This window comes from Lissotriton helveticus, chromosome 10, assembly GCF_964261635.1.
Source record: "Lissotriton helveticus chromosome 10, aLisHel1.1, whole genome shotgun sequence".
In the NCBI taxonomy this organism is placed as follows: domain Eukaryota; kingdom Metazoa; phylum Chordata; class Amphibia; order Caudata; family Salamandridae; genus Lissotriton; species Lissotriton helveticus.
In genome coordinates, this window is record NC_136071.1 from 510,355,682 (window position 1) to 510,644,039 (window position 288,358).

The following is a 288,358-nucleotide window of genomic DNA, read 5'->3' on the forward strand; positions in this document are numbered from 1 at the left end:
GAACAAATCCTGATTGGAAAAAATGGTTGATCTGGCCCACAGACACAAATAACTGTCAAGATAGATTCCTGAACAAAACACAGGGGTTCAAACAGAACAGGCCAGACCCAAGATATTCCCAGAGACAACATCCAGGGATAGTTACAACATATAGTGTAGGAAAACTCTGCCTCGAATGGCTACAGAAATCGACACTGCCAGAAATTAAGCAACACTTAACTTTACTTAAAGAAGGTGCTGCTTGCGAGATTTCATACTGGGACCTCGCAAACAGCGTCAAAAACGTTTCATATACGCCGGTATATACGCTGCTTACAACGAAGCTTGGAAAGTAACGCAAATTGAAACTGCAGAAAAAATACGAGAAATTGATTGTATAAATTTGGAAAAATGACTTTCTGTAGTGGACAATGGGTTAACGACTGTCCTCCAGAATTTATTCACTGGACAGCATTGTATCATCTGCTATTGATATAATAGAGCAGGACTTGCTAATGTTACAACATGGTCAGCCCCAATTACATTCTATTGTACAGCTAGGCTGGACTTTGCAAAACCTGCGTTCAGGCTACGTGCCATGGCGTCTAATCAACACAACGTCATTATTCTCTATCTTTAACCTTACTGATAAACAAATCAGTTTGGCACAAAAAGGAGCAGACTATACGATTCTGAGCATTCAAAAACTTGAGAGATTACCATTGACAATGTCAGAGAGACCTGCCATTGAATGGATAATACATGGAACGATTACAATCCCAATAACAACTTTCCAGTTTAAATATTGCCAAAAGTATATACCAGCAGGCCTGTATGAAAGGTTGGGTAAAGGATACATCAAATCAACCTGGAAATTACCTTATACACATAAATGTTATAGTGAAGGGAAAAAATAAGTATTTCTTAGTGGTAACAACTGTAAAAAATCACTAAGCGGTACACTTCTGTGTCAAGGTATTAACTTGCATGGAGCCTGCGAACGTTCATCAAATAGCCTTTCATGTCACCTGCATGGCACTCCTGCAACACAGATGGAGCCTTTTTTCAGACAGCTTTCCAACGGCAGCTACGTTCTAATAAGTGACCACAGCTGTTGTGGCATGGTGCCAGGAAAAGCCTATCTCATAACCGTCACTTTCAGGGTCATTTGCTGTATGCAAGTATTGTATCCAAACGGCAATCCAGACATGGAGGCAGCAATATGGCCCTCTTTGAATATCTTTTCTATTCAAATTGATACTTTAAGCAGAATGAAGTCTATTCTTTTACAGACAACTGTTCCTTTAACCTCGTCCAAAGAGACGTATGATCTGCAAGTTGCAAGGACAGCGGCAGGGATACGTTCCCTATTATCGACAAATTTCCCCACACATTTTGTAGAGATGTTAGGTCAAATTTTAAACATGTCTGATACCAGTGGATTCGCACATGTATTTAAGACAACTTTTTCGGGACTGTTAGCACCCTTTGAAACAGTTCTGGGCATTTTCCCGAATTTTGTGCATTCCTTATTCGGTGGCCTGCCTCTTCTTTTGGGACTCGTAGCAGGAATTGTATTTTTGATCCTTCTGCTCTGATATGGCAAGCCAAGCCAGAGACAAAACTCCAGCTACAATGGAAGAAACGATCCTAGCAATACGCTACCAAGACCAAAAAACTAGAGTCCTCGGATTTGCCCGGCTAAGTGATCTGAGTGCAACCTGGTTTCTTTCATTCAGACCAATCTGGCAAGATTTCATCTTACCTGTGCTTGGATGTCTGCTATGTGGAGAAGAATGCGTGTTGGACGTCTGTCTTACACTACCATCAGCAGTACCAACGGATATCGATACTTTGCTTGGTTCGGTAACGGCTCATGCATCGTGTTGTCCCCAGCGGCTACCTATTCTGATGACGGTACAAAAGGGGGTGGTGATGGACGGAGCATCTGAATCAATCAAACACTCACACCCAGTCAAAAGATCTGGGTTTAATCCATCAAGCTTGATTACGGTCCAGGGAAAACATGGCTTGGCAGTTCGGGCTGGACTGTTCCCATGAGGCACAGGGTCAGACTGATTTGCATATGGCCATGTCTGAACTGTGGTGGCAGAGTGAGCTAAAGAACGGTGATGGATTAAACCCAGATCAGTTGACTGGGGGTGAGTGTTTGTATTGTCAACGCTCTGTCCATCATCCCCTTTGGTTTTTCTTCACCTATTCTGATGATGGCATTCGTTAAGACTTCACCATTACGATTAGGTGGCGGTGAAGAACGAGATGAAAGCAGCACCACACAGGTACAACCTTCTGTGAAAATTGCTGATCCAGACATCGATGATGGCAATGAGTGTCACATTTGCACAATTTCTGCTTTTTCGAACTTGGTCGAACTCTCACCTACTGTTGTAGACCAATTTTTCGCAACTCTGTCTGATATGATGTTCTCCCCTAACAAAGAGAATAACTTTTTAAACAACGAGCACACAGCGTTCCCTGAACTCTGAATTCGGCCTTCAGTTTTTGATAAACAACACTACTGAAAACAATTGGAACTATTTTTTCCCCTGAAAGCGAAATTATTTTTCCATTTCCAAAATATTTACCTTTTCTTTGGCACATGGTACTCTGCTTAAAGTAGAACTACTCTTAGAGAACAGAACTTCTATTTTTAGAGACTCTAGAGACAATATTTTACCTCAGCCTCTAGCACATGTACAGTATTGTATAAATATGTGATGAAATGGTCTCGACCTTCTTTTCTGTATTTAGAGCCATTTCATAAATGTAATTTTTCGCAATTCATTCAGCCGATATTTATATATGCATCATCTGAATGATTCAACTGCTTGAAAGACGTACAGTATAATACTCATTTTCGTGTATACACCATACACCATTTCAAATGCATCTATGTATTTTGGGGTGGGTTGGAAAACACATCCATTGGTATATGTTTACTATTGCTTAGTATTTTAGTAATGATTAACATAATACGTGGAGTGGGTGTTGTGAATCTATCTCGGACCCTAATTAGATAACCCCGATTCATGCCCTTATGTGGTTATAACAAAACATACCCTTATAAAGGCATAAGAAACATGTCCATATTTAGGCATAGCCAATGCAGTCCAAATACAGCAAGGCTACTCCCATAGACTCCTAGAAAGCACAACGTGTTCTTTAAACAAACCAAGCCTCCAGCAGTCCGGGAATTCCCCCTGCTTTTGTTTTGATTTGCACAAGAACTCCTGGAGTCCAGAAAGAACGGGTAGTTCTTAGTGACGTCTTATGTCCAACCTTACGTCAAACACAGCACCTTTCAGGTATAAATATACCAACGTTGCCTTAAGCAAACACACGGTGGTTTGGAGCAGAGCGTCTATCTACTTGCCCGAAGCCCAGCTGATGCGAGAGCCGAAGGAAGCCGACCCTCCAATTGACGCACTGAGAGAGACGCTGTCTTTTCTCTTGCCGAGAAATCCAGCTCCGGTGTTTCCAGTCACCCATGCGGGTTGCTGGGAGATCGAGTCCTGAGAGAGAGAGATACAAGACCTCCTTCATTCTAGAACCAATGTACGGAGCTGATTAAAACCTCAAGAGAATTCTTGATTCAGATTCTTGGCAAAAAACCAACTTAACTTAAACTGCAACTTACTTACTCCTTCCCACGTATTAGGCTTAGGTCAGGTACACCGGGGTAGGCGTATATTAGAAGCACCAGTTGAGTACGTTAGTCAATGTTTTTATGTATGTATATATTTTATCCGTTTTAAAGTATCATATGGCTAAGAAACATATCAATGCTTTTACAGTATTATATCATAATACTCCTTTTACTGTACGCACTTTACTTCATGATAAGTATTGCAATTGTGGCAATTCATTTCTCCTGCATGAGAAAGAAGACTGCTCAGTAAATAACAACTTTTATTGAAAACGCCCATCTCTCTATTTCTCTGAACTCTGGTGAAATTCAGCATGCACGATTGACTGAGTGAAATAGTTGCCTATTGTTTTCACACGTCTCTGGAGATATACTCTTTATTCTGAGGGAGCAAAGTTGTCATGTTTATGCGGTTGTCAGAAGCTAATCCCTTCTTGTCTATTCAGGGAAGTTAACACCTCCTTGTTTACTCGAGAAAGTTTCTAGTGACCTCTGAGCTAGCTGGCAATCCTAATTAAGTCTAATATAGTCAGTAGAGACCTAGATGACCTCAGTCCTACGTCTAAACTGCTGTTTATATTATTGCAATGCGCAGAGCCTATTGGGAATATAGGAACTACACTACAATGTCACTGACCATGTCATGAGTGATGTAATATGTGACATCATCAGCAGTGCATTGCGGGCGCGTGAATTATAGTTAGCTCAACTAACTATAACAGGCGAATTTCTCCGGTATTATATGAGTTAAATGTTCAACTAACTATAACTTCCCTGAAACCTATGTTTTTTTTAGTGAAGTTCTAAGGTTTTTTAAATGCTAATTCCTAACTATAACATCTGTAAAACCTATGGTTTCTTCAGTGAATTTCTAAGGTTTTTTTAAATGTTAATTTCATATTTTAATATTTATAAAGCCTATATTTTTTCTATTATATTTTTAAATATTTTGGAACTCTACTAAACTTCATTTTTTTTACTTTAAAAATCATTTAATGTTTTATATCTTCCCCAAAAAATATGTATATATATTTTTTTGGGGGGGAGAAAAATGCACCCCCATACCGGTAGCGTACCAAGCTCCATCACCACATGAATCCTATCCGCCATACGGCTAAACTCATAAATGATGCGCCTTTCGTATCCGACGAGTTCGTGGCACCGCGTAACGCGTAACATCATATACGCATGAAGTCACCCCAGGTACTACTTTGGTATCCGACGGGTACGCAGTACCAAACCACATGTTACGTCATGTACGTATGGAGTCGCGCCTGCTGCGCGTTGCGTATTCGATGACTACACACTGCCATGCCCTGTGTTACGTCACACATGTATAGTATTGTGCCGGGTACGCCATTCCCTTTTTTTGTCTCAAAAGTATATCTAAATAACTTTAAACAGTATGTGAGAGCACGCGAAAATCTAAATTATTTTAAAAATTTATATATTTCTAACTGTAATAAACTTATATCATGATAAATATAATTTGTCAAAATTGCGTCCGGCGCGACCTCCTTGCGCGCTCGGTGCGCGATTGCCATGTGACCTTAAAAAAAAGCATTTGATTGGTTCATAACACTTCCCATTGTAACAGTTGTATGACCCCACCCATTTTACTCATTCTCTCTACAGCGTTTGATGAGAGACACCTCTTCTGCTTAGAAAGTTTTTTTGAAAAGTGTTTTCCTGTATACACATATCTTATACTACAAACAACATGCAACGATCATCTTGATCAATATTCATGCTCTGTACATTAGCCTTCCACGTGTGATTGCCATGCATCTCAAACGTTCCATCAAAAAACAAATGTGTGCTACACGATGCCCCTGGTGTGTGTGTGTGTGCACATTATTGTGCTGCCTTTCGGCCTGGGTATTGGTGGCTCTAAGCAGTATCATCAGCCACGGGCAGACTGCACCTCCTAGATCACATGCCATCTCATTAACGATAGTTTCCGCCCTCCCAACACATGCTACACTAATCTAAATTGCACACTCCGCGAGGTCAAAACTACAAAAGAAACACGCATAAGTACACTTCCTGGCCAGGTAGGAACTGAACAACGCCCAAGTCCCCGGAATAATTATTTACATCCCTACGCTGGCCTGGCATACGCAAGCCCAGCCCACTTTGCGTACGTATAAATAGGATAACCACGACGCCACAAGTCCCTCTTTTTCCACACTACCTCAAATGATATGCTGAATCGACTTTGCATATCACAATATGCAATAAAAAATAAATGGATCCATGAGGTGTACACCATCCTGGCAATCAACACGGGCTCTAAATTGTGAGACCTACAGCCCGTTGTCTACAAAAGGGGCCCATGATCACCGTAGAGAATTCCAATAGAAGCCCATGTTCTCGCGTTAACATTGGTTTCTATTGCAATTCTCTACGGCATATTAACAAACCCATTATCGCAGTTTTAGCGGCAGTTTCCTGACGCTAAAGCGGCCATAATTTTAACGCCGTTCCTTGATAATATGCTCCTTAGATTCTAGTAGCATTACATACTAGCATTCTATTATGACTTACAATGGAATACTACACAGAGCACATGACTTTACAGCAATGAGCTCATGGTTTCATCCATGTGTCTTGAGACCGATAAGGGTAAGTGTTTCACTTCCCACTCCCTATATTGTATAAACGTAAACTAACACTTCTTCCACAGGTATGCTACAGCGCCCTGAGCACATCACTTTACAGCAATGAGCTCACAATTTAGGCTCACGGTTTAATGCCGAGTCTTCACACCAGTAGGGATGAGTAATTTGCTTCCCACTCCCATTATACTATAAACGCATACTAACACTACTTACACACTTATACTACAGCGGCTAGTATCCTACAGCACCCAGAGCCCATCACTTTACAGCAATCAGCTTGGTTTCATCCCCAAGTCTTCACACCGGTAGGTGTAACTACTTTGCTTCCCGCTTCCAATAAACTATCAACACACAGTAGCGGTCAGTAGTGTGCTTCCCACCCCCTGTATTGTACAAACGCCTACTAACACTGCTTGCACACTTATGCTACAAACACCAGACCACATCACTTTACAGCAATGACCTCACGGTTTAGACTCTCGGTTTCATACCCGAGTGTAGCACCATATCATATCACCACCATGCCATTCTAAGCAACACCGCACTTTCAGACCGTTAACAGTTATAACTACCTACTGGCGACCGCCAGTAGGTAATCAAGATCAAATTACAATAGTTCCTTGATTCTTTTAGCTTTCAAAACTTCTCTCTATTACTGTCTTTATACTTTTCCATATAAATAGTTTTTTTAATATTCAAGTACACATAGAAGTCAGAAATGCAACATATTCTATCAACACACTTTCTAGAACATTCTACAACATGTGGAGGTTAAAAGTTCATCAATTTTTTTTAACCTAACGATATTTTTTTCAACATTTTCTCGAACATTTAACGGCACGTGCAGGTTAAAAGTTCACGATTGTTTTAAGTTCGAACAGTGCTTTCCAAATGCAAGTAGCAGGTGTGGTTGAGTTGAGCAAATTGTATCCTATAATATTTACTCCACATGCAAACTGCGTTTTCTTAACCAATCACAAAGATGCTTTTCCACAAAACGAATGTGCACCCTACTTTTAAAAAACAATAGTTTCATCTCCCAATCAGGTACGGTTTTGTATGGGAAAAGAAACTAGTTCCCCATTTTTAAACATATCCCTTATTCTACGAAGAAGCTGCATGAGCTACAGACATCTTTTCATACCTTCCAGGCAAACCTTAAAAGTGCTAGTGTGGATCGTAGGACATAGCTATGTTTTCTGGTGCAAGAGGTATGCAGAACAGAGACGTATTGACTTAGACCTAGGTTTACAAAATGTGGACATTAAATGGATTGGACAGAGAGGATTGAAGTGGGACCAATTGTTGCCTTTGGTTAAAACGTGTTTGCATCTCCAACACCCTGACCTCATGATTGTGCACTGTGGTGGAAACGACCTAGGCACATTGACTGGGGTAGGTTTGGAAATGCTTATGAAGGAGACCTTTGGACAATTGATGTTACTTTTGTCTCAAACTGTCTTTAAATATTCCAATATATGCCAAAGACAGAAGTGGAAAAGGTCCAAACAATTTTGTCCTCAGATTGAAAAATCTCGGAAAAAAGTCAACTAAGCTGTCTCTGCATACCTCAGAGACCATAAAATGGGGTCCATATACAACACCAACATACCCTTTGATATGGCGGATATCTACAGAAGTGATGGAGTACACTTCACAGATCAGGGAAACCAAGTTTTCCTGAATAACTTGAAGCTGTGCATCCGCACTTACATATAGCTCCACCTAATGAACACAAGGGCTCTTTTTAGAGCCATCCTATAACTTACAACGTAGGCCCACTATTTTAGGGCCATATAATTCCAACTCCCGCACCCTCGCCAAAATATATTCTCCACACAGCTGTGGCTCAGCGGTCAGACTATCTCACTTTGCAGCACAGACCTCTCGCTTTGATCCCCAGCTCTATTCACCCCTAGGGGTGAGTAGTTTGCCCTTCACAAATACCATATTGATTTACCTTCGCACTCCCTATACAACACCACCTAAGCACCATACACAAGCTACAATGTTCTAAACAAAAGTTCTTTCAAGTAGCTATAACTACATGCTGACACTACTTGCACAGATGTGGCACAGCGGGCAGAGCACATGACTTCACAGCATATGACACACAGTTTGGGATCACGCTTTGATATCCGATTCCAGCAGCAGCTCAGCTTAGCAGCATGAGCCTCTAGACGATACCTCACATATATTCCGTACCCCAGGACTTTCATACCAGTACGGGTCAGTAGTTCGTCCTAGTAGTTATAAACATATCCGGAAACTACTTCCACAACTGTAGTGTAGCAGCCAGGGCACATGACTTCACAGCATAAGACACACAATTTGGGCTCAAGCTTTAATCCCTGAGTCCGCACCAGCTCACCTCACCCGCATCAGACTCTACGCAATACCTCACTTAATTTCTGTAGCCCACCACTTACACACCGGTAGGGGTAAATACTTCACTTCGCACCCCCTCTATAGCACACCTAAACACCCCACAGAGGTTACAGTCCTCCTACCCTCCTATTTCCAACTTTTTCCCCCTGTTTCACCTTACTTGCTTCAACAGAATCACAAAATGGCAGTAAACACTACCTAGTTGCAACCGCTCGCTCCGCTCGCAGCCAATAAACAATGAGCTTGTGTTCGTAACGCCTCATCCAATCAGATGTCAGAATTCCCAAATATCGACATCTGTAAATTTTGATATTTCCCAAAAACTACTGAACAAATTTACACCACGTAAACAAAAGCTTGCTTTCTAGACCAAGTCCCTTCTCCCTGCCAAATTTGGGGTAATTCCGTTCACCCGTTCGACCTGTAGCCTTGTCTAAAGTTTCCTATAAAAATTAACATGGAGAAAACACGTTTTGGGGCCCCCTTTTTTCTCTGCCCCCCTTGACGAATCACCCCCAAACTTGCAACATAGGAGCTGATCTCAACAAAGAATTAGTTTTGAAAATTTCATGAAGATTCATCAATCGGTGCCAAAGTTATTGCGAATAGAATGTTGCCATTTTCCTATGGTAACTAGGTTCTAACTATAACCACCTATTGTACTATATAATTGTATGTACATTCTTTAGCGTGTTGGTACAATAGGCACTTGGGGCAGACCAAGGTCAGGGATCTCTGAGTTTTCCAGATGGATGCATGGATGGATGGACAGTCTGGAATTCTGCTGGCCCAGGTAATAGTAAACAATTCAGCACTAAACAGCAACATTTCTAAATGTTATAAACAATAAAGGTTACCATCGGTAGACACTATCACTCCCTTAAATGGTTCATAATGTGTCACCCTCTAAAGAGTGAAAGGATGAAGTAGCCTTGCCGAAAGCCAAACTGGTGACCGGCAGATGCCTGCAGTGGGCATCTAACTCGTCAAGCCACAGCCTCTAGTGCCAGTATTCTGCCCACGGTGGTGTGCTGTGATGGCAGGAGTGGAGCTTGTGATTTGTCTTCTTAACCAAGTGAGGAGAACTCTATCCTACATTTTCCATGTATAGTGTTGAGGAGTGGTAGCTACAGAGCCTTGCGGCCCTCTACCTCTCAAATGCACAGCAGTGCCTTCATGTGGATGAAGAATCTTATGCCTTGGGTGCAGCCTGTGTAGGTGCACGTTGGACTTTTCCATCTTGAGGTGACTGTGGCTTTAATTCCTGAAATTGTAATTGTAATTGCATTTATATAGTGCTTACCACCCCTGGTGAGGCATTGAAGTGCTTTACGGCAAGTAGATTGCTATTTCGGAACCCAGGGTTAGTGTTTAATCCTATTATTTTTTTGGGTTATATGGATTAGTCATGTGCTCTCAACAGCTGCAAGTAACAGCGGGGGGGCGGCTGGGTGGGAATTTCAAGAGACGAGCCCAAGAGAAAATTAATTATTTAATTTTCCCTTGTGGTCGTCTCTTATAACCCCCACCCCCCGCAGGCCCCACGATCTTACCTGCAGCAGCCTTGGCTGGCTCTAACGGGCAAAAAACCCACACATTTAAAATATGTTACATTAGTATCAATGTCTCCTAGTATTCTTGTTTCTTAGTCTCATTGAATTTGAGAGTGAGCTGTCCTCTCACGCTGGTGTCATTTATTCCCCATTACCTTGTCTCAGTGTTCTCATGTCTAGTATTTTCACTACAAAGGCCCTGTTCCTACGTCATTCGGACCCAGTGTTTCCTGCCTTTGGTCTTTTTAGGTATGGCTTTAGCCAAGCCCTTTTGATTTTATAAAAATGTGTGATATATATATACAAATGTGGGCTTTCAGCCACCTCTATTCATTCATTGGTCTGTTGTCGTGCCATTCACATTTTGCTTCCGCCCACTACAGCATATAGCATGGGGTAATGGGTCACCCTACTTAAGCCACTGGTTAACTTCAATTTGAGTGATTGTATTTTGCTCTCTCTAAAGGAGAGCATCCGAGCACAAGCTAGTACCCCTGGGTGCCAGTGTATTTATTTTCACTTTATAATTACTTTGGTGTTGCCTTTGTGTTTAGAGCCTGATAACGGGATGCTTCTTTTGCACATTCCACCTTTATCAGATCCCATCTCATGCCAGTGCTGTTGACTTGTAAATTCCTTTTGAATTGCTTTGCTTTTCTGACTGCTACTATTTCACAGCATACCAAATCCAGCTGTGTACTGAAGGCTGCTATTTCACAGCATACCAGATCAGACTGTGTCTATTTGAAACTGTTCAGCATTAAGTAATCCTCTTTTTACTTTTTTTCTTTCTCTCCTTCTTTCTCTTTCCTAATGTCTTTTCTTCCTTCTTTGTTACCTTCATTTTGTTCTTTCTATCTCATTCCTTCTTTCTTGCCTTCTTTCATTTTTGCATTCTTTCTGTTTTCTTCTCTTCATTTTTCTTTCTTTCTTGCCTTCTTTTTCCATTGTCACTACCCTTTTCTCTTGCTATCATTTTCTCTCTCTTGTTCAATGTCCTTTTTTCCTTTGACTTAATTCTTTCAAGCCTTCTTTCTTTTTCTTTCATTCGCATTCTTTCTCTTTTCCTTTCTTTCTCCTTTTCTTTCTCTTTCCTTCTTTCTTTTCTCTTCTATCCTTCTTTCTTTCCTTTCTATTCCCTTTTCTTCCCATCCTTTTCTTTTTTCTTTCTTTCCTTCTCTTTATATCACTTTTCTTATTATTGTCTTCTTTCAATCTTGCATTCTTTCATTCCTTCCTTCTTTCTTTCCTTCTCTTTTTCCTCCTCTTTCTTTTCGTCTCTCTCCCTTTATATCTCTTTACTTCTCTTTCTTTTCTTCTTTCTTTTGTCATGTATTCCTATAGGTTCTGAATCGATCCCCCTATTCCTGACCCTATTCTGGTCAAACTAACTATCAAGTTAACTAACAGTCAGCCCATAAGGCAAGAACAGCCCCATGATGCAGATACCGTTATCTGACGCAGTCACACTACGGCACAGGAACGTGTTATCTGATTAGGTCATAACGCTTGAGATCTAATTAGACAAGCGACATTCCTCCAGCCCCTGATAAGGCATACGACGTTCTCATAACAAATCAAACCTATGACAACCTGGAAAATCCGTGCGGCCATTGTTTTGATTTCACAGAGAACTTCAGTAAAAGAATGTGCTAACGAGCAAGTCGTATGACATCTTTATTGACGTATCTATGTCCATCCTTATGTCAATCTCGGCACCTTTAAGGTATAAATATTGCCGATCTTGCCCTATGCAAACACACGCGTGGTGACAAGACGGAGCAGCCATACTTGCCGAAGCCGAGAGCAGAAGCAGACCCCGCTGGCGCAGCCCCGCCTTCCTGACGCGCTGAGAGACGCGCTGCTATCTCAAGCCGAGAGACCCAGCACCGGCGTTTCTGGGCAGCCCTCGCAGGCAGCCTGGAATATCGAGAGCAGAGAAAGAGATACCATTCCTCATTCATCCTAACTTCCAGGTACGGAACTGAATAACCCCTCACAGAGAATTCTTTAGTTATTCACTTGGCAAAAACAAACTTAACTTAAACTGTAACTTTCTATTCCCGCCCACGCATTAGACTTAGGTCAGGTACACGGGGTAGGCGTATTTAGAAACACCAGTTGAGTACGTTTAGTCAAATGTCTATGTGTATGTAAATATATTTTAATCATTTTAAACATCATATGGCTCAGAAACCATATCAATGTTTTTACAGTATTATTTTATACTATTGCTTTTAATGTATGCACTTTACTTAACTATAAGTATTGCAATAATATCGATCCATTTCTCTTGTACGAGAAAAGAGACTGATCAATAAATAACATCTTTTTATTGAACACGCCCGTCTCTTCCTTTTCTCTACAATCTGATGAGACTAAGAATGCACGTACTGACTGAGTAAAATAATTGCCTTGTGCTCACACGACTCTTGAGATTGACTCTTGATTAGGGGAGAGCAAAGTTGTCATGTTCTATGGTTGTCAGAAACTAAATCCCTTCTTGTCTAATCAGGGGAGTTAATTCTTTCCTGAACATTCGAGAAAGTTTCTAGCGAACTCTGAGCTACGCTGGCAAACCCAAAAATTAAGTCTAGTATCGACAGTAGTAGACCTAGTTAACGTCTGGTCTAGGCCTTTACTGCTGTAGGTATTATTCCAATGCGCAGAGCCTATTGGGAAAATAGGAACTACACTACATGGCGCCCAACGCGTTTGGAAAGGGCGATAAAACTAACGTAAGACATTTAGAGTAACTCAGTCGTGCTTTCTCACTCAGACCCCTTTTTCCATTATACTCCAAAGACGTCTGGAGTGGGTGAAAGGTAATATCCTCCAAAACCTCGCAGGAGGGAACTCCTCTGTATGGTTCTTGGTATAGTCAACGTTGAAGGATAAAAACAGTCCCAAAATATTGTGCATCTAATCTCTGTTTCCATAAAGAAACCTGATCTGCAAACAAACATAATACCATCCTGTCTGTAAATTGGCAGAGAGTGATGATGAAAGAGAGGCAGTTAGATTAGCAACTGAACTCGCAGATGCTGATGCTACCATGCAAAGCAGCAGACCCGAATATAACACTCATTCCGGTCATTAAAAGGAGATCTATAACCTTAAAACTTATAGAAAATGGACTGACACCTAGAGGTGGCACAGTCATATTCGTAATCGAGGCACACGAATATCGGCAGACAGAGGTATACTATTCATGGATACATTTTCCAGCAGCAAATGCTGTAACAAAGTACTTCCACTATTACAAAGTAGAGGAACCTCCTGAAACGTACACTCCTTTCGAGGAGGTGGAAGTACCACTCAAATTCCAAGAGCATTTGCTCTTATTTGATGGCGCCCTAATACATAACAATCACATTACAAGGCTCGGTCCTTTAGGTAGACCAGGAGCAACGTGGCCGGTCTTAGCCGGATACACACCACATCCAGACATCGATAGGATGCCTGCAGCTGAGCTGTTAATACAGCTAAAACAATTACTAAAAATTCATAGACAATTAGTCCAGTATGTAATGCGGACTTCAACAATTCAGCCAGCGATTAAACTTCCACAGCTGACCCCTCACCAGGGGAACACAAATAAAATTACACCACAGAACATCCAATCCTGCCTAGGTAAAGTTCCAGCTAAACGGGAACAGATAACATTCTGGTTGGCACAGAAAATCACCCAAATAGAGGCGGTGTTTCCTGACACCACCCCATTAGAAAAACACAGGATTCTGACTATATGTCTCCCAATGGGAATCGCACCACACATTGAGGACTGTGACACTTGGGGTACAGTCTTTGCTTCCATCTACACAAAAACGCACGGTGTTCCATCCATTTCGGTGATACCAGATGTGCTAAAACAAATTCAAGATGAATACGGTCCAGAACCTGCTTTAACTCTTGGTATGAAATTACTAAAAGACTTCAAGCAGGTCTCGGCTATATTATTAGCCAACATAAAAGGTGAGGCAGCAAACGTGGCGATCCGCCAGAGGTTAAAAGAGACAGATATAGCAGACCAACCAGCTGAAATTGCCAGAATCATAGAAAAATCCTATGAAGAACTAGGCAGAGATAGTCTAGGTGGAATACCAGTAAAACCGCAACTGACTACAAGTCCAGAAAAAATATTTTTTAATAATAATTCACCAAAAAAGAACTGGGATGGAAACAAACAATCCAATCCTAAAGAAAAGAAATTCCAGTCCCGAGGGAGGTCTCCCAGGCGAAGAGAGAAATCTCCAAACCAAAGACAGAGGTCACCGCAGAGTGACCCCTCTGGGAATAGATATAACCTTAGAAATAGGGAAAATATTAAAAAACCTGATAGATATCAAGACATTGATACACGTCCCTCTCAATCTTTTCAGACTTCCTCACAGAAATCGGAAAGAAGAGGATGATCAGAAGAGCACGCCAAGTCCAAAGACAAGGAACCTGCTCAGCTAAAAAAGAAATTACAATTTCCAAAAAAGAAGGTAGCCAGTATCAAGGTAGTTAAAAATGCCGAGAATACTGAGGACACAACTGAAAAACGGAGAATGGGCTCAGACAATGCTAGACAGCGCAGCAGAGGTGAGCATAGCTCGCAAAGTCCTTATGAATCATCTGGAGACAGTGGACACGAATGAATACCTTCAAGTGGAAACTGCAGACACCAGAGTTAGCAAGCCCCACAAGATATACGAGATAACATTACGTATAGAGGGAGATAAGACTAGGAAAATAAGGGGACTATTTTGGGATAATCTCTCCAAGGGCTATGATATCCTACTAGCTGAAACAGACTGGCCACCAGAGTTTGTCAGGGAGTGCCCTCATGGCGAAGAAGTAATTATGCCTGCCTTCTCGAATCATATCCCGATTCATAAAAAACTATACACTTGCTAGAAAGTGGGCAGTGGCTCTAGCACCTGCTTTATATAAAAATCATGTAGGATGGGATGAGAATTCTCCTCCTCACAAAATCCAGTTAAAATCACAACCTACTGTACAAAGGCAGTACCCAATTAAGCAAGAAGCTAAAAAACAAGTAAATGAAATACTAGATCAGCTAGAATACCAGGGGGTGATTGAAACTTGCACCTCACAAATGAACAACCCTTTGTTTCCGGTCTCCAAACCAGACAATTCATATCGTCTAGTTTTGGATTACCGACACCTTAACACATGTTGCAAAACCTTTGCAGTGCAAAACTCACACAGTGCTGCACTAATGAATAACATAGTGCGCAAAAAATACAAAACAACCTTGGACATCTCCAATGGATTCTTTTGTCAAAACATAGCACCAGAGAGCAGATATTTAACTGCATTCTCAGTAAATGGCACTCAAAAACAATTCTGTCGGTTAGCCCAGGGGTACAAGAACAGCCCGGGGGTATTCTCAGCGAGAGTAACAGAATTACTACAACTATATGATGATGAAGCATTATCTTATGTCGATGACATTTACTTAACAGATGATGACTTGGAGACTCACTTGAAAAGAGTGAACACCATAATACTTGGGTTCGCAGCAGAGGGTTACAAATTCAACTTTAAAAAGTCCAGAATTGCCCATCTGACGGTCCTATTCTTAGGATATGAGTTATCAAGTGAAGGCAAAAGCCTGGCAGACAATTTCCTAGAGAAATGTGCCGTAATCCAAGCGCCTAGAACACTAAAAAACTTACAGTCGATTCTAGGTTTTCTAAATTTCGGAAGAACATACATTGCAAATTACGCAGAAAGGGTCAAACCCCTTTATGATCTAATTAAACCAGACTTTAAAAGATCCAGTTGGACTCAAACACACACAGAAATTTTGAGATCCTTACAAACAGACATGCTAATTAAGACAAAATTAGAAACACGTGATAACACACGCAATCTTGTGATTCGAGTCATCCCAGGGAGATGCGGATTCACATACCTGACTTCTAATGAAGGAGAAAAGGTACCAATTGCATTCAAATCACACTTGTACACAGAAGCTGAACAGAAATTCAGTAATACAGAAAAAATCATTTGTGCAGTTCAAACCGCAATAGCTAGAGAAAAAGACATAGCTGACGGTAGACATATCACAGTCAGAACAGCAGAATCAGCCTTTGAGGCACTAACAACACCTTGTAATTTACCAACAACAACATTGAATCCGGAATGGATACAATGGGTGAATTCAATCACAACGGACAAAGTATACTACTACTTTGATCCAGAACTAGAGGAATTAAAAAATCTAAAATATGAAAAGACGTATCCTCTGCCAATCGACATTCTTCCTCTACGACATTACGCCTGTGTAATCTATACAGACGGACATGCTCAACCCTCCGTTTGGGGAGAACATGCATACAACCCCACATGTGAGATTACAAAAGAAGTGTGGCGCGGAGGTAAACTAAGACCTCTATTAACAAAATCACACTCAGTAGAAACTAATTCAGAACTACAAACTGAAATAATAGCTTTGAAAATGGCGCTAGATAATGCGGATCGCGAATTCCCGACACTTATAGTGTCAGATTCATATTACTGCGTCAAAGCATATAACAAGGATTTGCAGACATGGATTCAGAACGGTTACAAAGATGACACAGATGCACCAATAAAGCAGAAACTGCTCTGGGAACAAGTAGCTCTTTTACAAAAAGAACTACCAAAGACTCACGTGACACACTCACTGAGTCATCAGCGTGATGGCGTTCACGTTGTGGGGAATTCATTGGCTGAAGCAGCCGCAGCGGCAGCCACTAAACCGGCTCCCGTAGATCGAAAAAAGCGTACATTAAAATACATTGACGGTGAAACAATGTTGGCGGTGAAAACGTCATCAAAAAGCGACTGCTCAGCGTTACCGATCAACTATCCACTCAATTATACATACATAATCGATGCGAACTCCGTCCCTTTTGCTCGAATCCCTGGAGTGGGGGATAGAGTGATTCCAAACATGGACAGGAGAAGCTTGTTAATCGCAGACGCACACATGGGCGAGGGTCTCAGACACCTTAAATTAAAAGATTCTCTGGAAGAATTACAATCACGGTACTGGTGGCCAGGCATGAGCCTGCACTACACCATGTTTGTAAAAAACTGCCCAAACTGCAACAGAGATCGCAGTGGGGAGAGAAACAGTTTAATACCTCGTCGTATCAAGGCAGATAATATTACCAGCAAAAAGAATGGCTTGCGATTAACATATACAGGCTAGTTTCCACTTATAATGTAGATCACCAGCACTCGGCTGACGTCCGGACTATTATACAAGATTTGCGAGTCTAAATGGCATATACGCTAAGAGCATGTTACGTTCGACCATTGTTTTCACTCTGGCACACCAGCCTGGGGGGAAACATGGCCAAATGAGCACAGCCCAGCGGGAATCTTCTCACTTCCTTCCTGAGGGTACTGGATGGTGTAAAGAAAAAACCAAGGCAGAAAGCAATCTATAATGGAAAGGATATTAGGTTCGGGAGCTGGGTGGGTCAAACATCTAATAAGTGTCCAACGTGGTCTAAATAACTTGCCAAGAAATTCTCTGAAGGGATTCAGTCCGTACGAATTATTATTTGGAACTAGGATGTTGATCTCTGACCTTGATAGTCAGACTTCAGTGGTTAAAGAAAAAAGCTTTGATGTCAAAGACCGTTTGGCTATTTTGCAGGACTTAAACAAAACAAGAAAAGACCTGAGCAACATACAGTTGAATCAACAGCCAACGACCACTGAAGAATCACCACCTGTCCCAGCAAGACCTGTCTGGATTCCAAAAGTCGAGGATCTAGTCAGGGAATAGATCGCGGTAAAGAAGGAATTTGGGCCTTCCTACAGAAAAGCAGTTCCTGCGTTGTCTGTCAACGGGACAAGATCAGTTGTACTACCGCCACTTGCTGGAAAAAAGGAGAACCGAGTTGTATCCATCGACCTGGTAAAACCACAACATGTGGCCGATAACAAACAGTAGGCCAAGTGGACTCCCAATAAGTAGCAGAACACCAAGGTTTGCTACCAGTACAGAGGTCCTAACAAAAAGGCTCATCACATTCGAAACGCCTAAAGAAGAACAAGAAGGACTATGCAACAATGCAATAGAACTCAGACCTCTGAAAACCCAAATAAAGACATTTAGCAGAGACACACCAATCTACAATGAAGTACCAGGTGAAAATGCAAGAAACAAAAATCCTGAACCAATTGGAGCAATTGACAGAACTGCATCCGGGTACTTCATCAACTTCGATGATTCCTCTGAAGGCTTCAGTGAATCAAAGACACAGCCATCATCAAAATCCTTTAAAGACAAAGCGAAGGAACTTTTGAAACAACTAAAAGAAACATATCTGGTTTCTCCATGGATTGAATTTTGGGTGGGTTTTGGTGCATTTATCCTCATACTTTGGCTAATCATGGTATTTACTTTGGGACGCTTCATTGAGGGAAAATATGCTAAAATGGACACAGCAAGTCAGAACATCAACTTGGTCCTCAAACCACACACATCTTCACACGTCGAGAAAAGAGAACTTTCTTCAGAACTTTCTTCAGCCAACTTCACAGCCAATCCGATACCTGGTGGGGTAGCCTGGGACAACACTGACTATGAAATTTATGGTCCGGTCGAGATCCTGAAATATCCACACCAAATCAAGATCTCCTTGAGTGATTTTGCAAAACCAAACTCATTTGCTGATGATTGGGACTTCGAAAGCATTAACAACATGATGTCTGACTTAGTAATGTCTGCTAAATTTACAAAACATGATTATTTGCAAGGTTCTACAAATTATGATAGTATGTATTGCTATAACCATTATGGTAACCATTTTTTACATAAATCTGCACAACCTAGAAATGTTTTAAATTATAATCAATGGGAACATTGTGCTACACCTCCAAAAGGGAGCTCTAGAACCGTATATGACAAATATTCATATTTTTCAGGTTTTAACATAAGTAATGCTGAAACATTTTATTTTAAATTGTCAAACAAGACAGGGATGAAAACCATGATAACCAACACAAAATTGATATATTCAGATTCATTCTTCGAAAAAATGAATACTTTTGGATTTGATTATTGGGACAAAAATGTTGATTTGAAAAGTGTTTGGGGTACAAAAGAATGGCAAGTACAGGGTACAGAAGCTTTGTTTAGAGCCTGCATGATCCCAGAACAAATGATATTTTTAAATGACACTGTTCAACAAACCACCTGTCTTGGCTTAGCCAAAATCAAAGATTTAAATAAACCGTCTATTCCAAAGCCAACAATGTTTAGCAATAACTCTGATACAGATGAAGAAATAGACGTAAACCATATATTAAACCAAAACAGAACACATCCTGATTGGAAACAATGGTTGATCTGGCCCACAGATACAAATAACTGTCAAGATAGATTCCTGAATAAAACACAGGGTTTCAAAATGACCAGGCCAGACCCTAGATATCCCCAAAGACATCACCCAGGGATAACAACAACCTACAGTGTGGGCAAATTATGCCTTCAGTGGCTACAAACTTCCACACTGCCTGAAATTAAGCAACACCTAACTTTACTTACTGATGGTGCTGACTTGCGTGATTTCATTCTGGGACCACGCAAACAGCGTCAAAAGCGTTTCATAGCAGCCTCTGTATATGCAGCATACAATGAGGCCTGGAAGGTTACTCAAATTGAGACAGCAGAAAGAATACGGGAAATTGACCGTATTAATTTGGAAAAATCACTTTCTGTAGTGGACAATGGGTTAATGACTCTGTCCTCCAGAATTTTTTCATTGGACAGCATTGTGTCGTCAGCAATCGATATATTATCGCAAGACTTACTGTTATTACAACATGGTCAGTCACAATTGCGTTCTATTGTACAGCTTGGCTGGACGTTACAAAATCTGCGTTCAGGCTATGTGCCTTGGCGTTTAATCAACACAACGTCACTATTCCAAATCTTTAACCTTACTGATAGACAAATCGGTATGGCGCAAAAGGGAGCTGATTATACAATCCTGAGCATTGAAAAACTAGAAAGATTACCAATGACAATGTCAGAACGACCTGCCAGTGAATGGATAATACACGGAATCATAAATATTCCAATCTCAACCTTCAGGTTTCAATACTGCCAAAAATATATACAGGCTGGCATGTACGAGAAATTGGGAAAGGGGTACCTTAAAACAACTTGGAACCTGCCCTATTCACATGCATGTGTCAGTAATAAAGGACAGAAAGTGTTTCTTAGTGGCAACAATTGTGCTATGTCACTAAGCGGCACGCTTCTGTGTAACGGTATTAGTTTGCACGGAGCCTGTGAAGGGAATTCATACAACCTTTCATGTCACCAGCAAGGCGCACCTGCAACTGAAATAGAACCATTCTTTCAAAGACTCTATAATGGGAGTTACATTCTTATTGTAGACCGCAGATGTTGTAGTCTTATGCCCGGGACTCCTTATCTAGTCACTACGACTGCGAAGGTCAAGTGCTGTGGACGCTCTTTATTCCCCAGCTCCTTTCCAGACAGGGAGGCAAGGGCATGGCCCAGTTTGAAAATTACTTCTATTCGAATAGATACTTTAAGCAGAATGAAAACAGTGCTTCTTCAGACGCCTACAAGGCTCACGTCATCAAAAGAAACGTATGATCTACAAGTCGCAAGGACGACTGCAGAGATACATACATTATTATCAACTAATTCCCCCGTACATTTCGCGGAAATCCTGAGCGAAATCTTAAATATTTCTGATACCACTGGGGTCTCAAAGGTATTTAAGACAGTATTTTCGATGGCATTAACACCATTCAAAGCCATACTGGGTATTTTTCCAGATTTCGTCCATTCGATTTTTGGCGGACTTCCCCTGATCCTGGGACTAATTGCAGGAATCCTATTCTTAGTCCTTATTTTTCATTATGGCAACCCATGTCACAGATCAAACTCTCGCGACAATGGAAGATACGATCCTAGCCATTGGATACCGGGACCGGATATCAAAAATCCTGGGACTATCCCGGCTTAGAGACCTGAACATGACTTGGTTTCTATCATTTCGACCCATGTGGCATCGATGTGTTTTAACTGTATTAAGGTGCCTGCTATGCGGAGAAGAATGCGTGTTAGACACCTGTCTGACGCTACAATCGGATGCGCCAGTGGATGCAGATACACTGTTGGTTCCTACCAAGGTTCACGCTTTGTGCTGCCCTCAAAGGCTACCAATCCTGATGACGGCATTCCTGGAATCTTCACCACTGCGATTGAAGAGTAGTGAAGTTCAAGATGAAAGCAGCATCGAACAGGTACGACCTTCTGTCAGCAATACGAATCAGAATGTCAATGCAGACAATCATGCGCACGAATGCATGGTTACCCCTATTTCCGACTTAGTGGAACTTTCCCATGAAGCTGTTGACAGTTTTTTCGAAAGCCTGAATGATATGATGTTCTCTCCAGAACAGAAATAGAGACTTTTGAGTAAACTCGCACACGGCGTTCCCTGAATTCGGCCTTCAACTTTAAAAATAAAGTCACATGAACAATTCTTCCCACCAGTTCACGGACAACAATTTTTAGCAGCCCAAATTATTTTTCACGAATTTTTCGGGACACTTATCTTCTGCTTAAAGTAAGAAACTATTCCTAGAGAACTAAGATTTCTATTTTTAGATACTTTATAAACTTTAGTTGCCCGCTGGGATGTTCACAAATATTTTATTATGTGATGAGATGGTCTCGAACTTCCTTTCTGTATAGCCATATTAAGAGCCATTTCATGTGTATTTCTCATATACCAAATAAGCAATAATGCATACAAATGCGTGTTTACTTTTGCATTTAATTCATAGCTTAAGTGCATACAATATATATGACTGCAATTTTTCAGTATATTTGAAAATTTCAAAATGCATTTATGTATTTTGGGGTGGTAAGGTATACACTATACTCTATAGTATGTTGTACTATGTTATACTATGCATAGATTAGTAAATATGACCATAGTTAGCGTGGAGTGGGTGTCATGTATTCCTATAGGTTCTGAATCGATCCCCCTATTCCTGACCCTATTCTGGTTAAACTAACTATCAAGTTAACTAACAGTCAGCCCATGAGGCAAGAACAGCCCCCATGATGCAGATACCGTTATCTGACGCAGTCACACTACGGCACAGGAACGTGTTATCTGATTAGGTCATAACGCTTGAGATCTAATTAGACAAGCGACATTCCTCCAGCCCCTGATAAGGCATACGACGTTCTCATAACAAATCAAACCTATGACAACCTGGAAAATCCGTGCGGCCATTGTTTTGATTTCACAGAGAACTTCAGTAAAAGAATGTGCTAACGAGCAAGTCGTATGACATCTTTATTGACGTATCTATGTCCATCCTTACGTCAATCTCTGCACCTTTAAGGTATAAATATTGCCGATCTTGCCCTATGCAAACACACGCGTGGTGACAAGACGGAGCAGCCATACTTGCCGAAGCCGAGAGCAGAAGCAGACCCCGCTGGCGCAGCCCCGCCTTCCTGACGCGCTGAGAGACGCGCTGCTATCTCAAGCCGAGAGACCCAGCACCGGCGTTTCTGGGCAGCCCTCGCAGGCAGCCTGGAATATCGAGAGCAGAGAAAGAGATACCATTCCTCATTCATCCTAACTTCCAGGTACGGAACTGAATAACCCCTCACAGAGAATTCTTTAGTTATTCACTTGGCAAAAACAAACTTAACTTAAACTGTAACTTTCTATTCCCGCCCACGCATTAGACTTAGGTCAGGTACACGGGGTAGGCGTATTTAGAAACACCAGTTGAGTACGTTTAGTCAAATGTCTATGTGTATGTAAATATATTTTAATCATTTTAAACATCATATGGCTCAGAAACCATATCAATGTTTTTACAGTATTATTTTATACTATTGCTTTTAATGTATGCACTTTACTTAACTATAAGTATTGCAATAATATCGATCCATTTCTCTTGTACGAGAAAAGAGACTGATCAATAAATAACATCTTTTTATTGAACACGCCCGTCTCTTCCTTTTCTCTACAATCTGATGAGACTAAGAATGCACGTACTGACTGAGTAAAATAATTGCCTTGTGCTCACACGACTCTTGAGATTGACTCTTGATTAGGGGAGAGCAAAGTTGTCATGTTCTATGGTTGTCAGAAACTAAATCCCTTCTTGTCTAATCAGGGGAGTTAATTCTTTCCTGAACATTCGAGAAAGTTTCTAGCGAACTCTGAGCTACGCTGGCAAACCCAAAAATTAAGTCTAGTATCGACAGTAGTAGACCTAGTTAACGTCTGGTCTAGGCCTTTACTGCTGTAGGTATTATTCCAATGCGCAGAGCCTATTGGGAAAATAGGAACTACACTACACTTTCTCTGTCTTTCTCATTCCCTCCTTCTGGCCTTGTCTCTTTCCTGCCTTAGTCCTTTCCTGATGGCTTTCTTTCCTGCTCATTTTCTTTTGTTTTTTCTTTCTTTCTCAAAGGCAAGAGGCTTGCAGAAAAAGATCTTTTGATTTTTACTAAAAGTATGTGAATCACATAGTTACTTACAGGGGTTTCCGTTGGACTTCATCTGTTAGTCTGTGGTTGGTGTCATTCACATTTGTCCTCACCCACTCCAGCAGGCATTAAGGGGCAATGTATCACCCCACTTCATCCATTGGCTGACCTCATTACAAGGTACAGCATACTGTTCTTTCACAAGGAACACCTCCACACACAAGTAGCTCTCTTCAATGCCAGGGAGTACTAGGTAATGAGGTTTTTTTAGACCTAAAAATCATTGTTTGCCTGCAGCAGCAGATTTTGATTTTTAGATTGATGAGGACTTGGCATAAACCCAAATGATAAAGTTTTTGCAAAAACCATGACAAAATAAGAATTGCCATTAGGGTAGTGGCCAACGCCCGACCTATTGGCTTTGCCACTGCATGTTGTTTCTTGCCATCTGTACCTGAGGACTTCATGCCCTAAAGGCTAAGGTCCAATGGCTCTTGGAAAATAGGGGGTCTGGCAACTATTTCTGGGCCAGACCAGGGATATGGCTGACCCAGGGAAACATGCTGAATTTGGCCTGGTGTCATTTTCCAACCCCTGGGACATAATTCAGCAGGATCTGCAGGTTGTCTACATTTCCGTTAGAGCAGCAACTTGCTGGCAGAGAAAGGGCTTTCATATTTTCACTTCCAACCGAGCCCAAAACAAAGGTCTGATTTAAAGGACAATCAGCCCTTCTTTTGTTTCCCGGGAGCCATCTGGAGCCTATGAACTAAATACTAATGCAACTGAAGGATTCAAATGGGTTCCATGTTTAAATATCGATAACAAAAATATAGTTAAAAATATAGATGTAAAAATATCGATTACAAAAATATCGACTCCCTATACTTAAACAGGTAAGTACAATAATATTGACTCAAAAATATAGATGTAAAAAATATCGACTTTAAAAAATAACATAACTTAAATAATTAAATAGTATTAATAATATTAACAAAATAAATTAAATTACATTTATATTTCAACTAATTATAACAAATAAACTTAATTTAATAAATATAAACACAAAATGTGTACATATACATATATTTACTTAAATACATTTTATTAACTATTATCTTTATTTAATTTATAAACTTTAATAATTATATAAAAATAAAATAAACACATATATAAAACATTTTGAATAAAATAAAATATTCTATATTTAATGAACACTTTCAAGTATTAAAAAAATAATACATACATTTAATAACAAAATAAAAACATTATTAGTTAAAACATTGGGTAGCAAAGGGTTAAAAATTACTATTCCCACTCCAGTGAGTGCAACAGTAGGGAAAGCGTTGGATAGCGTAGGGGTAAACATTACTATTCCTACTCCAGTTTGTGCAACAGTAGGGAAAGCGTTAGATAGCGTAGGGGTAAAAATGACTCTTCACACTCCAGTGAGTGCAACAGTAGGGAAAGAGCTGGATAGCGGAGGGGTAAAAATTACTATTCCCACTCCAGAGAGTGCAACAATAGGGAAAGCGTTGGATAGCGCAGGGTAAAAAATTACTATTCCCACTCCAGAGAGTGCACCAGTAGGGAAAGCGTTGGATAGCTTAGGGATAAAAATTACTATTCCCACTCCAGAGCGTGCAACAGTAGGGAAAGCGTTGGATAGCGTAGGGGTAAATATTACTATTCCCTCTCCAGAGCGTGCAACAGTAGGGAAAGCGTTGGATAGCGTAGGGGTAAAAATTACTATTCCCACTCCAGAGAGTGCAACAGTAGGGAAAGCATTGGATAGCGTAGGGGTAAAAAATAGGATTCCCACTCCAGAGAGTGCAACAATAGGGAAAGCGTTGGATAGCGGAGGGGTAAAAATTACTATTCCCAATCCAGAGAGTGCAACAATAGGGAAAGCGTTGGATAGCGGAGGGGTAAAAATTACTATTCCCACTCCAGTGAGTGCAATAGTAGGGAAAGCGCTGGAACCCAAAACAATAAAAAACAAAACTATCAACATTTTTATTAAATTTAATTTCCAATATAAACATAATTAATATATACATTTAAATATATTATTATTAACAAAGATAAAAAATAATTAATTACACATTATTTAACACTATAATATCCTCAACACACACCGAAAATTAATTACACAATTAACCAATGTTAGAACTGGGGGTCTCTAGTTGGCAAAGGTAGGTACCACTGTCCAAATAGGGACCCTTGCTTCTAGTCAGGGCAAGGAGATAACCCTCTGAGATAACCCCTGCTCACCCTCTAGGTAGCTTGGCACGAGCAGTCTAGCCTAACCAGAGGCAATGCGTAAAGTATTTGTACCAACACTCACAGTGAAAACACCACAAACTGAATCCACAACAGTTTTGAAAAATAAAGGTATTTTAATCTAAACTACACCAGACCAAAATGACAAAAATCCAACATACACAGTTCAAGAATATGGTTTCAAATATTTACTAATTAATTAATGAAAAGGAATGTATTATTTATTAATCAATAAACAATTACTTACCAGCTGTCACACCATATACACATATAAACACCACAACACACACCTAAAATTAATTACACAATTACAATTAATAGTTATTAATTAATGGTAATTAATTTTAAAAGTATTTAATAATTAATCAATAAAAAATTAATTACTTACCACCCTTTACACCATTTACACATATAAACTCCACAACACACACCTAAAATTAATTAAACAATTAACATAATTAATTATTAATTGACTAATTGAAATTAATAATTATTTAACTTTTATTAATAAATTAACACATTAATTAATCAATTAGTTTTATATAATTAAATTACTTCCCACCCTATTCCCCTATAAACCCACAACCCGCTACAGAACTAATAACGCAAAATTAAACATAAAATACATTAACTAGTACAATTCCAAAGCATCTAATAAAATGACAAAGAATTCTCATTAAAAACACTAAAATACATAACATTAATAAATCGATATTTTTGTAAACTATATTTTTGTAAACAATATTTATTACAACTATATTTTTGTAATCGATATTACTTACCCGTCAGTCGATATTCTTGTCAAACTATATTTTTGTTGTCGATATTTCTTCCAAACGATATTTTTGCGTAGATATTAATGTCCCACGATATTTATCCGTCGATATTCCCGCTCTGCACCGGCAAATGCACACAGCTTATCACTTCACAAGTACTTTAAGGAAACTATGACTTGGAGGCAGTTTTTGACTTTGTTCAGCCCCCTATGTAAGTGAAGTGGATGCACTGTAAGAATGTAAGATGTAGCTGTGTGTATGAGAAATTAAAAAAATATTGATTTTTATAGCACCTACTATTTTTTTTTAATGTATTCTTTTACAGTGCTACTTGTCAAAGTGTATGGTGCCAGAGTGCTTTACACATTACGAAGAGCAGCACAATAAATCACACAAGACTGAAAAGCAATGTACAGGAAATGTTACATAAGAGAAAGAGTTATAAAGTGTAGGAGTTACATATCGTCCATTCATGTAGACATTATTTTAAGAGTGAATGGTCAGGAGAAAAAAATATATAGTGATTGTGGTTGTTTGTACTAACAAAACATTATTACTTCCTGAAGGAACCCTATTTTGCAACCTTAGAATAACAACAGATTGAGAAAAATAATAAATATCTAAACCCATGATTTACAGTTTGCATACAGTTCCTTGGTGGTGGGAAATAGATCACTGTGCTCTATGACAAGGCTTGCAATTTATAACTGCAAGTAACAAAAGGATATGTAATACACCACTTACCTATCTAATTAAAATAAAAATCTGTATTCTGCATATTATACGAAGTACTTTGAACAAGGCACATTTTGGTTTTTGGGGAGTTTTATGTAGCACAAACTGGACCCGAAGGTATCAGAGCACTTAACATGGGTCCAGATGTTTTACAAACAGACACATTCATTTTTGTTAGGCACAGGAGATTAAGTGATTTGCCCAGAAATCACAGGAGGTTGAGCATCCCTGACCAGACTCAAACCCAGCTCCCCTCTAAGCTACTTTATTAGTTAAAACTGTGACTGTGCAAACACATAACTCTCCCAGTTCTGTGTGAATCACTCAATTCATTTTACTGCTACTATAAGCCCCATAAAATGGCCACGCACTCAATGATCTCTGCGTCAGGTGTCTTACATTGGAAGATATTTTATACTGCAGCCTCTTTGTGACCAATTAAGTAATCTAGAAGAGATATGTGGTTGTTGCCAATTTCTTTGCAGCTGATTTCTTTTTTAATGAGTATCTAAATTGGCTGACTGTCTGACTCTGCTTTTCAAGGTTTTCACCTCGTGACTCTACTCCCTTTCCCCTGTCACACCTTGACCTTGAATGTATAGGCTCCCGAGTACATTTTTACTAATTCCAGCACTACTGACGCGTCTTTTTCCGGCGGGACGCAAACATACCGAGATAGTATCCTGAGAGCGCACAGGAACAGCAGGCCTCGGAGACCATTTTGGAAATCATGAGAATTTAAAGTGTGCCCTCCTTTATACAGTATTTGCTAATTAATCCTGTGACTGGGCGAATTTACCTACTGTGAAGCAAAAAATCCTGATGGCGAGTCTGGCAACGTTCCACACACTGGATCTACTATAAGGCAAAACAAACAAGGTTAACAAAAACAGATCACTATTGATGGGAAATGTTACAAAACCCTCGGAAGTAGAGATAACGATGGTGATGCAACTGAATCCAAAACGTTTAGAGGTAAAAGTGAGGCGTACAGTCACGTAATCATCAGGTCTACAACCAGAAGAATGCCACTGACTAACAGAGAGTAGAAGTCGCTGTCTCAACCGGCTAAAAGAATGTATGCTTAAAGTGCAAAATTCAATTTGTGGATCAACAGGAACTGAAACTCTCAAAATGTATAATTGCATGGATACCTATAAGTCAAACGTCAAATTTCACAAATGATTTCTAAGTTGTCAAGTTGTTTTTAGTAGTAAACTTACCACATCTGAAAACCAGCATTGAATTACAGTTGAGAAGCAAAGCACTTAGGGGCCCATTAGGATGTTGGGCGGTGTCTGCGGGGCAGAAAAACAGCTTTTTCCGCCCACTAGCTGCGGAAGTCACGGCCACCATATTACGATAGGTAAACACAGGTCATTTCCCGTCCGCCGCGGAGCGCCACGCACCGCCATCAAAGTGCGCCCAACACCGCAGCGGTGACAGCCAATCCAGACACACCGCCGTGCGGAATGACGTCCGCCCCGCTCCACATATTAGGATGGCCAAAACAAGTCGACGCACCGCAGCGGAGACCCCGACTAGCCTGAGCTGGCAGAAACTGGATAGCGGAGCATGACAGATGAGACCCGGACCTGAACGCCATGAACTCAGCCCACCATATGCTTCCGGTGATGTTCCTCTTCCAACACTACCGCCAGATGGGCCGCCACGGATGCCGCCGCAGGTAAGCAATGACATGACCATACAAACACTACACACAGGCATGCACAGGGTCCAAGCACCACACAGACACCCTGCCGGGGGTCACAACATATCCACAAGGACACACACACACATCACCCACCTGACAACATGGCACCCCTCATCTTCCGGACACTAATCCTCCGTCGACCAGCAGCAACGTCCCGTTCCCGGTCACGTCACAGCCGCGGTCCACACATGCGCAAAATGCAGAAAACAGGGCCACTCCAAGGCATGGGCAGGGCACAAACACCACAGGGATACACCACCCCAAATCACACTGCAACACACCCCACCAAGTCACAGGCCAGGTGCACATCCAGTGCACTCCCATGCACACCAACAAGCACTGCAACAACAAGCACACTACACACTCACTGCACTACACAACACACAACCAGGTACACAGACACTGCAGCAGTGGCTGGCAAGGATCAAAAATCATCATCAGTGCCACACACACAGAAGGCATACAATCCTAGCCAGCACATACACACACACACACAAACACACTCCCTGAGTGTAGCCACAAACACAACACACACACACAGGGTTGCCACCGAAAATGCATGCACAACAACAACACACAAACACCACAGGAACACATACTGAACTCCAACACAAACATACATACCCTGTCAGTGATACTGGGAAAAGGCAAAGGGAATCCTCACACAACATGAGCACAGAACATGAGCATTCAGGGACAAAACACACACACCAAAACACATATCACACAACCCACACTGCCATATCAAAGCAAATACAGAGGCACATCAAACACCAATCAACAAACACCACATGACAACAGGGAATGCACATCAGGCAATGGCAGGGCCACATACATACAGCACTGCATGCACAACAAGCAGTGTGTGTATAACAAGCACAAAAGCGGCACACAGACATGAATAACACAACCACATCACACACCCCTCAAACATGCACAGCACAAATACCACAGGTACAATCGCCATCACAGATTACACCATCATCAGGTACAGTATGGATAGAACACCCTGTCACCCCTGTGTAAAAATATGAGGCCTGCTAAGAGCTTGGCAATGTTGAAGTGAGGCATAGACCATGGTGCACAGCCAATCAAATGCCAACACCAAAAGTACTTAATTCAACAATGACACCGACAAAACACACAACAGGAGTAACTGTATTTATTCACATTTTGCGAAGATGTAGCAGTACAACAATAGTAGTCAACAGCAAGGCACATAATGATGACCAAAAGCAAGATACCATGCACAGTTCAAATACAAACAGGGAGGCCACTGTCCATTACACAGGTGAGACAGCAACTACATGAGAGGCTACACAGGGGAGAGTACAGCACAGCAGACCAACAGGGCCAGAGTCCATGGCAGGGGACAGTACAGCACAGCAGACCTACAGGGCCAGTGTCCATGGCAGGGGAGAGTACAGCACAGCAGACCAACAGGGCCAGAGTCCATGGCAGGGGACAGTACAGCACAGCAGACCAACAGGTCCAGAGCCCATGGCAGGGGTCAGTACAGCACAGAAGACCAACAGGCCCAGTGTCCATGGCAGGGGAGAGTACAGCACAGCAGACCAACAGGGCCAGAGTCCATGGCAGGTGAGACAGCAAGTACATGAGAGGCTGCACAGGGGAGAGTATAGCACAGCAGACCAACAGGGCCAGAGTCCATGGCAGGGGAGACAGCAAGTACATGAGAGGCTGCACAGGGGAGAGTACAGCACAGCAAACCAACAGGGCAGAGTCCATGGCAGGGGACAGTACAGCACAGCAGACCAACATGGCCAGAGTCCATGGCAGGGGACAGTACAGCACAGCAGACCAACAGGCCCAGTGTCCATGGCAGGGAGTACAGCACAGCAGACCAACATGGCCAGAGTCCATGGAAGGTGAGACAGCAAGGACATGAGAGGATGCACAGGGGAGAGTACAGCACAGCAAACCAACAGGGCCAGAATCCATGGCAGGGGACAGTACAGCACAGCAGACCAACAGGCCCAGTGTCCATGGCAGGGGAGAGTACAGCACAGCAGACCAACAGGGCCAGAGTCCATGGCAGGTGAGACAGCAAGTACATGAGAGGCTGCACAGGGGAGAGTACAGCACAGCAGACCAACAGGGCCAGAGTCCATGGCAGGGGAGACAGCAAGTACATGAGAGGCTGCACAGGGGAGAGTACAGCACAGCAGACCAACAGGGCCAGAGTCCATGGCAGGTGAGACAGCAAGTACATGAGAGGCTGCACAGGGGAGAGTACAGCACAGCAAACCAACAGGGCAGAGTCCATGGCAGGGGACAGTACAGCACAGCAGACCAACAGGCCCAGTGTCCAAGGCAGGGGAGAGTACAGCACAGCAGACCTACAGGGCCAGTGTCCATGGCAGGGGACAGTACAGCACAGCAGACCTACAGGGCCAGTGTCCATGGCAGGGGAGAGTACAGCACAGCAGACCAACAGGGCCAGAGTCCATGGCAGGGGACAGTACAGCACAGCAGACCAACAGGTCCAGAGCCCATGGCAGGGGTCAGTACAGCACAGAAGACCAACAGGCCCAGTGTCCATGGCAGGGGAGAGTACAGCACAGCAGACCAACAGGGCCAGAGTCCATGGCAGGTGAGACAGCAAGTACATGAGAGGCTGCACAGGGGAGAGTATAGCACAGCAGACCAACAGGGCCAGAGTCCATGGCAGGGGAGACAGCAAGTACATGAGAGGCTGCACAGGGGAGAGTACAGCACAGCAAACCAACAGGGCAGAGTCCATGGCAGGGGACAGTACAGCACAGCAGACCAACATGGCCAGAGTCCATGGCAGGGGACAGTACAGCACAGCAGACCAACAGGCCCAGTGTCCATGGCAGGGAGTACAGCACAGCAGACCAACATGGCCAGAGTCCATGGAAGGTGAGACAGCAAGGACATGAGAGGATGCACAGGGGAGAGTACAGCACAGCAAACCAACAGGGCCAGAATCCATGGCAGGGGACAGTACAGCACAGCAGACCAACAGGCCCAGTGTCCATGGCAGGGGAGAGTACAGCACAGCAGACCAACAGGGCCAGAGTCCATGGCAGGTGAGACAGCAAGTACATGAGAGGCTGCACAGGGGAGAGTACAGCACAGCAGACCAACAGGGCCAGAGTCCATGGCAGGGGAGACAGCAAGTACATGAGAGGCTGCACAGGGGAGAGTACAGCACAGCAGACCAACAGGGCCAGAGTCCATGGCAGGTGAGACAGCAAGTACATGAGAGGCTGCACAGGGGAGAGTACAGCACAGCAAACCAACAGGGCAGAGTCCATGGCAGGGGACAGTACAGCACAGCAGACCAACAGGCCCAGTGTCCAAGGCAGGGGAGAGTACAGCACAGCAGACCAACATGGCCAGAGTCCATGGCAGGGGACAGTACAGCACAGCAGACCAACAGGCCCAGTGTCCATGGCAGGGAGTCCAGCACAGCAGACCAACATGGCCAGAGTCCATGGAAGGTGAGACAGCAAGGACATGAGAGGATGCACAGGGGAGAGTACAGCACAGCAAACCAACAGGGCCAGAATCCATGGCAGGGGACAGTACAGCACAGCAGACCAACAGGCCCAGTGTCCATGGCAGGGGAGAGTACAGCACAGCAGACCAACATGGCCAGAGTCCATGGAAGGTGAGACAGCAAGTAAATGAGAGGCTGCACAGGGGAGAGTACAGCACAGCAGACCAACAGGGCCAGAGTCCATGGCAGGGGAGACAGCAAGTACATGAGAGACTGCATAGGGGAGAGTATAGCACAGCAGACCAAAAGGGCCAGAGTCCATGGCAGGTGAGACAGCAAGTACATGAGAGGCTGCACAGGGGAGAGTACAGCACAGCAGACCAACAGGGCCAGAGTCCATGGCAGGTGAGACAGCAAGTATATGAGAGGCTGCACAGGGGAGAGTACAGCACAGAAGACCAACAGGGCCAGAGTCCATGGCAGGTGAGACAGCAAGTACATGAGAGGCTGCACAGGGGAGAGTAGAGCACAGCACAGCAACAGGGTCAACAACACACCCAGGTCGCAAACAATGGTCTTGACTAGCACACCTGTGTGGGGCACAGGCGTATGAGGGTTTTGACAACTCACTTCTGGCTGTCATGCGGACTGGGACCTGGCTGCATTTTGTGGACAGCAGGCCCACTTGACTGGGGTGACAGAGGCCCATGTGATGTGGTAATAACAGAGGGCCTGCAAGGTGGATGGCTGTGTGGACCAGGTGGCACAGTGGCACGTGGAGGTGGAGTCATGTACACCCCTAGCACAGTGTGGGTGGGAGAGGTTGGAGGGGTGCCCTTCCACTTTTTGGGAACATGAAATGGCTTCCTTGTCTTGGGGTTGATGGGAAGTGGTGGTGACACAGCAGGCACACACCCCAACTGTCCCACATCAGGGGCAGACACTGGCACTCCCTCTGGTGATGTGCTTGATCCTGCAGAACGCTTGGGCTGGCTACGCCTCCGGACCACCTTACCCTCTCTGGAAGGTGTACCCCCTACAGTGCCCACCTTCCCACTTCCCCCAGGGGTGGTGTCTACAGTGCACTCCTGTCCCTTCTTGTCAGGACTGGTCACAACACTGCCCTCCTTTTCCTGAATCACTGGCCTGGACACAACACTGCCTTCCTTTTCCAGAATCACTGGCCTGGACACAACACTGCCCTCCTTTTCCTGAATCACTGGCCTGGACACAACACTGCCCTCCTTTTCCAGAATCACTGGCCTGGACACAACACTGCCCTCCTTTTCCCGAATCACTGGGCTGGTCACAACAAGGCTCTCCTCTGCCTCAATGACTGGGCTGGTCACAACAGGGCTCTCCTCTGCCTCAATGACTGGGCGGGTCACAACAGGCCTCTCCTCCACCTGCCTCGATGTACTTTGTTTTGGGGTTGATGTGGTGGGTGGTTGTGTCCCTGAGCTCTCCCCAGGTGTACCCATGACATGCCACACATCCTCTGTGGGCATAGGTGAGTCCATTTCTGGTGATGCCTCTGCATCATGTGATCCTGATGTCTGCCACAATGATCTTCTGGCCTTGCTCTTCTGTGACTTCACCTTGTCTATGCATATTGGGGGGGCCCTGCTCTTCTTTAGGGATGGAGTCTGTGGACGGGATTGTTTGGTTTGTGTCTGACCTGTGCTCCTAGTGTTGTAACGTTTAGTTGACGTAGGTCCCAAGTGGTCACTGTCATCTGATGCGGCCACTGAATGGGTGAACGTCACAGGCACCTGAGCTGCAATGGGAGCATGTGCCTGTTGGAGGGCTGACGTGACTGTGGCTGACAATGCCTGGACTGTACGGTGCAGCCCACCCACGTCAGAGTGTATGCCCTCCATGAATGCTAGAACCTGGCCTAATTTGTTCTCGTGGGCACTGAAGGCATTGAGCAGGGCGGTCTGGCCCACGCAAAGTTGGCGCAGGAGCTCTACGCACTCTGCACTAAGGGCAGCAGGAGGGACAGGTGCAGGGGCAGCGGTGCCATGTGTGAATGTTACCCGTCCCCTTTTAGTAACACGGATACGGCCAGCACCAGAGGAAGTGGATGGGAGGCTGGGCAATGGCCACTGGGTGTCAGATGCTGCAGAAGACTCCCTATACCCTGTGCCTGCCAACAGGGACGCATCCCCGCTGGCATCAGATGAAGTGGTACTCTGTGTCTCAGCCACAGATTCCTCATGCACACTCCTTTCACCCTCAGGAGCGCTGGTGTGCTCAGTGTCACTTGGTTCAGTCTCACTCGGCTCCGCTGCCGTTGTCATGCTGGTCTCGCCACCACTTGTTTCAGGAGCATGTACCGCCGTGGCGTCTTGCGAATCTGCATTAGTGAGAGAAACAGGGTTGTGTAAGTGTCATCATCTGGTCACACGATTTCAGATCAATGCAGCACAGTAGAGGCCTAGAGCCACATGGTAACCACAACACCCTGCAATCACTGTGCATCTACACCCTATATAGACCACAACAGTGCCTGTCATGCAGACAAACTGCCATGAGTGAGGCATGTCCATGCCACACAGCACTACACCCTGCCCATGGATGGTGTTCCCCCAGCCCACATTGACCTGCCCCATGGACATGATGTAGCCACAACACACATCACCGCTCACAGCCCTACAGGGAACCAGAGGGGACCACACACACCTGTATTGACTACACATGCCACAATGCCAACTAGGCCATAGCAATCACCATGTGCCAATCAGGGTTCACATTGCCGTCGGATATGGGGGTCTCAACCATCATGGTGCATGCAAAGTAGACAGACATGGTCTAACACTCATTAAGTGGACACTGCAGTTCACCACAATATGGACTCCCCACACCATCACAAAGAAGAGTGACCATGTGGACACAAACAATCTGTCAATGATTAAGAACTGCAGGCAGGAGCAGCATAGTAAGGCCATGATGGCCCAATGCCTCATACAGGCACACATCACAGTCGCCACTCACATCACATATCACAGCATGGCAACACACGCACATCACATGTGTCACTGCTGCCACAGGCCCTGTACACATGCATCCACTCCCAGACAAACTCTCCCTCCCCAGATACTCACCATCTCTGTCTTGCTGCTGATGGCCCTTCAGACGTGCATCCATGTCTGGATTGGTCACTGCCAGTATGCGTCCCATCAGCGGAGTCATGGTGCGCTGTGCCAAACGCCTTGTGCGTGGTAGCATCCCCAAGGTCATCTCTGCCACTTGCTTAGCCAGCCGGCTGATGTCGTCCCACCTCTTGTGACAGTGTGTGTGTCGTCTGTTTGATACCCCCAGGGCTCGCACCTTTGCTGCTATGGCCCTCCACACGGCCTTACGTTGGTGTACCTTGAGCTGCAGGTATGAGAGTAAAGAAGGGCAAATGAACGATTACACAATGTCAGATGTCAGCATCTATCAGTACAGCAGCCAGACACAGACTCATAGTAACCTCCCTCCCTCCAGAACTGGGGGTACCCTCACAAGGGCACTCTGCATGGCATAAACATTAGTGAATGCATACACACATTGTGGTTCCTAGTCTCCATGATATTCACACAAATGCATGTTGCCTCAACACAAATGCATCGACACCAGTGTGTAAGTCAGAGATTGTACAGGGCACTGATGGGGCATATCTACTATTCAGTGTGAAGCAACTGTAGCAGGTACGTTGGATGATGTTTAACGTCTGGCTGTGCAGCCACTGAACCTACTCTGTGGGTCACACTGACTCTGACTACAGGGGCATCCTGAAATGTCCTCACAAACATTCACTTTCCTGGCATCTAAATGGCTAACAACCGTTGGGTCTGTATGCCCGACAATGTAAAACACCCCACTCACACATACAAATACAGGCCTAGAAAAGAGTCACATTGCAACACACACACTCCCTCGACCTGGAGACAGCTTGTCTGTCAGTGTTTGTCATCACCCCACATCCCCAAGCATATACTGCAGCATCACGACTAGACGTCTGACACCACCCTGCCCTACAGTTCCCTTCATGGTGACTTACCACAACATTGGGACCACCAAACAGCCGTGGGTACTCTGCCAACACCTCGTCCACAAGGACATCCAGCTCCTCACTCGTGAATGGACTGGCACGGATCTTATCTGTTCTTGACATCCCTGTGGATATGGCAGACCTGTGGTGGAAATTAGTTGTGAGGGGTCCGAGACAGCAGGCTCTTGAGGCAGCAGCAGGACAGGGACCCAGGCAGCAGGCTCTCGAGGGGGCAGCAGGACAGGGTCCCAGGCAGCAGGCTCTTGGGGCAGCAGCAGGACAGGCTCCCAGGCAGCAGGCTCTTGAGGCAGCAGCAGGAGATGGTCCCAGGCAGCAGGCTCTTGAGGCAGCAGCAGGACAGGGTCCCAGGCAGCAGGCTCTTGGGGCAGCAGCAGGACAGGGTCCCAGGCAGCAGGCTCTTGAGGCAGCAGCAGGAGATGGTCCCAGGCAGCAGGCTCTTGAGCAGGCAGCAGGACAGGGTCCCAGGCAGCAGGCTCTTGGGGCAGCAGCAGGACAGGGTCCCAGGCAGCAGGCTCTTGAGGCAGCAGCAGGAGAGGGTCTCAGGCAGCAGGCTCTTGAGGCAGCAGCAGGAGAAGGTCCCAGGCAGCAGGCTCTGTGAGCAGTTGCAATGTGAGGCTCACTCCCACAGATTTATAGCCCCCTGGGGTCGTTTGGAAGCTTACAAGCTGCTACAATTGGTTGTCCGGGTTTGCCTTATTCAAAAGCATCCAATGACCGTGTCAGGGACTGTCCGGGACTATGTGGGGAACACAGTCAGGGACTTGGACAAGAACTGGGCAGAAAACGTATACAGGAAGAAGAGTACAGCGCTGCCAGGATCATGCAGGGAGTTAGGGGAGAAAGAGGGATCCAAAGGGGAAGCCTGTACAAGTGAACAAAATGGGTAAGACATAGAAAGGAAGGGCACTCACAAAGCAATTTAGCATTCAGAATAACTACACCCAGGACAAATGTGCAAGATTTATGTATATAACAACATTAACAATAAAGGGGGAGTGGGGTAAAGCACTCAGGAGCTCCAGTAAGACTGAAGCTCAGTAAGTTTCTTACCCACAGTTGCTGTTACAGATACTGACTGCAAATACCCACATGTAGGATATGCATGCAAAAGCAGTGTCTGTGGAGCTTATACCTATGGTGATGTTATAAATGTAACTCAAAGACAATACTCACAGTGAACAAGAAACACCACCTAGGTAGTCAGCTGTGCCCACAGATCCTGGCGATCAAACAGGAACACGCAAGGCAGTAACAGCAAGGGGGTACAACTAAACACAAGCACAATGGACAAGGAGCTAGCAAGGAGGAGTGCTTAACAGGAAAGGAAGGAAATCACAGGGCACACTTGGCAGAAAGCAGGTAACAAACATACAAGGCAACAGAAGCAAGACAGCAGAATAGAAAGACAGCAAACTAGAAATGGAAACAAGGAAATGGGAAGAAAGGCAGGGACTGGAAAGGGGTGTACAGAAGGAGAGGCTACAAAGGTATACTAGAATAGTGCAGGTTAAGGATTCAAGACAAACAAAGTAACATAGTAGGCAGTGCTGGGGCAGGAACAAGAAGTGAGCTAAGGCAGCACTGCAGACAGTGCCGGTTCAGGAACAGGGAACTACCAAAGCTTCAGGAGTCACGGTAGCACTGCAGGCAGTGCTAGTTCAGGAACAGGAGCATTATTAAAGCTTCGGGGTCAAGGTAGCACTGCAGGCAGTGCTATTACAAGGAAACAGGGAATGGCTACAGCTCAGGAAACAAGGAGTCAAGAGAGCACTGCAAGCAGTGCAAATCAGGAACAAGAACTAGCTGAAGCCCAGGAGCACAAAATAACTATAGCTCAGGAACTCAGGAAACAAGAACACTGCAGGCAGAAATCTGGTATACACAGGAACTCAGAATAGAGAAGCAGAAATGTAGACGAGCCGAAAAAGCATGGAGGAAATTGAGAACTGAGGAAAACAGGAAAATATATCAAGAGGCCCAGCTAACCTACTATAAAAATATAAAGCAAGCGAGAAAAAAACAGTCTCACCCAACAACTCGCGGAGGCGGGTAATTGTCCAAGGGAGCTGTTTAAAATACTACAGAGCTTTGTTAAACCTACAGCCTGTGAGAGCCCCGAAGAATTCTCTCAGAACCTCTGTGATGAGATCTCAGTGTTCTTTGAAGATAAAATCAATCTCATCTATGATAAAATAATGGCCTCTAGTAGCGCTGGGAATAAGAACCTTCTCCCACATAACTCATCCAAACAAAACAAAAATCTATTATTATCCTTCCCGCCAATCTGCGACATAGATCTCCCCCTCTCATCAGCCACATAAAATCTGGGTCCCCCAATGACTTCCTTCCTGCCAAAATGGTCGCCCCTCTGATCACCCTCTTAGGACCTTCCATTCAGTCTGTGATGAACATCTCACTGACAGAAGGACATGTCCCAATGGAATGGAAGAAAGCGGTGGTGAACCCAATAAGGAAAAAAGCGGCATCCCCATGGACAGATCTTTCGAACCTCCGGCCCATCTCCCTCCTGCCGTACATTAGTAAGATGACCGAGAAGCACGTGAACACCCATTTATCCAAACATATCGAAGCAACGGAGGGCCTGGACTATTCACAATCTGGGTTCAGGCCCAACCACAGCACCGAATCAGCCCTCCTAGCAGTGACCAATAACATCAGGATGACGCTGGATGGAGGGGGATCTATGATTCTGGTGCTGTTGGATCTATCCGCTGCTTTCGATACGGTGTCACATGAGGTGCTTCTCGGTCGTCTGAGGGATGTAGGACTAGGGGGTGTGGCTCTGTCCTGGATGGAGAGCTTTCTTTCAGGCCGCTCTCAAGAAGTCAGGGTGGGCTCCCACAAATCCATCTCTAGGGAGTTCACCAAGGGAGTGCCACAGGGCTAATGCCTAAGCCCAACATTATTCAATGTGTACGTGGCCCCCCTGGCTGACTTAGTAAGATCCTTTGGGTTCACCCCGGTGTCGTATGCCGACGACAACCAACTTCTGCTCCCTTTTAAGACCTTCACGCCTGCACTAAAAATATTGTTTGCAGATGGAATGAGAGCAGTGTCAGAGTGGATGGCTAAGAACTGCCTACAGTGTAATGTAGGAAAAACGGAAGTAATGTTGTTCGGGGAGGCAACGACACTATGGTCCCCCGAATGGTGGCCCTTGGAACTGGGACCTGTTCCCAGTCCTAAACAGACCGTTAAAAACTTGGGAGTGCTATTAGATCAAGCACTAACATTGAAAGATCATGTAAACCAAATGGCCGGCACCTGTTTTCGTGCCATTGGACTGCTGAGAAGGGTTTTTCCATACTTACCTGACAGTCATAGGAAGACACTGGTCCAGGCGTTAGTCATCAGTAGATTGGACCATTGCAATGGTCTTCTTTTATCAGCTAATGAAGAACAGCTTAAGAAATTGCAAATAGTCCAAAATACTGCGGCGAGGCTAGTCATCAACGTTCCACCTAGGACTCCCTCCCGCCCTCTGCTGACTAAACTCCACTGGCTCCCAGTGCGGCAACGCATTAAGTTCAAAATCCTATGCACTATTCACAAATGTCTGTCAGGTACGGGGCCCAAGTACCTGACAAAAGCTTTCTCACCTTATGTTCCTGGACGTTCCTTACGCTCCAGCAATCTACAGCTAATACAGGTACCCAGAATTAAAAAATCCAGGCAGGGAGGTCGCGCCCTTGCCCACACTGGACCTGTTCTCTGGAACCTACTGCCTCAGACACTGAAACAAATCACTAACCACCTAACCTTCCGAAAATCCCTCAAAACTCATTTATTCATAAATATCTAATCCACATATTCAAAGTCTAACTATCCTTCTGACCACGGATCAGTACAAGTTGTATTCTTACACTGGCAAAAGCGCGGAGATACCCCTTCGGGGGTTGAATCAGGCGCTATATAAGAATATAAAATAAATACAAATAATTCAGGAGAAGGGGAACTGCTGCAGTTCAGGAACAAGGAATGCTAAGGCTCAGAAGTCAAGGTAGCACTGCAAGCAGTGCTAATTCAGGAACAAAGAAAACAGCAGCAGGTCAGGAACAAGGCATAGCTAAAGCTCAGGAAACCGGGATAGCAACAGCTCAGGGAGCACTGGAAACAAGGATCGGTCTTACCGGTAAACAGCTACAATGACCAACCTTTGCCTGAAGGGAGCTGGGGCTTAAAAGAGCTCACAGTAATCACATGCAGCTGGTGTGAGCAGGCTAGCAGCAGCCAGCCACAGGTGAGCTGAATTCCTCCACCCATCCTTGGCCTGCAGGGGTGGAGACAAAGCAGTGAGCAGGGAATTCTGGGTAATGGAGTTTCAGACATGAGTAGGCTGGCTTTAAGTCTAAGCAGGCTGGCTTTCACAAAACCCGGCATGGATTGGGAGTGGATGTCAATTCCCAAATAGTGTCCAAATGGCTGGAAGTCAAGATATGAATGCAGGGGAGTGTCAGGAAGCATATTAGAACACTAGAGAGTCCCAAAATTCAGCCCCCTGGTGGACCGGAGAACACAGGAAGCAAATCGCCACAGTACTCCCCCTCCAAAGACCGTCTCCCGGAGTCTGGAACTGGATCTAAAGCCTTTGCTCCTAAGAATTAAGTCAATTGCCATCATAGATTCAGTGCACGCTATCAGAGGACTGAAGGTAAATTGTGTTGTTCTGGAGAGTTGGATAATACTCTGTGAATTAACAGCAGTATTAAAGGTAGAACTTGAAGAGTCCAAATCCAGTGACAAGGGCTTAGAAGCCTGCATTAAATGTGTTTGAAGTCCTGATGATGACAGGCTAGAGTAGCACTCTGAAAACAAAGGCTGATTGACTGTAGGGTCAAAAGCAGACAACGGATTGGCAGGAGGCACAGAGGTCAAAGACAAACTGGCTGAAAATGAAGGAGGTGATAGGAAGCAGACCTGAAGTTCTGGCTCCTGAAGAAAACATACTAAAGATACACATGCAGGAGATTTAGGAAGCAGGTATGCAGGAGACCCAGGCCCTGGAGGCTTACATGTTGAGAGTTTTGTCTCTGGTGCTGGAGGTTCAGTCTCTGAATGTATATGTATTGAGACCTCTGAAAGCTGGGAAACTGGAAGCACAGGGTCAAAACGTTGGCACAGTAGAGGCTCAAGTCCAGAAGGCAGGGAGCCTGGAAGCTCTGCTGCAGAAGGCAGGGAGCCTGGAAGCTCTGCTGCAGAAGGCAGGGAGCCTGGAAGCTCTGCTGCAGAAGGCGGGGAGCCTGGAAGCTCTGGTGCTGAAGGCGGGGAGCCTGGAAGCTCTGGTGCTGAAGGCGGGCAGCCTGCAAGCTCTGGTGCTGAAGGCGGGCAGCCTGCAAGCTCTGGTGCTGAAGGCGGGCAGCCTGCAAGCTCTGGTGCTGAAGGCGGGCAGCCTGCAAGCTCTGGTGCTGAAGGCGGGCAGCCTGCAAGCTCTGGTGCTGAAGGCGGGCAGCCTGCAAGCTCTGGTGCTGAAGGCGGGCAGCCTGCAAGCTCTGGTTCAGGAGGCAGGAAAGCTGCGGGCTCGGGCTCAGGAGGCAGAAAGTCTGCAGGCTCGGGCTCAGGAGGCAGGAAGGCTGCAGGCTTGAGCTCAGGAGGCAGGAAGGCTGCAGGCTCGGGAGGCAGGAAGGCTGCAGGCTGAAATTCCGTAGGTAGGCCGGGTGAGGACTCGGGCTCTGAAGGCAGCGGGCCGGCTGAGTACTCGGGCTCTGAAGGCAGTGGGCTGGCTGAGGACTCTGGAGACTCTGCAAGACGAAAAGCTGAAGGCAAGGTGACACATGGTTTATAGTGTTTAAGCTCTGGGAATGGTAGTAGGTTGTGAACAGTAGATTTGCTGTTGTCATTAGTGACATCTTCACAGGTCCATGTCAGATTAAAACACATGGGAGCACTTTCTTCCAGATGGCTCGGAATAGTGCATATCATAGAGTTCCTGATGCTCAGGCTTCTTTCACAGTTTGGCAGTTCACACCTCACAGTCAGAGGAAATAGGTCAAAGACTCTTTGGCCATGGGAGATCTTTTCATTTTCTTCTGCATTACAAGGTGGTACAGATGCAACAGAGCATAGAGTACTAACATTTCCTGACTTTTCAATATGTGGTGTGATGGAAGGCAAAACAGCAAAGAAGGGGTCGGGATTTTGTTTCTTCTCAGCAAGGAGGTTGACTTCAGTTGCAGCAGTTAAATCAAGAGCATGGTCTGAGTCACAGGACATAGTCACATAAGGGAAGCTGTGGGTCAATGGTTCAGGTTTTGTCTGCATGTCAATGGCCAGTGTGTGTGAAACCCCCGGGGTGGAACTGACCTCGCTACCAGGAAAAGAAAGCAAAGAGATGGTTTGTGTCTTGCCTGGAATTTGGGGTTCCTCAAAACTGGAGGGACACATCTCAGATATAGCACCTCGATGTAATTTAGCACTAGAAGACAACAAATCAGAGGAGGTAGAAATTGCAGAATTCAAACAAACACTTTTATTAATTGGACTATGAGACAAAGTACTATGGTTCTTCTGAATGGAATCTGAGGGATCTGCCACTGTATTGTTCACACAATCCCTGGACCAGCTCTGAGGGGAATGCAAAAGAGAGAGAGCGCAAGGCTTCATTCTCCAGTTCTAAGAAGGCTAGCATAGAGATGGAAAAGTTGTTTTCTACAGGGGATTTAAATTCCCACTTGAACTCTGGGTTATAATTTTTTAACAGAGTCTGAAACATTTTATTCTCTCGTTGTAATTCAAGAATTTTAGAAGTACTTGTATCCTGTGAAGACTGCAGATCTTTCTCTAAAAGGACAGTGGTAGTCTTGGAAACTTCACAACAAGCTACAGAGCTATACCTTGGATGTTGTTCAAGGTGGCTATTAGCCACCTGTGTTCTAGTAGGTCTTTTCTCTCTTTTTTCAAACTGATTATTGTCTACTTTGAATGTGGTGTCTAACAAGGTCCCTTTAGTATCCGGAACTGTGATCTTTACTGGACTACAAGACTCGGTAAAATTATCTGAATGGAAAACAGAGGTTATGAAATGCATCTGCTCTTTCTTAGGTTGTGTGGTTGAACATTGCATTTTACAATCACTGTAAGCAGATATGTGAGAATCAGAATTCTTGTTCAGCAAACAGAGTATAGTATTATTCTCCTTTTGCAATACTGACACAGACAATGAATCTGGATCAGAACAGAAGAGCAGGTCAGGATTTGGTAAACAGGTGTTTGAGAGCCAATGAGTAAAATATTCAGAAGGTAAATGTCCATTTCTCATAAGAGGATTTATAGTTTCAGGACTAGGATTAACATCCTCAAATTGTAGAGTGGACACTAGATGCCTCTCAGTTTTGGGCACTGGCAAACTGCCCTGCATAAACTTAAATGATGCACTGGTGTATTTGTTTCTTAAACCTCTCATTATGACACACCTTCAAGATGTTCAAACAGAAATGTAACAGAGGAATGGTGGCTAACTGAATGCAAATAAACCTCACAAGTGACCCTGGAAACGTGGGTTGGTCATTCTGTCAGGGACTGTCCGGGACTATGTGGGGAACACAGTCAGAGACTTGGACAAGAACTGGGCACTGGGTAGAAAACGTATACAGGAAGAAGAGTACAGCGCTGCCAGGATCATGCAGGGAGTTAGGGGAGAAAGAGGGATCCAAAGGGGAAGCCGGTACAAGTGAACAAAATGGGTAAGACATAGAAAGGAAGGGCACTCACTAAGCAATTTAGCATTCAGAATAACTACACCCAGGACAAATGTGCAAGATTTATATATATAACAACATTAACAATAAAGGGGGTGTGGAGTAAAGCACTCAGGAGCTCCACACAGTAAGACTGAAGCTCAGTAAGTTTCTTACCCACAGTTGCTGAACCAGATACTGACTGCAAATACCCACATGTAGGATATGCATGCAAAAGCAGGGTCTGTGGAGCTTATACCTATGGTGATGTTATAAATGTAACTCAAAGACAATACTCACAGTGAACAAGAAACACCACCTAGGTAGTCAGCTGTGCCCACGGATCCTGGCGATCAAACAGGAACACGCAAGGCAGTAACAGCAAGGGGGTAGAACTAAACACAAGCACAATGGACAAGGAGCTAGCAAGGAGGAGTGCTTAACAGGAAAGGAAGGAAATCACAGGGCACACTTGGCAGAAAGCAGGTAACAAACATACAAGGCAACAGAAGCAAGACAGCAGAATAGAAAGACAGCAAACTAGAACTGGAACCAAGGAAATGGGAAGAAAGGCAGGGACTGGTAAGGGGTGTACAGAAGGAGAGGCTACAAAGGTATAATAGAATAGTGCAGGTTAAGGATTCAAAACAAACAAAGTAACATAGTAGGCAGTGCTGGGGCAGGAACAAGAAGTGAGCTAAGGCAGCACTGCAGACAGTGCCGGTTCAGGAACAGGGAACTACAAAAGCTTCAGGAGTCACAGTAGCACTGCAGGCAGTGCTAGTTCAGGAACAGGAGCATTATTAAAGCTTTGGGGTCAAGGTAGCACTGCAGGCAGTGCTATTACAAGGAAACAGGGAATGGCTACAGCTCAGGAAACAAGGAGTCAAGAGAGCACTGCAAGCAGTGCAAATCAGGAACAAGAACTAGCTGAAGCCCAGGAACACAAAATAACTATAGCTCAGGAACTCAGGAAACAAGAACAGAGCTATACCTTGGATGTTGTTCAAGGTGGCTATTAGCCACCTGTGTTCTAGTAGGTCTTTTCTCTCTTTTGTCAAACTGATTATTGTCTACTTTGAATGTGGTGTCTAACAAGGTCCCTTTAGTATCCGGAACTGTGATCTTTACTGGACTACAAGACTGGGTAACATTATCTGAATGGAAAACAGAGGTTATGAAATGCATCTGCTCTTTCTTAGGTTGTGTGGTTGAACATCGCATTTTACAATCACTGTAAGCAGATATGTGAGAATCAGAATTCTTGTTCAGCAAACAGAGTATGGTATTATTCTCCTTTTGCAATGCTGACACAGACAATGAATCTGGATCAGAACAGAAGAGCAAGTCAGGATCTGGCAAACAGGTGTTTGAGAGCCAATGAGTAAAATATTCAGAACGTAAATGTCCATTTCTCATAAGAGGATTTATAGTTTCAGGACTAGGATTAACATCCTCAAATTGTAGAGTGGACACTAGATGCCTCTCATTTTTGGGCACTGGCAAACTGCCCTGCATAAACTTAAATGATGCACTGGTGTATTTGTTTCTTAAGCCTCTCATTATGACACCTTCATGATGTTCAAATAGAAATGTAACAGAAGAATGGTAGCTAACTGAATGCAAAGAAACCTCACAAGTGACCCTGGAAACGTGGGTTGGTCATTCTGTCAGGGACTGTCCGGGACTATGTGGGGAACACAGTCAGAGACTTGGACAAGAACTGGGCACTGGGTAGAAAACGTATACAGGAAGAAGAGTACAGCGCTGCCAGGATCATGCAGGAGTTAGGGGAGAAAGAGGGATTCAAAGGCGAAGCCTGTACAAGTGAACAAAATGGGTAAGACATAGAAAGGAAGGGCACTCACAAAGCAATTTAGCATTCAGAATAACTACACCCAGGACAAATGTGCAAGATTTATATATATAACAACATTAACAATAAAGGGGGGTGTGGGGTAAAGCACTCAGGAGCTCCACACAGTAAGACTGAAGCTCAGTAAGTTTCTTACCCACAGTTGCTGTTACAGATACTGACTGCAAATACCCACATGTAGGATATGCATGCAAAAGCAGGGTCTGTGGAGCTTATACCTATGGTGATGTTATAAATGTAACTCAAAGACAATACTCAGAGTGAACAAGAAACACCACCTAGGTAGTCAGCTGTGCCCACGGATCCTGGCGATCCAACAGGAACACGCAAGGCAGTAACAGCAAGGGGGTACAACTAAACACAAGCACAATGGACAAGGAGCTAGCAAGGAGGAGTGCTTAACAGGAAAGGAAGGAAATCACAGGGCACACTTGGCAGAAAGCAGGTAACAAACATACAAGGCAACAGAAGCAAGACAGCAGAATAGAAAGACAGCAAACTAGAACTTGAACCAAGGAAATGGGAAGAAAGGCAGGGACTGGAAAGGGGTGTACAGAAGGAGAGGCTACAAAGGTATAATAGAATAGTGCAGGTTAAGGATTCAAAACAAACAAAGTAACATAGTAGGCAGTGCTGGGGCAGGAACAAGAAGTGAGCTAAGGCAGCACTGCAGACAGTGCCGGTTCAGGAACAGGGAACTACAAAAGCTTCAGGAGTCACAGTAGCACTGCAGGCAGTGCTAGTTCAGGACCATGAGCATTATTAAAGCTTCGGGGTCAAGGTAGCACTGCAGGCAGTGCTATTACAAGGAAACAGGGAATGGCTACAGCTCAGGAAACAAGGAGTCAAGAGAGCACTGCAAGCAGTGCAAATCAGGAACAAGAACTAGCTGAAGCCCAGGAACACAAAATAACTATAGCTCAGGAACTCAGGAAACAAGAACACTGCCGGCAGTGCTAATCCAGGTACAAGGAATAGCTATAGCTCAGGAACTCAGGAAACAAGGTAGCACTGAAAGCAGTGTTAATTCAGGAGAAGGGAAACTGCTGCAGTTCAGGAACAAGGAATGCTAAGGCTCTGAAGTCAAGGTAGCACTGCAAGCAGTGCTAATTCAGGAACAAAGAAAACAGAAGCAGGTCAGGAACAAGGCATAGCTAAAGCTCAGGAAACAGGGATAGCAACAGCTCAGGGAGCATTGGAAACAAGGATCGGTCTTACCGGTAAACAGCTACAATGACCAACCTTTGCCTGAAGGGAGCTGGGGCTTAAAAGAGCTCACAGTAATCACATGCAGCTGGTGTGAGCAGGCTAGCAGCAGCCAGCTACAGGTGAGCTGAATTCCTCCACCCATCCTTGGCCTGCAGGGGTGGAGACAAAGCAGTGAGCAGGGAATTCTGGGTAATGGAGTTTCAGGCATGAGTAGGCTGGCTTTAAGTCTAAGCAGGCTGGCTTTCACAAAACCCGGCATGGATTGGGAATGGATGTCAATTCCCAAATAGTGTCCAAATGGCTGGAAGTCAAGATATGAATGCAGGGGAGTGTCAGGAAGCATATTAGAACACTGGAGAGTCCCACAAATCAGCCCCCTGGTGGTGGACAGGAGAACACAGGAAGCAAATGGCCACAGTACTCCCCCTCCAAAGACCGTCTCCCGGAGTCTGGAACTGGATCTAAAGCCTTTGCTCCTAAGAATTAAGTCAATTCCCATCATAGATTCAGTGCACGCTATCAGAGGACTGAAGGTACATTGTGTTGTTCTGGAGAGTTGGATAATACTCTGTGAATTAACAGCAGTATTAAAGGCAGAACTTGAAGAGTCCAAATCCAGTGACAAGGGCTTAGAAGCCTGCATTAAATGTGTTTGAAGTCCTGATGATGACAGGCTAGAGTAGCACTCTGAAAACAAAGGCTGATTGACTGTAGGGTCAAAAGCAGACAACGGATTGGCAGGAGGCATAGAGGTCAAAGACAAACTGGCTGAAAATGAAGGAGGTGATAGGAAGCAGACCTGAAGTTCTGGCTCCTTAAGAAAACATACTAAAGATACACATGCAGGAGATTTAGGAATCAGGTATGCAGGAGACCCAGGACCTGGAGGCTTACATGTTGAGAGTTTTGTCCCTGGTGCTGGAGGTTCAGTCACTGAATGTATATGTATTGAGACCTCTGAAAGCTGGGAAACTGGAAGCACAGGGTCAAAACGTTGGCACAGTAGAGGCTCAAGTCCAGAAGGCAGGGAGCCTGGAAGCTCTGCTGCAGAAGGCAGGGAGCCTGGAAGCTCTGCTGCAGAAGGCAGGGAGCCTGGAAGCTCTGCTGCAGAAGGCAGGGAGCCTGGAAGCTCTGCTGCAGAAGGCGGGGAGCCTGGAAGCTCTGGTGCTGAAGGCGGGGAGCCTGGAAGCTCTGGTGCTGAAGGCGGGGAGCCTGGAAGCTCTGGTGCTGAAGGCGGGCAGCCTGCAAGCTCTGGTGCTGAAGGCGGGCAGCCTGCAAGCTCTGGTGCTGAAGGCGGGCAGCCTGCAAGCTCTGGTGCTGAAGGCGGGCAGCCTGCAAGCTCTGGTGCTAAAGGCGAGCAGCCTGCAAGCTCTGGTGCTGAAGGTGGGCAGCCTGCAAGCTCTGGTTCAGGAGGCAGGAAAGCTGCGGGCTCGGGCTCAGGAGGCAGGAAGGCTGCAGGCTTGAGCTCAGGAGGCAGGAAGGCTGCAGGCTCGGGAGGCAGGAAGGCTGCAGGCTGAAATTCCGTAGGTAGGCCGGCTGAGGACTCGGGCTCTGAAGGCAGCGGGCCGGCTGAGTACTCGGGCTCTGAAGGCAGTGGGCTGGCTGAGGACTCTGGAGACTCTGCAAGACGAAAAGCTGAAGGCAAGGTGACACATGGTTTATAGTGTTTAAGCTCTGGGAATGGTAGTAGGTTGTGAACAGTAGATTTGCTGTTGTCATTAGTGACATCTTCACAGGTCCTTGTCAGATTAAAACACATGGGAGCACTTTCTTCCAGATGGCTCGGAATAGTGCACATCATAGAGTTCCTGATGCTCAGGCTTCTTTCACACTTTGGCAGTTCACACCTCACAGTCAGAGGAAATAGGTCAAAGACTCTTTGGCCATGGGAGATCTTTTCATTTTCTTCTGCATTACAAGGTGGTACAGATGCAACAGAGCATAGTGTACTAACATTTCCTGACTTTTCAATATGTGGTGTGATGGAAGGCAAAACAGCAAAGAAGGGGTCGGGATTTTGTTTCTTCTCAGCAAGGAGGTTGACTTCAGTTGCAGCAGTTAAATCAAGAGCATGGTCTGAGTCACATGACATAGTCACATAAGGGAAGATGTGGATCAATGGTTCAGGTTTTGTCTGCATGTCAATGGCCAGTGTGTGTGAAACCCCCGGGGTGGAACTGACCTCGCTACCAGGAAAAGAAAGCAAAGAGATGGTTTGTGTCTTGCCTGGAATTTGGGGTTCATCAAAACTGGAGGGACACATCTCAGATATAGCACCTCGATGTAATTTAGCACTAGAAGACAACAAATCAGAGGAGGTAGAAATTGCAGAATTCACACAAACACTTTCATTAATTGGACTATGAGACAAAGTACTATGGTTCTTCTGAATGGAATCTGAGGGATCTGCCACTGTATTGTTCACACAATCCCTGGACCAGCTCTGAGGGGAACGCAAAAGAGAGCGCAAGGCTTCCTTCTCCAGTTCTAAGAAGGCTAGTATAGAGATGGAAAAGTTGTTTTCTACAGGGGATTTAAATTCCCACTTGAACTCGGGGTTATAAGTTTTTTAACAGAGTCTGAAACATTTTATTCTCTCGTTGTAATTCAAGAATTTTAGAAGTACTTATATCCTGTGAAGACTGCAGATCTTTCTCTAAAAGGACAGTGGTAGACTTGGAAACTTCACAACAAGCTACAGAGCTATACCTTGGATGTTGTTCAAGGTGGCTATTAGCCACCTGTGTTCTAGTAGGCCTTTTCTCTCTTTTGTCAAACTGATTTTTGTCTACTTTGAATGTGGTGTCTAACAAGGTCCCTTTAGTATCCGGAACTGTGATCTTTACTGGACTACAAGACTGGGTAACATTATCTGAATGGAAAACAGAGGTTATGAAATGCATCTGCTCTTTCTTAGGTTGTGTGGTTGAACATTGCATTTTACAATCACTGTAAGCAGATATGTGAGAATCAGAATTATTGTTCAGCAAACAGAGTATGGTATTATTCTCCTTTTGCAATGCTGACACAGACAATGAATCTGGATCAGAACAGAAGAGCAAGTCAGGATCTGGCAAACAGGTGTTTGAGAGCCAATGAGTAAAATATTCAGAACGTAAATGTCCATTTCTCATAAGAGGATTTATAGTTTCAGGACTAGGATTAACATCCTCAAATTGTAGAGTGGACACTAGATGCCTCTCATTTTTGGGCACTGGCAAACTGCCCTGCATAAACTTAAATGATGCACTGGTGTATTTGTTTCTTAAACCTCTCATTATGACACACCTTCAAGATGTTCAAACAGAAATGTAACAGAAGAATGGTAGCTAACTGAATGCAAAGAAACCTCACAAGTGACCCTGGAAACGTGGGTTGGTCATTCTGTCAGGGACTATGTGGGGAACACAGTCAGAGACTTGGACAAGAACTGGGCACTGGGTAGAAAACGTATACAGGAAGAAGAGTATAGCGCTGCCAGGATCATGCAGGGAGTTAGGGGAGAAAGAGGGATCCAAAGGGGAAGCCTGTACAAGTTAAAAAAATGGGTAAGACATAGAAAGGAAGGGCACTCACAAAGCAATTTAGCATTCAGAATAACTACACCCAGGACAAATGTGCAAGATTTATATATATAACAACATTAACAATAAAGGGGGGTGCGGGGTAAAGCACTCAGGAGCTCCACACAGTAAGACTGAAGCTCAGTAAGTTTCTTACCCACAGTTGCTGTTACAGATACTGACTGCAAATACCCACATGTAGGATATGCATGCAAAACCAGGGTCTGTGAAGCTTATACCTATGGTGATGTTATAAATGTAACTCAAAGACAATACTCACAGTGAACAAGAAACACCACCTAGGTAGTCAGCTGTGCCCATGGATCCTGGCGATCAAACAGGAACACGCAAGGCAGTAACAGCAAGGGGGTAGAACTAAACACAAGCTCAATGGACAAGGAGCTAGCAAGGAGGAGTGCTTAACAGGAAAGGAAGGAAATCACAGGGCACACTTGGCAGAAAGCAGGTAACAAACATACAAGGCAACAGAAGCAAGACAGCAGAATAGAAAGACAGCAAACTAGAACTGGAACCAAGGAAATGGGAAGAAAGGCAGGGACTGGAAATGGGTGTACAGGAGAGGCTATAAAGGTATACTAGAATAGTGCAGGTTAAGGATTCAAGACAAACAAAGTAACATAGTAGGCAGTGCTGGGGCAGGAACAAGAAGTGAGATATGGCAGCACTGCAGACAGTGCCCGTTCAGGAACAGGGAACTACCAAAGCTTCAGGAGTCACAGTAGCACTGCAGGCAGTGCTAGTTCAGGAACAGGAGCATTATTAAAGCTTCGGGGTCAAGGTAGCACTGCAGGCAGTGCTATTACAAGGAAACAGGGAATGGCTACAGCTCAGGAAACAAGGAGTCAAGAGAGCACTGCAAGCAGTGCAAATCAGGAACAAGAACTAGCTGAAGCCCAGGAACACAAAATAACTATAGCTCAGGAACTCAGGAAACAAGAACACTGCAGGCAGTGCTAATCCAGGTACAAGGAATAGCTATAGCTCAGGAACTCAGGAAACAAGGTAGCACTGAAAGCAGTGTTAATTCAGGAGAAGGGAAACTGCTGCAGTTCAGGAACAAGGAATGCTAAGGCTCAGAAGTCAAGGTAGCACTGCAAGCAGTGCTAATTCAGGAACAAAGAAAACAGCAGCAGGTCAGGAACAAGGCATAGCTAAAGCTCATGAAACAGGGATAGCAACAGCTCAGGGAGCACTGGAAACAAGGATCGGTCTCACCGGTAAACAGCTACAATGACCAACCTTTGCCCGAAGGGAGCTGGGGCTTAAAAGAGCTCACAGTAATCACATGCAGCTGGTGTGAGCAGGCTAGCAGCAGCCAGCCACAGGTGAGCTGAATTCCTCCACCCATCCTTGGCCTGCAGTGGTGGAGACAAAGCAGTGAGCAGGGAATTCTGGGTAATGGAGTTTCAGGCATGAGTAGGCTGGCTTTAAGTCTAAGCAGGCTGGCTTTCACAAAACCCGGCATTGATTGGGAATGGATGTCAATTCCCAAATAGTGTCCAAATGGCTGGAAGTCAAGATATGCATGCAGGGGAGTGTCAGGAAGCATATTAGAACACTGGAGAGTCCCACAGTTCAGCCCCCTGGTGGTGGACAGGAGAACACATGAAGCAAATCGTGACAGACCCCTCCGCGGTAGCGGAGCACATCTTCCGCGATTTTCAAATCTGCATCATGCCACCGCGATCATCGCTGCCATTGGCTGTGTGCAATGCTCCACGGCGGTGACGCACCGCGGGTGCCCGGGGTGTGCTACCGCGATGGTGCATCATTCAAAAGCATCCAATGACCGCCTCCACGATAGCGGAGCACATCTTCCGCGATTTTCAAATCTGCATCATGCCACCGCGATCATCGCTGCCTTTGGCTGAATGCAATGCCCCATTGCGGTGACGCACCGCCGGGGCCAGGCGGTAGGTACTGCGACTCATGCGGCGGAGCATACCCACCGCCATATACACATGTCCACATGCCAATGGCTGCCTTGGCTGGGTAGATGGTGGTGCTGGGGTCACACCGCCGGGGCCAGGTGGTAGGTACCGCGATTTCCGTTACTTCAAATGGCTCTGTCCGTCGTGGACACTGTATCAGTACCCAGCAGCAACATGGTGCAGGGCACAGCCTTGTACACACAATGCCCTTCTTCCATGTCGAACCCACACTTTGGTATGTGGTCCCTGCCATGTTATTTGTGCATTTGTTGATGGATGGTGCTTGACACTCTCGAGATGGTAACAATGATGTTCATGTGATCAATGTGATGTGTGTCATTGGTGACCTTGACAAGGCTTGTATCACTGTATGTTATAGTCCCAGACTGGTGCCTTCACATCAGCTCATACACACAACAGACATTTTTCATGCTGCTGTGATGTATGTGTGGACGGATGTATGCAGGCTTCACATAATGCATAGAGCTGTGACAGGCACAGCAGATGCTCATGGAAAAGTCATGTTTCTGCTACCACATTTGCATATGTACCAGCAACTGGCGGGCACATGTGACATGTGTTGTTCTGCTTGTCTGCATTCACATTGACCAATGTGTCGGTGGCACTTGGGTATGGTTAGTGGAGATGTGTGTCCACTGTGTGTATCATGAGGACACACATGTAAGCTGATGTGCAATATAGCTCTCAGGCAGTGTTTGTTGTAACATTACATAGTTGTTGGCATGTGCTGTGGACATCTCATGATGGTTGACCCTGACTTTTTCTCTATCGTTTCGCAACTAGGAGAAGGCCAAATCTCCTACGTCACCTGAGAGTGCTGGAGGACATGGAGAATGTTGCAATCATTCGGAAATTCCGCCTGGATAGACCAACGCTGAAAGTCATTTGTGATCTTCTGGAGCCCCACCTGCAGCCTCGACGTCACTATCCAACTGCTTTCACACCCACATACAAGGTGATGCCAGCCCTTCACTTTTTCGCAACTGGTTCCTTCCAGGAGACCGTGGCTAGCACTGGAGGGATGTCGCAGCCCATGTTCAGCCAGGTGCTGAGGGATGTCCTTGCAGCCATGATGATATATAGGAATCGCTACATCCATTTTCCGAGGGGAGCAGAATTGGCTGGTGTGAAGGGTTACTTCTATCCCCTTGGGCGCATCCCACATGTTGTAGGTGCCATCGATTGCATGCATGTAGGTCTGGTGGCTCCACAGGCAACAGAGCACATATATAGGAACAGAAAACACTTCCATTCAATCAATATGCAGGTGGTGTGCCTTGCGGACATGACCATTTCACATGTGTGTGCAAAATTTCCAGGCTCTGCACATGACTTTTACATCATGAGGAACAGCATTGTGCCCCGACTGATGGAAAATCTGCATCCCGAGCGTGCTTGGATTGTGGGTGAGTATACCTACAGATTTGCGTGCTGTGTGTTACCTGATGCACTCTGGCTGTGCAACATTGCAATGTGTGTTTGTCATTCACAGGTGACTCTGCATATCCCAGTAGGCCATGGCTGTTGAGCCCGCTGAGGAATCCACAGAGCCCAGCTGACCACCGCTATGATGAGGCCCATGCCAGGACCCGACGTGTGATCGAGCGGACGTTTGGGCTGCTGAAGTCAGGAATCCGCTGCCTTGACAGGACAGGAGGTGCACTGTCATACTCGCCTGGGAAGGTGTGCAAGATCGTTGTGGCATGCTGTATGCTGCACAACCTGGCCATCCACAGGGGGATCCCCCTGCTCCTGGACGATGATGAGGAACCAAGACCTGCACCTGCTGTAGGACCTGCGTCCAGTGATGAGGACAGTGGAGAGGATGAAGGAGTTGACCTGCGGCAGCAGCTCATTGAACGCTACTTCACTTAAAGGTGTGTGACGATGTACAACGTGTAAATTGTCTGGTGTGGTTGCTGTTGTTGTGCATGGCTATGCGTGAATGTAACCGACAGCCACACGTACAGTCACCTGTGTGTGGTGAAAGTGACATTGACGTTCCATATTTGAATGTATGCAGGACCCTATTTGTTCACACCTGCAGCCCATTGTCTAGTATGCCTGTAGTGTCATGTGTATGTTTTGTGTAGTGTTCTGCCTGTGATGCCACAATGTGACCATTGACTTTTGTTCTGTTGTGTCTCCCTAGGTGCTACAGACGATTCCTGCAGTACTTACTGTACATCATTTGGACACATCATGGACATTGTCAACATTGTAAATATTGCACTAAAAACGATACAGCACTAAAACTGGTGCATCTGGTATTTTATTTTGACAGTGTACATGTGATTTGTGCGGGAATATTTACATGAAAGTGGGGAATGAGCAGTGAGTTGACAGTCCTGTTCAATGAGATGCAAGAGTAGAGTCCACATAGATGTGGTGACCCAGTCCAACAGACAGGTGCATTGCCAAGGAAATGTGGGTAAAGACAGTCCAAACAGTCAATGCAGTAGGGAAGAGGTTTGTCATCACGGCTGGCTCCGTGACTGGCGTGTGGCAGGAGCTTTGCCTCCGGAGACTCCCAGGCTCTTCTTTGGATGCCCCCTAGATCTTTTTAGCGGTGGGTGTCCTGTTGATTGGCCAGCGGCGTGAGGGGACTCGTCCCTCTCTGTTGGCACAGGGGAGGATGGTGCACTGTCATCCTGTGGCACAAAAGGAGGGGACGGAGGTGGTGGTTGGGACACAGGCCTGTCCCTCTGCAACACCACCTGCTGGCCCATGAGGTCCACCATCTGTCCAAGGCGGTTGTCGATGGACCTCATCAGCAGGATGAGCTCCCCTAAAAGTTCATCCAACCGGCCACTTTGTCCCTGGACCTCTTGGTATGCCTCCACTACTCTGGTGAAATGGTCCAGGGATGCTGTCCACTCCTCCTGAGGTCTGGTGGTGACCCTGGCCCTCTCACCTGCTCTGCTGCCACGGACCTCGTGCCTCGCCACTGTGGGTCCACGCACTCTCTCCCTGCCCTCCACAGTTGTTGGTGTGGGCTGGTCATCACCTGGGACAGGGAGGGTGCTGCAGGTGATACTGGTGGTACTGGTGGTACTAGTGGTACTAGTGGTACTGGTGGTGGCGGTGGTGGCGGTGGTGACGGTGGTGGCTGCGGTGGAGGCAGAGGCTGTGACAGCAGGGATCTGCTGCGCTGTTGTTGCAGCAGACGTGGTGGTGGTGAGGTTGGGAGCCTGGGACCTCTGGGTCTGTAGCACACCAGATGGGCCGGGCTGGAGCTCATCGTCCAAACTGTCCTGGTTCTCCGCATCTGAGAGTCCATGTGCCGGAGGTGGAGAATGGCTCTGCTGGTCGTTGGTGTGGTCCTCAGCAGTGAGTTCTTCATCACCTGTGGAGTAGATGGGGAATGGTCAGTGTTGGGCACTGTGCAAGTATTGTCTCAGCTGAGTGTAACCGACTGTCTGTACACTACACATATATGAAATCAGCAGTAGTACAAATCATGGCAAAACTGTGTGTAATTTCATTGTGCAGAGGAACATCATTTACTCATACATGTTGGATGTCAATGCATTGCATGCAATTGTCGCTGCGTTTCGGGATGCAGGTCTCCCACACACACACTCCAGGAGGAGTTAAGATGCCTACCTACCTGTTAGGTGAGGGGGAACAGTGCAATGGCTGCCACATGCTCCTGGGTGGAGGAGGCCTCCATGCTGCTGGCCTGTGGGGCAGGGGGCATGCTGGGAGTAGTGATACAATCCTTCCACACACACTCCTCCATTACATGATGGCTACCTACCTGTTAGGTGAAGGGGAACAGTGCAATGGCTGCCACATGCTCCTGGGTGGGGGAGAACTCCATGCTGCTGGTCTGTGGGGCAGGGGACATGCTGGGTGTAGTGAAACAGGCATCCCACCCACACACACTCCTCCATTCCAAGATGCCTACCTTCCTGTTAGGTGAGGGGGAACAGTGCAATGGCTGCCACATGCTCCTGGGTGGGGGAGGCCTCCATGCTGCTGGGCTGTGGGGCAGGGAGCATGCTGGGAGTAGTGAAACAGGCATCCCACCCACACACACTCCTCCATTCCAAGATGCCTACTTTCCTGTTAGGTGAGGGGGAACAGTGCAATGGCTGCCACATGCTCCTGGGTGGGGGAGGCCTCCATGCTGCTGGCCTGTGGGGCAGGGGGCATGCTGGGAGTAGTGATACAATCCTCCCACACACACTCCTCCATTACATGATGGTTACCTACCTGTTAGGTGAGGGGGAACAGTGCAATGGCTGCCACATGCTCCTGGGTGGGGGAGGAATCCATGCTGCTGGGCTGTGGGGCAGGGGGCATGCTGGGAGTAGTGAAACAGGCATCCCACCCACAAACAGGACTCCATTCCAAGATGCTTACCTACCTGTTAGGTGAGGGGGAACAGTGCAATGGCTGCCACATGCTCCTGGGTGGGGGAAGCCTCCATGCTGCTGGGCTGTGGGGCAGGGGGCATGCTGGGAGTAGTGAAACAGGCATCCCACCCACACACACTCCTCCATTCCAAGATGCCTACCTTCCTGTTAGGTGAGGGGGTACAGTGCAATGGCTGCCACATGCTCATGGGTGGGGGAGGCCTCCATGCTGCTGGCCTGTGGGGCAGGGGCATGCTGGGAGTAGTGAAACATGCATCCTACCCCCATGCAAGTATCCATGGCAAGATGGCTGGCTACCTGTTGGGTGAGAGTGGACAGTGTGATGGGGTTTGGGTTGTGCAAGGGAGAAATTCTCAGTGTGTTGTTTGGCATTTGTTTGTACTTACCAGCCTCCGCTCCCCCGACTACTCCTGTGAGACTCTCAGGAAGCAGTATGGCAAGCACCTTCTCCTCCCATGGTGTGAATGTTTTCTGTGGGATGGGAGGGCCACTGCCAGTCACGTTTGTCAGCGTCCAGTTCTTACTCCTCCTCTCCTTGACTGCCCTCTTGAGATCATGCCACCGCTTCATTATCTCCTTCCTGGATCTTGGGGTGGTCCCTACTGCATTCACCCTTTGGACTATCCTTCCCCACATTTAGTTCCTTCTGGCTAATGGTGTTTGTTGGACCAGGCTACCAAACAGTTGTGGCTCTACTCTCACTATCTCGTTGACCATGACTGTCAACTCACTATCAGTGAATTTGGGCATTTTAGGTGCAGTCATGTTGTGTTGTGTTTGGATTGTTTGTGGGTGCTGGTGGGTGGGTGGTGGGTGTGATGTTGGTGTGTGAGGTCTGAGGTGTGCTGGGGGATAGTTGGTGCTGGTGTGATGGTGGTGGCGATGGTGGTGGTTTTTGTGTGTGTGTGCTGTGCTCTTTTGCCTCTCCTGTAAGATGTGATGTATGGCCTTCTCTTCTGGAGTATTGCAAAGGATTGTGGTCAGTGAAGCTGGTGGTTTTATACCAAGCTGTGTGGGTGTGGCCAAGTGGTATTTGGATGTCAGGTGTGTTGTGGGAGTTGCCCTGTCCGTGTATTTATTTTTTAGCAATGTTTATTGTTATTTGTATTTCTTTCGGGGGGGGCATAGCTACATTGATTTGTTCAATGTTTGTCATCACTGCGGTGTTTTGGATTCGACCGCCATTTATTTCAGGTTCATTCCGCTGCGGTGGCTATACTGCAGCTCTTCCGCTATCTCTCCCATTCACTCCTGTGTGCGACCGCGGCGGTCGGAAACAGCGGTATTGATTTTTAAAATATAGAAGTCATTAATATCGCTTGCAAAAATATAGTTGTTTAAAATATCAATCTTGTAATTAGTGTTATGTATTTTAGTATATATTTTAAATTTATATGATGTATTGTTTGTATAAGTATTGTTTACGTTCTCTAATATATGTGTTACATTTTTTGTAGTTATTACATTTAATTTAATTTAATTTTGCGTCTTTTAGTTCCATAGTGGGTTGTGGGTTTATAGTAAAATATGGTGGAAAGTAATTTATTTAAAATAAATTAATTTTTTTTTTTTATTTAATTATATTTATTTGATTGATATTTGCTAGTGTTAATTGAGCTTTTAATTCTTTTGGGTACATTTTATGTGTGGGTTGTGGGGTTTATAGGTGTAAAAGGTGGGAAGTAATTTATTATTAATTAATTAATAATATTTTGGCAATTTATATTAATTAATTGATAATTCATTATGGTAATTGTGAAAATATTTAGGTGCGGGTTGTGGGGTTTAAAGAACTAAAGGATCGGAAGTAATTTATTTTTTATTAATTATTGATTAGTTGTTAATTAACACTAATGAATGAATTGATAATTATGGTAATTGTGTAATTCTTTTACGTGCGGATTTTGGGGTTCATATGGGTAAAGGGTGTAGAGTAATTTATTTGTGGGTAATAGGGTGGGAAGTAATTTATTTTTAATTAATTAATAATTAGTTGTTAATTAATATTAATTGATAATTAATTATGGTAATTGTGTAATTTAATTTAAGTGTGGGCTGTGGGGTTAAAGGGGTAAAGGGTGGGAAGTAATTTATTTAATAATTAGTTAATTAATATTAATTAGGTAATTGATAATTCATTATGGTGATTATATTTAAAAAGATGTAGGTGCAGGCTGTAGGGTTAATAGGGGTAAATGGTGGGAAGTGATTTATTTTTAATTAATAATTAGTTGATAAACAATTTTAATTAATTGGTAATTATGTTAATTGTTTAATGAAAATTGTTGGGGTGTGTGTTCTGGGTCTATATTGATTAAGAGTGGGGAGTAAATTATTTTTACTTAATTTAGAATTATTTGTTAAATACTATTAGTTATTTAATAAAAAATGTATTTTAATCATGTAATTAATGTTTTTAAAGTTCGGTTTTAGGTGCAGGTTGTGGGAATCGTAGGGTAAAGGGTGGGAATTAATTATTCTCAAGAATTATCATTTGTTTTTTAATTAATAATATTTGTTTAATTGATCATTAATTATGTTAATTGTGCAAATACATTTTCTTTTATATTTTAGATGTGGGTTGTGGGTTTTGTAGAGGTATGGGGTGGGAAATATATCAATTTTAAGTAATTCATAATTTGTTTTAATTAATGATAACTATGTATGTAATAAGTATGTGTGTTTTTGAGGGTATATTGTGGGAAGTACATTAATTAAAATTAATTAATAATTATTATTTAATTAACATACATTAGTTTGTTGATGAATATTTATATTATTAGTGTAAATCATTTTTAGGTGGAGGTTGGGAATTTCCTGGTGTTATAGGGTTGCACGTAACTAAATTACATTTATGTAATAAGTCATGTTTTTGTTAATTTCCAAATTAAAATATTTATTTGTATGAAAATTATTTTTGTATTTTATTTATTATAATATTTGTAGGTATTTGTGATATGTATTTAACATTATAATATGTTTTTATTTTTTACATTTTTTAATATTAAATGTATATATATTTGTTTCAACATATGTATATATGTATACTTTGTTTTTTAAGATAATTTTACTTTGTTGAATATATTCTATTTATTTTTAATTGAACTAACTGGAGTGAGAATAGCGATTTTTACCTCTCTGCAATCCAACTCTTTCCCTACTGGTGTATTAACTGGAGTGGGAATAGTAAATTGTAACACTCTCCAATCCAACACTTTCCCTACTGGTGTACTGACTGGAGTGGTAATAGTAAATTTTACCTCCCCGCAATCCAATGCTTTCCCTACTGCTGTACTGATTGGAGTGGGTATAGTAAATTTTAACCCTCTGCAATCCAGCGTGTTCCCTATTGTTGCAATGCCTGGAGTGGGAATAGTGAATTTTACCCCTCCACAATCCAAAGCTTTCCCTATAATTGCACTGAATGGAGTGAGAATAGTACATTTTACCCATCTGCAATCTAGTGCTTTTCCTACTGTTGCACTGACTGGAGTGGGAATAGAAAATGTTACAGCTCCGCAAACCAATGCTTACCCTTCTGTTGGACTGACTGGAGTGTAAATAGTACATTATACCCCTCTGCAATCCAGTGCTTTACCTACTGTTGCACTGACTGGAATGGGAACTGAAAATTTTACCCTTCCGCAATCCAACACTTTCCCTACTGTTGCACTGACTGGAGTGGGAATTGCCTTTTTTAGTTAATTATAAATGTTATTGTTGTGTTAAGTGTAATGGGAATAGTACATTTTAATATTTAGTAATGTTATATTTTATGTAATTTTATATTTATTGTAGTTAGAATAGTACATCTTATTTTTGTGTGTTGTAAAATATTTTGTTACTGTTGTGTTGTGTTAGGTGGGAGTAATTATTTTTATATTTATTTAGTAGAAAAAATATTCTTTTTAATGTGGTGGGAAATGTATATGTATTTATTTTAATTTGTAATAATGTATTTTATGTTGTCATTTACATAAATATGTGTTTGATTTATTATAATAATATAATTTGCAATATTTTTTGTTTGTAACATATTTAATAAAATTTTAAAATATGTGTTTACTTTGTAATTGACAATAAATTGATTAACTTTTATATTTAAATACATTTACAAATAGTTTTGATAATATGCTATTTAAGATTTTTTTAATTATTATTAATTAAAACATTAGTTTATATTTTATATATGTATAATTATATATATTTGTGTGTTTACATTTTTAAAAGGGAGTTTATTTGTTGTATTGGTTAAAATACACTTTGAAATATATATTTTTTTATAAATTAAAGTTAGTAATTAACCTTTTCGGTGCTGCGCGAATGCCGCCGCGGCACGTGCGTGGCTAGGGAGTGGGCGTGGCGCTCCCGTACTTATGACGGCTCCACGCCATCATGAGTCACGGGCGGCGTGTGCTCATGATGGTGTGGAGCTGTCATGACCCCGTCCACTCACTAATTTGCCTGCACAGGCAGGGAAATAGTGCAGCATGGGCAGTGCAGCAGTTGCATGATGGCTCCGCGCAGTCATGAGCAGACGCCGCCCGTGACTCATGACGGCGTGGAGCCGTCATGAGCACGGAAAGAGTTAATTTATGTTTTTGTAAATATTTTTTAAATTAAATATATTTTAATATTGATATTTAATACAACTACATTATTGTAAACAATATTTCCCCCCAATATTTTTGTACTTAGGGAGTCAATATTTTTGCCATCTATATTTTTACCTCAATATTTTTTACATCCATTTTTTTGTGGTTGATATTCTGTCAGTGTACCCAAGAGAAGTAGTGCCGCAACCCCGTTCCGGTCAACTGTGTTCTTAAGGTCGTCCCAGATGGCAATAAGTGCAGATTCTGTGCCTCTTCCTAGACAAAATCCTGTTTGGAAGTCTGAAAGTATGGAATTATCTTCAATGAATTGTGAGCTCTAGGCAAATGCTACTCTTTCTGTCAGTTTGCCCAGGAAATATCCATTTGTAATCAGTCTATAGTTGTCAGGGTCACAGGGGTCCAGGTATGTTTTCTTTAGTTATGGGCATATGTATTACTTTTTTTTTTAGATATTCTGGAAATAGTAGTTAAGGAATTGTTGATGATTCTTCTTGTTGGTGTGGCAGTAGATCAATTTTGCTGAATTTTCTTGAAGGTTTGTGGTGGACGCGATCAGAAAGGCTGCCAGCAGGCCTGCTTGCTTTGATCAGGTCCCTAAATTCATTGTGTGATATTTTTTTGAAGGAATGCAGAGGTTGGCTTAGCCTACTCTTGGAATTTTTTTTGGTAAAGGATCAGTGCTTGTAATTTTTCTCTGTTTTCAGTAGGAGTCCTTAGCAACTACAGGGGCTTGTCCAATAACCCTGAACCAGGGACAATTAGTCAATACACCTAACAAGAGGTTCAGGAAAGCAACAATTTAAAAAGAGTAAATATAGAATAAACAAGAAGAAGCACAAGAATAAGAGCCTTCCAATCCAAAGGTACAGTAGAAAAAATTGTTGATATTTATTATATATACTAAATAATTATCTTAAAAAGAACAATTGCGCTCAAGACAAAAGAGCTGGTACAAAAAACACAAAAACAAAAAACCAGACAAGTGGCCAACTAGACCTTACATGTTACAGTGAAGGAACAACATACACACAAATATAATGTGTCCTCCAATAATTTAGGCCACCAGAAGCGTCGACGGCGTTTCGACCGTTATTTTACTATACGGTCATCTTCAGGACTGGAAATTTACTTGAGTGATTAACAATCTGTACAATGGAGAAAGGCATAATATATTACAAAAAAATGTTCATAGGCTTCTTCGAAAGAAAAGACTATAGAGTCCTACAAACCAGGATACCAGTGTTAAGTCCAGAGAATGGAAAGATGAGAAGTAGAATAAAATAAAAGGCCACAACCTCACCCAGTGTACGTACAAAGGTAAAATGAAAACCATCATATCACCTGTGAGAAACCGTATTGGCCAATTAATAACTTATGGTCCACCACACGGCCACACACTTATTTTTACTAAAACGGCAAAAGAAACTGGTGTTACATATAAATAATCCCTCAGCATGAAGAGATACAAGCTCAATTTGAGAAAATGTACATGAGCCAGAAAAACTTACTATCGGAATTGCAAATAGAGGCGCTTTTGTACTTTGTCGCACTTTCTCAAGGAGCCATCATTCAATTAGTCCTTGGTAGCAAAAAGTCCTCTTAATTTTCGCCCATTTAATAGGCTGCAAGGAAATATAAAATACCTTCAGCGAGAAAAACTGTGTAATTTACTAAATACAGCATTCAAAATGTCAGCCATGGTAAATCAGCGTGATTTCAATTAGCATTGGGAAATAATTCATATTCCACTAACCCAGATACTTCAGCAGGCTCACCAATGTGGCCACTGTTTGCACAACATGTATAATTGTATAGTGAGTATAATGATTTACACTATTAGTGCCTCGCACATAGTTATTGCAGTGAGGCACAGATATTTGAATATACAGACGTAACTAACTTTATCAATACTCCTAACATAGAGGGTATGTTAGCACTTACATGCAAAAAACTGAAAAAGCGATGTTAGGCTCAGTGAATACATCACCTCACTTTACAGCGTGTTGTTCCATTCATTCCATCGCTACTAATTATGCCCGCTTTTTTTAGATTTGGCAAAGGGGGGGCCGTATGATGTTAAACAGAACTGTGATACCCTCCCACTCCGTGTTCGCTATAGCAAACCCAGCCATACCATGCCGATGCTATCACGCTAATAAAAATAATAACAGCATCCAAGCTGGCTTGAAAGTCACACTCATCATTTATTAGCCAAAAACAGCAGGGAAAAATCTACAATCTACGACCACACATATTACGTGCATAAAATCGCTTACCGGCCATGTTTGAAATTGGTACATGGCCCAGAAACTTTCCAACAAGGTGTAGCCGAACGGCTGGATGACGATTAATAAATGCGTCAGTCAGTCGGTGTGGAAATCAATAATGGACAACTAGAAGACAAGCGCGATCGAGTGCCATCTTTGAATATTATCAAAGGGCTGAATATTAAGCTTGTATCTTAAAAAGATCGTTTCTTTAATTTTAAAAAACGCAAATGAAAGAAGAAAAACTTTAAAGAATAGCATTTTCAATCGAAGAGGCCCAGAGTTTGAACAAGTAATAAACAGGGGCACATATTTTCAGCGTCGCCCAATCACGAGCCATAATAGTCATTGTTTACAATGGTACATCTAAAGTCAAGTTGTATTAATACAGAGTCAAAACATTATCACTTATTTAACCAGACCTGGTTATAATTGTAATCAAATACGGCACTTTAAATATACACACATTCAACAATACCAAATTTTTCGATATTTTAACAAATCGTGATGTACATGATAAAACATATGGATCCCAATATGTGTTTCCTGAAACCCAAGATCCACATTCACATCAGCACTTAAAATAAAGTTCATTCAAATTCAAAATACTGGTGATTACATCTTGTTCATGTATATTGTTTTCATTTATTTTCCAACCATGAGTCGTTATTTAATCTTCATAACTTTCGTCATGTACTTAATTCATTTCACAATACATCTGCCCGATGCATTTCGAGCCAAACAGCTCTTCATCAGGGGACTTTTTATCTGAAAAAATATGTCAATAACATGTGTGGGTACATGGCAAATTCTACTTTCTTACATCAACATCAATACAACTGTTTAATGTTAAACTGCGGTCCCCGATTTCTTGTAAATCTTATATGCTAATTCCTTATAACCCTTAACTCCGATCCTTGTGATTTCGTAAACATTGTCATATGTGACATGCATTGAAATGTATACTCCGAGTGGTGTTTCTATAAGGTACTCAACCCGTGCCATAAATCGTGTACTGACCTGGGCGGTTCATATGTGTATTCGAGCCCAAAACGCTGTAATGACAAATGTAAATGCTAAGTCACCGACGGTTTTCACTTAAAAAATGTGAGTAGATTTGTTGGATCGAATGTCATCTACGGCTTTTGAACGGTTTCTATTTCTTACCGTGCATATAAACACCCACGGCGTCTTCGTCTCACTTTACGGTTTGTGGCGTGCGTCGCTCTATGCTAGTTCGTCTCTATGTGTTTTTGGTGTCCGATCACGTGGTGCGTAAATGTCATGAACACTGTAGACGGACTAAGTTGGTCCCGAGGTGTCCATTCGGTGTGTTTGTAATGTCAATAAACGTGATAGGCGAGCTCTGCCTTACATTTAATGTACGTGTTGTCACCCCTAACTCGGGTGATCTGAAATATAATAATGTCAACCTGTAGTCGCGATACGATTACTCGGATATGAGTGTAATGCATATACCTGTGTGTGTCATGGGGACACGGGTTCAATCTTCGAACTTAACACTATAAACTTAAAACAATACTGTACATATCACCATATCATAACCTTTAGTACAATGAATTCCTGAGAGTTCCACGTATTTACAAGCAACATTATTTACAGATAACAACTTAATTCCATCCTTTCATTCAGCTCTTTTGGGTGTAGGGTACATAAGTAATTTATCCAAAATATTTCCCTTCTTAGTAGCTAAGTATTATTGTCTCTTCCTGGCTGAACGGTCACTATTTCCAATATGCAAAACTTTAACTGTGATGGGTTATGTTTTGCTTCATTAAAGTGTGCTGCCACGGTTGATTTTTGGTTTTTTAACCTTATATTGCTTTTATGTTCGATTAGTCTAGTTTTGATTTTCCTTTGTGTTTTCCCCACGTATGATAATCCGCAGGGACATCTCAACATGTATATAACATTACTGCTGTCACACGTTCCTGATACTTTCAATTTAATTGGAGTTCCTTTCGTGGGGTGATTAATCACATTCCCTTTGATGATGGCTGAACAGTTGCCACAGTTGTGACAAGGTAACGTTCCTTTGTACTTGTCACACTCTTCATGTTTTGGTGGTTTGATTAATTCTTTAAGATTTTTTGTTCTTTCATATGCAAATATGGGTGCTCTCGAAAATATTCCTTTGAACTCCTCTTCCTGTATCAATAATGGCCAATGTTTAATTATTGCTTTTTTAATTGCATGGCTACGTGTTGAGAACTTTGATACGAATACCGTTCTTTGCTCCTCCATTTTTGTTTTTGAAGATAACAGATGTTGTCTTTGTAGTTTATCAGCTCTTTCTTCCGCGGCATTCAAAATGGATTGTGGATATCCTCTATTTTTGAATTTTAGTAAAGTTTCTTTTTTGTGTTTGATATATAATCCTTCTGTGGATGCTATCCTTTTAATTCTTAGGCGTTGTGAAAACGGGAGGTGCCTTTTTAGTGATGGTTGGTGGAAACTGTTATAATGTAATAAGTTGTTCCTGTCTGTGGTTTTTGTGAACACGCTTGTAACAATTTTTCCTTCTTGATTCAATATTTCTACATCCAGAAATGACATTTTTTCTTTACTGATGGTAAACGTAAATTGTATTCTGTTATTGATGTGATTGAGTTGTTGTAAAGCTTCCTCTAGATTTTCTGTTGTTCCCTCCCATAACACAATGTCGTGATCGTCAGCAGCGCAAGAAAGTATGTACGCCACTAACCTGTTTCTGGTGACCAGCGGAGACGATGGCAGACGAGTATCCCCCCAGTTCACCCTGATACAACTCCCTGCAGTGACAGAAGACCCACTGCTTGGACTTGTACCCGAGGGAAAAGGGAAGTGGGTAAAACAATAAACGGGTAGTAATTCCTGTACTCTCCTTAAGGTCTGGTCGGGGGTGTAGCTATGTTGTCGTGAGGAGGTGGGTACTGTAGAACAGGAAGACAAGGAGACACGTATTAGATACCGCTGTTCATACCAGTCTACTCTCTCTGCTCTTATCTCAAAACCCCCCCACTTACTCACCAGGTTTGAAGTAAAGTAGGAACAACAGCCGAGAAAACGATTCTGGTCCCAGAGTCGAATCTCGAGAGAACAATAACTAATAGTACCAGTTCTAGGTAGGTTCAGGAGAATTCCTACGGAAAGTCACCAGTAGTCACTCACCGAGTGTATCCGCGGAATCTTTGTACTGTTAAAATCACAGCACCAGAATCCCGGATAAGATAAGTTTGTAGGAAGTTTTTTATACCCCTCCCAAAAACAATTGTGTTCCTTGCAGACACGCGTTTTCCAATGATTACAGCATTCTCAGCCTTATGTAATATTGCCTTGGAATCACCGCGCATACAGCGCACACAGTTTTCTGAGTCAGAATTATTCGAGCAAGAAACAAAAGTAAAAGCGCAATCGCGCTCTGAGGTGCTATGGAACAAAAAGTAAAAAGAAGGAAAAGGAAGGCTCCTTTTCCTCTACCTGAGATATATCCAGGCCGTTCTCCGGACTGAAAGGCGAAACTGATCACGCAGGCTCTTGATCGGCGGCGAGGCTTGCAGCGGGAAGGAAACTGATCACGCAGGCTCTTGATCGGCGGCGAGGCTTGCAGCGGGAAGGAAACTGATCACGCAGGCTCTTGATCGGCGTGGAACCTCTTCTTTCGGTAATCCGGCGGGGACACACCATCCGCCATTCCTGATTCAGAAGAAGGATTGTCAAGCACCTTTCCCAGGCGGGGGAGGAGCTAATATAGGAACCGCCCTTCCTCTTGCTCTCATGCGCCCCATGGCCTTCTGGTAGTAGTAGTTTCTCTACCCTTTTCTCAGGGAGAAAAACGGAACTACTGCAATGCGATCCCTCTGTGTGCAGGCAATCGCTACAGTACCCCCTCTCGAGGACAGCCGACTCGGCGGACGACCCGGTTTACCGGGATGCGCCTCATGAAAGTGATCAACCAAGGCAGGGCAATGGAGATGATCCCTAGGTTGCCAAGTCCGCTCTTCAGGACCAAACCCTTTCCAGTCCACCAGGTACTGAATCCTGCCTCTCAATATGCGAGAATCCAGGAAAGCCTGAACCTCATACTCCTCCTGTCCTTCCACTTCCACAGCCGGAGGCCTAACCTGTAACCGCATGCTAAGAGGACAGGGCCTAAGCAAGGATACATGGAACACTGGATGGATCTTCCAGGACACGGGCAGGGATAGTTTCATTGCTACAGGGTTGATAACCTCACTGATACCATAGGGTCCCACATATTTAGGTTTTAGTTTGCTAACCCCTTTCAGATGTAGATTTTGTGTGGAGAGCCATACCTTATCCCCTATTTTGTACTCGGGTTCTGGGGATCTTTTCCTGTCAGCAAATTGTTTTTGGGAAGCTCGAGCTGCAGCCAGACTACGCTGCGCTTCTATCATTATAGCCTTAAGATGGGCATGGTGTTCGTGTATACTGGGTACTAGGGACTCGGCTGGCCATTCAAAAGGAAGCATATTCGGATGAAACCCATAGAGGCAAAAGAAAGGGAAACAACCCAGGGTGGTGTGTACAGCATTGTTGTAGGCAAATTCTGCCAACCACAAAAGTGTAGTCCATTCAGTGGTGTTTTGTAAGGTGAAACACCGGAGATACTGTTCCAATGTTTGGTTCAGCCGTTCTGTCTTTCCATCAGTCTTCGGATGATAGCTGGAGGAGAGTCGTGCGTCGATCTTCAAAACTGTACAAAGAGCCTTCCAGAAACGGGATGTAAATTGAGTTCCTCTATCCGTTATCAGAACGCTCGGTAATCCATGGGATCGTACAATGTGTTGCAGAAACACCTTGGCTAAATCAGATGAAGTAGGCAGGCCAGGTAAGGAAATAAAATGTCCCATTTTCGTGAGGTGATCGACCACCGCCAATATGACAGTCTGATTTGCACAGGGAGGCATCTCAACAATAAAATCAATAGATATGGTATGCCATGGTCGAGGAGGGATCGGCAACGACCGAAGCAATCCCGACGGTTTAGTATGAAGAGTTTTTCCTTGTGCACAAATTGCACAGTTCTTCACGTATTCTTTTACCTCCGCGCGTAATCCAGGCCACCAAAAGGAGCGTTCCACATTAGCAGTGGTCTTGTAGATCCCTACATGTCCACTCATCATCGAATCATGTGCCCAGTTCAGTACTTGCTGATTCAATATTTTCGGAGGTATGTACAATGCATGGAAATGATAGGCCAGATCATTTTTTACACAGCGATTTTCTGGTTCTTCCTGGATCCAGGCTTGAATGTCCACGCCCGCCACAGCGATTTTTGCATCTTCCAAAAAGTCTTGTGAGGCTATTAAGGCTACTGTTCTTTCTGGATGTTCCACTTCTGTTAAGATGAAAGGCGGTTCAGGTTGTATGATCCCATCTTCTTCTCCCAGCCGAGAAAGGGCATCTGCTTTTCCGTTATGTGATCCAGGTCTAAACTTGATCACAAAATCAAAATCTGAGAAAAAGAGTGTCCACCTCAGTTGTCGCGGAGTCAAGGCCTTAGCTGTCTTCAGGAACAACAAATTTCGGTGGTCCGTATATATCTCCACAGTGTGCAATGCCCCTAGAAGATAGTGTCTCCATTCCTCACACGTCCTCTTGATAGCCAGGAGCTCTTTGTCAGTTATAGTATAATTGGCTTCGCAAGGAGTGAGCTTCCGTGAATAATAGGCTACAGGGTGTAGCTGTCCGGTGGAGGGATGGCGTTGGGATAACACCCCGCCGAGGGCGTACTGGGAGGCATCTGTTTCCAGAACAAAAGGCATTTGGGGGTCTGGGTGCTGCAGAATGGGAGCTTGAGTAAACCTCTTTTTCAGAATTTGAAAAGACTTCTCTGCTTCTTCCCCCCAGGTAAAGGGAGTGTTCTTTCGTAATAGGTTAGTGATGGGGTGAATGATTTTGGAAAAGTCTTGGATGAAGCGTCGGTAATAATTGGCGAACCCAAGGATGCTTTGTACCGACTTGACGTTTTGGGGGGTCTTCCAAGAGATGATTGCATTCACCTTACTCATGTCCATCTGAAAACCCTGGGCGTTGATAACATACCCCAAAAAGGCCACTTCCTGTACATGAAAGAGACACTTCTCAAGCTTGGCATACAATGAATTCTGTTGTAACTTTCCCAATACTACTTTAACATGGGTGATGTGTTCCTGTAATGTCGTTGAATATATCAAAATGTCGTCGATGTAGACAACGCAAAAAGACTCCAAACAGCCCCTCAACACCTCGTCCATAAAGAACTGGAAGGCGGCAGGGGCGTTGCAGACACCAAACGGCATCACCCGATATTCAAAGAGGCCGAATTTGGTCCTGAACGCCGTCTTCCATTCGTCTCCTTTCTGCACCCATACAAGATGGTAGGCTCCACGTAGGTCGAGTTTTGTGAAGTAACGAGCGCCTTTTAGTTGGTCTAGCAACACTGGGATCAATAGAAGAGGGTAACGGTTTTTTATGGTCACTTTGTTTATTGCTCTGTAGTCGATCCATGTCCTTAACTCGTCGCAGTCTTTCTTCGGTATGAAAAACAGGGGAGAAGATGCAGGGGAGGTGGAGTGTCTAATGAATCCAGAGGCTAGATTGTCATCGATATATGTTTTCAAATATTGTGTCTCCTTTTCAGTCAAGGCATAGACTCTACTGCAGGGGATGTCCGCTCCGGGTATCAGATCAATTCTACAGTCATAAACCCGGTGGGGTGGTAACTGTGTGGATTTCCTTTTGTTGAACAGAGCGTGATAGTCACGATATTCTGTAGGTAAGACAGTGGCACAACAGTAGTGATCTTGGGTGCAAGCAGACGCTAGATACGTTGCGGGTGATGGTACTGTTGTGGCTGACAGGGATGTTTTGTTTCGGCAATGCTCACGGCAATACTCTGATGTCATGTTTACGGTGCGCGAAGTCCAACTCACCGTGGGGTCGTGTAAGGTAAGCCAAGGCATCCCTAAAATGAGGCGGAAATGGGGTGCATCGATTAGGTCGAATTGGATGTACTCGTGGTGGTCTCCTCCAAATTCCATTAATAAAGAATGAGTATGATAGACCACTGGACCAGAAGAAAGGACTGTCCCATCCACCGCCTTCACTGTTTCCGGTGTCTCCTTCTTTTCACAGGGAATTCCCATTTTCATGGCAAAATCCTGATCGATATAGTTCCCTGTGGCACCAGAATCCAGTAAAGCGTCCACCTGCAATTTCCGTTGAGACGCGACCCAGAGAGCAACACCGACGTTCATGTGAGCTACTGCAGGGTGGAGAGTGTTTGCCAGAACAGGGGAGACCTTTTTGTACGGGGGTCCCAAATCAGAGATCTCCTTCTGATCCGGGACCATCAGTTTTCCGACGGTTCACTGGATCTCACGGTGGCTTGTAAGCGTGGAACGGGGTTTTTTCCCGGAACGAAATTTCTGGCTCGGCATTCTTTAATGAAATTACCCCCTTTACCGCAATACAAACAGAGTTTTAGCCTTCGTCTCTTGTCCTTCTCTTCCATAGTAAGGGGCCCTCTGATGCCCCCGATTTGCATCGGTTCAGGTCCATCAGGCAGTTTAGGATGTTCTTCCACTCCTGCTCTTGGTCTAGGATAGAAGAACCTGTTTTCACCCTTGTTTCTATCCCCTTTTCTTTCTAGTAAACGATGGTCCAATTGAACCGTTAAGTCTATTAGTTCTTCACAGGTTGATGGTAATTGTACCACCTGAGCTAGCACATCTTTTAGTTTTCCTCTTAGCCCCTGATAGAATAATGAAATCCTCTTTTCGGCAGGCCAGTCCGTTTCAACTATTAATCGATTGAACGTAGTGATGTAAGACAGCAGATCTTGTGAACCTTGCCGTAAGGTAAGCAATTCTCGATCAAGTGTCATCATGTGGGATTTTCGATAGAACAACTTCCGTAATTCTAGACAGAAATCAGAAAAGTGGTGCAGTACAGGATCATTTCTTTCCATCAACGGGATTGTCCAGCTACCTGCATTGCCACCCATATAGGACATCATAAAGGCGGTTTTAGCGGCCTCGTCCTGGAAAACAGCAGGCTTACATAAAAAGTGAAGACGGCATTGATTTAAGAACGTCTCAAACTTTTTTGGATCTCCATAAAACCTCTCAGGGGGGGCCAAAGGTATCCCTGTGTTTTGTATGATCTGGACGGTGGGAATTGCATCAGCTTGGACAGAGGATGTAAGAGATGCTGTAAAAAACCCACCCCCTTGAGCGCCTGAGGAGGAAGCCTGTGTAAGAGGAGGAGGCAGTGTGGCAGGTTTGATGTATGAAGCTTGTCTAGTACCTCTGTGAGTGAGGCCTGCTACCTCCCTACGTAAGGTGGCCATTTCCTTATGTATGGCTTGGTTTTCTAAGCGCGAAGCCTGGACCTCCTGCTGTAATACTGTAAAGCTATCCAGCAGCGAGGTCAGCACTGTATTTGTGTCCATCGTCTGGGCTAGGCGTTACTCTTGGGCTTGACAATCTGTCGTGATCGTCAGCAGCGCAAGAAAGTATGTACGCCACTAACCTGTTTCTGGTGACCAGCGGAGACGATGGCAGACGAGTATCCCCCCAGTTCACCCTGATACAACTCCCTGCAGTGACAGAAGACCCACTGCTTGGAATTGTACCCGAGGGAAAAGGGAAGTGGGTAATACAATAAACTGGTAGTAATTCCTGTACTCTCCTTAAGGTCTGGTCGGGGGTGTAGCTATGTTGTCGTGAGGAGGTGGGTACTGTAGAACAGGAAGACAAGGAGACACGTATTAGATACCGCTGTTCATACCAGTCTACTCTCTCTGCTCTTATCTCAAAACCCCCCCACTTACTCACCAGGTTTGAAGTAAAGTAGGTAATTTGATATGTATCAATCTAGGCAACAGAGCGTAACGAGAGGTCGAAATGAACTGAGCTAAAACATTGGTTTTTTGTAAAAAAGGGGAGTTCAATTTTATTCACAAATTATTAAAACACATTGAAATAATAATACACATTTACAATTTACATTAAACACATGTAACTCAATGAATTGAGAATACCCAACAACACTGTTAAAAAGAAGCAAATAATTCAACGAGGTAGAAGTTACATAAAATGAACACAATTTTTAAGAGAAAAATGTGGCTAAATTAATCTCTACGCGCGTTTCGGCGAACCAGCGCCTTCTTCTGGAGCAGCCACGATAGTATCTACAAAAAGGAAAATATCGTATAAAGAAACATTATGTACAATATTACTCTTGTTGTGTAACATAAAAACACTTCAGAACAATCCAATGTTATTGTAGTAGTCTCAGACTTTCCATTTTGTTTTGACCAAACGTTTTTATATTATAACATTACTATTAAGGATTTCGTTTCCTTGCCTTGAAGGTAATCATACATGCGTAACTGTGGTAGATCATTGAACCCATAATCTTTTATCTGCACTAGTGGTCACAGAAAGAAGACAGTGTCTTATAGTCATAGATTGACTATTCCCAATGTTGTAAGTTTAAAGGGTTTTTACATTGGATGGTTAATAAAGGGATTCTGATATTTGTATCTCTCTAGTTGAACCTCTAACTAGCGTGAACGATGAAGTAGAGAACACTAGAGATGGTCGCAGTTATCAGGAAGTTATTCTAGCATGACCTAAATAATAATATGCAATGCATCTATATCATAAATAAGGTCACTTACTTTAAAAACACGAAATATATTGCTGTAATTCGATGACGCAATCTGGTCTGTACGTCCAACGAGTACCCTTTCTTTTGTTTATGTTATGTAGATATTCTAAACCATAAAGAAACAGTAAATGAACATTTGAGCCCTTATTATTATAGCCTAGTCTTATGATTTCTTCATGGCCAATACTTAATAGACGAACAAGATTGGTGTATTACCTATTTTAATTGAGGTTTGCAGATGGATATTTCATAAACATTGATGTGATTCGTTGGTCTCGAATGTTGATTTAAATTTCTATATTTCCTAAAGAAATTATAGGATCTTTCAATATATTCGATCTTTCAACTTTTGATTTTTTAATTTTAACTAAACAATTAGTAAGGATATAGTTTTTTACTTTAGAAGATGAAGGTACCTTAATTAAGGAGTAGGCGTTCATTTAGACCCGCCGCCCGGAGTTAAAAAGTAGTGGCCGCAGTAATGCGTATTTATGTGAAACTGGAAAGGTATGATCCTCCTGATGTGGGGATAGTTAATTGTGATGATTGCCTACAGAATGGATAGAAAGAAAACTGGCATAAACATCTATACTATATAGTCACAGGATAGCAATTTCTTAACTAAAACTCTTAAGGAGATGAAGGACTGATGGTTACCTTTTTGGTTGCGCTCAGAGGCGGTTGATTCAGATGATTTTAAAATAACTCCCTGTCTGTAAAATAGAAAAAATGGTAGGGAAGTTATGTTACTCGCTCATTATTTAAAACTAGCGAGTCAACTAAAGAGTGACTAGATTGAAGGTGCCGCATTAAGGATTTCTCCCAGGACTCACCCAATAGATATCAACAGGGCTCCAAAAATCCGGCGGCGGGACACGGGGGTTCTATGCTCCTTCCACGAACGATGGCAACTGAAAGCTCTATCAACTGCTGTTTATATACCCTACTTGATTGGATAAGTAAGTGCACCTGACCTGTGTGTGGGAATGGAGAAAGGACCACCAATTGAAAGGAAGTAGAAAGAGGACTCGATTCTCTAAAGGGATAACCAAGATGGCTTCCAAGTACACTGTCACTTGAGTAGACATAGATGATGGTGTGGAGCGATTAGACTCACCTAACTCAACAGAAGAGTAAAAACGGAGAAGGGAGCCATATTGTCAAGGGGCACTAAGGTCAATTTTACCTATTGACCAAATGCAAATTAGGAAACTCTATGTACATAGCGCAACAAGAATGATTCCAAATATAGCCATAGGCACGTTATGTATTGAGTAGCGATCTACCTAATAATTTGCAAAAGAAAGGGTCAAATCGTGCGGAATCTCATCAGGCTTGGAACTCTGTTTGATACCACTATACGTGTAAACTTGAAGAAACTCCAGATTTTCTATACTTTTAGTAATTATTAGATCAATGCTTCCCAGATCTAATGTTGCTTAAATCAACATAAACGACAGTGTGGAACGCAAGGAAAATTCCACCTAGTCAGGATAATGGAAGATAACGCGAGAAAGTTGCATCTTAGGTGGGCACTGAACTCAATTGTTATTGTTGTAGAAATCAAACCAGGGAATTATCAGTGACACACCGCACGTGTATGCGGGAATAAATCTGGACTCGTTATAAAGCGGTATGTGCTCTATTTTATGGATGTGAAAATCAAAAGTAAAGTAGGAACAACAGCCGAGAAAACGATTCTGGTCCCAGAGTCGAATCTCGAGAGAACAATAACTAATAGTACCAGTTCTAGGTAGGTTCAGGAGAATTCCTATGGAAAGTCACCAGTAGTCACTCACCGAGTGTATCCGCGGAATCTTTGTACTGTTAAAATCACAGCACCAGAATCCCGGATAAGATAAGTTGGTAGGAAGTTTTTTATACCTCTCCCAAAAACAATTGTGTTCCTTGCAGACACGCGTTTTCCAATGATTACAGCATTCTCAGCCTTATGTAATATTGCCTTGGAATCACCGCGCATACAGCGCACACAGTTTTCTGAGTCAGAATTATTCGAGCAAGAAACAAAAGTAAAAGCGCAATCGCGCTCTGAGGTGCTATGGAACAAAAAGTAAAAAGAAGGAAAAGGAAGGCTCCTTTTCCTCTACCTGAGATATATCCAGGCCGTTCTCCGGACTGAAAGGCGAAACTGATCACGCAGACTCTTGATCGGCGGCGAGGCTTGCAGTGGGAAGGAAACTGATCACGCAGGCTCTTGATCGGCGGTGAGGCTTGCAGCGGGAAGGAAACTGATCACGCAGGCTCTTGATCGGCGTGGAACCTCTTCTTTCGGTAATCCGGCGGGGACACACCATCCGCCATTCCTGATTCAGAAGAAGGATTGTCAAGCACCTTTCCCAGGCGGGGGAGGAGCTAATATAGGAACCGTCCTTCCTCTTGCTCTCATGCACCCCATGGCCTTCTGGTAGTAGTAGTTTCTCCACCCTTTTCTCAGGGAGAAAAACTGAACTACTGCAATGCGATCCCTCTGTGTGCAGGCAATCGCTACACACAAATATATCGTCAATGTACCTTTTATATAGAATTAAGTTTTCTTGCCAAGTTTGTTGATTCAATATGTGGTCCAGTTCAAATCTGTGCATGAACGTGCTCGCATATGTGGGTGCCGCACAGTTACCCATTGAAGTACCAGAGGATTGGACATAAAATGTGTCTTTCCACACAAAATAACTATGGAATAAAGTGAAATGGATGAGCTCCATCAGAAATATTTTAAGATCTTCACTCTTATCCTCGTTGACCAAAAAACTTTCAGCTGCACTCATTCCCAAGTTGTGCGGGATGGAAGTGTATAAGGACTTTACGTCCACAGTTGCCATGATCATGTCTTTTGTGAAGTTGATCTTGTGTTCCTCCAAAATGTTTAAGAAATGGGTGGTATCTTTTATGTATGTTGATGATTTCTGAACTATGTTCTGTAAATGTTTGTCAATGAAACTCCCCACTGGCTCATGTATGGATCCCACTGTCGAAACAATTGGACGTAAAGGTGGTCTTGTGGCATGTTTATGGATTTTGGGTGTCATATATATGTAGGGTATGGAGGGATTAGATAATCTTCTCTTTTTGACCTATTACACCTTTATCCACTGCATTTAAAATGATGTGAGTTAAAATTCTTGTGAATTCTTTGGTAGGGTCAGATTCCATGCTCATATACGTATCTTGATTTTGCACATGGATGTTTACTTGTTCTTCATAATATTCCGTGTCCATTATAATGAGTGCGCCTCCTTTGTCTGCTTGTCTGATTGTTATTTGGCGGTTGTGTGCCAATTTCTGTAATATTTGTCTTTTTGAGTTAGATTAGTTTGTCTCGGTCTTTTAAAGATTTCCTCGATTTCATTGGTCACTGCTTTTTCAAACGCGTCCAATATTTTGTGACTCACTGGTGCGATAAATTTGCTTTTAAATCTTAAGCCCATTAAGACATTTGTCCCAGATTCCGCTGTGGTAGGAATTTCAACGATGTTAGAGAAAAAATGGCGTAATCTTAGTGATCTCAAAAATTTGTATAGACATACTTTAGTTTCCAGGACGTTTGAATGATATGTAGGTACATATGAAGATCCCTTTTGTAAAGTTTGTATTTCATTGGTAGTCATGTTGTATTTAGATATGTTGATTACTAAGGTTTCTGACTCCTCGTGTGTTGAGCTACACTTTCTGTTGGTATTCGTTTTTTTCCCCCTCCGGGTTCTGTTTGAGGTTCGGTGCCTATCTCTAAAAAAGAGGACGAAGCTGTTGAGGTCAGGTCCATTCCTGTTGCTGTGCCGGACACGGATGGTATCACTGTTTTTACGATATTTGATTGTTTGCTTCCTGGGACCAGCCTCGGTCTCCTGTTATCAAATGGTCCTCGTCTTTGTTGTGCCTCTTCAGAAGATGTTTCATCCGAAGATTTATCATAGTTCGGTTTCTGTTGCCTTCTTCTGGCATAAATGTCTGCCCATGTGTAAAATGACCATGTGTAAACTTCCCCTAGACGGTAATCAGTTGTATCCCTTTTAAATTTTCTCAGTTTCCGATCATTGATTTCTTTGGTGTATTCCTCTACTTTTTTGTTTGTTTCAATAAGTATTTGATCCCATTCCTCCTTGGTAGTCATTTTGTTTAGGTCATCTTTCAAGAGATTTCTTTCTTTCATTAGATAATCTATTATTTTTGCCAGTTCCTCAACTATTAACAATATCAAGTCTAAAGAACATTTATTTAATATTGCAAACCATCTCTCAGTGAATCTCGCGTTGTTTTTGCATAAAGTTGATTTTAGTGATATCCTTAATCCACGTGGAATCCTTTGTGTTTTATGATATTTTATCAGGGTGCTTGCATGAAGTTTTTGATTGATGATTTTTTTCTTGGACATGTACAGTAATTGCTTGATGTTGGCCTCCTTTGATCCTGTACCTGGACATATTTCATCAGATTCCTCTATCAATGAATATATTCTGTTGATATCCGCTTCATTAAAAGCCAAAGTCTCAGCTCTTTGTTCAGTTGTATGTGCGATTTCGTCAAATTGCATGGTGCGATGAGATCACTAGCTCAGATACACTAAAACTATCGATACCCAATGGGATGTGTCTCCGCACTCGTATGTGATCAATTATATAGTAACAGTTTGTATTCTTGTCAATTGCATGATTGGTGCTTCATGTGAACCCCCCCCTGAGCTTTTGGGGGTGAAAATACTGATACCAATATGTGTTTCCTGAGTCCCAAGATCCACATTCACATCAGCACTCAAAATAAAGTTCATTCAAATTAAAAATACTGGTGATTACATCTTGTTCATGTATATTGTTTTCATTTATTTTCCAACCATGAGTCGTTATTTAATCTTCATGACCTTCGTCATGTACTTAATTCATTTCACAATACATCTGCCCGATGCATTTCGAGCCAAACAGCTCTTCATCAGGGGACTTTTTATCTGAAAAAATATGTCAATAACATGTGTGGGTACATGGCAAATTCTACTTTCTTACATCAACATCAATACAACTGTTTAATGTTCAACTGCTGTCCCCGATTTCTTGTAAATCTTATATGCTAATTCCTTATAACCCTTAACTCCGAACCTTGTGATTTCGTAAACATTGTCATATGTGACATGCATTGAAATGTATACTCCGAGTGGTGTTTCTATAAGGTGCTCAACCCATGCCATAAATCGTGTACTGACCTGGGCGGTTCATATGTGTATTCGAGCCCAAAACGCTGTAATGACAAATGTAATTGCTAAGTCACCGACGGTTTTCACTTAAAAAATGTGGATCACAATTATGGGACAAAAAAATATTTGTTATAAAACCAATTATAAATGCCAACCACATTTGTTTAGTAGTGCCAGATTTTTTTGTTATTTAGCAAATCATAATGTGCAAGATACAGCAGATAACACATTATTACGGCAACACATTTAACATCAAGGATAGTTGTTCATCATGCCAATAGCATATGATTGTACAAGTATATGATCAGTGCAATATCAGGTGCACGTTATAATGTTGACAGTTTCAGCTTTTGGTCATAATATACTTGCAAGATTCATACAGAGTGTGGGTAAATGTCAAAAACATTTTTGAAAAGTACAGAGTTATGTTTACATACAGCACTGAATCAGGCTAGCTGGTTGTCACAGAGTGACATTCCTCCATGGAATTCAGAGATGTATTAACACTGTCACATCTTAGCATCCAACAATACTCAGTTTTATTGAGTATGTTGGTAATGCTGCCACCCCTAGCAGGGACCTGTATCACTTCTATTACCTGCCAGCGCATCTCTTTGTGGTGCGTGATTGTATTCTAGGTAATGTGCCACAAGAGGGGCATTCTCTGTTTGACACCTAATCCTACTTTTGTGCTGACCAAGTCTTATTTTAATCTTCTGGGTGGTTTGACCTATATAGATCAAATCACACGGGCACCAGATCGCATACACCACATTGGATGTGTTACAGTTTGAAAACTCTTGCAGATCATAATTGATATTACCATGTGAAAATTGCTTGGTATTCATATTTGTGCCACACATGAGACATCCACCACATTTGTAATGTCCTACTATCTTATCTAGACCACACAAGGATGTCAAGTTGAGGCTCTCTGTATGAGGCAGAGCTGCTCTCACCATATGATCCCGCAGATTTTTGCCTCTCTTATAGGAGAATAGGGGTTGTTCAGATGTTATGCCAGTGGCAACCACCAAGGGACAATGTCTCTTGATGATACTGGAGATCCGGTTACTTCGTGTTCCAAATGTGGTCACACAAGGAATACGATTCATCTGTTTTCTTATTTTGGGAGTCAGAAGAAGTTCACGATGGTTATACCACGCACGTTTCATGGATCTTCTTATCAACCTGCGTGGATAACCCCGTTGTTCCAATTTCCTAGCTAAAATCTCAGCTTCAAAAAAATGGTCATTCTTAAAGAAACAATTTCTATGTTTACTCTTTTTAAATTGTTGCTTTCCTGAACCTCTTGTTAGGTGTATTAAGTAGGGTTCCAACATGTCTACTTTGGTCATGTAATGATTAGGCAGTTTGTCTGTGAAATCTTGAGTAATGGAATGAGCTCCTTCTAGGCAATTTGGTTTACGAAATTCTGTGAAAATTTTATACAATTGTTTATTTGCACATTTAGCATTTTAATTTCTGTGTGAATAGTATTTTTTCTTAGCCTTTTTAATTGCTGAATTGTATACTCTGTTAAGTTTCTGTATGTAAATTTTGTCTTGACTGGTGTTTGTTTTGAGCCAGGTACATTGCAGCTTTCCAATTTTCAGTTTTTTTCTCTTTTAGCTCTGTATTGCTCTAAGTCGCCTGTGTTCTTTTGTTCTGTTACGCTGTTCTTAATGGTATTAGGATATGGAAAGCTTCCTGTAGCCACTCATATAACAGAATTGATTGTGTTTAGATCTGTATTAGATGTTAGTTGTCTTTCTAAGGGCCTGATTCCGATGTGGTTTGGAAATCTTCCCAACCAAATGGGTTTGGGAATGGTTTCCAACCAACTCGGATCGGAGAGTCTGACCAACCAAGTACGATACATCCAGATGCTTCCAGATACAATTTGGTTGGATTCCCATTGACTTCAATGGGAGCATATGTTCCAACTGAATGCATAGGCTCCCATTGAAGAAAGGGGTGGCTGGGGAAAATCAGACAACCTGGGGCGGGCACCCCCTAGTGCCTGCCACACTGTGTGCATGGCTGGTAAGGGGGGACCCATGGGTACCCCCACGGGCCCGATTGGGAAGGCTCTGGGTGCAAGGGGACCTGCTACGGGCTCTGAAAGTCTGATTCTGACTGCCAATCCGAGTCAGACGGCACGATTCGGAAAGGCTATCCGAATCCAGCATTGTACTCGGCAGTTCAGAAACGTGCCCGTAGAGACATACAATTCTGTTCCATATGGCTTTATGGTTTTAGCTGTGTTGCAAGCAAATGGTGGTATGACCATATGACTGCAGTAATTGTTTGAAAGGTAACCAGTTCTGCACTTGTAAAAATGATGTCTAGAATGTGTCCAGTGATGTGGGTGGTTTGTGGACGATCTAATATAGGTTCAGTGCGTCTAGGCCAGTATTGATTTTTTGGGGATGGGGAATATTGGGTTTGTCAAACCAAATGTTTAGGTCGCCAAAATGCATAGGTAGTGTAGTGTTATAAGGTTTAAATTTGTCTCTAGAAATGTGTCTGAGATTGTTGCATTGCTAGGCGCATGTCTGTAAAGGGTCAGGAAGTTACAGGAGGAAGATGCTGTAGGGTTGCATCTGGTGAAGAGGGTATCACATACTTCTATGGAGACATCGTCAGCTTTATTGATGTGTAATGTTTGTTTGAATACAACAGTTAGGCTACCTCCTCTTTTGCCTAGATAATTTTGTGTGATAGTTTGAAATTGAGAAACCAAAGAGGTTAAATCCTTACCTCGAGACATAAGAGATAAATAACATATGTACAACCAAATATATTATTAAGAGTGTTGTGTAAGACCTCTGACCCTTGGCCTAGGTACACTCTCTCCCCACAGCTCCACTGTGCCGTCTCCTGCCCTCCTTACCTCGACCTCCTCCTGAGAGGTTCGAGGCTGCTACATGCTGCTCACTCCATCCATGAACCGGCTTGGCTTCAGCCTGCTTTGCGCCACCACGTAACTCTTTTTCTGCACTGCTACTGAAGTAATTCTGACATAATTCTCTGTTGTGCCTCCTCTGTTGATTGTGCTTTTCCTATTATACTTTTCAACCACTGTTTATTATACTTTCCTACCACGGTTTCTTCTTTTTTGCCTGTCTCCGTCCCGCCGCTGCTGTCCCTGCGGCCCCTCCCCCCAGACAACCCCCGCTATCGCCTCCCAGCCTCTCCTCCCTCCCCCTCCCCTACATAATGGGGGAACACCGCTGGCGCACCAAAGGCAAGCCCGTCTGCGCCCATTCACGGCCAGAACGTGACCAGCGCCAAGAACCATGCATCTCGTCTCACCCACCACTACAACACAGCCGCCCTGTACGCACTCAACCCAGGAAGACTCAGCAACTGCCAACAGGCCACACCTAACATGACCCACGGACAGTTCTCCTGTCTTCGCTGCCACCAGACCTTCACCACCACCCCGAATTCCAACACTGCAGAATGCAATACCGACGACACCCTAAGATGCATCCTCCTCAACGTGCCCTCCTTACACAAACACGCCGTGGAGATCTGGAACCTGCTTGACACCTTCTCACCTGATGTCCCCTTCTTCAAGAGGACCTGGATCAACGCCTCCTCTGCTCCCGACATCAACACTGTCATTCCAGACGGAAACAAGATCCAGAAGAAGGACCACCCCAACCAGAAGGGAGGGGGCCTCGCCATCGCCCACAAGATCACCCTCCTGCTCACCACCTCCAGTGACACCTTCCCCTCCGCCAAACACCTGCACTTCTAGATACAGACCAGCCGCAACTCCATGCTCTGGGGAACCCTCGTCTACAGACCCCTGGCCCCCGGGCTCCCTTCGCCTTAATCATCACCGACCTCATCGCACCCCACTCCATCGCCACAATGAACTACATACTCATCGGAGACCAAAACTTCCACCTTGACAACGCCAGCGACCCCAGCTCCACCACCCTTTGTGACAGCCTCGCCAACATCGGACTCAAACAACTTGTCTCCACACCGACCCACATGGCAGGACACACGTACATTCCAGAACTTTCCACTACAGAAATTGGAGAACATTTTTTTTTGTTTTTTTTTACAAAGTTTGAGGTTTGCAAGGGATTCTGGGTAACAGAACCTAGTGAGAGCCAGACAGAAAAGTCACCCCATCCTGTATTGCCCTGGGTGTCTAGTTTTCAAAAATGTATATGTTTGCTAGGTTTCCCTAGGTGCCGGCAGAGCTAGAGTTCAAAATCTACAGCTATTCATGTTGCAAAAAAAGGGTCAGTTTTGGACCGTTTCCTATCGCGGGCACTAGGCCTACCCATTCAAGTGAGGTACCATTTTTCTCTGAAGACTTTGGGGAATGCGGGGTGGGTATAATTTTGTGGATCCTCGCAGATTCCAGAACTTTTCACCACAGAAATGTGTGGAAAATGTGGATTTTTTTGACAAAGTTTGAGGTTTGCAAGGGATTCTGGGTAACAGAAGCTGGTGGGAGGCAGTCAAGTCACCCCATCCTAGATTCCTCTGGGTGTCTAGTTTTTAAAAATGTATAGGTTTGCAAGGTTTCCTTAGGTGCCAGCAGAGCTAGGGTTTAAAATCTACAGCTAGGCACTTTGCAAAAAAAAGGGTCCGTTTTCACTGTGAAAATGTGGTGGGTCCATGTTGGAAGACATTTGGGAATGCGGGGTGAGTGGAATTTTGTGGATCCATGCAGAGTCCTGAACTTTCCACCACAGAAATGTGAGGAAAATGTTTTTTTGACAACATTTGAGGTTTGCAAGGGATTTTGGGTAACAGAACCTGGTGAGAGCCAGACAAGTAACCCATCCTCTTGGATTCCCCTGGGTGTCTAGTTTTAAAAAATGTATAGGTTTGCTAGGGTTCCATATGTGCCAGCAGAGCTAGGGTTCAAATTCTACAACTAGGCACTTTGCAAAAAAAGGGTCCGTTTTCACTGTGAAAATGGAGTGTGTCCACGTTGCCTTTTGGGTCATTTCCTGTCGCGGGCACTAGGCTTACCCACACAAGTGAGGTACCATTTTTATCGGGAGACTTAGAGTAATACAGAATTGTAGAGGAACTGCTTTTACCCATTGATTTTTTATGCATTTCTGCCTTCCAAATAAAAGACAATGTGTAAAAAAGAAGTCACTTTGAAAACTGTTCTATAATTCTCATGCTAGTATAGGTACTCACAATTTCCGAAGTGTGCGAATAGCTGCTGTTTCTAAACTCTATATTTTGTTCCAATTTCAGAAATACATAGGTGTCTTTCATGCCAATTTGTCACTGTATATATTTTCCCAAATTAATTGCTATATACCGGGTACATAATAAAAAGAATGTGCAAGATGCTGCTCAGTTATTGGCTCTGGGTTCGTCGGGTTCTTGGTGAAACTACAAATGACCACTTGCTGAATTTAGAATGTGGTCTACTTTTCTAAACTGTGTAGCTTAACAGGATCCATTATTGTTCTCGTACCCATTTCTCCCATTAACTGGAAGAAGGTTGAAAGCACAAAAAATAGCAAAAATAGGCTATGTCCCAATAAAATGAAAACTGTGTAAAAAATTGTGGTTTTCTGACAAAGGTTTGTCAGTACCTGAAAGCTGAGAAAATGGTCATTTCAGCCCCAGAGACCCTTTGTTGGTACCATGTGCCGGGAAAAAAGCAGACACTTTCATTTGCAGCACTTTATCCAAACCCCAATTAGCTATATTTTGCTGATTTCTGGGTCCCCTCCAGGGGAATTCCCAAACCCTGGGTACCTTTAGAATTCCTGTGATGTTGGAAGACAAAGACGCAAATTTGCAGTGGATACCTTATGTGTTCAAAATGTTACAGGGGCCTAAGTGCAAACTTCCCCAAATAGCCCTAGTGAAGCCTAGCAGCAAAGAAGTTAAGCAACGTTGGTATACCACATCCCTGGAAGCCATTTTAATTTGGGATAGAGGTTGTTTTGGCAGCCATTTGTCATGGGGAAGATGTGCCCTACGTCGTTGGCCATTTTACATAGAATTAATTAGTTGTCGGATCCTGCAGTTGTAACTAAATCAGAATCTTCAACAAAGACACATAACCTTTGAAAGTTACAGTGAAGCTCACCCTGATTGATGGATTTACAACGGTGATGTGCACACTATTCAATATTTAAATGTCCATGCCACATCTCTCAGTAGTGATGCGCACATTTACCAAAATTTAAAAGGCGCACATGTTCATTCATTATGGTGTGTTTTACAGCTGTAATGCACACACTTTCCTTTGTGTGAACATGCACACATTTGTTTCTGTTTCAGGGACACGCACACCTGTTGCAGATCGTTGCATGTCAGCATATTCTGCTAATTGCATTTTCAGTGATACACACACTAAAATTTTGGATTTTGCAGGTCATTATTCTTTGTTTGTACAACAAAACAATGGCCGGACATATTATTCCAAATTACTCATGTATGAACCTAGGCAGTAATTCTAAGTGTCATGTGATTTATTTCACATCATTTGTAACTTGTTTTTGCACATATAAGTTAAGAACATTCAGCGATGTCATAAAATAGATAACACCTTATTTAGTGCAACAAAATTAACGACATAACAGATTAAACATTACAACAAACCGTAACTGTAATACATGTAAGCAAACGCCAGTACAGTTATCAGTTTCTTATACATGTCCTGCAAAGAACCAGTCCATATTTGGTACATATGGATCACAGGCGAACCCTTAGCGGTTCCATTGGTCCTGCCTGTTTTACGGGGAAAGGGCTACACAGTTTTTAAGAGGGTCATCTGCTCATTGGGAACAAAAATTCTTTAAAAAGATTCCCATCCAGTGCCTCAAAAGAGTTCAACCGTCTTTGCCCAGATGTCTGTCAACGCGTTTCAATCCCCTAATGGTACTAGGGTTTTCCTCAGGTCTTGGACTGTAGATCAGTGACTACAAAAGAACAAAGAAATAAAGTATGGCATCAGTGTAAATAAATAAAGACCCCTATTATTGGGTTTAAACGGATGCACCCATTCTCATTGTGAAAATATCTGTTGTTATGGATGCCAGACGCTCATATGATGAGGCGTCAGTGGTGCATCGGATCGTTGTAAGGCGGAAGCTGCGGGGGACAAAAATGGGCGGGACTCCGTCACGAAACAATGTGGTGCACATGGTGTTTGGCTTTCAACTATAAACCGTTTACAAAGGGATCGTACCTTATACATATTTTCGGGATTATATCCCATATCCGTGTCCTCGTATCCCTTGAAGGCTGTGTTTGCATAGACCTTTTTGTAGTCAATACGCAGAAATCCTACGGAAGACAAAAGCACTTTCAGTGTTCTATTGCGCGTGCGAATACTCAAAACGGCTGGACACTGTTCCCACACGGGGCACTTGCTTTTCACTATTTTTTAGAAAGGCTGAAAGCTTAGAGCTCTAATCTTGAACCATTGTATCGAGACGAATGTGTTTTAACAGCAAAGAAGGTTATTTTGGGAGTGCTGCTAAAGTAGCAAGCATTATTGGAACGGCAGGCTCGTACTTATTTATTAATATTGAAGGGAACAGGATGCTGCTTGGTTCGGAGATTATCTAATTGCCATCAGTGTGTAAACGCTTAAGCAACGAAAGCCGCCTGGATATGAACAGCGGTATTGACTTGCCTGTAGTATTCCGAAGGGGGGGATATTCGAGTGCCAGCAGCGTCTTCAACTCCTAAAGGCAGGGACCTGTTGTAAGTACTTTTAAATGGAAAATCTGGACTGGATCGGAAGCAACACGGCATGCTGGACTATGTAGTTTTTAGATGTGTGATTTCAGACAGTTCTTTTAATCCACAGATGGCAGTATCAAATGTCAGTATTAGGAAAGCCTCCTTTCTTGCTAACTGACCCGCTGGGTCGCCCCCTAAGGGTGAGGTTTTGATGCTTTCTAGAACAGTCCATTTAAATTCATTTTGTACGTGAATCATGGCCACGAAGCGATCCACCAATGGTGCTGAAGCTATCTTGTTCTTTAGTCTGGAACGATGTTGCACAATTCGTTGGCACACCTCCTGGCTGGTTTTACCAATGTACACTTTTTTGCATGGACAAATAATAGCATATGCGATGATCTTTGATTTACAATTTGTAAAGTCGTTATGGCGCCAATATTTTTACCCATCGGTAAATATTGTTCCTTTTATTGTGGATCCACACGCAGAGTAGGTGCCACATTTATGGTGGCCCTATATTGGTTGGAGATTAAGCATGGTACACAAATGATCTTTTTTGACAGGAAGCATAGCAGCGCTGGTGATTTGTTGGCCAATACTGGAATTCTTCTTCAGAGCAAAAAGCGGGGAACCAATGTCTGGGATTGCGCCCTCAATCAGGTGGCAGTTGTTACGGATAATCTTCTTCAAGGGCTGAGTATGGGGTCCAAATGTGGATACACAAACAATTTGCTGCGTTGGTGTTTTGGACTTCTTCGTCAGTCGGTGTTCCCTTGGTGTCCACCAGGCTCTTTTCCGTGAGTGCCTCAAAAGTTTGCGTGGGTATCCTCTCTCCACAAGTGTTTTGATCAGGGCTTCAGAGTAGATTTCAAAATCTTCCTTCCGGGTGCATTTACGCCTAATTCTTAAGAACTGTCCATATGGCAGATTGTTTTTTAAGCTCCTGGGATGGTAGCTCCGAAAGTGGAGGGAGTTGTTCTTCTCTGTTGCCTTTGTATACAGGTTGTTATCAGTTAGCCATCTATTGCTTTCACCTCTACATCCAGGAATGCCAGGCTTTTGGTACTGTATGTTAAACTGAAATTGATGTCACGGCTACGGTTGTTAAGACATTCGTGGAACTCCTTTAGTGCTGATACTTCTCCTTCCCAGATGCACTACACATCATCAATATACCTGTACCATTGTTTGATGTTGGCACTGTATGGACACATTTGTTTCACAAACCATTGTTCATATTGTGCCATATAGAGCACGGCCATCTCCTTTGTTTGGCACATTTTTTAACAATATATCAGTCTAATATGGAGAATTTATTTTTTAAACTAGCATATTTTTAGGGTTAATTTAGCCTATTTACAGGGGGCTGAGATGGCACCTGGAAATGTATGGAACATTTCTCCTCTTCAATCATTTTTACCATCCTTAGGTGAGTCAACATTGAAATGGGAAGAGTGACAAGAGTATTTTGAAAACTAAATTTTCACCTTTGAGGAGGATGATGAGCTTACTGCTGAAAAGAAGAAGATAATACTTCTACATGGCTTATGAGCACAGTGTTTAAAAGTATATAATTGCATAAATAAAAAACAAAGACCTGAAGGCCAAGGTGAGGGTTTTACAAATGTTTTGGAAGATCTAACTATTTTAAACCCACAGTCTTCTATAGAAGGCAGGAGAAGGCTGAATCTATTGAGGGCATTGTAGGCGCTCTAAAACATCTGACTTTGAAGTGCCTGTTGGTGTCATTCACAATCAACTAGTTGCAAACCCCAACATAAAGAGGGAATCCAATCTACAAGAGTTTGTTGACATCATAAAGAATGCAAAATTAACAGGGACATGTGCAAAGGCTTTGTTATCGGAGGAGAAAGCTAACAATACCAAGGAAGATAGTTCAGTGGTTGGTAGGTTAAGAAATGTTGAGATTCCTCCTCCCAAGATAATAGGAGGGAATGAGCAAAATGGACAATGCTAAGAAGCCTACTTCTGCAACTGAAAGAAATTGTTATGGATGTGGAAGCAGGAAGCATTTAGCAATAGTTAAAAAAAAGTCTGCACGCAAGGAGAAATGTTCAAAGTGTGGTAATATTTACAATTTTTACAAAAATTGGCCAAAATAAAACTAAAAATGATTTTGCTGTAAAATTTGTTGAGTCTGAAGTAGATATTCGGTCTAGTTCGTCATATGACAAAGATTAAAACTTATGTGTATTAAACGTGGATGAAGATCTGTGTGGGTAGAGCAAGGGGTGTTGACATATCTATAGTGGCAGTCTCATGGTCACTGTACACATTAGTGAATGAAGGTGTATGCTTGGGAAAGTTAGTACCTGTATTAGGTGACAACTTAGAAAATTCAGATCTTGAACCCAAGACAGTCACTGGAGAGCCTATACAATGGTTGTGTACAGAGAGTTGTTGTTCACATTTAAGAAAAGAGAAACATTAGGCAAAGTGTATGTGATGGTTACAGGACCCTCTGTACTTGGTTGAATAGATCAGGGTGAATTAGGCATTATGCTTGACCCAAATAGCCGAGAACTGGTTTTATTATTAGAACAGAAGGTGAGTTCAGCCGCAGTATTGCTGAGAAATTTACTAAGGTTTTCTCCGGTATGATAGGGAAGCTTGAAGGTTTTCATCACAAAATGCAGCTGAAACCTGGAGTAGAACCATGAATACACAAATTTTATTCAACAACTTTATTTATTAGTTGGTAATCTTTAACTGGGCAGTTGTACACATGTCTGCATTAAAATATCAATAGTCTTTTTCTCAAATCATGCAGATCTACAGCGATACATCAATCATTCACTTAAAACATAGTGAGAAGAATTACATGAAGTACAAATCATGATAACGAAGGCGGGCACCTCCACCAGCATACCACATGGCAGTACAATAATAAGCATGTTTCTTTATTATTCCCCATAACTTTCTGACGTGTCTATCTGCTCACTTCCACCATCTCTATTGAGCAATACCCTGGATAGTTCTCTCCACAGTGCAAGGTCCTCCACCAGTTTATCATCCTTTCTTTTTATTTCGGGTTTTCAAAAAGACCTTTATTGACACCGATCAAATCTGACACAGCAAGGTGCCTACATCCCAGCGGGCCGGTATTGCGGTATGTAACAGTCTTCGCATAGAGCGGTAGGAAGTGAACACAGCAAGCCGCCAAGAACTCCATTGGGCCGGCCGCGTCAGGTGGGCAAGCATTATGAACAACTATCAACTCAGGTCTCAAACAATTACCTCTAAACATCAAGGTCATGGAGCCACATTAATAACGCCTTCTTTCGCCTACTGTGCCAAAGCAAAGCCACTTCGGTTTCCCCATACTGTTTACAATCCAAGTTCATTTTCCCTGCATGCTCAATCACACTCACTCCAACACAGTATTGTGATCAACGCATCTCCATCCCCAGGAGGCCTACTGCCTCCTCAAGTCCCTCCTCATCCCGCACCATGTCCTCCCGTTGACCAGGGTCAGGGACCTTGCCCTCGGTGTCCGTATGTTCCAACAGATATGTTTGAAGAGGTGCCCAAATATCTCTAGGGCGAGAGGAGGGTGGCATACGTTCAGCATAAGTGTGTAACTGTTCCTGGCAATATTTAAGGTCATTCAGCCAGTCCTTAAATTTGGGAGCACGGCCACAACCCCATTGGCAGGCTATTCATCGTTTCGCCAGCAGGAGGGCCAAGGAAGCATATCTCTGTATCTTGGCAGGGATTTGTTCTGTGTATCGTAGGAGAAAAGTGAGGGAGTCGTCGGACACGTGAATTCCAGTCATTTCGTCCAGCGCGTGAAGCACTTCCCCCCAATAGTCCCGGACAGTCGGGCAGTCCCAGGCCAAGTGCCCAAAGTCAGCACCCCCGCACCGCATCTATCACAGCAGTCAGTGTCTCGCAAATACAAGCAGTATAGCCGAGCCGGCATGTAATATAATCGGTGAATATACTTATAATGTATAAGGCGTAGCCTACTATTGGCGAATATGGCGCCAGTCTGGCGGCAGCAAAAGGACCCCTGTTCCGTCATGATGGAACATCCCAATTCCGCCTCCCATTTGCTTTTGGCTGGAGCTGGGTCCCTCGCCCAATCCCCCTGAGCCGTGCGGTAAAGTCGTGACACTACATGTTCAGGGGAGGTCTGATGTCAGAGAGTATGTAGAGGAAGCATAATCGGAGATTCTAGTGGAAATCATTGAGTTAGAGAGAGCATATCTTGCCTGAGCCTCACATAATAGAATCGCTCCAAGGGAGTGGGGGACGTGATGCCAAAAAATTCCTCACTTGTGCTAAACTTCCAGTGTGTGTACAATTGGCCCCAAGTTAGGCAGGACAATTTACGCGGCATCCCCCCTCTGTTGTGACTGGTAAATCGTGTCGCCCCTTCAACGGTGCTAGTGGCGAGTAGAGTACAGGGCATTGGAGTTTGTGTGCCAGATCACGCCAGGCACTGGTGGTACATTGTACACTTGTAGAGGCAAGGTGCCTGGGGACTGCGGGAGTGCTTAGATAAGCTGTGCAAGGTGTGGGGGCCATGTATCCATCTTCGATTGCAAGGTGAGGCATGTAGGGGGGTGCATCCAATAGGCTGCAAAGTGAGCCTGGGCGCAGATGAAATAGAGTTCCATATCTGTGTCTTCGAAACCTCCAGATTCAAAAGGGCGAGTTAGAACATCCCATGCCAGCCTGGGTTGCTTTCCACCCCACGCTAACCGGATCAGCTGGGTTTTGATGCATTTAAAAAAATGTCGAATAGGAGCGTGAGGAATATTGGTAAAGAGGGAGACCAGTTTATTATTTATTTATTATTTAATTTTCTTATAAAGCGCTAACAATCATCCAAGTAGGATATCACGGCGCTGTGATTGCTAAAGTGCATGTACAGTTGGCATAGGTCGAGTTGGATTAGTCTGGATGGGGGAAGAGGAAAGTTTTTAGCTGTTTCCTAAATGCCAAGTGGCATTCTGTGAGTCGGAGGGCCATAGGCAGTTCGTTCCACTTGATTGCAGCGATGTGGGAGAAGGCTCGCTCACCCATCCTGGCTCTCTTTACCCGAAGGGTTCTTGCACGTGCCGAGAATTGAGAGCGGAGGTTCCTGGTGGGAGCATAGAACCGAATCCTGTTTCTGAGGATGAGAGGGCCTGTCTTGTGCAGTGCTCTATGTGTGATACACATCATTTTAAATGTTGCTCTTTGCTTCATTGGCAACCAATGGAGATCACGCAGACAGCTCTTGGCTGAGTCAAATTTTCTTTTCATGCAAATAGCCTTGGCCGCTGCGTTCTGCACCATTTGGAGCTTGGTGAAGAGATACTCTGCCATGCCTACTTTCCATAGTCCAGCCTACTCATCAAGAGAGACTGGACTAGGATCTTTCTGCACTCTATTGGAATCCAGGGAAAGACTCTTTTAAGCATTTTTAGTATTGCAAAGCCTTTACCGCATATGGCAGCTACATGGGTTTTCATGGATAGGGAGGTGTCGATTGTTATTCCAAGATTCCTTGCTGTTGGTGTCGGAACAGGTGGAGTGCCCAGGGCTTCTGGCCACCAGCTGTCGTGCCACAATTGAGTGTGACCTCCGAACAGCAGTATCTCTGATTTGTCTGCGTTTAGTTTAAGGCTGTGCTTGTGTATCCATTCAGCCAATTCGGAGAGACAGTTTAGTAACCTGTCTTTAAGGTTGTTCTTCTCATCCAGGATTACAGTAAGTTGAGTGTCGTCGGCATAGGAACAGATTTCGACACCCCACTTTCTGCCTATTCCAGCCAGGGAAGACACAAAAATGTTGAACAAAGTTGGGCTTAGCGAGGCCCCCTGTGGGACCCCGTATTTGATGTTCCGGCATGGGGATGAGAACTTGCCCATGTGCACTGATTGTGATCTATCCGATAGGAAAGACCGCAGCCATCCCAGTGCTCTGTCCCTAATGCCCCTGGATGCTAAGGTTTCCAGGAGCAGATTGTGTGGGACGGTGTCGAATGCCGCAGAGAGATCCAACAGTATTAGGGCAACTGTTTTCCCCTGATCTACATGCATTCTGATGTTATCCAGCACGGCCAGGAGTGTTGTTTCCGTGCTGTTGTTGGCCCTAAAACCCGTTTGTGTGATATCCAGCAGGTTGTTAGCTTCGAGAAAACTGGCCAGTTGCCTGTTGACCAGTTTCTCTAGGACTTTCGACAGATAGGAAAGTTGGGATATGGGTCTGTAATTGGCCGGGTTGTTGATATCTAAGCCTGCTTTTTTTAGAAGGGGGGTGACTGTGGCGTTCTTCCAGCTGGATGGGAATTCTGCAGCATCTAGCGAGTGATTCAGCACTTGAGTCACTGCAGGGCAGATTGAAGGGATAAGTTGCCGGAAAATATGATGAGGGCAAGGGTCCAGGGGAGCCAGATTTGATTTCAAGCATCGCTTTGCCCACTTCCTCTTCAGAGAATGGGCCAAAGCAAGTACAGCAGGCTTGGGAGGTGGATGGCTCATGGTCCACCGGGCTTCCCGATTTGGGGTTGGGAAAAGATGAGTAGATCTTGTCTATTTTTTCGCAAAAGAAGTTATTCATTTTGTCGCATCCTACTTGTGAGGGAGTCAGATTAGATGAGAGACTGGTAGGACTGCATAGCTCTTTTACTATTTTAAAAAGCTCTTTGGAAGAGTCTTTATTCTCTGTAATTCTACGAGAGAAGTAGTCCTTTTTTGCCTTCCTAATGGCTTTAGTGTATTGCGAAAGTTCTTTCTTGTAAACAACCCTCGTCTCTTGAGTTCTTGTTAACCTCCATTTGTGTTCGAGCATTGTACATTTCCTTTTTTGCGACTTCAGTTCTCGCCCGTACCAATTTTCTGACATGGTGCGTCTGGGTTTGGCATCGCGGCGACGCTGTGAGCAGTGCTCAAGAGCCATCGCGATGTGGTTCTGAAGTCTATCTGTTGCTTCGTCAACACTTATTTTTCCTATAGAGGAATGGACAAAGTGTTGCTGAAAAGTTTCAACCTTAAAGTTAGCATAACTTCTCCTGTGGGTTGCTACTTGATAGGAGGGCCTAGGGTTTTTAGCTGGTAGGTGAATATTAAACTCGACCAAAGAGTGGTCCGTCCACAGTAATGGTTTTATCCCTGAAATGGAGATGGGGTTAATATTGGAGAACATCAGGTCAAGGGTGTGTCCGGCCCTATGAGTTGGTTGGTTAATTCTCTGGGACAACTGAAGGATCTCCATATTCTCGGTTAGCTGTTTGGTGAGGGGATTATTACTGTCGTCATAATGGATATTGAAGTCCCCTAGGAGCAGTATATTTTTGTTATGAAGGCAGATTGGCATAACTTGTGCCAGGAGTTAAGCGTTGAAATCAGAGGTGCAGCCAGGAGGGTTATAGATGATAGCACCACCGAATAGGATGGTGGTGTTAGTGGATACTGAAAATGCCATGGCTTCATGGCTGCTGGCCTGAGTAATCGCCTCCTGTCTGCAAGTGAGGGAGTCTTTAAACAACAATGCTACCCCACCTCCCTTCTTTTTCTCCCTATTCAAGTTGAGAATTTTATAGTTGTCTGGGAGGGCCGTAGCGATGTCTGGGGTACTGTGGTTGTCCAGCCATGTCTCCGTGATAAAGGCTAGGTCTGGTTGATCATTTTCTAAAATGTCCCAGATTTCAATTGCATGTTTGGGGAGGGACCTTACGTTTAGATGGATACATCTTAAGACCAGGTCGGGGGTAGTGAAATTAGTAGGGCAGTGCCAGGGGTTACTCAGCCAGTGGCAGTTCCGACAACTAACTGGCCCCATGGTATTCAAGGGTCCCAGTTGTGCACATGACGCTTGGTGCAATGTGCCTGAGGTGTTACATTTTCTTAATTCGCTGCCTGAGTATGTAATGACGCCTTTGCTCAATGGTCGTGGGTGGCTGGTGGGTAGGACAGGGGTTGTGGCCCGGGTCCCGGACTGTCGCGGACGGGCGCAGACGGGCTTGCCTTTGGCGTGCCTTCGGCGCGCTGGCGGCGCGCCCGCTGCGCCCGTCCGCTGCGCTTCCAGTGTGGTGGCTCCATTTTGTATTGTCGAGGGCGGGAGGGTGGGAGGGGCCGAACACTCGTCTGCTCGCCCTGCTCCTGCCCTCACCCAAGATGGCGGGGGCCCCGGCAGCGCCTACTCGGCTGCAGAGGGGGTGATCAGGGGAGCATCAGGACCCAGCACACCATAAATATTCAATGGCGGTGGTGAGTAAAAACACAGTATTTATAAAAGCACACAAAATTTGTCAACTCTTAAAATCAGCGAACAAATTTATAAAAGCAGTAGGAACAAATTGCAATGTTTTAAAAGCGCTAGCGAAGGTATGAAATGATCGGCTTACAGGTCCCGGCTTTCCGCCTCAGGACGCTTCACACAACACTCCACACTCAATAGCAACCAAAGGGGGAGTGCGTGATAGAGCTTTTTGTATTGGCGAGGGCGGGAGGGTGGGAGGGGCCGAGCACTCGTCTGCTCGCCCTGCTCCTGCCCTCACCCAAGATGGCGGGGGCCCCGGCAGCGCCTACTCGGCTGCAGAGGGGGTGATCAGGGGAGCATCAGGACCCAGCACACCATAAATATTCAATGGCGGCGGTGAGTAAAAACACAGTATTTATAAAAGCACACAAAATTTGTCAACTCTTAAAATCAGCGAACAAATTTATAAAAGCAGTAGGAACAAATTGCAATGTTTTAAAAGCGCTAGCGAAGGTATGAAATGATCGGCTTACAGGTCCCAGCTTTCCGCCTCAGGACGCTTCACACAACACTCCACACTCAATAGCAATCAAAGGGGGAGTGCGTGATAGGGCTTTTTGTATTGGCGAGGGCGGGAGGGTGGGAGGGGCCGAGCACTCGTCTGCTCACCCTGCTCCTGCCCTCACCCAAGATGGCGGGGGCCCCGGCAGCGCCTACTCGGCTGCAGAGGGGGTGATCAGGGGAGCATCAGGACCCAGCACACCATAAATATTCAATGGCGGCGGTGAGTAAAAACACAGTATTTATAAAAGCACACAAAATTTGTCAACTCTTAAAATCAGCGAACAAATTTATAAAAGCAGTAGGAACAAATTGCAATGTTTTAAAAGCACTAGCGAAGGTATGAAATGATCGGCTTACAGGTCCCGGCTTTCCGCCTCAGGACGCTTCACACAACACTCCACACTCAATAGCAATCAAAGGGGGAGTGCGTGATAGGGCTTTTTGTATTGGCGAGGGCGAGAGGGTGGGAGGGGCCGAGCACTCGTCTGCTCGCCCTGCTCCTGCCCTCACCCAAGATGGCGGGGGCCCCGGCAGCGCCTACTCGGCTGCAGAGGGGGTGATCAGGGGAGCATCAGGACCCAGCACACCATAAATATTCAATGGCGGCGGTGAGTAAAAACACAGTATTTATAAAAGCACACAAAATTTGTCAACTCTTAAAATCAGCGAACAAATTTATAAAAGCAGTAGGAACAAATTGCAATGTTTTAACAGCGCTAGCGAAGGTATGAAATGATCGGCTTACAGGTCCCGGCTTTCCGCCTCAGGACGCTTCACACAACACTCCACACTCAATAGCAATCAAAGGGGGAGTGCGTGATAGGGCTTTTTGTATTGGCGAGCGGGCCGAGCACTCGTCTGCTCGCCCTGCTCCTGCCCTCACCCAAGATGGCGGGGGCCCCGGCAGCGCCTACTCGGCTGCTGAGGGGGTGATCAGGGGAGCATCAGGACCCAGCACACCATAAATATTCAATGGCGGCGGTGAGTAAAAACACAGTATTTATAAAAGCACACAAAATTTGTCAACTCTTAAAATCAGCGAACAAATTTATAAAAGCAGTAGGAACAAATTGCAATGTTTTAAAAGCGCTAGCGAAGGTATGAAATGATCGGCTTACCGGTCCCGGCTTTCCGCCTCAGGACGCTTCACACAACACTCCACACTCAATAGCAATCAAAGGGGGAGTGCGTGATAGGGCTTTTTGTATTGGTGAGGGCGGGAGGGTGGGAGGGGCCGAGCACTCGCCTGCTCGCCCTGCTCCTGCCCTCACCCAAGATGGCAGGGGCCCCAGCAGCGCCTACTCGGCTGCAGAGGGGGGATCAGGGGAGCATCAGGACCCAGCACACCATAAATATTCAATGGCGGCGGTGAGTAAAAACACAGTATTTATAAAAGCACACAAAATTTGTCAACTCTTAAAATCAGCGAACAAATTTATAAAAGCAGTAGGAACAAATTGCAATGTTTTAAAAGCGCTAGCGAAGGTATGAAATGATCGGCTTACAGGTCCCGGCTTTCCTCCTCAGGACGCTTCACACAACACTCCACACTCAATAGCAATCTCAGTTTAGGCAATATAACCATTTTAATCAGAGATACTCTGGCTGCCATGGAAAGTGGCATCGCAAAACCACCTGGTGATCTTGTCAGTTATGAGGTCCAGTGCCCGGCCATTTGGAGCGCATCAGTTACTCATGGCATCAGGAGACATGGATGCCAAGATATGTGATCGTATCCGCACACCATGCAAGAGGGTAATCAGGTTGAAACTCCAATTTGGAATCTGTCAGAGGGAATATTTTGGATTTCCCTCAGTTCATGTTGATCCCAGATAGTTGGCCAAATAGGATGAACAAGCGGAGAATGTGGTTAAGGCTGATAGCAGGATTACGCAGGTATAGCGTAAGATCATCTGCATACAAGGAGATTAGTATCTGCCTCTCTGGTTAGATCAATGCATATTCCCGAAAGTGTTGTCTGACTTTGGCCACAAGGGGCTCAATGGCTATGGCAATGAGAAGAGGTGACAGGGTGCACCCCTGCCGGGTGCCCCTTGTAATCGTGAAGGGAGACGACTGAATGTCATTAACCATCACTCTAGCTCGCTTCCTGAATATAGTAATTTTATCCATGCTAGAAAGGGGGCGGGGAAACCTATACGTTGTAAGACAAAGGCGAGATAATCCCATTCCAGGGCATCGAACGCCTTAGTGGCTTTGAGAAATTTTGCCGCAGCGTTGATGTCAGGGTCAATATCATGGAGCAGTGCAAACAACGTGTGCAGATTGTGTGATGTGCCTCTTGTGGGCACAAAGCCTGATTGGTCATGTAGCATCAGGGCTGTCATGAGGGGACTGATACGGTTGGCGATTAATTTAGCAAAAGTTTTTGCGTCAACGTTTATTAAGGATAGGGGCCTATACGTATCACAGTAGGTAGGTGATTTGCCCAGCTTAGGAAGGGAGATGATGTGCGCCTCTCACATAGAGGGAGGAAGTATACCAGTCTCACGAGCTTCCTCGTAGGCGTGCCGCAGTACCAGGATGAGTAAATGACGGAAAGTTTTATAAAATTCAGCCGGGAGGCCGCCCGGCCCTGGCGCCTTTCTGGATTGCAATTGCATTATGGCCGATATAATTTCCTCATCCTCATGATGTTGCAGAAGAAATTCCCTCTGACCATCCCCCAACCAGGCAATCGCAGTGTCTTCAAAGAAAGAGGTGAAGTCCACCGGTTGAGTTCTATGAGTCTTATAGAGGGATTTGTAGAACCTTTGAAAGTTTCTATGCATTTGGCCATCCTCATCTTCAATTTCAAGGATAATGTTTGAGAATTGCGGAGTTCGGATTAAGAGCGCAAGCATTTTTCCGGGCCTGTCTCCCTCTCCATATTGGCGTGCCCTATAATATTTCCCTTTTAATTTACACTCCCTCTCAGCTGTCTCCTGATATTCACTGAGCGCACTACGCAGTGTAGCCTGTAAATCAGGTGTGGGGTTAGTTTGCATTTCAGCCTCGATGTGTTTGAGGTCTGTTTCCAAGCGACGTAGGGTGGATCGAATGTCCTTCAAGTTCCCCCACTCTTTGCAATGCACAAACCACGTATGAAAACTTTGAAAGCTTCTCACACCGTGGAGTATTGTGAAACTGAATCCTCATTCCGAGGGAAAAAGTCTGTGATCTCCTGCACAAGTTCCTGCTTGAAAACTGGGTCTAGCAAGGTTATTGGATTAAGGCACCAAGACAAGAAAGGAGAGTCCACATGTGGGGGGGTGAGAGCGACCAGCACTGGAGTGTGATCCGAATACGTCTGGGGAAGCTGGGTGGTGTGCGTCACCCAGGGGACGAGGCCCTTGGTGATGAGCCATGCATCGATTCTGGACCAGGAGGAACGGGCAGTGGTATAACAGGTACCCTCCCGCCTCGATAGGGGCAAATGATGCCACGCATTAATCAGTTAAAAATCAGCAATAATAATTTTTAGGGTAGATTGTGAGTGGGAATAGTGCTGTGGTTGCTGGAGTGAGTAGTCCAGTGTTGGATTAACTGTGACATTGAAACCCCACCCACAGTAAGTGCGTAGATCCTATCTCTAGGATCTTGCCTCATAGTACCCGGAGAAATTCTGGATCATCCGGCATGTGGCCCATAGCAGGAAACAAATGTGAAGGATTGAGCAGCTAGCCTGCCCCAGAGGATAGAGTATCGTCCCTGTTTGTCTGTGACGGAACCTATTGGGGTATATGGAAGGTATTTTCTTACTAGGATGCAAGTGCCCCAGGCATATGACAAATAGGAGAAAAAGCATGTGTAACTGGCCCAACGAGCGACCAATGTGGAGGGGGTGGTAGGATTAAAATGCATCTCTTGCAGCATCGAGCAGTGTATATAGTGGCGGTCTAAGTAAGATAATATGTGTCTGCGCTTGCGGGGTTCTCCCAGTCCGCGTACATTCCAAGTAAGGAAGTGGTATGTGGGGGGTCAAGAACATTTAGTCATTGTGGTGATTGAAGTTTCACATTCTTAAACAGTGGCATGAAACAATCTGGCGTCGATATCTAGGCGTATAAATGGTTGGTAAAACAGTGGCATGTGGCAAGTTGCAGGGACTTCTGCTACTCATACGGTGATACAAAACTCCCCCCTTCCCACATCAGCAGCCCAATCCTGCCATGGTCATCTTCCCTCCCCCCTCCCACCAGTCCCTTAATGCAATGATCCTAACAGGGGAAATTGGTGTAACCGTTAACAGAACTGTCAATAGAACAACAATACTGGCAAGGGGGTCACCTGAGAGGTGGGGTCCAGAGGGCGACCAGGGTATTCCTCGCCGGGGCGAGGGTGTTCGGGTGATCATATGTATTGTCATCTTGTTCCAATTTCTGGTACATCCATCAAGTCCGATGAATTCCGCCAGCATGGCGGGATAGGGATAGGATATATCCGTTAGCATCACTACGGCCAGGAACGAGGGGGCAGTCAGCCCACCGCTTATGCGTGCCGGGATTCCAAGGTCACCGTGTGTGTATTTAGTTTCTTGTGGGTAGGGGGCCAGTGGCACCACCACACAACCGGCCCCCTCTCCCCTTCAGTTAGCCCCCATCATGCGTGATGCCTGGTTCAGTTCCGTGTGGCGTGGTCTCCACTTGAAAAAGTCTTGGTAGCATCTTTTCACTCTACATCTGAAGTGTCCCCTCCAACGATTTGGCGATGGGGCGGGGAGGAGTGACCCACCACTGGTTTCTGCAAGGTTTTGAGGAAATCCTGCACGAGTTGTGGGGTGTTGAAGAAATTATGTTTACTTTGATGTGTCACTTTGAGTCTGGCTGGGAAGAGCATCGCGAGGGAATATTGAGCTGTTGCAATTTCTTCTTCACAGTGAGAAATTTCCGTCTCTGTTCTTGAACGGCAATGGTGAAATCGGGCTATATTGAAATGTTCTTCCCCTCATAGCGAAGTTGTCCCTGCTCCCTTGGGAGGCGGAGGGCTGTATCCCAGTCTCAGTAATTAAGTATCCTGCGAGTATTGGGCGGGGCGTGACTCCAGGGACCGGGCGAGCTGCTAGCGAGCGATGAGCCCGCTCAACCACCAAGACTGGTGAGAAGGCTCCCCTCCCAGCATGATGAGGAGGCGCTCTACGCATTCCTACATCCTGTCGGTAGCTGTTGATTCCGGCACTCCCAGAATGCAGAGGTTGTTCCTCCTGGAGGGGGATTCTAAGTCTTCATTCTTGGCCGCTATGACTCTCAAGACCCTCTTCCTTTCTAGCGTTCTGGTCGTCGTCGCAGTGGAGGTGTCCTCCAAGTCTGAAATTCGCCGTTCGGTCTCCGTCAGTCGTTCTTCATGTTTGTCCACTCTGTGTGTGACGCCATCTAATCGTGCATTCATGGAGTCCATTTTGGATTCTATGGAGTGCAGGCTGGACTGCATCACTAGCAATAGGTATTTCAGGTCCGCAGTGGAAGATACCGGTACCTCTGCCATTTCTTCCTCTCGATCCGTCTGGGAACGGGTGCCCTTTCGCGCCTCAAAATGAAGCTTCGGCTGGCGTCCGTCTGGTTTCCACATGATGTGTGGAGGCCCGCCGAGGAGAGGGCCAAGAAGTCGTCGTTCAGCGCCTATTTGGATGTCGGGAAGGTCCAATGCTGGCAGAACAGTCTGCTATCAGCGCGTCTCGGTCAGAAAGGGGTCCACAATTCCGCTCCCCTCTCCCTCTGTGAATTCTCCAAGCACATCGGCGAAAGGGCGGGACCCGCAGCTGCAGCGTGCTCTCACTGTGAGCAGGGTGCGACAGGTCACATTAGATTGCCAGGAGATCAGCTCCATGCTAGGGTATATTCCTTCCGTCCCGCCCCACCAACGTCTCCAGTAAGTACTCACTCAGCAGTCTGGGGCGAGCTGCAGCATAGGATGTGTCCAGGTACACACCCGGATCCTCAAATGCCAGTATTCTGCAGGGAGGCCATGGGGCACTGAGGAACCACACTCGTACACAGGATCTCCCTTCAATCTGCTTCCCAATATAATTCAGTTCAGATCAGGACACATTGTGCTCCCCGGGGGGGTGTCAGATCGGGGTATTTCACAGGCTGCAACAGGGCCGACCCTCAGATCAGGCATTCACTCCTGTTATAATCGCGCACACCAACTTCTTCTTTCTAAAAATGTATGTATAGATCAGCGAGTACTTGACAACCGCCCTCCCTACATGCCCTGAAGGACATACTCTCAACCATTTGACATACAGGGGCCAGGTGCCAAACGCTTAACTCCCTATGAATAGGTGCGTGCCATAGCACTTGCTCCACAAATTTATGCCATATAAATGCTGTTTGCCTAACAATATATGGGAGTTCCATGCCCACACCCGCCCCTTCCATCAACGCAACAGGAAGTTTCTCCGGTTGAACCAGTCCATCCAGCAAGCGCTTCTCCCAGTTATCTTTCACATCCGTCCACCGCGCTGCATGCTGAAGCTGCGCTGCATAATAGTATAAATCCAATCTGGGTACCTCTAATCCCCCCTCCTCATAGCGTCTTGAAAGGACCTGCCATGCCATTCTGCTGTGTTTCACCGCCCAGTACAAGGACATCAACAACGACCTCAATTGCCAAAACACTGACACAGGAATATTACACATGGAATTCTGTAATGCATAAAGGCATCGGGGCAAGAGCACCATCTTAGCCACCGCAATTCTGCCCATCAAGGAAAGCAGCAGTTTATTCCAGAATGCTTCTGAGCCCTTCAGAGAGTCCAATATCTTAAATATGTTCAAGCGAAGGATCTGCACATCTTCATGTCTAACTTGTACTCCCAAATACCCACTGCAGCCCTAAGTTTGGCAGCTCCTCAACTCTATATTCCATCAGACCAGCCAGAGGGAACACCAAAGACTTAGCCCTGTTTGGGCGCAAGCCTGAATATTCTGCAAATTTGTCCAACAGCTGCAATAGCTCTGGAATCACTGTCCGGGGGATTTTACATAAAACAATGCATCATTCACATATAGCAAGACCAGATGAAGGGCACTCCCCAGTCGAATTCCCCATCCAGCCAAATCTCACCTGGCCCACACCGCCATAGGCTCTATGGCCAATGCGAAGAGTAACAGGGACAGGGGGCATCCCTGCCGCATACCTCGTTCTAAGAACCATTGTGTAGATCTATTCTGACCCAGCCGGAGCCTGACACTTGGCTTAATATACATTATCTGAACCCACTTACGAAATCGGGGCCCGAATCCTGCCACTCTCAATACCTCTTGTAGGTACCCCAATCCACTTTATCAAAAACTTTTTAAAGATCAATTGATACTAGTGCCATTTCCTCCGCGTTCAAACGTGTCTCATTCATAATATGGAGCACCTGCCTAATGTTCTTACCCATATTCTGGCCCAGAATAATGCCACACTGGTCCTCATGGATCAAGTGGGCCATGTGCGGTCCCAGCCTCTTAGCCAGTACTTTACACAATATTTTCACGTCATTGTTATTCACTGTATGCCGCGGGGTCCTGGCTATTTCCACCAAGCTTAGGGAACATGCATATTTCTCTTGCATTGTTGTCGGTAATACCCCCTTTTCAATGGCCTCAAAATGTTTGTAATAAGGGTTGCATCAGCTTTGCCGAGTACGCCTGATAGAATTCACTCAAAAATCCATCCCCTCCTGGAGCCTTAGCCCTGGGCATGTCCGCGATAGCCTCTACCATCTCATCTGTTGTCAGTTGCGCTTCCAGCTCCTGCCTGTCCTCCGCAGTGAGCTTCGTCAGTTGGAGGCCCTCCAGAAATGGGACATTGCTCTCAGGTCTGACCAGAGGGTCAGCCGAATACCTGATGCATATGCTATCGAAATTACTCCAGTATATCTAGTCTAGAGTGGACCAGTTCACCTGTTTGTGTACTTAGACAGGTGATCAAAGGGGGCGCCTTCTCCCTACGCAGTATCCATGCTAACAGTCGACTAGACTTGTCTCCCTATGCGTGTAACAATTGTCTGTATTTAGGAAGTGTATATTTGTCCAGCCTATCCCATATATCTGTTATTTGTTCATGCAGCACACGCTCCTGCTCTCGGGCATCCTCCTGACCCTGCACACCTGTCTGTACTACAGCCAGCGAGTACTCCCTATTGCGCAACTCACCAATCAATTGCCTCCTTACCTCATATGTTAATCCCATTCCTGCACCTCAAATCACTGCCTTCAGGGCATCCCACTAAGTGGCCCTGCTATTAGTAGAATTCCAATTAAGTGAGATATAGAATTGCCTCCGAAAGCGCCTCTCTGCCTACCTGATCATGTTTCATACTTAAAAATTGTATTTTTTATGTTTAAATATTTTCCAAATAATAATGCATTATTATTTTGCTTCATAACAATATATATGAAAGATTTCAAATAAAGTAAAAATCACTAAATTTCGTTGCTTGAATCTTTCAATAAAAATAAAGAAATAAAAAAATAATAATATTGCCATTTATTTATTTTCTATGTTATTTTTCTTATACTGTATTTTTAATAAAATAATTGTCTTACATTTAATAGCTGTTACAAATTGAAATTTTAATAAACAAATATTACATACTATTACTACTTAAATATACATTATTTTCATAATCTTGCTCCAAAATTAAAAAATATATTTTACTATTCTCAATCCAAACTACATTAACTCAGAAAAAAGCACTGCTCACTAAACATAGAAAAAATGATATTCCAACTCTAAACTATATTATCTCAGGGGAAGTTCTGGACACTAAACATATAAAATGAACTATTCCTTCTCCAAACTACAGTAAATCAGGGAAGGTGCTGGAAAGTAAACATATATAATTTACTATTCTCACTCCAAACTATATTAACTCAGGGAAAATGCTGGACACTAAACATATAAAATATACTATTCCCATTTCAAACTACATTAAAACACAGAAGGTGCAGGACAGTAAACATATATACTTTAATATACCTACTCCAAACTACATTGAATGAGGGAAAGTGCTGGAGACTAAACCTCTATAATGAACTATTCCTTCTCCATACTACATTAACCCCTTGCATACGGTGCGAATTATCGCGCTGTGCGGGGATCTAAATAAGTGGGCGGGATCCGAACGGCCAGAGGCCGTCCTCGGCACACGCCCACCGTGACACGTGATGGCTCCCGGCCGTCACGAGCACACAAGGGGTTAAAACAGGGAAGGCGCTGAAAAAATAAACATATATAATGCACTGTTCCCACGCCAAACTATATTAACTCAGGAAAGGTGCTGGACAAAAAACATATAAAATATACTATTCCCACTCCAAAATACATAAAAATAGGGAAGGTGTTGGACACTAAACAAATACCATATACTAGTCACACTCCAAACTACCATAACATAGGGAAGGTGCTGGCCATTAAACATATATAATGTAATATTTCCACTGTAAACTACATAAAACATTCTACACACTACGCATATATACTATACTATTTCCACTTCTAAAAGCATACCAAGAAAAGATGTATGCTAATTTTTGTAATTATTTATAAATATATATTTTTTATATTTTGAATATATAATATAATACAGAATACCAAATGTAATGTTTTTATATGTAATATTTCACTTACAAAATTGTTTATTAAATAATAAAAATCCCCCAATACATAAAAATTATTTTTGATAACATTAATAATTAACACAAATATTCCACCTCCTCAAAGATTTACATTTTTTAAATAACATTTCTGAAATTAAAAATAATTATTACACATTTATCACAAAAAAACACCACACTTATCTCATCTAAACACAACACACCTCTCCCAAACAAGCCTCTATTTTTTTAACCACTAACTTTTTTAAACATTTTTATTTAAAATGTTGTTTCTTTTTTAAAAACCACTCCACAAACATATCTGCAATAATCACAAAATCCCACTATTAATGTAATTTAAAAAAAAAGTTGTATTTATTATTTCATTTTTACATTTCATTACATTTATATAACATTTCCCATCCCCATCATCTATAAACATAACATACAACTATTCTTAATTTTTTTTATTTTTTATAAATGTACATTCTTTTTATTAATATTTTAAAACACTCCCCACCCTTATCCCTATAAACCCAACATCCAGCACCTAAAACAATTTTTCAATAAAACATACCCAATTTATAAAAAAATCACTATATTTAGAAATGTATACTATTAAAAAAAACTACATTACATTTAAAAAATCGATGTTTTTCAACGATATTTCCTACATAAACATTTTTAACAACGATGTTTTAAACAACATACAAAATCGATATTCTTGACATCGATATTACATACCACAATATTTTCAACTGTCAACTTTAAAAACACGATAGAATGATATTTTAAACTCGATAATATGTCTACTTACCACTTTTCTGATGTTCGACATTCAAGCAATTAAGAAAGTCCTTAACCTTTCTGCTCTGGAAGGGTGGACCACTGTCATACTTGAGAATGGAGGGAACACCCCATAATGGGAAAATGTCATCCAACCTCTTGCTGACTTTATCATGGGTGGTCGATGACTTTTCTTCCACTATGGGAAACCGTGTGTACTCATCAATAACTACCATGAGATGATGGAAATTGTTTAAGGGTCTAAAGAAATCAACTGCAATTTTCTCCCACACTTGTTTAGGAACCATAGAGATGTTTAGCATACGCTGGGTTGTCTTGGGAGATAAGCAGTTCCACAGGTGACATGTTTTTAGTTACTTTTCGACTCTTTCATCAAGGCTAGGAAACCACACTCGGTCTCTGAAGGCTCGCTTGGTGGCTACAATGCACAGTGTCCTTTGTGTGCGTGTTCAATGGCTTGTTGCTTCAAGCTCTCAGTTATTACAATCCTCAAACCTCTTAGTAAAATCCTTCTTGATTGACAGAAAGTTTGTCCTGCACATTTTTGAATTTTTGATATTCAAGATCATTTGTAAAGGTGTGAGATATCAAGTGTGCCTTCTCCAGGATTGAGTTGTAATGATATCCTTGAGTGTGAGCATGTTTCTGTCTGTGTTGGTGGCAGCAAGGATTTGCTCAATGGATAGAGCTGCAGGGATACTAGACTTTACTATAAATTGATATACTCATCTGCTGCTTTGGACTTTGAACTGTGACGTTGTAACAGCACTCTTGAAAAGTAATCTGCAGGGTTTTGATCCTTCCCTGGCTCATGCACAATAGTGTAATCATACTCTTGCAATCACAACCCCCACCTTTCAATGCAAGGGGGTGTCTTGGCTTTTGGATTTCCTGAAAATGGCGAGCAACACCTGGTGATCAGTAACAAGGGTGAAGTGCTTTCAGTACAGAAACATATGAAAACGTTCACAAGCCTACACTACAGCAAGCCTCTCCTTTTCAGGCTGAGATTAGACAAGTTCAGTTTGAGACAGACTTCTGCTAGCTTAGGCAACAATGTGTCTGTGAGCATTTGAATGTTCATTGTGTTGAGCAAGAATCGCGCCCAACCCCACTGGGCTTGCATCTGCTATGAACTCGTGTGTAACTTAGGGACAAAATAGACCATTTCAGTTGCATTTTCAATGGTGTGTTGATTTGCTTGAAATTTGATCACATTCAGAGGACCATTGGAAAGGAATATTCTTCTTTGTCAACTCTCTTAATGGGGCACTGTGGCAAAGTCAGAAATGTATCTGGAGCTCTAGCTGGTCATGCCTAAAAAAGGATAGAATCCTGTGGGGGACCAGTGGGAGACAATGCTTGTACTTTTTCAGGGTCAAGAGCCATCCCCCCTTCAAAGAAAATATGCCCCAAAGAACTTGAGTTTGGTTTTGTGAGACTAAGACTTTCCAGCATTTAAAAGTGAGACCTGTTTTAGTGAGCAGATGGCATACTTTTTTGTGGCCCCAAACACTAGTATAACATCACTGTAATTAAAAGAAGTGAGTGACAGACTGAATTACTCAGTTAATGACATCCTGAAAGATTTATGCAGCCGATGGCACACCAAAACCAAGTCTTTTGTATCTGAGCAAACCACCATGAGTTGATAAAGTAGTAATGAACCTTCATATCTCTTCCAGCTCGAGTTGATGGTATCCTTTGTTCAAATCAAGATGGGAGAATTATTTGGCACCATTCAGCTGTTTAATCATGTCCACTATGTGTGGACCTTGATGTTTTTCTGTCTCAATTGCTTTGTTGGCCTGGGGCATATCAATACAAATGTGCATTCCACTCCCACTGCTCTTTTTTGCCACTACCACTATGGACCAAACCCATGGCGTCGAACCAGCAGAGCGCTTGATGATGTCATGTTTTAATAATGTCTCTAGTTTTGTCTCAACTGTCTCTTGTAAATGAAAAGCAATTTGACTGTATTGCTGAGCAACAGGATGAATGTCCTCATTAATGGGAAGTTGCACTGTCCTTTTCTTGAGTTTTGCCAGTCCTTGAAACAACGACCTGAATTTACTTACATTTACAGAATGTGCCTTGAGGTTGTAGTTGATAGATATCAGTCCCATGTCAGGAGCAGTGCTAAAACTGAGTAGACATGCTCTCGCCGAAGTACATTGGACAACATGAATTGGTGCTTATACCGTTGTTTTCGTATGCTCCATGGTTGCTATGAATGACCCTTGAGTTTGCAATGCCATAGAAACAGCCCAAGTGCCCACCTTTTTTTCTGAAGACATTTGACGTGGTACCAGAGACAGTTCTTTAAATTTTTCTGCCGGCCTGATATTGATCGATGCACCACTGCTTATAATAAAAGTTATAGGGCAGCCATTCACCTTTAGCTTGATCTTAGGGCACTGTCCAAAGGAGCTTGGTCCATTCACGTGGCGATCACTCTTTAACTTGCCAATCCTACATTGCACATCCATCTTCTTCACTGTCATTCGATGATGAAGTAGAGGAGCCTTTGGAAAATGAATTTGATGATGAGGGATTTGCTTAGTCTCTACTTGCCTCAGTTGATGATGCCATTTGGCCTTGTGGGCGTGGGTAGAATTCTTTTGGAACATTCTGGTGCCCATTTTCTCTTATTGTCGGGACACATTTGGTTTCTATTTTGCTTTGCAGACCATTATGAAATGGTCTTATTTCCAAAGCCTTTGAATGTCTATCTAATGGTGGGACATTTACCTTCATGTGGAAATGAGAATCCACATCAGAAACACAGTTTCTTTTTTTTCGGAGACATCATCTTATGGACCTCCACGTTGTGTTTTTGCTTAATTTTCAGAGCCGACGCCTACTCATTCTGGCTGTTCCAGATTCCATATCAGCAGCCTATCAATCTACCCATTTTTCAGCTCTCACAGCCATGAGTGCATATTGTAGATTTAATGTCTCTCTCAGCATGTGTTGTCTGAACAAATCATAGAGGCAACCATCAGTGACTCTGTAGCGCATTGCTTCTTCATCATTGAATTCACTGAACTTGAGGTGCTTGATAAGAGCATCCAGTCTTTCAACAAATTCATCCATCATTTCACCAGCCTGCTGCCTTGCCTGGTTGAAATTGTACCTTTCATAGTCGACTTTCGGTGTTGGATTGAACCTGGATTCCAAAGTTTCTTTAATTTGACTGAACAATAGTTCAGTAGCTTGTGGTATTTTCTTTATCACTCCTTTCATTCCACCACCTGCAAGGTTCTTTAAGTATTTGATCATCTTTTTGTCATCCACTCCTACTAGCCGCATTCACTGCTGCTGGAATTCCCCCCGCTGTGCAGTAGAATTCCACGTGTGCGTGGTTCGGACGGCCCCCGGACGACCTCTGCACACCCCCACTGTGACGTCAGATGGCCACGGCCGGGCGACGCACGGAAGCAGCTAGAGCATTGATGAAGTCATCAAACCTTTCATTCCATATCATCCACCAGGGTCAAAATATCTGCTTTTTGCTGGTGTGAATGGTGGTGAAGGTTTCAGGAATGTGCCAGCATTTTACTCCATGAAAGTGATACCAAAGGGGATGATGGACGGAGCATTTGAGCAAATCAAACACTCACCCCCAGTCAACTGATCTGGGTTTAATCCATCATCATTCTTTAGCTCACTCCACCACCACCACCCCAGTTCAGACATGGCCATATGCAAATCAGTCTAACCCTGTGCCTCATGGGAACAGTCACTAAGTTCACTAATGACCCTAGACTTTCAGCTGGTCTTCCGGTGCCTTTAGTCTGGTCAGACCACTTGGCAGTACCCCTTGAACTGGCTTCTGGCCCGGCAGAGCTGCAGGTTCTGCCTACTTCTACTAGAGGCCCAAAAAGGTGCTACAAGAATATTACCAACGAAGCCCTTGCTCCATATATAAAGACCAGCTATCACTCTCTTTTGAGAGAAGCTGACGAAGCAGCCCAAGAGCTTGCTCACTCCATCGCCAAAGCTGTTGACGAACTAGCCCCTGCATCTTATCGATACTCAGCACGGCGTAAACCTTCTGCCCCCTGGTTCTCAGAGCCGTTAAGACTTTTGAGACAGAGTTGTAGAAGACAGGAGAGGAGATGGAGGAAGGCTTGGGACCCCATAGAAAGAGACGCACACAAGCGCCTGTTGAGAGAATATAAGGCTAGTGTAATCAAGGGAAAACAGGAGTTCTTCTCAAACCTTACTACTTCCCTTACTTCGTCTAGAGAACTTTTTAAAATCGTGGATTCTCTTTGTTCCCTCCAAATGCCTGATCCGGTTGTGGGCTCGCAGGAGCTTTGCAATAATATCTCCGAGTTTTTTCATAAAAAAATCGAGGATATATATGTTGCCTTGGAAACTCAGAGGAATACCTTGGGGGACTCTTCCTCTCAAACCCTGGCTAATCTAGAGTTCTGGTCAAGAGACCCCACCAGGATCTCCTCTCATTTTCCGCCACTTTCCCTTGATGGGCTTGATCTCCTGTTGGATCGGACAAAGTCGGCCTCACCTTTGGACCCTTGTCCTTTGAAGACTCTGAAAGATTGTAGGCACACGCTTCTGCCGCCTCTTCTTGAAGTGATGAACGGTGCCATGGCTCAAGGTACCTTCCCTTCGGTGTGGAAAAGGGCTATAGTGAAGCCCCTCCTGAAGAAACCCACCTTGGACCCAGAACAGCTTAAGAATTTTAGGCCCATTTCCTTGTTACCCGCCCCCGCAAAAATGCTCGAATCACACCTGAACGCACACCTATCTACCTTTCTGGATTCCTCTGGGTTCTTAGATAGTTCCCAGCATGGATTGAGAAACGCCCATAGTACGGAATCTGCATTGACTATGGTTTTGAACAACATCCGTTTGAAGGTGGATTTGGGCCAAACCACTGTGTTGGTACTACTTGACCTCACAGCAGCGTTTGATACCCTGTCTCCCTCTACGCTAACATCGCGTTTGAGGGAGGCAGGGATTGCGGGCTCGGCCTTGAACCTTCTGCACTCTTTTTTACATCTGAGAGAGCAGAGAGTCATGCTCGGAGAGTTTCTCTCCCCTGCTAAATCCTTGCAGTATGGGGTGCCACAGGGGTCGGCCTTGAGTCCGACCCTATTTAACATCTATGTGGCTCCCCTTGGCAGGTTAGTAAAATCGCAGGGGATGGAGGTTGTGTCATACGCCGATGACACCCAAATCATGGTGTCCCTGGCCCATTCTGTTACCACTTCCGCCGTCAACTTTAGGACTTGTATGCAGACAGTCTCGGAGTGGATGATTCAAAACTCCCTAAAGTTGAACGGCGATAAAACAGAGATCCTGGTCTTTGGCAAGGACCAGGACATCTGGTCTAGCGAGTGGTGGCCTTCATCTTTGGGAACGTGTCCATTTCCTTCCCAATTGGCCAGAAATCTCGGCGTTATATTTGACACATCACTGTCCATGACTCTACAGGTCAATCGAACAGTGGCCACTTGCTGGGGAGTCATCAAGATTCGTAAAAGAATCCTGCACTATCTCTCTCCCCAAGCATGTAAGCAGACTGTGGTTGCATTAGTGGGTTCCAGGTTGGATTACTGTAACGCTCTTTATGCAGACTCCAACAAGGGACTCATTCAGTGCCTTCAGGTCGTTCAGAACGCGGCCGCGCATTTTGTTCTAGCCTTACCTAATGCATCCTCTGCTACAATGGCCAGAAAGAGCCTGCATTGGCTTCCTATACAACAGAGGATTTCTTTTAAAATCCTGTGCTTGGCCTTTAGAGCTCTCGCGGCTGATTCTCCAAACCCCCTGGGTTCCCTGCTAACTCGCCATGTGCCCAGTAGAACCCTCAGATCATCGGAGATGAATCTGTTGGTGGTTCCCCGGGTTAGGAAGGTCCGTTGGGGCAGCAGAGCATTTTCTATCGTTGCCCCTAGGTTGTGGAATTCACTCCCATTGGAGATTAAAGCCCAACCGTCCCTGTCCCTTTTTAAAAAAGCGCTCAAAACTTGGTTTTTCATCAAGGCCTACCAGTAATAGAGCATATTTGCTCCAGCTAGTTTTTTTTGGTTAGGCGCCTTGATGCCCTTTGGGCTTAGTAGCGCTATATACATTTGTTTTCATTTCATTTCATTTCAACAGTCCAGCCCGAACTGCCAAGCCATGTCTTCCCTGGGCCGGAAACAAGAATCATGGGACCGGTTTCGGGTTCATAACCCTCATCAGCCAGGCTATCTTGAAACCAGTGGCAAAGTGAGCAAGGGACCCACGTCTGGGCATACCCTGCCAACTTAGGGCGACCAACGCGATAAAAAAGGGGATGATGGACGGAACGTTTGAACAAATCAAACACTTACCCCCAGTCAACTGACTGGGTGGTGGGGTCAGCTAAAGAATTATGATGGATTAAACCCAGATCAGTTGACTGGAGGTGAGTGTTTGATTTGCTCAAGCGCTTTGTTTGCCCTAAGTTGGCTGGGTATGTCCAGACGTGGGTCCCTTGCTCACTTTGCCACTGGATTCAAGCTAGGCTGGCTGATGACGGCTGATTAGCCAGAAACCGGTCCCAGGATGCTTGTTTCCAGTCCAGGGAAGACATGGCTTGGCAGTTCGGGCTGGACTGTTCCCATGAGGCACAGGATCAGACTGATTTGAATATGGCCATGTCTGAACTGGGGTGGTGGAGTGAGCTAAAGAATGATGATGGATTAAAGCCAGATCAGTTGACTGGGGGTGAGTGTTTGATTTGCTCAAGCGCTCCGTCCATCATCCCCTTTGGTATAGCATTTTACTCCATGTCTTTTGTTGCAGCCGTTGATATTTACTCTATTCCACTCACGTTCATAGTGTTTTGTCTAAAGTAGGCAAAAATGCATTATTAGCAAACTCCTGAGTACTGAAAGAGCACTCGCATTGGCTAAGGCAATCCCTGTAACGCTGACCAGTTTACACTACGTGGGGCAAACAACAGAGGAGTTGAAGCATCACAGTCCCGCTAGTGAGGCAGACTACGCCGCCTGTTAGTGGGAGCACAGAAGCTGCTGGGACCTCAGATGTCTGCTGTGAATCTGTACCTGCTCCGGGTACTGAGAACAAGGGAAGCGGGTCTCCAGCATCGGACAGCCGAAGGCAGCTGGTGTGGGGAAAACACAGTCACTGCACTCTGTGTTGCCCAGGCAACACATTCAAAGGGAATACAGCTGATCCGCTCAGCACCCAGCCCGAGGTGCCACTCTCGATGCCGAGGGTCCATGCCCCGCACAGATGTGGGTGGGGCATGGAGCCTCGGTATCCCAAAGTGGTGTGCTGGTCCTCAGCGAAGGGAAGTGAGGAGCCTGAAGTGGTTTCAGCTGCCAGACTCAGAGTCCTACGGCAGTGTCGGTTCAGCAAAAAGTATTTGATGACCCCGAGACTTTTAGGAACAAGAGGGAAGCCAACGAGCCCTTGGAGAACATTTGTAGCACACCAAAAGGTAGCAGGAAGCAGGCCAGCACATGAAAGCAGGTCGCAGACTGGCAGTGTTTCTTGCAGCACAGCACTCAGCAAGCAGCTGGTCACCACAGCAAATCAATTAGCAAAGTGGCAGTCCCTCCTGGCAGCACAGCAGTCCATCTGGAAATGTGTAGATGTAGAGCTAGCAGCATCTGATTATAAGTCCCACACAGTGTCTAATTTCAGGTGTTAGAGCCCCAGTACTTATACCCAAAAGTGCCTTTGATGTAGGGGTGACTTCAAAGGAGTTCTCTAAAGTGCACAAGAGTGCCTTGTGACCTAGTCCTATCTGCCAGGCTGTCATGGGGGGTGATTACTATCTTGTGTGTTGGCAGGACACTACCAATTCAAGTGGAGTGTGAGCTCCACCCAGCCTAGGAAGTCCCATCAGAATACATATGCAGTTGAGTGACTTGTGTTGTGGATGTCTAGAAGGAATGCACACATGTAGCTCTCACCCAGCCCAACCCAGACATGTATTGGAGGCAGGCTGTCAGGCACATAGAGCAGTAAGTGCAGAGAAATGTATACTTTCTAAAAGTGCAAACAGAGCAATTGATGGATGGAATGTAGAACAACGTCAAACATTCACCCCAGTACAGAGATCTGGGCCTAAATCCATTGTTGTTTTGCTCACCATTCCATTCCAGTTTGAACCCAGCCACATGCAAATGTCTTAACCCTGTGCCTCGTGGGAACAGTCCAGCCCGAACTGTCAGGCCAGGGCCTCCCTGGACTGGAAACAAGCATCCTAGGGCCGGTTTCAGGGTTTCACCCCTCCTCACCAGGATACCTTGACTCCAGTGGCATGGAGAGCACGGGACCCACCTGGGCATACCAGTCCCACTCGGGGTGACAAATGCAAAAAGAACAATTGATGGACAGAATGCAGAACAATGTCATACATTCACCACAGTACAGAGATTTGGGCCCAAATCCATTGTTTTATTCCTCGCCATTCCAGTATGACCCCATCCATATGCAAATCAGTCTTGACCTTGTGCCTCATGGGAACCGTCCAGCCCGAACAGTCAGGCCAGGTCCTCCCTGGACTGGAACCAAGCATCCTAGGACAAGTTTCGGGTTTCACCCCTCATCAGCCAGGATAGCTTGAATCCAGTGGCATGGAAAGCACGGGACCCACATCTAGTCATACCCGTACCGCTCGGGGTGACAAATGCAAAAAGTACAATTGATGGACAGAATGCAGAACAATGTCATACATTCACCCCAGTGCAGAGATCTTGGCCTAAATTCATCGTTTTTTGTTGCTCACCATGCCATTTCAGTTTGAACCCAGCCATATGCAAATCAGTCTTGACCCTGTGCCTCATGTGAACAGTCCAGCCGGAACTGCCAGGCCAGGCCCTCCCTGGACCAGAAACAAGCATTCTAGGACTGATTTTGAGGAGTTTCACCCCTCATCAGCCAGGATAGCTTGAATCCATTGGCAAAGTGAGAAAGGGACCCACGTCTGAGCATACCCTGCCAACTTAGGCCGAACAAAGCAAACTTAAGGAGATGATGGACGGTGCGCGGAAACTTATCAGACACTCACTCCCAGTCGTAGATCTGGTTTGAATCCATCATCATTCTTTAGCTCACTTAGCCACCCCAGTTCAGACCCATCCATATGCAAATCAGTCTTGACCCTGTTCCTCGTGGGAACAGTCCAGTACGAACTGCCAAGCCAGGTCTTCCGTGGACCGGAAACAAGTAACTGTGACTAGGGGTGAGTGTCTGAAAAGTTTCAGTGCTCCATCCATCATCTCTTTGTGTTTGCTAAGTAGTTTTAAAAGCCAAGTCGAAGTGGCAGTAAACTGTACTCACAGGCACTGCAGTGGTAGACCTGAGTTAGGTTTGCAAGGCTACTTCTGTTGGTGGCACAAACAGTGTCACAGGCCACTAGTAGCATTTAACTGACAGACGTCAGTTATATGGTATACCACCCTACAGGGACTTACAAGTAAATTAAATATGTCAATCAGGTATACACCAATTACACAGCTGCTTAGGGGAGAAACATATGCACTTTAGCACTTATTCACAGGGGGAAAGTTCTCGGAGTCCTAAGGCCAACAAAAAGATACAGTAACACATGGAGGTAAAAAAACTAAAAGATTGGGGGTAGACCACTCAAGGATGCAAAGTCTGACACACCCCAACTGATTATGTAATGCCGTAAGGAGTCCGACAAGGACCACAAGAGTCCTACTAAACATGACACGACAGCTTCTGTATCAGAAGGTAGTCTCATGTCCATCAGCAGTGTCTCGCTTATATATTAGAAGGTGATCTAATGTAGATTGAACAATTCCAAGAATATGTCCCTTTATGAGCCATCATTTATTTAGAAGTAAATTGTCTAATTCACATTGAAAGGAGGCAAGTGCCCACCCACATGGTTGGAGTGAATAATTATGATGCATGATCCTCTCAGAGGTATAAGCTTTGTTTCAAGCAGATGGTCTTAGCTGTTCTGAAGGTCAGTCTTTTTTCTCACTGAGCACAGTCTCTTGAGAGAGTATTCAAAGAAAGAGATGCCTCTGCTCAATAAACATCAATATTAGTCATACTAAAGCATGGTCTCTCACTTACCATTACCGAGTACATCAAGACGGTTTTGCACTTTACTTCTACCATTATTATTATCAGGGCAACTGGAATTCTGTGGCAGAAGAGGGTCAAATTATGTGGCAGGTTTAAGTAAAATATTCGGCAAGAAAAGTCAAATTAAGCTGCATAATGTGACACATTTTGTAATAGTATTACTTCAATATTTCATAATTTTTTTACATGGTAACGTTGTCTGGGAATTGGCTGCACCTCATTAGTACCTGTTTACACCCAAATATAGCAGTAAGTAATAGAATGCTGACCAGTCTAGTTTTGAAAATGGCCTTCCACCATGTGGCAACATGTTTCACTGCATTTTAGTAACTTTTGAACCATTTGAGCTTGAAACAAATTTGTTTTTTGTTAAAATCTACAAATTATGCGGCAGATGATAGAATATGTGACAAATGTGGTAAATCTATAATTATGCAAAAATCGCCACGGCCATACATTCACATAATTCCAGTGGCCATGATTATTAGTATCGTTTAAAAAGCTCAATATAAATTGTTGTACATGACTGAAATACCCACGGAGTAATCCACCGAAGTGCCGGTAGCAGAGGCTACATATCAAATGTTGTCTAGTCCTATCACTTAGCCAGGCGTCCAAGACTGTCATCACCAAACCTCACACCCAGCCGCTGAGGTGCTAAATATTTGGAGTGATATCTATTCAAACTCAAAGGGCATATTAACAACACGTAGCGATAATTATCGCTAAACGCGCTAACGGCGATTTTTTCTATCGCCAGCTATTGCTGGATTTTATCGCCATGATAGCGCTGTATTAACAATGCTTTGCGCATTGGTGATATAAAATCCGGCAATAGTGGCGAAATGCAGGAATATCGCAGGAAAACCAGTGACATGACATCAGCAATAGGGAAATCCTTTCCGATAGGCGATGGTGGACTTAGCCCATCAATCCACCTCCTATGGAAAAGATGGCTAAGTCAGAATTTTTGCAGGAGTTAAATCCTGTTACACCTCGCATCGCGGGTCAGGGGCAGCCTTGTTAATATGGCGATGCAGAGTTAGCGAGTGTTTTCCATTTAGTTTTGCTAAGGTACGCCCAATTTACATGTCATTAGCGATAATAATTGCTGACATGCAAAGTGGAGAAAAAATGGCTGCTAACTCAAAGAAACGCTCGTTAGCGTGTCCTTGATAATTGAGCGATATATAAATCGCTGCTAAAGCGGCAAAATTGCGCTTGATAATATGCCCCCAAGTCTTTAAACTCTTGAACACCCTCCCACCAAATATCAGACTTGAGGAAGAGCACGTAAAATGTTCCTGAAGACTAAAGACTCACCTCTCCAGCTCTATCTATGGCTTAGTGGGAACTGCCTTATCACCGTTCATCCTAATAACTCAGCTCTGTCACCTAGTGGTGTACCTCATTATAATATTCTTATCCGACACGTCTTACACTGAAGACCAGCCTTAGTACTCATGGATTAGCTTGTTTTTAAGGATCCTCGGTGCACCGCCTCCCTCCACCTCTAAGGTTAGCATCCCAAGGTAGTCAGCATAACTACACAGTAACTTCTTTCTTCGCCATCCCTCTGCACTCAGACAAGTTGGCAGCAGCATTCAGCACTACATAAAAGCCCTAACATATATAATGCTAAATATTAAAGACAATTCTTACAGAGTCTATGCAAACCACACATACTATATTAGAAAGTCAATGTGGGTACACCGTTCGAGTGAAAACTAGGGGTGGGCGTAACTCGCACGATTTGCCGTAGCATATTACGAGACATTACCAACAAATAATGCAAGATTACACACGGAACATAACCCATCATTTAGGCAATTTCCTTAAACCAAAGCGCACCCTCGCGTCCAAAATGGACCTATGGATGCATTTTATGCTAAGAAAATAGTGTTGCATGCAACAGAACACGAACAGCAGCATCAGCAGCCTCCCACGGTTGCTAAATGCGTTTGTCCTATGCTCAAGCAGTAGGATGTTTGTGCCAAATTACTAATAATTAAGCAACCTGGCGTATTATATGATTTTTGATAATGTTGCGTCAAAAGAGTAATGCATAAATACAGATATAACGCTGATTACTGCAGCGTCATTAAAATTTGGACTGGACTAGTGAAAACAAGTAAGAAGTCAAACTCTTCCATTGAGGTCATCATAATAAAAGATAATTTAAATAGTACCTAATACAATGTTACAGGTGCAAACGCTACCAAATAAGGAACTCTTTCCACATCTGCATGTTACTGCTGTTACCTGTCGCAGATTAATTCTTGGCAAAAATACCCACCTTCATTTTTAAGATGGAATAAGACAAACAGTTCTCTATTTTGCCTACATATTGAAGCTCTAAATAGACCTGATTAGTTACGTTAAGGTACAGCTTGGACACAATGTTCTCACATCTATTAGACTGAAAGCCTTAAATACCAGACTTGCATTCTTTGCTAAATTAACTTTCACACAAATACAGCGTGCACTTCTCCTCAGAGCCTTCTTCTATGAGCCCAGCTTTCCTTGGTAAATGTTGCAGCAATACCCAGACATGCTCTCCAAGTTCATGTGGCTTTTCAAGTCTTCACTGTTTGGGAGATAAATAGGTGAATCTGTTTCCTACAAGTTGCTCGTTCCAGGTCTAGCTGTTTTCACATACTGGGGCAGCATGTGCTATTGTTAAGATGTTCCTTCACAATGTGGCCTCACGTACCCCTATGCTCAAAGGAAGGTTTTTGCTTCTTCCCGCTGCGACAGGCTCTAGGGATGAAAACAAACTGCTATTTTTACATCTCCCCCGCAGACAGCTTAAAAAAAAATCTTTTCATTGAGTATCTAACATACAACAAACAGTAACAGCCAACCCCCCCACCCAAGTTCAACTCATTGAAAATATCTCATCCATGACAGTTAAATCAGAAAAGGGGCTAGACTCCTCCAGTGCTTTATATCGCTCCTGAACTCGTCCAGGAGGCTATAATGTCGGCCCCCGTAAGAAGTGAAGTTCGCAGACCAGTCTTACCCAGGGGTGCTTCGTGCGGGCCACGAACATGGTGGGGATAGGCCAGGTTAAAGGGAAGGGGTGGGTTAAAGAGGGGCCTATAAAGGTGTCAAGAGAGGAGTATCCAGCCTCTTCCTGGCACTAAACACCACCAGGAAAATTGGTAGGAAGTTGTTGTTAGAGTAGGGTAGTTTATGCCTACCTGATACGGGTCGCAGCCTGTGGCCATGATGGCGGCAAACAATAAGGTGGTCTGGGCCGCCTTTATCACACTGAGCTCCGCAGGCAGAGCCGACCTCCTGAGGCCTGGTGCTCTAGACCAGGCCTGGGTCGGAATGCGGCAGCCGGCATGTTCCACGTCAGGAGGAGGTGCAGTGGTGGTGGGTGGTAGCTTGCTTCCTTGAGCTGTCACCAGCGGGGAAAATATCTGCAGGGCGGGCCATTAAGTGAAGTGCGGGGCATGAGAAAGAGCCTCCCAGCTCGTCTGTCTCCGATGGTGGAGCCGGTTAAACTGCCTGAGGGGGGGGAGACAGGGCCTTCTTCAGAGGAGGCCCTGCTGTTGTGCGCTCCGCTCAGTCAGCAGGAAAGGGCCTTGGACCTCACAGGAGGAGAGGGCCCAGTGGACCTCTTGGTAGGACCCTCCTGTGGGAAATAACAGACAGGGCAGTCTGGGCCCTCTGGCCCTGAATTCAAGAAAGTTAGGCTGGCCGCTCCTGGGTCCTGGGAGGCAGGGCCTGAGTGTGAGGGTGCACCTGACCTCAGGCAAGAACAGAGGGGAGAGGGTGCTAAGTGGGGTGGGGGTCTCTGGCCAACAGGGACTCCCAGGATAACAAACGGCTGGGAATTGACTTGGAGGCCAGCATCCGGGAACAGCGCCTTTTAGTCCAAGAGAAGGTGGAGCGCTGGGCCCGGAGTTGTGAGGCTAGGGAGAGGGTGACTGCCCTAGTTCAGGGGACGGGGGATTCCAGGGGTCCTGCTTTTCTGGGGGGCCTCGGTTAAGGGGTGCCAGAGCTCAAAGGAATAGTGGGTGTGGGTCCCTGAGGATCTGGACCAAGAGGTAGATAGGGAGGGAGCCAGCATTGCTCGGGGGTTCGGTGGTGTGTGGAACCCCCCACGCTGGAGCAGCCTGGTGGCGGAAGGAGAAGCAAGACAAGTGGCTGAGGCTGGGGGAAAGGCAGCAATGCAAAGGGGTGCATAACGGCCCCAGATTATTGGCCCGCAGCAGGAGGGGGTCCACGGTGGCTTGCCCTCCGTTGAGGGCTGGCGCACAGGGAATTGCGATGGATGAGCGTTCAAATCAGCACTGCATGAAACGTGTGGTGCAGGAGCCTTTGTGTGAGGAGCCAGTGGGTGAGGCGGAGCTGATGCTTGACTCTGGAGATGGCAGTGACGAATGGGAGGAAGTAGAGTTGAGAGATAACATGGACAAGGCTGTGGGGAGGCATGGGAAGACGGTGAGATCAACCAGCGATGTTGGTGTTTTTAGCTTTCACATGCGTATATCGGGAGTGGGAAGTCTGCCGGGCACGGGAGCAGCAGATTATGGCGGAAAGAAAAGCCTGTGGGCAGTGATGTTGTAGTGTAGTTCCCATATTCCCAATAGGCTCTGCGCATTGGAATAATATATCCTATAGATTTGACGTAGGACTTAGGTCGACTAGGTCTCTATCAAATATATTAGACCTAATCGTGAGTGCCAGCTAGCTCAGAGGTCACTAGAAACTTTCTCGAATACATAAGAAGGGGTTAGTTTCTGACAACCGCATAAACATGACAACTTTGTTTCCCCAAGATAAAACTGATCTTCAGAGTCGTGGAAACAATAGATAGGTATTTTACTCAGTCAATCATGCATGCTTCGTTTCATCAGAGGTGCAGAGAAATAGAGAGACGGCCGTTATCAATAAAAGTATTTTTTGAACAGTCTTCTTTCTCATGCAAAAGAAATGAACTGCTACAATCATAATTCTGGCTATAAGGTATAATGCGTACAGCAGGAAGAGTATTATAAAATAATACTGTAAAAGCATGGTATGGTTTCTAAGCCATAAAATACATACATAAATAACAAAGACTAAAAGTACTCAACTGGTGCTTCTAAAATACACCTACCCCAATGTACCTAACCTAAGTCTAGTACGAAGGAAGAAGTAAGTATGGGTTTAGTTTCTTTGCCAAGAATCTATCCAAGATTTCTCTTAGGGTTTAATCAGCTCCGCACCTTGGTTTAGAATGAAGGAGGTCTTGTATTTCTGTCTCGGGACTCGATTTCCCAACACCTTGGGAGCTTGGAAACACTGGAGCTGGATTCCCAGCGAAAGAAAGGCAGCCTCTCTGTCAGTGCATCAGCTGGAGGCTCGGCTTCCTTCGGCACTTGCTGTAGCGAGATGCGTCGGGCAAGTAGATAGTCGAACGGCTCCAAACCACCGTGTGTTTGCTAGGGCAAGTGTAGAAATATTTATACCTTGAAGGTGCCTGGTTTGATGTAAAGTTGGACATAATAACTTCACCAAAGAACCCCAAGGGAATGGTAGTTCTTTGAAAACGCCATGATTTCTAGGACAATTTCAATATTCAAGAAAGGGGATGTCCTTGACTGCTGAAGCCGAGTTTTTCCAAGAAATCGTTGTGGCTTTTTGGAACTAGTGGAAGTGTCCATGCCGTATTTGGGCTGGATGGGTTATGTCTAAATATGGGTATGATTTCTATGCCTATATAAGGGTAATGTGAATTATACCTTTATAAGGGCATGAATCGGGAAAATTACACTAGGGTCCTACAAACATTATACAACAATGTAGTGCAAGGTAAAGGCGATTGGTGGGCAGCAGGGGATGTTGGGGATTTTGGCCCAAAAAGTATGCCTTGCCGGTCAGTAGGTGTGGGGAATAGTGTGGTGGAGGACTCCAAGACAGCGATGACAGGCGCACCAGTGGCAATGGGGGCACAGAAGAAGGTGGAGGGCAGTAAACAGGTGGTGGGCACCGGGGTCCAAACGCATGGTACCGCAGGGACTGAAGAGAAGATGACACCGAGGAGGATAAACATAAGAAGCACCTGCCTTATATGAGATTGGCGATACCCCTTGGATCGCATTTATCTGACAAAACCAAGAAAAGGATTTGGAAACATGAATATGTTGATGTTTTCTAGCTATTACATAGGAATCTTCAGGCCAAGGAGGTATCCAAGGAGGAGTGGGAGTTAACCAGAAGGCTGATGGTGCCATTAACATGGAGAACTGGACCTCAACTTTCTTGATTTCCCCCAGCATATACTGTGAGCGTCATTTGGATAGGGCGATTTGGCTGCTTAAGTACATGGACATAATCTGGTTCAGGAGCACTTGGGGGCTATGCCTGGCTGAGGTATGATGAAGAGTTTAGGCCGATGGTCAGTCTTAACTTGGATAAACCATGGGGGTAAGTGGACTTTGAGCTTTGTATGTAGTGTATGTCGTCCACTCAATCTTCGGCGTCGACACATACAGCCAGTGGCTTGCCCTTGACGCATTCAGCCAGTCCCACTCCACCAGGGTACCAGGGCCAAAGAGGACACAAGTGGGCAGACAATTTAAAGCCCACTAGGGAACATCCTCAAGTGGTGGCAGCTAAATTGGACAAGGGATTGAAGGAAGTGAAGGAAGGTAGGATTGCAGGTCCTTTCTTTGAGTGACCCATTGCGGATTTGATCATTTCACCATTGGAAGTGGTGCCCACGAAAAAGCCGGGAGAGTTCAGAATGATTCACTACCTCTCTGCGATTTAATTGCTGATGAGGATACCAGGGGGCTGTACACCTCTGTGGATGATGCCATAAGCTAGATGCAGACGTTTGTGCAGGGGGCCGAAATAGCAAAGTGTGATGTCAAGTCTGTGTTACACTTGTTACCCATTCATCCTGCTGATTTCTCTTTGCTGGGTATGCAGTTTGGGTGGGCTATCTATGTGGATATGGTGCTGTTGATGGGTTGTGTCATTTCTTGTGCCTTGTTTGAACTCTTCAGTACCTTATTGCAGGGGGTTTTCAGCAAAATCATTGGTTATCGTGGGGTGTCTCATTACCTGGATGAAGTTTTGTTTGTTGGTACAAGAGCATCGGGGAAATGTGTCAGGGCATTGCACCATTTTGAGGCACTAGCGGAGGATTTCAGGGTGCCTTTGGTTCCCAAGTAGATAGAGGGACCTAGTCTTGTGCTGATGTTCCTGGGAATTGAGCTGGACTCGGTGCAAGTGGATGAAACACAGGGTTTTCTGTTACAGGTGATTGGGGAACTGAAGATTGAGATGAGGACAGTGCAGAAATTGCTGGACTTCTTGAACTTAGTGTGCAGGGTGGTGGGAGCAGGGAGGACTTTATGCAGGCTTCTTGGCATGGCCTTGTAGGGAGCAGTGCTGCCACACCACAGCATGGGAATCCCCGCTGGTTTTGGTAGACTTTCTTGGACGAGTTCAATGGGGTGTCTTTCGATTTTTTGGAGGAGAATACGGTGTGGAGGGTCCAGATACTACATCAGCAATTGATGCGACTGGGGCTTTGGTCTCTTCTGGGATGGGAGATGATGTGTGGAGAAGAGTCCGAAGAAAAACCAAAGGTGGTGATGGACGGAGCGTTGACAATACAAACACTCACCCCCAGTCAACTGATCTGGTACTGGGGTGAATGTATGACATTGTTCTGCATTCTGTCCATCACCTGTTGTTTTTGCATTGTCACCCCGAGTGGGACGGGTATGCTCAGACGTGAGTCCCGTGCTCTCCATGCCACTGGAATCAAGCTATCCAGGCTGAAGAGGGCTGATAGCCCGAAACCGGTCCTTGGATGCTTGTTTCCAGTCCAGGGCGAACCTGGCTTGGCAGTTCGGGCTGGACTGTTCCCATGGGGCACAGGGTCAAGACTGATTTGCATATGGCTGGGTTCAAACTGGAACGGCATGGTGAGCAAAAAAACGATGGATTTAGGCCCAGATCTCTGTACTGGGGTGAATGTATGACATTGTTCTGCATTCTGTCCATCACCTGTTGTTTTTGCATTGTCACCCCGAGAAGAGTCCGCTGCATTGGTTGAGGCAAGGGAGTAGCATTGCGTTTTTGGAATTTTTTCCCACTGTTGGTAGCTCCGGCAGTTTGGAGAAGCAAGTTGAGGAACAGGACGGTTCTTTATCATGTGGACAATATGACCATGGTGGATCTGGTTAACATGCAATGGGCAAGAGACTTGAGGGTGTTGCAACTGTTGAGGAGGTTCATGCTGTTGTGCTTCTGGCTTAATGTGGTGTTCAGGGTGAAACACGTGCCGGGGTCCAGCAATGATATAGCTGATTCCTTTTCTCATTTACAGTGGCATCGTTTTCGCAGTCTGGCACAAGGAGTGGAGAAGTCCACAACAGAATTGCAGACGGATATCTGGGGGGGAGTGAGAGTTGTTGGACTGGTCAAGAAGTTGTTGGTGGAATCCACCCGGAGAAGTTAGACTGGCAGGGAACAAATTTGGGGAGTTTTTTGGGCCATTCTCTGTAGCTGATGCATCTTGAGCGGCAGGACACTGAACAGGGAGTTCTGAATCTCATTCATTTTGCATTGATAAAGGTTTATGCATGCTGTATTTGGGTCTTGACTCTTCCAAGGATTATATTCTGGGTAAGGTTGTGAATGGGTGGGGCAGGGAGCAGGGCGGGCCGAGGGTGGCATTGTGGGAACCCATCCGATTTGGGTTGTTGCGAAATTTGTTGGCGGTTCTGCCTCTATGTTGTTATGATCCATTTGAGGTTGCCATTTTTCGAATCTGTATAACCGGGATGTTTTTGGGGCATTTCAGGTTTCTGAGCTTTTGGGGACGGTTTGCCATTGAGGGGTGTTATATGGCGAGGTACGTTTGGATCAAGGGTGGTTTGATATCTGGCTGAAACTTTTGAAGATGGGTAGGGCGGGCAAGGGGAGTTGGGTGTGGTTGTGTTAAGCTGGTTGGTGACGGTGAGGTCTACCCCGTCCAGGAATGGCATGCCTTCATTTTGTTACCTTGGAGATGTTAAACAGGAAGTTTTTTGTCATGCCGAGGGTGTCAAAGTCACTGCCTTTCAGTTGTTAGCAGTGTTATGCATGACTTTGCGCAGGATTGGTGGAGACCTGACCAGTTTTGGCACCCATTCCTTTCAGATTGGGGCGGCGATGGCAGCAGCACATTTGGGTTGGTCATGGTGTAGCATTCGGCAAATGGAAGATGGAGGTCATGGTGCTGCAAACACTGCAAGCGGAAGTAGTGGGTTTCAATCCTGTTGGGGTGGGGAAATTGTCTGAGCTAATTGTCTCTTTTTTCTGTTGCAGGGTGCGTGAGAGGGTTGAGAACCAAGACGGTTACCTGGATTGTGGGACATTCCTTTGTATACTGGGCAGCGAAGTATATGGACTAACACGTTTAAGGATGAAACCTGGGCTTGAGAAGCAGCCACCACGAGGTTGTTTGGTGGGGAAAGGGGTGAATATGATGGGGTGCGTTATTGCTATGGCTGACAAAGTTGGTTCCGCACAGGGGCTGCCTGGACCTGCTCCTGATTCATCTGGGGAAAAATGACTTGGTCCGTTTTTCTGGCCTGCCTTTGTGACAGCATATGCAGATGGACTTGGAGGTGATCAAATGGAACTTTTCATGCACCTATGTTGTTTGAATGGAGCTTGGCCGCGTAGAATCTGGAGGGGGGCTGTGAAACCTGCTGCAAATGATAACGCCTAACAGAATCTGAACAGGGCAATGAGGGTTTTTTGGTCAGGCTCATGGCATTGAGGTGATTGCACATGCAGGGCTTAAGGAGAAGGGACCAGGGCTAATCAGGGATGATGGAGAGCACCTTTCGAGATTAGGGAACGCTTAGTACATGATGGAGTTGCAGGATGTGGTGAGTGCTTTATGGAACATGTTGATCTGGTGCTGTAGATCTTATTACTGAGAGGTTAAAGGTGTGCAGGGATTTTTTTCTTGTGGACAAGCAACTGCCCTACAGGGGTTTCCTGGTTAGTGGTATTTTGGGGGGCTGGTGAGTCACATACGGGCATATCCACCCCTCGGGGTGGAGGAAGGGTGCACAGATGAATGATTGTGGTGCGCGGGATGCGATGACCAGTGGAAGGATCGTCACTGGGGGGATATTTGGAGGGCAAGTAAAGGAGAGATTGGTTATATGGAATGAGATTGGTGAGTGAAAGGGTGAGGAGCGAAGCAAATGATACGGCCTTACCAGGGAAATGGAAGTGAGTGAGTTGTGAATGGTGTGAGGAGAATTAAACTGTTTGTGTTATGTCATAAGTTATATGTTTGAATTATTATTACTGCTAATAAAGTGTATTAGTATGTTAACAACCTTGTCCTAAGAAATGGCCTTTTACGCTATTACAACAGCGTGAAGTGTGGTTATTGCTCGAACATTGTCCTTGAGGAACCGTCCCTCGTCACTCGGATATCCTGATATCAGAAGCTCTCTATGGCTGTCTGGATTGAGAGGCCTCTCGGTATTGCCCCCCAGATGTAGGATAGATGTAGGACTTCTCCCAATTAATGGTATAACCTGAATACAATCCAAAGAGATGAAAAATGTGCAGGAGCCGTGGGATTGTGGACTTTGGCTGTACCGCATAGGGTAGGACGTCATCCGTGTAAAGCCAAATTCTGTCATCTCATGAGGCCCACAGACAAGATTTAGCTGTCTGTTTTAGAAAGAATTTCAAACAAAAAAGGAGGTACCCTCTGAACCGAAAAGGGACAGGGTAGACAAGGTTTTAGACCCAGGAAGCTGTACCTACATCCGGTGACAGGGAGGCCATCCGTTTTCTTTAAGACCGATGTCCTATCGCACACATGAGAAGACTGTCAGAAAGGTAGAGGAAATAAATGTATAAGTCGTCCCTCCTTTACTATATCAGCAGTTTGAAGATTTTTCACTGCCAGTTTCCATGATGGGACCGTATTTGTTAATTTAAAAAGAGTGTGGTCGTGTTGACCTGACTCTCATCCATTCATACGGTGGTCATCCTTGGTACAGCTTTCAACTTTTATTCAATGACATTTTATATTACAGGTGGATGTTAAACAGACTCTCACCAACTGCAAACCACAGTAATAATGACCAAGCAATCATACATTATCTTCGGCTGTGTGTAAATCTAAGACTAGTCCTTAAAGACTAGAGAGATAAAAACCGTCCTGAAGAAGGTGTCTCATCTTTACAAAGCACCGAAATGCCGCGTCGACTTTTGGGGTTTTTTCATGAATTTTTAATGAATTTTTTATGAATTTGTTGTTCATTGTATTGATTCCAGGGTAATGCCTTGGATTGCTGTTTTAAAATAAATAATCTGATGTTTTTAAAATTTGATTTATTTTTTTAATATACTGTATTTCACAGAGTTTCCGCTGACGTTGTATGTCCTTCTTATACATTCACATTGTGGGTTGCTTAAACATTCCTTGAGTTAGATACTAGTCGGTTACTGCCTCCCATGGTACTACTATGGTAGACAGTATTACGACTTATAATATACTTTTGTTTTAGAAAGAATCCTTGTGGACCATACCAAAGCGTTACAGAAGGCTTTTAGCCGGGCCATTGCTTACCACTGGTCGGTTTTCTTGTCACTCTTATTTTCTTGCTTCATCTGCAATGACTTTCATGCCTCTTCTTGTGTTTGTCCCTCTACCAGAGCATAGTTTCTTTATTTCTTTACCATCCTTTTGGTTGGATGACTTTGGTCCTTTTGATATGAGCACGCGCATACACATATAAGCACATATATATCATATATATATATATATAGGTCTTTGTGTCTGTATATATAAATATAGGGCCTCATTTATTAAAACTGTTGCATCGCTGCATGTAAACAGCGATGCAACAGTTTTCACTGCGCCCTCCTTGTGACATGATGGATGCGTCATATTTACTGTATGATGCATCATGTCGCAAGAAATGACAGATGCGTCAATATTACTGACGTATCTGTCAGCGCAAAAGTGACACATTGCTGGGGTGTATCGGAAAACAGACGCAACTCCAGTAATGTGTCCTTTCACATCGGGAAGCCACATGTGAAAGGGCCGCGTCAGTCTTACGCGTGCTGTAAGGCAGGCATAAGATATTGACGCAGTAGCATCCTAGAAGTGGCGCAGTGAAATCTCTTAGATTTCACTGCTCTACTTCTGCTAGGCTTTTTGTGGAGGAATGCCCACCCTGCATACATTATACCTGAATCAGATATAATGTCGCGCAGGGCTTTCCAAAGTGAAGCATCTGCTTAGCTGTATCACTTTGTAAATAGGGCACAACATGGCACATTTTTTACACCGCCACTGCTTTACAAAAAGTGAAGCAATGGCGGCTCAAAAGTGATGCAGGGGCTCATAGATAAACCCCATACTTTTTTACTTGGGATTTCAGGAAGCCTTTGTCATTCATTGGTTTATTGTTTAGTAATCCACTTTTTCATCCACCCATTATAGCAGAATATAGCGTGGGACAGTGGGTCAGCGGGACGGCCCACTTTAGCCATTGGATAAGTTCACTGAGTGATGACATTCTGCTCTTTCACAAGGAGCTCGTCCTCTCACAACCAGCAAGGGTCTAGTATGAAAATGTGTGCTTTTGGCGACTTTTTTTTGTTGCTTTTTGCAAATATTTATTTTGTATTGCTGAAGGCCCAGAAGCTTCAGTATGTATACAATACATTTTTTTACAAAAAAAGCACTGACAAAACCAAAAGGCTTGCAGCCAATGCAGACATATTGGATTTGTCAATGAATGCTTGTTTCACTTCATTTAATCTCTTCATGCAAGTACTGGTGTTTTCTTGCCCTCTCCCTCATGTACTGCTTTACCACACTGATGCTTCCATATTCCTCTATCCCCCAGCTTGTCAGTTGCTATCCGACTCCTCCCCATATTATTTTACTTTTTAAATGCACTGCCCTCAAACTCTTCATTGCTCTCCCACTCATCATTGCCTCCTGTAAAGCTGCACCTCTCTCACCTCCAAAGCAAATAGAAGCAACAGCGGGCCATTGGTGCTGCACCTCACACCACTTCCAAAATTTCAGGTTGCCGTGCAAACAACCCCTACGCCAGCTGTTGAATGGCGCACCTGTGCTCCAGATCAGTCTAATTACCTCTCTCACCTCCCTCAACCTCCCCAGATGCCTCTGCTTGGCAGCATTCAATTTTTAAACCCCCCATCAGCTCCACCTTTTCCCCCCTCCTCCACAGCTCTCAAACCTTCAATGCCCCACTGAATCACATTCATTTTTTAAAACTTTGTATCCGTTTTTTGATGGGCCCGGTAGCTGCAATTTGCAGCAGTGCCATCGTACGGCTTATACTTTCCCAAGTAAAACTGTGCATTTGTTGGACAACATAACCATCCGAACTGTGCAAGACTGATTCCACGCACACTGTCTGGATATGTTGGCTTAAGTCCCGCTTGCTCACAGTATAGCTGCTGCACCCCTAAGCTGACAGGGTGACAAATGGATGTGCAACCTCTGAACATGACAACCCTGACTTCCCAAGGAAATCATGGTAACCGATCTAGAACCCTTTTGTTTAGTTACTTATGCATACCCAAAGAGATACACAAGAAATACACACCACCTGTCTGGGGTAGTCCAGATCGTAACAGCATTTGTGTAACTGCATGTCTGTAGTTCACGGGTATATTTATTAGTATGTCTTGAGCCATATGAATATGTGGAATCAGAGAGGGTACCTTTACGGGGTGATCCTTTTAAAGGTTCAAGCTTGAACAACCTACAGCCAAAACATATTGTTTACCTACTCAGCTGAGGAGGATTTTGTTCCCTAACACCAAGGACATGTCCTCTTAGTGGGTGTTTAGGGGTCTTTGGGTGTGCAAAAAAACAACTTAGGCGATCTAATAAATAATAGCCCAATCTAGAATGTTGGTAGTGCCATATTGTACGGCCTATACTTTCTCAAGTAAAACTGTGCATTTGTTGGGCAACACAACCATCACAACGGTCCGAGACTGATTCCACGCACACGTCCAGATATGTTGGCCTAAGTCCTGCTAGCTCATAGTGCACCTGCTGTGCCTCTAACCTAATAGGATAACAAATGCATGTGCAACCTCAGACCATGGTGTTTCTACACAGACCTATTGTAACCACGTGACACCCACTCCTTGGAGATGAAATTACTAACAGCTATCTGAAACCCATGCCAAACATGTACATAAAAGCATAAAACCCTAAAAGTATGAAACACGCTAAAGTAAAGTAATGCAATTTCTTAAAACAAATTGGGATGTTAAATACCTGTCTGAATTAATAGGCTCCCACAACCTGAAACTGCCAGATTGTTTATGTGCTATAAGGAGTAGACAAAGCATTGCTGTTCCCAGCAACTAGAGATGATGTTTCCAGAAACACCCAACGCAACAGGACTATAGACCCGATTTGTCCTAGTCCATCCCTCTCAGCATATGCCATGGGAGGAACAGCCAGTGCTGAATCCGCAGAGGGCGAGCCAGGATCCAAATCACCAGGAGCTGAGACATCCCAGGAAGGTTCATAATATGCATGTAGGAGTAATGGCAAGTGCAAAGGACACTGATACACGTGAGCCGTTAACAGATTCACTAGTAGGTCAATGTCCGGAGATTGAACCAGTTGCGTTCTGATGGAGCAAGGTTTCATACGTAAGAAATTTGCTCGGATGCAATCTTCTTGAATACCATGTAATAATGTAACCAACATCTTTTGTGGATACTAATAAATGCATTACACTTCAATTTACATCATCTAGGGGAAGTTTTCAATATGTTCTACTAACAAGTAATCCAAGTGACTCAATATGGCTGCCGAAAACGTGGGACTCTTCTGCGCATACATCTACTGCATCTACGTAGTATGTACAGTGCATTCATTTATTTTTGTATTCTAACATGTTTTTCTTTAATTTTGTTATCAGTTCGTATTTGGGCCTGGAGGGTGACTGAAATCTCCATCTTGCCTGTTTATGCACAAGCGCACTGGACTCTGTCAAACTCCGTGCTGTGACATTGAAACCCAGCCAAGGACATGTTAACCAGAGGAGCACCTGGGAACACCACCTCTTGACCCGGAGAGGGGAAGGAGAAGAAGTCAAAAATTGTATACATTGTAGATGAATTAATATGAAATGTGGTTGGGTGAATAAAGCATGTGAAAGTGAAATTAAGGGGAGGGAACATAAACAATAACTCAAAAGAAATGCTCTTACATTGGTATGGTGTGATGACCTCTCCCCATCCCATTGTCCAATCAGAAGTAGGGGATTCACGAATATTGAAACATTGGGGGGTGGTAGATACACTTAGAACAGTATAACTAAGGTTGTAGTGTAGTTCCTATTTTCCCAATAGGCTCTGCACATTGGAATAACATAAACGATAGTTTAGATGTAGGACTGAGGTCATCTAGGTCTCTACTGAATATGTTAGACTTAATTATGAATGCCAGCTAGCTCAGAGGTCACTAGAAACTTTCGCGAGTAAACAAGAAGGTGTTAACTTCCTTGAATAGACAAAAAGGGATTAGCTTCTGACAACCGCATAAACATGACACCTTTGTTCCCTCCAGAATAAGGAGTATATCTCCAGAGTCGTGTGAAAACAATAGACAGTTATTTCACTCAGTCAATCGTGCATGCTTAGTTTCACCAGAGTGCAGAGAAATAGAGAGACGGGCGTTTTCAATAAAAGTTGTTATTTATTGAGCAGTCCTCTTTCTCGTGCAAGAGAAATGAATTGCCACAATTGCAATACTTGTCATGAAGTAAAGTGCGTACAGAAAAAGGAGTATTATGAAATAATACTGTAAAAGCATTGATATGGTTTCTGAGCCATATGATACTTAAAACGGATAAAATACATAAAATACATACAACTATAAAAGGTTGACTAAACATGCTCAACTGGTGTTTCTATAATACGCCTACCCCGGTGTACCTGACCTAAGCCTAATACGTGGGAAGGAGTAAGTAAGTTAAGATAGTTTTGCCAAGAATCTGCATCAAGAATTCTCTTAAGGATCGTATCAGGACTCGATCTCCCAGCAACCCGCAAGGGTGACTGGAAACACTGGAGCTGGATTTCTCGGCCGGAGAAAAGACAGTGTCTCTCTCAGTGCGTCAAATGGGAGGGTCGGCTTCCTTCAGCATTCGCATCAGCTGGGCGTCGGGCAAGTAGATAGCCGCTCTGCTCCAAACCACCGTGTGTTTGCTTAAGGCAAACGCTGGTATATTTATACCTGGAAGGTGCAGAGTTTGACGTAAGGTTGGACATAAGACGTCACTAAGAACTTACAGTTCTTTCAGGACTCCAGGAGTTCTTGGACAAATCAAAAGAAAAGCAGGGGGGATTTCCCGGGCTGCTGGAGGCTTGGTTTGTTTAAATAACGCGTTGTACTTTCTAGGAGTCTATGGGAGAAGCCTTGCCGTATTTGGACTGCATTGGCTATGATTAAATATGGATATGATTCTTATGCCTTTATAAGGACATGATTGGTTATGAGCACATAAGGGCATGAATCGGGAATATTTAAATAGGGTCCTAGATACGTCACACAACACCCACTCCACGTATTAATGTCCATCATTACTAAATACTAAGCAATACTAAACATATAACGATGCATGTGTTTTCCAACCCACCCCAAAATACATAACTTGCATTTGAAATGGTATATGGTGTATACACGAGAAATGAGTATTTGTACTGTACGTTTTTCAAGCAGTAGTATCATTCAGATAATGCATACATAAATATTGGCTGAATGAATTGCGAAAATTGCATTTATGAAATGGCTCTTAATACAGAAGAGAAGGTCGAGACCATTTCATCACATATTTATACAAGACTGTGCATGTGCTAGAGGCTGAATCAAAATATTGTCTCTAGAGTTTCAAAAATAGAAATCTTGTTCTCTAAGAATAGTTCTACTTTAAGCAGTGTACCATGTGCCAAAAAAATAATATTTTGGGAACGGGAAAAGAATTTTGCTTTCAGGGCAAAAAATAGTTCCAATTGCCATGTAATGTTGTTTATCAAAAAACTGAAGGCCGAATTCAGAGTTCAGGGAACGCTGTGTGCTCATGTTTTCAAAAGTTATTCAAAAAGTTATCTCGTTGCTAGGAGAGAACATTAACTCAGATAGGCTGGCAAAGAATTAGTCTACAACAGTAGGTGAAAGTTGGACCAAGTCTGAAAAAGCAGAAATAGTGCAAATGTGAGATGCATTGCCGTCATCGGTGTCTAGATCAGCAATGGCCACAGACGGTTGTACCCGTGTGCCGCTTTCATCTCGTATCTAACCACCACCTAATCGTAATGGTGAGGTCTCAATGAATGCCGTCATCAGAATAGGTAGCCGCTGGGGACAACACGTTGCATGAGCCGTTACCGAACCAAGCAAAGTATCGATATCCATAGGTACTGCTGATGGTAGTGTAAGACAGATATCCAACACGCATTCTTCTCCGCATAGCAGGCATCGAAGCACAGGTTAGATGCAATCTTGCCAGATTGGTCTGAATGAAAGAAACCAGGTAGCATTCAGATCTCTTAGCTTCGCCAAGCCGAGGACCTTAGTAATCCTTTCTCGGTATCTCATTGCTAGGATAGTTTCTTCCATTGTAGCCTGAGTTTTGTCTGTGACTGGACTTGCCATATCGGAGCAGAAGGAACAAAAATAAAATTCCTGCTACGAGTCCCAAAAGAAGAGGCAGGCCACCGAACACAGAGTGCACGAAATTCGGGAAGATATTCAGGACTGCTTCAAAAGGTGCTAATACTCCCGAAAAAATTGTCTTAAATACATGTGCGATGCCACTGGTATCAGACATTTTTAAAATTTGACCTAACATTTCTTCGAAATGTACGGGGCAATTGTTTGATAATAATGTATGTATCTCTGCCGCTGTCCTTGCAACTTGCAGATCGTACGTCTCTTTGTACGAGGTTAAAGGCACAGTTGTCTGTAAAAGAATAGACTTCATTCTGCTTAAAGTATCAATTCAAATAGAAGAGATATTCAGAGAAGGCCATATTGCTGCCTCCTTGTCTGGTTTGCTGTTTGGATACAATACTTGCATACAGCAAATAACCCTGGAAGTAACGCTCACGAGATAGGGCGTTCCTGGCACCATGCCACAACAGCTGTGGTCACTTATTATAACATAGCTGCCGTTGGAAAGCTTTCTGAAAAAAGGCTCTATCTGTGTTGCAGGGGTCCCATGCAGGAGACATGAAAGGTTGTTTGATGAACCGTTGCAGGCTCCATGCAAGTTAATACCTTGACACAGAAGTGTACCGCTTAGTGAATTTTTACAGTTAATACCACTAAGAAATACTTCTTTTTTCCCTTCACTATAACATTTATGTGTATAAGGTAAATTCCAGGTTGGCTTGATGTATCCTTTACCCAACCTTTCATACAGGCCTGCTGGTATATACTTCTGGCAATATTGAAACTGAAAAGTTGTTATCGGAATTGTGATTGTACCATGTATTATCCATTCAATGACAGGTCTCTCTGACATTGTCAATGGTAATCTCTCAAGTTTTTCAATGCTCAGAATTGTATAGTCTGCTCCTTTTTGTGCCAAACTGATTTGTTTATCTGTAAGGTTAAAGATAGAAAATATTGACGTTGTGTTGATTAGACGCCATGGCACGTAGCCTGAACGGAGGTTTTGTAACGTCCAGCCTAGCTGTACAATAGAACGCAATTGGGACTGGCCATGTTGTAACATTAGCAAATCCTGCTCTATTATATCAATAGCAGATGATACAATGCTGTCCAGTGAATACATTCTGGAGGACAGAGTCGTTAACCCATTGTCCACTACAGATAGTGAATTGTCCAAATTAATACGATCAATTTCTCATATTTTTTCAGCAGTTTCAATTTGCATTACTTTTCAAGTTTCGTTGTAAGCAGCGTATATACCGGTGTATATGAAACGTTTTTGACACTGTTTGCGAGGTCCCAGTATGAAATCTCGCAAGTCAGCACCTTCTTTAAGTAAAGTTAAGTGTTGCTTAATTTCAGGCAGTGTGGATTTCTGTAGCCACTCAAGGCATAGTTTTCCTACACTATATGTTGTAACTATCCCTGGATGTTGTCTCTGGGAATATCTTGGGTCTGGCCTTTCCTGTTTGAACCCCTGTGTTTTGTTCAGGAATCTATTTTGACAGTTATTAGTGTCTGTGGGCCAGATCAACCATCTTTTCCAATCAGGGTTTGTTCTGTTTTGTTGTAAAATATGGGATACGTCTATCTCCACATCTGTAGTGCTATTACTATCGGGTATGGGCTTTGGAATAGACGGTTTATTTAAGTCCTTTATCTTGGCTAGGCCAAGACAGGTTGTTTGTTGAATGGTGTCATTCAGGAATATTATTTGTTCTGGGATCATGCAGGCTCTAAATAGTGATTCTAGACCTTGTACCTGCCAATCTTTTGTACCCCAAATGGTTTTTGTTTCTATGTTGTTTTTCCAAAATTCAAAACCAAATGTAGACACTTTTTTCGTAAAACTTTTCAGAATAAATCAATTTAGTATTTGTCAACATGTTTTTCATTCCTGTCTTATTTAACATTTTGAAATAAAACGTTTCTGGATCTGTGTTGTTAAACCCTGAGAAGTATGGGAATTTCTCATAAAATGTTTTCGAGCTGCCTTTTGGCGGTGTCGGACAATGTTCCCATTGATTATAAGTAAAAACGTTTCTAGGATTAGCAGATTTATGCAAATAGTGATGACCAGAATGATTAAAACAATACATGTCTTCATAATTTGATGAGCCTTCTAAATAAATTTTTAATCAACAAAATTGGACACTTGTAACACTGCTCAACCTTTGGTTCAGTGTAAATAAGGAAACCCTCAGAGAAGTCAATGTTTGAATGGAAATTGCGGTATATTGTTTCATCCGCCCCACATTGACAATCACGCAGTTATCATAGGGTTATTCCTATTAGTGTGTACTGCTTGCCTCATCCAGAGGCACCTCCAGTCTCGAGTGCAGTGTCCAGAGACAAAAGGACTTTCCCACAAAAAATTGTTAAAAATGAAAATGTACGCCAAAAAAGGTTTATTGCAGGGCAAATTTCTATTAGTTAAAAAACGTAGTAAATACTTAGTTTAGGCCGAGTTACTAGGCCGTATAGTATTGCAGGGATAAGGTTGTCGACATGTTTCAGCTCTATTGGGCCAGGAGGTCTGTAGAGCTTTCGTCAGGACTTACATAACAAGATAAGCAAACATGAAATTGTATACACATATAAAACTACTCAGGAGGTGTGTGATTTTGCCCTGTCTGTGGGGTAGGTAATGAGACTCTTGGTCATTTTCTGTTCTCCTGCTCAAGGTACTCCACTCCTAGGCGAGTTTGGTTGGCTCCAATGTGCAGGAACCTAGGTACAAAAAATAGCATGGTAGCATTGCGGATTTTAAGAACTACATCTGCTAACTGGATTATAATTGCTACTGCAAAGTACCTGGGGTGGGCTTGGATTATAAGACAGAGAACGATTAGAGGATAATAACATATTGTGTCGTTCATAGGAACTGTTAGATACATGTCTATTCTCTGTAATAATTCATGATAAATTCAGAGACTGCTAGGCTATAGTCTATTCTCTGAAAAAATTGATTATTTGGTCAGTGACTGCTAGATTTGTATCTATTTTTTATTCTATTGTAATATATTTAATTTTAACGCATCATCGGTCTGAAACTCTATGATATATTTTTACAAATTGTTATTTGTGATTACTATTCTGGTACTTTTTTATATCAAACCTGCTTTTGACATTTTTTTCATGTACTGCGTTTTTAAATATTAACTGTGTGCTTAAGTCTAATATGACGTTGTAAATTTAATTGTTTTTTAATATATGTATGTTTATCTGCTTTTATGAGTAATACTCGAAATAAAGCACTTTTGAATTGAATTGATTAGTGTTTCAGTTTGAACCTCTTGGATTGTAGTAAGGTTTGGTCTTCTGCTACTTCTTGGGAGTCCACTGGGCCTACTACTTATTATTGGCCACATGATTGTGGTTTTACCAGGTCGATTGATACAACTCTGTTCTCCTTTTTACCAGCAAGGGGCGGTAGTACTACTGATCTTGTTACGCTGACAACTAAGACAGGTACTACTTTTCTGTAAGAAGGCCCAAATTCCTTCTCAACCGTGATCTTTTCTCAGACCAGATCCCCAATCTTTGGAATCCAGACAGGTCTTGCTGGGACAGGTGGTTTTTCATCAGTGGTTGTTGGCTTTAGCTTTGTGTTACTTAGACTTCTTGTTTCATTTAAGTCCTGTAAAACAGCCAAACGATCTTTGATATCAAAGGTTTTTTCTTTCACCACTGAAGTGTGACAATCTAGGTCCTGGATTATCATTCTAGTACCAAACAAAAGTTTGTATGGAGTGATACCTCCTAGAGAATTTCTTGGCAGATTATTAAGACTACGTTGGACACTTGTTAGATATATGACCCACCCGTCACGCGAACCTAATACCCTCGCTGTTATAGATTGCTTTATATCCCATTTTTTTCTCTACACTACCGCATTTCCCTCTGGATGGAATGGACTAGAGTACCGCAATGCAATGCCCATGCTGGCCATGGCCTCCTTGTAAGCTCGAGAGCAAAACGCAGGACCCTGGTCAGAATGTAGCATGCCAATTGCGTATATGCCGATAAAGACTCGCAAATCTTTTATAACAGTTCTGGCATCAGCCGAGCACTGGGTCCTCATCTAAATGAATCTCGTCTTAATAATTATGGGATCGCCTTTTTCCATCTGGATTTTTGCATATAGATAGCCTAATGCTTTCTAATAGAGGTGTCCGAGCTGGTGTCTGGTCCGGTTCACAACTGCCATCTCTATTGCAGTCCTGACAATTCATTGCAAAGTTGTAAATTTGCACGTTCATCCCCGGCGACCAGTATTGTGATTGCAATCCCATTAGAGATTTCAAGATCTCTTGGTGCCTCAGACCCATTCCCATGTGTGCTTCTTGAATCAAGTAAGCCCTCCGGTTCGTGTTTGGAATTACCCTATCCCCCACTCCAGGGATTCGAGCAAACGGAACGGAGTTCGCATCAATTATGTATGTATTTTCGAGTGGATAATTTAGAGGTGACGCCGCATAGTTGCCTTCCATTGAGGCTTTTACTGCTCGTAGCGTTTCTCCGTCTATTTGTTTTTTAGAACGCTTTTTTGTGGCTACGGTAGCTAGTTTGACAGCTGCCGCTGTGGCTCTGTTAGCCAATGAATTCCCTGCAACGTGAACGCCATCACGTTGATGACTCAGTGTATGTATCACGTGAGTCTTTTGTAGTTCTTTCTGCAAAAGAACTACTTGTTCCCAAAGTTTTTTATGCTTTATTGTGGCACCTGTCCCATCTTTGTAATCGTTTTTGACCCAAGTCTGCATGTCATTATTGTAAGCCTGGACGCAGAAATGCGAATCACACACTATTAGTGTGGGGAATTCGCGATCGGCATTTTCAAGCGCCATCTTTAAAGATCTTATTTCGGCTCGCTGAGCTGTACAATTTCTGAGTGATTTAGTTTTTGTTACCAACGGTCTGAATTTACCTAAGCGCCAGCGACCTTTAACAATCGTGCAAGCTGCATTGTAAACTTGTTTTTCCACAACGTAGTGTTGTGCAAATCTGTCCGTGTAGATTACACAGGTGTATTGTTCGAGAGGCAGAATTTCGATTGACAGAGGACATTCATGTTCGTATTCCAGATCTTCTAGTTTTTTCATTTTTGGATCAAATGCGTGTTTCACGTCTGTTGCTGCAAGAGCATTTTCCCATTGTATCCATTTTGGATCTAATGTCATAGCATTCGGAATGCTTGGTCTTGTTACTGCCTCAAGGGCTGATACCGCAGTTAAAACAGATATGCACTTGCCTTGGGCTAGGGCTCTTTCTTTTGCTAAAGCAGTTTGAACCGCAGTCAGAATTTTTTCAGTAGAACTGAATTTAATTTCAGCTTGTGTGTACAAGTGTGATTTATAAGCTATTGGTACAGTTTCTCCCTCATTAGAGGTCAGGTACGTGAATCTGCATCTTTCTGGGATGACTCGGATTACAAGGTTGTGTTCGTTTGCGCCTGTCTGCAGTTTTGTTTTAGTTTACATGTCTGTTTGCAATGAACGTAAAATTTCTGTGTGTTTCTGAGTCCAATTGATTGGTTTGAAATCAGGTTTTATTAATTCGTAGAGAGGTTTAACCCTCTCTGCATAATTTAGAATGTATGTTCTTCCGAAATTCAGGAAACCTAGAATCGGTTCTAAGTTTTTCAGCATTTTTGGAGCTTGGAGTACTGCGCACTTCTCTAAGAAGTTGTCTGCTAGGCTTTTGCCTTCACTTGATAGCTCATATCCTAGAAATAGGACAGTGAGGTGGGCAATTCGTGACTTTTTAAAGTTGAAATTATACCCTTCAGCTGCGAACCCAAGTATAATTGTGTTCACTCTTTTCAAGTGTGTCTCCAGGTCGTCGTCTGTAAGATAGATGTCATCGACATAAAATAATGCCTCATCATCATACATTTGTAGTAACTCTGTTACCCTGGCTGAGAATAATCCTGGGCTATTCTTGAATCCCTGTGGGAGACGACAAAATTGTTTTTGTGCCCCCATACAGGAGAAAACGGTCAAATACCTGCTTTCTGGTGCTATGTTTTGACAAAAGAAATTATTTGAGATATCTAATGTCGTTTTATATTTTTTGCGCACGATGTTATGCATTAGTGCTGCACTATGTGAGTTTTGTACTGCAAATGTTTTGCAGCATGAGTTTAGGTGTCTGTAGTCCAAAACTAGACAATATGAATCGTCTGGCTTGGAGACAGGAAACAAAGGATTGTTCATTTGTGAGGTGCATGTTTCATTCACCCCCTGGAATTCAAGTTGATCTAAGATCTCCCTGACTTGTTTTTTAGCTTCTTGCTTAACAGGATACTGCCTCTGTGCAGTTGGTTGATTTTTTAACAGAATTTTATGGTGAGGAGAATCCTCATCCCATCCTACATGATTTTTATATAATGCAGGGGCTTGTGCCACTGCCCATTTTCTAGCAAATGTGTATTTTTTATGAATTGGAATTTGATTTGAGAAGGCATGCATAATCATTTCTTCGCCATGTGGGCACTCCCTGACAAACTCTGGTGGCCAGTCTTTTTCTGCTAGAAGGATATCATAGCCCTTAGATAGGTTCTCCCAAAAGAGACCTCTTATTTTCCTAGTTTGGTCCCCTTCTATACGTAATGTTATTTCGTATATTTTATGAGGCACGTTAACTCTGGTGTCTGCAGTTTCCACTTGATTGTATTCATTCGTGTCCACTGTCTCCAGAAGATTCATCAGGATCTTACGAGCTATGGTCATTTCTGCTGCGCTGTCTAGCATTGTCTGGGCCCATTCTCAGTTTTTCAGTTGTGTCCTCAGAATCCTCTGCATGTTTTATTTTAATACTAGCTACCTTCTTTTTTGGAAATTGTAATTTTTTACTTTGATGAGCAAGTTCCTTGTCTTTGAACTTGACGTGCTCTTCTTTGTGTTCTGACCGTCTTCTTCCTTCCGATTTCTGTGAGGAAGTCTGAAAAGATCGAGAGGGACGTGTATCAATATCTTGATATCTGTTAGGTTTTCTTATTTTATCCCTATCTCTAAGGTTGTATCTTTTCTCAGAGGGCTCCCGTTGTGGAGACCTGCCCCCCCCCCCCGTTCTGGAGATCTATTTCTCCGATTGGGTGACTTTCCTCTGGACTGGAACTGTTTTTCTCTGGGAGTAGTTTGTTTATTACCCTCCCACTTCTTTTTTGAAGTATTGAGATTATTCTTGATAAATGTTTTTTCAGGATTTTCAGTTAGTTGGGGTTTTAGTGGTTTCCCACCCAAACTATCTCTACCTAATTCTTCATAGGATTTTGCTATGATTCTGGCAAGTTCAAACGGTTGTTCTGCTATATCTGTTTCTTTGAATTTCTGGCGGAAGTTTATACTGTTACGTGTCAATTGAACTAATTCTCTATATGCTGTTGTTAATTCTTTTAGCTTAACTAAAAGTTCTTGGTCCGACATTTTTTCAATGTCGGGATGTGGTGTAGAGCTGGCTAGAACCGGCCATGTGACTCCTGGTCTACCTAGTGGACCGAGCCTGCTGATGTGATTTTGATGTTTTAGGGCGCCATTAAACCAGAGCAGGTGCTCTTGGTATGTTGGTGGAATTTCAACGTCCTCGAAAGGGGCGTATTCCGTCGGAGGTTCCTCTATTTTGTAATAGTGGAAATCTTGTGCCACAGCAGGTGCTGCAGGAAAATGTATCCATGAATAGAATACCTCTGTCTGCCGATATTCATGGGCCTCTACCACAAATATGACTGTACCACCTCTTGGTGATAGTCCATTTTCTATAAGTTTAAGAGTTATAGTTCTTCTTACATTTACCGGAATGATTATAACATTCGGGTCTTCATTTTGGAGACTTGTGTCATCCGCTAAAAGTTGAGCTGCTATTCTAGCTCTCTCTCTTTCATCCTCACTTTCCCCCATTTTTCTTGACAGAAAGTTTTTGTTTGCAGAGCAAGTTTCAAGGAAACAAAGATTAGGTGCACAATATTTTGGAACACTGTATCCTTCAACGTTGACTAAACCAAAAACTAATACATAGGATTCTCATCCTACTAAGTTCCGGCGGATATTAACCTTTCGCCCACTCCAGACGTCTATTGGAGTTTTTTTACGGGAAAAAGGGGTCTGTGTGAAAAGCACGACTGAGTTACTCTAGTATCTAGCGTTAGATTATCGCCTTACCAAACATTGGGCGCCATGTAGTGTAGTTCCTATTTTCCCAATAGGCTCTGCGCATTGGAATAACATAAACGATAGTTTAGACGTAGGACTGAGGTCATCTAGGTCTCTACTGAATATGTTAGACTTAATTATGAATTCCAGCTAGCTCAGAGGTCACTAGAAACATTCTCGAGTAAACAAGGAGGTGTTAACTTCCCTGAATAGACAAGAAGGGATTAGCTTCTGACAACCGCATAAACATGACAACTTTGCTCCCTCCAGAATAAGGAGTATATCTCCAGAGTCGTGTGAAAACAATAGACAGTTATTTCACTCAGTCAATCGTGCATGCTTAGTCTCACCAGAGTGCAGAGAAATAGAGAGACAGACGTTTTCAATAAAAGTTGTTATTTATTGAGCAGTCCTCTTTCTCGTGCAAGAGAAGTGAATTGCCACAATTGCAATACTTGTCATGAAGTAAAGTGCGTACAGAAAAAGGAGTATTATGAAATAATACTGTAAAAGCATTGATGTGGTTTCTGAGCCATATGATACTTATAACGGATAAAGTACATAAAATACATACAACTATAAAAGGTTGACTAAACTTGCTCAACTGGTCTTTCTATAATACGCCTACCCCGGTGTACCTGACCTAAGCCTAATACGTGGGAAGGAGTAAGTAAGTTAAGATAGTTTTGCCAAGAATCTGCATCAAGAATTCTCTTAAGAATCTGATCAGCTCCGTACCTTGTTTATAGAATGAAGGAGGTCTTGTATCTCGTTCTCAGGACTCGATCTCCCAGCAACCCGCAAGGGTGACTGGAAATACTGGAGCTGGATTTCTCGGCCGGAGAAAAGACAGCGTCTCTCTCAGTGCGTCAAATGGGAGGGTCGGCTTCCTTCAGCATTCGCATCAGCTGGACGTCGGGCAAGTAGATAGCTGCTAAGCTCCAAACCACCGTGTGTTTGCTTAAGGCAAACGCTGGTATATTTATACCTGGAAGGTGCCGAGTTTGACGTAAGGTTGGACATAAGACGTCACTAAGAACTTACAGTTCTTTCAGGACTCCAGGAGTTCTTGGACAAATCAAAAGAAAAGCAGGGGGGATTTCCCGGGCTGCTGGAGGCTTGGTTTGTTTAAAGAACGCGTTGTACTTTCTAGGAGTCTATGGGAGTAGCCTTGCCGTATTTGGACTGCATTGGCTATGATTAAATATGGATATGATTATTATGCCTTTATAAGGACATGATTTGTTATGACCACATAAGGGCATGAATCGGGAATATTTAAATAGGGTCCTAGATACGTTCACAACAAGGTAGGCTCAGTCAGTTAGATTGTCAGACTTGTCACCGACCCATCACTGAAGTAAAAGACGGCGGATGCCACAAAGTCAGAGGCGCAGCTCGAGCACTCTGAAAGAAGAATTCAGAGAGAAGAGATGGAGAGAGAAAAGAGTCGGAAATATTGCTATCGAGGAGAGTTGTACCAGAGAGGGGTGCGATGCTGGCGTTAGAAAAGGTCACCTGTCCTGAACCAGTCCTGATCTGTTGGCTCCTGACTACTTGGGAGTCCCTTTTCCAGCTCCTTGGCCGGGGGTTGGTCCTCACACCATTCTAGGTTATTATAATTCTGTGTGGTATGTCCTTGTACTGTTTTCTTTTTCCACCCTTCCCAGGTACCAATGTCATGAGATTTTATTAAGTCTTTATGTTTTTCTTTAATCAATTCAATCTGAAAGAAGTTGGTGTTTGACCTGTATTGGTATCTGACTCACAAAATGTATGCATAGATAAAGGTTTTAAAACTCTCCCGAGTCTGTGGTCATTCAAAGAAATAGAGGTAAATGTCATTTCTACCTATTATGCTAACAACCTGATCTGTTGACCAGAGGAAATTGAGAACCAAAGTGATTACGGTTTGGTAAGACATGGTGTAAAGATAATTTTATCATAAGGTAAATACAAGACCTGATCGCCAGCGGTGATTATCAGCTTATGTATGCGTATTTATGGGCCCAGGTGAGTATGGTGTTTTAGAGTAACCCAAGCTGGTAATCTTGCTGAATCCGTTTTTCTTGGTAGCAGAGCTATGGTTAGGTTTTAGTTGAGTTAGGTAGAAAATTGTGTATTAAAATTGGGGATGCTCCAGAAACCATTTTCCAACACCCTGAGGGGAATGGCTACTCTACTCCCTCTGCCACATACCTCACCCTGAATCCTTCAGCACCGTGAGGGGAACGGAAACTACACCTCCCAGGAGGCTGTCTGCAGCACCAGTTGAGGGCGTCTCAGCAGTGTGACAGAGGCCCTACCGCAGCACGGGAGGCTCCAGAAATTATATTCTGATGCTGTGAGGGGAACGGCTACTGTATTCCCTCTGCCACATACCTCACCTTGAATCCTTCAGCACTGTGAGGGGAACGGCAGGCACAGCACCATTCACGCCGCCGTCAGGGGAACGGCCAGGTGGAAACTACACCTCCCAGGAGGCTCTCTGCGGCGCCAGCGGAGGGCGTCACAGCAGGGCGACAGAGGCCCTCAAAGGCAGCGCGGCCCTCTCGCAGCGTGGGATGCGCGCGGGCCATGCCCAGGTAAAGCCCCGTCCATAGGCGGGTCCGTCTTTGCCCGTCATCGCCCGGAGGAGGCTGGGCTGGGCCAGGGCTCTTGGTTCTGCAACCCGACATCTGGAAGGCAGTGTGAACAGTGAACATTGTCGGTACTATATCCCCGAGTTGGGTGAGTTCTTCTGTAATTCCCTAAGACTTGAAACTGTATTGGAGCATTCAATTATTACTATTTTTTTTTGTCCAGTTGAAGGAAGGAGTTTCATCCTGTTTTACCGGTCTCCCGCCCATATTTGACTGATTGAGAAACTAAGACTATTATACTACCTTTATAAGGGCTGAGTTCAAGTAAGGGGAAAAGAAAAATCATGGATGGAACCGGTGGAGCTGTGGGAGGGGGGCAGAGTGATAGAGACTGGGAGGGAAAAAGGGTTAGGAAATCGCCAAAGTCGAAGCAAAAGGCAAATAATTGCACCCTGGATAGGATAGACTCGCTGATAAGTGAATGCGAGGATATCCTATCTAGTGAAACATCTACCCACATTCTCAGTAAAGATTTGTCCCCCAGTTCCCCCCTTGTAGCTAAAAACACCATAGCTCAACAGATAACAATTCCTGTAATGTTCCACAAAACGAGTAGGGGAGATACGTTAGAGCCCCATAAAGAAGGTCAGGTCGGGAAAGGTAGTATTATACTGGAAAGTAAGGCTGGTCCATCTGAGGAAGAGAATGTAAGGGTTGTTTGTACAAACAGGTTCTTACCCCTTATAGATTTGCAGGAGCATGATAGGGTAGACGAGGTTCCAACCAATCCAGTAGTGATACCATGTGGCACTCCCTCACCACCTCAAACCCATAATACTGTTGAACTACAGGGGCTGCCCACTCTTATAGCCGAGCTAAAAGTGGAAGTTACTTCAATTCGTAAGAAATTGGAAGAACTTTCTTCTAAAGTTGATACTCTATCTCATAGGTTTTCTCCCTGTTCAAGAAGTTGCAGGAACTTAATCGAAGACCTAGCCAGGGAGGACATACTGCCTTAGACGCTACGGATACCCGGCGTAAGATTCCTGCCCCACATCAAGTTAGTAGAGTCAGTGGAGGAATAAACGGTCTTAGAAAAGAACCTAAACCATCGGGTGGTCCCACTTATGCACTAAAACCAGATATATTACAGAATCAAATTAGGCACACATCAGCGGGTGCAGGGTTTCCCACAAATCTACATAGGTACTATGATCAAAGTACACTCCCGGAACAAGTGGTACACCAGTCCCCAAGGATCTTTATGGTTAATGTCCCCAAATGTGTTAGCCGGAATATAAGAGAAAGCGGGGACTCCCTCACAAACAAGGCAATCCAGTGGATTCGACATGTTAGAGGATGTCGTTCTGTTATTATAGAAGACATACTAAGAGCACGAAGACTCTCTTTTCCAGTGAACTCTCTCGATTCTATTGAATTAACACTGAAGGACTACGACCTGGTTGAGAATCTGGTGGCTCTAGAGTGTCGTACATCCTCCCCAGACAATTCTCAAATACAATTTAGACACTCATCTTCTGTTTCTGGCTCCTCCATAGGGTTAGGTGTTCCTTCCCTAGAATGTACTTCAAACCTTAATTCCAATGACTGACTGAATATAGAACCACAGAGAGCTATACAATCTGGCATAAACAGTTGTAGCATTATCTACCAACCTAGAGAGGAGACAATCAATTTGAGCACTATGCCGGTAATTAACAGTTTATTGCATTCGATGGAAGTCTCTGGGCTAATAGATTTTGATATGTCTTTGAGTCCCACTGCCCATGAGGTTTGTATAACGATGGATAAGGGAGTTAGTGGTATACCTAATGGTCCGTTAAATGCTATTCCTATATTGCCCCCAGGGAGGACATTAATGACCTCCCTGTCTGTGCTTTCACGAATATAGCTGGCTTGGGTTCTACGACTAGCTCCCCTGAATGGCAGTCCTTCGTCTCTGGGTGTGATGTGTGCCTGTTTCAGGAAACCTGGGCAATGGAACCGATTTACTGTATATTCTATTTGAATTTTTATGTCTCTGCGATCACAGGTGGAAAAGGCCATACATCGGGTGGCCTATCAGTCTGGGTCCGCCAAGATATTGGCTTTGTGGTGCAGGATTTAGAGTTTTATAATGAGGACATACTAGCAGTTAGATTATTATGGGGTGAGGGCAAAAATCTCGATGTGTATAACATTTATGCGAGGGGTACCAAGAGAAAGAAGTCGGACGAGTTGGTAGCTCTAGATTCATTGCTTGACCAGCATTCCAGGGGCATAGATGTAATATTAGCAGGTGATTTTAACCTGACTTTTGACCCCTCTTAAACAGGATCTCTAATTTCTATGATGCTGAAGAGGAGCTGTGGAGTATCCTGAAATAGTACTCCAGTAAAAAAATGGACCGACACCGTAATTAAGATGAACTCCCTATGGAGAAAGGTTTGAGGGCCATAAACGGCAGAACCCAGTCGGACAGAGACGGTGCACCCACTTTCAATAATGACTCTAGTCAAAGCTGTATTGATTATGTTTTAATCAACTGTGAGCTATGGCAAATAATATGAGGCGTCTGAAATGGGCAAACCTGCTAGTTAAACCTGAAACTTTTGCTCAATAGGGCCTTATTCGAGGAAGTTATTGGATTTCATGCGGAGTTCCTTAGACAACTTTATACCTACTTTTTTAAGACTGTTAAAAATAAGGGTACCAACCTGAAGAAGGGAAGTGTCTGGTTTAATAAGGAATGTAAGGAGGCCCGTAGCTCCCTGGGGAAAGCGATAAAGTGTGGCGACATGCCCTCGGTTCGGTCTGCTAGGCAGAAATATAAGAAAACCCAGGAAGTGGTAAAGTAATCCTGGGATGAAAAGAGGTGGCAGGAACTTAAAAGCGCCTGTGAAAATAAAAACCAGAAACTATTCTGGGATGTAGTAAAATGGGGCAGAGGCGGGACCCATGCAAAACCAATCAATTATGTAAGCCAAGACCAATGGGTAAAGCACTTTCAATCACAATATGAGTGCAGTAATGATTAGGAGAAACAATTTGATCCCCCATGGGTCTACTATGAGGGTTCTGCCTTTAGTAAAGCGAATGTTGATATTGCATTGGGCACCCTGCAGGGAGGCAAAGCGTCAGGCCCTGATGGCATCCCAGCTGATATTTTTCTCCATGATAGAACTACATGAAGCCTCTATATTTTACTTTTAATGAATGAAATTGCCGAGGGTGCGCCGATTCCTGAGTCCTGGAAAGGTGCTGTGATCATCCTAATATTTAAAAAGGGGGATAAATCCAATCCGGGGAATTACAGACCCATACGTCTAATCTACTCAACTCAAAAGATCATGGGTCGACTTGTATTAGATAAAATCCAGGATTGGCTTATCGAGCGGGACATTCTATCTCCCCTTCAAGCAGGCTTTCGTTCGGGCATAAGCACCATTGATCAGACATTTCCCTTCACTCTCCTTTATTGGAAAACGGTGGTCTTGGAAAATGTAGCTTGTTTGTTGCCTTTGTAGATCTAAGGGCAGCATTTGACCTCATTTCTCGAAGTAGATTGTGGAGAGTCTTGTCTGATTTAAAGATGCCCCATGATCTACTATCTCTTTTTGCTAGACTACACGAGGACACCTAAGCGAAGATTAGGTGGGGAAGCCAGGAACAGGTTACTCCCGCATTTAGAGTGGGCAGGGGGGTGAGACAAGGCTGAGTTATGGCCCCAACCTTGTTTTCTATTTTTATAAATGGCAAAATTCTTGGAGGATACCCCAATGGATGCACCTAAATTGGCTGGCGTAAGAATTCCAATTCTTATGTTCGCCGATGATACCCTCTTAATAGCAAAAACTCCAAGTTGTTTACAGCGTGCACTAATACTCTTTGAGGAATTTTGTCACACGCGGGATCTTGAGATAAATGTCTCAAAAACGAAATATATGACAGTCAACCCACAAAGATCCTCAGGAGGAGTAATGCTATTGAATAAGCGCCCTCTGGAGAAGGGGAAAGATTTCACATACCTAGTCGTTATTATTCAGGATAACATGAATTGGGGTAAGCATCTGGACATGGCCACATTAAAACATCGCCAGTTAGCGGGTACCATATTATCTGAATTTAATGCATCTTTTACCAAGCCAGTGAGTCCTCCTCTGACCATCTATAACATGAAAGTTGTCAGTGCAGTCCTATATGGGGCGGAACTTTGGGGCTTTAATAATCTGTCTAAACTGGCGTAGCGGAGAATAGTTTCTTCAGAAAAATGGTGAATCTCCCGCTAGGCACCCCGGTAAAGCCCCTGCTCCATGATCTAGGAAGGAAGGCACTAGCAGATGGTGCTAGACTTCGCCCCCTGTTGTATTGGTGGAGAATCTGGACGACCCCAGAACTGGCACATTAAGCTGAGGGCTTTAAAGATCTGAAACGCTGTGATCGTTTTAAAAAGATGTCTTGGTTACAGCAGGTTAGAACGCTTTTGTTAAATATTGGTCTGGTGGCATTGTGGGAGAACCCTGAGAATGCCCGGTTCCCGTCCAGAGAGCAAATGAAGGAAATGTATTGGGGATGCGTGGATGCTAATACATTTAGGAATAGTGACCCTTTAAAACTGACTGGTCAATTCCTCATGGCTAAACCAGTCCAAAAACTAGAACGTTACTGGGACGCTATTACAAAGCAACAAGATAGAAAGCTCCTGTTTCAATTACGAGTAGGCACACTTCCAGTCAAATTGTTTTCTGCAAGATGGGAGGCATCAATGGATACTCTTTGTCCCAGTTGCAATGAAAGCCCTGAGTCTTTGGCTCACTTGTTATTTGCCTGCCCCGCCTATATAGTTCCAAGGCAAATATGGCTGGCCCCCATTTGCTGAGCGCTGGGGACAAGGAAATGTGATGAGGCTTTAAGGTTGATTTGCACCGAAATGTGGTTGCCACTTAATATCGCCGTAGCCAAGTATTTAGGCTGGACATGGATTATAAGAGCTAAAGCAATCGTGGCATCATGATTAATGTATATCATGTATATATTTCTAAATCTTATAAAGACTTGTATATATATGAATTTATATACGATCATGGCCCCCAAATGATTAATATTGTATTGTTCCTTTTCTATTGCCTTTGTGAGCTGGGATTTCATGAGTGATTATTGATTTTAGTCCTGTGTTTTTATAACTTTTTATACAGATGTTTTATAATTGAGAGATACTACTCCTTTGTATCTGTTTTATTGGGTGTTTTATGTAATGGATTATGCTTTTATGACAAATTGTCGAATAAAGCTTTATTAACTGACTGATTTATGTATTAACCAAAACCTGTATGTAATGAATTATGTTGCCAGAAATTCCCGAAAATATTGAGCAGGTGGTAAATGGAAGCCACACTGCAGTGCGGTTTCTTGCCTTGATAAAGAAAGTGTTGAAAGTTAGGTAATACTTGAAGCACTGGTTAGGGATTATATTCTTGTATAAAAGTGAGAGTGATTGGTAGCAAAGGAGTTCGCTAGTGAAACTTTGGTCTTATATCACCTAGAAAGAGTAATACTGAAGGAGTAGCAGGTTCTTTGTTGCTTGAGTGAAGAGTAAGCGGAAGAGGTTTTACTCGCAAAGTGTGGGGGGTAGGGGAAGGTTTTAATCTCAGTGGAAGAAATTGACCTATCTTTCAATTTAGTAAATCAGGCACAGTAGCGAATGTTTTTACGTTGTTAATTAATGAAATGTGTAAAACAAATCAAATAAATTGAGTTTTGCATTACCTTGCAAAGGAGCGGTCAATCGCTGGTGCTGCACTGACGCCACTAAGAGACGCACTGGGATTGGTAGAAACAGCGGGTGTGTAGCTGAGGTAAAATTGTAAAGGAGGGGTGAGTACAGAGGAGCGAAACAGACGTCACAGAAAAGCAGCGCAAGCATTGGTTAAAGTAAATAAGTAAACTAAACGTTTGATGGTTATCAGAATAAAAGATGCGCTGGTATTGGTAAAGCATTAGAGTAGAAGTAAACAATTGATTAATTGCCAAAATAGAAGTTTCAGTATGAACAGACCGTGGGGATTTTATGTGGGGCCCTGATCCTACTATAATAGGGACCCATCAAGACAGAAGATTTATAGGTTTTGCCCACGAGCAGCACATTAGAGGGAATCCACACACAATGTATGGAGGGAGAAGGAAAATGTAATTTATGCAGAAAATAAAAAAAATTAAAAAGGATAAACCCATCAAAACAAGAGAAGGAATTATTATGCCTCCCCCGAAAACACCTGCATCCTACATGAAGCTAGAAAGAGGCTACCACACTTGTGTATGGTTAGAAACATGTATAGAATACACAAAAGATGATGGAGTATTAGCATTCCCTGAGTACGGAACAATTAATGGAAGAGTTTTATACAATTTACAAATTTGCATGAATGAGTTAGAACCAAGACCTGAATTAACACAGTATGAAGCTCTAAAAGAATGGGAAACTGAGGATTTTGAGAGAGACAGATCAAGATGTAGTGGTAACATGTGTAAATTTTATCCTAGATTTTCCCCAGAGAAACTCAGGATAATCAGGTGTTGCAATGGAGACAAGCCATGGTAGTAAAAGGATTATGGCTATATGCATGAACACATTTTCCCACAGACACAGAATGGGCAAAACCATTTGCTGCATCTGGCCCTATATCCTGTAATGACCAAGGAAGAAACAAAAGGAAGTAAATGTACAGAGAAAACAAAACATTTAGTGATTGGTAGTGGTGATTCAGGAGATGATTATTTCGAAGATATTTTGATAAAACATCCTCCACCTTATCAAGAAGAATTAATTCAGAAAATAACAAAGCTGAACACAAATCCGAAAGCCCTAATGATACCAATGACTATAAGTCTTGTTGTTTCCTAATATGGGAATAAACACAGGTCCTGACTACACCGATCATACAACCCAGAAAAGAAAATATAATAATTGATGATCAAGCAAGTGAGTGTGACTCAATCATTTCCTTAATAGATTTACCAATAAGAGAACCAATAAATGAGGCATTCAGAAAAGTCACACCAGGATATTCAAAAGAGGTACAGATCGAAACATCCACAGGGACGAAAAGTGCCACTGTAGTAACACCAGAAATAGAAAGGTTGACACGAGAAATAGGAAAACCAAAATTTCAGCCAAAGGTATTGGATATATTTAAATTAATAGTAGAATTGGAAGAAATTATAGTTGGTAACGTGGGGGTTCCAAGATTAAATACTTCCAATGAAGAAGAATTGTTATTTATATGCAGAAGCATCACCCGAAATATGAAAATATTCCATGAAAAATTAATGAATTTGGCTTCAGAAATGAGCATTGACATAGGGAAATCCAAAGTATTGGAGAAACCATATAGAGCAGAATTTTCTGACAAAGATTTAAAGAACATGAATGTGTCGAGAAGGAAATTACAGATAAAGAAATTGTGAACATTGTTGCAAAAATGGGGAGATTTGGATAGATAGAAAACTAGGTGGACAAAGAAAAAGGAAGTAAAAGGAAGAACCACAGGCAAATTGAACGACGTCTGAGTATTTAATAAAAGAGACAGAAAAGGTTGAAAGTTTGTGCCCAATGAGGGAAGTTCCGGGAAGAGGTTATGTACATGTCCCATGGACCCGACAGGATATTTTATCCTTTACTAATGATTTCCCAAAGCTTAGAGAAAAGCAAGTTGAAAGGTTTGTGAAGGTATCAAAAGTTTTGTTGAAAGATTTAGAGGGTTTGTTTGACATCGTTGTTCCTACTGATTTATGGGCAGAATGTAAAATTACGATAGATTGGCCTAGTGATGACTACTCAAGAGATGCAAAAACAGGAGCCCCGCCAGCTGAAGTAATGAAAAAATATAATCAGGTAATTACTTTCCTGAAAGGAAAGATTTCTCCAAAAGATACGGATTAGGTAAAAATCAATAGAACAACCCAAAAGAAGGATGAGTCAGTACATGCATATTATGAACAACTTTTACAGGTGTTCAAGCAGTACAGCGGGTTTGAGAATATTGAAAACAAGGATATAACACATTTGGTGTATTGGTTTGTGTCTGGGTTAAGGTTGGAAATATTGCAAATGAGTAAACAGCACGATATGTTGGTAAGCAAAGCCCATAGATGAAATCCTCAAGTACGCAAAGTATTGTGAGGAAGAAATCGACAATAGACGAAAGAATTAAGAAGAAAAGGTAATGTGGGCCCAAGTTAAATTAACAGAGCAGCAAGAACTTCAGCTAAGAAATCAGGCAGGAAACCAGGGAAAAGGGCAAGGCAAGGTGAAAATAGTGGGGGCAAACCAAAAGGGCGAATGAGCAGAGAAGAGGCAAAGAAAAAGTTTCCCTGTCACGGGTGCGGAAATTTGGGGCAATGGAAAAACGAGTGTAAGCTTATACAGAATAATAAGCATTTAAAGTTGAACAGAAATTGCACTGTGCATACCGCCCAGAGGCCTCTGGAGTGGTAGAACAAATGAACGGCACAATCAAGTCAAGACTGGGAAAGGTGTGTGCATCCACCCCACTGGAGAGGCCTGATGCTTTACCTTTTGTCATGATGGGACTCAGAAGTATCCCAGACAAAAATACAGGTTTGAGTGCCCATGAAATACTCATGGGAAGAGCAATGAGGCAAGCATGTATTCCAGGACACAAGCTGTTGAATATATCTGATGATTTGGTACTGGAGTATTTCAAAGAGTTGGCTGACCAAGTGCATTCTATCTCTCACTAGGTTGGGGAAGATGCTGTTGCCAGGCAGCCGCACCAAGCGCATGATCTGAATCCCGGTGATTGGGTAGTTGTGAAAAATAACACCAGAGAATCGTGCATATCACCAAGGTGAGAAATGCCACATCAGGTTTTATTGGTTACAACAACAGCTGTAAAATGTGCAGGCTTACCTAATTGGATTCATGCAAGCCATACAAAGAGAGTGCCAGCACCTGACTAAGTAAGTCCACAACAAACTGAAGCAGTTGAGACGACTGATGGTTGTACAGCCGAAGGATCACGAGTAACATATCCTGAAGTAGATGAACAAGGTCACCCTAGCACTAGTCAAGATGACTGGATCCCAGTGGTGGACATACCTGAAATTATTGTGAGAACAAGAATTAAACTCGATTAAAAAGACAGGATGAGAGTGAGGATGAGACAGGAATAGAAGAACGCACTCAGATTACAGAAAATAAAGCTATAATAGAACCTGAGCAGGACCAGATAAAGAAAGAACAATATACTCAGACAGAAGAAAATAAAAGCAACATTCACAATTCTGAGGAGGGACAGATAGGCATTAGTGGCAACGCTCAGGCAGAAGAAAATCAAGAAATTATAAGACCTGAGCAGGACCAGTTAGGGAAAGAAAAACAAGTTCAGGAAGAAGAAGAACAAAGCCAAATCAAACAAGAGCCTGAACAGGGTCAGATTAGAAAAGAAGAACACATCCGAGCAGAAACGGCTAAGGTAATAAGCCCTGGACAAGGCCAGATAGAGAGGAATTCAGGAGACGGAAATAATCATGTTGTGCCACAAATCAATGAAAACAAAAGAGCTCTTGAAGAAACTGAAAACACAGTGCAAGCTAAAAGACTCAGAAAAGGTGATACTTGGCCTAGTATTATCAAGATACTAAAATATCGCCTTAATACAATAAGTGAAGAACCTGACCTAGTAAATGAAGTAACCAGTCAATCTGGACTATCAACAAAAAAGCCAAGAAGGAGAAGTCCATGATTGAAAAGACTGAAGAATACATTTAAGGGTCCTGAATAGACATATGTGATTCTTGAAGACTTTGAGAATCTGGAAATAAGTGGAGCTAGTGATGAAGAATTAAATGCTGATTGAATTGACGAAAAAGTGAGACCAACTTGAAGAAAATAATTCCCCTGGTTGTAGTCTGTACAAAATTTAAAAGAGGGGAGAAATCTTCTTAGTCTAAAAAATAGAGCTGCTGGAAAACTGAAACTAAACTGTGCAAAAATATGCTGTAGAATATGTATATGTAGCATATTTTTAGTACTTCTAGTATGGTTAGGGCTGACAATAGCTATTCCCTATTTAATGACTGCAAACAAACAGAACAACACTAATGCACATGTAAAGGTAGCTAATATTAAAAAAGGCAGAGTAGAATTAGAAGCACCAGAAGAGACAGATTTCCATCACAGGGTAAATAAAAATTATACAGATTTAAATGTTTTTGCTAACCTGTTAGTACACTATGTAGAAACCATGGAAGTTAGCGATTGTTATGCATGTATGAAATTGCCGACATCTGTAGCAGAAGGAGTGACATATCATCATTTACCATTGACATATAGTATTTCATGTAGTATTTTAGCGAGTTTATTTTATAAAACTGGAAAGCTACAATATTATTATTCTAACGTAGATGTGATTTTTTATGAAGTTCCTTTGCGGAAAAGCATGAACCCTGTCCTTAGCAGTAGAGATTCATGGGTGAATATTTTCGAACAATGAAAACAATAGATATAGCCGAAGCACATAAGCACAATTTATTATGTAAGTTACATGAGGAAGAACATATATTTTTGAATTTAGTAGAGAAAAGGAGACAGGATTTCCATAGAAGGGCCTCTGAACCTAAACCTCAGATACCTAAATCGGCAGAGAAAGAAGACTTAATTGCAACTGGCAAGACTCATGCTGCTATGTCCCTGGACCTTGAAAAGAAAGGGAAAATCTTTCTCAATAGGTTAAAACAGAGTATAACAACATTTTTATTGGTTCCAGTGAATATGAACACAATTTTCTGATAATAGGGGGATGGGGACTAAAGGGTGAAACAGATCCAGTATTTCCTGGAGTCTATTATGTATGTGGGAACAAAGCTTACTTTAAGCTGCCTGATCACTGGTATGGGAGCTGCTATTTCAGAATAGTATTCCCTAAAGTATATCATGTAAAAAGAATCACTGGAAGCAATGAAGAAAATAACGGACTAACACATAAGAAAAGGGCTAGTTTATCTGAAATTGTAGGAGATATATTTAGTGCATTGAAAAGAATTTGTAAATTATCTAAAGTGGTTGATCGCTTATCGACTGACACTGCAGGAGGATTTTTATTGATCAATACCAAACTAGTTGCGGTAAGATCTATGTTTCTGCAAAATCGACTTGCCCCTGATATATTATTGGTAAAAGAGGGCGGAGTCTGTAAAAGGTTGAAAGCGCAGCATTGTTGCACCTACATACCTGGTAAAAGGGTTGAAATTGTGAGGTATGTCAAAAATATTACGAATTTGGAAGAAGACTTGAAAACACTGGAATGTATGGAAGAAACTAACAAATAGTATTTCCTCTATAGGTAGTTGGTTTTCTAATGGAGGGAGAAGTATTATAGGTCAAAGGGTGGGGGATGAGTGCACCCTTGAGGTTAACCAAAGAGGTTGTCCCTTATAATAGTAATCGTAGGTTGAAATGGGATAAGGTCCAATTGCAGGAAGATCAACTTGGGAGTATAAAATCTCTTGTGGTAGATCTGACCTTGGACTTGGCGGCATGGGAACAGGGAATGGGAAGAGCCCCGGAGTCGCCCATTGCCTTTGATACAGCCTACAAAACTACAATAGAGCAGGTGAGACAATATTTTTTATCCAAAGGGAAAAGCCATAGAGTTAATAACACACCTCCCATTTCTAGTAATCCCTGGTACTCGGCCCAGTGCAAGGGAAAAAGGAAAGAGCTAACAGCTGCCCTACTTAAAAAAGATCCCTCACTAGTTAGAGCGGCTAGGAAGGACTATTTAAGGGTAATGGCACTGGCCAAACGAGAGTGGGAGGAACAACATTGGCAGGACCTGAACTGTGCTGTCAGCATGAGGAATTCAAGGTTATTCTGGGACCTTATTAATAAAGCTAGGCAGCAGAGCGCACAGCCTTTAGCCGCCCACATAACAAGCCAGCAATGGTTTGACAATTTTTCGGCACTATATGGTGGAACTGAAGTCCCCTCTTGTCCAACGGTAGCTAGGGGTAGAGAAGGGGAACTTATAGGGGAGCTCGAGGACCCATTCTCGCCCTCGGAAGTAGTAGTGGCCATCAGACATCTGACCCCGAAGAAGGCGGCTGGCCCAGATGGGATCCCGGGGGACCTTTTGATAGAGGAACCTAGGGCTTGGGCCGAACTAATTGCTATTATAATGAATTTGATTGCCAGGGGTCACCCCGTGCCAGACTCTTGGAAGGGGGCACAGGTGATCACTGTGTTCAAAAAGGGGGCTAGAGAGGACCCTGCCAATTACAGACCTATCAGTCTGATAGACGTGATTCAGAAAGTGGTTGGTAGGGCCATCATCTCAAGGGTTGGAGCTTGGATGGAAGAGGAACAAATCCTCTCCCACCTTCAAGCAGGATTCCGCCAGAAGGTGGGTACGATGGACTAGGTCTTTCGCTTTTTTGTCATCTATTGGAAGTCAGTCACCATCAAAAGGGGTAGCCTTTACATGGCTTTCATAGATCTCAGAACGGCTTTTGACCTGGTCCCTCGAGTAAAGCTGTGGGAAACTTTGGAAAAGATGGGTTTCCCCGGGCCTCTTCTGAGTTTTATTGTAAGGCTCCACGAGGGGAATTATGCGAGGATCAGATGGGGCGCCCAGGGCCAGCTGACACATAGGGTGCCGGTGAGGAGGGGAGTACGCCAGGGATGTGTTATGGCACCGACCCTCTTCTCTCTGTTTGTGAATGGAGTGGTGGATCATCTGAGAGAGGAAGAGGCGGATGCACCATCCCTGGCGGGGGAAAGAATCCCCACTCTACTCTTCGCGGACGACACCATACTGATCTCTAAATCCCCGGTGGGACTTCAAAAGCTTCTGCACCGATTCAGACCCTTTTGTACAGATAGAGGACTTACCATTAACACCTCGAAAACTAAGCTCATGGCTCTTTCACCCTCCAAAAGATTTAGAAATACCTTTACGCTCAACGGGGCACCCTTGGAGTTGGTAGATTCATTCGACTATTTGGGGGTGCGGGTAAATAGTCGGATGAATTGGAAGGACCACCTGGCCAAAATGTTACTTGGCCATAAAAGAGTGTCAGGGGTGACCTTGAGGGAGCATCGGGAGTCAACGAGTAAACCTGTGGCACCGGTCATGGCAATCTATGAGGGCCAGATACTCCCGGCCGCACTATATGGCTCCGAGCTGTGGGGGTTTGAAAATGTTTCAGAGCTAGTTGCAGCGGAAAACAAGTTTCTGAGGGACTTGGTGGCTCTTCCTGTTTCTACCCCGCTAATTCCTTTGCGGCTAGATCTGGGCAGGCGATCCTTTAAAGACCTAGTGCGGCTGCGCCCTCTATTGTTTTGGGCTCGGTTGCGAAGGACAAGGGAGCTCGCCAAATATGCTGCTGGGCTGGATGAACTAATATTGCTCGACATCGGTAACAAGATCGGATGGTTGAGCAACGTGAGGCAGTTGGTGGTGCAATTGGGCCTGAGGGATGTGTGGGCGAGTCAAATGCCACCCCCCAAACCGGTGATTAAGAAGTTATACTGGGACTGGGTTCAGGCAGAGGCAACACGCAGTGGGGTTGGGGGTTTACTCACTGAGCGGTTTTTAGAGTTTAAATGGTCTAGGAAGTTGGAACCCTTCCTCGACCTCATAGCCAAGCCTCTGGACAGAGCCCTTTATTTAAAACTCAGGTATGGGACCCTTCCGGTGCACGAGTTCACCGCGGGGTGGACTAACGCTGGTGGTCCTCCGCGCCCCTGCCCCGGGTGCGCGGCTCCAAAGGAGTCTGTGGCGCATTTACTTTTGCCTGTCCCGCTTATAAAGTTGCCAGGAAGGTCTGGTTGAAACCAGTATGCATGGGGTTGGGTTTGAGGTGCCATAGAATGGCCCTACGAGTTCTCACCACTGACCCATCTTCCTCTGCCATGGTATGCGGGGTGGCTAAATATCTGAGTAGTGCATGGCTGACTCGTACTAGGAGGATGAAGCTACATTCCACCCCGCCAAATAGCTAGTAGGCCCTTACAGGCAGGACGCTATGATGATGACTGGATGGATCTGAAGTCGTTCTAATCATTATGCAATAGTGTACTGATGAGGATGTTTTGGCTGGGGCCTCATAATAATTACCCAATGTACTGTATAATGTGCAGGCTTCATTTTTTAACAAGGGAATTTTATTGTTGATAGTTTTTATCAATGTTTTTATTGTATAAAATGTATTCTTTTATGGTGAGAATCTTACCGAATAAAGATTTATACTACTACTACTATTATAGGTCAAATACTAATGCCAATAATGAGAATAACTTTATTAGTCTTAATAATAATGCTTTGGTGCAAATGCTGCAGGAAAAGAAAATGGTATGGAATGAATGAAAAAGGAAGTAAAAGAAAATATGAAGAAATTCAAATTGAAGAGATAAAGGGAGATATTTACAAAAGAATGAAGGGTTTTCAAAAGAGAAAAGGGAAGGGAATTTCCAAAGGGATTGAAGAAATTGAGATGGGAAATAGCTAAAGTTGGCATCTGGTTTAGTAATTAGTGATGGCATAGAATGCCATCAAAGAGGGGATTGATGGAGCAAGGTTTCGTATGTAAGAAACTTGCTCGGATGCAATCTTCTCGAATAACATGTAATAATGTAACCAACATGTTTTATGGATACTAATAAATGCATTACACTTCAATTTACATCATCTAGGGGAAGCTTTTCAATGTGTTCTACTAACAAGTAATCTGAGTGACTCAATATGGCTGCCGAAAACGTGAGAATCTTCTGCGCATGCGTCTACTGCATCTAATTAATATGAAGTCTTTCGCTTTGGTGGGAAATCTTTGCAGCTGCGCAGCAGAATTTAAAATAGACGCTTGAACTTCACATGCTAATGCACAGTCTACGCTTAAACTAAACCTTGCATGTCTTATTAAACTACTAATGCAATAGGAAAAGTAAATTAAAGGGATTAGAGTATGAATAAGTGGTATACAGTGCATTAATTTATTTTCGTATTCTAACATGTTTTTCTTTGACCTTGTTATTAGTTCGTATTTGGGCCTGGAGGATGACTGAAATCTCCATCTTGCCTGTTCATGCGCAAGCGCACTGGACTCTGTCAAACTCCGTGCTGTGACATTGAAACCCAGCCAAGGACGTGTTAACTAGAGAAGCGCCTGGGAACCCCACCTCTTGACCCGAGAGGGGAAGGAGAAGAAGTCAAAATTTGTATACATTGTAGATGAATTAATATGAAATGTGGTTGGGTGAATAAAGCACGGGAAAGTGAAATTACGGGGAGGGAACATAGAACAATAACAAAAAAAATGCTCTTACATTGGTATGGTGTGATGACCCCCCCCATCCCATTGTTCAATCAGAAGTAGGGGATTCACAAATATTGAAACATTGGGGGGTGGTACATACACTTAGAACAGTATAACTAAGGAAGGCTCAGTCAGTTAGATTGTCAGACTTGTCACCGACCCATCACGGAAGCAGAAGACGGCAGATGCCCCGGAGTCAGAGGCACTGCTCAAGCACTCTGAAACAAGAATCGAGAGAGAAGAGACAGAGAGAGAGAAGAGTTGCAAATATCGCTGAAGGAGAATAATCTGTCCATCCAGAAGAGAGAAGAATCGAGGAAAGTAGTACCAGAGAGGGGTGTGATGCTGGCGTTGCACTTAGAAGAGGTCACCTGTCCTGTCCTGAACCTTTCCTGATCTGTTGGCTCCTGACTACTCGGGAGTCCCTTTTCCAGCTCATTGGCTGAGGGTTGGTCCTCACACCATTCTAGATGAATATAATTCTATGTGGTATGTCCTTGTACTGTTTTCTTTTTCCACCCTTCCCAGGTACCAATGTCATGGGATTTTATTAAGTCTTTATATGTTTCTTTAATCAATTCATTCTTAATGAAGTTGGTGATTGACATGTATTGGTATCTGACTCACAAAATGTATGCATAGCTAAAGGTTTTAAAACTCTCCCGAGTCTGTAGTCATTCATAGAAATAAAGGTAAATGTCAATTCTACCTATTATGCTAACAACCTGACCTGTTGACCAGAGGAAATTGAGAACCAAAGTGATTAAGGTTTGGTAAGACATGGTGTAAAGATAATTTTATCATAAGGTAAAAATAAGACCTGATCACCAGCGGTGATTATCAGCTTATGTATGCGTGTTTATGAGCCCAGGTGAGTATGTTGTTTTAGTGTAACCCAAGCTGGTAATCTTGCTGGATCAGTGCCCAAGCATATGTCCACTGCACACTCGAAAGTACACAATAGACAGCGGAAAATAGGCTGCACATAGTGTAGGCAGACAGGCTGAAAGGACAAGAACAAGTGTTCATTAAGTTCCTGAAGCAAGGGTGGGCCAAATCACTGTATCATGCATTTATGACCCAGGAGCATGTGTGGCAATGCTATCCCGATTTGGCCTTGTAATGGAAAATCAATTGCAGAGCAGAGAAAATAAGAGCACAGTCCCAACAACTAGGGACAGAACAAGATGTAAGCCTCCAAAAATGCTACCAAGCACGGAGTGTTTGAATGATGGAGTAATTCAGAAAGGTACGCTATCCCCGCCGTACAAGACATGCTAAAACTGCAGTGCACAAGCTCCACAAAATAGTGAGGTAAACTAGTGCGGAGTAGCAACCGTATCTCAAAATAAGACCTGGAGTCAATCGTCTCCTTTACAGATGTTAAGGCCACAATCAGCAAGATCTCTGACGATCAAAAAGTTAGAGAAAAACTATTTAATTCTATATTTTTGATGGCCAGAGCAAAAAAGAAAAACTTGGTCAGGCGAACAACCCACAGCGACGTTAATCCGATTTTTCCAAAATTCTTGTGCAATATTAAGTTGTTGCCAAAGGTCTACGATGACGATTCGGTGTTTGAGTGTACCAATCTTTTTGCTGCCTTGAGTAACAAAATCTACTGTCACTATATAATGATGCCAATGCTGTCAATGTTGATGGTATTTAAGGAAGGGCTGATTGGAGTCCAGCTATAATAAAAAGAGCCAAGCGGGGGGCTTCAAGGTGTCTGAAGTATTTGGGTAATTTATAGGAAATTGCGGGTGCCCTACGGGAAGAGGTGGGTACCCGCAATAATGTTATTGAAAACCTGTAAAAAAGCTTTAGCATGCACTTAAAGAAAATATATTGGATCAAGCCTGTAAGAATAGGGGTGGAATAAGCTACTGGGGATCAGAAGCAGGACTGCCTGGAAGTGGACATTTTGAGACCAATTCCCAGTTGTGCCCCACCACGAATACTACCCCCAACCCTAACCAATGTCCCTTACTATCAAACCACGGGGTTGTAACTCCATAAAGCCAATGAGAAGCGTTGGGAGAGGCATGAGCCCCCCCAAGAAGCACCAAAATTTTAAGGTGTTAGAGGGAGGAGGAATGGAGGTTTAGGGATGGGATGCTGCAATGTGGAGCATGACTCAACAAAACAAACACCATTGTGACTGTATTCCAGGGGATGGGTCCAGAGGGGGATCTTTACAAGAGATTTGACAAAAAAGGTTGACCTTAAAGTTTATTTTACACACGTTCCAAAACTGACAGAGTGGGTCTGATAAGGGAGGGACTGCCTTACAAACAAAGGTATACATTGGTTCAGCAGGGTGCACCAGTGCTATTCAATCATTAGGGATGACATAGTGGATGTTGAGAGATTGTCAGGACCGGGGGACACTAGAGATATGCTAAGACTTGTACTCAAGGACACAGCCCTGGTAGAGGGCTTGATGGCGATAGACATGAGGCCTATTTCGAAAGCTAATACTGAAATTCAGCTCAGAAATAAACTTCATAGAGTGTCCCTGTCAAGTGACAGTCACTCCTATAGTGAAGCCTTTGAGGCAAAAGGCAAAAGAGAGCCCCGATGCACTTGAGACTAGTTCAGTGGATTGACTGGAAAGGTAGAATAATTTAGATCCAAATAATGCAACAATCTTGTAAACCACAAAAATACAATTGTAGACAATGGGTCAAGTAGCTTTGTCTAATTATAGACCAAGCAGAGATGTGGTCCCTGATGCTCGTGTTAATAAGTATGCTCCTGAATCCCCCATAGAAATAAGAGACAAGCCCAATGGTATGATTTATAACTTTAAAGAAGGGAATATGGTAGCGAGGGTGGGGGAGTCTAGTAGCAAAACTGAAACTGTTTTGGATGATGCAAATATTTTATCTTGGAAAGTGGCGGGGATTGGTAGGAAATTGTTTGAAACCGATTGGGGCACCTTTATTTACACCCAAGAAATGTGTCTCTTCCAAGAAACATGGTGTATAAGCCCTACATATAGGAAAGGGTTTACTGCTTTTTGCTTTGATGCTATACAGTCTGATAAAGGAATGCCTTCAGGCGGACTAACGCTATGGATCAAGATAACCTTAGGCTGTGAAATACAGCAATTCACTGTTGCTTCACCTGATGTATTGGCAATTAGATTATCTTTGTCTTCCGGTCTCAAGTTAACCATCTTTAATGTTTATAATAGGACGATGCTCTGAGACCGTGGTGGTAAAGGCAATTGATGTGGCTCTTAAAGCCCTGCCTGATGATGGTTTCCTTCTAATTGGGGGTGATTTTAATACAACCTTTGAACCATTGGGGAAAGTCCTCCAAGTTTTGACTTTTGATCTTGAAAAGTTCAATTATTATCATTAACATTTAGCTATTGCCTTAGAGCAGCTAATGGAAGGACTACCTCTGACAGGGAGGGTAAAGCTACTTTTAACAGAATGGGCCACACTAGTCGAATTGATTATTTTGTAGTAGGGCTATGGCTGTGGCCATTTCTGAAGGACAAGTCTGTCGTAGAAGAAAGGACAGTGACCACAATGTTCTTCCCTTGTCCTTAGAGGGTGCTTTGATATTGAGAAATTCAGACAAGGTCGATAGGGTGTTAGGGGATATCCTTCAGACAAACAACGGTAAAAATATTAAGTGGGAGTGGGTATCCAAACATCTTGAAGTCCTAGAATATACTTTAAAGATTGCAAAATCTGAAACCCGAAATATCTACAACCTCCCCTCAGAAGAGAGGCAAAAAGGTGTGCAGAGTATTTATACCGCTCCTTATAGTGGATTAACTGATTTTCTAGCTCAGAATAAAGGAGCTGGCCCCATTAGTGATAAAGGGGTGACCTAGTACAATAAAGCCTGTGGGGCAGCTAAAGAGGATCTGGTAGAGGAAATCAATTCAACATGTAGAGAAGAATGGGTAAAACATTGAGTTGTTTATAGAAGAGAATTAGATGAAGCAAAAAGAGAGTGGGAAAGCAAACTGTGAGATACCATGTACACCGCTATGATATCAAAGGACACTAGATCCTTTTGGAAAATCACCTAAGACAGTGCCACTAGCACCAAAAGGGATTTGGAATTTTGTATCCAACCCCAGGTATGGGTCTCTTACTTTGGTAACATATACTCATGTGCAGATGCATTAGGATTGGGAAGAGGGGCCCCTTTGCTTAGAGTTGGGACAGTCAGTGTTAGTGGCATGAAATTTGAGCTCAGTGAAACTGTGACTGCTAGATAATCGTGTCATGCCTCCAAAGCACCTGGGCCAGACATGTTACCTAATAATGGGGCCCAAATATAAATCTACTTTCTAATGCCATATTAAAGGGAATGGATATCCCTCCATCTTAGAACTCTTCAGAGATTATTCAGATTTTTAAAAAGGGTCCACGTAATGAAGTAGCTAACTACAGACCAATCAGTTTGATTGATGCACTTCAAAAGATTTTCTGCAATCAGGTATTGGCCAGTTACAATTGTGGATTGAAGATGATATTATATAATCAGATTTCCAGGCATGTTTCCGCAGTAACATCAGTCCTATAGACCAGGTTTTTCGGTCTAATTGTAAACTCTGGAATACTGCAGTGATTGGCGGAGGCAAACTATATGTAACCTTCGTCAATTTACATGCTGCATTTCATCTAGTACCTAGGGATACATTATGAAGGATGCTCCAAAAAATGGGCATACTTGAAAATCTCCTTGATATTCTTATTTGCCTTCATTTGGACAACAGTGCCAGAGTGAGATAGGGGAGCAGGGACAGTTGACAGATTCTTTTAAAATAGATTGTGGTGTTAGACAAAGTTATGTCCTTTCACCAACCCTATTTTCTTTGTTTATAGATGGGGTTGTAGATCACCTGGCAAGGCCGGTTTGCGACTCGCCAAAAGTGGGGGGCAGATGGGTACCCGCCTTGCTTTTTGAAGATGACACGCTCTTGCTATCGAAGTCCCCCTGGGGGCTGCAGCAGTTGCTTAATGATTTTACTGCATTTTGTGGACAATGGGGGCTTGAATTAAACAGTACAAATACAAAGCACACTATCTTTGGCCCATCCTATCAAAACAAATGAGGTAGACTGCAGATGCATGTTGGATCAAACCAAAATGAAAAAGTAACTAGCTTTGATTATTTAGGTATTAGTTTATGGCCTAAACTTAATTGGGATTTACAAATTCAAAAAGCATATGTATCTATAACCTACCAAATTGCCAATATTGTGAACTGCAAAAAAAAGACATTTTCGAAAAGGATGGCCTCAGTCCTTGAGATATATAATGTGAAGGTATTAGGAGCGGTTGCATATGGCTTGAAAATTAGGGGTTGTGCAAATATTAAATTACTGGAAACAGCTGAACATAAGCTTCTAAGCTCTCTACTGGCCTTACCAGCGAGTACCCCTCTAGTCCCAGTTTTCCTTGACTTGGCACAGATGAAAATAAGGGAAACATTTAGTGTAGAATGTTGATCTATTGGCGGAGGCTTTGATCTTCCCCACCCCTTGAACCATATCGGGCGGTCCTAAGAGAGATACTGTTGTCAGGGAAAGTTACGAAAATACCACGGCTCAAATTTGTGAAACATTTGTTGGGTAGACTGGGCTTGGAGAGTCTTTGGTCAAACACCGAGGATTTGTTGTTAGTATCCAAAACCAGCTTACAAAGAATCTATTGGAAAGCTATGGAAGTCCTAAGAGCTACCAGAAATACATGCAGCTTTTCTAGTGACTTTTTGAATTATAAACCCCCACCAAAATATGGGCCCACTGTAGATGAAAAAGCACAGATAAGAGTGTGCAGACTGTATATACAGTTTAGATATATGTCTTTACCAACTAAAGTTTTATGTAGTAAGTGGGTAGAAGTAGAAAACAAAGATGATCTATGTCCAGCCTCTATGGGAGCCCAAGAAACATCAATCAATATTTTATTCTTTTGCTCAGAAATAAATGGATATTGCCAATCTGTAGGTTGCTGGGAACCAGAAGGCCTCTGGAGGCCTTTAGGATATTGAGCACAGACACAACATATGAAATAGTGTTTGCTCTTGCAAAATTCCTAGAGTCTGTTTGGCTGTGGTGTACTAAATGTTCAGGTGCAAAAGACCAACTGCCAGATTCATGAAGCCAAATTGCGCTCGCAATTGCTGCGAATTCGCATTTGCGAGCGCAATTTGAAGAAAAGGAATTCTTGATAGTGAAAACTCCATAATTGCGAATTCGCTAAAGTAAAAATGCGAGTTCGCAAATAAATTCGCAGAATCCAGGAAGAAGCCCATTAGCGAATCGGAAATTGCGAGATAGCATGGATTCTGCAAATCAATTTGCGAAATCGCAAAATAATCGCAATCGCCATTCAAGAAAAATCGCAAAATGCAAAAAACCCGAAAATCGCTATTTGCGAGGCGCAGTTTAAGGAGAACCCAAACCAGGTGGTAACCATTAAGGAAAAAAAAAAAAACTTTAACAAACTACCAACAGGTGCAGCTCTAACCAAACACACTTAAGGGGACGCAGCTGGAGCATGAGGACTCTCACAATGCCAGGACTCTACATAGTGGTCAGGCGGCGAAGGCTACAGCGAGCAGCACAGAACAGACGCAGGATCCAGGAGCGAATATTCCGCCAGCGGATCACCCTTCTGGGCCAAACTGATGAGCAAATTTACTCTAAGTACCGCCTGAATGGGGCAATGATCATCAAGCTGATTCGGGACCTAGACCCCCTGACGCAGCACCCATCAAGGAGGACCAATGCCGTGCCCACCCATGTCCAGGTATTGTGCAGCCTGCACCTACTGGCCTCCGGAAGCTTCCAGGGGATAGTCGCTGTTGCAGGGGGGATATCACAGCCCACCATGTCCCGCTGCCTAAGGACTTTCCTGGATGCAATGCTGACCCGGCTACACCACTACATCTCATTCCCCACCACCCAACAGGGCTTGAATGACACCAAGCTTCATTTCTACAACATTGCACAATTCCCACATGTAATTGGATGCATTGACTGTACCCACATCCACATCTGCCCACCAGCACAAACGGAATACATGTACCGCAACCGCAAGTCCTACCACTCCCTCAATATCCAGATGGTGTGCAACGCCAAGACTTTCATCACGGACATAGTGGCACAATATCCGGGGAGCACACATGACTCCTTCATCTTCCGGCACAGCGGCATGCACACACGACTGGCCAGGGGAGACTTTGGCGAAGGTCACCTACTAGGTAAGTACACATGCCCCCAAATAGTATACTGTGATCATGTATCTGCGCAGAACAGGCACTCACCCTGTGCTTCTTACCTTCAGGTGACAGTGCCTACGGTCTACGTGAGTACCTCCTCACCCCATACCTCAACCCTGCCACACCACAGCAACGGCGTTACAATGCTGCACACATACGCACAAGAAACTGCATAGAGAGGACATTTGGCCTATTGAAGAGCCGTTTCCGCATACTTCACAAGACTGGTGGGGCCATTAAATACACACCTGAGGTCTGCTGCCGCATCGTAGCCGTGTGTGCAATACTCCACAGCATTGCTACCAAGCGCAGGACACCAGTGGAGATATCTGGCAGTGAGTCGGAAGGGGACAACCACCCACCTCCACATGTGCGTCATGCACGCGGGGAAAATCCTGCTGAAGGACACAGGCGCCGCAACCACATCACTATTAACTGTTTCTAGTGCACCCATACCCCTCACACAACACTGCACTCATGCATGACAAATGTAATAATGACATGAGTTGGATTTAAGTCAGACCATAAATCTTTATTGTTAATGCACAATAAAGTGACCTTTTGTTTCTTTGGTGTCACATGAGGACAGTATTTCTTCATACCTCCCCATGCAGGGGTAGAGGGCTTGCAGAGGTGTCCAGCATGGCCCTACCGACAGTGTCCAAGTTCTCACTGGTGGCTGCGACGAGACGCACCAAGTCGTCTCTCTGGGTCCTGAGGGACGGTGTTGGCCCGAGATGATGCTGTGGGCCTGCTGCTGTGGCGACGTACAGGCATAGGCGGCAAGGATGTGCTGCTGTTTGTCGACGCAACCTCGCTCACATCGTCAGGCCCCCCTGGTTCTCCATGGGCAGTGGGCTGGCTGCCGAGCACTGCTGCTGTTAGCAGATCAAGTGACCTGGCCACATCCTGGCAACACTGTACCATCTGGCCCTGCATGGCAAGTGACCTGTGTGACAGCTGTGACGTCGCATTACCTACAATGTGGTTCGACCTGGTGTAGGCCGACAGGCGGGCCAGTAGTTGGCGTGGCGGCGGCGGGTCATGTCCTGCTGGGCTACCAGCAGCTGGCTGTTCTCCCTGATAGCAGCGGTCATCTGGGCCACATTTTGGCCAGTCGCCTGCAGCTGTGTATGGATTGCTGCCAGGTGACGCGCCTGGGTACGGTGCACCGCCAGCATGCGGCGTTCAATGGCCAGGCCAGGATCAGGAAGATGGAGTGCCCTGTCCGTGCCTGTTGAGGCCTGACGCTGCTGGCGCCTCAGTGCGCTGGAGTGTGTTCTTGCTCCAGCTGTGCACCTCGTCTGCCTCCTAGGCGCTGGTGGTGTGGCCTGTACCACTGCTGTGGGTGTCTGTTGGGGTGTTGGCTGGACACCTGTGGCTGCAGGGGTGGCCCTGTCCACACGGGGTGGTGGTGGTGGAAGCACTGCAGGTGGCTGTGATGGACCGGGTTGTTGGTTGGACTGGCCCTCACCCTCAGTGTCCTCCTGGATCTCCGCGATGTGCAGGGCCTCGCTATCAGTGCTGGGTTGGTCGACAGCACCTGTGATGTAAAAGGGTGCATGATTGATGTTATGTCTCTTGCACATGAGATGTTGATACATACATGCAGGCTTGCTTTCCCTGACTGGCTTTTGGAATTACTTTGATTTGACAGGTCTGGCTGTGTTGAGCTATCTGGGGAATTATGATTCCACTACAACTACCGCAAAGTAATGGGGCATTTCAGGTGTGCATGGCCTGCATTACTGGGGATGTCATATTGCTAGCTAAGGAGTCATGGGCATTGTTGGGGGACAGGGTCGCAGTCGCATGGCACTTACCTTCTGATTGTTGGCTGGGTCGGGACGAGTCCAGCTGGATTACCCCCATGCAGGCTTCTGGTGCGAGGGTGTCCTCTATGAGGTCCTCCAATGGAGTGTTTAGTGTGGCAATAGGATCCCCTCCACCGGTGGCCAGTCGCTCCCCAAGCCTCTCGGCAATGCGCTTCTTTGCACGACCTCTAAGGTCGTAGCAGCACTTCTTGAGGTCATCAATTGACCGCTGGGTCACCCCGACCGAATTTACTTTTGCGCGGATGCGCAGCCAGATCCGGCGCTTGTCTGCCTCTGGCACCCTCCGGGAGTCTTTGCCGAAGAGGCGTTCATGGTCCTTGCTGACCCCCTCAATCAAGTGCTCTAGTTCTTGTTCAGAGAACTTGATTTTTCTCTTCCTCCCTTGCCCACTGCTCCCTGCTGCTTCCTGGGACATGTTGAGGATTTGTGTCCTGCTGGGGTGCTGCACAATCAGAGGTTTGGAGCTCTTCAGAATGCTGCTTCCACTGTCTGGCTCAGTGTTCTGTTTGTGGGTGGGAAAAGACTACTTCCTGGTTGTAATGTCATCAATGGGCTCGAAATGCGACTTCCCGTTTTTGCGATCTCGCAGTTAGCACGATCGCAAAATGCAATTTCGCTAATTGTGAGATCGCAATTTCTACATGGAAAAATGCAGATTCTGCGAAATTTAAGCGATTGTGGCAAAATCGCAATCGGCAATTGCGGCCGATTGCGATTCGCTTTTTTTTCGCATTTCTACATGAATGCCATTCTGCGAATTTCAAATTGCGATTCGCTATTTCTCGCAATTTGCTATTCACAGAATGGCACTTTCATGAATCTGGGTGCAAGTGTCTTTCTAACATGTACGAAGTGTTACAATTTCCTTGCCCTTGTACACTTGACGTTTTAGCTACACTGTCTATTGTATGATAAAATGTATCTTGTAAATAGGATTTTGATATTTAATTATAATATTTTGTAATCTTTAAAAATGTTATTGGTCCATTTATAGTTACATTAAGAAGATGGGATATAGCACGCCACTAGAACCTTGTGATTGTAGAAATGTGTTTAGCGGAAGACAGGGTTTGAATTCCACCACGTATAAATGGGTTATGTATATTTTGGATCTTTTAAAACAAGTGTATGAGGTTTTGCACGTTTTTTTTCCTGTTTATTGTTTTTTGATTGTACTGTGTTACTTGTCTTTCAATTTGCATATTATGCTAATTGCACAGGATTATGTTATCGATAAAAGAGTAGACGATGAACGACCTAGTGGAGGTCTGAATTGGAAGAAAAATTGCATGGGGAGTTTATTTAAATGTAAGCAAGTATATTTATGTTTGTCTTTGCAAATTATATGTTGCTTTTATGATCCCACAGATCGAAATAAAGCTTTTTCAATCAATCAAAGAGATCTATCGACACAAATCTCTTGTTTTTGCAACCAGCCAGGGGAGGTAGAAATGCAGTTCTCATACTTTTAATGCTTGGGACAGGTACCGGTCCTCTGCAAGATGGAGCAAATTCCTTCTTGTCCACAATCTTCTCCAGGATTAGTTCACCAATCTTGAAAATTCAACCAGGAGTTGATGGTGCATCCTTCACTTCTCTACTGGTGTAATTCTTCTGCTGGACATTGTGCTGAGGTTTAGAAAGTTGCTCAGATCCTGTAAAACATCCAAACATTCAATGGTGTTTCTGTCGCCACTTCGCTGGGACTGTCGAGGTTTGGAACCCACATCTTAACCACCAAACAGCATCTCATATGGAGTCCGACCACCCAAGGATATTCTAGGCAGATTATTTAAGGCTCTCCTGACCCCATACAGGTGATGGGACCAAGTACGACCTGAACCGAACACCCTAGCTGTTAAAAACTGCTTTAAGTCCCTGTTCTTCCTCTCTACTACCACATTTCTGTCAGGATGATAGGAGGAGGAGGACAGCACAGTCACACCCAATTTTTCCATGGTGTCTCCGTAAGCCCTAGAGGCAAACCCCAGACCCTGGTCTGAATGGAATGTGGCTACTGCGAATGTCCCGATAAAAACTTGCAAATCTAAAAGTTCGGGCGTCAGAGAATCACTGTGGCCAAACCCATAGGAATTGAGAGCAGGAATCCACTGGCACCAAGATATATTTGAGACCTCCATCTGATTGTTAAGGCCACAGTGGTCTAGATAAACACAAGCAAGAGGCTTGTCTGCGATCAATAGAGGTGTCTGTGGTGGACACTCTACGGTGGAATCCTTCATCTGCTGGCAGATGTCACATTTAAGAACAAAATCCTTACTTTTAAACCTGGCCACCAATAGCATTGCTGCAATAATGACATTGTAGCTGCCACCCCTGCATAAGTAGATGTTAGGTCTTCATGTCCTGCTAGGATTAAACCTAACCTGTGATCTGAATTAGGTATCACCCGATCCTCCACTCTGAGAATCTGAGTAAATGGAATGTTTTGCTCACTTAAATGTTTGGAGTATTTTGTTGGAGAGCATTTCGGCAGGTGGGTGCCATTGCGTGCAGCATTGACAGCCACCATGACGTCTCGATCTATCCTCATACTTGAATGAGTAATTACGGTGACTGGAGCAGTTTGCACCATAGCTTTTGCAGCTTCATCAGTCATGGAGTTCCCTACATTGTGTGTTCCTACACGCTGATGACTCAGTGTGAGTATGAAGTGAGTCTGTGACAAACACTCTTTGAGTTTTGCTAACTGTCCCCAAAGCAGCTTTTGCTTTATGATATACCATGTGGAAACTCTGAATCCACTCTGGCTCCAATAGTGTAAGTACAATAAGGCTGAGGAATCCAGGATCCATATTCTCAAGTGCCAGAATTAGAGCTCTAAGTTCAGCCAGTTGCACTGTGCAATCACCTAGTGACTGCCTGTAGGTTTTTTGAGGACGGAATTCACCATCCTCCATACTACCTTTAACAGCAGCACATGCTGCAGAGTACTGGCTATTTGTCCCTACTGCAGGCTGTGCTGAACCATCAGTATAGATGATGTAATCATACTGATCTAGAGGCATGACATAATTAGACAGAGTATAATTCATTTTAATATTGCAGGTCTGCTTGTGTTTGTAGTGTAGAGTCAATTCTCTACTTGGATGTAAAGTTTTCGCATTTGGAACACTTGCCTTTGTGATGTGGCAGCCTCTAAGGCTGGAACCTGAGTCATGACAATAATGCGTTTCCGCTGAGCCAAGGATCTTTCACTCACTTCAGCAGGATCTTTCCTGTTAGTGCAAAATGCATCTCCGCACTGGTGTATAATGCTATGTATACCTTGATGACACAGCAATAATATGGATCACCAGATTCATGGTGTTTACACATGTGTGAACGTGTTTTGAAGCTAGCACGTCAGCTTGTACTGAATGCAGAATTTGTGTATGTTCAGTTATCCAATGTGTGCTTGAAAAGTCTGGATGTATCAAGCCATAACGCGGTTTTATCTGCTCTGCATAGTCTGAAATGTAAGTTCTGCCAAGGTTCAGGAAATGCAATATTGATTGGTGCTTCCTTAGTTTATTTGGGGTTGTAGAAGTGCCCACTACTCAAGGAAGTGTGTCAATAGGTTTCTGCCTTCACATGACAACTCGTATCCTAAAAGTAGGACATTGAGGTTGACAATTTTTGGTTTTTTGAAGTTGAATTTGTAGCCCAAGTGAGCTAATCCCAAAACTATGTGATCTACTTTAGCCAAATGAGTTGAAAGGTCATCATCCATTAGGTAGACGTCGTCGACATAGGAAAAAGTCTCATCATCCGTTAGGTATACATCGTTGACATGGGATGAAGCCTGGTGATCACATTCTTGCAAAAGTTCTGTAACCTGGCTGAAAACAACCATGGGCTGTTCTTATACTCCTGGAGCAATCGACAGAACAGAACAGCTTTTGAGACCCGAGCGTTCGGAATGCTTTCAAGTACCTGTTTTCAGACACTATGTTTTGGCAGCAAAATAGATTTGAAATGTCTAAAGGGGTTTTGATTTTTTTCCGTACTAATTTATTCATTAGTGCCGCGCTGAGCTCGTTCTGTACTGCGAATGTGTGTGTAGCTGGAATCAGGAGTCTGTAATCTAATCCTACACAATATGAATAGTCTGGTTTCATCACTGGAAACAAAGGATTATTCATAGGGGAGGAGCAACTTTTTATTACACACTGGTATCGCTCTAACTTGTTGGTTGGGGTGTAACGCAGAAGCTAGCGCTAAAGCCCACTCCTTGGTGCATGAATGTTTAACTGCACCTGGGACGAGGTTGGAAAAAGAGGTAAAATTACAGTTTCTCCCTCGGGGCAGTCCATGACAAATTCTGGTGGCCAAATCCTTTCAACCAAGAGAATGTCATAGCTGAATGATAAGTTCTCCCAAAACGGAACATTAAAGGTGCGTAGTATCTCCCCCTTTGAGGCAGGGGCCCCTTCTTTTCCACAAAAAGCGTAGTATCTCCCCCTCCATTTGAAGTTGCATCTCGTATAATCGTTGCAGGGCACTCACTCTCATATCCGGTGTTTCCACCTGGATTTAGTCACTCAACGCTACTGCCGCCAGACAATCCATCAGGCTCCAGCGAACTGTTGTGCCTTTTGCCATACTGTCCTGCATGGTCATAGCCCACTCCACGCTCAGAAGCAGTGTCCTCAATATCAGTGGCATGCTTTACTTAAATGCCAGCCACCTTCTTCTTTTTGAATTGAGGCTTGGACTGTTTAGGTTTATCTTCCTTTTTTATTATGAACTCAGAAAAGCGCTGTGAGTCCTTCTCTTTAACGTACTCCTCTGATCTGTGCTCTGATCGATCCCTCTCTAAGCACTTTTTAGATAAATCCTTTAAAGAAAAAAGATGAGCATGTTTCAGTATCCTGATACTTGTTAGGTGTTTTAATATCACAGTTATACAAATTATAGAGCTTTTCAGTGGCCTCCTGTTGAGGAGATACGCCCTGCAATTTAATCTTTTCTTTATGTTCCTTATTATTCCACTTCTTTTTAGAAGATTCTGATGCCTGCTTCAAGTTATTCTGTACAGAATTACTCTTTATTTTAGTTTATTAGGGCTGGCTCCCAAATCATCTCTATCTATTGTTGCATAAGTTACCACAATCATTTTTGGTAACTCGTGCTACTGTTCTCTCTGAGTCATGTTTGTGTGTCATTGGCATACCACAAATGCTGCTGATTCCCCTTTAATGTTACTTAACCTAATGGTAGATACTGCAACATGGTGCCTATCAGTTTCATCCCCAAATCCAGGGCACCATAATTTTGGATCTGTTTAAGCACCTCTGGCAAAACAGCTAATCAGGGTGTACCATGTGTTCTGGTATATACTGCAGCAATTACTGTACCCCAAGTTGTGCAGTCTTCCATTGGGGGAAACATGTTCATTGGCAGACATACAGTGAGAATTCTGTTTTTTTTCCTGAGTTCCGATATGGGAAAACACTGCTTCAAACTGGCATGTTTTTTGTGCAATCCAGAATGGAATTTATCCTGTCTGAGGGGAATGTTTCCCATGACTGCATTGATGGTTTGTGGAATAATTCAAGGTGTAGACAATTGTGGTTGTGCAGCTTGCGCAGCCCTTGCAGAATTTACAAATTTTGTTAAACATATATATGTTTTAACCAGAGCTGTATATAACATACGTAGCTCCAATGCAGTCAGATTTTCTATATCTGAGTACGGTGTGTAACCGGCTAAGACTGGCCATATTGCTGCCTCATTGCTAAGGGGACCTAATCTAACATTATTGTTTGTATGCGGTAGGGCACCTTCAAACCAATTTTGATGTTCTTGGTAAGTTAGTGGTATTTCTAGTGCTTCCTAAGCTGTATACTTGTTAGGAACTGTAACTGCAGTGTACGTGTGAAATAGTCTTAAAGTTGTATTAGCTGCTGGGGCTGTACCCATGAATAGAATACCTCTGTCCTGAATGCTTCGTGGGCCTCAAATGACGAAGGCAACGTCACAACCTGTCAGGGGTAGTCCACATCGTAATAGCATTTGTGTAACTGCATGTCTGCAGTTCACTGGTATATTTATTAAATGTCTTCAGCCTAATGAATATGTAGAATTAGAGAGGGTACCTAAATGGGATGATCCATTGAAAGGTTCAAGCTTGAACAACCTACAGCCAATACATAGTGTTTATCTCCTTAACTGAGGAGGATTTGTTTAACTAACACCAAGGTCATTTCCTGTTAGTAGGTGTTATGGGGTCTTTGGGTATACAAAAGAACACTACTCAGTTTAGCCATTAAATAAGAACCCAAGATAGAACGTTGCTGGTGCCATATCGAAGGGCTTATACTTTCCCAAGTAAAACTGTGCATGTGTTGGAGAACATAACCATCAGAACTGTACGAGACTGATTCCACACACACACCATCCGGATATGTTAGCCTAAGTCCTGCTAGCTCATACTGCACCATCTAGACCCTTAACATGACAGGGTAAAAATTGGATGTGCACCCTCCAAACATGACAACCCTGACTTCCCAAGGAAACTGTGGTAATAGATTTGGAACCTTTTCGCTTAGTTACTTATGAATACTAAAATAGAAATACGCAAGAAGGGCACAGTAAATGTTTCAATATTTATTGAAGCATTGTAATTCCTAAACAAAATAGTTTTTATTTTTTTGACGGGCACGGCAGCTGCAATCTGCAGCAGTGAAGCTTATACTTTCCCAGGTAAAACTGTGCGTTTTATAGACAACATAACCATCAGAACTGTGCTAGATGAATTTCATGCACACCTTTCAAATATGTTGGCCTAAGTCCTACTAGCTCACAGTAAACGTGCTGTACCCCTAACCTGACAGGGTAACAAATGGATGTGCAACCTCATAACATAACTTTTTGGAAGTGGACCAGCGTAATAAAAACCTAACTGCATCCCAATACAGGAACTGAGATAGGCGGATGCTGGTTTATTTTGCAAAATAGACATGGAGAAAACACTTTGTGGAGGGGATCAGTACTGAGTCCCCAACATATATCTGTGTCATCCAATAGCAGCTTCATAAACCCTATTAATAAATACTTTAATTGCCTTACACAGTTCAGGACCTATTCACGGCTCAGCATGCTGACAGGGTACACTGCTCTGCTGCTTCTTATGAAATGCTGAACTGTAGACAGCACTCAACCAGTCGGTGACCTGAAAGACCACTGTCTGAAGTTATATTTAATTATAACTAATAAATAACTATGGCTAGTAAACTCAGATCATCACAATTCTTGGTAATTTTAATGTCCTACGAGCTTAGAGCCTTTATTAAAAGTTGAAGAAATAACACTGACAATAAATGTAGGTAATACCTGTATCATAGTATACCTGGCTCGACTTTTTCTTCACTACCATTAACCTAGGTGTTGGATGCTCCACCATGATATGGATCAGGGTCAGGCCTTGGACTTTTCATCTCAGAATCAAAATCAAGCATTCTGGGAATACAAGATGTCTTACCTTAAACAATGTTAAGTGGCCCATGCAAATGTAAGGATCACACGCTCACATCCATGGCTGCAATGTGTTTCTGAGGCTCGGTGACACAAATGTCTAATGAGACTCTCTGTATCCTGCCACCACTTTCTGTGCAATGACCTTATGTCTATTAACATCTTAGTCATACCTGTGAGGTCTAAAAAACTGTCTGAGCCTTCTATCACTGTAAGGTTCCCCTGCCTATCTCTATGTACCTTTCACAATTCCAGCAAGGGCTCTCAAGTTACAGGGCTATACTTATTCCGCCATCCTTAGTTGCAAGGAGCCATCTACCATATAATGGATAATGGATACTGAGTACATATATAGTTAGGCTAGGGCATTGCATACAGACAGAGCTCTAAGATGTTTTGTTACTGCACGCATAACCAGTATGCAGGATATTCTGGAGGGATGACTGTGTCACTGGTGGGCGGTTTTGTAAACAAGGGATCCCAGAGTGTGCAAGCTTTGAAAGGCTGTAGGATTGTAATCTAGAAGTGGAATGCTGAATGTAGACTGAGAAGCGAGAGGGATGGCAGTCGGAATTAGGTAAAGGGTAAGAAACGGAACTCCAGGCTGATGCTTTTTTGACTTGAGAGCAAATAACAGCATAGAAATCCAGGGGTTAAACTGAACATTTTTAGATGTGCTGTAGTCTTTTCACTGCTACTCAGAAATATGGCATGTTTCCACTACGCCTCCTCAACAACTGTGCCACTCCTCTTGAGATTGGAAGATGACAATAGGCAGGCAACGCATAGCATTTGTTGGACACCAGTTGCCTATGTCTCCAGAAACCATGGGAAAGACCAACAAAAGGCCACAAAATGTAAGATGGACTCGACTGACGGGATTCCCATTCACTCTTCACAACTAGGCGATTAATGTCAGAAAAGAGCGGCAGGGCTGTCTCATTCCTTGTTCTTTTTTAAAAGAAAGAAGTTTGTGGAAAGGCAGTTTCTTGTTTGAGGGAATGCAGTGATCCATGCTGAGAGCCGGTGTGGTTATAGGGATTGTTGCTGGAGTGACTGAAGGACAACAGAATTGCTGCGTTCTTCCTACATAGGTATCCCCTATAGACCTGTGACTATGCCCAAGTTATGTAGTGAAATTTGCAGAAGGGACAGTTTCTTAGAGGGTAGTCTGTACACTGCCTCTGGAGTAAGATGGTCATGTAAACATACATTTCATTAATCAAGCAATATCCCATGTAGACGATATTGAATATGGAATACTGTGCAACCAACTTGAATCCTGGTGACTTGTTAGAGTGAAGGAAATGGTTTGTTTATAGAATGTATTGTGTACTACAAGATATAATAACATCCAAGCCAAACATGGGAGCAGGCCGCATACCCTGCTCACTGTCTTCTTAAAAACACATCAGTTTTTGAGTGAAGTTAAAAGCAGGTAGACGGGAAGGCTTGGCGGTCTTTATCTGTGTTTGATTCTTATGTTTTTACTGAGCACCAGTGTCTACAGCTGCAATGTCACTTTTGCTGTAATTATGTTATGCTGATTTCAGTATTCTTACAAACGTGAGACGTTTTAAGAAAAAATAAATACTTTTTGATACTAAAACATAAACAGTAAACACAGATCTCTACATCAAAATATTGTGATTTTTTTATATGAATGAATTTGTATAGGGCAATTGCCGAACAAAACAGGGCGTTCCTGGCCCAGTTGTATAAGGGATACCTATATAGGAGACCACAACAATTCCTATTGTCCTTCAGTCATTCCAACAACAATCCCTATAACCACACCAGCTTTGACAGATTCACTCTCCAATAGAAATTGGAATGGAATTGTTGTGTGAACTGACCAAATTAGAGGTAGCTCAATAGTCTATTTGAATGTTAGGCTAATAATTTAAAAAATAACACCTAAAATATGGCCAACAGTACAACATGTGTAGGATGTGTAAAAAGCTGAGCTTCCTTTATTGAGTTCATGGCACTAGGATCCTTCCACATGAGGGTAACTTCGTTGTTGGGATTTTTTAGCGGTCAACCCCGGCCACGGAAGGAGCCCCGCTGCAGAAGCAGCGTCCCAGTGGTGAGGCCATGTCGGCCCATCTAACCGGTAAGGTAAACCATCACGAGGGAGCAATAATTGCAGCATGTGTTTAATTGGGACTGCCATCACTCCACTGGGATGTCACATTTGAGTTAATGAGGCTCTGCAGACGGACTCACTTGAGTAAAAAATCTAATTGACGACTTCAAATACCAGAAGGCCACAGGAGAGGCCACGCCCACTTGGGAGGTGTTTGTAGGAAATAAGTCATTTGTGGCCAGTCTGCAAGTGTGCTTTCAACTGCCATTGAAGAAGGGTAGTGAAGACTTGAAACACATTTGGCGATACTGAGGATGCTGCCTTTTTATGCTGTCTGCAAACCTTTGTGAATAAATGTGGGACTATCACTCACCTTGTTGCGGCTCCTTCCACATGAGCGTAACTTCGTTGTTGGGAGATATATATATATATATATATATATATTTATTTATATATTTATATGTTTATATATATATTCACTGAAGAAAACATAGGTTTCAGGGGTGTTATTGTTAGTTGGACATTTTGCTGGTACAAAACCATTTAAATCCCCTCGTTATAGTTAGTTCAGCTAACTATAACTCACGCACCCGCAATGCACTGCTGATGATGTCACTTATTACATCACTCATGACATGGTAAGGGACATCACTCATGACATCACTGATGACATCACTAATGTCATCACTGATGACATCTTCCAGTGAATGACTCTGACTAACCAGTCCTAGAGCCAGTGCTATGCTAAAAGACACTTAGAATACAGTTAAAACACCTTCATACACTAGGGAACACTATGCGTTGAGCTACCCCTGTTATTAGCATGACCTCCTCTGTAAGCCCCTAGTATATAATAGGGCAGGGGGATTAAAACTACCTCTTAAAATGCACCACGGGGCGCGTTTGCACACTAGTGAAGGAAGGGGGGCCTGAGGTGACATGTGTGCAAACACATCCTGTGGCACGTTTTAAGTTGGGGGATTAAGTCCCCTTGAACCCTGAGGGTCCCTCGGGTCCAATTAACCCACTGGGTACCTCCAGTAAGTGCCACAGAGCTGCGTTGCAAAGAAGTGTAAATAGGGGCACGGCCTGGACTACGTCTCTGCATCGCAGTGCAGTGGCGGTTACTGGAAGCACCTGGTGGCCTTTTTTGGCTCTCAGGGGCCCTCAGAATTGAAGGGGATTTATTCCCCCAACTTAAAACGCGCCACAGGGCGTGTTTGCACACGTCACCTCAGGCCTCGTCCCCTCCCTTCCCCACTGTGTAAACACGCTCTGTTGCCATTTTATGTTGCGAGATTAAGTACCCTTGAATCCTTAGGGTCCCTGGGGTCCAACTAGCCCACTAGGTACCACCAGTAAGCGCCGTTGCAGAGAGGTGAAAACAGGAGAACGGCCTGCATCACCTCTCTGCAAGGCAGCGCAGTGTCACTTACTGGAAGCACCTGGTGGGCTAGTTAGCCCCCAGGAGCCCTCAGGATTGAAGGGGAATTATTTCCCCAACTTAAAACGTGCCACATGGCTTATTTGCACACATCACCTCAGGCCCCGTCTGTGAGAAGTTGGCCTGGTATTGTATGTCCACTATTCTAGTGGGCACCTTGCACCAGTCCAAACGACCCTTATTGATGGTAGGTTTTAAGTCAACCTTTATAGATAGCTATACTAGTGGTAGCTGTAGAGAGCAGGCTTCAGGCTAAGACTTGGAGGCGAGTTAAGCAAGTTGTTTCACCAGTTATAATCTCTTGAATGATCAAATGAAAGCACACCACACAAGGTATATATATAATATATATGTATTTAATCTAAACACAACCCCTCTGGACTCTTTATGAGGTCAGAGGTGATAGTACAATACAAGGAACTTAATTAGCATACGATAAGTTGCACAGTATACGTTATGCCCCAGGGGCCTCACAAACCATATACTAAAATAGTGGTATAAGAACCACGTGAGGGTTAGAAAGCAGGCCTAGGGCCTGTAGAACCGCTGGGGCTACCAGGAACCACCCAAGGTAGGGATGCAGGAGGCCCACGGGGGACGCATGCAGTGTCTAAACACAGCCGCAGATCACCATTGACTTTCTATGGAGAACGAACAAGTTACAATTTTAAAAATTAAGGGCACTTAGAAGTGAACTACGATGGAACTCTTTTAGACTAGGACACTTCGAGAGTCAAGACCCACCGGAGTACTCATGTTACCTCACCCAGGGAAGCCGGGTGCATAGGTGTCTTTGGTGTCGGGTTTCGTCGTCGAATCCAATGGAGAGCTGCGAAGAAATGCTGCAGGCGACCAGAGGAAAAGTGTCTGGGTTGATCCAAGAGTGGATCGGAGATGTGAAGAACCTGAAAGCAGAGGGGAGAGAGTCTGGGTCACTAGGCAGTGACCAGGATGTCGATAGGAAGATGCCAACCAACGTCGGGTGTTTTCAGGAGGTGAAAGAGGTAAAGCTTGACTCTTCAGCCACGAAGACCAGGAGGCATCGATGACAACCAGAAGCTGGATTCGAGCTGTCCCACAAAGGATGTTGAGTGCTGTAGTGTCAGTATCCAGATTGGACTCAACAAGCCTTGGCAGCAGCAACCCATGCAAGATAACAAGATTGGCTTCGGTTCAGAGCAGCAAGGTTTGGGGGACTCCTCCTTTGGAGGGGAGTCAGAGCACGCCTGGAGCAACCAGGAAAGCTCAACAAATAAAGGATTAGCCTTTGTGGGGGCTCACTAGCCAACAGACTAGGAATCGCAAAGGAGCCTCGAGCTGCGGTGAAGAAAGGGGACTCACGGGTTACTCATGGAGTGCTGGCCTCTGTACTTCCGTGAAAAGGGTGCTCGGGGCAGGGGCTTCAAATACCCTAAGGCACAACTGCGGCATACCTCGGGAAGTAGGTGCAGTTCTAAAATGCAGGACGTCCAGGAGTTCCGTTCAAATGTCTCTCGTGTCAGCTAAGGGACTTAGCTTTGCTGGGATCTCAGGTCAACTTCAGAGATGTCTGGAAGTCTGTGTCCTGTGTCGCAGATTCTTCGGGATCCGGCAGGAACCTTTGAAAATGCAGACCAGCAAAGATGCTTTTGTTGCCTGTTTGAACATGGTGGTCACTCCTTGACCACAAGGGAGATTTTTTCCGTCTTCCAGTCGATATGGAATGTCTAAGGTCCAAGATATATGTTGCAGAGTTTCGTCCAGGGTAATCCAAAGTCCTAGGGGCTGGGTTCCTATTCTTATAGTAAGTTTAGGGGTTGGAATAACTCTAAGGTCCCACCTATGGGTGGACCTGGGAAGGGGTAGTTACACCCCTTCCCCATTGTCCAGTTTCACGCAAGAGCTGGGGCTGAGTGCCCCAGCAACCGGTTTGAACTGGGAAATGCATGGAGCACCTAGTGTGCCCCAGGCAGTGTCTGAAAAGCATTCACTGAATGCAACCCACCCTGCCCCAATACACTAAAGCCTGTCTGGGGAGGTGCTAGCACCTCCCTGTACAGGAAACCTATTGTCCAGGCCTCCCCTGCCAGAGTTTCATCCAGCAGCAGGAGGGCAGACTCGTGTCTGTGGCAGCAGCATCCATTTTGTGATGCTGGTGTTCTGTTTAACTTTAAACGGGTAGACCAGTGTGTACATGTCTTCTCCCTCTAGAAGGGTGGAATGCTACCCCTGCCACCAGAATTGGCGGGGGGGGAGGGGGTAGTATTCCAAAGTGTTTGACGCCAAACACGACATATTTTGATAAAGCCAAACCAAAGTTAGCATTAACCGCGAGGATATAGTATGGCTATATCATAGAACAGCTATAAGGAGATATTTCTGAAAGCTGCAGAGGGGCTCAGCTCATGTTAGGGCACCCTCTCACACAAAACCAAGCACTCTGCTTTCAGGATTGTCAAGGCCTGCCGTAGGAGTGACTTATAGGTTACTATGTGTCTGTATGTAAAGGTAGATATAGGTATACTATATCTAAGTAAGGGGTGCTTACACCACCTTACCCAGGCTGCAAGGCCTGGGTAAGGCTACCCACGCTCTGTGGCCATTTTATGTTGCGAGATTAAGTCCCCTTGAATCCTTAGCGTCCCTGGGGTCCAACTAGCCCACTAGGTGCCTCCAGTAAGCGCCGTTGCAGAGAGGTGTAAAAAGGAGAACGGCCTGCACCACCTCTCTGCAAGGCAGCGCAGTGTCACTTACTGGAAGCACCTGGTGGGCTAGTTAGCCCCCAAGGAGCCCTCAGGATTGAAGGGGAATTATTTCCCCAACTTAAAACGCGCCACAGGGCTTATTTGCACACGTCACCTCAGGCCCCGTCTGTGAGAAGTTGGCCTGGTATATGATATCCACTATTCTAGTGGGCACCTTGCACCAGTCCAAACGACCCTTATTGATGGTAGGTTTTAAGTCAACCTTTATAGAAAGCTATACTAGTGGTAGCTGTAGAGAGCAGCCTTCAGGCTAAGACTTGGGGGCGAGTTAAGCAAGTTGTTTCACCAGTTATAATCTCTTGAATGATCAAATAAAAGCACACCACACAAGGTATATATATAATATATATGTATTTAATCTAAACACAACCCCTCTGGACTCTTTATGAGGTCAGAGGTGAAAGTACAATACAAGGAACTTAATTAGCATACGACAAGTTACACAGTATACGTTATGCCCCAGGGGCCTCACAAAACATGTACTAAAATAGTAGTATAAGAACCACGTGAGGGTTAGAAAGCAGGCCTAGGGCCTGTAGAACCGCTGGGGCTACCAGGAACCACCCAAGGTAGGGATGCAGGAAGCCCACGGGGGACGCATGCAGTGTCTAAACACAGCCGCGGATCACCATTGACTTTCTATGGAGAACGAACAAGTTACAATTTTAAAGATTAAGGGCACTTAGAGGTGAACTACGATGGAACTCTTTTAGACTAGGACACTTCGAGAGTCAAGACCCACAGGAGCACCGGAGTACTCTTGTTACCTCACCCAGGGAAGCCGGGTGCATAGGTGTCTTTTGGTGTCGGGTTTCGTCATCGAATACAATGGAGAGCTGCGAAGAAATGCTGCAGGCGACCAGAGGAAAAGTGTCTGGGTAGATCCAAGAGTGGATCGGAGATGTGAAGAACCTGAAAGCAGAGGGGACAGAGTCTGGGTCACTAGCCAGTGACCAGGATGGCGATAGGAAGATGCCAACCAACATCGGGTGTTTTCAGGAGGTGAAACAGGTGAAGCTTGACTCTTCAGCCACGAAGACCAGGAGGCGTCGATGACAACCAGAAGCTGGATTCGAGCTGTCCCACAAAGGATGTTGAGTGCTGTAGTGTCAGTATCCAGATTGGACCCAACAAGCCTTGGCAACAGCAACCCATGCAAGATGACAAGATTGGCTTCGGTTCAGAGCAGCAAGGTCTGGGGGACTCCTCCTTTGGAGGGGAGTCAGAGCACGCCTAGAGCAACCAGGAAAGCTCAAGAAATAAAGGATTAGCCTTCGTGGGGGTCTCACTAGCCAACAGACTAGGAATCGTAAAGGAGCCTCGAGCTGTGGTGAAGAAAGGGGACTCACGGGTCACTCATGGAGTGCTGGCCTCTGTACTTCCGTGAAAAAGGTGCTCGGGGCAGGGGCTTCAAATACCCTAAGGCACAACTGCGGCATACCTCAGGAAGTAGGTGCAGTTGCTAAAATGCAGGATGTCCAGGAGTTCCGGTCAAATGTCTCTCGTGTCAGCTAAGGGACTTAGCTTTGCTGGGATCTCAGGTCAACTTCAGAGATGTCTGGAAGTCTGTGTCCTGTGTCGCAGATTCTTCGGGATCCGGCAGGAGCCTTTGAAAATGCAGACCAGCAAAGATGCTTTTGTTGCCTGTTTGAACATGGTGGTCACTCCTTGACCACAAGGGAGATTTGTTCCGTCTTCCAGTCGATATGGAATGTCTAAGGTCCAAGATATATGTTGCAGAGTTTCGTCCAGGGTAATCCAAAGTCCTAGGGACTGGATTCCTATTTTTATAGTAAGTTTAGGGGTTGGACTAACTCTAAGGTCCCACCTTTGGGTGGACCTGGGAAGGGGGTGGTTACACCCCTTCCCTATTGTCCAGTTTCATGCCGGATCTGGGGCTAGAAACATAGAAGACATAAAAAAAAATATTGTTCAGAATAGAAGAAAAAAAATTGTGTGTTAATATTTCTCATCACTATAGTTTTAAATTAAAAAAATACCAGCATTTGTAAAGCATACAGGTACACCCCGAAAGATGTACCGGCGCTTGGGGCGTCGGGAAGATTAAGCAAGGTGTTGCCCACAGTGACACTGTGGTGGGCTAACGTGCCGCTGGAGCCGGGAATCGAACTGTGAATGCTGTTGTTCGATGCCAGGTATCATAGCTGCTGCATCACACTTTTTCCACACTTATATGTTAATTACTGCTAATTACTTTTTAAACATTGTTAAATTATAACTTATAACAGACTACTGTTACAGTTAGTTTTTCACTACTAAAAGTATGCACGTCTATCTAAAATGTACTTAAAAACAATATAGGTTTCTGGGACATTGTAGTTAGAAATTATCATTTAAAAAACCATTGAAATTCACTGAAAAAACATAGGTTTTACAGACATTATAGATAGAATTTAGCATTTAAAAAACCTTAGAAATTCACTGAAAAAACCATAAGTTTCAGGGACGTTATAGTTAGCTGGACATTTCACTTGAGAAAAACCATAGAAATGCCGCCGTTATAGTTAGTTTAGCTATTTATAATTCGCGCCCCCGGAATGCACTGCTCATGACGTCACATATTACATCATGCATGGCATGGTCAGTGACATCACTGATGACATCACTGATGACATCATCCAGTGACTGTGTGTTTTTGTAAAGTTTGAGTATGTTTTATATATATGCCAAGATGTATTGAAGAATGAGTGGGTGTATAAGTATCTGGATAACTTACACTCATATTACATCACTTTTGACATGGTCAGTGAGATCACTCATGACATCACTGATGACATCTAAATGTCATCTGTGAGAAGTTGGCCTGGTATATGCTGTCCACTAATTATAGTGGGCCCCTTGTACCAGTCCAAACAATCATTATTTATGAATAGGTTAAAGACAACCTTTATTGAAAGCTATCCTAGTGGTAGCTATGGAGAGCAGCCTTGAGGCTAAGTCTCGAAGGAATGTAGAGCAGCTTGTTTTACCAGATCAGAACCTCCTGAATGACCAAATGAAAGTAGAGCCATGCAAAGAATATATCAAATATATGTATTTATTACTAAACACTCTCTACTAACCTCTTTATGAGATTAGAGACCAAAGCACACACTATTAAATCACTAGAACGACAGTAAATAGCACAATCCACAGTGGGCTCCAGGGGGAGACCAAACCATATACTAAGAAAGTGGTATAACAACCATGACTTGACTAGACACAGTGCCTACAGCACATAGAATCGCTGGGACCCCAAGGAACCACCCAAAGTAGTGACACTGGGGACCCATTGAGGAGGGGTGCAGTGTGAGAACACAGGCGCGAGCTCAGTACAACTCTATGGGAAAGCCGCGGTTGGAATTTTAAAGATTAAGGACACTTCAGAGAGGACTTTGAGCAAACCCTTTCAAACATAGAAGGTTCTAAGGCTAGTACCCTTGTGAGTATCAGAGTACCCGTGTTACCTAACCCAGGGGAGCCGGGTGCATAGGTGTCATGTGATGTCGAAAATCTTCGTTGTTTTCAATGGCGTGATGCTGAAAAGTGCTGCTGCCGGGACGATGAAAAATGTCCGGTGGAATCCAAGCCTGAATTCGAGGTGAGAAGTACCTGAAAGCAGAGGGGACAGAGTCTGGGTCACTTCAGGGTGACCAGGAGCTCGGTAGACGAATGCCCACCGATGTCGGGTGCTTCAGGTGAGTTGACGCGATGCTTGACTCTGCAGCCAAGGGGACCAGGAGATGTCAACGATGACCAAAGTCTGGAGGAGAGCTGTCCCACAAAGGATGTCAAGTGCTCCGGGGGTCAGTGTTCGGATGGAACACCAACAAGCCTTGGCAACTTCAACCCACGCGGTCAGAGGAAATCAGCTTCAGTGAGGACCAGCAAGGTCCTGGGGACTCTCCAAGCAATGGAGAGTCAGGGCATGTCTGGAGCAACCAGGAAGGCCCACGGAAAGTTAAAGTTACCTTCACAGGGACCCACAGGCCAACAGACCAGTGATCGCGGAGGGACCTCGAGATGAATCACGAAATGCCAGCCCACGGAACACTTGTGAAGTGTAGGCCAGATATCTTCAGTGGAACACTGCTCGCGGTCAGGACTACAAGTAGCCCAAAGCACAGCCTCAGGGATTTTTGAAAAGCATACGCTGCTGCAAAAGTACACGGTGCACAGGGGTTCGGGTTGCACGGTCCCCACAAGGGATATGGGCCTCAGAATAGCTGAGGGAAAAAGAAGAAAGGCTGGGTCCTGTCTCTGACCGGCCGGACCACTCTTATAGACTAAACAAACCAGATTGCCGGGCAGTATTAGTTAAATGACAAGTACACACCTAGTATAATTAATTGCTAGGCTGACAAACCATCTGTGTTTTGGTCACTTGTATTTTATAAAGAAAGATTTTGAAAAAATGTTTATGGCAGCAACAAGGATTCACATCACATTTACAAAGGTTCACAGGTGCATTGAAAAAACCATAAAGAATACATTAAATCAAAAACATACACATATAACAATTGTGTTAACATAAATAACGACAACTATAGAATGCCTCAAAAAAATATTTTTCTTTGTAGAGGCACCAATCCTGAATGCAATTAAACAAGCGGTCAACTAGGATAACACACTAGCCTACTTGTTATGACCACCACTAGATACACATAAAGCGGTTCAACATATGATGCACAACATAGGAAGACACAAAACTATGCAACAGTGTAGAGTTGTGTATGGGTTATATTCCTATTGTGCCCTAACAATTCAGTATCTGGGTGGAACAGGACGCCGACGCGTTTCGAACCCGTTGAGTAGTTCTAAGGGTTCTCCTCAGGACAAGGATTGGGGAGGTCGTTGTCACTTATTCAGGAAATATCAGGATGCTACCTTGATGTTTAGTGTGCAAAGCACACGTGAGGGATGCTGATATGACTAAGGTCAGGAGTTGCGCCTTTCTGTGCCAGTGATTGATTTATAACGCGAACACAAGCGGCAGCCGCCGCGGGTTCGGCAAGTTTGGAGACGAATGAATCGGCAATGTGCTGTCGGCTGCAGACGGCAAGGGACTGACAACGCGACTCAAGTCGGTAGACGAATGCCCACCGATGTCGGGTGCTTCAGGTGAGTTGACGCGATGCTTGACTCTGCAGCCAAGGGGACCAGGAGATGTCAACGATGACCAAAGTCTGGAGGAGAGCTGTCCCACAAAGGATGTCAAGTGCTCCGGGGGTCAGTGTTCGGATGGAACACCAACAAGCCTTGGCAACTTCAACCCACGCGGTCAGAGGAAATCAGCTTCAGTGAGGACCAGCAAGGTCCTGGGGACTCTCCAAGCAATGGAGAGTCAGGGCATGTCTGGAGCAACCAGGAAGGCCCACGGAAAGTTAAAGTTACCTTCACAGGGACCCACAGGCCAACAGACCAGTGATCGCGGAGGGACCTCGAGATGAATCACGAAATGCCAGCCCACGGAACACTTGTGAAGTGTAGGCCAGATATCTTCAGAGGAACACTGCTCGCGGTCAGGACTACAAGTAGCCCAAAGCACAGCCTCAGGGATTTTTGAAAAGCATACGCTGCTGCAAAAGTACACGGTGCACAGGGGTTCGGGTTGCACGGTCCCCACAAGGGATATGGGCCTCAGAATAGCTGAGAGCGCAGATCAACCTTAGAGACCTCGGAACCCACCTCCTGTGTTGCAGAAATCTTTAGAGTTCTCAGGAGCTCGGGAGATGCAAACCGGTCAAATGTGTTTAGGTGCCTGCCTTGCAGGGGAATAACTCCTTTACTCCAAGGGAGAATCTTCAGTCATCCAGCGTAGTGTAGATTGTCGAAGTACTTGATTTCTGTAGCAGAGTTTAGTCCAGGTAAAATCTAAAGCCCTGTAGTCAGGGGTTCCTACTTTATACCCAAGGAAGGGGTTGAACAAACTCTGGGGACCCACCTATGGGAGGGTCAGGACAGAGGGGTGGCTACGCTGTCCAGTTTCGGACCAGAGCAGAAGCAAATGGCTCCTGCAACCAGTTTGAGCTGGACTATGCACATGGACACCAAATGTGCCCCCAGTGCAGACATCAAAGCACTTTCAGAGTGCACCCACCCAGCCCCAATACACTAAAGCCTATCTGGGAGGTGGTTACACCTCGTTGTGACAGGAAGCCTATTGTCAAGCCATCCCTTGCTTGAACTTGGCTCAGCAGCAGGAAGGCAGACTGGGTCTGTGGCTTGCAGCCTCCATTGTGTGATGCCTAGGTCGAGAAAGCTAGTACCGGGTGTACTGGTGTGTCGTATATGTCCCTTTAGGAGGGTGGAATCATACCTTCCCCGCCAGTTACTGGTGGGGAGGTATGATCCCAAGGTGTTTGACACCAAACTCGACATGTTTCCAAGCAGCCGTTTTAAAGTTAGCATTTACCGCAAGGTTATAATTCACTTAAAAGTATATGGTTGGCTGCATCACAAACAACCCTGGAGAATAAGTTCTGAAGGCTGCAGAGGGGCTCTGCTCATGCATGGGCACCCTCTCACCTAAAATCCAGCACCCTGCCTTTAGGATTGATAATGCCTGCCATAGGGGTGACTGATAGGTTTATTTGTGCAGTGATATAAAGTAGACATAGTGAACCTATATCTAAGTAAGGGGTGCATGCACCACCTTACACAGGCTGCAGTAGCAGACCTGTGGTGTCATTTTGAATGGTCTCTCATGAGTGGCATAATACATACCGCAGCCCCTGGGAGTCCTCTGGGGTACCTATGCCCTAGGTACATAGTATACCATATACTAGGGACTTCTAAGGGTACCCCATAATTCAATCTGGAGTGTACCTAAGGTGCATGCAATCAATTTAGAGGCGAAGGCAGATAAACTAGGGTCCTGATTAGCAGGATTCCAGTCAGACTAGTCGAAATCCAGCAAAACAACAGGAACAAATGGGGGTAACCATACAGTCAGAAATACCTTCCTACATAAGCCCCCCAACCAAAAGAGATAAGGCTAACCTTTTCCAGTTGAGACTTTATTGACTAAGTGGCCATATCCTGCACTAGCATGGATACCCCCTGTCTTATGGTCCACTAAGGAGTCCCTACCCTTAAGGGTATTGGATTTTTTCCAAAGTTGGGATTACTACCTGTAATGTGTTTTGGCAAAGTAAGAGGCTGGTGGGGTGTCTGAGTAGAGAAGTGAGGCCCTAACAAAGTTGGTCTCAGCTTCCTCAGAGCAGTGGTCACCAGGGAGGCCTTTTTTTCCATGTCTGAGTTGTATCTGGCCCTAAGGGCAACCTCTGGCTGCCTACAGCTGGGGACTGAGTCCCTTTGGTTGGAACACTTGAGGGACACAGTAGGTTTGGAACCATTTGGTCCCAGGTTTGACTTTGCCCAACAGAGTCCATCTGGGGGAGGTCCCTACCCAAGGGTAAGAGGGACCCCTAAGTGTTTCGAAGAATTGTCACATGGGTAGGGCAACTAGACTGGCTGCCCCTAATCAGTGGATGAGGGGGTTCATCTGGACAGTGGGCCCTTAGGGGTCCACTGACCACCCTGACCTCTGCAGCCTTAGGCTGATTGACTTAGGGTAGAGAGGGGCAGGATACCTGTTCCAGACTGGGTGCCACCTTGGAAGGGTCCCCTCCCATCAGGAATGTTGCCAGGTCAGGCCTGACCACTTCTGGGCCAGTTCCTTCACCAGATGTAGGATCAGTTCCCTGAGGAAGCTGGTCATTACATGTAGACTGAGGGGGGGGGAGAAGACTTTTCTTCAACCCTTCTGCTCTCTGGTGGAATAGAGTGGGCCATTCTTTCAGGCCCACCACTCCAAAAGGTCCCTGGGGTTGGGTTGAGGCCCTATGGGTCCCACCAACTTTCTCAGGGAGGCCTAATCTTTTCAAATGGGCCTGGTATTCAACTTCAGCCCAGGCTGAAATTTATAGATCATTACCCAACAGGCAATCCACAGGCAAGTTTGGGCACACTGACACTCTTTTTGGGGCAGTGACCCCTCCCCAGCTGAGATTGACTGTGGCAATGGGATGACCTGTCCTGATACCATCAATGTTGGTCACCCGGTACTTAAACTCAGATAAAAGCTGTTGAGGGGGTACTAGGTTCCCTATCACCATGGTGACACTAGCCCCTGTGTCCCTAAAGGCCACAGCTTTCTGACCATTTATTAATGGCTCCTGTCTGCACTTGCCCAAAGAATTAGGACTGACAGTAAAAGTGGAAAATCCCATGCCACCATCACAGACTGGGGAGGCCTGTGAGGGGGACCTTTCCAGACCATGGTCCACTTCAGTTTGCCATGAGAACCCACCTAACTTTTTGGGTGCACTACTACCACCTGGTAGATTACTACTTGTAGTACCAGGAGAAGTGGTAGTATTACTGGGAGGAACATTTTCCTTATTGCTGACCTTAGGGCAAATGGGGTCACTTTCCCAGTGGCCAGGCTTCTGACAGACATGGCAATAAGGTTTCTTGGTAGGGGAGGAAGGAGTTTGAGACCCACCCCCAGAAGAGGATTGTTGGGGCCCTGTAGTGGATTTATCTTTTGATTTATCCCCACCTTTCTGTTGGTTCTGGGAAGAATCTTTCTTCTGGTCACCACCCTGATTCTTTGGCTTCACTCTGGTTCTGACCCATTTATCTGCCTTCTTGCCCAATTCTTGGGGAGAAGTCAGATCTGAGGTACTGGTAAAAGCTGTTTTTGACAATTATTAAGGATCTGCTCCCCCACAATCAAATTGTACAATCTTAAAATCTCATGCACCTTGCTGCGATGTATCCAACCTTCCAGAGCCGTAGTAGCACAATCTACAAAGTCAACCCTGTGCCTTTTGGGTGTCCGTGAACTTAATCCTGTATTGTTCAGTGGTGAAGCCAAACCCTTCAAATGGGAAAAGACGGGGGTAACCATGCAGTCCGATTCCACCTTCCTACATAATCAATGATGACTCACTAATGAAATCTTAAATGATATCACTGATGACATCGTCCACACTCAGACACCTACTCACTGATTCATAGACCCACTTATCCACCATGAGGTGCGTTTGCAGAGTAGTGGAGAAAGGGTGAGTGGCCTCCAAAGACCTTTCAGCAATCCCGCTATGTGGCATTTACTGGTGGTAACTGGAAGGCTTGTTAGCCCCCATGGACTCTCAGCAGCCAAGGAGACTTTATCCCCCAACCAGTAGTGTGCCAGGAGGTGCATTTGCAGACTGGTGGACAAAGGGGGAGTGGCCTCCGAAGACCTCTCAGCAATCCTGCTGTGTGGAACTTACTGCAGGTCACAGGAGGTCTTGTTGGCCCCCAAGGACCCTCTGGAGCCAAGGGGACTTCATCCACCAACGAGCAGTGCAACAGGTGCATTTGGAGAGTGGTGGAGAAAGGGGGCATGGACTCCAAAGATCTCGCAGCAATCCCGCTGTCTGGCATTTACTGGAGATAACAGAAGGATATCTTGGCTCACAGGGACCCTCATCATCCAAGAGGACTTCATCCGGCAACCATCAGTGCGCCAGGAGGGCGTTTGTAGAGTAGTGGAAAAAGTGGGAGGGCCTCCAGCGACTTGCCAGTACTGCATTGTTTTTATTGGTATTTTTTAGGGAGGGGGCTGTGTGGCCTCCCTTCCCTGGGCCGATTTGGGTCCTAGGGACCCCATTACCCAAGGCCAGGCCTTTTTTTAATTGGAGTGGGGGGAACCCATCCCTGGGTCCTGGCCTTTCAAACAAATGTATTTTTAGAATTAAACGTAGGTGGTCGAGCGCCCCACCTCCTGAGATTATTTTGGCCCCCGGGGACCCCATTGTGTCAATTGTGGGCACCCACAGACAATGTTGAGGACCGCCGGGAGCCTGAAGTTGTGCTGGCATTGCCTTGACACAGAGGGAGCTGCTAACATGCAGATCCCTCTTTGTTAAAGCAATTGTGCTCTGCTTTGAGCAAGCAAGAGCAAAATGCTCATGCTTGCTCAAAGTGGAGCACAGTTTTCTGTGACTTGGCAGGAGCGATAAAGCCCCTGCCAAGCCATAACAAACAGCTATGTCCTGGGGGTGGGCACCCCAGGACATAGTAGCAGGAGCCGGCCATTGGGGGTGGCAGCCCCAGGGCTATCTATGGCTCCAGGAGGGCCCCCTCCTTTTTTTTAGAATTTGCGTTGGTGGTACCGAGAGCTGCGGGGGTGCGGGCCCCCTGCTTTAATTTGACAAAAGCCCCAGGTAGGTGGTGGCACCTGGGTCTGTGGGGTGTCAGAGCCATTCTCCGCTTTGATTAAAACATAAAGCCCTGGGGAGGTGGCAGTCTCCAGGACAGGAAGTCTGAGAGGACCCCCATTTATAAAAAAAAATCCCAAGGGAGGTGGCTGTCCCCGGGGCAGTGATGGTGGCTATTTTGGCCTCCCTGCATTTATCTAAAAAGGATCCCCAGGGAGATGGTGGTCCCTGGGGCATCAATGAGCCCCAGAAGGGGCGTCCGTGCTCTCCCCTCCGTTATTACAATGCGCCCGGTACATGGTCCACCAAGGGGCAAATTAGAAATAAAGTGTGGGAGCCTGTGCTTTTATTTATTTTCGTTCGGATCTGCGAATCACGCATATTTTGTTTTTTTAAAACATGTTTTTTTTACCCTGCGGTACCTCTCAAAGGGCCTATGGGGTCAGGGTATTTCTACCCTCAACCCTTTTCTTTTTTGTGGGACTCGGCTTCAAGCCAACCCCTAAGATGGCTGCCAACACTTCCTGGTGTTGGCAGCCAATCAAATTTCATTAGGATTTTGGGCTACCAGAAAGCTATGTTTGAAACTTAAATATCTCTGAAACTACTAAACTGATTTGCACCAAAGCACACTTTCTGAACCAACATCTAGCTTTCGGCCAAATTTGCTGTAATTCGATTCAGCTGTTCGGGCTGTAGCTGTGTTAAAAAAATGAAAAATTCCATCCGACATAACATAGGGAAAACGCATTTTGGAACCTCCCATTTTTTGGGGCCCCTGGTTGACAGATAACCCCGAAACTTTCAACACAGCAGCTGAACCATAAAGGGGAACGTTTTTGAAAATTGTGTGAAGATTTGTGAAGCGGTGCCAAAGTTATTGGCAAAACAAAAAACAATTTTCCTATGGAATCTTTGGACATAACTATAACTATCTACTGGCTATTGCCAGTAGGTAATATATAAATATATATTCACTGAAAATAATAAAGGTTTATGTAACGTTATATTTAGGTGAAAACGTAATGTTTTAAACTCTAAAAACCAAAGAAATTCACCAGTTATACTAATTGCTATCTCAAGGAACTATAACTCGTGCACTAAGGTAATGATAACTTGCATCCCAACCATCCATTGGATTTTAATCAATGATTTCACTGCAAATACAGTGATATTTTCAAATATGTCATATAAGATATCATGAGTGATGTAATATGAGGGGTAATTAGCAGTGCATGCGTGGGGGCGAGTTATAGATGCCTTAGAGCACAAGTTATAGTTATTTGAGATACATATAACTATAACTGGTGAAGTTCTGTGGATTTTAGAGTTGAAAATGTTATGTTTTAACTTAACACTAACGATGCTTTACCCTTTCTGTTAGACCTGTCAGCCCTTTGGGTGGTCCCATCTATTTATTTATTTACTTTTGTTCCCATTTTGCCTCCTAACTCCTTTCGCTTTTTTTATGTCCACCGGAATTTTTGGCGTTGTCCTGGGGATTAGGTGCTACCTTGCCTGATATGTTTTTGAGGACCTGTCGCACTTTTTAGAAATGATGTAAGCAGAGACACAAAATGGTGGCTGATAACTGCCATAATTTTTACCTCAGGAACTAGGGCTATAGGACTCTATGAGGAAGTTCTAGAACCTTCTGGCTAGTTCTGGTAGCCAGAACCCAGACTATAAAAGGCCAGAACCAGGGCGGCCATTTTAGATGCTAAGGAGTGACCTTAGAGTCAGTTGGAGTGCAGGCTGTGGCGCTAGGGGGCTAGGACACACAGAGGGTTGACTTCCTTCCCTAGGGATTGCTGCCTTACTGCTGTCACCGACCCGCTAACCATAGGCCAGGCCCTTTTGAATTGTACTCGGTTGTTTGGGACGCAAGGCCCCCTCGAGTTACTAGAACCCTTCCCCTGACGCTGGGGTGGAATCGTAAGTCTGTTGGTGAACTGGGCAGGGAATTCTGCTGGGACCCGAAAGCGACAAGGTGCCCCAAGAACTAGAGGGGAATTCTTAGTCTTCGACAATCTCAAGGACTTCCGTCTCTGATACCCCCGTAGTGCTCACCTCTCTCCTGTGCTGGGACGCGCTGCTCGACGTTGTCTGCCCCTCCCTGAGGTGTTGGGTGTGTAGCGGGATCATGGTGATAGAGACAGCGGAGCAAGCGAAGGGGCGCAAGAATAGTGGCCCGTAATTGCGCAGGTCCTGAAGTGAGGGAGACACTACACCCAAAGAGGGGGCGGAGCGACGGCACGGAGTAGCTGCTGGCGGGCGGGTCCGGAGGAGGGCCTGTCAGCCGCCTGAGGAGAAAGGCGGCACCGCAAAGGAAGACACTTATCTTCCGCGCAGAATCGGCAGCGCGGACCTTCAACAAACCTGTAGCCGCGCCTCAGTGAAGACCGGGGTTGAGGTACAACCAGTGTGCCGATAGTGAGTGCGACCCTCACCCCTCATGCAGGCTTTGAGGTGGTGCGGTTTGGCCGGTGAGGGGAGAGGACTCGGGTCTACGGCGCTGGTGGTGAAACGGTGAACTGGGGGAACCAGCCTCCCTGATTACAAGTAAGCGGGGAGCGGGGGGGGGCTGGCAAGGGATGTGGAACCAGAAAACTACGCCACGGTCCCTGGTGTTTAGTTGAGGCGGAAGAGCTCTGTGGAACTGTGTGCTCGCCAGCGCGAGTTGAGCTGGCAGGACTGCCAATAGACTTGTGACTTAAAACCCAAACGTTTTAGGGCTAATTCTGGCTGGTTAATAACGAGGACCAGGGAAGCCAGTGACAAAGGAAATTTCCCACGAAGTTGGAACAGCATTGACCCCGTTCTCCTGAGAAAGGATTAAGAAGGGGGAGGGGAGAAGTATAAGAGTGAAAACGGGCAACTGTTGAGAAGACATATTAGTAAATCTAGCTGAGGCGGCTTCTCCATGGTCACCAAATAGTCCTAATGTATACTTCTGCTAAACTGTATAAATGAGGAATGTTGTTTCACTGACGCCTATCTAGACAAATTGAGAATAGCTGAATTGTAAGTGATAAGTATAATTGGTAATCCATTGAAACTGGGGTCTCCATGATCTGCTGAGTTGAACCTAAAAGTATTTCATTACTGAATGTTCCAGAGTGTCACTTTAGACTAAGCATTAACCCCATGTCAGAATTGAAAAGAACTGACCCACAACCCAGCAACAGAGTATTGAGTAATTACATCTACATGAAAATGTGTATATGCTAATAATCCAATGCGGAGCTATGTAATGAACAGAAACCAAGGACTGCAAGGAAACATAGAGAAACTACAAAGAGATTTTATAAAGCAGATCGTATTTTTCTAAACTGGTGTGGCGTCCTTTATTTTCAGTGGTGGAGCGCTGGGTTACTGTGAGTGAGAGTTGTAAGCACAACACATTTGCCTTGGAGTGAAGCTGTCCCTGCTCTGTGCTAAGCTACCCCATGTAGTCTGGTAACCCCAGGTCTAACATAATTGGTGGCAGCGTGGGATCAGTGCTTGTGCTTGCATCCACTTAATAGTAACGCAGTGTGTACCACAGGCCTACACCTGGAGTTTTCTCCTAGCGGACTCCCTAATTACCCTTTTGCTTTTCCAAATTCTTTCCTGGTGCTGGGTGGAGGAAGCCCTCACGTGATACCCTTCCTTGAATTCTTCCAAGTGGCTGTTTGATACCCTGTTGGCAAAATGGAATTTGATTTGGAAGAGTTGGAGACCTATACTGCGGCACAACTCAGAGAATTCTGCCAAGAAAAGGGGGTGTTTTTCAAGCGAGGTGCTAAAAAGGGGGAGCTCCAAACCAGCTTGAGAGCGTGGGTGGCAGCTCACCCAGATGGGAAGGAGGAAGAGGGGGATCGGGACACTGTCATCGGGGTGGATGGACTGTACCAACCTGAAGAGGGGAACCTACTAACAGGTCCTAGAACACTTTCAAGGGAGGGCAGTAGTGTCTCTGTAAGGAGCTTGACCGAAGCCGAATTAGCTGACCGGAGAGAGAAAAGGCAGTTGAAGTGGGAGCTAGCTAGGTTGGAAAAGGAGAGGGAGGAAAAGAGGATGGCTCATGAGATGAGTCTCAGAGAGTTAGACCTCAAGGCCCTGCAAATAGGGACTCCCAGTACTTCTATTGGTGGCAGCAAATCCAAAGACACAACCAGGGAACCCAGACCATATCTACCCAAGGACGTAGTCGCCAGCTACAGCGCAGGGGATGACATTGCAAAGTGGCTGGCTGCCTATGAGGTCTCCTTAAGAGCCCATGGGATATTGGAAAAACACTGGGGGGGTGGCTTGTATAAATACATGCCTCCTGCAGGAAGGGATACCCTTTTGGCCCTAGAGCAGGATGAGCAGACCCACTACCCCACCATGAAAGTGGCGCTGATAAAAAAGTTTGGGCTGACTCCAGAAAAATACCGGCAGAAGTTTAGGAGCAGCCACAAACTGGGCACACAGAATTAGGTGGATTTCCTAGACTATGCAAAGAAGGCCCTTGAGGGTTGGGTGCAAGGCAGCAAGGTGGGGGACTACGAGGGGTTGTATGTTCTTATCCTTAAGAAGCACCTACTCGAGAAATGTTTTCCCGAGCTGCGACAACACCTGGTGGACAGCAAGCTGACCAGCCCCCGGAAGCTTGCTGAGGAGGCGGACATCTGGGCTAGTACCCGGGTGTCCTCAAAGGGGACTGGAGGGGATTCCCAAAGGACCGGACAGGGCGCTCCCCAGAAGAAAGAGGGGGGAGATAAAAAGAGGGAGTTCTCAAGAGGCCCCCAATACAGTTTCCAGGGAAAGGGAACAGGATTTATTCCCAAGGCTAATCCGCCAAGAAACCCTCATCCTGACCATAGTAAGCAGCCAAGGGTTGTCCGCTGCTATGAATGTGGTGGGGTTGGGCACTATAAAGGTGATGTTAAGTGCCCAAAGAGATCACCCCCTCCCACTGGAGGAAGGACCCCGGGAGTAGCTAGTGTAGTGCTCGGGGAGGAGTTGCCCTTAGATAAGGGGGGGAGTGGGCGGGTGTCACCTTAGTGTCCCTGGGAGATCGGGAGATGGTTCCTAAGATCCAGATGCCCTCGAATACTACTAAGTATGGGCAGTGGGTCACCATCAATGGCCAAAAAGGGGAAGCTCTGAGAGATACAGGAGCCAGTATGACTATGGTAAGAAGTCATCTGGTGTCTCCAGAGCAGGTGATTCCCATGTACTCCACCCCACCGCGATGGCTGACGGCAGAATGGGTCACTACCCGGTGGCCGAGGTTCCATTTGAGTGGGAAGGGGTTGCCGGTCTACTTCGAGTTGCCGTAAGCCCTGCCGTGCCAGTAGATTGTCTGTTGGGGAATGATATGGAGCACAATGCTTGGAAGGAGGTGGAATACCGGACTCATTCTGAGATGCTGGGTACACCTGACTGAGCATGTGCCAGCACAAGGTCCGCGACTACCCGGAGGGGGAGTTCGCTTGGGCTGGAGCCTGGAACAAAGGCACAGCCAGCTGCCAAAAAGGGAAAGATTTGGGGACAGGAGAAACCTGCCTCAGCATCCACGCCCCGTGAGATGGATAGGCCACCTGCGGTGGTGGATCAGGAGTCCGCGGAGGGGGATGTTGTCTCCCTGGAGAACCTACCTATCCCTGCCGAGTGGCATGTGGAAGGAGGGCCTACCGGGGAGGAGTTTTGTAAGGGCCAGAAGGAGTGCCCTACCCTTGAGGGACTGAGGCGACAGGCTGAAGCCCAGGCAGCAGGGAACGTTACTGGGAACTACCACATTTATTTATTTATTTATTTATTTATTTATTTCGATTTAATATAGCGCGTTATGACCCGGGGGTCTCTAAGCGCTTTGTCAGATACGCACAGCAGACATTCAACAGGGCCATCCGAAAGTTTACAGCCCCATCCAGGCTTGTTGGAAGAGCACAGTTTGTAATTTCTTCCGGAAGCACAGCAGATTAGTTTCTTTCCGTAATTCTACCGGTAGCTTGTTCCAGGCTGTTGGAAGGGTACTAGAGATAGCGCGGCCGCCAACAGTGGCCAGCCTAAAACGTGATTGGGTGAGGAGAGTAGCTTCCGACGATCTTAACCTCCTGCCCGGCCTATAGGAAGTCAGGCGGGCCTTCAGATATCCTGGTGCCTTTCCGTATAGGGACTTGTGTGCAATACAGAGCCCTTTAAACAGAACCCTCTGCTTCACTGGCAGCCAGTGCAGCTCCCGCATAAGAGGAGATGCATGCGTGTTCCTCGGTTTCTTGAAAATGAGCCTTGCAGCGTCATTCATTACAACTTGTAACTTATCCAGAAGTTTTTGAGGCAGGCCAATATATAGCGAGTTGCCATAATCTAGCCTCGCTAAGATCATAGCTGAGACCGTGCGCTTCAAGGTTGAGAAGGACAATAGTGAGGAAATTTTTCTTAGCTGTCGGAGAAGGCCAACACAAGTTCCCACCACCACCGTAACTTGTCTCTGCATGGATAGCTTGCCATCCACATGGATGCCCAGGCTTTTTACTACCGCCGCTGGTTTTGGGGGAGTCCCTAATTCTCTTGGCCAGAAGCCATCATTCCAAGGGTTGCCAGCAATAGTGATTGGCAGCACCTCGGTCTTATCAGGGTTGATTTTTAGCGAATTCTTAGACATCCAATTAGCTGTGTGTCTAAGGATATTTTGTAATCCCGCAAACGCCTCTGGCTCGTCTTCCATTTGGATAACAATTTGAGTGTCGTCAGCGTAGTTATAAACCTGGCAGTCCATCTGATTGAGCTGGGAGGATGGACTTCTCTACAGTGAACCTAAGGCACCAGTGCATGGTTCGTCACGGGCCTCGGTTGTCCCTCAACGTTACCGAGCCTTTCTTCTAGAACTGGCTCATGAGATACCCTTGGCAGGACATTTGGGTCAGGACAAGACCTTTGCCCGGCTTGTCCCCCACTTTTATTGGCCTCATATGAGGGTGGCGTCCGACACTTACTGTCGGACTTGTATGTCTTGCCAAGAAAGTGGGAAAACAGGAGTGGAGCTGAAAGCACCCCTGGAACCACTACCTGTCATTAGCACCCCCTTTGAAATGGTGGGCATCGACATCGTGGAGCCATTGGATCCGCCAACTTCAGCTGGTCACAGGTTTATCCTGGTTCTGGTGGATCACGCCACACGGTACCCAGAGGCAATTCCTCTGAGGGCCATTACTGTGCCTGCAGTGGCAAGGGCCCTGATGGGGATCTTTACCCGAGTGGGTTTCCCCAAGGAAGTTGTGTCCGACAGGGGGACCAACTTCATGTCAGCTTACATGCGGGCTATGTGGAAGGAGTGTGGGGTTACCTACCGGTTCACCACTCCTTAGCACCCACAGACCAATGGTCTAGTGGAAAGGTTCAACAAAACCTTGAAAGGCATGATCAGAAGTCTGCCTGAGAGCCTACGGAGGAAATGGGACGTCCTCCTACCTTGTCTGTTGTTTTCCTACAGGGAAGTGCCACAGAAGGGAGTGGGCTTCAGCCCCTTCGAGCTTCTGTATGGGCACCCTGTGCGTGGACCTCCAGCCTGGTGAAAGACGGATGGGAAAAGACTCCCAGGAAGCTTCCCCAGAATGTGGTGAGCTATATGCTGGCCTTCCGGAGCCAAATGGCTAAGTTGTGGAAGCAAGCTTCTGACAACTTGGAAGCCAGCCAAGCAGTGATGAAGGAGTGGTATGACCACAATGCTCACCCTGTGGAGTTGGAGCCTGGCCAGAAGGTGTGGGTGATGGAACCAGGAGAGTTGAGCGCTCTACAGGATCGCTGGACAGGCCCCTTTGAGGTGATTGAGAAGAAGGGCATGGCCACCTACTTAGTGGATCTTAAGACCCCCAGGCAGCCCCATCGGGTGCTCCATGCCAATTGCCTCAAACCCCACCATGAGAGGCCCGAGGTCATCTTGATGATGGTGACTGATGGAACAGAGGAAGAGGAAAGTGAACCTCTCCCTGATCTCTTTTCGTCTCAGGAAAAGGATGGGTCGGTGGAGGGAGTGATTCTCTCCTCATCACTAACTCCTGAACAGCATAGGGACTGCCGCCAGGTCCTGGAGCAATATTCCTCGCTGTTCTCCCTTGTCCCGGGAAGGACCCACCTGTGTACCCATGATGTGGACACAGGAGACAGCCCACCTGTGAAGTCTAAGATCTACCGGCTGTCAGACAAGGTGAAGGCTAGCATCCACAGTGAAGTCACTAAGATGCTGGAGCTAGGAGTAATTGAACCTTCAAGTAGCCCCTGGTCCAGTCCGGTGGTTCTGGTACCAAAAGCTGCCCCACCGGGCACCACTCCAGAACTAATGTTCTGTGTGGATTACCGGGGACTGAATTCAGTGACCAAGACTGATGCTCATCCGATCCCTAGGGCGGATGAACTCATTGACCGGCTGGGAGCTGCCCAATACTTAAGTACCTTTGACCTCACCTCAGGGTACTGGCAGATCTCCCTTACAGATGGAGCAAAGGAAAGGTCAGCCTTCTCCACGCCTGAGGGCCACTACCAGTTCTGTGTGATGCCCTTTGGGCTCAAGAACGCTCCTGACACTTTTCAGCGGCTGGTGAACAAGGTCCTCTCCGGGATGGAGGCCTTCTCTGCTGCTTATCTAGACGGCATCGCCGTCTTTAGCAGCAGCTGGGAGGACCACTTGTGTCACTTACAAGCTGTTCTCCAAGCCCTGAAACAGGCTGGCTTGACAATCAAGGCCAGCAAATGTCAGATCGGGCAGGGGTCGGTGGTGTACTTAGGCCACTTGGTGGGCAGGGGAATGGTGCAGCCCCTCCAAGCAAAGATTGAGGCTATCATGGCCTGGGCCATGAGCCCCCCGAAACCCAAACAGAGGTCCGAGCTTTTCTGGGCCTCACAGGATACTACCGTCGCTTTGTGAAAGGGTATGGCACCATTGTGGCACCCCTAACTGAACTTACATCCAAGAAGCAACCCCGACGGGTAGTCTGGACGGAGGCTTGTCAGCAAGCCTTCGACACTTTGAAGCAAGCAATGTGTAAGGCTCCAGTCCTAAGGGCCCCTGATTTTTCCAAGGAATTCATTGTACAAACAGACGCATCAGAACATGGCATTGGGGCAGTGTTATCGCAACTCAATGAAGAGGGTCTGGATCAACCTGTTGTCTTCCTGTCCAGGAGGCTGCTTCCCCGGGAACAGAGGTGGAGTGCAATTGAGAGGGAAGCCTTTGCGGTCGTATGGGCTCTGAAGAAGCTGCGGCCATATCTGTTTGGCTCGCACTTCCTGGTTCAGACTGACCACCGGCCCCTTCGTTGGCTGATGCAAATGAAGGGGGAAAATCCCTACAGGGAATGGACTTCCGGGTGGAACATCGGCCTGGAGTGGACCACGCCAATGCAGACGGTCTCTCTAGGTATTTCCGCCTTAGTGATGAGAACACCCAAGGGGTTGGGTAGCTCTCCCCACTTTCAGCTGGGGGGAGACGCGTGTTAGACCTGTCAGCCCTTTGGGTGGTCCCTTCTATTTATTTATTTATTTTTGTTCCCTTTTTGCCTCCTAACTCCTTTCGCTTTTTTTATGTCCACCGGAATTTTTGGCGTTGTCCTGGGGGTTAGGTGCTACCTTGCCTGATATGTTTTTGAGGACTTGTCGCCCTTTTTAGAAATGATGTAAGCAGAGACACAAAATGGTGGCTGATAAGTGCCATAATTTTTTACCTCAGAAACTAGGGCTATAGGACTCTATGAGGAAGTTCTAGAACCTTCTGGCTAGTTCTGGTAGCCAGAACCCAGACTATAAAAGGCCAGAACCAGGGCGGCCATTTTAGATGCTAAGGAGCGACCTTAGAGTCAGTTGGAGTGCAGGCTGTGGCGCTAGGGGGCTAGGACACACAGAGGGTTGACTTCCTTCCCTAGGGATTGCTGCCTTACTGCTGTCACCGACCCGCTAACGATAGACCTGGCCCTTTTGAATTGTACTCGGTTGTTTGGGACGTAAGGCCCCCTCGAGTTACTAGAACCCTTCCCCTGACGCTGGGGTGGAATCGTAAGTCTGCTGGTGAACTGGGCAGGGAATTCTGCTGGGACCTGAAAGCGACAAGGTGCCCCAAGAACTAGAGGGGAATTGTTAGTCTTCGACAATCTCAAGGACTTCCGTCTCTGATACCCCCGTAGTGTTCACCTCTCTCCTGTGCTGGGAAGTGCTGCCCCGACGTTGTCTGCCCCTCCCTGAGGTGTTGGGTGTGGAGCGGGATCGTGGTGATAGAGACAGCGGAGCAAGCGAAGGGGTGCAAGAATAGTGGCCCGTAATTGCGCAGGTCCTGAAGTGAGGGAGCCAGTACACCCAGAGAGGGGGCGGAGCGACGGCACGGAGTAGCTGCTGGCAGGCGGGTCCGGAGGAGGGCCTGTCAGCCACCTGAGGAGAAAGGCGGCACCGCAAAGGAAGACACTTATCTTCCGCGCAGAATCGGCAGCGCGGACCTTCAACAAACCTGTAGCCGCGCCTCAGTGAAGACCGGGGTTGAGGTACAACCAGCGAGCCGATAGTGAGTGCGACCCCCCCCTCCTGCAGGCTTTGAGGTGGTGCGGTTTGGCCTGTGAGGGGAGAGGACTCGGGTCTACGGCGCTGGTGGTGAAACGGTGAACTGGGGGAACCAGCCTCCCTGATTACAAGTAAGCGGGCAGCGGGGGGGCTGGCAAGGGACGTGGAACCAGAAAACTACGCCACGGTCCCTGGTGTTTAGTTGAGGCGGAAGAGCTCTGTGGAACTGTGTGCTCGCCAGCGCGAGTTGAGCTGGAAGGGCTGCCAATAGACTTGTGACTTAAAACTCAAACGTTTTAGGGCTAATTCTGGCTGGTTAATAACGAGGACCAGGGAAGCCAGTGACAGAGGAAATTTCCCACGAAGTTGGAACAGCATTGACCCCGTTCTCCTGAAAAAGGATTAAGAAGGGGGAGGAGAGAAGCATAAGAGTGAAGACGGGCAACTGTTGAGAAGACATATTAGTAAATCTAGCTGAGGCGGTTTCTCCATGGTCACCAAATAGTCCTAATGTATACTTCTGCTAAACTGTATAAATGAGGAATGTTGTTTCAGTGACCCCTATCTAGACAAATTGAGAATAGCTGAATTGTAAGTGATAAGTATAATTGGTAATCCATTGAAACTGGGGTCTCCATGATCTGCTGAGTTGAACCTAAAAGTATTTCATTACTGAATGTTCCAGAGTGTCACTTTAGACTAAGCATTAACCCTATGTCAGAATTGAAAAGAACTGACCCACAACCCAGCAACAGAGTATTGAGTAATTACATCTACATGAAAATGTGTATATGCTAATAATCCACTGCGGAGCTATGTAATGAACAGAAACTAAGGACTGCAAGGAAACATAGAGAAACTACAAAGAGATTTTATAAAGCAGATCGTATTTTTCTAAACTGGTGTGGCGTCCTTTATTTTCAGTGGTGGAGCGCTGGGTTACTGTGAGTGAGAGTTGTAAGCACAACACATTTGCCTTGGAGTGAAGCTGTCCCTGCTCTGTGCTAAGCTACCCTATGTAGTCTGGTAACCCCAGGTCTAGCACTTTCTTTTTTCAGAGAATTTCTAGGATATTTAAACATAATACGTAAAGCGAACCCTCCACTTTCAGTGGGGGATATGCCACAGGGCCTGGCCTCTGGCCAAGCGCTGTTCTCAACATTCCTCTTCTCCCCCCCTTAAATTTGCAATACAATGCTTATCACTGTTGATTATTTGAAACATCTTTAATAAAGTTTTATTAAACTACATGTTTGTGATTCGTTCTTTTTTTACATAGTTTTTGTAATTACATTTTTGGGGTGGTAAATGTGAAAATAAGTAGTCTGGAACACATTAATTAACCCTAAAAAAGCACAACTAATTTTCACTTTTTAACATTTTACAAGCCAAAACAATTACAAATAAAAACAACCACCTACAGGCCTTGTAATTAATGAGATATACTGTATCACGTAAACGACAAGCAGCCCCACCCAGCTTTAGAGATCCAGTCTGTGGGGAAATGCTTTAAAAAACGATGGTAAGTTTTCCTGGGGTCATGGTTTCAATGATCCAGGACACATATTGTTTTTCTAGTGTTGCTGGGCGGCTGCAGAACTCCTATGGTATCTTGACTTGTTGCCATGCATACTCTCCTTGGTAACCAGTTCCCTGCTGCTCACAGTGTGAATATGATGTCATAGAATGCTTATGTATGCTTTGAGAGATCAGTTGGGGAAAGTGGGCAGAGCAGTAGGGGGCTTCTCCTGGTGAGGCTATGCAGTGACCATCTTATCTACCTGTAACCTGAACTTATCTCTTAAAGTAAATCTTCCTCATATTTTCTACAGTACTGCCTATGTGACCATCTGCCTACGAATGCATATCTTCAATTATCACACTGGCGACCACTGGAGAAACAATCTACATGTGGAGGGAATTAAGGAAATGGGAGAGAAACCACCTGCACAAAATCCTAAGAGAGACATTAAGAGGAAAAACATTGAATTGTGAAGGAAGCAGAAACTCCATGGAAGACACCCCAGTGTAGAGTACACATTCCATGTCTGATGTAAGTGTGTTCCTGAGCGCGCACTTTCAAAGAGAATGTTTCTCTTTGAAAGTGCATCGCTCGTGATGCTGTACTGTTCATAATGCTTTACTGTTTGTATTAGCACTTAACTGCTGTCGTTTCCCTTAAGCGGTCGTGCTCCTGTAACTTGCTGTAAGATTTGAATCTTCATTAAACCTAATGGAATTCTACTTCAAGTCTACCTCATCCTGCCTCTTCATTTAATGTAAATTCCTACTTTACATTTTGGCGACGTTGGACAAAGAAACAGCATTTTACCATTTTTGCCGACTCGAAGGTTCATGCTTTCTGCATGAAAAGTAAGCAGCTAACCAGCAGAGTGCCCCATACCTTCGACAGCGCCGAAAACGGACTCGCACAGATTAAAAGCGGCATTTCCTCATCTTTTCATCTGTTTTGGCATTTCCGCTCAGCCTAAGAGTCAAAAACACACGTCACTGTGACGAAAGAAGTAAACGTCAGCACGTTTACCGACGCTTGGGGGCCATCTTTGTTTTCATTTCTCTCTCGTTTCCCTGACAACCGAAACGAGACGGAGATCGGCTTCCTGAAAATCGGTTACTTTATTTTGTACGTGTTAAATAACTAAAGCCTCATACTACCTTCGTGCTGGGCAATATAAGGTATTTACAATTTTTATTTGTTTTTGCACTTTGTTTTACAATGACTATTTGAAGAAAAAGAAGAAGTCAGACAAATAATATTTTAAAAGCTGCCTCAGGAATTTAATTCTTTGGTTTATTTAATTACATTTTTTAAACATGGCTACCAATCAACAGATTGTATACCTGGATCATTTTTTACCCACCCCAGGCAAGCCAAAGGAGGTGTGGAAACTTTGGTTCAAAAATTTTGAAAATTATCTGGTGGCAATTGGTGCAGATGAGTACTCTGCAAAAAGGAAACTGGCAATTTTATACAGCCATTTAGGCTCTGCTGGAAGGGAGATTTTTAACAATTTACCCATTTTACAACCTCCTTCCGGTAATGGAGAAGGATGGAACGAATACACTGGTGCAGTTTTAAGACTTAACAAGAAATTTTTAGAGGAACCAAGTGTAATGATGGAACGTTTCACGTTCATGAAAAGAAAACAGGACCAACATGAGTCTGTTGAGGAATTCATTTCTGCATTACGAAACTTGGCAGCAGAATGTAACTTTGGTCCCTACTTGGATACAGTTTTGCGTGATCAGTTTGTTAATAAATGTTTCCATAAGAAAATTCAGGAAAGAATACTCAGTTGTCGTGACCCTACATTGTCTGAAGTCATAGACATGGCCAAGAGCGTGGAAAGATCTATTGTCTCTTCAAGGTGTATCTCCGATGGAAATCCTTCTCGTTCAGAGAATGAAATACAAGTTAATGCTTTGTTAATGAAAAACAAACCAGCTAAAGCTTTTCAGAAGAAACCTACCACATACTGTTTTAGATGTGGATCTAAAGCTCATCTTAGTAATAGTCCTACTTGTCCAGCTTTAGGAAAAAAGTGTACCTTTTGTAACAAATTTGGTCATTTTAACTTGGTTTGTAGGAACAAGAAGTCTGTTCGAGTTAACATGCTTTCCACCTGTGATGATGATGATGTTGATATTTCTGTTCCATCCCTTTCTTCTATTGATTCAGGTTTGCATGACGTTCACATTAACACTGTTGACAAATTGGAGAAGAAAATATTGTCCATTGATATGGTTGATATATCAACAGACAATATTCGGGTCAAAGACCCAACATGTGTTGTGCATGTTGGTAACATTAGATTGGATATGATGGCTGACTCTGGGGCTCCAGTAACCATCATTTCCAATGCGCTATTTGATTATCGTTGGAAGGATAATACACAACTTTTACCTTTAGATATTATCCCAAAAGCTTATGCTGGTAAGAGCATTGAGATGTTGGGGTATTTTATTTCTGTCATTTCTTGTTTAGGCAGATCTACTTCAACAAAAGTTTATGTGGCCATCGATGGTAAGTGCATTGTAGGCTGGCAAGACTTGGCCAGAATGGGCTTAAAATTGGTACCAGGTTCTAATACACCTGTTCAAATAAATGAAGTCCCCATTTATGAAATATACAATGACGAAAGCAAGGAGATTCATGATTTAATTTCAGAATTTCCTGAAGTTTTTAAAGAGTCTGTTGGGCATATTACAAATTTTGAACATTTAATCAGATTGAAACCAGATGCTATTCCCGTTGTTCACAAATTGAGGAATGTACCTTTAAATGTCAGAGATGAATTAAAGAAAGTCCTGGATAATTTGGTTTTGGAGGGAATCATTGTACCCACTGAGTCATCCCTTTGGGTCAGTCCTATTGTTGTGGTTAAAAAAAGAGATTCAAGTATCCGTTTGTGTGCGGACTTACGCTCATTGAACCAGAACATATTAGTTGATTGTCATCCATTACCAAAAATACAGGAGCTACTCACAGGCATTTCAGAGTCAAAATTATTTTCCCTTCTTGATCTCAGAAACGCATATCACCAGATTCCCCTCACAAAGTCTTCATCCGAACTTACCACTTTTATAACTCCCTTTGGGGCATTTCGTTATCTACGTCTCCCCTTTGGCCTCGCATCCGCTGCCAGTGTGTTCCAAAAATTCATGGATTCAATTTTAGTTGACATCAAAAATGTACAAGCTTATCAGGATGATGTGCTTGTACATTCAAAAGATAAACCTGAACATTTAAAAATCTTAAGGAAGGTCCTTTCCTGTTTTAGAGAGGTTGGCATAACTCTTGGCAGAAAGAAATGTAAATTTATGTTAGAAGAATTAGACTATCTTGGACATAATATTTCCAGTGAAGGTATCAAGCCCAAGCTTTGTTTAACTAAGGCCATTTCGGACGTTCCCATTCCCAAAGACAAGGATAAACTCAAATCATTCTTAGGTTTAGCAGAATACTATTCTCGCTTTATTCAGTATTATGCACAAATTGTTCAACCTCTTCGCTTGCTACTTAAAAAGGATGCTAACTTCATATGGTCTGATGAAGCAAATTATGCTTTTAATCTGGTAAAAAAAGTTAGCATTGAAGCTCCAGCCTTGTCTTCATTCAACCCCAATTTGAAATGCATCATTTCTGTTGATGCAAGTCAGAAAGGTTTAGGGGCTGTGCTATGTCAACAGGATGGTCACAAAGAATACACTGTGGGTTTTGCTTCAAGATCCCTTAATTGTGCTGAGTCAAACTACAGCACGATTGAAAGGGAAGCTCTTGCCTGTTCTTGGGCCATTGAGAAGTTCAAGATATACATTTGGGGAACTCATTTTATGCTCCTTAGTGATCATAAACCCCTCTTAAATCTTCTGTCTGGCAATGGTACGGGCAAAGCTTCCTCTAGGTTGGCAAGAATTCTTTCAAGACTACATGAGTATAACTTTACAATTAATCATATTTCAGGAGGAAAAAATACTAGGGCGGATGCCCTATCCAGACTTAGTTTGTTTAATATGGATGATGAACAACATAAAGTTGATGATATAGAATGTGTTGTGGCCTCAATAGAAGAACTAGTATTATCTCCTTTTTCCATTTCTGAAACTGAATGGCGCAATAGTTACTCTAATGACACTGTTTTAGTTTCTGTCAAAAATTTAATTGTTTCAGGTTGGCCCAAGATTCGTTCTCTACCTGCTTCCCTGAAAGTTTTTTCGCAAGTCTCAGAGGAACTTTCCATCGTTAATGATGTAATTTTTAGGGGTGATTTGTGCATTCCTCCCTTTGACTTAAGGAGGAGGATCTTTGAATCATCCCACCAAGGTCATTTGGGTGTTGGTAGCACCTCGAGAAAGATAAAAGAACATTTCTGGTGGCCTGGACTTGAGAGAGATGTCAACTCATGGATTGATCAATGCTCAACTTGTTTAGTATCAGATAAGCATTGGAAGGTTCCTCAGTTGCCCTTGCATACAGTACCATTACCAAAAGAAGCCTGGCATAAATTGGCGATTGATTTTTCTGGTCCTTTTCTGGTCTTACCAAGGAACAAGCGTTATATTGTTGCTGTAATTGATTATTACTCGAAGTGGTGCGAATTTGATTTTTGTGAGAACCCAAATTCTAACACGGTGATTGAATTTTTAACTGAGGGTCCACCAAGAGAGCTAGTAAGTGATAATGGCTCACATTTTTGTTCATCCACTCTTGAAAGGTTCTTAAAGTCTCATGATATCAAACATTTGAGGGTCGCCCTTTACTCTCCGTCTTCAAATGGTTTGATAGAGAGAATGAACAAGTTCATTAAGGAAGGCATACAAACAGCCATTGCTTCCAATCTTGATGTAGAGGAGTTTCTCAGAAGCAAGTTATGGTCTTATTTAGTGACTCCTCACTGCACCACTGGAATTTCACCTTTCAGATTGCTTAAGAAACGTGCTCCTAATGGGAACATTTGCCCATCTTGGATTAAAGAACTCAAAGTCAATGATAATTGTTGTTGGGCTTGTCATGATAGAGATGTTGTTAAGAAAAATGTTTCTTCTAAACAATTAGTTCAAAAAAGGAACTTTGATTCCAAATTAATTTCTTCTAAACCAGATTTTGCTATAGGTGATTGGGTTATGGTCAAACTTGATAACAGAATCACCAAAGGTTTATCAAAATTTTCCATTCCCACACAAATCCTTAAGGTCTCCAAAGGTTCCCTTTTTCTGGATAAGAAGGGGTGGTGGAACAAACGTGCTATTGTTAAGCTTACACCCGAACAGGCCAAAAAGATTTCTTCCTATAAACATTCAGTTGATGTTCCCTCATGTTCTTATTTTCCCTTGGGAGCACCTTCTGACTTGTGTGATTTTCAGAATGATTGTTCTTCTGACGTTATTGCTGTTCAGGATGTCAATTACAACTGTGACTCACCTGTTATCTCCTCTTCTTCAAATGATTGTATTTCTTCACCTGTTTCACCAAAAACTCAAAGGAATTGTTCTGTCCCTTCCCGTTTCAAGGATTATTATCTTTATTGATTCCTTTCTCTTCATTTATCTCTCTTTCTTTTATGTAAGGAAGGGAGAAGATGTAGAGTACACATTCCATGTCTGATGTAAGTGTGTTCCTGAGCGCGCACTTTCAAAGAGAATGTTTCTCTTTGAAAGTGCATCGCTCGTGATGCTGTACTGTTCATAATGCTTTACTGTTTGTATTAGCACTTAACTGCTGTCATTTCCCTTAAGCGGTCGTGCTCCTGTAACTTGCTGTAAGATTTGAATCTTCATTAAACCTAATAGAATTCTACTTCAAGTCTACCTCATCCTGCCTCTTCATTTAATGTAAATTCCTGCTTTACACCCAGTGTCCTTCACACCGGAGGGCTCACAGTCAAGAGAAGTGCTTAGGAGTGTATTTGTTTATTTAAGTGGACCAGCAGCATTAACGTGAACTTGCAGCAACTATTTGTATTGCACTTCAACTGAACTTGCACTTGTGTTGGACATTTGACCTGCTTAACAGTGAGCATGGCTGTGACAGGTTAAGAGCGGAGAGACGGGGTGCATGCAGTTTTTTAGGTCAAGGAGGAAGACACGTCCAATGACTGCTTTGGCTTAGTGCTCATCATATTATTTGGCGCTTGCCCATATCGATCACTGATCGTGTGTGGCTGAGCTCATGCAAGTCACAGGAGAGAAATTGACCCTACAGCGTGCCTAGCAGCAGACAGATGACCAACCTTGAAGAGGCCTACATGGCCGGGCTTTTGATGTTCTGCCTGATGCATTCCTGGCGCATCTCTCGCGCTTGTGACAATTCGCCCGCATCTCATTGGTGCAGCGTGGAGGTTCCCTGATGTCCTGCGGCAGGACATCGCACATCAAGAGTCGCACTGCCATTGCATCCATGACCTTGTAACTGTTATGGCTCATCTTTGCACTGTAGACGTGTTTATTTTAAGTGTGATAATCTGCATGCACTTTATGTTTTAATGCGCTGCTTGAACTGGTGTGTGGGCACATCAGTGGAAGCTTATCAAGCATGCTATATATTGGCAAAATAGGCTAAGACATTAAATCCAAATTGGTTCACTGTGCAATTGAGGGATTCAAAAGAAAATTGTTTTCCTTGTTCAAACTTTATTGATTATTTCAAATAAATTGATGCACAATCAATCTGTTTTTGTTAGAATTTAATAGTGTATTTTGAGATTTGTATGATCACTTTTTATTGTTGTATCACAATATTTATTCACAAATATTGTTTGTATGCTTTAGGATATTGCCTTTTTGAGCACGATTATTTATATATAATTTTTTGTTGTTGATTGTTTTTCTAAATGGATAATGAAATGTTTTGGGATATTGCTGTGAAATATTGATGTTTTTATATTCTCCGCACACTAATGTATGAGATTTAAAGCAAACCATACAAAGTAAAATAGGTATAAATAAATATACCGAGAGAAACAAAAGCAAGGTGTTTTTCTTATAGCACAAATAATTTATTGTTTTTTTAGAATAATAGAGAGGGATAGGCTATTTTTCTAGTGATTATATATTGGATTTCAGCACTGTCCTGGATACTGTGGACATTCATGTAGTGACAATTTTGGCCTTCTTGAAAAGAGTAACAGAGCAGCACTTTGTGATCTTCAGACTGCTTGTCATGAGTTTGGGTGAGGTGCTGCTCACCGGGGACTTTGAGTGTCATTGCTGGATGCTGTCCTGTGCCTTCTAGTCATGTTGAACTTTCTAAGTGTATTTTAAATTTAGGGATGGCTGAGTTTTCTCCCCAATTGTATGTTTACTTCTTTCATGCTGAATTTGCTGCATAAGTGCATGTTTATTTATACCATGTGGAATTTACTGCCCAAGAGTATTTGTATGCCATGCTTAATTTACTGCCTAAGAGTATATTCTATGTTAGTCTGAATTTGCTGCATGCATGTATTTTAAGTATCAGTATGCTTCTGTGAGTTTGTGGATTTTATTCTTAAATTGCTATCAAAAAGTATTTTCTATGCTATGCTGAATTGGATTCATGTGAATGTTGTGATGAATGCCATGTTGAATTTGCTGGTTATCCCATGTTAAATTTGCTGCTCTGTGAAGTATTTCTTATACAATTATGGGTTGCACTCTGATGGGGCATGTGAGTTGTGCCTAAACATTTACTTAAAGCTGGTTGTAATAGGCCATACGAGGTGTCCCTCAATGTTTACTTAAATTTACTTGTGCTGGTCCATGTGTGTTGTGCCTGAAGGTTCACTTAAAATTTCTTGTAATGGGTCATGTGAGTTGTACCTAAACATATGCTTGAAGTTGCTTGTGATGGGGCTTGTGAGTTGCGCCTAAACATCTACTTAAAATTGCTTGTGATGGGTCATGTGAGTTATGCCTAAACTTTAGCTTAATATTACTTGAGAGGAGGCATATGTGTAGCACCTGTATGGGCATTTGTGTGTTCAGAAGGGGGTCTGGTAGCTTAGTGGACTAATTGGTTCCAATCTTGGTGATTCACGCTGCCTTTCATCCTTCAAGTACCATTAGGTTGGGTAACAATAAGCATCTGTTTTTCAGGCCCAAGATGCCACCAGGTGGAAGTGTGCTTTACAAATACATGTTATGTGTGGGTTAGCACCCCTGTGATTAGTTCCCCAAGTTCTTAGTGTTTTCTTGCTTTGTCTCTTCTCTGGCTGAAGGACTGCTTGACCATTCATTATTTTCCTCCTTGGACTTTTTATTTGATTAATTTTTATATTGAATGTTTACTTCCGCCATATTTCTTGTTATAGATGATGAGCATTTCCGTCGTTCCTGTTTTGTTTTTCCACCTATTTCCTTTAGGAGTGGAGATGTGTGGTATCTTGACTTGTTGCCATGCATCTTCTCCTCACAGTAGGAGTGTGATATCATAGAATGTTTATGTATGCTTTGTGAGATCAGTTGGAGAGAGTGGGCTGATTAGCAGGAGGCTGTTCCTGGTAGGGTTATGCAATGACTCTTTTATATACTTGTAACCAGAACTTATCTCTTACAATAAATCTTCTTCATATTTTCTACATTACCGGCTACGTGTCTATTTATCTATGAGTGCATATCTTCAATTATTACAATTCCCTACATGTAAAGAACTCTCCACCTCGTGAAGTTGTTGTAAGAAAGATTCTTTTATTAATTCACCAACACAGGCTCCGGCAGGATAGAGCGCAGTAAACGGCTACATCTGTGAGTCATCAGCAGTCAACTGTCGGATGACAGTGGACAGCTCAGTGACAATACAGGTGGTACGGTGTCCTCGCAGGGGCACATGGAAACACAACAAGTACAGTGTCCACACAGGGACACTATTAGTGAGATACAACACATCCCCTTTGAACGAGAAAGCATGGGAGAGCGAGAGAGATGTGAAGGAGCACAGAGAGTGAAAGGAAGGATAGGAGGGGAATGGGGAGAGGAAGGACAAGGGGAGCTAAAGAATGAAAGGATAGCCCAAATGCGCCCTGGGTGGGCTGGAAAGACAGCCAAGATTGGCTACTCACAAATATGATCTGAAAGCTTAACAGGTGGCAACAACCTTCTACCCCGCCCTGCTCGTGCTGATTACAGGAGGGGTGTTCTGTGAAGGCGTTGATAGCAACTGTCTTCTGACTCTTTCAGTGGTCTCTCGATTGAGTGACATGCCGGTGGGAGCAGAAATGGTCTGTGTGGCTGTGTGATGGTACTAGGTGCAGTACTCTCTTTGTTGGGAAACTCGTAGTTAGACTCATCGTCTGACACTGCAATGGGTGCTTTGCTGTGTTTGTCATTTTTGGAAAGCTCACTGGAGTGGTACGAGGGTGAGGTGTTGGCAGGGTTCTCAGTAGTGAATTTGCAGGCTGAGAGTGCAGAGGAGTGCCACACCTTTCCATCACTCAAAATAGCAGAATTGCAGTGTACCTTGCGCAAAGATATGGGTGAGGTGTATCTGTCCTGCCCCTTACTTATGTGCCCGCTCCTTTTGACCTTGACCATGTCCCCTACCTTGAGCTCCACTGGCTTACACCCATGCTTGAGGTCGTACCTTGCCTTACAATTGGACTGGACTAGCTCCAACCTTTCTTTGACACGGTTTTATGCTCAATTTGGTTCATCTGTATGTAAGCTTTGAATGTGTCAGACAAAAATTGCGGGCCGTTGTCCCTGATTATCTGTTTGGGGAGACCCTCACGTGTGAAAACCTTGTCTAGAAATTTGACTATGCTCAAAGTATCAGGTTTATTGACGAACTTGAGTACTGGCCATTTGGTAAAATGGTCGATGATGACTGTAACATAACACTGCTCCAAGTTTTCTGGTATGGGCCCCATGATGTCTTCGCCAATCCTCTCTCAGGCATGGATGGGCAGGGAATGGGATGCAGAGGAGGTCTGCAGGTGACCTGAGTTTTATCAGAATCTTGGCAAATTGAACAATTTCTGACCACCCTCTCTACTGCTAAACTGATGCCAGGCCACCAGTAGTTGTTTTTGACTGTTTTTTTTGTTTTACCAATGCCTAAATGGCCCTCGTGACACAAAGTAAGTATTCTTGACCTTAGACTGCTGGGAGGTACAACTCTTCCACCCCTTAACAACAAACTGTGTTTGTGGGACAACTAATTTTTGACCTCTCAAAAGTATTGCAATGGTTCTGTTAATCTGCTCTTGGATGACCACCCATCAGTTACCATTTTTATGACCTGGCACAAGACAGAGTCCTTACATTGCTCAGTGAGCCATTCATCTTTTGAGATGGCGTTAAATTTTTCCAGTACACTGGCTATGCACGCCTCTTCTTGTTCGGTTATAGGGTCACTGTCAGATAGAGCTACCGGTATCCTGCTAAAAAAATCAGCTACTACATTCTTCACCCCTGGTGCATATTTGTTGTTGTACATGTAATCAAAGAGACGCACCTACAACCTAGTTAACCTTGGTGAAGCTGCGTACAACCACTGAGTGGTAAATACTTTCATTAGGGGCTTGTGGTCCTTGCATAAGGTCACCTTGCTGCCCCCAAACAAATTGCCTAAAGTGTTTTAAGGCCCACATGCATGCTAGTGCTTCAAGCTCTATGACCAAGAATTTCTCCTCAGCTGGGGTCAATATGCGTGAAGCAAAAGCTGGTGTATTCCACACCTTTGGCATTCCTCTGGGTAAGTACTGCATCTAAACCCTTTAAACTTGCATCTGTAGTTACAAAGTTCTCCAACATCCAGTTGAAAACTTGTAGTGGTAAAGAGGTACACATTTCCCTTTTAAGGGTATTGAAGACCGGATTGCACTCATCTGTTCATTCAAATTTCCTTCTAAGTTTGCGTAGCTGACGTAAAACATACGTTTTGTGTGAAAAGTTTTTGATGAACTTCGAGTAAAATTCCACTAGTCCCAGGAAGGATCGCAGTTCATCCTTGTTTTTGCGCACTGGATCACTTTTGATGGCTTGTAGAAGTTCTCTTTTAGGGCTGATACCATCACCTGTGATCACATGACCGAGATAAGTCACTGAATTGCATGCAAATTTACATTTTGCATGCTTGGTGGTAAAACCCTTTTTATCCAGGATTTCTATTACTTTGCTGACCCTAATATTGTGATCTTCTCTGGTTTTTCCCATCACCAGGATATTGTCCTGAAACAAAAGTATTCCAGGTACTCCCTCAAAGATGTTGTTCATAAGTCTCTGAAACATTGCTGCAGTTGAGGCAAGCCCGAAAGGTACCCTGGTGAACTGGAAACACCCAAATGGCGTGATGAAGGTGGTTAGCCCATTACTGTCTCGATGTAAGGGCACTTGGTGGTAAGCTAACTTCAAGTCAATTGAGGAGAACCACTTAACACCCTGTGTTGTTGCTAACAATTAACTTATTTTAGGGAGAGGAAACTGTTCAACAACTTTGTTGTCGTTGAGGTCTCGCAGATCGACACATAACCTCAGTTGGTCATAGGGTCGGTTAGCGATATCTAAGGGAGCAACCCACTCCAAAGCTTCTACTCATTCGAAGATCTCGTCCTCAAGAAGCTTGTCTAGTTTTTATCTCTTCCCTTCTTGAAAATGGGAGGTTTCTGGGTTTGTGTACATCCGGATTGCCATACGGCTTGACTCTGCTATTATGTTGGTACCCTTTAAGAGCACCCACCTCCCCACTAAATACAATTGTGTATTTGCTTAATAAGTCTTTGGCATAGTCATCAATGTTCAAAACAACTAACAGCGCGTCAGCTTTTCTTGGGTCTAGAATTATCCCAAATTTTCCCTGGTCCATCCATCCAAGTACTGAAGGACCCACTTAAATACATACAGCTTACCACTGGTTTCTCTTCCCTTGAACGTGAAGTCAAGCTTCCTGTATCCACACACGTCTATAGGGTCACCAGTGAATGAACTTCTGGTGATGTCAGCTTTATCTAGGTGCTCACCTATGCAGGGTTTGAACTTCTCTTCCCAGACTTTTTTTATTTACAATGGTGTACGGGGACCCTGAGTCAGCTACGATACTGATGTCTACTCCACCAATGTTCATGTTGCATACCGGTTTCTTAGTCTTGGTGGTATGGTTTCATTGACATCATCCACTTGCTCGTCGTCAATGTTCAGCACAAACATGTTGAAGTCGCCTTCATCAGACATGTCCTGCAAGTTTGTTTCACCTTCATTCACGATTTTAACCAAACGTGTGTTTCGTTTACAACATGCCTTGAGAAAATGTCCAATAACACAGCAATATTAACACCTTACTCCTCGTGCTTGACATTTTAAGTCATCAGCCATATGTGATGTGCTCCCACATCTGTAGCAACGCCCCTTGTTGCTTGTCTGAAATTTGTTGCATGTCGGTTTAGCACCCTTCTTAGTCAGGTTTGTTTTGGGTTGTGTTTGTGCTCTGTCCCCTTGCTAATAGATTCCCCTTCTTTCTTTTCTTTGTTCTCTGATAGAACTGCCTTTGTGCAGCGGCCGGTGAGCTCTGCTTTCCTTGCATGTCTATGATATTTTGTAGGGGATATTCACCCTTGGCCCACAAATTGTCCTGTATACTTGAAATGGACCCTTGCATGACTATCTTGTTCCTAATAAACTCATTATGTAGTCCTAGTCCCCCAAAACGACAATTTATTGCAAGGTTATTAAGTGCCGATACATAGTCATCTATAGATTCTTCCTTCCCCTGTTTCCTGTGGAAGAATTTATATCTATCAACACCTATGCATATTGTCGGTTTGTAATATGTATTGAGATCATCAATTGCATTTAAGAAAACATCTCCCTCATTCTCAGCTCTTATTTTATTGTTTATTGTATTATATGCCTTTATTCCTCCTGCGCCAAGGCAATTCATAAACATTTTGTATTTCTTTTCTGCTTTTAATTCCTCATCGTCTTCCAAAGTGGAAATGTAATTCATAAAATATTCCCTCCACTCTTCCCACTTGAGTGAAGGTTCATCACCTGCTCTTAAGAATGTTTCTGGTGGTGAAAGGTTCCAAACATATCCTGATTCCATGTCTTTCTTCTTAATAGGGTTATGCAGGTAATGTTATGTATGAGTACTTTCATTCTACAACCTGTACTGATATTGTGCGAGGATTGTACTCCTATTATTGTTACTGTACTTGTAGATTTGCTAAGTGTATTATGTTTACAGTGTCTTTTTCTTTATGATTTTCCTTTAAACATAGAGTTCGTTGCTTAGTTATTTTATGCTTTATTGTACATTTACATCTGCTTGTTTATAATTATTGCAGCTTTCAAAGTGAACAGTACCTCTATTCGGTCTTCGCTTCAGCCTGTCAGGTCGTCGGGTGTTTAGATCCTGGAGATGTGCTTCCGTAACTTTCCTGCATTTATTTTTTTGTTTTTGTTTTTGTTTTTTTAAAGATCCAAAATGGCGCTGCGCAAGCGTGCACGTGACGTCATAACTGAAGCTAGACTGCTGACTATTCCTGATGGCTGTTTCTGCATGTCCGTCACCTCCTTACGTGCTACGTACCACGTGATGATTCTGTTCACGATGACGGTAGAGGCAGTTGATGGTTGCTCAAGACGTTGGAGAGGTAAAAGTTCGCGACCTTTGCATGAAAATTGAGCAGATGGTTTTTATTCTAACCATTTAAAACTTTCATTTGCACATTGGAGTTTGCCACACTACTTCCATCAGTCGCGCAGTATTACTCTTTTAGTTTCCTCTTTACCAGGCTTTCCTGTACTGTTAATTTCTGCTCTTATGCGTTGCAGTCTCTCACAGTGTATATTTTCTCTATTACTTTTCAAGTAGCAGTACGCACAGCATCTTTTTTATTCAAAATTATTTTAGCTGACTGCCCTTTTACTTTTGTTCTGTTTTCTTATTTTCTTTTTTTCTTGAAGGTTTATCCATCTTACTTTAGTTTTTCTTTATAGTGCCTGCTGGCTTCTTATGTTCATTTTAAAAAAAATTCCGGTGCAGCTATTCTTCATTTTTTTTCATATTTTCCTTTTTGCATTGGGTTCTTGTGTTGGTGCTCGTCACCACTTTGTAAAGAACTCTCCAACTCCTGAAGTTGTTGTAAGAAAGATTCTTTTATTAATTCACCAACACATGCTCCGGCAGGACAGAGCGCAGTAAACGGCTACATCCCTGAGTCATCAGCTGTCAGCTGTCGGGTGAAAGTTGACAGCTCAGTGACAATACAGGTGGTACAGTGTCGTCGCAGGGACACATGGAAGCACAACAAATACAGTGTCCATGCAGGAACACAACTAGTGCGATACAACACTACAGCCCCATAACAACATTAAAAAGGATTTTTGGGTGATGTCCCTGTCCCTTCTAGGGACATCACCAAAAGAGAATATAGAGTAAAATGCCCCCCATGGATTATGGAGAGCTCCTTCACAGAGTAGTGAATAATAAATGAGCTATTTTGGTAGCTCATTTATTATTCACTTTATTTACTTTTATTTTGTTTTGTGGGTGTCCCGGTCCCACCGGGACACCCACTGTTTTATTTTCTTTAGAAGGGGCAGCGGAGGGAGCCCCAGGGCCACCGTGACCCACCGGCTCTCTGCTTCTGCAGGAGCCGGAACGTTTTTAGTGGTGTGCCTGGGGTACGACACAAGTTGTGCACTTTGTTTTGTTGTTTTCAAAATTGGGTGCCCACCCGGGGTACCCCATACCAATAATTATTTTTGTTGTCCGTGGAATGATGCCCAGGTCCCCCATGGCCCTAGCGGAACTTTTTTTTACAAAATGTTGTGCCCTGGCCCGTACTACCCCAGCCCCACCGTCTTCCCTGCTTGCACCTATTAGGGGAGCAGCGGGAGCCAGCATTGCTCCAACCACCCAGGAGCAGATTTCTTTTGATCTCTCAGAATTGGAGCAATGTAAAATATTTCACTGCCCGAGAGTGCGGGCAGTGAAATGATTTGTGCTCTTCCCAGGCAGTGAGAGAGCCTTGCATATTCTCCTGCCCACACTCTTGGGCAGGGAAATAGATGGTGTGCTGGGGGTTGGGGACCCTGTGACACTGACAGTGAACTGGCCCTGGGTATGGGATCCCTGGGGCCATTCAATTGCTCAGGGTGGGGGGGGGGGCAATGTGGTCTTAGATTAATGGCGCTCCTTCCCCCCTGTCCTTGGTCCACCTGAGTGTGGGTGGGGATATTTTACAATTCTCTGCAAAATATTTTTTTTTAAATGATTTGGGCCCAGTCGGGGTGATTCTGTCACCCCACCACCAGGCCTAAGGGGTCAGAGTATCCCTACCCTGCCCCCTATGTCTTTTTAAAAACAAAATTTAGGACTCAGGACTGAGTCTCAAGTCCTAGATGACTGTCACCACTTCCTAGTTAAGGTGGTGGCAGCCAATCAGATTTCATCTTGAGATCTGTCGGGATTCACAGAGGCTTCACGTCCCTGGATATACAACATTTTCTAGCATTAATTGCTCAAACATTACTGAGCAGATTTACACCAAAACAAACAAGCATTGAAAATGCAATAGGTCTCGCAATAGAAGAGTTTGACATTTTTCTTTTTGCAAATGGATGAGTGGCGTTTCGTGGATGAGTGGCGTTGCGTGGAGGAGTGGCGTTGCGTGGATGAGTGGCGTTGCGTGGATGAGTGGCGTTGCGTGGATGAGTGGCGTGTGTGAGTGGCGTGTGTGAGTGGCGTTGCGTGTGTGAGTGGCGTTGCGTGTGTGAGTGGCGTTGCGTGTGTGAGTGGCGTTGCGTGGATGAGTGGGGTTGGAATGCAATAGGTCTCGCATTAGAAAAGTTGTAGTTATTGGTCTTGTAAATGACATATTTAATTTATTTTTTCGTTGTTAAAATTGCTAAATTGATGGCTTTGTCATTTACAATCCCAATAGTTATAACTTTTGCGAATGTGACACCGATAGCATTTGGAATGCAACATGTTTTGTATTTACGTGACTTATATGGCAGCTCTCGTCGTTATGCTACATCTCTAGAGAGCAGGAGAGTGCAGCAGGGGAGAGAAGCACAGCAATGCAATATGGCAGCTTGAGTCAAATGTGCATGTGGTTTCTCCCTACGGTTAATCTCACTCGCATTTAAAAGTACGGACCAGTCTGTTCTTTGTGCACCACATTAAAGATCAAATGTGAGCCCCACAAGAATGTACTTTAACAGTGAAGAACATGCCCTCCTCCTGTTATACCGGGCCCAGAGAAGGCAAACTCTAACACTATGACCCTCGCAAAGTTGATACGCAGGAGTAGCCAGTGTTCAACAGTAGCTTAATATAATGCCACAGCATGTGATAGCATGTAAGGCCACTGAACGCGATAACATAAGGGCCCTGGTAGAAGTTTTCTGTTGAATTGAAAGTACTTTTTAACAACAGATGGGCCCTGCGCGCCCATAAAAGTTGCCCTAAAAGCATCGCGGCGAAAGAGCGCACACTGCAGTCGTACGACCGTCCCCCCTGGCAAAGTTGTTAACTGCTCGGTTAAGTGCGTGTAAACATTGTGACAGCGGCTTAATGTAAGCCTACTGTAGACAATAACATTACATCCTAGTTTAAGCTAATTTCAACAGTTTTAATGGTAACCCCGTCCCACCTCGCAAAGTTGTTCAGTGCTCTGTTACATATACATTGTAAGCGTAAATGGAAGCCAGGAACGCAAGGTCTGTTAAGTGCGTGTAAACATCGTGACAGCGCCTTTATGTAAGCCTCCTGTACACAATAACATTACATCCCAGTTTAAAGCGAATTCCAACAAAAGCACGGCGGTGAAGGAGCGCACACTGTAGTCGTAACACTGTCCCCCCTCGCAAAATTAATACGCAGGAGTAGGCACTGTTGATCAGTAGCTTAATATAATGCTACAGCACGTGATAACATGTAAGGCCCCTGAACGCAATTACATTACGGCCCTGGTAGAAGTTTTCTGTTGCACTTAAAGCATTTTTTAATAACAGATGGGCCCTGCGCGCCCAGAAAAGTTGCCCTGAACGCATGGCTGCGAAGAAGCGCACACTGAAGTTGTAACCTCGTTCCTCCTCACAAAGTTGGGGAGATGTGTTGTGGCTGCCTGCTGTTCATATGGCATCGTTGCTGTGGTTCCTCTGAAGCTTTGTCACAGCAACTTGTTAATTTATGTTAGTTAGAGCGCCCCAGGCCGTGACTGCATCTGTGGTAAACTTTGGCGTTAGGTGAACTTAATTTTATTGCAAGTGGGGGAAATGTGCTGCCTATGACTGCAGGAAATGTAAAGGAACTGGGTCGTAATTTTAAAGGCAGGACGCTTAGTATATTTATAATGGTGGTAAAGGGAGAGAAAAAGAGGGTAGAAAACAGAGATGGTGCCTAAAAGCAATGTGTAAGAGGATGAAAACTGTGCATACCGTTCGTGGTTTCGTTGGACGGCGGGAGAGAAAGGACCGGGCGTGTGAGAAGCAATGGTGCTTAACAGAACACGAGAAATTGCTGTGTCACATGCTTGTCCAGCCTAGGCTGCATGGAGGAGTATATACAATAAGGATCGGGGTGTGCCTAAAGAGGTAAGGCACCAGCGGAAAATATAGGTTAATGTAAGCCTACTGTAGACAATAACATTACATCCTAGTTTAAGCGAATTTCAACAGTTTTAATGGTAACCCCGTCCCACCTCGCAAAGTTGTTCAGTGCTCTGTTACATATACATTGTAAGCGTAAATGGAAGCCAGGAACGCAAGGTCTGTTAAGTGCGTGTAAACATCGTGACAGCGCCTTTATGTAAGCCTCCTGTACACAATAACATTACATCCCAGTTTAAAGCGAATTCCAACAAAAGCACGGCGGTGAAGGAGCGCACACTGTAGTCGTAACACTGTCCCCCCTCGCAAAATTAATACGCAGGAGTAGGCACTGTTGATCAGTAGCTTAATATAATGCTACAGCACGTGATAACATGTAAGGCCCCTGAACGCAATTACATTACGGCCCTGGTAGAAGTTTTCTGTTGCACTTAAAGCATTTTTTAATAACAGATGGGCCCTGCGCGCCCAGAAAAGTTGCCCTGAAAGCATGGCTGCGAAGAAGCGCACACTGAAGTTGTAACCTCGTTCCTCCTCACAAAGTTGGGGAGATGTGTTGTGGCTGCCTGCTGTTCATATGGCATTGCTGCTGTGGTTCCTCTGAAGCTTTGTCACAGCAACTTGTTAATTTATGTTAGTTAGAGCGCCCCAGGCCGTGACTGCATCTGTGGTAAACTTTGGCGTTAGGTGAACTTAATTTTATTGCAAGTGGGGGAAATGTGCTGCCTATGACTGCAGGAAATGTAAAGGAACTGGGTCGTAATTTTAAAGGCAGGACGCTTAGTATATTTATAATGGTGGTAAAGGGAGAGAAAAAGAGGGTAGAAAACAGAGATGGTGCCTAAAAGCAATGTGTAAGAGGATGAAAACTGTGCATACCGTTCGTGGTTTCGTTGGACGGCGGGAGAGAAAGGACCGGGCGTGTGAGAAGCAACGGTGCTTAACAGAACACGAGGAATTGCTGTGTCACATGCTTGTCCAGCCTAGGCTGCATGGAGGAGTATATACAATAAGGATCGGGGTGTGCCTAAAGAGGTAAGGCACAAGCGGAAAATATAGGTTCAATAGGCCAGGGCAAGGAAGAGTGAGAACCGCGGGCCAGATCGGTCAAGCGTGAGAGGACAAGGACGGAATGGTTGCCGGCTTGAAAGTAGATAAACAAGCTTCTGTGATCTGCGACACGGCGGGCAGGGGAGGGGGCGGAGCGGGGAGAGGGGAGAGGTGCGACACGGCAGGCAGGGGAGGAGAGTAGGAGGAGGAGGGGGGAGGAGAGTAGGGGAGGCACGGCCTAGCGGCCGTGCGCTTGAAAGTAGATAAACAAGCTTCTGTGATCTGCGACACGGCGGGCAGGGGAGGGGGCGGAGCGGGGAGAGGGTGTGAAAACAGCAGGGGCCTGGAGTGCGGCTGAGGGAGTTGATGTGCACGCGCTTTTAAGCTCAATGCACATGCGCATTGAGCTTAAAAGTCACGGGCACTGCAAGGAATCGCCACGATTCCTTGCAAGTTAGTTAAAGAGTGGTTAAGCCCCAATAGTCTCGCAAGCTCGATGCGCATGCGCATCGACAGGCGAGACCTAAAAATGACACTATCTGGACCAGGACTAGCTTTCTGTTAAATTTGGTGTAAGTCCGTTTATTAATACTGCTGTATGGCTCCAGCTTCTCAAGGTTATTAAAAGCCAATGCAGCGATTTCTGCACAGCCAGATGGAATATTACATTTACTAGCTTAATTTAGGCATCACTGCCCATAGACACCATCATCTCTCTTTGGGAAGCTAGAGGGGCGGGCAGTGGATAAGGGACAAGGTTGATTACTATAGGCACCTGAGGCATGGTTCTATTTCCATAGATGAGATGAGCTCACTGCCAGGGGTAGGGAGGCTTAGGTGGTTTGATGCTGTCCTGATGTGAACCAGTCAGTACAACATCTGGGTTACTGTGGACAGCTTGTCCTAGAGAACAGGATGTGGGATGCTCTTTCCCATCCTCTTGATCTAGACAAAAAGCCTCTCCAATGCTAAGGCAGTGCATCATGCTGTACCTACGGTGCTGCACCTGTCTGGCTACTTGGCCGTCCCAAGGTAAGACAGGACCCAATAATTTCCTTATCTCTGCTGCAGTCGAGCATTCAAAGCCTCCTAGTCGGTGGTTAGAACACTGTTATCAGATACAATACATTGCATAGTTTTGCACTTCAGACTGCTCAGGATGAACATGATGTGCCTTTTTGAACCATCTAGTGGTTGGGTGTTTATTGATATTCTGATAAAATTAACTGTTTGAGTTTGCCGTTATCCTGATTTTCTGCGTCAGGTTAGGGATTTATTTTTCATGATTCAAGTCAGCCAAAGTCAGAGATCTGTAGCCTTTAGAGTCCATATAATATGACCCCAAACAATTTTCTCATAATGTAGTGTAGTATAGCAAAGCTGGCTGTCACCACTTAGTAATTAAAATAGGGCAATGTTTACTTAGGGACAGGTCTTTCATCTACTGATGAGTCACTGTGTAGCAAATGGCTTAACAGAAATCTATGCCTCTTCCTATGTGCTGGTGCCAGCTGTTGTAGCAAGAGATGACACAAAAGTATTGTCAATTGTTGCACTGCTTGCACAAGCTATTTTTTAAGTGGTAGCAGTTGGGGAATCCATTTCTATGAAGGTTTGTTTATGATGAAGTATTTGTGGTTTTGTGCTGCCCCAGAGGGTAGTGCTAGACAATTATAGCTTGTCTGGATCCCCTTTCTATCTGGTTGTGAAACTGCTTTTCTTGTGCAAGTATAGAATAGTGAGGAGAGATCTTTAAATGAAACCTTTTCTTTTTTTGTGCCAAATCTCCTTGTGCAGCATACAGACCCTGTACAAAGGGTAGGATTCTCCAGACTATGTTTAAAAGAGCTGACCTGGGCTTGGCGCGCAACAGGCCATGGCTCTTAATATTTAAAGATGTGGCACACTCGGAATCACATGTTTAAGCGGCACCCCCCATATGAAGCACTGTGTATAATGTTTATTTCTACAGCTTACATCCTCCAACTGCTTGCTAAGGCAGAAAGACTTCCCCTGCAATATTCCCTAAACCCTGCATGTAAAATTGGCCTTGGTGTACTTACGCTTGATTCCTCTCCTTGATTCTTCAGTGACCCTCTTCTTACCTTCCATCCTCTGCCTGCCTTCCTTTTCTGGATATAGTCTCCTCTCAGTCTCATGGCTGCCTTAATCATTCTTTCTTGCAATTCTGAAATTGGCTCATACCTCATTTCATAGATCACAACCTCTCCTCTTAAAAGCCTTATACCTGTAATCTTTTGTTACCTATTCTCCATCAGCCTATCTATCTCACCAACCGTTCGTCAGAAAACACATAGCCCCCTCTAATAATCACACCTAACTGGTCCACATCAACCATCATCACAGGCTCATACAGTCTCAATGCTTCTGGTACCACTAACCCTATTTAACACAAACCAATCCCATATGTGTAACTGTGTCCTGAGTTCTTTGTGGCAGCGACCACAGCACCAGATTCTCTTCAGTTTTATTTGTTGTTCTTTTCTTTAAATAATTTTTTTTTATATGTAAATCTTTACTGACTGACTGACTGACTGTCTGACTGAAATACTTATAAAGCGCTCGAATGCCGCGGCGTCTTGGCGCTATAATGACAAAGAGAGCGGTGAAAGCAGATCATTAATGTGGCGAGAAGAGCCAGGTTTTCAATGCTTTTCTAAAGCATAATTTAGATGTTTGTGAGCGCAGTATAGGGGGCAGAGAATTCCATAGTCTGGAGGCCTGGTACGCAAAAGATCTGCCACCCCATCGCATTCTTCTTATTCTTGGCTGACATATCAAGTCAAGATTGGCTGATCTCAGCGTGCGCGATGGCACATAACGAGGAAGGAGTTTGGAAACGTCATCTGATCCCATACCGTTCAGGGACTTGTGGACCAGACAAAGGGCCTTAAACTGAATTCTGGACCTAATTGGGAGCCAGTGAAGTTCCTTGATGACTTTGGACATTGGGTGACGATAAGGTAGATTCAACAGGACCCTGGCTGCAGCGTTTTGAATTGCCTGCAGCTTGCTCAGTTGTTTTTCTCCTGTGCCCAGGTAGAGTGAGTTGCAATAGTCCACTCGGGACATTACAAGGGCACTCATTACAGTTTTTTTTAACGTTGGAGGGATATAGGGCAGAACTTTTCTGAGAATCTTGATGGTGTAGAAACAGGTAGAGGTCACCTGGGTAATTATAAAAAATATAGATTAAACAAAGTAGGCGACAATGCCGAGCCCGGGGGACCCCACCTGGAAGGGAGAATTCGTCAGATTGAAGACCTTCCCAGTGCACTTGTTGAATATGGGAGTCCAAGAAAGATGTTAAAAGAGTTAGAGCAGTGCTGGCAAAGCCTAAGGTTCTCAATCTATTTATCAAGATATCATGGTTCACGGTGTCGAACGCCGCTGTAAGATCTAATAAGATTAGAGCCGTTCTACCACCCTCATCCATTGTCCTTCGGATGTTTTCGGTTGCCATAATCAGGGCAGACTCTGTTGAATGGGAGGGGCGAAAACCTTGTTGAGAGGGGTCTAGGAGCTTGTTATGGTCGACATACCGCATCAATTCTTGATTTATGGCTTTCTCCAGAATCTTGGCTGTCAGGGGTAGGCAGGATATTGGCCGGTAATGCTTAAGTTCAGTAGGATCCAACGTATCCTTCTTAAGGATCGGCCTAATGCAGGCTTTCTTCCAGCTGCTGGGGAAAATGCCAGAGGTGATGATGTTATTTAACAAGGGGGTCAGAACAGCTACCACCGTCTGTGAAACCATGTGCAATACACATGGCGGGCAGGGATCTAGCGGAGATCCTGACTTCATCTGAGTAATTAGATCTGTCACTTGTGTCTCCTCTAATAGGGGGAAGCAGGAGTAACTGGGACCAATCAACGAGGCAGGGTCCTTATTTTCGATAGGTGTATTTAGCGCAGAAGAACTAAGGTCATCATAAACTGTCTGAACCTTTTGTTGAAAAAAGGTAGCAATGTTAGTCACAAAGTTCTGATCAGTGCTGAATACAGTATCACGGGGGCTCTTGGTCAAATGGGTGACAGTTTTAAACAATTGTCTGGCAGTGTTGGAAGCTGCCTGAATTTTATTTGTAAAGTAGGCTGATTTGGCCTGAACTATTGCTATCTTGTATTCCTGCAGGGCTTTGAGATATACTAATTTATTTTGAACACTAAAATCAGAGCGCCACAACTGCTCAAGTCGTCTGCATTTCTGTTTAATGTGTTTCACCTCAGCGGAATACCACTGCGCAGTCGCAGATCGCCTTCTGGCTTTATTTATTTCAACAGGGGCCAGCTGATCAACTGCCTGGCTGATCCAGTTTTGGAACTTCATCGCTCCCTTGTTAGTATCACCAGTCTCAAGGGCAGGGGGATTCCTTACAAGTAAGTCAGTCAGAAGGGCAGGTTCAAGTTTATTCCAAGGGCGAGTTTTTTCAGGGAATGTGAAGCCTCTTCGATGATTTGGCAGATTATTCAAAGATAAGTAAAAAAAATGGCACTATGATCAGACCAAGGAACTAATTGAGTCGAAATAACTTTAATGTGGTCATTGTTTGTAAAAATGCCATCAAGGTATGTCCTGCAATGTGTGTGGGATTAGAAATTAGTTGAATCATGCCAAAGCTAAGAAAATTATCGATTAAATTGACCAAATCAGAGTCATTATTTGCTTCTAGGTGAAAGTTAAAATCGCCCAGGATGGTGTAAGTGGGGGAATCAGATGTAGATTCTAGATAGGTATGAATTGCTCTAATAAACGGCGCTCTCAAGCCGGGAGGGCGGTATACAAGCAAGCCAGCGAATATTAAGCAATTATTTTCTTTAATTTTAAAACTCATGGCTTCCGCTTCTAGACCTTGTCTGGGTAGTGAGAATACTTTTAGGTTGGATTTATAGATTATTCCGATACCTCCACCCACAGTTCCTTGTCTATTCATAAATTCTACATGGTATCCTTCTGGGACTGCTTCATTCCAATCTGGTCCTGAAACATCAGATGGCCAAGTTTCTGTTAGAAACATTATATCAACAGCATGGTCTGTGATAAAAACTGAGATTTCATGTTTATGTTTGACCATGGATCTAGTGTTCATCAAAATACACTTCAAGAATCTTTTTCCATTCGCTGGGTAGCCTGATTCATATTTATGGATGTTATTAGCCATCAGAAGAGTGTTGGTAGTGGAACTCTTGTTCACAGCTGGGGACAAGGTAGATGGTTTGAGGGGTTGGGAAGATGACCTGTTCAGTGTATGAAAGTCACAGGAGACACAACGAAACGAAGAAGAGAGACCTGCTGGATTTTCTCTTAGCATAGGTTTACAGGGGCACTGGTTCAGCTCGAGCAGATGTGAACTTAAGTAGTGAAGCTTTTGATTTTTTTGGAAAGGGCCATAATTTCCGGCGCTAGGCGTGGAACTGGCGCGGACGGGCGCAGACGGGCTTGCCTTTGGCGCGCCGCCGGGGCGCCCGCTGCGCTCCCTATGAGGGGGGGCCATTTTATAGTTGTGGGTGAGGGAGGGTCCGAGCACTGGACCTCTCGCAAAATTCACCCCCAAGATGGCGGGCGCGAAAACGGCTCACACCCCCAGGCAGCGTCTACTCAGCTGCAATGGGGCTAGGATGCATAGCCAGGTAAGCGTTACATGACTATGATTCTTCTTTCTCCAACCGCACAGGGACACTTCCGGGCCCAAGAAGGTTGTTGGGGGTATGTTGGTAATGCGGGGAGAGGGAGCGTCAAAGGGGTATCACAAATGCCTCGGACAGATGCCAGCTGACGGACTAAATGACAAAATGTTTTTTTAATACTTATATAGTGTGAGTTATGAACAGTTCGGACCCAGGCTCGCAGAGGGACAGCTGCGGCCCGTCCGCTTGACTCCCAGACGCAGTACTACAAGCCATCCGCCTCATTGTGTCTATCCCTGCCCTGTTCCGTCTTACGCCACGCCACTCCGATTATATTCCGACATTGGCCCCACATAGCTACCTATCGCAGGCGTACTAATGGTTGGTATGCAGGTCAGTGGTCTAGTTCTCAACATCTCACGGCCACTCCCTGAGGGCAGGTTTGCACACACACCACACCCATCCGGCACATGCGGCACAGGCCATGTAACCACGCAAATGTAATAGACTGACAACGTCACATCCTCTATTACGGGTGCTGGCTAGCTGGCGAACGCTCCACAGGTCTCAACCTTAAAGAGCCTACCATCCCCTTGGCACGGACTTCATATGCATAGGGTTAGTGCCACCTCAAACTCATGTGGCCATCAGGAGCCTACCATCACGTGGCACAAACTTGAGTTCCACAGGCTTAGCGGCACCAAACCCTGAGGTGGTATCCGCCATTGACGACTCAGGACTCAGCGACATGTGTGAGATCTGCCGGGCTGCGGACAAGCTGAAGTGGTCTCCACCATTCAGGACTCAGGAATCAGCGACATCAATAAGATCCGCACAGAATCTGATGTGGTCTCCGCTATTCAGGACTCAGCAACACATCTGAGATCGGCGGGGTTTTGACGGGCACTTGTAGCCCGCCCACTGGTGAACACTCCGCCAGCACCAGGTAATTATTTGCTCATGGATGTGCAGAGGCAACATTCTCTCTGTCTCGCTCCCTCTCTCTCCCTCTGTCTCTCTTTCACTTCCCTCTCTTCTCTTTCTCTCTCTCTCTCTCTCTCTCTCTCTCTCTCTCTCTCACTCTCTTCATTCCTTTCCTTCTATCTCTCTCTCATCTCCCTTTCTCACTCCCTTTCTTTCCTTCCCGCTCTTTTTCTCTCTGGCTTGTTTTTCCCTCTCTGTTTCTCTCTCTCAGTCCTTTGATATGCGCATTACACACGTCCTTATTTTGTGCTTTATTTTTCAGGCTCTGTCGTCGACATCCATGGTCCCCACAGGAGTCTTCCACCTTGTTTTTTTCTATTATGTTAGTTAAATTTTGTTTATTAGTTTATTTTATATATATATTTTAATAAAAAAATAAAATTTAAAAATAGTTTATGGTTTATAAAAAAAATAAAGTTTGACCCAAAAAAATTATTAACCTTTCCGGTTGTTTTCTTAACTGCTGTGTGACTCTTTCTTGTTCTTATTACTGTTATTTTCTGGTATCCATCATGGTGTAAAATTTTGGAGCACTTATCACGGAAATACTGGTGATCGCTGCAGTTTGCACCAACTTCTGAATACTGTGTTAGATGTATCTCAACTTTAGTTGCATTAACGTGCTGATAATGAAATGCAGAGGAGCTGTGCCCTTGCAAAAAGACATGAGGTGCACCTTTGCGATTTATTCTAAATACTAAAATCCTGTATTGAATTGCACTGAGGTAGTGCCTGCACTTACAGTGTACACACATAATCAATGAAGAAATCTCATTGTATTTATATTGATTAGGAATAGTGCGTCAGGTGGTGGATCTTGATGGGATACACTGCCCAGTTCGTATATTGTTCTGCACATGAAAAAATGACATCACAACTTTCACAAGTGCAATGCGAAATTAATTCCGGCGATAACCCACGTTACCACCAGGAATTGTACACCTGCTTTCTGCTGATGTTAAGCAGGACGACTACCTGCAACATGAAAGGTAACACAGCCAAGAGCCACACCAGAACACCCACAAGTGCCATAGAGTCAATCAGCACGATGCAGGGATATCCATGAGGGCCACAAGACTCATCGCATCAACCCCAGGACCACCAACGCACCCCAAACCTGCATCTGAGTAAGTGTGTCTGTGTGGTCATTGTGTTAGCATGACAGGCACTGGCCCTGCAACATCACCGTATGCTGTCTTCAGCAGACGTTACCATGTCTCCTCAGCGTTGGCAGTGACCCTGGACATGTAGCTATGCATGCATCTTCCTGCAAGCATAACACATGTGTGCTGGTCCGGCGTACCCAGGTCAGGCAAGGGTGTGCCTATCCGGCAAGGGAAACGGGGTTTCTCGGACATGTCCTTGTGCAGGTCTGTGTTCTGGTGTGGCCTGCCACAAGGTCCGCAGCAGACAATGTTGTAAAGTGGCATACACCACCACCAAAAGGCACTCTCATGGTGTAGTTCGAATGCTGCAGGACATGCCAAAATAGGTATTACAATGCTGTGCCGAGTGCACGGGATACAACAGTGTACTTTACAAAAGTGTGGGGGCTCGTGGGAGGGAGGAGCAGCTGTTTGACAATGTAACACACAGTGAACCCATCCATGTGCCACGTGCTGGGCATCTCATCCATGATGACCACGGTTGCAGATATTCCACAACACCCATGACCGGCCTTTGTACACATCGTGTATGAATGCAGGGTGGTTTTCACTTCTATGCTCGTTCAGTGGTGTGATGTTGCCGGGCTGTGTGACTTATTCTCCTTGTTGGTGTGTTTCATTTTGGCCATTCTTTGTCTATACTTGTGCTGTACTTGATTGTACATGTGTGCCATTGTACCCATCTCCCCCCATTCCCCCACTCCCTGCTTCTTCCTCTTCCTGTTGCTGTTGCTTCTATAATTTTGCTCCTCCACACATAAATACATATAAAGAACAAATTAGAATACTTCAATTCTTTTACGTTTCAAAACTCCTCTCTATTAGTTTTTCATTTTAATTTTCCTTATAAACAGTTTTTTTCATATTCAATGACACATTGAAGTCAGCAGTGCAATGTAATCTATCAACACACTTTCTAGAACATTCTACAACACGCGCAGGTTAAAAGTTCATCAATTCTTTTACACCTAACGATATTTTTTTGCAACATTTTCTCGAACATTTAACGGCACATGCAGGTTAAAAGTTCACGATTGGGGGGGCGTGGCTTCGGCGGCGATGCGGTGAGACGTGCTTCCTATGAGCTCCGGTGCCCTGCCGCCTACATTAGCTTTATTTAGCAGAGTTGGGGTGCTGTGCTTTGACCCCGAGAACGGTGGGTGCTGCCTCAGAGCTGGGGCAGTCGCGGAGAGAGGAGAACCGTCGGGGAAACTACATTGCGGGCTGGCGGTGACTGCTAGCTTCCCCGAGGACAGCCGTACCCGCCGTTTTGTGGCGCCTGCCAGGGAAGCTGACCCGCGCCCTGGTCCCGCCTGTGAGCTGCCTACCGGCTGTGGACTGGGCTTGGGCTGGTGGCGGAGATCTCCGGAGCGGGAACATCGCTGCTGGAGGCAGGATCCAGTGAGGCCGAGCGACTGTGCACCGTGGGTGTGACGCGGCCTAGCGTGCCGCTGTGGTGAGGAGCTGGTGCGTGGGCAGGCCTTGCATCGCGGCTGCCCAGGACAGCGGGGAGTCTCCTGAGAGCAGCAGTGCCCGGCCATACTGAACGCGGCCTGCCTGGGAGCCGGGGCACCCACGGAAGAAGGTGAGCTGCTGAACTAGCATACTGGGGGCTGGCGGTGGCTGCCTGTGCTCCTGAGAGCAGCCACGCCCGCCATCTTGTGTCCCCGGCAGCGACGTGGACTCGCGCCCTTGGGGCTGTCTGGAGTCCTGCCTGGATTCCCCTGTGTGCCTGGGGAGCCGCCCAGGTGCAAAGCGCGGCACCTGGCCCCGAAGGAGTGATGGACCCACGGAGAGCAGCGGTCCTTGGCTGTGCTCTGTGTGGGGGAACGGAGACCCCGGGGTACATCGGCGGAGGCACCGAAGGACTGGCAGACGGCACTTGGTAGCTGCCCTGAGGGCCGGAGCTGCATTGGCCAGAGAGGTGACGTGGGCCGTCGGGGTTCTCCCAGGTTAGCGGCAGGAGGTGAAGTGTGGGCCCAGACTTGTAGTGGAAGAGGTGGGACATTGCACCGGCTGAGGACACGGTGTAATCCAAGGACGGGCACATTACTTTGACCAGCGCTAGGGGACCCTGGACTTTGCGTGTTGCTGTCCCCAGAAGCCCTGCCTCCTGGTCCCCCTGCGCGGCAGCTGGGGCGTTCAGTGCGCCTCCATGTTGTGCTGAGCGGCAGACTTCTCCCCCAGGGAGCGGAGCGGTTGGCAACAGGCCGGGGGAACCTTGCTGTGAGCGCTGCAGAGAGCCGGGATCACACCTGGATGAGGTTGCTAGAGGCCTCTGTAGGTTGAGCGTGGCTGGTCGGGTTGCTGGCCTGCAGCGCGTGGTGGACACCGGAGAGACCTGCGGGTGCGCACCATCACCCTGGGCCCCGAGGCTTACTCTAGAGGTCTGATCCCCCAATGAGTGACCCCTGCGTGCTGTCCGGCGCTGACTTAAGGAGGGTTCGGGGGTCACAGTTTCTGCTGTTGGGGTTGGCAGCGCTTGGCGGGCCCTGCGGGGTCCAGGGGACTGGGAGACCTGATGGTCACCATTGACCGCCGCACTGGGACTCAGGCCTGAGGACGTTGCTGTGGAGGAGTAAGCCCCGGTGGTCACTGTTTGAGCTGTGAGAAGCGGCTGTTGAGTGAGTGCCTCTAGGGGCTCGGAGACACTTGGGTGGCCAATTCAGGGCGCCAGTCTCGCCATTTCGTGACTGTAACTTGCCATTGGGAGTATAGCACAGCGGAGAGGGGGGGACACCGTTTTGAGTGGTGTGACCGTCCTGGGGTTGGGCCTGGTGAACTGGAGTTGAGAGGCTGTGTCCTGGATTGAACTGCGAGTACAGATACAGACTGGTGTATTCCTCCCTTTCCTCCCCCTCCCCTTTTCTTCTCTCCCTACCTCTCTCTGGGGTACGCTCAGATCGATCGGCACAGGGTACGCTGATTGACGCGGTCTAAGGGGGGTAGGGCTGACTCGGCAACAACATCCAGAGATAACTCAGTTGTGGCCATGTGGGGCAAGACTGGAGCGACGGCGCCTACTGAGGGGTCTTTACAGGCTACTGAGGACTCGCCGCCGGTGACCCAGGCCTTCATGGCCTCCTTCATGTCTGAGCTCAAGACGGAGATCGGCTCTGTACGCTCTGAGGTACACTCTTGCGTCAAGGAACTGCGGAAGGAGGTCACTGATCTGGGAGACCGGGTAGACGGGCTTGAGAAAATAGTGTATGCACGCACGGCAGACCAGGAGCAATTGTGGCAACGCCTGGCGGTGCTGGAGGAACAAAATATAGAACTCCAAGTCAAGCAGGAGGACCTTGAAAACAGAAGCCGCCGGAATAACATCCGCATTCGGGGGGTTCCTCTCGAAGCGGAGGGGAAGGACATTATGACCTATGTGGCACAACTCCTCCATGAGGTCTGGGGAGATGAAGACGCCTCTCCGCCGGCTTTGGACCGAGTCCACCGGGTGTCCGGGCCCGCGGGGAGGCCGGGCCTCCTCCCGGACATTCTGACACGAGTGCAATTCTTTACCGAGAAGGAGGCTATCCTGAAGGTGGCAAGAGACAAACCAGATCTTAGTTATGATGGCCACAAAATCCAAATCTTTCAAGGCTTGGCGCCCAACACCCTGCGCAGAAGGAGGACTTTCAGGCAGGTGACGGAGAAGCTGCGGGCCGTCAACATCTCTTACCAATGGGGCCATCCATTTGCCCTCATCTTCCACTGGGAGGATAAATGCAGAGTAGTAAGGTCCTTTCGGGAAGCGGCACAACTTCTTAAGTTACCGGAGTCGCCGGCACATAGCCCTACTCATCCACAGCTTCAGGAGAGAGTCCCAGCCCGACCGGCTTGGACTACAGTGCAACACCACCGCCGTTCGGGGGGAACGGCGGTTGAATGAGAGGTCCGCCTCACAGGCCAAACAAGACATCATAGCACACATCAGATCCCTTGAAGGGGAGCGTGAGAGATCACCGCCGCATCCGTCCACCCCGTGACCTGGTGCTTAATGATGAAATATGCCTCAATGACTGCGCCACTGCGAACGATGCCCCTGGTCCCCTGAGTTTGTCGAAAATGACCGTCTGTCTACCTGAACTCTGTAAAGCTGACATGCTCCTACTTCATATCTAGGGTGGAGTGCTAGACTTGAGGTTTTTTGTTAAATGGATTTCAGCAACTCTACAGAGACTAATGAAAAGCCCCTCCCCATGCAACCACTAAACGTCCTCTGCTGTTCATGAGGACTCCACGCCAGGGACTCTTTCCCGTTGCAGAGCCTAAAGAGATGTCCTTCCTCATACGGCCACCGAACGTCCTCTGTGATCTGCAGGGACTCTAAGTCAGAATGCTTCATGGTGGAATCCTTGTGGCCCTCCTGTACACGAGGTTATGTAAATCATGACTGAACGTAAGCATAATACACTCCACCTCCTGTTTGGGCGGTGGGGGTGCAGGGGCTCCGGCGTTCTTAGCTCCTGTGATTCGTGTAGGTACCCCCCAAACTGTTCCCTAGGGAGTGACATCTCTGAGTGCGTCTGAACCCTTGGGTAGAGGATGCCCTGTGACTGGGACAGTATGCTGAGGCCCTGTTGGCCTATGTTGACCTCTTTTGTTGAAAGGCCTGCTTGGCCGCCTATGGAACTTCTATTCCCTTCCTCCCTCTCTATCTCCTTTCTGTCTCTCTTTCTTCTCTCTCTTCTCCTTCTCGTGTGCGACTGGGTGGGGACCGAGCGACTGCAATCTCCTGGGCAGGTGGGGAAGGGGGATGCCGCCCCTATATCCTTTCTCTCACAATGGTGGGCGTGGGAAGCGTGGGTGAACCCTGATTGCTGCGCGCTATGGCTGTGAACATCCCCAGACCTTTAAAAGTCCTAACACTTAACGTTAAGGGTTTAAACTCCCCCAATAAGCGTAGGCAGGTATGGTGCTACCTTCTCCAGCAACACCCTGATATCATATTCCTTCAGGAAACCCACTTGCTGCAGGCAGACACGAAGCGCATGGCACATCCTAAGTACCCTCTTCAGTTTTGGGCTGCTGCTGACACGAAAACAGCGAGGGTAGCCATATTGTGCAGAGCTGGCTTCAGGCGGGGGGGACTTTTTAAAGTCAAGGTGCACATGGGGAGGCGTCAGTTTACCCTATGTAACATACACGCGCCCAACCAGATGCAGGACAGGTACCTCCAGACGCTTCTGCGGGAGCAGATTCCATGTGGTGACCCGTCCTTGATACTGGGAGGGGACTTTAATCTAGTCTGGGATCCGGACCTGGACAATAGCGATGCCTCATTCAGCGGCGCTGGAACTATGTCCTCTGCGCTACGCACGCAGATTGCGGAGCAAGGGTTAATTGATGCGTGGCACTACCGCTGCCCGGGGCTGAGGGACTATTCCTTTTACTCACATGCCCACCAGTCATACTCCCGCATAGACTTCTTGTTTACTTCACTCGATCTGTTACGGGATACACTGGGGGCCTCCATATCAGATATATCGCTTTCCGATCACGCTCATGTCGAGCTGCTCTTACAGGACCCGACCGCATGCCCCACCCGAGAGACACGTTGGTATATGCCACCGATCATCTTTCGAGACGCCGCGGATGTTGAAAGCATTCGGGAGGCTATAGATTCTTACTTTATTTGCAATGACATCCCAGAGACGCCCTTCCCTGTGATATGGGATGCCTTCAAGGCCACGATCTGGAGCCACTTCACCTCCCTAACAATAGCACGGAGGCGCGAAGCCTGCAAGCTGGAGGTTGACCTGACGAAGGACATTAAAAGTGCTGAGATACGGGACTGGGAACGTTTGACACTAGAGTCCAGAAGGCGGCTGGCTAACCTCAGGGGACAGCTTAGGCTTCTACAGGGAGCGGATAAAGTGCGCAAGCTTGTGCATCTCATGGGGAAGGTGCATCACTGGAAAATCCCGGCCTGCCTCCTATCGTTGGATGCGGAGAAGGCATTTGATCGGGTGGACTGGACCTTCCTCAGGGCGGTACTTCACAAATTCAGTCTGGGCCCGAAGATGATTACAAGGATCATGGCCCCGTATGTAGGGCCACAGGCTAGGATCCGGGTCAATGGCCACCTAACACCATCGCTGTCTATCCACAGGGGCACAAGACAGGGGTGTCCCCTCTCACCCCTGCTGTTTGCTCTCGCAGTAGAGCCCCTTGCGGAGATGATACGCCGGGAGGCGGACATCCATGGAGTCGTACATTGCGGGCGGGACAATAAGGTGCCATTGTTTGCGGACAACCTGATACTTACTCTTAGGCGTCCGCATGGTCGTCGGTGAATTGGCGGGAATGCCAAAAGGCGGTCCTAGAGGACCTACGAAGGTGGAAGCCCCTGATGTTGTCATGGTTGGGTAGACTTAACGCTGTTAAGATGTCGATCCATCCCAAAATCCTGTACGAGTTTCAATGCCTTCCCACCCCGATCCCGCTTCACTGCATACGGAGTTTACAACGCAAACTCAGGTACTTCATATGGGGCAGCAAACGGTCCCGCTTCTCGCAAAAGATCCGCATGGCACCACGGGATAGGGGGGGTCTAGCCTGCCCCGACCTAGTGCACTATTACTGGGCCTCTCACTTCCGCTTTGTGGTGGAGTGGGCAGCGCGAGAGAGCGAGAAAGGGTGGTTACATATGGACCGAGCAGTAACGGGGCGCACTATCTGGGACCTAGCGTGGTTACACCGGACGGCCTGCTCCAATAGCGCCTATATAGCAGTGCCTACGAGGACGGTCTTAAACATTTGGGACAGCGTGGCCGTATCCAAGGGACTCACCACGTTTCCGTCTCCGCATACCCCCATAGTGGGGAACCCGCACTTTCCACCGGCCCATCAATCTCGAGCATTTGATAAATGGACGCAAGGAGACTGCTGGGTGATTTGCGATCTCTACGATGAGGGCACACTCAAAACCTTTGACCACTGTTGGGAAGAGTTCCATGTACCGCCAGAGGCAAGACTGCAACATGTGCAACTGCGACATTGGGTCTCTGAAGGGGCAATGTGCCAGGCAGCCACACGAGATTTCACCCCTTTCGAAAAGTTGGCGCGCTCCTTTGGGAGATTAAAGGGGCTAATCTCTCAGATCTGCCACATCCTGCAACACCCGCTGACTGTGCCCTCCCACCCATACCAGCGCCAGTGGCAGCAGGCGGTGGACGCGGACATTGCACCTTCGCAATGGGACAGGCTCTGGAGAGATATTCCCAAGGTATACCGGAGCATCCCGCAAAAGGAAAATGCCTAAAAACTCCTGACCCAATGGTACTACACGCCCCTACGGCTCCATAAAATGTTCCCCACAGTTTCCCCTATGTGCTGGAGGTGTCAGTCTGCATCCGGGGATTTAATCCATATATGATGGGCGTGCCCGATCCTGACCGTCTTTTGGAAGGAGGTTCTCAGCCACATTAGGGGGGTGCTGGGGTTTCCCCTACCTGAAGCCGTGAGCACAATTCTACTTGGTATTAGACCTGCCACCCTTAAGGCACTTACCCGCAGCGATTGGATTCTGACGCTCCAAATGCTGGGGGCGGCCAAGCAGCTTGTAGCCCTGTACTAGAAAAGGCCCGAAGCTCCACCCATAGCAGCCTGGTTTGCACTGCTTTGGCACGTCCTAGCGATGGAACTTCTCACAGCACGACTGCATGCACGTGACACACGTTTTGGGGCGGTCTGGCAGCCTCTAGTGCGATACCTCTGCTCAATTGAACACACGCGCCACATGCCTACCAAGCTCAGAACCCTGCGCCTCTTTGACGACGCTGTCGTCCCTTCAGATCCCAACAGGCTACTCCCCTAGGCATCTCACACGATGCTGGAGCTCCATGGGACGTCCCCTCCCTGCTGACCCCCCTCCATGACGCACCCACGCCCTGTCCTCACTGTCCTTTCTCTATCTCTCATCTCTCCTATTTCTCTTTCACTTTCCTCTCTCCTCCTCTCTGTCTTCGAACTCTCTGCATGTTCACTGAGCCCCGTTGGGTCACCCTTAAGTGTTAGAGCAAGTTGCCCGTTAGTCCATTCCCAATGGCTCTGTGATTTGGGTTACTTATATGCTACATCGATTCCACAGCTTATGTCATGCCACGAGGCCGGCCCCGCTGGGGTTGTAGGCAAGGCGCTGTGTAAATCTGTTTCTGGGCACAAAACCTAGGACCTGAATCTCGGTTTTTTTCGCGGACGGCCCTGATATGGGGTTGTAGGCTTAACGCTGTGTTTATATGGCCCTGCTATGAGTGTTAACTTTCAAAATAAAACAGACTTGAAACAAAAGTTCACAATTGTTTTAAGTTCCAACAGTGCCTTCCAAACGCAAGTAGCAGGTGTGGTTGAGTTGAGCAAGTTTTATCCTATAATATGTACTCCACATTCAAACTTCTTTTTCTTAACCAATCACAAAGATGCTTTTCCACAAAACGAATGTGCACCCTACTTTTAAAAAACAATGCTTTTTATCTCCCAATCAAGTATTGTTTTGTATGTGAAAAAAAACTAGTTCCCCATCTTTAAACATATATCTTATTCTATGAAGGAACTGCATGAGCTTCAGACATCTTTCCATGCCTTCCAGCCATACCTTCAAAATGCTAGTGTGGATTGTAGGACATAGATATGGTTTCTGGTGCAAGGGGAATGCAGAACAGAGACGTATTGACTTAGACCTAGGTTTACAAAATGTGGACATTAAATGGTTTCCACAGAGATGATTAATGTGGCACCAATTATTGCCTTTGGTTAAAACCTTTATGCATCTCCAACACCCTGACCTCATGATTGTGCACTGTGGTGGAAACGACCTAGGCACATTGTCTGGAGTGGGTTTGGAAATGCTTATGAAGGGCACCTTTGGACAATTGATGTTGCTTTTGCCTCAAACTGTTTTTGTATATTCCAATATATGGCAAAGACAGAAGTGGAAATGGTCAAAACAGTTTTGTCCTCAGATTAAAAAATCTAGGAAGAAAGTCAATAAAGCTGTGTCTGCATGCGTCACAGGCCACAAAATGGGGTCCATCTACAACAACAACATACGTTTTGATATGGCTGATATCTACAGAAGTGATGGAGTACACTTCACAGATCAGGGAAATCGAGTTTTCCTGAATAACTTTAAGCTGTGCATCCGCACTTATATGTAGCTCCAACTAATGAACACAAGGGCTCTTTTTAGAGCCACCCTATAACTTACAACTTAGGCCCCCTATTTTAGGGCCAGGTAATGGCAACTCCCGAATCCTCGCCAAAATGTATTCTCCACACAACTGTGGCACAGCGGTCACACCATTTCACTTTGCAGCACAGAACTGTCGCTTTGATCACCGACTCTACTCACCCATAGAGGTGAATAGTTTGCGCTTTACAAATACCGTATTGATTTACCTTCGCACTCACTATACAACACCACCTAAGCACCATATACAAGTTGGACAGGTGTGGCACAGCGCCCAGAGCACAGGACTTCACAGCACAGCACACACAGTTGAGGCTCTCGGTTTCATCCCAGAGTCCAGCAGCAGCTCAATTTAACAGCATGACACTCCAGGCAATACCTCACTTAATTTCCGTACCCCGCACTTTCAGACCGATAGGGTTCAGTAGTTCAGCGACTTTACCCCGAGTCTGTCAGCAGCTCAGCTTACGGCCCCAGCGCCATCAGACCTATAGGAGTGAGTAGTTTGCACTTTACAAATACAGAATTGATTTGATATGCGCAAATTTCCCTTCACACTACCTGCATAACACCCCCTAAGCACCATACACAGGTTACAATGTTCAAAACAAAAGTTCATCCTAGTAGGTATAACTACATGCTCACACTACTTCGACAGATATGGCACAGAGGCCAGAGCACATGACTTCACAGCATATGAAAAACAGTTTGGGTTCACGCTTTCATCCCTGAGTCCGCCAGTAGCTCAGCTTAGCACCATGAGACTCTAGACAGTTCCTCACATATTTTCCGTCCCTCAGGACTTTCAGACCAGTACCGGTCAGTAGTACATCCTAGTAGGTATAAACACATGTTGATACCACTTCCACAGGTGTAGTGCAGCGGCCATGGCACATGACTTCACAGCATAAGACACACAATTTGGGCTCACGCTTTAATCCCCGAGTCCCACACCAGTTCACCTTAGCAGCTTAACACTCTAGGCAATACCTCACTTAATTTCCATAGACCACCACTTTCACACTGGTAGGGGTGAATACTTCACTTCGCACCCCCTCTATAGCAGACCCTAAACATCCCACAGAGGTTACAGTGCTCCTACCCTCCTCTTTCCCACTTTTTTTGCCCTTTTTTCCCCTTACTTGCTTCAACGGAATCACAAAATGGTTTCCAACACTTCCTAGTTGCAACCGCTCGCAGCCAATCAGCAGCAAGCTTGTGCTCGTAACGCCTCAGCCAATCAGATGGCATAATTTCCACATATTGATATCTGTAAATTTTCATATTTCTCAGAAACTACTGAATGGATTTACACCAAATAAACAAAAGCGTGCTTTCTAGACCAAGACCCTTCTCCCTGCCAAATTTGGGGTAATTCCGTTCACCCGTTTGACCTGTAGCGTTGTCTAAAGTTTCCTATGGAAATTAACATGGAGGAAACACGTTTTGGGACCCCCTTTTATCTCGGCTCCCCCTTGATGAATCACCCCCAAACTTTCAACATAGGATCTGATATTGACAAGAAATTAGTTTTGATAATTTCATGAAGATTTATCAAAAGACGCCAAAGTTATAAGCAAAACAAACAAATACTTCCTATGGAAACGTGGTCCTAACTATAACTACCTACTGGGGACCGCCAGTAGGTAATATATATATATATATATATATATATATACATATATATATATATATATATTACCTACTGGCGATAGCCAGTAGGTATATATAGTTAGGATTTTTTTCCTATGGGATTTTTGAAAATTCTATGTCGAATAACTTTGGCGTTTGAGGACAGAATTGGCTGAAATTTTCAGGAAAATGGAACATTTTGTTTTTGAGCAGCCCCTGAAAATTTGGGGGGGTTTCGTCAAGGGGGGGCCGAGAAAAAAGGGGGGTCCCAAAACGTGGTTTTCCCATGCAATTTTCCATAGGGCGGTTGGCCTCACTTTTAGCCTGAACGGCTGAATGGATTTACACCAAACTTGGCAAAATTGTAGGGACTGGTAGCCCGATGTGCCTTTGCTATGTCTCAAGATATATGCTCCAGTGGTTTTTACGAAAATTAACTTTGAAAAATATATATTGGGCTACATTGGGCTATATATATGTTGGAGCCCAAATGTAGCCCAATGTAGCCCAATGTAGCCCAAAGATGGCCACCAGAGACAAAAAAAACAAATGTAGCCCAAATATCAGCCAGATGTAGCCCAACTATAGCCCAATGACAGAATGTCCCAGAGTGTTCTAAAGAACAACTAGAGTGCTAACAGTCCACCTTATTACAAAGGTATGGCACACCTGAAGCCATCTTGATTGGAATAAAGTGGTAACTCTTAAAACATTTAATTTAAAAAGGAACAAAATGAGGGGGTTCATTTTGCCATAGAAAGTATGATTAGCGAATATATGACGAAATCCCGCATACCATCAGTCCGCAAAAAAAATCCTGCATGTACTATTAGGCTGCAAATTAAAATAACGAAAACTTTTAGAACGAATATGCCTTTAGCATACACTAAACAACTAAACTACCCTGATCCCTAAAACACTACCCCCAGCATGACCCTACACTACACAAACAGTACAACACTACCCTAAACCCTAAAACACTACCCCCAGCATGACCCTACACTACACAAACACTACAACACTACCCTAAACCCTAAAACACTACCCCCAGCATGACCCTACACTACGCAAACACTACAACACTACCCAAAACCCTAAAACACTACACCCCAGCATGACCCTACACTACGCAAACACTACAACACTACCCTAAACCCTAAAACACTACCCCCAGCATGACCCTACACTACACAAACACTACAACACTACCCTAAACCCTAAAACACTACCCCCAGCATGACCCTACACTACGCAAACACTACAACACTACCCAAAACCCTAAAACACTACACCCCAGCATGACCCTACACTACGCAAACACTACAACACTACCCTAAACCCTAAAACACTACCCCCAGCATGACCCTACACTACACAAACACTACATCACAACCCTAAACCCTAAAACACTACCCCCAGCATGACCCTACACTACGCAAACATTACAACACAACCCTAAACCCTAAAACACTACCCCCAGCATGACCCTACACTACGCAAACACTACAACACTACCCTAAACCCTAAAACACTACCCCCAGCATGACCCTACATTACGCAAACACTACAACACTACCCAAAACCCTAAAACACTACACCCCAGCATGACCCTACACTACGCAAACACTACAACACTACCCAAAACCCTAAAACACTACCCCCCAGCATGACCCTACACTACGCAAACACTACAACACTACCCAAAACCCTAAAACACTACCCCCAGCATGACCCTACACTACGCAAACACTACAACACTACCCAAAACCCTAAAACACTACCCCCAGCATGACCCTACTCTACGCAAACACTACAACACTACCCAAAACCCTAAAACACTACACCCCAGCATGACCCTACACTACGCAAACACTACAACACTACCCAAAACCCTACACCCCAGCATGACCCTACACTACGCAAACACTACAACACTACCCAAAACCCTAAAACACTACCCCCAGCATGACCCTACACTACGCAAACATTACAACACTACCCTAAACCCTAAAATACTACACCCCAGCATGACCCTACACTACGCAAACACTACAACACTACCCAAAACCCTAAAACACTACCCCCAGCATGACCCTACACTACGCAAACACTACAACACTATCCTAAACCCTAAAACACTACGCCCAGCATGACCCTACACTACGCAAACACTACAACACTACCCTAAACCCTAAAACACTAGCCCCAGCATGACCCTACACTACGCAAACACTACAACACAACCCTAAACCCTAAAACACTACCCCCAGCATGACCCTACACTACGCAAACACTACAACACTACCCTAAACCCTAAAACACTACCCCCAGCATGACCCTACGCTACGCAAACACTACAACACAACCCTAAACCCTAAAACACTACCCCCAGCATGACCCTACACTAAACAACCACCACAACTCTACACTACACTAACACAACACTACACTACACAACACTACACTACACTACACAATCACTAACCCATGAAAAAATTAACACAAACCCACTTACCTCTCTCGTCATCGTGGTTTTCACAACGCAAATGCATTTACCATACATGCCTTTAAAACGTAATTCTTTGTAAAGGCATGCGCGATAAATGCACATGCGTTTTGAAAAAATGCGGGATAATGGTATGCGAGGTCAATGACCTTGCGGGATAATGGTATGCGGACTGAAAGTCTGCGGGATAAAAAATGCGGGAAAATGGCTGCAAACCATGATTAGCAGCAGACTTCCCTGGTGAGCACTAGCTTTACTACAGTGATCTAATGAGCAACTAGAGTGCTAACATTCAGAATTTATGGCAAATGTGTGACACATCTGAATGCCTTCTTGATAGAACCAAAGTAAACAAGCATTGAAAATGCAATAGATCTCGCCCTCGTTTAAGTTAAAGCCATTCTGTTTGTAATGAGGTGGCTTTTTAGCTTTGCTTTTATTAGTGTTTTTAAAACTTTCATGTAAATAACATGCATATGTATGCATATATGCATATGTATGCATGCATTTATATTTATATAGATATGCAGATTATATATGTTTATATATGTATATTACCTACTGGCGATAGCCAGTGGGTATATATAGTTAGGATTTTTTCTCTATGGGATTTCTGAAAATTCTATGTCTAATAACTTTGGCGTTTGTGGACGGAATTGGCTGAAATGTTCAGGAAAATGGCACATTTTGTTTCTGAGCAGCCCCTGAAAATTTGGGGGGGTTTCGCCAAGGGGGGGCCGAGAAAAAAGGGGGGTCCCAAAACGCGTTTTTCCCATTCATTTTTCCATAGGGCGGTTGGACTCACTGTTAGCTCGAACGGCTGAATAGATTTACATGAAACTTGGCAAAATTGAAGATATGGTTTGCCCGACGTGCCTTTGCTATGTCTCAATATATGTGCTCCAGTGGATTTTGAGAAATTAACGTTTAAAAAAATATATATATCTGTGACAGCGCTCCGGTTAGCGCCCCGGTTCGCGTACCTGACGCGTAACGGAACTTCACGAAGCGAAGCTGATTGGCTCTCCGGTGTCTGTCAACATTCTAAACAGTCCGGAGCGGCCGCCATCTTGTCTCTCGGTACGATCGAGAGACAAGATGTGGTGAAAAACGAAGGGGGAAATGAAGGAAAGGGGGCAAGGTAGACCACTCCTGACCCCCTAGGATTGATGAGGGGGATATTAAAGTGCCCCGCGGGGCAAAAAATAAAAAAAAATTTTTGGGGTGATTTTACGCCGTAGAGGCGCGTCCCGGTACGCGAACCGGGCAGCTCACCGGGCAGCTAACCGGGCAGCTAACCGGCAGCGTAGCTGTCAACATTGTAAACAGTCCGGAGCGGCCGCCATCTTGTCTCGGTAGGTTCGAGAGACAAGATGTGGTGAAAAAAGAAGGGGGAAATGAAGGAAAGGGGGCAAGGTAAACCCCTCCTGACCCCCTAGGATTGATGAGGGGGATATTAAAGTCCCCCGCGATTTTTCGCGGTAGAGGCGCTTCCCGGTACGCGAACCGGGCAGCTAACCGGCAGCGTAACGGGATTCCGCCATCTTGTGTTTTTGGAGCGTCCGGTTCGCGTACCGGGTAGCGTCCCGGTAAGCGTAACAAGGGGAAAACCAAGAGAAACAGTAAAAAAAAAGGTAAGGGAATAGATTTCCAGCAAACTTGGCAAAATTGTAGGGACTGTTTGTTTGATGTGCCTTTGCAAGGCCTCAAGATATGTGCACGTGTGGATTTTGTCTAATTAAGGTTAAAAAAAAAATATGTATCTGTAAGCGTGCTCCGGCACGCTTACGTTACGGGTTTTGTTTGCGCTGCAGAGCCGATACGTCACGGTTATGCGACGCGTCATAAGGCGTCTCACGTGGCTACGTGATACGTCACGTAATAAAGAATATATTTTACAGCTATAGATATTAGCTTTTAAAAAACCAATGAAATTCACTGAAAAAACCATAGGTTATAGACCATATATAGTTAGGAATTTGCATTTACAAAACCTTGAAAATTCACTGAAAAAACCATAGGTTAGAGACCATATATAGTTAGCTGGACATTTTATTGACATAAAACCAATGAAATTCCATATATAGTTAGTTGCACTAACTATATATTGCGCACCCGCAATCCACTGCTGATGATGTCACATATTACATCATTCATGACATGGTCAGTGACATCACTGATGACATCACTGATGACATCTCAAATGACATCACTGATGACATCACTGATAACATCTCAAATGACATCACTGATGACATCATGACACACCAATACCAGTTACTACATACGCACTCACTGATTCCTACGTCTACACACACATTCACTCATTCACCCATACAATCACTCATACATACAGTCACTCATTATTACAACACTATCATATGCACTCATACACCTATGCAGACACTCACACACTGCCACTCATCCATGGAGTTACTCACACACCTAGTCAGTCCTGTAAAGAATCAATCACACTTCCATTTCCTCATCTATACAGTTAAACACAGAACACCATACTTCAGTGACATCACTGATGACATCACTGATGACATCTCAAATGACATCACTGATGACATCTCAAATGACATCACTGATGACATCATGACACACCAATACCAGTTACTACATACGCACTCACTGATTCCTACGTCTACACCCACATTCACTCATTCACCCATACAATCACTCATACATACAGTTACTCATTATTACAACACTATCATATGCACTTATACACCTAGTCAGTCCTGTGAAGAATCAATCACACTTCGATTTCCTCATCTATACAGTTAAACACAGAACACCATACTTTTCACACATATACTAACACATACTTACTCTCTTATACAATCACTGATACAAGTACACATTGATATGCACAGAGTCACACACCTCCCAGCCAGCCACACACACACTCAGTCTTCCATACATCCACTCATTCTTCAATATGTAAAACATATTTAAACTTTACAAAAACACACAGACACTAGATGATGTCATCAGTGATGTCATTTGAGATGTCATCAGTGATGTCATCAGTGATGTCATTTGAGATGTCATCAGTGATGTCATCAGTGATGTCACTGACCATGTCATGAATGATGTAATGTGTGACATCATCAGCAGTGGATTGCGGGTGCGCGATATATAGTTAGTGCAACTAACTATATATGGAATTTCATTGGTTTTATGTCAATAAAATGTCCAGCTAACTATATATGGTCTCTAACCTATGGTTTTTCAGTGAATTTTCAAGGTTTTGTAAATGCAAATTCCTAACTATATATGGTCTATAACCTATGGTTTTTTCAGTGAATATATATATATATATATATATATATATATATATATATATTCCCAACTCGTTTCTTCACCAGCCGTTGCTCCTCTTTGCTACGGGTGCTTTCTCGGCACGTGGTGCAACGCGCAATCATATACACAACTCCGGTCTTGTATTTCCAAAAAACACTATTCGAGAGCACGCAAAAAAGCAATCCAGGGGGTGTTAAGTTATATATTATTTAATAAACGCTTCAGCAAGCAAGTTGACAAACGCGTCTCAGCGTTCCCGCCTTCATCAGTGTCAACAAAAACTTTACGCATTCGTGTTTAAATCATAAACAGTGCAGTCCAATCCATAGACATAGAAAGTCCTATTTACATGTGCTTAAAACAAATCATAACAATCGACGATGGACTAATCATGGCGGCCATCTTATAGTGGTGTGTTTACTTTCACCAAGACATTCGTATCTCGCTACAGCGCCATACATAATTTCAATTAAATTCAATTAAATTCATACTTTGTATTTGTATAGCGAAACAACTGCGGTGCGTTATGTACAGGAAAATAATAAAACATTAAATGATGCCTATTACTTCACTTTTGTAAGCTGCATGACCCTGTTATAGGCAGTCACCTTCCAGAGTTTCCTGCAATTACATATCGCAAAGCCACCTCGATGGCTGATATACTGGTAAAGAGCAGTCCAGAGTACAAGGATTCTACTGGTTTATCCTTAGCACGGAAGGGATTTTACAAATGCCCTCAGTGCAAAGCTTGCACATATGGAGTGAATAGGACCTCTTATTGCACTGCCTTCAGTACAACACCACAAAGTATTAAGCATCATCTTACTTGTAAAAGTGAATATGTGGTATATGTTTTAGAGTGCAGCTGCAATTTGAAATATGTAGGGAGTTCTAAATTACCAGGCCACAGACGTATATTACAACACATAAGGGCAATTAACAACAATGACCAAAGCTACCCGGTGGCCCGTCACTTCCAAGAAGTGCATGGTGGTAAACCCAAAGATCTGAGATACTTCTTGTTAGATACGGTGCCGATACAAAGAAGAGGAGGGGACAGAGAGGGGATGTTGCGCAGATTAGAGACTCACTACATTCTTTTATTAGATACGAAACAACCAAATGGTTTAAATATGAGTGAGGATTTATACACCTATCTGGATTAATAGATTAAAGATATACTGACACACTAGAGTAGGTACCATGACTTTCCATTTCCATCCCATATGTTCAAACATAATAGGCCATTCAGATTACAAATACCATTGAACTTTGTATATAAGAAATGAAATACTTAATTCTTTTAACTTTGCTCTGATTGTAAATATGTAGATATATTTTTGATACTATAGCCAAAGAATATAGAGACATTTTAAGATTTATACTGTATATATGGTAGAATTAATCAATTAGTTACTGGTTGGCATAATTGACTAATTGTGGGAATCTTCTATGACTACAAATATAAAATCTTACTTTTCAATAATAAGGAAAATATGTCTAACGATGTTCCAAGTCTAGTTCAATGTATAGGGGTTTCTAATAACGTCTTTGACTGCACACAAACGCCTTGATGACTTTTTGAATTATTTTTATATCTTACACACTAAGGGGGCACCTGTTTGTTTGTTAGATCCACATTAAAATAATAAAAAGAGAAAATGATTATAAAAAGATAACATGAAGAATTTTCAGTTAGAAGATTGGTTCCAGGGATGCACGGTGTATATTGTATAGGCGTTTAGACTAGGGATGAATTAGGATGTTTTAGATATCAAATTGGATTTAAAATTATATGTTTGATATTGACAGCGGCAAATTGATGAAATTAAAAAATTGTATTACAGCGATGTATTATAAGAAACTTGGCTGTATGATATATAAAAGCCAAAAGCCATTGTATTTAAGCACGAATGTCACTTTTAAAACCATTTATCCTTAGGATATAAATTTGCATTTTGCATTTTACATTCTATTTTCTAATTAAGAAATGCTAATATGTATAATTGTGTATTTTACAGAAATGAAACACAGAAATGTATAGATAGTATTTCTTTTATGCCTATCAATGTCCTATCACTTTAAATTGAGGTGTATCTCACGACACTGTTGTCATGTGATCAAGGAAGGGATATGCCGAAACGCGTCGTGACGATATGGCAAGCACGGAAATAAATATTTTTAAAAACTTGCACTAAACCAGGGTCTTCCTCGTCTTTTTCGTTCCGTTGAAGGTGAGCCTTGCAGTATATATATATATATATATATATATATATATATATATATATATATATATATATATTACCTACTGGCGGTCGCCAGTAGGTATATATAGTTAGGATTTTTTCTCTATGGGTTTTTTGAAAATTCTATGTCTAATAACTTTGGCGTTTGTGGACGGAATTGGCTGAAATTTTCTGGAAAATGGCACATTTTGTTTCTGAGCAGCCCCTGAAAATTGGGGGGGGGGTTCATCCAGGGGGGGTCGAGAAAAAAGGGGGGTCCCAAAACGTGTTTTTAACATTGAGTTTTCCATAGGGCGGTTGGCCTCACTTTTAGCCCGAACGGCTGAATGGATTTGCACGAAACTTGGCAAAATTGTAGGGACTGGTAGCCCGATGTGCCTTTTGTAGGTCTCAATATATGTGCTACAGTGGATTTTGAGAAATTAACGTTTAAAAAAAGATATATATCTGTAACAGCGGACCAGGCAGCGCTCCAGGACGCGTACTTTTCGCGCAACGGAGCTTTGTGAAGCGAAGCTGATTGGTTCTCCGGCGTCTGTCAACATTCCAAAAAGTCCGTAGAGGCCGCCATCTTGTCTCTCGGTAGGATCGAGAGACAAGAGGAGGTCAAAACAAAGGGGGAAATAACTATAAGGGGGCATAGTAGATCCTCGCTGACCCCCTAGGTTTGATGTGGAGGTTTTAAAAGGGCCCCGCGGGGCAAAAAAAAATAATAATAATAATAATCGAACGGCTGAATGGATTTGCACGAAACTTGGCAAAATATTAGGGACTGGTAGCCCGATGTGCCTTTGCTAGGTCTCAATATATGTGCTCCAGTGGATTTTGAGAAATTAACGTTCAAAAAAAGATATATATCTGTAACAGCGCTCCGCTTCGCGTAACGGAGGTTTGCGAAGCTGATTGGTCATTCTGTCACTGGGCTATAGTTGGGCTACATCTGGCTGATATTTGGGCTACATTTGTTTTTTTGTGTGTCTGGCGGCCATCTTTGGGCTACATTGGGCTACATTGGGCTACATTGGGCTTCATTGGGCTACATTGGGCTACATTTGGGCTCCAACATATATATAGGCCAATGTAGCCCAATATAAATTTTTCAAAGTTAATTTTCGTAAAAACCACTGGAGCATATATCTTGAGACATAGCAAAGGCACATCGGGCTACCAGTCCCTACAATTTTGCCAAGTTTCGTGGAAATCCATTCAGCCGTTCGAGCTAAAAGTGAGTCCAACCGCCCTATGGAAATGAAGGAAATGAATGGGTAATTTGTAATTAGCAAATAGCTAATCGCAAACTAGGAATGGTAAAGAATCGCTATTTATTCCTTAAAGTTCGCTATTTAGGAAATGCAAAAAACTTTGATGATACATATGGCGGTTCATCTCTAACAAGATAAGAAGCATAGGGATACATTTATGATGACTGGCGCATCACCAGGGTAGTGTTAGTCATTCTGTGCCGCTGTTCCGTCACCTATGGTGTGCTGCATTTACAATGCGGCGCATCATGGGGCAAAAACAGCACAGATGCGTGATGTATCTGTGCCGTAAAGGTGGCGCATTGCTGGAGTTGTATCGCAAGTGTGATGAAGCTCCAGCAAGGGTCGGGGTGCCCCTGTCGCAGGGTTTCTGTTCTCACACAGAACTGTGGACAGAGGATTGGAACCTCGGCGAATTAGGGTGTCCCAAAACTCACGTTAGTAATCAAAAACTCCTTAGCAAGCTAGGTACAGTGTCACATTGGATATAACAAACTCTCAATGTTTAGACAATCCAGAATATGAACTTATAGTACCTCAGGATACGTGGAACTCATGAACAGTCGGTCGTTATATATTTCTTAGAAACCAGAACATGGAGTTAAGAAGAACACATGTGTATTTGAAATGTTTATTTACTAATGCCGTCTTCTCAGGCGTAGTATCTTAGATAATACAAGTACACATATTATCAGTAGCAAAATTACCAGCATACTTACTAGTACATAAAAAGCGAATGGTGATAGTATGTTAACATGCTGTAAATGAATAAGAGTTAGCAACACTTATAAGCAGCCGCGGGCCGTGGAGGGAGTTACGGTGGGGCAGGGAGGCGGGGAGGGGGAGGGGCAAGGTAGAGAGGGCTCCACCCTGCTTCTCCCCCTCCCCGCCTCCCTGCCTCACCGTAACTCCCTCCACGGCCCGCGGCTGCTTATATCTCACCCTCCCTAATACACATATTATATTATTTGCTAAGAAGGTCTCTTTGTGTTGGTTTAGGGCGTGCCCATACTTTAGTGTCTTAGATTTGAAGGAATCACATCAGCATACACCAGCTCTCTCTTCATGTGAACCGCATCAACTGTTGTGTATGTGTGTTCGGCAAAGCAATATAAAACCCGCCTCATGCCCAGAATTGGCAGAAGTTGCACTTATGTTATGAGTATGAAGTCGTGGAGATCAGACCTCATAACAATTCTGTATCGTGTTGTTCTTGAAACTTTAGCACTCGCTGTACAGATATAGTTTAACAAGCAAAGCAGATAGTAGAGCAATAACATATTATTCTCATGTAAACCACGATGAACTACTAGGTGGAAAGCTAAAGCAACAACTAAGTGTCGTGTGCAGAAGTTGCAAAAAAGGAAAAATGGCGTTTAAACCGGTAATGAGCCCATGCTAACTTAACACGGTGTAAAGATATCCAGGACCTAGATGACACTCCCCCATGATCCGGAAACGAACTGAATAAGATAATAGAAGTGCCATCTCATGAGAGCAGATTGCAAGTTTATATGTGGACGGTCCGCAAGGTAAAGCATTAAAAACTAGGAAAATTTAATGCTAAAGAAAAATAAAACAGCCAAGTACTTTATCGAGTCTTAAGCCAATAGGCAAGGTAAATAATAAAAACTTGACAAATAAGTCAATTAATTGTCAATGAAATGCTAGTACTCAGCATATCAAACATGAAAAAGGTCTATGACATAACTGTGTATGCAAAATAAGCTGCAACAGCCTCCAATAGGAAGTCACCGTCTTCATCCGAAAACAGTTCAGCCATCCAATTTAAAAGCGGAAAAGAACATACGTGCTCTCCCAGCACCGGATCCTCTATCACCATCAAAGGACAGCTCGGTGGGTTTTCAAGAAAGCTCTGTTCCAAGAAAGACTGTGCTGCCGCCAGTAAATTCCAGGGACCAAGTAGTCCATGCATCAATGCCGCAGCCATAATCCTTTCGCCAGGACAAACCAACTTGTGAGTAATGATAGGAGTCATCAGCTGATTAAAGTCGACGTCAGGAGAAACCGGTCCGCAGAGACACAAATCAATGGCCCAATCGAAATCACAGGTCAGGCAGTGAAATACAGGCTGGACACAGGTGAAGTAGGAGAATCGAAAAGATAATCCATATGCCGTGCTTAATATCGCCAACGGCATTGTGCCATAATATTCTAGCATGCGATTGCGGAACAGTGTCAGCAGCTGCAGGGTGGGAGGTTGCATAGGAGGGACATCCATATTTAAAAATGTAAAAAAGCACAAGAGCGTCCGCTGGTAATGCAAGTAAAAATGCCAATCCACGAAGCAGAGTGGAGAAAATATAATGAAAGGAAGCAGGGATGACTCCAAAGATTTTCTCAAATGAAGTCACGAGACCACTGGTAACAACTTTAAAAAAGTGCGCCAGGACTTTGTGGAGGATGCGTTAAAGATAGTCGGAACCATCTTGCTGAAATTGAAAGGCAAATCTGAATTGAAAAGGGTCTGCACCTCTGTACGGGTGTTCGCTATGTGAAGCACGAAAGTTTCACGGGCCGAACTCAAGGCCACCTCTCTCTGAGACAAAAGAGCTCTTATTCTTGCCATGCCGTTGAAATCTGTCCCAAGGTTGGTATTTGTGGCCAGATTGAAAACTCCCTATGTTCATGTGTGGGAGGAAATAGAACATTTCTGCAGCAAATAACCCGTTCACTTACTGTTACGATAAAAGGAATACTTTTAATTAACTCAGAACAATCTTCATTATTGAGCATCAAATAACTACCATTTTCCAACAACTTGAACGTGGGGATGATAGCAGGAACTGGCGTGCCTTGCAACACGCAAGCCATATTTGGTCGGTGTTTGTTGCATGAACCGTGTAACTGTATGTGCCTACACATTAGTGAATGATCTGGCGTCTCAGTGCATTCCTCTCCATTCAGATAAACTTCTTGATCATCTTTGAAACATCTGTATGTGTATGGAAGCGACCAGACCTCATGAAGAAAAGCACTACCTAAAGGTTCATAACGACCTATTGGTATATATTTCATACAATTTGAAAACTTATATAAAGCAAAAGGCAGCGTTATTAAACCGTGGATAAGGCACGTTGCCAAAAAACCCGCAATCCTCTGCTGATGATGTCACTGAGCATGTCATGAATGATGTAATATGTGACATCATCAGCAGTGGATTACGGGTAATAGTATCTCTAGTTTACTCCCCTATAGCTGTCTTTCTTTTAACATAAGTGTCTGTTTCCTTCCCTTATACTTACTGTTTTTGATTCGCTTCCGGTTCGCGTACCGGCGAGCGAACTGGGAAGCGAACTAAGAGAAATAGAGGTTGGCACAGTTCCAAATATTGTACCAATTTTTTAATAACGGGGAGGTAGTTCTGAAAAGAACTTTTTTTTTCATTGTTTTTGTTGTTTTATATTTTTTTTATTATTTTTCGGAACATTTTTTTACTTTTTTTGAATTTTTCTGAACAGTTTTATATTTTTTTGGGTTTTTCTTGGAGGGGGCAATGAAAACGATTCATTGTAAAGGGCTCAACAGGAGCAACAAAACAAAAAAAAAGTATTTATTATTTTGGGCGTTTCGTACAAACTTGCATATGATAGTCAATAGCTCTGTTGATCAGAGTGATGCTTCTTTCTCCGTAGCAAATGAATCCATCGCAAAATACGCAGGTGTGTTTTACTTCACCAAATCTCATTTGTATATTTGGCACCATCTCCCTGCCCTCTGGTCCCGTTACTTCCGGTACAACAGATCTTCTGGCCATAATAGGGAGATTATCTAGGTCGTTCCGAAACTGTGCAGCACTGTAGTTGTTAGGATGCCACCTAGTCATATGGCGATGCATTGTGTAGTTTCCGAAACTGTATTTTTTGTCGGTCCCTCTGGACAGTCTATCTTGACATATAAGGCAAGTTACGTATCTTGCATTTACTTTTTTCTCACCTTTGGGAATTTAAAAAAATTGCCAAATGAAGTTTTCTTTCCGGTGAGACGTCCTGGGCTGCTCAGGCAAAAACTGCCTCTCTTCGTGCTCGTCGTCCTGTTCCTCTTCTTCCTCTTCTTGTTGAATTATAACTTGAGCAGGTGGTCCACTCTTCCTTGGATGTGGTGGAGGTGGTGGGGAAGCACCAGCTGAAGCTACTAAAGAAGCCATTGCTCAGTGATCACAAAGGGTCTTTCTCTCACAATGATGAAAGTCAGAGTGAGGAAAGAAGGAGGGATTTTCATCATTTGGGAAAAACAAGAGTTCTCAACCAATCAAAAGTGTTCATTTTAGATTATATGACCTAGTCTTACATCATTAGGAAACCAAAAGTGAAATGAACCAATGAAAAGTGTTATTACCAAGTCACATGACTTGCTGTGTTTACGTTAAGCGCTTTGCAGGGCCTCCCGGTTTGCTTCCAGAAACCTGCGCTTTGCGACTCGCTTCGCGTACCAGTTCGCTAACGTAGCACGTCATATGACGTATCACGCGACAACGTGAAACATCATGCGGACGGGAGGCGTCACGATGTTGTTTTCTAACGCGGCACTTGCGGTAAAGAAACGTTTACCGGCTCGCGGTCTATTTCGCGGCATCAAGGTCAGCTAACGGGAAGCTTCCCGATTCGCGAAGCGGGAACGAAGAAAAAAAAATATTAAAAAAAAAAATTATTCATAAACATATAAAATATATTTTTGGATTTAAAGAAGAATACATTTTACAGCTACAGATATTAGCTGTTAAAAAACCAATGAAATTAACAGAAAAAACCATAGGTTATAGACCATATATAGTTAGGAATTAGCATTTACAAAACCTTGAAAATTCACTGAAAAAACCATAGGTTATAGACCATATATAGTTAGGAATTAGCATTTAGAAAACCTTATTTTACTCACACAAAACCATTGAAATTCCATATATAGTTAGTTGCACTAACTATATATCGCGCACCCGCAATCCACTGCTGATGATGTCACATATTACATCATTCATGACATGGTCAGTGACATCACTGATGACATCACTGATGACATCTCAAATGACATCACTGATGACATCATCTAGTGTCTGTGTGTTTTTGTAAAGTTTAAATACGTTTTACATATTGAAGAATGAGTGGATGTATGGAAGACTGAGTGTGTGTGTGGCTGGCTGGGAGGTGTGTGACTGTGCATATCAATGTGTACTTGTATCAGTGATTGTATAAGAGAGTAAGTATGTGTTAGTATATGTGTGAAAAGTATGGTGTTCTGTGTTTAACTATAGATGAGGAAATCGAAGTGTGATTGATTCTTCACAGGACTGACTAGGTGTATGAGTGCATATGATAGTGTTCTAATAATAACTGACTGTATGTATGAGTAATTGTATGGGTGAATGAGTGAATGTGTGTGTAGACGTAGGAATCAGTGAGTGCGTATGTAGTAACTGGTATTGGTGTGTCATGATGTCATCAGTGATGTCATTTGAGATGTCATCAGTGATGTCATCAGTGATGTCATTTGAGATGTCATCAGTGATGTCATCAGTGATGTCACTGACCATGTCATGAATGATGTAATATGTGACATCATCAGCAGTGGATTGCGGGTGCGCGATATATAGTTAGTGCAACTAACTATATATGGAATTTCAATGGTTTTGTGTGAGTAAAATAAGGTTTTCTAAATGCTAATTCCTAACTATATATGGTCTATAACCTATGGTTTTTTCAGTGATATATATATATATTACCTACTGGCGGTCGCCAGTAGGTATATATAGTTAGGATTTTTTCTCTATGGGTTTTTTGAAAATTCTATGTCTAATAACTTTGGCGTTTGTGGACGGAATTGGCTGAAACTTTCAGGAAAATGGAACATTTTGTTTCTGAGCAGCCCTTGAAAATTTGGGGGGGGTTCGTCAAGGGGGGGCTGAGAAAAAAGGGGGGTCCCAAAACGTGTTTTTAACATTGAGTTTTCCATAGGGCGGTTGGCCTCACTTTTAGCCCGAACGGGTGAATGGATTTGCACGAAACTTGGCAAAATTGTAGGGACTGGTAGCCCGATGTGCCTTTTGTAGGTCTCAATATATGTGCTACAGTGGATTTTGAGAAATTAACGTTTAAAAAAAGATATATATCTGTAACAGCGGACCGGGCAGCGCTCCAGGACGCGTACTTTTCGCGCAACGGAGCTTTGTGAAGCGAAGCTGATTGGTTCTCCGGCGTCTGTCAACATTCCAAACAGTCCGTAGCGGCCGCCATCTTGTCTCTCGGTAGGATCGAGAGACAAGAGGAGGCCAAAGCGAAGGGGCAAATGACCATAAGGGGGAATAGTAGATCCTCGCTGACCCCCTACGTTTGATGTGGAGGTTTTAAAAGGGCTCCGCGGGGCAAAAAAAAAATAAAATAATAATAATCGAACGGCTGAATGGATTTGCACGAAACTTGGCAAAATATTAGGGACTGGTAGCCCGATGTGCCTTTGCTAGGTCTCAATATATGTGCTCCAGTGGATTTTGAGAAATTAACGTTCAAAAAAAGATATATATCTGTAACAGCGCTCCGCTTCGCGTACTTTTCGCGTTACGGAGCTTCGCGAAGCTGATTGGTTCTCCGGCGTCTGTCAACATTCCAAACAGTCCGTAGCGGCCGCCATCTTGTCTCTCGGTAGGATTGAGAGACAAGAGGAGGCCAAAGCGAAGGGGGAAATGACCATAAGGGGGCATAGTAGATCCTTCCTGACCTCTTAGGTTTGATGTACCATTTTGTCAAGTTTGGTGTAATTCCGTTCAGCCATTCAGGCTGTAGACGTATGTAAATGTCCTATGGAAAATTGCATGGGGAAAACACATTTGAAAGTGTTGAAATTTAGAACCAATTAAAATGTTACTTTGGTTTTGTATTTGTGTGTGATGAAAGTTAATTGGTTATGTATATATGTCAAATGAGAGGAAACCACAGCCATTTTGTGATACTACTGTCTGAGGTACATTTGTGAGGAATTTTTGGTGGTGAATTTCTGGTGTTTGATTTACACAGTACTAACACTTTTCCTACTTTTGAAAAGGTGAGTTGTTAATTTGTAAGGGGAACTATGTTGTACACTTGAAGATAATTTGAAAAATGTTTTCTGTTATTTATTTGCAGTCCTTCTGTTATACTAAATACTTGATAAAGTTAGTTTTATATTATGTATTACTAAAAACGATAAATGAAAGTGATTATTTTTTTCTGCAATTTACAGCAAGCAATTTCAAAATAAAATGGCTCACAATGAAGAGACCGTGGCAATTTCTTTTGAATTGTCCACTACATTGATTGAAATTGAGAGCACCAATAATGAAATATTGTCACAAGGAGGACATGACTTGTATGATTCCATTAGATTGATTGAAATGGACAGCACCAAGAATGAAATATTGTCACAAGGAGATGACTTGAATGATTCCACTACATTGATTGAAATTGAGAGCACCAATAATGAAATATTGTCACAAGGAGGAGATGACTTGTATGATTCCATTAGATTGATTGAAATGGACAGCACCAATAATGAAATATTGTCACAAGGAGGAGATGACTTGAATGATTCCACTACATTGATTGAAATTGAGAGCACCAATAATGAAATATTGTCACGAGGAGATGACTTGAATGATTCCACTACATTGATTGAAATTGACAGCACCAATAATGAAATATTGTCACAAGGAGGAGATGACTTGAATGATTTTTTTGATCAATCTCTTGATGGCGAATTTATCGAGTGTTTGGAGACCATAGAGTTACAAGAATCATCATTGGAGACTTTTAATGAGGACATTGCTGATGAGGACATGTTACTAGTTCTTTCAAATTTAGAAAATTCTGAAGAATAAATTTATATTTAGAAATCAAAAATTGTTTGAGACATTATTCATTTTTATTTTTAATTTATGAGGTTGTAGCGAAGTGATTGTAGTATAAAATGAGACTTATAGTATAGAGTGCAACATTTTTATGTTACATGGTAAGTTTACTCATATTTACTTCCCTTCTGCCACTATATTATCTCCAATGTGTATTTGACATCTCTTCTTCATCTCCGGCCTCCTTTCTCTCACTGTGTGTCTCCGATGCATCTTATCGCTGCTATTTTGTGTAATTACAGAAGAGAGTAAAATAAAATAGTTCGGAACGTGAAAAGGGGGCAAAGTAGAGTACTCCTCACCCCCTAGGCCTTTTTAGGCGGTCCCAAAAGGATCAGTTTCTGCTTTCCTGAGAGATTATGGTATGAGTTCCATATACCACAATAACTTGCATTACAACATGCAAGATATCTATCTCCTATTACCAACTTTTGGAGATATTCGCGCTAAGCGCGAATATCTCCAAAAAGTAACACCTGCCCTGAGCAGTTCTTAGCCATGTTATCCAATGGGAGGTGGATAACATGGCTAAGAGCATTAGCTCGGTAATGCATGAATATCGCTGAGTTTTTAGCGATATTCATGCATTGCGACCGTTTATTATCGCATTTGCGATAAACCTTGATAATAGCAAGGTTTATCTTCGATAATTTCTGACGATGCTTAGTGGTAAAAAATTGGTTGGTAAGCATCGTTAGCGATAAATATCGCTTAACTTTGGTAATATGCCCCAACGTCTGTTAACGTTCGATTCGAAGGAAATGAGGAAGTGTTGAAAAACATTGTCTGCGCCATCTTGCCTTTTTTGAAATGCCACACTTTTGTCGTGCACGGCAGCCATTTTAGATGTCTTGACCAGACCCACTCTCTGCACGCTGTCGATTCGTAGCATGGCTCCTCACCCACGCAAGCATCTTCCCTAGGCACTGGTCACCACCGCTCTCTGTCTTATGCATGGGCAATAAACCTCCCCCCATCTGCGCTGCTCTTCCCTGAGAATCACACTCTGTGCCCGCCCGACACCTCCCTTTCGCCCTATTCACTACCGCACCCTCTGACACTCCTCTTTCTCTGTGTCCGATTGTCCAGGCTATCAGCTAGCCCTGCAGATGTAGTTTATGGCCCCAGCTGTAAAGAATCACCCCTCTTCAAAGGAGTTATAGTAGATTAAGGCCCACACCCGATGAGATCCGTCACACCACACGTGTTCCTACTATCTGAAAACCATCCTGTATTGTGATTGGGGAGGGGACCGAGCCTGAAGCGGAAGATTCCAGGAATGACTCTTTGTACATCAAAGTTTTTACAATTATGTGTCACATTAAAAATATATAGCACTCCAACAAAGTAGTAGGAATATAAAACTTTAATAACATATAAATATATACAAGAAAACAAAAACAGTAAAAACATTTAAACAACGAAGAGACCGTGGCAATTTCTTTTGAATTATCCAATAGATTTATTGAAATTGACAGCACCAATAATGAAATATTCTTGTCAGTAGCGGTCTGTTGTGCGAATAGTTCCAAGGCAGCAGAACGCGCTGAAATCTGGATGTCACGAAGGTGATGTCTAGTAAGTTGCCGCCCAGCAAATAACGGCGTGGGGCGCCGCGGGGGTGAGTGAGTCCAGTAGGCACCACAGCTATTCTTACCGGCATTGCAGAATTACTGCTGGGGACAATGGCTGTGCTGTAGCAGGGTCACAGCAGAAACAAAAAGGATTCTGTTGAAGATGTTGTTGGTTTTCAATTTGAAAACAGTTCTGGTGTCAACTGCTATGCTAATGTAGTGGTTAATGTTTTGTTTTCTCTAGAAAATGTAAAAGAGGGGGAGGCAGTCCAAAGTTCCGTTAAAAGGGCAAAGGAAAGGATCGGTGGTTTGAACTATCAGTCAAAAAGGGGAGGGGGTGCAATAATTTTTCCTACCGGGTCACACTGTGCTTTCACCGGAAGTGAGGTCTGCAGGATTCTAGTAATTCAAAGTGAGGCTGGCGCCAGCATGGGAGCGCCGACGTCCCGCGGATACAGTTTCGTCACTCCACGGGCGATCATGGCAGTCATTCCCCATCGGGGGTCGGAGACTCCCGCGGCTCCTCTAGAATCTTCAAGGTCGTGGAGGACTACGGTGGTGGAGTCAACCAGTGACCGGGCCATTTCTTTATGCTGGGCCCGCTCTTGCCAGGTCGACCGCCATTTTGAGAGTTTGGCAGCTACCGGCGATCGCGGGGTCACATGAGCGGACGGGCTCCACCCTGCCGGGCGAGACGTTGCAGCATGGCCACAGTGGAAGAACCCTTTTCCGGGCGCCTGGAGCGCTGAGGGTGCAGCTGGGAAGCCTCCACCTGGGGAGGCGGGAGAGGCCTGTTCGCACCGTCTCTCCCTCCCAGTGCACCCCACGGCGTCTCGCTTGAGATTTGTTATGGCCGGACCAGGCGATGAGGACGAGGGGGGGGGGGTCGGAGGCATGTGCAAGACATCCCCCCCAGTGTTGTCGCAGCCATTATAAAAGAAAGAAGTGTCCCGTCCGTCTTCGGGCCGGGCTTCCGGTGGATGTCGGCCGGACGCCCCTGGCTCTGGCCCCATGAACGGGTTTCTTGGTTTATCGGCTGCAGCCGGATCCCGTCGGCCTCGGCCCCCCGACCGTTGGTGGCCGGACCGGAAGAGCATGTGGCGGGACTACCTGCAACTCTCAAGGGCCACCGCGGCCGGACTGGGAGAGAGAGGGGAGGGTCGAGGAGACATTCCCCCCCCCTGCAACTGTTCAGCGTTGTAAAGGCAATCCCCTGGTCGGGTCCCGCTGGCCTCGGCCTCTCCTCCGGCTACACCCTACGTTAGGATCTCCTGGCCGAGGCGTGGCAGCAGGACCTGCCTTATATGGGCTGCTCCCGGCTGGGCGTAGCCGGAACCCTGCCCCACCTTGGAAGTTTCCAGAGTGGGGGCGGATGTTCTACTGACTTGCATTTTCCCTAGTCTATCGATTTTTTTGACGTGGCAGGCGGTGGGACAGCGAGGGGTGATTTGGTTTCTCTTACTGTTTTTCTGGTCTCTCACCACTGGCATATTTTAACGTTTTCTTGTTTCTAGGACATTAATAGGTTTTATCATTATGTTATGTTATCGTTTCTTTGTTCGTTGTTTAATAAAAGTTCATGTTCATCAGTGGCCTACTGATTTTCGTTTTCCTATTTTTTTCTTTCCAGGTTGTTTCATGGTAAAGTTTCTGTTAACAGGATACAGTGATCACTTCGTTATTATTGCATATGTCCTTTTCACTAGGGGTGCTCTCTGGTCGGGCCAGATGACGTATCTCTAGTAAATGGTCCGGGTGAAAAAGGTGCATCAATCAGTGGGGAGTAGATAGGCATGACAGATTACAACGGGGGAGAAAGGTCCGCATTACGTACCCTTTCACTACTTGCAAAGATTTTCCTACGTTTATTTGCAAACAGGGAATACCTCCAAAAATAACTAATTCCCAAACAGTCAATGTTCGGACAATCAATCAATCAATGAGGAATGAAATAGGTACGACGTGTTAAAGGCTTGCGTTACCTACCCTTCACTATCTGCAAAGGGAGAGAGAATATTCCTATTCTTCCTCGTTTGCAGGTAGAGAAGATCCTTAAGAGAATTAACTTCGAACAATTCAATGCTCGATTGAAACAATCAACAAGGGGTACTGTGAACACAAATGAACGCCGCTTATGTACATACGCATTGCTATTTTCAACAGGTTGTTCCTAATGTTTCTATTTTAGCGAGGTCAAAAAGAGATCCCATTAGTGGCCTACTGATTTTGCTCGATTCCTTTTGTTTTTTTACACGATTTTTCGCTATCTGCAAAGACTAAACAGAGTATTGCGACTCTGTGCTTGTTTGTAAATAGAGAATGAACCAAAGAGAACAATCAATCAAATGGAGAGAGAAGCAGGCACGACGGATTACAAAGGGGGCAAAGGGCTGCGTTAACTACCCTTCACTATCTGCAAAGAGAGAGTACTCCTAATAGAAATGAGGGGTGGGGGGCAGCATTCAAAGCAGATCAGTGTGCATAAACACGAAAATGTTTTTACTTACCACGTACTTGACATTCGACAGCTTATGATATTTGCTATTAAAAAACCATTGAAATTCACTGAAAAAACCATAGGTTATAGACCATATATAGTTAGGAATTAGCATTTACAAAACCTTGAAAATTCACTGAAAAAACCATAGGTTATACACCATATATAGTTAGGAATTAGCATTTAAAAAACCTTATTTTACTCACACAAAACCATTGAAATTCCATATATAGTTAGTTGCACTAACTATATATCGCGCACCCGCAATCCACTGCTGATCATGTCACATATTACATCATTCATGACATGGTCAGTGACATCACTGATGACATCACTGATGACATCTCAAATGACATCACTGATGACATCACTGATGACATCTCATTTGACATCATTCTTGTGCTAATACGATAAATCTCTTCAGACTCTAATATAACCTTAGATACACTCAGTGTATACAGACACTCACACACTGCCACTCATCCATGGAGTTACTCACACACCCAGTCAGTCATGCAAAGAAACAATCTCACCTCCATTTCTTCAACTATACAGTTAAACACACCTTACTTATTGAAACATATACTAACACATATTTACTCTCTTATACAATCCCTGATACAAGTTCACAATGATCGATACAACCACTCACTCATTCAGTGGCTCTCATGCACAGTTATTTATATATGCCAACTCTCACATGTACTGTGTTTTACATATGTACTTACTATGACATGTAGCATTGAGATATCCATTCACTCATCAATACACTCATGCACACAGTCAACTGCCCATGTAGCTGTTTCCACATGCACTCTTGAACTCATACACCTAGTGAATAAACTGCTCACACATCTATGCATAGAGTCACACACCTTCCAGCCACCCCCACACAAACTCAATCTCCCATAGAAATACTTGGGCAACCAATTAATAACACATATAGCCTCTCGTATAGCTAATGATCAACACATGCAGCAGTTTACAGAACAACAGACATAATGATGCACAAATTAAGACAGTTTAGTCACTAACCCATGCATTCAGTGAGACACATTTAATCACTCACTCATACAGTCAGTCACGCACCTACTAAATCCTTCATCCAGACACTTATACATCCACTCATTCTTCAATATGTAAGACATATTTTAACTTTACAGAAACATACAGTCACTGGATGTTGTCATCAGTGATGTCATCAGTGATGTCATTTGAGATGTCATCAGTGATGTCATCAGTGATGTCACTGACCATGTCATGAATGATGTAATATGTGACATGATCAGCAGTGGATTGCGGGTGCGCGATATATAGTTAGTGCAACTAACTATATATGGAATTTCAATGGTTTTGTGTGAGTAAAATAAGGTTTTTTAAATGCTAATTCCTAACTATATATGGTGTATAACCTATGGTTTTTTCAGTGAATATATATATATATATATATATATATATATATATATATATGCGGTACGTAACGTCCAACAGTACAAACAACCAATAGAGGTAAAGACGAGACGAGACCCAACTCGTGGTGTTTAGAGTTTTATTGCGCCCAACACCAGTCTGCCACTATATATATTAGGTTTAGGACAGAGTTTCCATAAAAAACTTTTTTTTTGTTTTGCTAATAACTTTGGCAATGTTTCACAAATCTTCACAAAACTTTTCCCCAAAAAATGTTATCCATCTTAGCTCCTTCCTGGAAGGTTTCGTAGTGATCTGTCAAGCAGAGGAAGAGAAAAAAGAGGGGAGGTGGGCACAACTTTTTTTCCCCCACAGAAATTTTTAAAAAATCAGTCGTTTTTGATATATTAAGATTTAAAAAAATAGAGATATGTGAAAGGTTGGCAGTCTCGAGTACCACGGAAGTCCCCCCACTGTCAGTACCCTCACTGAGTTTACAAAAGTGCTGCACATACCTAGGGCATGAAGCACCTGGCTGTTAACGGCATTCTTCATGTGCTGCATTGTTGATTGTCAAGCTGTTTCCAGGAAGTCCTGTGGCGTCAAACACTTCAATGCACCTTTTTCTGGGGTCAAATATTGTCCTGCAACATTGCCCATCCAGAAAACCCATCTTGGCCTCCCTTTATCGACAGGCCCGTCCATTCCAAACATTCCAGGAGGAGACCCAGCCCATTCCCAAGTGCTAAAAAGAGGCCCTGCCCATTCTCAAAATGAGACAACACCCATCTTGGGCAAGGCCTGTCTATAAAACTAGTATTACTGCCAGTTGAGACTCCCAGCCAGCAGTAGGATCTCTGCTTTGATGCTCCAGCTTTTTCCCGATTTTCACATGTCTTTTTTTACAGCGAATCTTCAGAGAAGACACTGCGCAGAGCTTTGCTTCACGTGCTCTCGGAGAGTGGTAAGTTCCTCTTTTACTTTATTTAGTGGCCAACTTAAACTCAACTGGAGGGCCAACCACACCCTATAATGGGATATTCTTGTGCAGTTTGAAGACATCTCTTTTTGGGAAATCATCAGGATTTTGGATTGAAGTAAGTCTTGTCAAAAATTGGTATTAGAGACAATATTGTACTGTTTGAAGTTTAAACATTATTTGAGATATTCTCTGGGATTTTAACGTGAATAACTCTTGCCAGCAACCAACTCCTGACAAGAGTTATGCTATCTTCAGCAGTTGATCCATGATAAACAATAATTGTGTTACCAGCTGGCTTCAGTTAAGGAACTGGTTCATCCTGATCTTTGGTAGCATCTTCATGGTGTCATCCTGTTTGATAAGACGTTACAGAGATAAATACAGAGTCTTGCTATGGAGGGCTCTCAAGTGGAACAAACGTTTGTTTGTAGTACTGAAAGTTATTTAATTATATATTGAATTAATGTGCTAATTCTGTCATTTCTTCATAGGGTCTCAGCTCTTTCATCTTATCCCACCTCATTTTCCTCAACATTCCTCCACTTAAAACCACATTCCATCTCATCAGTAGGCTTAGAAATTCAGGATATGAGGTAGGAGAATTTATTTTCCCTTATTTCAAGTACTCTTTGCATCTTATCTGCCAAGTCAGGGTCTAACCACGTGTCGGTGTTTGCTGGTTCTACTTCCTGGAGTTCCCTTCCTAACCCCCACCCCTTCATCTTGTTGTGGTTTGACACTGTTCTCGTTCATGGCTACCACATCAAGGTAAGGTTGGGATGACTACCATTCTGCTCCTGCATAAGTATTCCAGTTTACTGACAAAATAACTGGCCTATAATTCATTTACGCCCCGGGCAGAATAGATAGTCTACTTGCCACATTGGCTTTTATCTCAAAGACAGGTTTAAACCGATTAAGTAGCTTTTTGAGCTTAGAATGTCATGCTTCAAACTCATTTTGACCAGTTAAACTCCTCTAGTCTCACCATTCTGCCATCAAGGAGTCATCTGGAGTGTTTAGTGCCCATTATCAGAGTTCATGAGGAGTCCTCCAATCACCTTCCCAGCCCTGCAGCATGAAAAAGTGTACCAAATCCATTTGTGGTTGGTGTTCACTTGTGCCCTTAGCCACTCCTGAACAATGTTCTGGAGAATCCAAAATGTTTCAACCATTTGTGATAAAAATTCTGCTACATTTTCTATGTAGGGCCCTTTCATTTCCAGATGACCTAACTCTGGTGGCTTTTTTATTTTCTACTCATCAGCATATGTGGCTTCTTGGGCTGTACCATTTGTTCAAGCCAATGACCCTATATGCTGGCCCACTACTTGAGAGAACTTAGCCGGATTTTTGACTGTTGAAGGGTCTTGCAGTCTATAAATAATGAGCTTATGAACTTGAAACAAGGGTCCTGGAATATTTTAACTCATTTCAATTCAATTAAAAAAAAACGTTATTTTGGTCGATTGAACATAAAAGTGCATGTGCATTACAATGACATTTCATTAAAACAATCCATGTGAGCACGTGCTTAGACCCCATACCCTTGGGTTAAAATTACCATCACAGGAGCCAGCACTCGATTAAATAGACATAGGTGTATACGAATATGAAACTTTAATAAAAACAAGTATATGTCTTGTTGCAACCACTAAAAGCGCACTTAAAACCGTAGGTAATGAAAATGAATGAAAATGGACAAAATCCAGTTAAAACTTTATAGAATTGTCAGCTTGAACCTGTAGGTTGGTATTCCAAAGTGTTTTACATATACACCTCACAGAGAATAAAAAGTGCAACACCGCAAATACAATAAGCAGCTGAGTGTTATACTTCAGTAGTCTAAATGCCTCTGCGCAGTGCTGAGTTCCCAGGTTTCTGTATAGCTGGATACACCATCGATGCCAGGCCTTCCTATAGCCTGGACAGAATAAGAATACGTGGTATTCTTACTCCTCTACATTCTGTAGGCCGGACAGCCCACAGGGATTGAGCCATCCCATTTGCTTGTGAAGGCACGCAGCTGGAGGACGCCATATCTAAATTGTAAGTATAGCTTCCAAGCTGGGGCAGGTTAAATGTCATCCAATACCGGCTTTAAGCTATCCTGATCTTTAATTCCCAGGAACACTGCAAGGAGAGAGCCAGTTGCAGAGCTCGCTTTGTAGGTGGGCAAGTTTGCTCTCCCTATAACTTCATGCCAGTTCCTTCTTGGAAGTTGTGGGGCAAGCTACCTCAGCATTGTACCATACATTTGCTCTACCCATAGCCAAAAGTGAGTACCTGACATGAGCTAACCATGGTAGTTTTCCAGCACCAAGGATGCTCAAAACATCCCTCAGCTCTTCCCTATATTCAGCCAATTCCGGGGTGGCCCACAGGTGACGCAATGTAAGGGGCCTGAGAGCAATTTTTTCTGCAATTGGCCTTACCCCAAGGTCCAAGCGAAGCAGTGTGAGGGGGAGCTGAGGGGAAGACCAAATAGCTGCCTTACAAAAGTGTTCTCGATCTTGGTTATGTTACAGGGAGAACAATGCCCCCAAACGTTAGGCCCATACATGGCAGCACCCCTGGCTTGCACTTTGTATATTTCGACCAACAGACCAACGGGTTTGTGAATGGAGTTCCTGAATAACTTGGACAAACCCTCCGTGATCTGAGCTACCTTTAAGCTGGCTTTTTTAATTTTAGCTCCCTAGTCCATTTTTAGGTCTCGCCTTCGCAGCGTGGATGTGCTGCTTAGGAGGGCCTTTAGCCGTCGCTCTTCATATTTTCAATCACTGAACTCGTGCTTGTGGCGGCATCCACCATGCAGGAGCGAGCAGCGGCGCGCCATGAGTGCACTGCTTGAAAAGTGAAGACTGTGTGCACACGCTGCTTGTCGCTTTAACTTTTTCGGCCGTGGGGCCGGGTTTTGTTTCTCCTTGCCTTTACCTAACCTTGGGCTTCTTTTGGTAGGACGTTCACATTTTTGGGCTTCTTTCCATTCGATGGCTGGTGGTTGCATATGAATTGGTAAACTTGTTATGTTTGCAGTTATGTAAATTTTGATATGCTACCAATCACAGAGCGTCTATACTGCCGCCCGTTTTCATATTTAAAACGCTGGCAACACGCTTTATTTTTTATCACGGCACCCGCGTTCCTGTATTTTCTTTTTAAATGCCTGCACATAACTATTTTTACGCACGGGCGCCGTGCTTTGTTTAAGAACGGCGCACGCTTTTATATTTATAAAAGTGTGGTTTACACACTGGGGCCGCACTTCGTTTTTCCTTGCCTTCACCTAACCTTGGTCTTTTTTTGGTAAGACATGTACATATTTGGGCTTCTTTCCATTCGATGGCTTGTGGTGCATTTCAATCGGTAAACTTGTTATGTTCGCAGTTATGTACATTTTTATATGCTACCAAGCACTTCTACCCCAGCAAACCGCACTTCAGAGGGTCCATACTGCCGCCCGCTTTCATATTTAAAACGCGGGCAACATCCTTTATTTTTGATCACGGCACCAGCGTGCCTGTATTTTCTTTTTAAATGCCTGCACATAACTATTTTCACGCACGGGCGCCGTCCTTTGTTTAAGCCCGGCGCCCGCTTTTATATTTATAAAAGTGTGGTTTACACACTTGGCTGCGCTTTGTTTCTCCTTGCCTTCACCTAACCTTGGTCTTCTTTTGGTAGGAAGTGCACATTTTTGGGCTTCTTTCCATTCGATGGCTGGTGGTGCATATAAATCGGTAAACGTGTTATGTTTGCATTTATGTAGATTTTTATATGCTACCAAGCACTTCTACCCTGGCAAACCGAACTTCAGAGGGTCCATACTGCCGCCCGCTTTCATATTTAAAAAGCGGGCAACACGTTTTATTTTTGATCACGTTCCTGTATTTTCTTTTTAAATGCCAGCACATAACTATTTTTATGCACGGGCGCCGTGCTTTGTTTGATCACGGTGCCCGCTTTCATATTTATAAAAGTGTGGTTTACACACTAAGCAATTGCTCTTAAGTTTCGTTTTGCTTGTCAGCAGGTTGGGGAGTGGGTGAGTACCATGCAGGCAGAGAGTTAATGCTCGCAGTTATGGGTAGTCGGGGGCTCACAGCCCACCTTAATCATACAATTAAGCTTCCTTCCATCACCATGCAGCTAGCTCTCTTCAGGTACACAAGTCCAAGGTTTATAGCCGGCATTCTTTCCCATAAATCACAATCGCACTAGCTGTGATTTATTGGGATTCTACAAATATATTTAATTTCTATTAAAATATATGAGTGATACAAAAGGGATGTGGTAATATAATGGTGCCACTGATGTGATCCCTAAATGATTGATGTGTGTGCTTGCCTATCTGCCGTTTGGTATTCCAGTCATAAATTTCCACGAATCTTTCACTGCATGCAGCAAATTCGAGCATGGAAGTTGCATTTCTTTGTTTTATATAAAACTAAAGAAATGTCAAATAAAACTCATTTGTTAAAAATAGATGAGAGGTGTCACGCACTGTCTTGATATTTGTAGACCAGCTTTCGGGTTCAACTTGGTGCCTTTTTCCACCTGAGCTCTGGCCTTGTTCTGATCATTGAAGGGGCCGTTTTTCATCTCTGATCCCTACTGTTATCTGCCTCTGCCTTATTGTTTATTCAGACGACATTGTTAAGCTGAGGCCAAAGGACACTTAAACTAATGGGTGGAACGGATACTGACGTGTTGTCACAAAGTAACGAGCATTTACAATGCAATAGGTCTCGCATTACTTAAAGTTTGAATTATTGGTGTTGCATTATTATTAGCAATGTTAATAGCTCAAGGGTTCAGTGATGCAAGACCTATTGCAGTGCAAATACCTGTTTTTTATTTGCTTAAGCACTCCATGACACTGTATATGTTTTCAAGCTGACGCTTTTGTGTGCTCCTCTCCCCCTGCACTCAGTGTAGTTCTCTCTTGCCTGTGTTCGTCTCTCGCTCCTCTATGCTTCATGTTGCTTTTTCTCACTTGTGTGCTTCTTTGCCAGTCCCCTGTGTTGCCCTCCCTCATGTGCTGCTTTCACACTCCCCTTTCCACTCCCCATTTCTGCTTTTCCCTGCCCCCTCCTCTGTTGCCCTCATCCCTGCAGTACTTTTCAATTAGAGTGTTTACTTTTTTTAACTATGCTTTCTGCCTTTGCACTTAATTAGCAATCTGTCCCGCTGGTGCCACATTTAGTAAGTGGCCTTGAGATGTCACTGTGATATTCCAGGAATCCAGTGTCTTGAAATATAATTTCCTGGTCCACTCGGCAAGCTGCAGACAAAGGACACCACCAGGTAAAATCAGCTTACAAACACACACAACTATACATTTCGTAAACAATGTAACCTTATTGGAGACTGCTCATGCTGTCACTGATGCCTTATAATCAAGCAGGCCCATTCGCCCATCTTCAATTTTGGTGGATAATTGCTCCTCGTGCAAGTCCCTCTGGGTCATAGTAAATCACATGAATTATTCCTTTTCTATTTTTTCCTGATGACTTGAAATATTTATTTTTCTTTCACATTCCTCTTTGCTTTAAGGATAGATGTAGTGTTAAACGTGACTTGGCATTGTAAAGGAAATATATTTATATAAGAAGTTAAGGTAAAGCAAAAATTATTTTCCTGGTCAGGCTCAAATTACCAACCTTTCAATTAACAGCTCAATATGCACTTGCTCTACAGAGACTAATACGAAATCACTCCTGGTATCACAAAATGTAAACAAGCATTGGCATAGCCAAGAAGTCTCGCTTTTGGAACCTTATAAGTATTTAGTTGTGCAGCACAATATCCTTCGTGCAACAACATCAACTGTTGCATGGCTAAACACTTTATAAGGTCCCAAAGGCGCGACCTATTGGCTATGCCAATGCTTGTTTCTGTTAGGGTGACCCGGAGAGACTCAAATACGGACACCCTCTCCAGCGTGTCTAGATTTCAATTGTCTAGACATAGAGGTTGGTAGGCTAGAACAAAAGTTAGCTTCTGTATTCTATAGCAGTTTATGTAATGATTTGAAATACACCTCAAACTTGTCCAGAATTACACCTTGTTTTGCATTTGAATCAACGACTTTTCAAATGGAAGTGGGACATTGAACATGTGATCTCAGCTTCCCTCTTACAAAAATGGAAAAAGATTTCAGAGGAAGATCCAATGCGATTTGCTTCTGGGACTAAGGGCCACTGACTAAAGAAGAAAAAGAATGCTATAGAAAAGAGAAATGAAGCCTATACATTGGTATTGGAGGGCATTTTGTATGGTGTGACCAACTAAACCCAAGACGCCTGTTACTTTGTGAAAATCCGGCTCACAGCCATAGAGGGAGGTCAGATCGGGAGGTTATAGAAAACATTTTCTCCCACGACCTTGACAATTTTGTTTACAATCTTCAATGCCACATGGAACTTTATCTGGAGTCTTACTTTTTTCTCCAAAAATAAGACTAAATGGACGCCATGGTTGATTCAGGGGCTACAAGAAATTTTGCTGATGCCCTAATTGCTTGTTCCAATAGTTGCCCTGTAGTTAAGAAGACATAGAAGAAATGATGAGAGCAACAGATTATCTTCTGGCCAAATAAAATTCTGAATAATAGATATACTATTCTGCTGGCTAGATCAGGCCCATCGTCAGGTAATTACCTTTGACATCATTGATGCCCCACTGTTCAAGATTTCGGTAAGCATCCCCTGGCTTATACTCCATGATCCTGACATGTGTTGGTCCTGCCAAACCCATGATCTTTAGATCTCTATACTGTAGAGAATACTGTTTACAGGGGGTTATACCAGACTGTACACCAACATCCCCTGCAGCCAAGGATTTAGCTCTTGAGGCAGAACGTGTGATAGCTGCCACTGAAGAAAGTTTTGTGGAACTACCTGCCTGCTATATCTCCTTTCAGGGTTTCTTTAATACAAAAAGAACCAAGACTCTCCTCCACATCAACTCTATATTTGCTTGATCGATTTAGTTGAAGAGGCACATATCCCTTCTAGTATGTTATTTGCCTTAATGACCGCAGAAAATGAGTATCTTAAAAAATACTTTTAGGACAATCTGGCAATTGGTTTCATTAGGCCATTCAATTAACCTGTAGCCTACCCACTATTGTTTGTGCCTGGCCCAATGGTGAGCTCAGACACTGTATTAATTGCAGGGCCTTAAGCAAAGTAACCCTTAAAAACACTTACCCGCTTTGCTCATTTCCGTTTGTCTAGATCAGGTGCAAGCAGCGACTATTTATATCAAACTGGATATCAGCAGAGTGTGTAACCTGAATCATGTGAAAGAAGGAGATGGGCGTAAGGCAGCTTTTAAAGTGCGATTTGAATGGTATAAGTACCTTGTGATGCCAATTGGATTTTGCAATGCACCAGTTGTGTTTCAATACATTGTGAATGAGGTCATTCGAGACTATCTCGATACATTTGTCATCATTTACTTCAATTATATTTTAATCTACTCTGTAAATGAAAAGGTACGTGTCTCACATGTGCAATTAGTTTTTAAAAAGCTATGAGAAACAAAAGGTGCTTGCAAAGTGGAGCAAAAGTGTTTTTCATGTAATGTCAATGATATTTTAATCTACTATGAAAATGAAACGGAACATGTTGCACATGTGCAATTAGTTTTACAAAAGCTATGAAAAAACAAATTGCTTTAAAAATTGAGCAAATGTGCATTTCATGTACCCACAGTTGAATTCCTTCGATTTAAATTATCACCTGAAGGAGTTCTGATGGACCAAAAGAAGGATGATGTAGTGATGAACTGGCCAACTCCAAAATCACCCACAGACATTCAATCTTTTTTAGCGTTCAACAATATCTACCGGTTTACACAGAACTTTTCTGAAATCGTGTCCCTCTTCACAAAGTTATTACAAAAGAATGTTCCCTTCATCCAGAATTAAGGTGCCAATATAGCTTTTCTGAAATTAAAAACACCTTCAGCACTGCACCAGTCCTGAGACACCCAGCGTCACTTAACGTGGCTTAACGCTGCCTTGTGAATAAGGCACCCCTCCACGCTATACTTAGCATGAAAGGGGAGGGCAATGGGTGTTGGGGTGGGCGTGCCATCGCAACACGCATTGATTTTGATGCTGCCCCATATTTATGAGGGTGGCATAAATTTAAGGCAGCGTCAAAATTAAGAACAGGGAAAACCTGGTCTTACCCTGGCACAATGCGGAGGAGGGGTTACCTTCTCCTTGTTTTGTGCCCATTCCTGCACATAAGCAATCATTTAAAAAAATGACGTTTTGCAACTTCTATGTGTGCTACATTAAGCATCACACATAGAAGTTTCAAAATGCCATTTCAAATTGTTTAGGTGCAAGAAAGGACACCTTCCTGCACATAGACAATTATTCCCCTCAATGCAGGCACCCATGCAGTATGGTCCAAGGATGCTTGCGTTGTTGGCAGGCAGCAAAATTAGCACCAGCGCAAGGGGAAACCATATTCTTGTGAATTTGTTGCATCCCTGCATTTCTGAAGAGGCACAGTGCGGCGTTAAGCCACAAGGCTAACGCCGTGCTCCGTCACTTCCTTGAAAATATGCCCCCTTGTGTTTCTTTTTCACGCAACAGCCATAAAAAGATTTCTTTTAGATCAAAACAGGACCTCACACACTCATATGTCACTGAGATTATTTGCAGTAATATTAGTGAGTTGCTGCTGTGTTACAATATTGAATACACATGTCACTAACCCTAAATATTAGATGTAAACACATTTAGAATCTGGAGTAGTGTGCCTGTGCACTGCGAGTGACCTAGCCAAAGAGGGAATGAAAGAGCTGAAACTGGATCATAACTTAAAAGCTATTCCGAACAGGTCTCCCAAATTACGTTTGGCCCAGGGCCCCCAAAACCCTTAAGATGTCCCTGGCAGATGCCTCAAACACAGTGGTTGGGGCCATTTTATCTCAGCAAAATCATGTCACTGCAGAATTACATCCTGTAGCTTTCCACTAGAGAAAATGTATGTGTTACGAGAAAAATTATGCTGTTGCAGATAAAGAGTTGCTTGTGATCTGAGATACTTTCAAGGAGTGGAAACAATACTTAATGGGAACTCCTCATACACCCACAGTATACCAGGACCACCGTAATTTGCAATATTCAAAACCTGATAAAACTTTGATACCTCAACAACTACGGTGATCACTATTTCTTGCTGCGTTCCCTTTCACAATCTCTTATCGGCTAGGTATCCGTAACCCAAAACTGATTACCTGTATAGAGTAGACACCGGTCCAGAATGTAAGGAGGAACCACTACCTGTTATAGGGACTGAGTTTTTTGCAGTCCAAATTGGCAAAGATTACTTTCTGTCAGCATTAGACAAACAGTTACTCAAACAGGAATTGAATGATTGGGTAGCACAAAAAGAGACTACGAAGACTGAGGAAGGTATTTCTTATGAAGGAATGTTAATTTAGGTCACTACAAATAGTCTACAAGAACAATTCCTCACATGGTACCATGATAGTTCCCTAGCAGCTCACACTATGGTCACTAAGTCTCTAGATTTAAGCACACAGACATTTTGGTGGGAATCCTTAAAGGCTGATGTCTTAGAACACATATTGTGATGTATCATCTCCAACACACACAAAGAGGGAAAATGAGAACATCATAAACCCTATGGTTTACTATACCATTTACCAGCACCTCGGGCCCCTGGGAACATCTTTCCATGGATTTTATTGTGGAGTAACGACCTGTGCAGGGTTCCAACGCTCTTTGGGTTATAGAAGACAACTTAACTAAGATGACACATTTTGTTCCCATTAGGTAAATTCCCTCTTCTAACTGTCTTGCAACCCTTTTTCTTGAGCACGCTGTATGACTTCCTGGACTTCCCCTTAGTTTAGTCTCCTACTGTGGCTCTCGACTGGCTTCCCAATTTTGGAAAGCCTTTTGTGAGCTTTTGGGAATCAATCACAGTGGAAGTATCCACTATTTGGGATCCTCAAACAGATGGTCAATCTGAATGAACTATTCAATATGTAGAACTATACATAGTCACACCCTCCAATTTGGTGGAACCTGGTAAGATAGCGTAGTCCCAATTGGGTTTGTGTACAACAACGCCAGACATTCCTCCATAGGATTTTCTCCATTTTATGCCTTAACTGGCAACCACCCATGGAGTTGCCAGAGATTTTCTCTACTCAACCTTCTTGTCCTGCAGTACTTGAAAGTTGGACATTAATCCGTAACACCTTGACCCAAGCTCAAGCCAACCTGCAACAAGCACAACTCGTGTGCAAGAAAAACACATATAAGCGTCAACAGGACGCTCTCACTTTTGGCCAGCGAGATTCGGTTTGGTTGTCCACCTGGCACCATGCCCTTCTGGGACCCCCCCCCCCCAAAGTCATTTTACTGGCCCTCTCTGCATTTTGAGGCAACTTGGGGGTGTCACATTTTGATTATCATTGCCACCTACCATGCAGGTTCATCCCGTCTTTCAAGTCTTGTTCTTCATAAAGGCTCACAGCCGTTTATCCCCTTTAACCTTGGGGAATGTCCTCCAAATGTTTCATAACTGTTGGGTTCTCGTTTATGGAATGGACAGGTGTGGTATTTGGGCCCCTGGTCTGGTGCGGACTCCGCAGAATACTTATGTGAACCAACCCACACTGTTCTAACCATGTGAGGAATGCTTATTCCATACCTCTTCCACCCAAGCACCTTGAAGTGGGGGAATATTAAGGGAGGGGGGACTGTCAAGACCCCCACTGTCAGAACCTCATTCCATTTACAAAGGTGCTTTATACACCTTAGGCACCCTGTGTGTGGTCGCTCACTGCGTTCTTCATGTGCTAAGGTGTTGACTGTCAAGCTGCTTCCATCTGGCAAGGCAACCATTAGCAAAAGGAAGCGCTGTTACCTCAAACAGTTCCATGCCCCTTATTCTAGGGTCAAATATTGCTCATCCAGAAAAGCCATCTTGGGCAGGGCCTGCCTATAAAGGGAGGCCCAGCTTCTTACCAAGTGCTGAAGGGAGTCCCCCCACGTTCTCAAAATGAGGCACTAGCCATCTTGGACGAGGCCTGTCTATAAAGGGAGGCCCCACCTTTTCCTAATTGCCAGTTATCATGACTTCCAGCCACTAGTAGGATCTCTGTTTTGATGCTGCAGTGTTTTCCGAATGTTCACACGTCTTTTTCTATAGAATGAGTCTTCAGAGAAGGGACCAGGCAAAAGCTTTTTTTCATGTGCTCCAGGAGAGCGGCAATTTCATCTTTCCGTTTATTATGTGGCTAACTTAAACTCAACTGGAGGGCCTACCATGCCCTATAATGGGACAATTTAGATTTTTCACAGCCTGGAGGGTAGAAAATCTGGATTTTATTAAAGATATGCAAATCTCCTTTATTGCCAGCTCACAGCAGCAACAATTGAAGAATATAGAATTTCAATTCATATTCTAAGACACTATAAAGTCCCCCCACATGCAGTCCTCTTCCTTCTTGTGGTGCTGCGAACAAGATAACTTCAATGAAAATGTTTAAAATTCTGTTGATAACATTTTCCCAGTAGTAATTCCAAGCAGATGTGACTCTTTATTCTGAAAGAGAAAAAAAGGTTTACGTAATATCTTTATTGCCACTGGGGGGTTACAATATTATATGGAGGGATAATCTTAGCCTGTGTATCTTTAATAAAATCCAGGTTTTCTGCCCACCAGGCTGTGAAACATCAAACGTTTATGGCATGACATGGAGGCTAACATTATGTTTGTGATTGGTTTAAAGAAACAGTTTTTAAGCATGCTTTCATTCGACCAGTCTGCTGCCCTAAAGATATCTTGTAGACCTCATCCTAAGATAAAGGCATTGGAAGCTGACGCATCCCTAAGGGAGTGTGCTTCAAAAATAGATGCATCCACACCATTTTCAATCATTACTTCTTTCACCCATCTTGCTAGAGTAGGCGAAGAAACAAGTTTATGATGCTTTTTGTGTGAAATCAAGAGTTGCGCAGTGTTTCCTCTGATGCTCTCAGTTCTTTTCTCATATTCTTTCAAACACTTTGGGGCTCATTATGATGGCAGGTGCACATCAGTCCGCCTGCCATCATCATGGTGATGGGAACGACCGCCAGACGTGCGGTGGTCCCACCAGCCCAATTAGGATGCACCCGCCATACTGGCGGGGCCATCCTTGCCTTTTACCATTGCGGACGGTGCTGCTGGCTGCAGCATCGTCAGCAATGGTAAAAGGGCATGTACAGCATTTCCCTGCACCATGTGGCAGGCACCAAGCGGTGCCTGCCACTTGGTGTAGGGAATTGCAGGGTGGTACCATGGGTAATCCCCAGCGCAAACCCATACCCCCAATCCCCAGGGGGTCCGCAGTGGGACCCCAAAGCTAATCCCTGCCGGCCTTTCTATGTCGGCAATGCCGCCATGGAAAGGCCCATCAATCACCCAATTCCTAATTTAGCGGGCGGTGTCTACTAGGCACCACCACCATATTAGTGGCTCAGCTCCTCCAGGCCGGCAATCATAACTATTGCCGAACTGCGGAATAGCAGGGGACGGACTTTGCGTTTGCCGTGATACCCACTGCCATCATAATATGGTGGAGGGTATTTCTCATTGTGATGGTGTAACGATCGCCACCGCCGGCCCAACGGAGGCGATCTTTACGCCATCATAATGAGCCCCCTTACCACCCACAATCTCTTGTTTTTAGGAAAGTAAGGGGAGAATAGCGAGGATGATATCGTTTTGGTTCTTCTTTTAAGATAAAAGCAGACTTCTTCAGGTTGGTAAGCCCTGCTAGTGACAACTAAGGCCTTCATGTCGGAGGTCCATCTGAAGGACACCAGCAGAGTAGTACTGTAAGGTGTAAAGGGATGTGTTTTAGGGATAGATTCAAGTTTTGGCCCCAACTAACTAGGACCCGCAGAACGTCCCTAATGACCCATATGGCGGTGTATTTTGCAGTGGGGGGTTAGCACCCACATTCTTCTCATCACGTTTTTAGTTAGCAAGCTCAGGCTCACGGAAACACCATCCACTAAAGAATGGCCTGCAGCTATAGATGACCTGAAAACATGGGCCAGATGTAGGTAATTTCCATTTACCGATTCATAAATATCGACTCATACCGAATCAGTATTTCTGAATCGGTAAATGGTATGTAGGTAAAAATTCAGTAAAAAATACTGATTCGGTATGACTCGGTAACCCAAATCGGTAAATACCGAATCGGACAATTCCGAGTCGGTAAATTCCGAGTCGGTGAAACCCAAGCATTCCTATGGGCCTCCTGGCCCATAGGAATGAATGGGATTCACAGAATCGGATAAATCCGAATCGGTAATTACCGAATCGGTAATTACCGAATCGGGAGTTTGAAAAACGCCATGTGAGCCTGCCAACCAATCAGGGACACCCTACACACCCCACAACCAAGGCCCTGAGAATCCAACCAATCAGATTGAAGCACCCCACCCCAGTACCTGGGAGTGGCCACACCCATGCAGGTGCAAACCAACAGAACAAACAATTTAGCAGAGGTGAGAGGAGCAGAGCATCCACAGGCAAGCAGTGCTACAGAATGGAGTCACATGAAGGCCAAAAGGATGGTGGGGAGAGAAAAAGGAAGGTCAAGTTCAGCCCAGAGGAACTACAGGTGGCTGTAGAGGAAGTTGTAAGCCACTACAGCCAAAATTTCGGGAGACAGTCTCTGCATGTTGCAGAGACTGTGAAGAGGAACATTTGGATTTCCATACAGGGCAAAGTGAATGCCATTGGTGTGACCCACCGGGAGATTGAGGACATAAAAAAGCGGTGGTACGACCTGCGCATTGTGACAAAAAAAAGATTGCAGCCCAGAAAAAGGATGCTGGTGTGACTGGAGGTGGCAGGGGCAAAGCACCAAAGCTGACAGCGATTGAGGAGCTAGTGGAAACCACCATGGAGCCAGAATGCATCCATGGAATAGGAGACCTGGACAGTACAGCAAAAGCTACAAAGAAACAAGGTAAGAGGCATGTACCCTTATCCATAACCATCAACCTGACCCCGTACCCCACTGTGTAGAATCATCACACTGCATAACAGCTCATACTTGGTGCCAGCAATGCATCATGGTAGACGTAGTCATGAATACATAGATGCAAACCATCCACCACATGACTCTGGAAGGCATGCCACACACATCACCAAACACACAATGTGCACTGGGCAAAGTTGTGTAGACAATTTATTTAAGAACTACACACAGATGAACAACAACATTGACCCTATGTCAATTTCATTCCACAGGAGAGTCCTCACGCAGTTCAGCACCACCAAGGGAGGATAGGGCAGCAGCAACTAAGAGAGGGGAGAAAGAGAAGAGAAAATGTGGTCACAGCGCGGTAGAAGGAGGCAACAACACCACCCAGGAAGCCTCATCACCAGACCGACCCACAACACCTGTCCCACTTTCCCCTCTGTTGTTTGGATCTCCTGACCTGTCAAACACACCCATAGCAATGTCCAGGGTGTCCATGCCGGGAGGGGCAAGTAGGCATGAGGAGCCCCCTCAGAGGATCCTGCAAACCTCTGAATTGGAGGATGAGGTTGATGTCCCCCAGAAAATTGCACCTGTGGCTGACAGGGCTAGACCACCGATTGCAGCAGGTGCTGTGCGCACCAGTGTTCTTGGCAGGAGGGCACGTGAGGGTGGGGAGGGGCAGGAAGGGGAGAGCGTATTCTGTGGCCTGGAGGGCACAATGGTGAAGGTACAGCGCCAGCAGGCCAAAGCACTGTTAGCCATGCATAGGCAGGTTCGCTGCATAAACAGTAAAATGACCAACATGGACAAGGGCATAGGCCACATTGCATAAAGTCTGGACCAAATTGCAAAGGGGATTACAGACATCTCCACATACATGGGAGTACTGTCAGATAAGTTGGACAGGCACCATCTACAGCGTGGCAGGGATCGACAGTATATGCGCCAACAAACAAAGGCAATGAACAGATTTGCCACAAGTACGTCACTACTGTGCCGACGCTCTATTTCCATGCAGGATGCAATTGTGCACTGCTGCACAGACTTGACACGGGGCATGGGAACAGTGACCTCTGCGATGGAGCAGATGCTCAACACTAACACAGGCAATGCTGGTGACACGGGTGTGGAGGAGACAGAGGGGTCAACCAGCAGGAGTGGCTCCAACACACCAGTTCCGGAGGTGCGCAGGAGCGGCAGGCGCAGCCATGCTGAGTCTGGCCCCAGCAGGGAATCTGAAAGCCAGGCACAACAATCGCGCAATGTAGTGCGTGGACGGAAGCACTGACCTATGCTGCAGATTGACTCAACTGCACACAGTGACGGCAACTGAGCAGGAGCAGCCAGAGACATTGACTTTGATTAATGAAGCCTTTTCTGATGTGACAATGATGATGTAGTGAAGATTAAACTACACTTGTCAAACACTACACCTGTCTATGTGTCATACATTACCTAGAAATATCGACGTGTAATTTCTGTCCGTCTCAATCTACCATCTAGGGCTGCTGGTCCTGTTGCCTGGGGCTCTGCATGTTCTTGGTCATCATCGATGTTCTCGTGATGTGTCAACTCCACCTCTGTGCCTTCCTTGGTAGCAAGATTGTGCAAAATGGCACAGGTCACTATTATCTTGCAACACAGGATGGGGGTGTACTGTCGAGCACCTCCACTCTTGTGGAGGCAGCGGAACCTGCTCTTGAGGAGTCCAAATGTTCGCTCCACTACATTGCGAGTAGACCTGTGTGCCACATTGTATCGCCTTTCGGCTCTGTTGGTTGGGTTGAGGTACGGTGTGAGCACAAAGGAACGCAGGGCATATGCACTATCACCTGGGAGGGAATGAGAGGTACATGAGTTACAATCACATTGCACATTCAGCTGCCATTCATTACAGGGTGCGTTACACGTATGTACCTAGCAGATATCCATCTCCAAAATCTCCAGCAACTAGCCGTGTGTATATTTGGCTGTTCTGGAAAGTCGTGCGTGCTCCCAGGAAATTTGGCCACTATGTCGGTGATGATGTTGCCTGCATTGCATATCACCTGCACATTGATGGAGTGCGTAGACTTACGGTTTCTGTATATGTGTTCGGTGGCTGCAGGTGGGCATAGGGGAATGTGGGTGCCATCTATGCAGCCTATCACATGCGGGAAGTGTGCCAGTCCATAGAAATCAGTTTTTGTTTTTGCAAGTTCTGCAGGTGTGTCAGGGAACCGGATGTAATGTCCCATTCTCTGCGTCATGGCATCCAGAAACTTCCTGAAAAAAGGGACAGATAGCTCTGGGATACACCTCCTACTGCAGCTATCACACTCTGGTAGCTCCCAGAGGCCAGCAGGTGTAAGCTACACAGCACCTGGACATGGGGTGGGATGGCGTGGGCCCTGGGTGTTGGGTGATCCAGGTATGGGTGGAGGTCCCTTATTAGGTCCATGATGGTCCTGGGGTGCAGCCTGTACCTCTGGAGTATCTCAGGCTCAGTCAATTGGAACAGAGTGATCCTCTGCCTATATACCTGCTCCTCCCTTTGCCATACCCTCAGACCTGCAGCCTGTAGCCTTTGCCTCCTCGCAATCACATAGAGTGCCGCCATTTTTGCAACACTGTTGCATTTTGGGCCCATTTTTATAGCCTGCACATGGTTACCACCTGCTTTCAGTCCATGGTAAATACCGACTCTTAAATACCGAATTTCATTGAATTCAGTATTTTTGGCCTTTCCTACATCTCGATGGGCTTTTTTTCCGAGTTCTTATTTACCGATTCGTTGAATAAGGACTCGGTAAATAAGGTATCGATAAATACCGATTCGGTAAATATGTAATCGGAAAATACAGAATCGGTATTTTACAGATTCATATTTACCGATTCGGTATATTTTTGACACCTACATCTCTTTTTCTCAATACCGGCCGGTAACGGCCGATTTTACCGATTTTGGGCCGTTACCGACCGGTATTTGGCTACCTACATCTGGCCCTTACTGTGCTATAAGTTAGACCAGAGTTAAATAATTCCATCAGGTAATTGATTACATGCACTAAATCAGTTAAAAAAGACCGTAGTTTCCTCGAAGACACCAACAAACTGATTTTTTCCAATCCAGTCGATATGCTTTCCTTGTTCCGGATGCCCATGACTCAGATATGAGTCTGAAAGCGTCTGTCGAAAGGCATGGGATCTGCCAATGTCTCCTGAAATCTTCCAGGCCATCAGAACTAGTAGTCCCTTCTCTACGAGAGGGTGTATTTCTGCCTCTGCTCCTAGGATTACTTCCCTGAACGTTGGTATTAGGATAGGGAAGTCTACAGTCATTTCTAGCATGATTGGGAACCAAGCTTGTGATTTCCAAAGTGGGGTTATCACCACTATGGTTTCCTTGTATCACTGTACATACAGAAGTAGTCTTGTTAGCATTGCAAACGGAGGCAAGTCATAAGGTGCCAGACCCCTCCAATCTTGAAGGAAGGCATCTATCCCCTCTGCTTGAAGGTCTGGTCTCCAGCTGAAGAATTTAGTTAGTTGTGTGTTCAGTCTGTCCGTAAAGAGGTCTATCCCGAAAGGGCCCCATTTCTCTTGAATAGTCAGGAATATGTCCCTGTGTAATCTCCAGTTGCTGGAATCTGTGAAATTGCTAGGGGCCCAGTCCACTACCCAATTGCTCAATCCAAGGATGTGTTCCACTATCACTGATATTCCTTTGCTCAAGCAGTAAGCCCAGAAGACCTTGGCTAAGTCTGTAAGACCTTTGGAATGGGGTACCCCCATTTTGTTGACATATCTCACCTCTGATACATCGTCCATGTGTAGCATTACGCAACACTGCATCAGGCCATTAGTAAAGCAACAAACTGTGAATTAACCTGCAAGTAGTTCTAAGCAATTGAAATACAACTATTTCTCTTGATCTATCCTATGTCACCCCGCTGATGAGTTGCCACATCTCACAACTCATCCTTCTAAACTCGCAGCTGATTCTATAATTATCTCCAGTTTCTCCCCAAAAATGGCTCTGCCATTCTATGCTTCTGCATTCCTCAACCACCAGATTAGATCTTTCCTTGAATCTTGGTCCAAGGACAGTATTTTGGGAATAGGACTGTGATGTTCTCAGTGTCCTTGCCTTGAGCCTCTGAAGGGTACTACAGGGGTCCTGGGGAAATTGCCTGGATCTTTGAGGATAAGAGACCGGGTATTCTTGCCAATGGTCTTAACAGGAATTCTTTCCTTCCTAGTATTTAACTTTTCCCCCAGTAACTTTAATTCTGACTTCACTGTGTCGATGATAAAACCCAGGAATTGAGTTTCCTAGGAGGGTTCTAAGTTTGATTTCTTTCTGGTTATGGTAAAGTCTAGGTGTTCTAGGAGGTGTGTGGTAAGCTCTGTATGCTGGAAGACTACAGTTCTGTATTGTGCCATGAACAAGATGCCATACAGGTATATTATCATCCTCACTCCCCTGGCCCAAAGCCAGGCTGCTACAGGGCGAAGATTCTTGGTGAAGCACCAGGAAGCTGAAGGAAGACCAAATGGGAGGGTGCAGAATTTCCATAGTTTGTCCTTCCAAATAAATTGAGACATTTTTAGTGTGGAGGCTAAATGGGGACAGTCAGGTATGCCTCCTTCAAATCCAATCTTGTTAACCAATCCCTCTACTTTTTTTTAGACAGGCATTGATTCCTCTTGGGAGAAGACCACTGTTCCCTGACGTCAGCGTGCACCACCTAGCGTGGAGCGCGCACACAGGACGTCGCTAGAGAGTTGCGCCGCCCGCCGCTTTTAAAAAGCGAGCGGCGCGAACATGAGGCACTTTTCCAGTGGTGGCGGCGGGCATGAGGAGTGCGGAATGCAGGTAAGGAGGCAGGGGGGGGCTGGAGGGGATTATGGTGTTTGCGGCTGCTTGGGCGCGTGGCAGACTGTGGCCTTTTGTTTAAATATTGCTGACAATCAGAGCCCCTTCACGGGCTCCGATTAACAGCAATACTTAAACAAAATGCCACAGTCTGCCCCGCGCTTTACTAACAAAAGCGTAGACACTTTCCAAACACAGCGTGTACTTTAGCACACGCTGTGTTTGGAAAGTGTCTACGCTTTTGTTAGTAAAGCGCGGGGCAGACTGTGGCATTTTGTTTAAGTATTGCTGTTAATTGGAGCCCGTGAAGGGGCTCTGATTGTCAGCAATATTTAAACAAAAGGCCACAGCTGTTGGGGAAACGAGCGGAACAGAGGCAAGAGGGCATAAAGGCACAAACACGAGACAGAAAGGCACAAAAACGAGTGGGACACAGGACAGAAAGGCACATAAACGAGACATAAAGGCACAAAAAACAAGTGGGACACAGGACAGAAAGGCACAAACACGAGACATAAAGGCACAAAAATGAGTGGGACACAGGACAGAAAGGCACAAAAACGAGACAGAAAGGCACAAAAATGAGTGGGACACAGGACAGAAAGCCACAAAATACGAGTGGGACACAGGACATAAAGGCACAAAACACGAGTGGGACAGAGGGCATAAAGGCACAACAACGAGTGGGACAAGGGGCATAAATGCACAACAACGAGTGGGACAAAGGGCATAAAGGCACAACAACGAGTGGGACAGAGGGACAAAGGGCATAAAGGCACAACAACGAGTGGGACAGCGGGCAGAAGGGCACCAAAAACGAGTGGGGCAGAGGGCCGGAGGGCACCAAAAAACGTGGGGCAGAGGGCAGGAGGGCACCAAAAACGAGTGGGACAGAGAGCTGAAGGGCACCAAAAATGAGTGGGGCAGAAGGGCACCAAAACAATGGGACAGGGCACCAAAAATGAGTGGGACAGAGGGCATAAAGGCACCAAAAACGAGTGGGGCAGAAGGGCACCAAAAACGAGTGGGACAGAGGGCAGAAAGGCACAAAAAACGAGTGGGACAGAGGGCAGGAGGGCACCAAAAACGAGTGGGACAGAGGGCAGAAGGGCACCAAAAACGAGTGGGGCAGAGGGCAGAAGGGCACCAAAAACGAGTGGGACAGAGGGCAGAAGGGCATCAAAAACGAGTCGGGCAGTGGGCAGAAGGGCACCAAAAACAATGGGACAGAGGGCAGAAGGGCACCAAAAACAATGGGACAGAGGGCAGAAGGGCACCAAAAATGAGTGGGACAGAGGGCATAAAGGCACCAAAAACGAGTGGGGCAGAAGGGCAGGAGGGCACCAAAAACGAGTGGGACAGAGGGCAGAAGGGCACCAAAAACAAGTGGGACAGAGGGCAGAAGGGCATTAAAAACGAGTGGGGCAGAGGGCAGAAGGGCACCAAAAACGATGGGACAGAGGGCAGAAGGGCACCAAAAACGCGTGGGGCAGAAGGGCACCAAAAACGAGTGGGGCAGAAGGGCACCAAAAACGAGTGGAGCAGAGGGCAGAAGGGCACCAAAAACAATGGGACAGAGGGCAGAAGGGCACCAAAAATGAGTGGGACAGAGGGCAGAAGGGCACCAAAAATGAGTGGGACAGAGGGCATAAAGGCAACAAAAATGAGTGGGGCAGAGGGCAGAAGGGCACCAAAAGCGAGTGGGACAGAGGGCAGAAGGGCATCAAAAACGATGGGACAGAGGGCAGAAGGGCACCAAAAACAATGGGACAGAGGGCGGAAGGGCACCAAAAATGAGTGGGACAGAGGGCATAAAGGCACCAATAACGAGTGGGGCAGAAGGGCAGGAGGGCACCAAAAACGAGTGGGACAGAGGGCAGAAGGGCACCAAAAACGAGTGGGGCAGAGGGCAGAAGGGCACCAAAAACGAGTGGCACAGAGGGCAGAAGTGCATCAAAAACGAGTGGGGCAGAGGGCATAAGGGCACCAAAAACGATGGGACAGAGGGCAGAAGGGCACCAAAAACGAGTGGGGCAGAAGGGCACCAAAAACGAGTGGGGCAGAGGGCAGAAAGGCACCAAAAACAATGGGACAGAGGGCAGAAGGGCACCAGAAGTGAGTGTGAAAGAGGGCAGAAGGGCACCAAAAATGAGTGGGGCAGATGGCAGAAGGGCACCAAAAGCAAATGGGACAGAGGGCAGAAAGGCACAAAAAACGAGTGGGACAGAGGGCAGGAGGGCACCAAAAACGAGTGGGACAGAGGGCAGAAGGGCACCAAAAACGAGTGGTACAGAGGGCAGAAGGGCACCAAAAACGAGTGGGACAGAGGGCAGAAAGGCACAAAAAACGAGTGGACAGAGTGCAGGAGGGCACCAAAAACGAGTGGCATTTGGCGATGCAGACACGCGAGGTTCGGTTCCTGGCGCACATAGCCATGGTTGCAGCGCACAGAGACCCTCCACTGCCGCACACAGAGGAAAAAAATTAGAGGGAACATTGGAGAAGACCATGCTCTCTGGGATCTAGATGTGAACTGGGCTATCTGTAAATTGGCTCTAAGATCCCTTGACTGTGTCTAGAACCCAAGGGATATGTGTCACTGTGTTCCAATTCTTACAGGGGAATCTGAAAGGTCTCTCCATGCTCTCACCTGCTGAGAATTCTCCCTGTCTTCGATCACCTTTGGAGGATCTCCCACAAAATCTCTGCCTATGTGGCTAGAAAGTTTGGTGTGCGACGAAGCCGGACTGCGGGAATCTCGCACTGTGGCCCAGGAAGGGTCTAGTTGTTGTTTGACCATGGCTGGGGAACCGACCCCTTGTTCTCCCTGCCCTGCCAAAAACCCTGCCTATCGCTGGATATGTTAGCGGAGAAAACATGCTATTAGCAACGTTTTTCTCCATTGTGCTAAAATATCCTGCGATAGCGGCGAAATGTGTGAATATCTCTGAGAATACAGCGATATTCACGCATTAGCAACAAAATACTCTTAGTCATGTTATCCCCCTCCCATTGGATAACATGGCTAAGAACTGGTCTGAGCAGGCGTTGGTATTTGGCGATAGAGGGAATATTTCCATCGCTACGCCTGCCTTGCTAATAGGCGATAGCGGCGTTAGCGACTGCTTTCAGTCGCTAACAGGTTGGGTACGCCCACTTTGCATGTCATTAGCGACATGCAAAGCGGACCCCAAACCGCTCACTATCACCTAAAAGCTGTTGCTAACATCAGTTAGCGATAGCTTGCTAATAGAGCGATAGAATTATCGCCGCTTATCGGCCGAAAACGGCAGCTAAACCGGCGATAATTGCCTATCGCCACCCTTGGTAATATGCACCCAAATTCTTCAATTGTTGCTGCTGTGAGCTGGAAATAAAGAAGATTTGCATAATGTTAGCCTCCCTGTCATGCAATAAAATCTTGAGCAGTTTGAAGCTACCT